Source organism: Pipistrellus kuhlii, unplaced genomic scaffold (assembly GCF_014108245.1).
Source record: "Pipistrellus kuhlii isolate mPipKuh1 unplaced genomic scaffold, mPipKuh1.p scaffold_m20_p_3, whole genome shotgun sequence".
NCBI classification, from domain to species: Eukaryota; Metazoa; Chordata; class Mammalia; order Chiroptera; family Vespertilionidae; genus Pipistrellus; species Pipistrellus kuhlii.
In genome coordinates, this window is record NW_023425529.1 from 110163405 (window position 1) to 110404178 (window position 240774).

Genomic DNA, 240774 nt, shown 5'->3' on the forward strand with positions numbered 1-240774 from the left:
TGTGCAGGAGGCAGCTAATCGATGTTTCTCTTCCATTGATGTTTCTAAGTCTCTATCCCTCCCCCTTCCTCTCTGTAAAAAAAAAAAAAAAAAAAAAAAAAAAAAAGTCAAGGTTCTTAGGGTTTGCAAACCGAAAACATAGTAGGCAGAAATCCAGAAGTGGTCCAAAAAAGAAAGAAAAGTTAGAGTCCTTATAGTAACAAATTATAAAATGACCCCTGAATGTACAGTCTGAAGAGTCCTTATAGTAATGACTATAATGAGAATAATCAGTTATGATTCTTAGCTCAAGGGTTGGTCCAGGACATTATCCATTGGATGTGGGAAAGCCCGGATTATGTCAGATGGGGGCCTCGGTGGAGCAGAGCAAAGGAGTATATGCAGGCGCTGATTCAGGAACGGAAAGTTTAAGTTTCTAGGTTAGTTAAAACAAGAATAGAATTGTTTCCTCATGCCCCAATCTACTTAATTTTAGTAATTTAGCAGCTTGACTACAGTGACTCCATTTTATTTTTTCACTCCATTCCTCAAGAAATACCTGCAGATGTGTTATATATTTACTAGCGGCCCAGTGCACACAATTTATTGTGGGGGGAGAGTTGGGAAGGGGGGGCCCTCAGCCTGGCCTGTACCATCTCTAATCTGGGACCCCTCAGGGGATGTTTGACTGCCTCTTGCAATCTGGGACTGCTGGCTCCTAACCACTTGCCAGCCTGCCTGCCTGCTTGATTGCCCCTAACTCCTCTGCCTGCCTGATTGCCCCTAACTGCTCTCCTACTGGCCTGATCACCCCTAACAGCCTCTGCCTCAACCCGCACCCGGGACCCAGGATACCCTCGTCTGGCTGGTCACAGGCACACAGGACCCAGGCTGGCTACACCCGGGCTGGCTGCAGTCACAGGGGACTGTGGGTGAGCGGCTTCACCTGGGCCGCAGCCACAGGTGCCTGGGACCATGGGGTGGGTGGCTTGTCCCGCTTCCAGGGTGCAGGGGCAGGCGCAGCCACTGGCACCTGGACCATGGGGTGGACGGCTTGAACCTCTCCTGGGCCACAGCCTGGCTGGTCCCCATTCCTCTCTCCCTAGTGTTGAGTGTCTGAGCAGTTTTGGCATGATGGTGTGAGGGCAGGATGACCATTTGCATAATAGCTCTTTATTATATAGAACCAGAGGCCCAGTGCATGAAATTCGTGCACGAAGGGGGGGTGTCCCTCAGCCCAGCCTGCACCCTCTCCAATCTGGGACCCCTCGAAGGATGTCCAACTGCCTGTTTAGTCCCAATCCCACCAGGATTCGGGCTTAAACGGGCAGTCGGACATCCCTCTCACAATCCAGGACTGCTGGCTCCCAACTGCTCACCTGCCTGCTTTCCTGATTGCCCCTAACCACTTCTGCCTGCCAGCCTGATCACCCCCTAACCACTTTCCTGCCAGCCTGTTTGCCCCTAACTGCTGTCCCCTGAAGGCCTGGTCACCCCTAACTGCCCTCCCCTGCAGGCCTGGTCCCACACAACTGCTCTCCACTGCAAGCCTGGGTCCCCCCTAACTGCCTTCCCCTGCAGGCTTGATCACCCCCAACTATCCTCCCTTGCAGGCCTGGTCGCTCCCAACTGCCCTCCCCTGCTGGCTATCTTGTGTTCAAATGGGGGCAGAATCTTTGACCACATGGGGGCAGCCATCTTGTGTGGTTGGAGTGATGGTCAATCTACATATTACTCTTTTTTTTTTCTTTCTATATTACTCTTTTATTAGATAGGCTAGGGTCTGGTGCACGGGTGGGGGCCAGCTGGTTTGCTCTGAAGCGTGTCCTGGATCAAGGCAGAGGTTCCCTTGGGGTGTGGGGTGGCCTGGGCGAGGGCCTGTGGTGGTTTGCAGGCCGGCCATGCCCCAGGCGATCCAAGCGGAGGCCCTGGTATCTGGGATTTATTTATTCTCTACAATTGAAACTTTGTAGCCTTGCAGGGACCGGTTTGGCTCAGTGGATAGAGCATCGGCCTGCGGACTGAAAGGTCCTGGGTTCGATTCCGGTCAAGGGCATGCACCTTGGTTGTGGGCACACCCCCAGTGGGGGGTGTGCAAGAGGCAGCTGGTCGATGTTTCTCTCTCATTGACGTTTCTAACTCTCTGTCCCTCTCAATTCCTCTCTGTGTAAAATCAATAAAATATATTTAAAAAAACACACACAAAAAAACCAAAAAACTTTGTAGTCTTGAGTGGAGGCCAAGGCAGGCCCAGGCTTCAGGCTTCAGAAGCTTGGCTTCCTCCATTGCGAGAGAAAACCCTAGCCCCCTGCTCTTTCTAGCTCCGTGGCTGCCAACCTTTGTGTTTGGATTTATTTATCTTCTATCATTGAAACTTTGTAGCCTTGAGTGGAGGCCTAGGCCAGCAAGGGAAGCGGGAAGCTTGGCTTCTTCCATTGCTGGGGAAACCCAAGCCTCCTTCCTGCTCTCTGAGGCCACAGCCATCTTGATTTGGCTTATTTGCATATTTGCTCCTGATTGGCTCCTTGTGGGCGTGACTCTGGGCATAGTGGGGCATGGTCAATTTGCATATTACTCTTTTATTAGATAGAATGCACTACTGTTTATCCCTCTCTCCCCTGCTAGAATGTAACTTCCACAAGACAGGAAACAGGGACATAGTCTTTGTTGCAGTTTTAGTGTTTAGAATACTCTCTGGTGGGCATTTCATATTGGGTACTTAAGAAATATTTGCTGGATAAAGTGCAAAACAAGAGCTATCAAAAAAAGAGTATGGACTTAACATATAACAGGAGTGTTGACATTATGCAAAATATACATTTCTTTTTCATCTAAAAAATAAAAAAAGTAATGCCAGGAAAGGCCTAAAATCCACATTTTGGTACAACAACGGTGCTTGAGCTCCGCCCATTCCCAACTTTCTCAACAGAGTAACGTCCTCCCTGGCCCACTGCTGCCTGCCCTGGGCGGGAACAGCCGTCACTGAGACAGTTCAAGGTGTCCACGCGGCCCTGCGGTGTAGTGCCAAGCCTCCGGGACCGTTCTGGGAACACACGGACTCTGGAGCGGCCGCCGCGGCTCCCTGTTCAGAACCGCACCCGCTGCGCTGGGAGAGGACAGGCTTCACCCTTAGGAGGCGCCACAGCCCTCCGTCCTCCCCGCCGCAGGACCCACCGGGCCACCTCTGCCGTGGCTCAGGGGCTGGACATGGACCTATGACCCGGAGGTCAGAGTTCGATTCCAGGTCAGGGCACAGGCCGGGGTGAAGGGCTCCATCTCCAGTGCGGGGTGTGCAGGAGACAGCCGATCAAGGATCCTCAACATTGACGTTTCTATCGCTCTCCCCCTCTCCCCTCCTCTCTGAAATCAATAAAAATATATATTTACAAAAGCAAATGCTGCTCAGCAGGTGTCTCCATCTTTCTAGGCTCTCCTCGACTGCCTTTTCCTAGCAGAACGTACTGGGAACTTGTCAGAGAAAGGAAAAGCAGTAATTCATCAGCATATCCATCGCCCCCCTCCCCAACACCCCCCTGGTCAACCCCACTGCACGGGACTAGGACAAGGAGCTGCATTCCTCAGTGCAGAGCGAGGCCCGCAGCGGTTACGGCAAATTATACGAACCAAACGGTGCGGCTTCGGATGGAACAATGGAAAAGAATCCCCGACAGCCCTGGGCAAAGTGAGATGTCACCCAAAGGGGCGCCTGCTGCGCGGCTGTGGCTTGGAGATGCACTGAAACCTCAATGTGTCCATTTTAAAAGCGGTTCAGGGGAAGGAAAAGAAAAGGGCCAGGAGAACACAGCTGTAAAGAGCATCTTTTTGGGATAGTCAAGTGTCCTTCCTAACCGGGAAGACTGAACAGACATTTTTATAGCCTGGTGGAGAAGAGCCCAGACTTGGCATGTTGCTTAGCAACATAAAATGTTAATAAAACCATTAAGGTGAAAACGTACAATAAAAGACACGGTACAAAGCTCTTTATTGAATGCTTGATGGCTAACTGGGGAGAGGTAGTCTTGCTTCCAGATATTTCTTTGCAGAAAGATAGCAAACATTCCAAGCAGAGCTCTTGGTACATTCAGTTCATCATATTCCTCCTGCTAATTTGTGGTTTGGGCATTCTAAGATGGCCACAGTGATTAGCATGAGCTTATTATGAATTTACCCTTTCTGGAGATAAGAAGTGCTCATTGCACAAAGCCTAGAATTGCCTTTGTTTATATGAAGCTCTTCATAAATACATCTGCTATCACCTTTTTTTTTCCTTTTTTTAAAAATATATTTTATTGATTTTGTACAGAGAGGAAGGGAGAGAGACAGAGAGCTAGAAACATCGATGAGAGAGAGTCATCGATCAGCTGCCTCTTTCACACCCCCTACTGGGGATATGCCCGCAACCAAGGTACATGCCCCCGATCAGAATCGAACCCGGGACCTTTCAGTCCCCAACCCGATGCTCTATCCATTGAGCCAAACCGGTCTCGGCCTGCTATCACCTTTTGTATCTTGTTTTGCCCTCTCTATTCCTGCCCTTTCCTACCCCAGCCTAAGGCAAAGGCAGAGGAGGTTAGGACATGGTGGGGGAGAAGCATGAGGAGGGTAACCAACTGAGAGTTAATACCTGAAATCTTGCCCTCGGTGGCTTCTGAAAGTAGCAAACGTGAAAATACGAGTCAATCATTAGTATGCTAGCTCTCAAGAAACATTTAACACATTTTGCAACCACTTCTGCAAGACTTCCCAGGAGAAGTAGACTAGGTGATAAGATTATTATGATTTTATTAAGATTTCTATGATCAATAACTATAACCCATTAATTATATCACCAGGGTATAGATAAATGTGGGAAGAAATGAAAAATAGCTGCAAATGGTTTTTTTTTTATTTTCTTAATATATTTTATTGAATTTTTACAGAGAGAAAGGGAGAGAGATAGAGAGCCAGAAACATCGATGAGAGAGAGACATCGATCAGCTGCCTCCTGCACACCCCCCACCAGGGATGTGCCCACAACCAATGCACATGCCCTTGACTGGAATCGAACCCGGAATCCTTCAGTCGCAGACTGACGCTCTATCCACTGAGCCAAACCAGTTACGACTGCAAATGGTTTTTTAGAAAAGTATGTAGGCAACAAAACAAAACAGGAGCCAACAGTATGGGAGAACATATTTGGCAATGAGACATCTGATAAAGGGTTAATATCCAAAATATATAAGGAACTCATACAACTTAACAAAAGGAAGACAAATAATCCAATTTAAAAATAGGCAAAGGACCTAAATAGACACTTCTCCAAAGTGGACATACAGATGGCAAAGAGACGTGAAAAAATGCTCAAAGTCACTGGTCATCAGAGAGATACAAATTAAACAACGATGAGGTATCACCTCACACCTGTCAGAATGGCTACCATCAACAAATGAACAAACGACAAATGCTGGCGAGGATGTGGAGAAAAGGGAACTCTCGTGCACTGCTGGTGGGAATGCAGACTGGTGCAGCCACTGTGGAGAACAGTATGGAGTTTCCTCAAAAAATTAAATATCGTCTTGTCATTTGACCCAGTAATCCCACTTCTAGGAATATATCCTAAGAAATCAGAAACACCTATCAGAAAGAATGTGTGCACCCCTATGTTCATAGTAGCACACTTTACAATAGCTTAGATCTGGAAACACCCAAGTGCCCTTCAGGAGATGAGTGTATAAAAAAGCTGTGGTATATTTACACCATGGACTAGTATGCAGCAGTAAAAAGGAAGAATCTCTTACCTTTAAAACAGCATGGAGGGACCTGAAGAACATCATGCTAAGTGAAATAAGTCAAAGACAAGATCACATGATCGCACTCATATGTGGAATCCAAGTAACAAAATAAACTGATGAACAGAGTGGATCCAGAAACATGGAAGCAGGGAACAGTATGTGGAATCTCGGAGGGAAGGTGGGGGACAGTGGGTGGGTGGAAAGTAATCTCTCAAGAACCTTGCATGCATAGATGCACTGACAATGGAACAGGGATGGGCTGGAGGGGGCCAATGGGGAAAAAGGGGACATATGTAATACTTTCAATAATAAATAATTATATTTTAAAAAGTATGTAGGTAAAAAGCGGTCCTTTTTGGAAATCATACTCTCAGCTGCTGTATCTATAGTTTATGTGTAGAAAAAGAACTTAAACATGGCCAAGTACTTAAAATGGCCCTGGTAATGCTTGTAGTTCATTGGAAGGTCACCAGAGGGTGCCCAAGCCTGCTTCCTATAAAACTACAAGGTAAGTTGCAGTTGGAGACATTGAGACTCAGCCAGTGACAGTTTCAACTCTTGGAGGCCTCCTTGCTGGAAAGTGGCGCTGAGATGTCAGCCTGACAACCCACAACCGCCGGGATGAATTAGAAGGTGGCTGGGCCAGTGCTCATGCTGAATTAGGAAGTTTTGACTTTGTTTTCAGTGGTGATTTTCTGCTCCTTCACTTGTCCCTTTCAACTTCTCCTCCTCCAAGGATTTTTATAGTGTTGGAGAAGAATGACGACCCCTGGGAAGGTATAATTACCGCCTAAGGAATATATAGGTATAAACGGGTGAATGTGTACACCCACAGAAGAGAACAATGAGTGAAATCAGCCCTACCTAATCACAGGAACTTTGTCACATGTTCTAAAGTTGAAAGCTCTGAATATCCTCGGATTCCTTTTTACTTTCCAATACATAATCTGAATCTTTCACCTTGTTTATTGTGACTCACTGTATTGTCTATTGCAGTGTTATAAATAACCCCCTAATTTAGTGTTTTAAAATAACAAAACATTTATCTTGTAGTCTATGTAGGTCAAGCATCCTGGCACCCTCAGCTCGTGGTTTCAGTGTGGGGCCTCTATTGTGAGGTTGCTGTCAAAATGTCAGCTGAGTCTGCAATCATCCGAGCGTCTGACTGGGCCGGAGGATCGACTTCCAAGCTGCTCACTCACATGACTGTTGGTAGGAAGCCTCAATTCCTCCCCGAGGATCTCATCACAGGGCTGTCTGAGTGTCTCCACAATATGGCATTTGTTTTCTCCAGAGTGAGAGAGCTAACAAAGCCAGGGAGAAGCCACAATATATTTTATGACCCAGCTTTGGAAGTCACACCCCATGATTTCCTCTATCCCAGTGGTTACACAGGGCACCCCAATTCAGTGTGGGAAGAGACCACCAGGGCTGGGAATACCAGGCGGGGGGCTCTCAGGCGACCCTCTTGGAGACTGGTTACCACTCACCTTGTTTTAAAAATGCAGATTTAGATCTCCTTTCTAATGAACATTTTGTTTAATGTTTTTCTTCCTGTTTTAAAATGTATTTGAGCCTAGCTGGCACGGCTCAGTGGTTGAACATCCACCAATGAACTAGATCCCAGTCCAATTCCTGGTCAGGGCACATGCCCAGGTTTCAGGCTCATCCCCAGTTGGGGGAGTGCAGGAGGCAGCCAATCAATGATTCTCTCTCATCACTGATCTCTCTCTCTCTCTCTCTCTCTCTCTCTCTCTCTCTCTCTCTCTTCCTTCCTCTCCCTCTCTGAAATTAACACACACACACACTTGAGTCAACTTAAAAATGTATAGCAGAAATTTATTTTCCTATGAGTGCAGATCAGAAAACAATTTTAAAAAATATATATTTTATTGATTTTTTTACAGAGAGGAAGAGAGAGGGATAGAGATTTAGAAACGTCAATGAGAGAGAAACATCGACCAGCTGCCTCCTGCACACCCCCTACTGGGGATGTACCTGCAACCAATGTACATGCCCTTGACCGGAATCGAACCTGGGACCCTTAGTCTGCAGACCGACGCTCTATCCACTGAGCCAAACCGGTTTCAGCCAGAAAACAATTTTTGAAGAGGTGTGTGTTGGGGTTTATGTCCTATCTTTAAGTGTCCTCTTTCTGTCCTGGCTCACATGATGCAGTTGGTTGAGTGTTGTCCTGTACACCAAGGGGTCTCAGGTTTGATTCCCAGTCAGGGCATATGCACAGGTTGGGGATTCGTTCTACCCAACTGATGTAATCAGTAATTGATGTAATTCCCCCCTCTTTCCCCCAACCCTTCTGTTCCTCCCTCCCTTCCTCAAAAAGCATATCCTTGGGTGAAGATTTTAAAAAAGAAAAGAAAAAGGTCAAGCCAAAACCGGTTTGGCTCAATGGCTAGAGCGTTGGCTTGGGGACTGAAGGACCCGGGTTCGATTCCGGTCAAGGGCATGTACCTTGGTTGCGGGCATATCCCCAGTAGTGGGTGTGCAAGAGGCAGCTGATCAATGACTCTCTCTCATCGATGTTTCTAACTCTCTATCTCTCTCCCTTTCTCTCTGAACAAAATCAATAAAATATATTTTAAAAAAAGAAAAAAAAGAAAAAGGTCAAGCTTTCTTCTTTCTGATTGGAAATGACGTACTAAGAAATGACAAGTTATAGTAAACAATAAAACTCAATAAAATTCAGGGAGTTACTGGTCACTTGGCTTCATAATTAGCTATCCCAAGATATTTTCTGTATGATCTGACACTAAGCATCCCTGAAAGGTCACTGGATTGATTCTTATATTATTTTTTAACAAAGGAGGGGTTCTAAGGCAAAGAGGTTTCAAGCAACCTCAGAATAAAAGAATGGCTGAAACTCAGTGACCTTGAATGACATTAAAAAATTAAGAGGAGCCATGGCTGGGTAAGTCAGTTGGTTAAGAGTGTCATCCCAAGGTTGTGGGTCTGACCTCCAGTCAGGGCACATACAAGAATCAATCAATGAGTCCATAAATAACTAGAACAACAAATCCATGTTTCTCTCTCTCAATTTTTTAAAAAGTTAAAAAAGCCAAAACTGGTTTGGCTCAGTGGATAGAACGTCGGCCTACAGACTGAAGGGTCCCGGGTTCGATTCCGGTCAAGGGCATGTGCCCTGGTTGCGGGCACATCCCCAGTGGGGGATGTGCAGGAGGCGGCTGATGGATGTTTCTAGGTCTCTGTCCCTCTCTCTTCCTCTCTGTAAAAAAATCAATAAAATATATTTTTAAAAAAGTTAAAAGAGAAGGATTAATAATCATTTAGCAGAGAGCCTCCACTTCCATAAACAGAAGAGGCAGTGCCCAGGCATCAAATAGCTATGCAACTGATCTCAACACAGAATGGATGCTGCAACACTTACAACAGAGTGGTTCTTGGCTTCAAAATGTATCAGACTGAGCCCTAGCTGGTTTGGCTCAGTGGATAGAGAGTTGGCCTGCGGACTGAAAGGTCTCAGGTTTGATTCTGGTCAAGGGCACATGCAGGAGGTAGCCAATCAATGATTTTCTCTCATCATTGATGTTTCTATCTCTCCCTTCCTTTCTGAAATCAATAAAAATATATTTTAAAAAATGTACCAGAGTGCAATGTCCTTTTCAATGCTCTTCAATGAGAAAGGGCCTGAAAGGATAAATGCCAAGAGCTTTTCTTTGTGTCAAGAGACTGAAGCTTAACAAACATTCAGAAAAAAAAATTTTTTTTCTTTTTTAAATCCAATGGAGAATATTTTTTCCATTGATTTTTTAAATTTTTTTAAATAAATCTTTATTGTTCATATTATTACAAAAGTTCCTCATTTTTCCCCCTCCACCAGGTTCCCACCCCACCCTCTGCCCTTTCCCCACCCCCCATTGTCCTCATCCATAGGTGCACAGTTTATGTTCAGTCTCTTCCTATACCCCCCTCTCCCCCTTTCCCCAAGAATTGTCGGTCCAGTCCCCTTCTATACCTCTGATTCTATTATATTCACCAGTTAATATTGTTCATAAGTTTTTTTTTAATTCCCTTGGTTTTTAGATTCACGTGTTGATAGTTACATATTTGTTGTTCATAGTTTTTATCTTTATTTACTTACTTTCTCTTCTAAAAAAAACCCCTTCAGCAATTCATATAATTCTGGTTTGGCTGTGATGAACTCCTTTAGCTTTTTTTTATTAGTGAAGCTCTTTATCTGGCCTTCGATTCTGAGTGATAGCTTTGCTGGGTAGATTATTTTTGGCTGTAGGTTCTTGCTATTCATCACCTTGAATATTTCTTGCCATTCCCTTCTGGCCTGCATGGTTTCTGTTGAGAAGTCAGCTGACAATCGTATGGGTGCTCCTTTATAGGTAACTATAATACCTGCTTTGCTCTTGCTGCTTTTAATATTCTCTCTTTGTCTTTTGCTCTTGGAATTTTAATTATGATGTGTCTTGGTGTGGTCCTCTTTGGATTCCTTTTGTTTGGAGTTCTGTGCACTTCCTGGACTTGAAAGTCTAATTCTTTCACCAGGTGGGGGAAGTTTTCTGTCACTATTTCTTTCAGTATGTTTTCGATATCTTGCTCTCTCTCATCTTCTGGGACCCTAATAATTCTGATGTTGGTTCCCTTGAAGTTGTCCCAGAGGTTTCTTAAATCATCTTCAACTTTCTGGATTCTCTTGACTTCTTGCTTCTGTGGAGGAGTATCTTCTGGCTCTTTATGTTCCAAATCTTTGACTTGATTCTTGCGATCTTCCATTTTGTTTTTAGGACTCTGTATAATATTTTTTATTTCAGACAATGTATTCTTTATTTCTTGTTGATCCCTATTAGTTCTTGTTGATCCCTTATTATTTCTTGTTGATCCCTTTTCATCTCCTCATAGGTCTTATAGACCTTTTCTAGGAAATTCTTAAAAAATCTTATAAGCGTGGTTTTGAACTCTATATCCAGTCTCTTCTTTTCCTCCATTTCTTTTGTTTGTGATCTAATTCCTTGTCTTGGCATTTTCACAGCTTCCCTGAGTTGGTAGGGTGGCTTTGTGTGCTAAGGTGTCCTATATGGTTCACCTCAGCCTCCCAGTTACCTGAGGTGGACAGTCTTGGTGTAGCCCTTTGTGGGCTGTGTGTGCAGTCTTGTTGTTAAGCCTTGCTTGTTGTTGGTATCACTTGGAAGCGTTGATCTCCAAGCCAATTGGCTATGAGGATCAGAAGTGTCTCAGCTAGGAGGGTTTCTGTATTCTGCTTTGATGGGCAGGGTCTGGAGTGGCACAGACAAGCTTTGTTGAATGCCGCACAATTGGTTGCAGGCGCGTGCACCTCTTTGGTATAGGCGCAGACAAGCTTTAGAGTCCTGTCTGCCCCTCCCTAGGAGAGTCCTATTGGCAGCGAATGAGGAAGCTGGAAGGGCCTCTATGCTCTGCTTGGATGGGGTGGAGTCTCAGGTGGTGCAGACAAGCTTTATTCAGCCCCTCCCTACGAGGGCCTGGTTTCTGAGTCCCGCAGTAATGGCCGCTGGCTTCACACACCTCCGAGAGATCTCTGCCCACTGCCTGACAGACTGGCCTCTGTCAGCGCAATAGGGTGGTTTTGTTTTCCTCCCGAACAAGAAAGCCAGCCGCGCATTAGCTGTTCAGTAGCGAACTTGGCCCGCCCTCTCCACGCTCCACAAGCCAGCTGGCAGCGAACTCTGTGGCCGCTTTTTTGCGCGCACAGTTTTCTGTACCTTCACAGTTCCTGAGGTTCAGTGTGCCTTCTCTCTCCTTCCCAGATGGTAGAGCCTCCTCTCAGCCAGCTGTCCGGCACCTCAGGGTGATGTTTCCCCTGTTTTTCAGTTCCAAACTCAAACTTGTTGTGGTAGGCTGCATTCAGGTGTCTGCCCTATGCCGCCATCTTGGTTGTTCCATTGATTTTTAGAGAGGGATGGGAAGAGGTAGAAACATTGATGTGAGAATAACACATTGATTGGCTGCCTCCTGTAAATGCATATGCCCTGACCAGGGCCAGGAATTATCCTGCAACCGAGGGGGGAGCCCCTGACTGGACTCAAACCTGAGACCCTTAAGTCCAATGCTCCAACCACTGAGCCAAACAGGCTAGGTCTATATGTTTTTCTTTCCTTTTCTTTTCTTCTTCTTTTTTTTAAATTTATTTATTGTTTAAAGTATTACATTTGTCTCCTTTTCCTCCCATTGACCTCTCCTCGGCCAGCCCTAACCCCAAGCACATGCCCTCACCCCCTGTGTCTGTTTCTATTGGTTATGCGTATATGCACGCATAGAAGTCCTTTGGTTGATCTCTTAACCCCCCCCCCCCCCCCCCAACTCACCCCTCACCCTGCCTTCCCTCTGAAGTTGATGGTCTTTTGGATGTTTCTCTGTCTCTGGATCTTAGTTAATCAGTTTATGTTTTTCTTTTTCTTTTTCTTTTTATAATATATTTTTATTGATATTTTACAGATAGGAAGGGAGAGAGACAGAGAGCTAGAAACGTCAGTGAGAGAGAAACATCGACCAGCTGCCTCTTGCACACCCCCCACCGGGGATGCGCCCGCAACCAATGTACATGCCCTTGGCCGGAATCGAACCCGGGACCCTTCAGTCCGCAGACCGATGCTCTACCACTGAGCCAAACCGGTTTCAGCATGTTTTTCATTATATTCCACAAATGAGTGAGATCATGTGATATTTGTCTTTCTCTAACTGGTTTGTTTCACCTAGCATAATGCTCTCCATGTCCATCCATGCTGTTGTGAATGGTAAGAATTCCTTCTTTTTTACTAGCATATAATAGTATTCCATCGTGTAGATGTACCATTTTTTAATCAACTCATCTGCTGATGGGCACTTAGGCTGTTTCCAAATCTTAGTTATTATCAATTGTGCTAATATAAACATAGGGGTGCATATATTCTTTTTGATTGGTGTTTCTGGTTTCTTGGGATATATTCCTAGAAGTGGGATTACTGGGTCAAATGGGAGTTCCATTTTTAACTTTTTGAGGAAACTCCATACTGTTCTCCACAGGGGCTACACCAGTCTGCATTCCCACCAGCGGTGCACAAGGATTCCTTTTTCTCAACATTTATCATTTGTTGATTTGTGATAATAGCCATTCTGACAGGTGTGAAATGGTATCTTGTTGTTTTGACGTGTCTCTCTTGGATGGTTTTTTCTTTTGAGGATGAGAAATAAGTCTGAATTGAGGCTAAAAGCAAAGTGACTTTCTCAACACTAAGGCTCTAAATTTCTATATAAGACCACTAACAAAGATCCTTCTGAGGGGAATGAGGCTAGGGTTCAGGGCAAGCCAAATTATACCAAATCTATCTATCTGTTGATGTAAGAAACATCCAAATCTGTAAGAATTTTTATTAGTTTATTTGAGTCAAATTGATAATTGCCAGGAAGCAAAATCTCAATGAATTGACAAAAAAAAAACCTCTGGAAAATGGCAGTTTTACCACTTATTTACTTGCTTATTTTCTTATTTTCTGAGAAATTACCCAGGGGAGATAAAGGAGGCAGGGGCTGTGAGTACAATATAGCAAATGTGGAGGGATCTAGTTTACAGGTAATCCATTTCCCTTGGGAATAGCAAGATAGGCCTAGCCGAAAGATAGTATTGAAATTAATGGTGCAGCCCTAGCCAGTTTGGTTCAGTGGATAGAGCATCGACTTGCAGCCTGAAGGGTCCCGGGTTTTGATTTCAGCCAACAGCACATGCCTGGGTTGTGGTCTCGATCCCCAGTAGGGGGCGTGCAGAAGGCAGCTGATGTTTCTTTCTCTGTATCCCTCTCCCTTCCTCTCTCACAATTAAAAAACAAACAAACGAAAAACCACAGATAATTATTTAATTTAATAATTTTTTTTTTAAAAAAGTTGGCAACCTTATAAAAATAAAAGAAAATTAAATTATTAGTGCCGTTGACTAGCCAAACCTCCCTCTCCATTGCCCACTTTATACAGGGGTAAGGTCATGTTGCAAAAGACTAGCCTCCTTTTCTTGAGGGACTCATGGCCAAATTTCTCCCAGTTGGCAGGTATGTACCCCTGTGGGTATCTCCAGGCACTATGAGTGGTTCCCCATGGAGAATGGGAGAAGGCAATGGGAATCACGCCCCATATGTTAGCAGTGGAGAAAATGGCACCAGCTGTTAACTCTGTTCAGCAGCCTCAGTTCTTGAGTTCTGGCTAAGAGAAAAATTCAGAGCCAAGCCTTAAACTATAAGAAAAAGTTTCTTAGAAAATCACAGGGGTAGAAGTGAGCCATAGAAGAAATGGGCTCAGGAAACAAGTCACAGCAAAAGAAGGGCCCTTGGAGCTTGTGGGGGAAGAGAGAGAACAGCCCCGGGGGAAAGAGGGGGTGGGGAGTGGCGCATGTGTGCTCCATAGAGAGCAGCCAGTTTTACCTCCGATTTTATACACCAGAATCGAAGCAGGAGGCAGGAGTGTAACAGGAAATTCACTGGAGACAGATTAGGGAGGTGGGACAAAGCAAAGTGAGGGCATCTTAGGGATTGGATAAAAAGTAAAACAAATATACACATACTTCCTTTACATTGATTTCTGTAGGTTAACGGTTAACAGCTAACATGATAACAAATAGCGGCTCTGTGGTCTCCTGCAGTGGTGGGAGACTGTGCCCGCATATTCCAAAGGTATGTTATACAGATGCAAAAAGACAACAGACCAGCTCAGTTAAGGAAAAGATTGACCTCTGTCAAGGAACAGACTGGCCGAGTACATGACTACCTACCATGCCTCCCTTTTAGCTGCAAAGTTTTAATTTCAGACCATCCTATGTGGTTACTTTAGGTCTCTGAGTTTGTGAAGTCCACCGTGGAGGCCTCCCCTGAGCTTGTCAGGTGTAGTATGGGGCCCCCTTTTCTCTCACACATTTATGTACCCAGTTTTCAGGATCATCCAGGTCAGTTTATCATAGTTGCTAAAGAGAATTTGGCTTTTGGAGTTAAATAGACCTGAGTTTAAATTCTCCCTTCACTTCTCATTGGTTGAGAACATCAAAATAATAGTATTTACTTTCCCTGGGAGTATGAATCTATCTATCCTATCTATCTATCTATCTATCTATCTATCTATCTATCTATCTATCTATCTATCTATCAGCAGCGGTACTGCACTAGAATGCTATTGGCAATTGGGCTTTGGTTCAGCAACCTTGGTACTTGACTCTGGCTAAGCACTTAGATCGAAGACTCAAATATAAGCCAAAGTTCATTTAGAAAGTCACAAAGGTAGGAGAAGTAAGCTTAGGAAACAAGTTCCAGAGGCAAAGGAAGGAACCTTAGAACTTGGGAGAAACAGAGAGGCAAGGAAAATGCTCCTGGGAAAGGGAGTAGGGAGATCCCACTGGGTCCTGTCTTGAGGGTATTTATCTGGAGGCCTCAGGGAAGGAGCCCAATATAATATTCATCAGCTTTCCAGTTGTGTCCTTTCAGAGCTGTAATCTCTATGAATTTGTTGTCACGAGAGTGAGGGTGGAGGTGGGGGGTGTATTAGTCAGTGCAGCTGGTCTTGAGGTCAGCCCTTGTGTTGCTTATCTGTTTCGCTGCTTTTCTGGACCTGGAGCTGAATGAAACAAAATTGAGGCCCAGATGTATTTGATGCAGGTCAGAAACTCACTGTCCCGGGACTTAATGCTTAAGGTCCACCTGTTCATTCCCCCTCTATGGGGGGGTCTACCATGCATGACTAGCAACAGGCCAGGGGAAGAAAGGTCAGGGGAAGATCTGAACCACATGATCAGCGAGCACTGACAGGTCAGAGGGTCTAAACGGTATGGCTGGAGATATGCCAAGGGATCAAAGGTCACCCTGGGGGGAGGACCCAGGCCAGTTTTGCTGTTGCTAGGTACTTAGGGCTTTCTGCCCTGGTGACCTCTGTACCTGTCCTTGCTCTGCTCCTGCTGGCTAGATGTTGCCGGTAGAAGTGGGGTCCTTATGGTGTCTCAAGAAAAGCATTTTTGGACACCCACAAGGGAGGATGAGGTCTGGTGTTAAGATTTATTTGGGAGAAAATGGAAGGCTATCCCTAGATTTTAAATATTCCGACTCTGACCACCCCACCACAAAAGGAGTCCAGTCTTATATTCATCAAGTGCAATACAAAAACCAATGTCCAGGGATTCTGTGCCATATCGAAGCTTAGTCCATATCAAAGCTTAGTCCAGCTTCTGGCTGTGCTCCTGCCAGCTGGCACTGCTGTACCACCTACCCAGGCTTGGCCTGAAGCCTGCTCGAAGTCCACACGGCTGCCTGCCAGTGGCTGCTAGGGCCATATGTTTGCCAAGGAGAAAAAAGGTGCAAGCAAACAGAGCAGGTGCATGTTATCCCACGAGAAAAAGAAAGGTTTTGTTAGGCTCAGGTTATATTAACTTGGCCTTGGGAGAGACCAGGGGCTTCAAACTAATCCACTTTCCAAGCTTAGTCCATATCAAAGCTTAGTCCAGTTCCCGGCTGTGCTCCGGCTTGCAATCTTGGCACCTATAGCACATGTGCTTACCTTCCCCATAGTCTGCGTGAGTAGAACGTGGAGATTGAAAAGCCGGTCCTTCCTATACATGGGGGGAGGAGAGTGGGGTTGTGTTAATCCCCTTTTTCAGGGTAATGCTGTGATCCCCTGGGAATGAAGCTGTAGCTTCCTGATTAAATAGGCTTATGCTTCCTACTTGACTATACACCATGCCTGATTTCCTTTGCTCCCTTTATTTATATCTAGCTATCTATACTAACATAACTGCCTGTCACATATCTACCTAAAACATGACATAGTACTTTTCTCTTTAAAAAAATGGAATAAACTCTCTGGGGAGAATTAAGGCAGTGAGAATGTGTGATGCCCCAAAATTAGATCCTCCACATGCTGGCATTTTAGAATCCCAGAACCATGGCCAGGTTCCCACCTGCTCACCATAAAGCAAGTTTGCCAGTTGACAAGTCCTGCCCACACACAGAGGGCTCCTAATCAAATATCAACTCCCTCACTTGAAAAATGTGAATAGGTAAGAATTATCAAGGAAGCCTTCAGCACAAAACAGAAAGACCAAGATGAACAAGCAGAAAACAGACAGAATTCAGAGGCAGGAAAAAACAACAACATACAACAAAACCTCTAATAAGTATCCAGGAGGCCAAGCTGTATGAACTAATATGAAAAGATGTCTGCCATATATTAAGTAAAAGAGGCAATCTGCAATAGAGTATATTTACTGAATCTAATTGTGTTAAACATATGTACATAGGGTGTCCCCCTAAATGTATACACACTTAGAATGATTATAAAGCCAGTATTTATTAACACACAGTTCATTTTCAAAATTTAAAAGAATCTACAGAAATGAATAACTATTTTTTGGTCAATGCCCATTTTCAAGCTGATGAGCATTCTGATCCAGGCACTGCTGATAATATGAAGCAATGAAATTGCTAACATCAAGAATCACTTCGTTTGGTATTTGTCAACTGTTGCTGGCATAAAAATATCTACTGTACTAATTTCCTTTGTTCAAAGCTTAGTCCGGCTTCACCCATTATTTCAAATGAGTTGAACCTGAAAAAGAGTGAAAGTTAATTAAGTTATCAGCTATTAAAATGTATGCTCATTTTAATTATTCAAAGCGTGTATACATTTTTTTTTTAAATATATTTTATTGATTTTGTACAGAGAGGAAGGGAAAGAGATAGAGAGTTAGAAACATCGATGAGAGAGAGTCATCAATCAGCTGCCTCATGCACACCCCCTACTGGGGATATGCCCGCAACCAAGGTACATGCCCTTGACCAGAATCGAACCCGGAACCCCTCAGTCCCCAAGCCGACACTGTATCCATTGAGCCAAACTGGTCTCGGCAACGTGTATACATTTTTATGGGACCCTTTGAATAATTATAAAGGCAGTGTTTGTACTTCAACTGTGTTTTCAAACTTCCAGCAGCATTTTAGGATGAATTTCCTTTGTTCAAAGATTAGTCTGTTGGAAAGAAAGAAACATCAATCGAGCTATCAGTTGTTAAAGTGTGTGTTCATGTTTTGGGATTCCCTGTATATACAGATTGCACAACGTATTTTTATAATGAAAAATACTAGTTAGTAAGATAAAATGTATGAGGTCTCTCACTTTCATCATTAGCTTTTTTTGGGGGAACAAAAAGAATCAAGAGAAGCAGCAGGGAGTCAGAGAAGTGACAAAGAAAAGTTACCGTATTTTTCCGACCATAAGACGCTCCGGACCATAAGACGCACCAGTTTTTAGAGAAGGGGAATGAAAAAAAAAAGATTCTGAAACAAATAGTGTCCTAAAATATTTTATGTGCATTAAAACCCAACATCACAGTCATAAACACATGTAATCAACCCTGTAAAGTAAACAGCAGCATTTAGAACCATTTTAGAGCCGGGCAAGCACACAGAGACCACACAGAGCCGGACAAGTAAAAAAACTTTTTTTTTAAAGTATATGTGTAGGCTATATTTGGACCATAAGACGCAGGGACTTTTCCCCCCCACTTCTGGGGGAAAAAAAGTGCATCTTATGGTCCGAAAAATACGGTAAAGGACCAGGGAGGGCCTTGGCCGGAGTGGCTCAATTGTCATCCTGGGCACTGACAGGTGGCCAGCTGGATTCCTGGTCAGGGCACATGCCCAGAGTGCAGGTTCCTTCCCTGATCAGGGTGCATGCCAGAGGCAACTTATCGATGCTTCTCTCTCTCCTTCTCTCTAAAATAAATAATAAAACCCAACAATATAAAGAAAAAAGACCGGGAAAGGTCAGAGGTGGGGGCTGGAGGGCGAACCAGGAAGAATTGGCAGAGATGGGAAGTGACACATAGTGGTTAATGAGAATGAGGAGATGGAAACAGATTCCAGGATCGGTGTGTCTTGAGGGCGGCCAACAGTACTGGGGACCAAACCCTACCCGTCCACTGGGAGCTTGTTCAATCCCAGAGGATCTTACCAACACCTGCAGCTCAGCGGGAGCAGTTCCTGTGTTATCTGGCCCGGAGAGGACTCCCAGTGGGGGTGCTGAGCTATGACAGTAACAGTCACAGCTTCCAATCATAATGGCTACCACTTAATGGAGACCAATGCCTATCATTTCATAAGTCCTACTATGTCCTAAGTATTTTCTCATTTTATCCTCAGACAATGCTACTAAATGCAAATGTCACAATTATGCAGACAAGTATAGAGAAGGTAGGTAACTTGTCTTGGGTCACGCGGATGTGTGAGCAGCAGAGCTCCGAATCAAACAGATAACAGATGCTAACCTATGAAAAGACTTAACTACTTATCCTATGAATGATCTTTTCTGCCTGTCATACTTTTCTATACTTTCCCAATTTTCTACAAAGAACATGCATTCTTGATTGACAGGAGTGGATAATCAAATTAAAAATTAAACAAACTGCCCTGGCTGATGTGGCTCAGTTGGTTGGAATGTGGTCTCGTACACCGAAAGGCGGTGGGTACAATTCCCGACCAGGCCACCTAACTACCTAGGTTGAAGTTTTGATCCCCGGTTGGAATATGTATGGGAGGCAGTCAATTACTGTTTCTCACATCGTTTCTCTCTCTCCCCTCTCTCCCTGCCTTCCTCTCTAAAATAAATGAAAGACATTTCCTCAAGTGAAGATTAAAAAGAAAAAGAGGCCGAAACCGGTTTGGCTCAGTGGATAGAGCATCGGCCTGAGGTCTGAAAGGTCCCAGGTTCAATTCCAGTCAAGGGCATGTACATGTTGCGGGGCACATCCCCAGTAGGGGGTGTGCAGGAGGCAGCTGATCGATGTTTCTCTCTCATCGATGTTTCTAGCTCTCTATCCCTCTCTCTTCCTCTCTGTAGAAAATCAATAAAATATATTAAAAAAGAAAAAGAAAAAAAATTATATTCTGGCCTGGCTAACATGGTTCAGTGGTTGAGCATTAGTAACCTATAAACCAGGAGTCACGGTTCAATTCCCAGTCAGGGCACATGCCCGGGTTGCAAGCTCAACCCCTAGTGTGGGGTGTGCAGGAGGCAACTGGTCAACTATTTTCTCTCATCATTGATGTTTCTATCTTTCTCTCACCCTTCCTCTTGGAAATCAATAAAAAAAAATATTAAAAAAAATTATATCCTGGAAAATCCCTATCAGGGAAGGTTCTAGGTGGGAAGTTTATCCATGCAGCTGAGCATAGGGACTAGCCTGATGCTGGGGGAGGGGCCAGGGACCTGTGGGAAGGTGAGGGCTGAGGATGGGGAAACACAAGAGCAAAGGAAAAGTAGAAAATGGGGACAGACAGGGAAGGAAAAAACTCTGAGGACCCAGATACAAACACAAGGATGATGAAGGGAGAAGGGAGAGAGAAAGGGGCTTTGTTCAGGCCCTGAGTCCAGCCTGATGTCAGATCATAGCTGGCTGCTCACAGATGCCTAACTGAGACCGACTGCCCCAGGATGCCCACTGCCTGCTGGCTGGATTCTTTCAGTTCGGAGACAGAAGGGCAGGCATGTGGGAAGGACTAACCTTCTAGAGCTGCTAGGCATGAGGATAACAGATTAAAAAAACTTTAATCTGCCCCAAACTCCCTCATCCAGGAAATACAACAGGCCCCCATTCCTCAAACCGAAGGAAGGGAGATGAACCTTTGCTCTTCCAAGAAGCTCATCCTGAGTGCTCTGGGGCTGAAGTGAGTACAAGTGTGCTCATGAACACTATGTAGAGTTTTGTCATGTTAATAGGAAGTAGGGCAGTGAGCCCAGGGGGCCATTTCAGAAGAGGGAGGTGAGTAGGGGGATATTTTCACTCTATTTCCACCATGCCCAAGCTTCCTGCATATCTAAATGAAAACACCGGGGAACCAGGGTCATATGGGGAGGAACTGAATTGTCTGGTATCAGGGCAGGAACTTGGGGACAGCTTTCTCTTAAACAGAGGTGCTTGTAATGGTCATTGTTCCTGTTCTAGGAGCTCCCGGGTCACAAAGCTCACTGGCAACCATATCTCAGTTTCCATCAGCCTGGCTCACACTGTTTGCTCCACCCTGGTGATTCCCTGAGACCCCACCCATTCAATTCGTAGCCCCACCCAAGCTGTTTGCAATGGTTCTTCGATGTGAATGGTCTATCCAGGCTCAGGCTTCAGACTTCCTAAAATCTCTCAAACAAGCAGCAGCTGGCATGTACCTATCTATAAGAGGCCCAATTCCTGGCACTAGCACCAGCCTGCCTTTCTTCACAGCTGGGACTTGCCTGGGCATTTCCAAGCCCAATACAAGTAGCAGCCATCTGAAGATCTCTCGGTAGCTCCAAGACAGTGGCTGACTGAGGCCCCAGAGCCAGTGCACCCAGTGGACAGCTATAGACCATACCAGATTATAACTCTACACATCCACAAGTGACACACTCAAGAGGCAGACTTAATGAGCACCAAAGCCCCACTGAAGCAAGACCAGTTCCATAGTGATGTCTCTTACATAGCAGCTCTTCTGTTGTAGTTGAAGCTGGTCCTCTCAGCCAATTGGGCTGGAGGTCAATTCCTCCAAGTGACATCAACAGCAATCAAGGCTTAACACAGCTCACACAATGGCCCAACTAAAGAGCCCAGATGAGGTGACTGAAGAGGCTGAGCACTGGGGGACTTACAGGACTCCAACTATACAAGACCACTCTCCAATTACAGGAGGCATAGCAGCTCTATCTAATACACTGGAACAAACACAGGGAAGGAGTAAAAATGTGGAGACAAACATGTCACAAATGAAAGAACAGAAATCATTTCCAGAAAAAGAACTAAATGAAATGGAAGCAAGCAAACTAGTAGATGTAGAGTTTAAAAAAAACAATGGTTATAAGGTTGCACAAGGATCTTAGTGAGAGCTTCAAGGGACTTAAAGCAACTTTTAAGGATCTTAGTAAGAATTTTAAATATATGGAAAAGGACCAGTCAGAAATTAAGCATACACTAACTGAAATAACTTATAGAGAATCAATAGTAGAGGATTCTGAGAATCAAATCAATAGTTTGGGTATGAGGAAGCAAAATACATCCAATCAGAAGAGCAAAAAGAAAAGAAGAATCCAGCCGAAAACAGTTTGACTCAGTGGATAGAGCATTGGCCTGCGGACTCAAGGGTCCCAGGTTCGATTCTGGTCAAGGGCATGTACCGGGTAGGGGGTGTGCAAGAGGCAGCTGATCTGTTTCTCTCTCATCGATGTCTCTGACTTTCTATCCCTCTCCCTTCCTCTCTGTGGAAAATCAATAAAATATATTTTAAAAAAAGAAAAAAAGAAAAAAAGAACCCAAAAATATAAAGATAGTGTAAGGAATCTCTGGGACAACTTCAAGTACCAACATTTGCATTATGGGGATATCAGAAGGAGAAGACAGAACAAGATATTGAAAACCTGTTTGCAGAAATAATGACAGTTAATTTCCCCTTCCTGGTGAAAGAAACAGACTTACAAATCCTGACTGGTTTGGCTGAGCTGATAGCGTGTCGGCCTCTGGACTGAAGGGTCCCAGGTTTGATTCTGGTCAAAACCACGTGCCTGGGTTGCAGGCTCGATCTCCATTAGGGGGCGCGTGCAGGAGGCAGCCAATCAATGATCCTCTTTCATCATTGATATTTCTTTCTCTCTCTAACCTCTCCCTTCTTTTCTGAAATCAATAATGATAATAATAATAATGATAATGATAATAATAATAATAATAATAATAATAATAATAAGCCTAACCTGACTTTCCAGGTCTCAAGACAGAGGCCTGGACCCATTAAAAAAAAAAAAAAAAAAGGCAGCATGAGAACAGCAGTTAGTTACCTACAAAGGAGTGCCCATATGACTGTCAGCTGGTTTCTCAACAGAAACTATGCAGGCCAGAAGGGAGTGGCAAGAGATATTCAAAGTGATGAATAGTAGGGCCTACAAGATTACCCAGCAAAGCTATCATTTAGAACTGAAGGTCAGATAAAGAGCTTCACAGACAAGAAAACGATAAAGGAGTTCATCAACACCAAACCACTAATATATGGAATGTTGAAGGGTAGTCTTTAAGAGGAAGAAGAAAAATAAAAAATAAAAAACTTGAACAATATAAAGGCAATCCTATATAATAAAGAGGTAATATGCAAATTAACCCCCACACCCTCACAAGTTGGCTGCCTATGACCAGGCCAGCAGGGGGATTAGTGAGGGATGATTGAACAAGCAGGCTGCGTGGGGTGACCAGGCCTGCGGGGAGGAGGGGGCAGTTAGGGGTGACCAGGTCAGCAGAGGGGGCAGTTGGGGGCAACTAGGCTGGCAGGGGGTTGGGGGAGGGCAGTAAGAGGTGACCAGGCTGGTGGGGGGGGAGGGCCTGTGTGTGTGCAGTTAGGGGCCACTAGTTCAGCGGGGGGGAGCGGGGGCAGCTGGGGGAACCAGGTCGGCAGGGGGGACAGTTAGGGTTGATCAGGTTGGCACGCAGAGGCAGTGAGGGGCGATCAGGCCAGCATGGGGAAGGCAGTTAGGAGCGCCCAGACAGGTGAGTGATTAGGAGCCAACAGTCCAGGATTGGAGAGGGTGCAGGCTGGGCTGAGGGGACACCACACCCCTGAGCATGAATTTTGTGCACCAGGCTTCTAGTAAATATATATCTATCAACAATTGAATCTAAAAATCAAAATAAACAAACAAGGAATCTAATGAACAAAATACACTGATGAATAAAATAGAACCAGAGGCATAAAAACATGGGACTGAGGAATCTCAGAGGGAGGGGGGCAGGGAGACAGGAAGAAATTACCAAATAACTTATATGCATATATGCATTACCGATGGACAGACAATAGGGTGGTGAAGGCCTGCTGTGGGGCGAGAACTGGGTGGAGGGGGTTAGGGTGTGTGGGGGGAGGGAGATATCTGTAATACTCTCAATAATAAAGGTTCCAAAAAATAAAAACTGCCCTGACCTGTTTGGCTCAGTGGATAGAGTCGGCCTGCAGACTCAAGGGCCCCAGGTTCGATTCCGGTCAAGGGCATGTACCTTGGTTGCGCCACATCCCCAGTGGGGGGTGTGCAGGAGGTGGCTGATGGATGTTTCTCTCATCCGTGTTTCTAATTCTCTATCCTTCTCTTTTCCTCTCTGTAAAAAAAATCAATAAAAAAATATTTTAAAAAATTAAAACCAACAACAAAATAAAATAAAAATATCATTCACCACCACCACCATCTAGCTTATGGTTTCGGTTCATTGCCAACCTCTTCCAGTCTCAGTCTTCTGGCCCATCTCGCCCAGTTCCCAGAATAGTCACTTCCATGGCACTGACTCCAGATCTCTAGCTCCACATCTTGAACTTTTGTGCCCTTACTGCAGTTCAGACTCATCAAGTCCAGAAGGAATTTGTCAGTGCTTTTCTCTGTTAATTTATAGTAAATAAATAACAACCCATTATCATTTCACTTTGGATCTCTCTTCTCCTTCATTTCCCATATGCATTACTAATAAAAAAAACAAAACAACAAAAAAAAACACCAAACATTAACTTGGAAGCATTTCTCTAGGGAAATGAAGTTCTGCAGTTTTATTTTATTATTATTTTAAAAATATATATTTTAGTGATTTTTTACAGAGAAGAAGGGAAAGTGGTAGAGAGCTAGAAACATCGATGAAGGAGAAACATCAATCAGCTGCCTCCTGCATATTCCCTACTGGGGATATGCCTGCAACTAGGGTACATGCCCTTGACCAGAATTGAACCTGGGATCCTTCAGCCCTCAGGCCGATGCTCTGTCCACTGAGCCAAACCAATTTCCGCACTAATTCTTATATATATATATATATATATATATATATATATATATATATATATATATATATATATATTGATTGATTGATTTCACAGAAGAAGGGAGGAGAGAGGGATAGAAACATCAATGATGAGAGAGAATCATTGATTGGCTGCCTCTTGCATGCCCCCTACTGGGGATCGAGCCTGCAACCCAGGCATGTACCCTTGACCGGAATCGAACCCGGGACCCTTTAGTCCACAGGCTGATGTGCTATCCACTGAGCCAAACCAGTCAGGGCTGCATTACTAATTCTGATTACTGCTTTCTTTAGAGCATCTTTGGTCTATTCTTCTTGTCTATTTCCATCTTAGTTTACTTATCACTTCATTCACTTAACAAGTATTTATTAAACTTGTCTTGTGTGCCAAGCACAGTGCTAGATGAAGGGGCAACACTAATTCCAAATTCCCCCCTAAAAAGACAAATTCCAGCTTGGTAGGAGATGGTCACAATTTAGTGGAAAGTGATACACATGTGGCCTTCATACATGGCAGTATTTGTTTCCCCCTCATCCCTTCTGCATCTCTTCTGACTGGCCAGGCCAAGCAGATGGAGCTTCCAGAGAGTTCCAATCACATGAATTCTTCCCAAGGGCCCATGAGTTCTGATAGTGCCACTACTTTACAATTCTCACACCTCCCTATAACATGTTATTCTAGCACCATTTTTTGAAGAAGAAAACTTAAAATATAGCAAGAATTCTCAATAGTCCCCTTGAACATGTTTGCTAGCAGGGTGACACTACTGAGGAAGACAGGACTCTAAAAGCATGATCTGAGAAAGACAATGTAGGGGGCATGCTAACCACCAGCCATGTAGGTTTTGTAAGCTCAGTACTTGTATTAAGTCAGTCTCAGAATGTGGTGTTCTGGAGAGTATGGCTTAGTTCCATATTGGTAAGCATTCAATACATTATAACACTGTGGAATGAGAGTACAGACATGCGTCTGTAAACTCCACCATTGCATTTTTATCCTTTATATTAGGGTTCATGAGGCAGATGGTTTTTGGCTTAAGCCAGTTTGCGCTTCTATCATTTGCAACTTATAGTGCCCACAACAATGAAATAATTAACATTTGCATATAATTTTACAGATTAGTACTGCTTTATTCTCACAATAAACAACATAAGGTAGGCACTTTGGTAGTAGCCTTTATAAGAAATGAAATGCAGAGAAACAGCTAAAATGAACCAGTGTTCCTGCCCAGAACCTATGCTCTTTGTATTCAAACTCCCTTCATCTGCACAGAAAGTTCTAAGCAACTTCATTTTTTCTCAGTGGGCATGGTTCACCTTCTCTGTACATGATAAACTACAGCAGTGCAGTTAGGAGTTATGCTTTTAATAATCATTAATTTGAATATTTCCTCTAATTTCTTTAAGCCCTTCTAATTTCTAATTCTGAAATGGGCCTGAGCTAAATAGTCATTCTGAGACACCAACCCCCGCACCCCCCCCCTCCCCCCCCGCCCCTGCCGACTTCCCTTCACACATAGTCAAAAGCCTCTGGAAACTGCTAACTTCTCAGCCCAGCACAACCCCCCTCCCTCCTTTCCCTCTGGAGGAATGGGTTGTTTCTTTGTCCGTTACCATCTCTCTGTGCCAAGTGAGGGGACACTGCCAGGTGAGAGGACAACAAAATGAAACGCCCTCAGGTCTGACTGATGGAACTTTAAAAAAATATATATATTTTATTGATTTTTTACGGAGAGGGAGAGAGATAGAGAGTTAGAAATATCGATCAGCTGCCTCTTGCACACCTCCCACTGGGTACTTGCCCTTGCCCGGAATTGAACCTGGGACTTTTCAGTCCACAGGCCAACGCTCTACCCACTGAGCCAAACCAGTTTCGGTGTGATGGAGCTTTTAAATTTCCTTTGTCAGGTCCTTGAAAAAGACACTTAGAAAAACCACCCAAGGCTACTGCACTGTTTGCTCTCAACTGTACAAAGCTACTGTTCACCATCTCCAGCTCTGAGGTCAGTCTGAGTGTTGTCAGCCAGCACACTGGAACTGCACTTCACACCAATTTAAATTAACTTGGCAAGTCCATTTTCATGAGCTGCAGCATTACCACCCTCTCCAAGCCCAAAAGTAGATCCTGTGTAGGTGTAGCCTTTACTTTGGTAAATAACAGAGCTGTGCACTCCTTTCAGCTGAGGATGGAAGGCAGCAAACAGTTGTTTTCAAAAGATTTATTCATCGTTAAAAAAGAAAAATAAAGACCTGGAACAACTTCTCAGATCAAGCCAATGAGGTGTATCTCACCAAAGAAAATTAAAAAAAAACCCCGTAAGAACTCTGAGCATCATATGCCCTTCCAATATTCACCACTGTGTACCCCAAGCATATCAAACCGAGGCCCATGGGCCGCATGCAGCCCACAACAAATATTTTTGCAGCCCAGCCAATATAATAGTATGTAAGAAATGCTTTAGTAAAATTTTTGTAACTTAATTTTTACAATATCCTCTTATACATAACTAGAGGCCTGGTGCATGAAATTCATGCATGGGGAGGCAGGCAGTGAGCAATTAGGACCCAGCAGTCCCTCAGCCCAGCCTTGTACCCTCTCTCCAATCTGGGATATCCCTCTCACAATCTTGGACCGCTGGGTCCTAATTGCTCACTGCCTGCCTGCCTGGTTGCACCGCCCCCCCTCCTGCTCGCCTGATTGCCCCTCACTGCCTCTGTGAGCCAGCCTGATTGCCCCAACTGCTCCCCCCTGCTGGCCTGATCGCCCCTCACTAACCCTCCTGCCGGCCTGTTCATAGGCAGCCATCTTGTGAGGGTTAATTTGCATATTACCTCTTTATTATATAGGATTATTAATAACAAACTACAACATTCGCTAATGACTGATGACTATAATCATGTTGCATTCATTTCCCTTATGTGCCTTAATGCAGGTGCACCATTTCTCTCCACTAATACTAGCAGTGAATATTTTAGCAGTCGATTGCCAGTCATTAGTTTTGGACTGACTTGTTTGGTGTGAGCAACAGGAAATATTTTGCTTTTGAAAAACAGAAGATTTATTTGCATTATTATTTTTTAAAAACATATTTATTGATTTTTTACAGAGAGGAAGAGAGAGGGATAGAGAGTTAGAAACATCAATGAGAAAGAATCATCGATCAGCTGCCTCTTGCACACTCTCTACTGAGGGTGTGCCCGCAACCAAGGTACATGCCCTTGACCGGAATCGAACCTGGAACCTTTCAGTCCGCAGGCCAATGCTCTATCCACTGAGCCAAACCGGTCTCGGCTATTTGCATTATTCTTATTAATTTGTGCAGTTTATTCAGTGTCTGGTAAGTTAATGTTCAAGAAAAACATTAATTTTTATTAAAATGTTCTATTATTTTATGCTAATGATTACCCATTTATTTTAGCCCTTTGTATTCAGCATGTCTCTATCAAAATAAACCCACATTTCTAGGAAAAATTTGAAGCTTTTGTTTTTTTTGTGACCCACATACACTTAAACCTTGTTTATTTGGCCTGTGTTGGCCTTTGTGTTTGACAAGCTTGGTGTTCCCCAAAGCGCATAGGACTTAGGTATGATTCAAAGTGTCTATCTTCCAAGGAATGACCATGAAAAAGTGTTTTCTCCATCTATTCTTCGTGTTCTCATCTTCTCAAATGTAGAAGCTGCACCTTGAAGGACAAGGAAATTGGAGTAGACCTGGTAAGAGAAAGAACCAAGTGACCTAAAACCCCAAATGACAGGACTGGTATTTTCTTTTTCTTTTTAAAAAAAATATATTTTATTGATTTTTTTAACAGAGAGGAAGAGAGAGGTTTAGAGAGTTAGAAACATCGATGAGAGAGAATCATCGATCAGCTGCCTCCTGCACCTCCCCCCCTGGGGATGTGCCCGCATCCAAGGCACATGCCCTTGACCGGAATCAAACCTGGGACCCTTCAGTCCGAAGGCCGATGCTCTATCCACTGAGCCAAACCAGTCTCAGCAGGATTGGTATTTTCAAGGGTAACTTCATGCTCAGGGAAAAAGTACTCTCTCCTCTCAGTTTACACTGGGACACTCAGCCTAAGGAGGGACCTAATCAGGAAAACCAGGATGTGGGGGTGAGGGGGATACAGGGCTGGCTATGCAGGGGTGGCCTCTTGCCTGCTCTGATGGCCCTGGGGAGGGTGGGCGCGGCAAGCGGGGGAGAGAGGAGGGAGATCAGGTCCTGGGGCACCTGAACACACAGGGTTCTAAACCAGTTACAAGGGCTTTAAGACCAGTCAAGCCGAAACCGGTTTGGCTCAGTGGGTAGAGCGTCGGCCTGCAGACTGAAAGGTCCCAGGTTCGATTCTGGTCAAGGGCATGTACCTTGGTTGCTGGCACATCCCCAGTAGGAGGTGTGCAGGAGGCAGCTGATCATTTCTAACTCTCTATCCCTCTCCCTTCCTGCCTGCAAAAAAATCAATAAAATATATATATAAAAAACACACACACAAAAAAACAAGACCAGTCAATATTTACCTTTGTTTTATCCCAAACTGCAGTTACCGTTTGGTCTGTTTGATAAAAACAAATGCCATTAGCCAATATTGGTTTTCCTAGGTCCTGAGTTTTTTTTCATCCCTGTTAATGGCTTTTGGCTATTTCCTGTGAAAAAGCCAGAAATAAAAGATGTGAAATTCAAGTTATCATCAGTGACAGTAGCTCCAGAAAGAGTTAACAATAAACACCTATTGAACATATTAGGTGGCAGGCGCTGAGCCACTTCACAAACTCTGCTCACAGCCCCTCCCGGGCCCTGTGGGGATAAGCACTCACATCTTTGGGCTCCAGCCGAGGGCAGGGGCTTCTCACAAGGCGTCCAGGTCAGTGTCAGCGTGGATTCATTCCGAGTTCTCAGCGCAGGCTATGGAGCATGATGTGTAAAAGGAAGACACCACTGTGTTTTCCAGAAAAGCCTGATACTTTCCTGCAGGCTGTTCATGGCCAGGAAAACACGTCCACCCTTTATTAGGTTCTGGCTGAAAATTCTGGTGATTGCAATCGTTTCCAGAGGTAGGCCCCTTCCCAAGGGATGTTTCAGTGCTGTCAGGTAGTGCCTAGCAGCCTGGATTTTACCACCCAACCTGTATGGTTGTGATGACCAGACAGAGAACCCTGAGGCTGGAGAGGGTTCTGGCTGGGAGTGTACATGCATTGGCCCAGCTCTGCCACCAGTGGGTGGCAATGTTAATGGTTTACCTTTTCTATTCCTGTGTTTTTGTGTCTGTAGAATAGGGATAGAAATCACTGTCAAGCCGAAACCGGTTTGGCTCAGTGGATAGAGCGTCGGTCTGCGGACTGAAAGGTCCTGGGTTCGATTCCGGTCAAGGGCATGTACATTGGTTAAGGGCCCATCCCTGGTGTGGGGTGTGCAGGAGGCAGCTGGTCGATGTCTCTCTCTCATCGATGTTTCTAGCTCTCTATCTCTCTCCTCTCCCTTCCTCTCTGTAAAAAAGCAAAAAAAAAAAAAAAAAAAAAAAAAGAAATAACTGACAAGTTCTCTGAGATGCTAAAAGTGCTTTCTCAGTGCACATAGCAGTGTGTAAGTTCACACATTATTTCAACCTTTTGAGAATTGGGAATCAAATTTATATATATTTAAATATATTTCTTTATTGATTTCAGAGAGAAAGGGAGGAGAGAGAGAGAAACATCAATGATGAGAGAGAATCATTGATCGCCTGCTTCTTGCACGATCCCCACTGGGGATTGAGCCTGTAACCCAGGCACGTGCCCTTGGCTGGAATCAAACCTGGGACCCTGAGTCGGCAGGCTGACGCTCTATCCACTGAGCCAAGCCGGCTAGGACTCAAATAATTTTAAATTGCTGCTAATTGTATGTATGTAATGGTAGGTTAACTCTTGCTTTTACTGCAATTTAGTCTCTTGCATCTTATTATGCACCCAGTGCATTAGCCCTTTATACCGTATGCTGAAATTGTATATAAACATGATCCACTTTTTCTATTGGTTGAGCACTCTGTTCTTCTACCACTACATGGGAATCACTGGAGGGCCTTTTCCTCCGAGTTTTCACCATTTCCTTGAAATTCATTGGTGGACCTCTCCCCTAGTACTCTGACTATATCCTTAGTTGTAGGGTTCTTAACTAGAGAGGAATACAATGGAATGACGACCTGATGGTTACCAAAATGTGACTTCAGAATACTTGTATTGCACACCTGGGAATAACTGGCTCAGATGGAGGGTACTGCAGTCACTTTCTGGAATGCTCCCAGACATAAGCCCTTCCCTGGGAACCACTCCTGCCCCCTCAGCTATGGCCACCCCTGGAGGGGGCCTCTGCAGCCATACTGATGGGGGAAAAAAGAGACATTTTTGGGGGTTTGGCAATCTAAATCTAGTCACTGCCCCTTTAATTGTCTGGTCCTGCAAGACCTGTGTAATCCCATTTTAGAGAGGCCATAAACCATCCCCAGACGAAGTTATCAGTGCTGGTGCCAGGCCAGTCCTTTGGTTGAGGTCTCAAAGACCCAGCACCTGGGGCTCTTTAAGAACTTGGAAAGGGGACCGAAAAATGCCATATTTGGGAGACAAAAGACTGGGTAAGATATAAAAAGAGACACCTTTCTCCATGTTGTGGCTCAGAATTTGAGAGATATTCTGCTCTGAGCCCGCCAGAGTAATAAATCTGTGTAACCCATTTCTCTAAGTCTTGCTAGGTTTTTCTCCGGTCTTCGGTAACAATACATGCTTCTTTTCACTGGTCATATGAGGGGTGGACACCTGTCCTAAGATGGGCAGCAATCAGGTTCTTCTGGGAATTCTGGAGCTGGGTTCCAGAATTGGAGTCAGCCAGCTGTGGGAAGCTGAGCTGAAAAATGATATAAAATTGAGGCCAGAGCTGGCACTGAGTCAAGACAAAGCAAAGTGCATGCTGAAATTATGGGGGAACATGGACTGTGTGGAACCAGGAAGCCAAGCTGCAGAGAACAGTAGGAAATAGGTGAACAGAGGCAGACCAATGACAAAGACCAAGCTGCTCCTGAGAGGCAGGAAGGGCCAGTCCCTGGGAGGGCTGTCCTTCCTGACTCTGAGCCAACCTGAGTGGATTTCTCCTTCTTAGAACCCTGAGTAGGATGGAGTAAAGAATGGGTGATATACAAATACTTCTGGGTGCATGGAAGTGTGTGGAAGCAGGTGGACTAGCAGCAGGGGGCAGGTGATGCTACGAAGCCAAGTAGTGAATGCTTTTTTTCAGAACACACATGCCTGTCTACTGCCTGCCATCCTGTCAACAGCAGGAGATTGATGTGTATGACTCAGCGTGAGCTGCAGTTGGGCCTGTGCCACATGTAGAAGCCCTTAGTGAGCATAATGAAACAAATCCCCTTCCAGTGTGGGATGTGCAAGGCTGACAGGCAAATTTGGCCAGGTCCAAGGTTTAGAATTAAAGAATCTTTACAAAAAAATTTAAATACAATATATTTTTATTGATTTTAGAGAGGGGAAAGGAGAATCAATGAAAGAGAAGCATCAATCGGCTGCCTCCTGCATACCCCTTCCTGGGGATTGAGCCTGCAACCTGGGCATGTGCCCTGAGTGGGAATCGAACCAGTGACTTCTGGGTGCATGGGATGATGCTCAGCCGAGTCACACCGGCCAGGGCAAATGACAGAACCTTAAAACCAGAAGGACATTAAAAATGGTCACCAACCTCTCAACAAGTACTGGTACTCTATTCTGCTGATCAGCCTCTCTCCAGCCACTTCCTCTAAACCACAAGTTTCTCCATCCCAGATTACTGGTGATAGCAACTGACTGAAAAATCTGGCCGAAGTAAGTATGAGACATGATGGAGAATGTGAACTCAGTTCTCACTTCCTGGCTTCTTCACTTGTCTTTTCTAGCACATGGAATGCTCTAGCCTTGATCGACATACTCTTATTTTTTCTATGAGGAAATCAACCAATTGGGCCCAACTGGAAAGTGTTTTAAAAAAAAGTTACTTAAAAGAATCTTGTTTTTCTCTGTGTCCTCTCCCAGTTGATTACTTAGTATCAATTCCAGCTGCTCACTCCTGGAGACATCCACAAAGCAGAGGTGTTTTCATCAGTATTCTAAACTTGCAGGCTGAGGTCTGTAGACTTCCAGATGAATCGTTGTGTAGGTGGTTAACAAAATGTGATTTCCGAGCTGACTGACATTTTTATGAAGGCTTCACCTGCCAATGCTGTCTGAAGGTGATTAAGGGTTTTATTTTCTAAGCGGACATAAAGCTGTGTGAGTAATAAGGACTCACTAGCTCCAGAAGTTGCAAATGAGCAGGCCCATCTGCCTGGTTCACTGCGAGGCCGGCCCACTTGCTCTCCTCGCAGATCCTGGCTCCATGGAGATAAAGCAGGAAACCTGCGAAAGTGCATGTTGTAGGGCTGGCAACACTGGAAAAGCTTCGGCTCACGCTGACTTGAGTTCTCGCTTCAGCTTCTCCAGCAGTTCCACCGTGACAGGGTCAGGAGCTGGCCTTGGTTTTTTCTGCTTTGAAAACTGCAGATCTTACCTCTCTACTGCTATAGGAAATAATTATTCAAAATCACTTTCTCAAGCATTTAGCAGCAAATCAAAGAAGTGATATTCATTTCCCACATTTACTGTGGGAGTATGACTAACTCCAGTTTTGGCTTTGCGGACTTCTCCTAGTGAATAAAATTCAAGGCCTCCATCTCTAACACATCTCTTCCCTTTTGGAGATGGAGTTTACCTGTTAATCCTAGAATTTCTCAAGGCAAAAGAGCAGCCCTCTAACACTGTCCACAGGCCCTGACCTGCTTCTCACCTCGCTCTGACAGGAGCAATCTGCAGACACCCGGGCAGTGTACTGCGAGATGAGGACCAAGCCTCACATGGTGCCCCTGGCTTCCCGACCCAGCACCTAGAGAGGTGCCTAGCATGCGGCAGGGTGACATTCAGGAAACATCTGATGGAGTGCGATCTATCCTCCTAGCTTACATTTTCTCAAGGGGAAGGCTCTTCCCTCCTGGCAGGATTTAAAGCATTCCTTACCCCTCACACCCAATGGGGTGCGCGTGGAGCACTGTGTGTCACTGAAGTGAAAAAACATGTTGCAAACAGGGGATCAATTGCATACTGAATGTGTGTGTGGACTCTCACTCCAGTACCTGTTAATGTAAGGCTGCTCCCTTAATGCCCTTTCACTTGTTTCTTCTGCATTTCCTGCCTCTCGACAGAACTCCCAGACCCCTTCAAAATCTGCTTCAGACACCAACTCCTCTCAGGTTTTCCTGATTCCCCAAAGATGCAATTAATCATTTCATTCTCTGTACTAGTTCCCTATTTTGTGTATGTTAAAGCTAATACTGATAAAGTAGTTTCTATGTGTCATGGTGTTTTAAGACCTTTACATATACTGACTTAAATAAGTCACTACAATTCTATGAGATAGACACTCTTTTAAAAAAATGTATTTGTATTGATTTCAGAGAGGGAGAGTGAGACAGAAACATCAATGATGAGAGAATCATTGCTTGGCTGCCTCCTGCACACCCCTTACTGGGGACTGAGCCACAACTGCGGATGTGCCCTGGACCAGAACTGAACCTGAGACCCTTCAGTCTGCAGACCGATGCTCTAGCCACTGAGCCAAACCAGCTAGGGCTAGATATGCTTTTTTTTTTTTTTTTTAAACTATGTTTTTGTTGATTTTTAGAGAGAGGAAGAGAGAGAAATAGAAATATCGATGAGAGAGAAAGATTGCACTCTCCTCCTTCTTTGGGATCAAGCCTGCAACCCAAGCATGTGCCATGACTGGGAATCAAACCGGCAACCTCGTTACATGAGAGGACACTCAGCTGAACCACACCAGCCGGGTGACAGATACTCTTAATATTCCTGTTTTGCAGATGAGGAAATTAAGGCACAGATGGTAAACAACTTGCTCTATGTCATAGGTTTTCAATCCAGGTATTTCTATTGCTGCACTTAATACACTATGCTGCCATTTATTTATTTCAAAGTCCTCTTCAATTCTGGGAGTTCCTGAAAGCAAAAAGACCATTTTATTTGTTCAGCTCTATGTTCCCACACTTGGCAGTCCCAAGCTAATGGGCGCCCTGAGAGCTCACTCAGCCGTGGCAGACACCCTCCACTGTGACCAGCCCAGGCAGAAACTTTCTCATGAGTCTGGGATTGAACATTCCCCGGGTGGTCTAGGATGTAAGTAAATAAAGTACATTGGCCAATTGCAATAATTTTTGGAAAACAGCTCATCTGAATCTGGAGCCCAAAAAAAGGGAACATCATTCCACAAGTAAGAAACTCCAGAACCTGAAAAAGAATCAGAAACCAAATCTCTAAAGTCAAAACCACTCAATTAATATACAGAATCAACTCTTTTTTTAAAAAAAATATTTTTATTGATTTTAGAAAGGGAGAGTGAGAGAGAGATAGAAACATCAATAAAGACTGAGAATCATTGATTAACTTCCTCCTGCATGCCATCAACCCAGGCATGCGCCTTTGATCGGAATCAAACTGGGGACCCTTTAGTCCACAGGCCAATGCTCTATCCACTAAGCCAAACCGGCTAGGGCTCAACTCTTTTTGATTCAAGATGATAACTCTTGACATTCTGCTACCCATTAGTCCTTCATTATTGTGATAGATTTTAAATATCTCTTTTACATTTGACTTCTCCTCATGAGAGAGAAGTCAAATGTAAAAGATATGTAAATTCTATACAATAATAATAACTAAAACAACAACAACAACAAATCCAAACATGAAAGACTGGACAGATAAATTACAGCTGTGGAAAATCAGCAGATAGTGCCCATGACCTATACACATAGGCACTGAAGGGCCTGCACTCCGGACTGCTATTCTGGGATCTGAATCTGGCTTTGACCCTGACGACTGTATGATCTTGGTTCTTTAACCTCTGAGCACCTGAACCTCTACAAAACAAGGATAATAAGAAAACCTATGTTGCAGGGTTGCCATTAGGATTAACTGAAACATATGAATCAAACACTAAGCACAGTGCCTGGCACACAGCAAGTGTCCAACAAACACAGGCCATTGTTCTTCCTGCTTACTTAGTGAAGGAGGCAAAGAACTGGCAGCATATAAGGCACATTGCCACCAGCACCCATCACCTTTACTCCTGCTGCCTGGCACACAGCGGGCATTTCAATGGATTTCCACAGGATGAATGAATGAATGGCCAAAGTGGTTTATAGACTTTTATTCAACGAGAGAAACTAGAATGGTAATCAGAAGTAAGGCTTAAATGTCAAGAGGACAAGCACAGTAAACTCAAAATTTAGCATTCTATTAATGAGACCAATGTATTCAAGACAGTCACTATATAAATTCATAATAATTATTCCTAATGCATTATAGAAATTCTTTTGTGCCTATAAATTATCAATGGTTAAATTATTCAAGGAAGTTTTAAAATTAAGTATATATTATTGTATTCAAATGCTTTAAAATTTGGAAATCCATGTAGAGTCTAAATGGCAATGATGAATTAACTGGAATATTTTGATTGATTGCAATACTTAGTTTATGCTTTATTACCCACATGTATTGTTCCCTGTCTAACTTTTTTATTTCTCACCAGATGGCGAACGCCTCGTATGCATAGTGCTTTTATATCTACTGTGCCTGGAATATATTCATAGTCAATAAATAATTGCGTAATTAACAGCCATCATGTTCCATGACCATACCAGATTAAAGTTTTTGGTCCAGCAACATATGCTTTTGGTGTACTTACATTTCCACAAAACAATAAAAAATTTGTATGTTCTTAAGACCTTATAAATACAAATTTCAACATTTAAAAATATGATATACTTTAGGAAAATCACTCTTTAAAACCCTAAAATTTAAGACTAAATGACTTTACAAAATCTACTCTAAACTGTAAGCTAAAGCAACTAAAAAGTTTAGATGATTTCTAACAAAATCAGATAAAAGCTGTTCATTTTTTTTTTTTTTACAGAATAGTTTATTTATTTTTGAGAGAAAGAGAGAGAGAGAGAGAGAGAGAGAGAGAGAGAGAGAGAGAGAGAGAGAGAGAGAGAGGGAGAGAAAGAGAGAGAGAGGGGAAGATAGAAGAAGAGAGAAAGATCCATGTGACAGCATAACACTGATCAGCTGCCTCCTGTATGTCCCTACCGGGGATTGAGCCTGAAAGCCAGGCAAGTGCCCTGACCGGGAATCCAACCTGCAACCTTATGGTGCACAGGACAACAGCCAACCAACTGAGCCACACTGGCAGGGTAAAGCTGTGATTTTTTAAAATAATAAACTACTGAAGACTTGTATTGCTTGTCTGTCAGATGTAACATCATACTATTGTGTTGTGGATGGTGGCAGCTGCTCAAAGGAAAGTAGGAAGAATAAATGGGAATATGTGAAGAAAAATCAGATTCAAAAGTGATCTCTGATACTTTCTCTTACACATTAGGCTCGGGAACCTGCGATGGATGGACACGATGTCAGAAAGAAAACACCATGAGAAAGAGAAGCAGCTAACCCTGGACTTTTACACAAATGAGGGGGAAGATGGCAACGCACTGAGATGAAAGGGTGTCGGCAGCAGGTGAAGTCTGAACATGAGGCAGTTCCCCTGCAGCTCAGTGCCCACCCCTGCCCCCTGCTCCTGGCTCCTTAAGTCCTATGGGGGTGTCTAATAAAGTCCCCCTCTCCCCCCGGGTTCTTGAAGCATGACAGGAATTAAAACTTTAGCCAAAGGATCTAGACTTTAAAAGGGGAGGTTAGTCTTTATCTGGTGGGTAGGGACGTTTAGATGTCTGAATTCAAGCAGGGACGCCCAACTCCCTCTCCTTCACAACTCTGTCTGGGTCTGCACCACCCTCCTGGTTTGGAGGTGAGACTGGGGGTGTCAGGGTGGGGGCGGATTCCGGGAAAGTACACCTGGCACTGGCTTTGCCTCAGGGGCAGGATTCTTTCAGGACTTAGGAAGGTATGTATGTTAGGTAGGAAAAGGTTCTATAAAATGGACACTATTTCTAAGGACTCAATGAGATACTTTAGAATATTTTACACACTACCAGGCACAGAAGGACCTGAAAAATGTTTACTCTCATTTCACTGATGTGTATCAACAATGAACAAAATATGCTTCAAAGAAAATTTGTTCACAGACCATGAGGAACAACTGCAACTCTGCCGAAATCCAAAAGGCCTGCTTATGATACAATAGAGCAAACCTTTTTTTATCTTTCAAGATGTATCTCTTTAGAAGTTACTGTGGCAACATGTAATTTCAAATCTTGCCATTGCCCAGCAACCATAATCTTATTATATTTTGACAATTAAAACGTCCCGTGTGCTGGCAGAGTTTAACAATCTTATCTATTAACTATGGCCTCCTGCCCTCATGATATGACATCTAACCAGATGCATATCAGTCTTCCTCTCAACCTCACTGTGTCAAAAGAGTGTCTATCAGAGCCAGAGAGTCCTGAAATAAAAGAAGGTGGAAACCCAGGTCGACGGGAGTTTCTTCCATGACCAACAGCCCTATCTTAGTATTGAATGAGAACACAATTCCAAAAAATTAATCAGGAATGAAAAGGTAACAAGTGTTTAAGAAACTCAAAAACTAAGTGTTTAAAGGACTCAAGCAGATACTGTGATGAGGTAAAAGGTAACTAAAATAAGCTGGAAAAAAACCAGGTTTGAAGAAATACCAAAGCATAACTTCAATGACATACAGCTCTGCTCTGGGAACACTCCACCTGGCAGACACTGTCACCAAAAAACAAAGGAAGGGGGAGAAGACGCAGGTGTTTCAGGCAATCTACACATAAAAAGACAGGGTTTGGGGAAGATATGTGCTACAAACCAAGCATGACAGGCATCCAGAATTCTCAGCTGTACACAGATTTATCACACTGCCAGTGGTCCTGTGCACGAAATTCGTGCATGGGAGGGGTGTGTCCCTCAGCCCAGCCTGCACCCTCTCCAATCTGGAACCCTACAATTTGGGACCACTGGCACTTAACCACTCACCTGCCTGTCTGCCTGATTAGCCCTAACCACTCTGCCTGATGGCTTGCTCGCCCCTAACCACCTCTGCCTTGGCACCACCACCACCATGGCTTTGTCTGGAAGGTCTCCTGGTCTAATTAGCACATTACCTTTTTATTAGTATATAGACTAATAGCCCTGTGGACAAATCTGTGCACCAGTAGCTCTCCACCCGCTGCCCTGCTCCTGTAATTCCCCCCGCCTCCTATTTCCTCCCGTCCCCTCATAGCTTGCTGCCCTGCCCCCTCCTGTAGCTCTCTGCTACCCACTTGTGGCCAGTAGCTCACTGCCCAACCCTCCTGCTGATCTGTGATCCAGTCATTACATAGTCATTTGTTACACATCATGGTGTAACAGCCATTTAGATATTACATGTTTATTATATAGGATTATCTATCTGCTTCTTGACACTGAGCCTAAAATAATTAGGACTGGAAGGCAATGGTGAAACAAGATTTGGTTCCTGCACCAGAACAATGCAGGATAAGACAACTGGAGGCAGGGTAGGAAATGGGACCACTTTCATTAATCAGAATTTTACTTTACAATGGGGATGCAAGGATAAAAATTTTCCCAATACAGTGGTATTCAACATCAGCATTCTGGTGTTCTGTTAAGAAAACTAACAATACAGAAAAATATTTATTCAATGGATAGTTATTTCCTTGATTTGCTTTAATTACAGAATCTCTTAACCCCAAACTCCTAAAGCCATCATGAATAATCTAGTTTAATACAAGTTAAGTCTATAAATAAGTTTGTTATTTCTCCTCAAAAACAAACAAACAAAAACCCTACTTAAGTAATTTTTCAAGAATTATTGTTTAAAAAATTTACCTAGAGAAATTAAAATATCAGTCATTTTGCCCTTATAACACATGGTGCTCAAGTTCAAGTATCAATGTTGTATGCTTAACACACCAGCCTTAGTTGTTCTGTTAGTATGCTGGCTTGGAGTCTTCTTAATCACTCTTTTCTTCTCCTTGATAATGCCTATACTCTGGCTTCAGCTCCCATGTGTTTTTGTGGATCCCTTTCACATTCTGAATACCAATTTCTTTTAAGATTTCCTTCAGGTACACCTGAAAAAGAAAAAACACAAACAAAAAACCTGGAGAGAACCACATTTGAATAATAAAAATTATTATCCTAAGAGTACAAATTTTCTTTATAAAGAGGTTCAATGCTACCTTTTGATTCTACATATACCATACATGATAACTGTATTCAACATATGACCATCTGTATTAAAGGGGTGGGAAGAAAAAGTGTCAACAACCAGAGAGCTAAAAACGTCTAGATGAAATTACACTAGAAAATTACTGATGCCTGATGTTTATTAAGATGACACTGTGATCTGCCCCTGAGTTCAGCAGCCTCACTCAGTTCAGTCAGAGAGGGTTATTCTTAAACCAGTCACTTCAGAAACATGTAAAAAGTGACAAATATTTTTGAACAATAATATTCTATGAGGCAAGCGCATAGAATATGTATCTAGATAGAACATATGTATCTAGAATTCTACATGATAGGTATCTAGAATTCTCAGTTCTACGGTGAGTTTTCAAACTTGCTATCAGGACACTTGTTTTTCCTGTGTAATAAAGGAAGTTATTATTTGTATACTCTCATATATTGGCCAAGCTTGTCAAGACAGAGTGAAGGAGGAGAAACCAAGATGGCATCATAGGGTAGACACCTGAATGCAGCCTACCACAACAAATTTGAATTTAGAACTGGAAAACAGGGGTAACATCGCCCTGAAGTGCCAGATGGCAGGCTGAGAGGAGGCTCTACCATCTGGGAAGGAGAGAGAAGGCGCGCTGACCCTCAGGAACTGTGAAGGTGCGGAGAACTGTGCGCGAGAAAAGGCGGCCACCAGACTTCGCTGCTGGCTTGCTTGCAGAGTGCGGAGAGGGCGGGCTGAGTTCGCTACTGGCTTACTCCCGGGCGCTCGGAGCGGGCGGACAGCTAACGTGCGGCCGCTAGCTTTCTTGTTCGGGAGGAAAACAGAACCACCCTATTGCTCTGATAGACAGCCCCAGACAGGGAGAGGCCAGACTGTCAGGCAGTGGGCAGAGATCTCTCAGAGGTGTGTGAAGCCAGTAGCCATTACTGCGGGACTCAGAAACCAGACCCTTGTAGGGAGGGCCTGAATAAAGCTTGTTTGCACCACCCGAGTAAAAATTCAGTTGCTTTCATGTATAGTCCACCTTCATTTCACTAGCTAGTATATTAAAAGGTTATGAAGTATTTTGTTTTATGAAAAATGTCTCTTTTCCCCCTTTTTATAATAAGAATGGTATAAGATTCTCAGTTTATCAATTTGTTAGGTAACAAGATGGCATTATGGTCACATTCCCAAGGTACAGAATTCTTTTGGGAGGGGGGCATGGGGAGCAAACCTCTGGGGTTTTAGAATGTTCCCAAATGCTACCTAAGACCATTTAACTCTAACCAAATGAATTAACTTGGCATAAAACAGTAACAGAAAATAGTAGTTTTTGAAAAACAAGGTCAGAAAGATGCAAGTAGAGAACAGTGAGATCATATAATTCCTCTGCTTAAAAATGTTCTCAACGACTTCCCCTTTGGTCTACAGGTTAAATTCCAAACTTTTTTTTTTTTTTTTTTTTTTTTTTTTTTTTTTTACTAGGAATCCATTCAACTCTGCCTTTTACCTTTGGCCTCATTTTCTAACACTCCCTTTATATATACTTGTCATTTCTGTGTCTGTAGGCTTCTTGTTTCTTCCATATGTCATTCCCTTTTCCTGTAATGCTTATCCTCTTCCCTGAAATCTAAGCTCATCCTTTAAGATCCGTCATTTTTTCAGAAAAACTTTCCCTAACAGTCCCGGCTCTCAACAATATAGCCTTCATAATTATAAACCTTTATTTTCATATCTATTTCTCCCTTCAAACCATGTTCATATTATAGTGACTGCCTGCACATTACAGAGGCCCAGTGCACTTGTGCTAAGAATAAACAAGCGAGCTAAGAGAACTGGAGAAGGGGTTGGTTGAGGGGACATCACTTAGAAGGTATAAGAATAAACGAAGCTAACTCTAGTTCATTTTTAGAATTCAGGCTCTGATTAACTTATAAAGCAATGGTCCAGTTTGAAAAAAATAAAACTTGATTGATTAAACTGTATTACCTGAAAATGAATGATATTTATTGCTAAAATATTATTGGGGACAATTGAGGGGGATATTTGAAGATTAATGCTCCTTTTAAAAAATTCATATATTCACATAAATATTTATTTATTTACTTTTTAAACACCTACTATGTGCCAGGTAGAGTGGTATAGTCCGTTTTTATCCTCAGAGTTCACAGTTTAAGGTAAGGCTATGTGGGGTGGAGACTAAGGCATATAAATAGACAACCAAAATAATAATATGAACACAGTAATAAGGACGTATGGAGAGGATGTTATGGGAGCACTGAGAAGTGGCATCTACCTCAGCCTGAATCAAGACGGTAGGTTCGTTGAGGGTACACATTTGATCATTTAAATTGAATGGCAATTCTGTGCAGAAATCAAGAGAAACTAGTTTCCTCTCATTCTAAACATTGACTTTTCAATTTAACCTTCTGCCTATTTGTATTTTAAACAAAGGATTCTAGAACTGAGTAGATAACCTTGATAAGACAGGGTCAGAGAGATTTCTTTCTTTTTTTAAAAAAATATATTTTATTGATTTTTTACAGAAAGGAAGGGAGAGAGATAGAGAGCTAGAAACGTTGATGAGAGAGAAACATCAACCAGCTGCCTCTTGCACACCCCCTACCGGGGATATACCCGCAACCAATGCACATGCCCTTGACCGGAATCGAACCCGGGACCTTTCAGTCCGCAGACCGACACTCTACCACTGAGCCAAACCGGTTTTGGCTCTTTTTTCTTTTTCTTTTTTTTATATGTATTTTTACTGATTTCAGAGAGAAAGGGAGAGGGAGAGATAGAAACGTCAACGATGAGAGAAAATCACTGATTGGCTGCTTTCTGCCAGCTCCCCACTGGGATTGAGCCCACAACTCGGACATGTGCCCGACCAGGAATCAAACTGTGACCTCCTGGTTCATAGGTCAATAATCAACTACTCAGCCACACCGGCGGAGCAGAGAAATTTCTCACTGCTGACTCTGTGCAGTGCTGCAGAACACTTTGAATAAACTGGCAGAGGCCTAGCAGTTCTTCTCTAGAGGGATGTGTGGGAGAGTATTTACAGTAAGTCTGCATGCAGAGAAAAAAGGGATAGAATATTACCGCTTCCTTGGAAAGAAAAGGCACAACACATACTGAACCAAAGAAATATAGGATGTGGTCTGCATTTGTGGGTCAAGATATAATTGCAGAGGCCAAAAAGCCAGAAATACACAGATCAAAGCCCTAATTTACCCCCTTCCCTCCCCAAGATCGAGACGAACCTATTTTAGTCTCTTTTACTCCTCCTTTCCCTTCCTGCACCCCCAGCTATTTCTCCTATGTTTTCTACCTACTGCGTGGCCAACCAAATGAAGGATTTATTTGCATTTCATTTTATGAGGAATTTCAGTGCGTTACATAAATAATAATACAATAACTACATCTAAATTCCCTGAAGTTGATAAAAAAATATAGCTTTGATAAAAAGCTGATCACCAGTAATACTGCTTTAGGTAGTAAGCCAATACTATGACCCTACGAGTCACAAAATGTTCCCAAGTTGCCGAAACTGGTTTGGCTCAGATAGAGCGTCGGCCTGCGGACTGAAAGGTTCCAGGTTCGATTCCGGTCAAGGGCATGTACATTGGTTGCGGGCACATCCCCGGTATGGGGTGTGCAGGAGGCAACTGATAGATGTTTCTCTCTCATCGATGTTTCTAACTATCTCTCTCTCTTCTCTCTGTAAAAAAAATCAATAAAATATATTACAAAATATATATATATAAAAAAATGTTCCCAAGTTGGACTGCATATGCAATATGCAAATCTACACCAAAGTCAGCACTGGTTAATGCAGTCACTAAAAGGAGTCACCATATGCTGCTTAGAAAGTGACCCAAGGGCAAGAAGGACAGATCAGTTCCGTGATGCTATCAGAGTATCACTTCATGCTCGTATGATTTTGTGTGACTGTGACTCCTGTTTTAAAAAAAATATATTTTATTGATTTTCCACAGAGAGGAAGAGAGAGGGATAGAGAGTTAGAAACATCAATCAGCTGACTCCTGCACTACCCCTACTTGGGATGTGCCCGCAACCCAGGTACATGCCCTTGACTGGAATCGAACCCTCGACCTTTCAGTCTGCAGGCCGACGCTCTATCCACTGAGTCAAACCGATTTCGGCTGACTGTGACTCCTTTAAGCAAGTCAACAGAACAGAGGACTTACTGATACTGGTGAAACTGTTAGTGGCTTCAAAGCACACATTGTTTCATAAAACAACAACAACAAACTACACATTAAGCATAAGCTGCGAAGAAATACAACATAGGTTTTTCACCCCTTTGCATACAGAAAACTGGGAAGAGGAGAGGGAAAGTGCAGTGGGGACATCTCTGGACCATGAGCCACCTTGGCACTTGTCTCCTGTTTTCCTTCTTTTGGTTTCACTTCTGCTGTCTTACTAGCCCCTGCGCCCTCTCTTCCCCTCAGGCTCCTGTTGGCTGCATTCCTCTCTTTGTAATACTCTTAAGAAGCAGAAAGATGATGGTGATGAAATGGTCAAGGCACAACCCTACCAATGCCTGCCCTATCAGATGGCTTAATCCAAGTTGTGAGAAAATAATTATTGCATTAATATTTGTGTGCTGGTAAATCATCTCACTTTCAGAAACACTTCATCTACCTGGAATTGGCAAAATATTCATGTTTGCATATTTCAGATAAAGTTCACTTCCTTTGGGCCAAAACATTTAATTGTAACTATTTGCTTAATGACATGCTTTCTAAATTGTGTTAGTTCATTTGCATGCTGAACATAATAGGCATTCTAAGACTGAGATATGATAGCTTCCAATTGAGAAAAAAAATGCATATATAGTTAATGTTGAAGTGGTTAAAAGAAAAATACAAAAAAGAAAAAAAGAAAAAAAAAAAGAAAAGAAAAATACAATCAGAGATCACATGAAGATGAAAACAACTCCTTTTGGAATTTAAATATGATTTCTTGCATTTAGAACTATGACAACTATCTATTATTGCATTTGGTGTGAGGTATAGTTTTAAAGTACAAAATATACCTTCACAGTTATTATTTGTACACTTGAAAATGTTGCTAGAATCTAACTGGCAAGCAAAGAGACTCTGTAGGTATATATTTTACCAATAGAGAATTAAAATAAATGTTTAAAATACATATATTTTTTTTACTGTTGATAGTATCAGAAATATTTCCCATTTTCACCTCTTTTACCCCCTCCACCCAGCCTCTATTCACCCCTCCCCCCACGTCTTCACCACCCTATTGCCTGTGTGCAGGGGCTGTGCATATAAGTATGTAAGTTCTTTGATTTATCTCTCTCATCCCCCCAGTTCTGACGTCGAGGTACTATCAGTCTGCTCTCTGCTCTCTGTTTCAGGTCTTATTTTATTGGTCAATTCATTTTGTTCACTAGATTCCACAAATAAGTGAGATCATATGATATTTCTATTTCTCAGATTGGCTTATTTTACTTAGCATAATGCTTTCTAGGTCCATCCATGCTGCTCCAAAGGGTAAGAGGGATCCCTCCTTTTTTTTTTTTTTTTACAGCTGCATAGTGTTCAATTGTGTAAATGTCCCACAGCTTTTTTAGCCATTCACCTGCTGATGGGCACTTGGACTGTTTCCAAATCGTAGCTATTGTAAATAATGCTATCAACATAGCGGTGCATATATTCTTTGATTGTTTTTTTTTTGGGGGGGGGGGGGTGGGGAGGGTTTAGGATATATTCCTAGAAGTGGGATTGCTGGGTCAAACAGAAGTTCCATTTTTAATTTTTCCACAGTGCCTGCCCCAATCTGCATTCCCACCAGGAATGAAATAGTGCTCCATTTTCTCCACATCCTCCCCAGCAACTTGTTGTTTATTGATTCTTTTTACAGAGAGGAAGAGAGAGACATAGAGAGTTAGAAACATCAATGAGAGAGAAACATCGACCGGCTGCCTCCTGCACCCCCCCCACCGGGGATGTGCCCGCAACCAACGTACATGCCCCTGACCGGAATCAAACCTGGGACCTTTCAGTCCGCAGACTGATGCTCTACCACTGAGCCAAACCGGTTTCGGCTGTTTATTGATTTTTTAATGATAGTGATGCTGACAGGTGTGAGGTGATATCTCATTATGGTTTTAATTTGCATTTCTCTAATGATTACTGACTTTGAACATTTTTTCATACGTCTTTTGGCCATTTGTTTGTTCTCTTTGAAGAAATGTTTATTTAGGTCCTCTGCCCATTTTTTAATTGGATTGTTACCAATAGAGAATTTTCAGTAAATTACCTATCATACCCAATGATGAAGCATTAATCACCTTAAAATATTTGGACTAGAGAATAAAGTTTTACCTTAGGGCAATAACAGATAAATGTTTGCTGGCTAAGGATTAAAGAAGGATTGATGACTATCTGGTAGTATCTCAGGCTAAAAAAAGTTACCAAAAATGATCTAGCAATTCTACTCCCAAGAGAAATAAAAACATATGTTCACACAAAAACTACCTGAATGATCACAGCAGCTTCATTTATAATAGCTAAAAAGTGAAAACAGGTCAAACATCCATCCATGGGTGAATGGATAAACACAATGTTGTATGTCCATATAATGGTATACTAGTACTATATGTAATAATCTATAGTAATAAAGGCATAGTATGCTAATTAAACAGATGTCCTTCTGATGACCTTCAGGACAAAGCCTGGCCTGTGAGGGAAGCCAGTGCCAACAGCTGGGGAAAGGAAGGCCTACTCTTTTTTTTTTTTATAATATATTTTTTTAATTAAATTATTATTTTTGTACATATACCAATGCTTCCCCCCCCCCTCCCGTACATACCCTCCCTCCCCACAGTTTTGTGTCCATTAGTTGTACTTATATGCATGTATACAAGTCCTTCGGTTGATCTCTTATCTCCCCCAGGTCTCCCCAACCTCCCTGCTGTAATTTGACAGTCTGCTTGTTGCTTTACTGTCTCTATATCTATCTTTTGGTTCTTCAGTTTATAATGTTCTTTATCATTCATATATAAGTGAGGTCATGTGGTGTCTCTCTTTCATTGACTGGCTTGTTTCACTCTGCATGATGTTCTCCAATTCCATCCAGGTTGCTGCAAACGATGAGAATTTTTTCTTTTTTATGGCAGCATAATATTCCATTGTGTAGATGTACCATAGTTTTTGGATCCAATCATCTGCTGATGGGCACCTAGGCTGTTTCCAAATCCTAGCTATTGTAAATTGTGCGGCTATGAACATAGGGGTACATATATTGGAAGGCCTACTCTTGCATGAATTTCGTGCATTGGGCCTCTAGTTCTATATAATAAAACCCTAATATGCAAATTGACCAAAGGGAAGAATGACAGGTTGCTATGACAAGCACTGACCACCAGGGGGCAGATGCTCAATGCAGGAGCTGCCCCCTGGTGGTCAGTGGGAGCGCAGCGCTGCTCCTTAGTGCTGCCTTGGAGGCTGAGGTAAGGAGCAAGGGGTCCCGGACTGCGAGAGCCCCAGACTGTGAGAAGGATGTCTGACTACTTGCTTAAGCCCGATCCCCTGGGCTTCTGGACTGAGGGACCCCTGCCCCCGAGTGCACGAATATCAGGCACTGGGCCTCTAGTTTGGCAATAAAAAGGAATGAAATACTGGCAAGTGCTACACCATGAATAAAACTTGAAAATTTTATGCCTAAATGAGAGAAGCCAGTCATAAGACATCACATATTATATGGTTCCATTTACATGGAATTTCTAAAATAGGCAAATCTATAAAGACAGAAAGTAGACTAGTGCTTGCTTAGGGTCTGGGATAAGAGGAAAGAGGTCCCTAGCCAGTTTGGCTCAGAGGATAGACCATCAGCCTGCGAACGAAGGGTTCCAGGTTCAATTCCAGTCAAGGGCATATGCCTGAGTTGCAGGGGCCATGCAGGAGGCAGCTGCTCAATGATTCTCTCATTATTGATGTTTCTCTCCCTCTCCCTCTCCCTCTCCCTCTCCCTCTCTCTCCCTCCCTCCCTCCCTCCCTCTCTCTCTCTCTCTCTCTCTCTCTCTCTCTCTCTCTCTTCTCTCCCTCCCCCACCCCCCTTTCCTTTCTCCCTGAAAATAATTTAAAAAATACTTTAAAAAGACGAAAGAAAAAAGGAAAGGGGGAGTGATAGGTATGCGGTCTTTCTGGAGTGAAGAAAATATTTTAAAATTGATTGTGGTTGATGGTTATACAACTGTGTGAATATATTAAAATCCACCAAACTATAACTTTTTAAAGTTGTACCGAAAATAAAGCTTTTAAATTTGGAGAAAAAAGGAGACCTCTCCAGATCATAACAAATTGAGATAACACAATTTTTAAAGTATTAAATTATCATGGGTAAAATAATGTGTCCAACAGTGGCTGGCTCTGTCTGTCAGTTCATATATACAGGAAAACATGATGGAACTAGAATATCTGTCTTGGGACATTCTAGAAGGAATGGTTCTATAATGCTGTAGTACAGAGTTTTAGGCCAGCACTACAAGGTCTGCCATTTACTGGGGTATCTCAATGCCCCTCAGAGATGGAGAAACTGGGAGGCTTCAAACACTTAACTAAATCTATATTTTTTTCTAATTCAGAGACCAATGAAAAGAAGATGATTTCTTTCCTGAGGCAATTCCCATAAGAATTGCAAGCCTAAAAACAAGTCTTAGCATGCTCAGGGAATATATAAAATCATGAGGAAGAGGTTAATAAGCTTAAGAACTTACTTTACCTTCCTTTAAATCAAATGGGACAGGAAGGACGGGGTGGAGGGGGAGAGTTTATGGGTAATGCAATTTTCAGATAAAATATAAATATTGTGACCAACTGCTATTAAGTAAAAATTCTACGTAAATTTGTATATAAATAAATGCCCAATTTTGTTTTCTGGATGCCTATGTTACTTATTACTTTTAAAAAAGTATATTTTATTGATTTTTTTACAGAGAGGAAGGGTGAGGGATTGGGAGAGAGTTAAAAACATCAATGAGAGAGAAACATCGATCAGCTGCCTCCTGCACATCCCCTACTGGGGATGTGCCCACAACCAAGGTACATGCCCTTGACCGAGATCAACCTGGGACCCTGGAAGGCCAATGCTCTATCCACTGAGACAATCAGTTAGGGCTCAGATATTACTTTTATCAATATAATATCTCAAGTAAAATCTGGACTCAGTTGGTCATGTTAGTAAATTAACCCAAATTTTACCTTATTCAGAAACATGATTTTAAAAAAAGGCCAAAACAAACCATATAAGGTGAAAGAGAAAATGTTACTATCCCATAATAAACCTGGTAGAACTATGGCTTATTAGTACATTTTATTCCTAGGGAAAATATTAAAACCTCATAAATATTTAAATTTTATCCATTTATATCTAACATAGTTAATAATTTATTTTAGCATGACATTTCATATTTTAAACCTTGTAATTAAGGCTTCACTTCATAAAGTTAGCAAATAATTACTTAAAAAACACACAACAGCCCTGGCTGATTGCTCAGTGGTTAGGGTATTAGACTTCACATTAAAGGGTTGTAGGTTTGATTCTGGGCCTCAGTTGGGGCATGTGTGAGAGGCAACCTATCGATGTGTCTTTCTCACATTGATGTTTCTCTTCTTCCACGCTCTCTTCTTCCTCCCTTACCCTGATTTCTGAAAAATCAGTGGAAAAAATATCCTCAGGTGAGAATTGAAAGAAAGAAAAGAAAAGAAAAGAAAAGAAAAGAAAAGAAAAGAAAGAAAAGAAAGAAAAGAAAGAAAGAAAGAAAGAAAGAAAGAAAGAAAGAAAGAAAGAAAGAAAGAAAAGTAACAGGAGTCTCGCAAAGGACTGCCATTAATTAAAATGCTCTATTGGGAAATTGGTGGTCTTTTTAGTTTTAATAGCACCATTTAAAAATAATAATTTCCAGTTATAGAAAAAATGAAGAGAGAACTGAAAGGAAATACGTGAACAAAAAAGATGATAAATATTTAGGAGGGAAAAAAGAGAAAACAAAACTTACTAAGTAGTAAATTTGGGAATAAGTTTCAAACATTTAAAAATACCTATTTTTAAAAAGAAAAAATTCTCATCGTTTGAAGCAACCTGGATGGAATTGGAGAACATCATGCTGAATGAAACAAGCCAGTCAATGAAAGAGAGACACCACATGACCTCACTTATTTATGGATGATAAAGAACATTATAAACTGAAGAACCAAAAGATAAGATATAGAGACAGTAAAGCAACAAGCAGACTGTCAAATTACAGCGGGGAGGTTGGGGAGATCTGGGGAAGATAAAAGATCAACCGAAGGACTTGTATACATGCATATAAGTACAACCAATGGACACAAAACTCTGGGGAGGGAGGGTATGTATGGGAGGGGGGGGCATTGGTATATGTACAAAAATAATAATTTAATAAAAAAATAAAAAAATACCTATTTTTACTTGGATTAGAAACTAAATGAGCTGAGGTAAAGCTTAAATTCTATTCTCTACATATCTGCTTTAGATTAATGATGATGATGATTCTATTTAATAAAGAGGGAATATGCTAATTGACCCTCATACCATTGAAAAAGATGGCAGCACCCACAAACAATAAGGAGGGAATATGCTAATTAACTGCCCTGCCCTCAAAGATGGCGGCGCCCACAGCCACATGATGGGGGTGCCCAGTCCTCTCAGCTCTACCGGGGTGCGTGCCTCTGGAGTCCCCCCGTCCTCTGAGCCCCCAGCTGCCCAGGGCTGGCCCGAGGTGCAGGCAAGCCTCTGATAGCAGCTGCTCAGCCAACACCTCAGGCACAGGTAAACCTTGGATAATGGCTGCCTGAGCCTGTGTGGCAGTGGCAGCGACAGCAGCAGAGATGTGATGGGGCATCACCTTGCCCAGATCACTAGGTTGCCTCCCGCCCGAGGGCTCCTGGAGTATGAGAGGGGACAGGCCAGGCTGAGGGATCTTCCGCCCTCCCCCTTCTAGTGGATGAATTTTCATGCACTGAGCCTCTAGTCCTTAATGATAGAAAAATTAGAAAGCAGTTTGCCTGAGAGAGAAATTAGCTTTTTATTTTATTTTTTCATTAAAAGGGATTTCTATTGTTAGGAGAGAAAAAAATTCCTTATCCAAGGGTATTTTTTCCATTGATTTTTAAAGAGTGTAGAAAGGGGGGAGGGAGAAAAGACAAAAGGAGAGAGAAACATCAGTTTGAGAGAGACACATCGATATGAGAGACACATCCCTCCTACAAAAGATCAAACCTGCAACCTAGGTATATGCCCTTAACTGGGAATGAATCCACAACCTTTTGATGTACAGAATGACACTCCAACCAACTGAGCCACTTGGCCAAGACTGTTAAGAAAAACATTTTCCTTGTTTATCTATAGATTATATGCGTGTGTGTGTGTGTGAGGCCTGGTGCACTAAGATTCATGCAAGAATGGGCCTTCCTTACCCTGGCTGCCGGCAATGCCTTTGCTCCAGCCAGATCTACCTTTTTGCTCTGGCCCAGAGCCACCTTTCCACCTTCCCATGCTGCCCAGAGGCCCAGAGTGGCTGGGACAGTGTGGAAGGCCGGCATCATTGCCCTGGCCACTTGGTACCAGTGTATGCAAATTAACCTGCCATCTTTGTTGAATTAATTTGCATACTCACTCCTGATTGGCTGGTGGCATTGCAAAGGTATGGTCAATTTGCATCTTACTCTTTTATTAGTGTAGTTGTGTGTGTGTGTGTGTGTGTGTGTGTGTGTGTGTGTGTCAGTGTCAGAATATAGAAGAGGCAATGTAGTAAGAGATATTCCTAGACTGAAGTCAGGACAATTGGGTTTAAGCCACTAAGCAACTCCCTTCTTCGGCTCTATACATTAGAAAGGTTATCTGTAAGATCCTGAGTCAAATGTATATATATAAAATTTTAATTATATAAATCCTATCTAATAAAAGAGTATTATGCAGATTGACCATCATTCCAACACACAAGATGGTTGCCCCCATGTGGTCAAAGATCCTGCCTCATGTGGACACAAGATGGCCACCACAAGATGGCCAGTGGGGGAGGGCAGTTGGGAGGGACCAGGCTGCAAGGGAGGGCAGTTGTGGGTGATCAGGCAAGCAGGGTAGGGCAGTTGGGAAGTACCAGGCCTGCAAGGGAGGGCAGTTGGAGGTGATCAACCCTGTAGGGGAGGGCAGTTAGGGGTGACTAGGCCGGCAGAGGAGGGAAGTTGGGGGCAAACAGGCTGGCAGGGGAGCAGTTAGGCATCAATCAGGCTGGCAGGAAAGTGGTTAGGGGGTGATCAGGCTGGCAGGCAGAAGTGGTTAAGGGCAATCAGGAAGGCAGGCAGGCGAGCAGTTGGGAGCCAGCAGTCCTGGATTTTGAGAGGGATGTCCAACTGCCTATTTAGGCCCGATCCCACTGGGATTGGGTATAAAGGGGCAGACAGACACCCCTTGAGGGTCCCAGATTGGAGAGGGTGCAGGCTGGGCTGAGGGACACCCTGCCTTGTGCACAAATTTCATGCACTGGGCCTCTAGTTATATAATAAAAGTACACACACACACACACACACACACACACACACACACACACACATATATATATATATATATATATATATATATATATATATATATATACACATACACACACACACACACATATATATATATATATACAATAGAATGAAGAGGAATATGGTATCTGGCTTGAGCAATTTGGGGAATGGTGGTGTCACTTTAAATGGAGTAGTCTGGGGAAAGCTTTGGAGGGGTGTAGAAATCAAGAGTTCTGCTTTGAGCACACCAAACTTGAGACTACAATAAAATGATTAACATTGGTTAGGTGTTAACTCTGTACCAGGCAGTGGGCCCTGGTTGGCAGAGTACTCCTATCCTAACCTCTTGGTTCAGGAATGGGCACAAACCTCTACCAGGTCAATAAGATCTTCCCTGGGGTTTTTAGTGGAATAGTCATGACAGATATTCTCTTCTTGCTTAGGGTTGCTAGCTATAGGCTGCTTTTGGGGATCATTCTGGCTTCTGTATGGCAAGATCCTGCCTAAGAATAAAGATTACTCACAAGAAACAGAATGATTATGAGAGATGGAAAGGGACAGTTTTAACTAAAAAATATTAGTATCTGGATCTAAAGGTAGGTTCATTCCTGAACTTCCCGGCTACTGTAGCCAATAAATTCTATTTCTATTTAAGTTAGTTAGTTTGAGTTGAGTTTCTATTCCTTACAACTGAGAGTCCCAACCAATTCACAGATATATAATAGCATATATTGGTAAATAAAAGTTTATTTTTTGACAGGAGAAATTCTCAATATGTAAAATTTTCTAGTAATTTTATCCTTTAAAAAAATATATCTTCCTAATGCCAAACTGTGCTTAAGTTATTTCTATTTAACTTGACTCTGGCCTGTCTAAAAATCTCTGGGTATTAGATTAACATTACCTTATTGCTGCACTACTTAATGAAAAGCCTACCTCGTGTAAATAAGGAACAACCTGTTGAGCATTGTTCAGTGCTAGGGAACGTGAAGTATGGGAATCAAGCTGCCTCAAAATAAAAATTTTGCCTAGTTTTTCTTGTTGATTTAAATTTATCTTAAAATGCCCCTATTTGGGGGCCGGGAATTGAGCTCACAATCGAGGTGTGTGCCCTTGACTAAGAATTGAACCCAAGACCTGCAGTCCGAGAATTGACGCTCAAACCGCTGAGCAAAACCAGCCAAGGCTTCTTAAAAAAAAAAAAAAAAAAAAAAAAAAAGCTCAGAAACGTACTTCCACTTTATAAAGCTCTCATTGCTTATTTGTAAGAAGTGATGCCTCTTTATACCTAAAGAAAAGGCTAAATGGCCGGGACCGGTTTGGCTCAGTGGATAGAGCGTCGGCCTGAGGACTGAAGGGTCCCAGGTTCGATTCCGGTCAAGGGCATATACCTTGGTTGCGGGCACATCCCCAGTGGGGGGTGTGCAAGAGGCAGCTGGTTGATGTTTCTCTCTCATCGACGTTTCTGACTCTCTGTCCCTCTCAATTCCTCTCTGTGTAAAATCAATAAAATATATTAAAAAAAATAAATTTGCCTTAAAAAAGGCATACAAACAGTTCAATAACATTCTTAACTAAACAAAAATTATTCACGGGATTGATAGGACTGGGTATGTTGCTTTACAGGGGGTTTAGATACATTTCCCTAATTCTTGACCTCAAATTCAATGGATGCAGCACAAAGAAATTAAATGGTTCAGTTATCAGGAGAGCTGATTTTGGATGACACTTCTAATAGAAAGTATTTAAAGGAACCCTGGTAAATTGATTCTGTGCTAGAAAAGAGTGTTAGTGCTCAAAGTGATCTTGACAGTTTAATGTTTCAAAGGGAGCAATTAGATAAAGTTTCTCATGATTTGTATTTTTGGAGGAAATCCTATTTTATATATGCTTCTACTTTAAAGATGTAATAAAATATAAAGGAAGACTAGACATAATAAAGAATAATAATAAAAAAGACTAGACATAACACATTCAAAATGACAGATCAAAAATTGCCAGGGGACAAAAAATAGAATTCCTCTAATAGTTCAGTTTGGGTAGCCAACATTTGAACTATAAGAACATGCCTTTAATGATACTGATGGTGTTTCTGACTTTACATCAGTTACCAGAGCTTGGCCTTTTAAATCAGCTTATTTGCCCTTTAACTCCTTGATTGTTTATGCAAATCATATACTGATAAACGAGAAAGAAAGACTGGCCCTGAGGACAGCTTCTCTAATTAATAATTTTACTTGTAGAAGTAAAGGCTTCTAGGAAGAAGAATATGAAAAAGAACTGAAAAAAAATCAAGAAAATACTTAAAATTTCACTCAGAATGCATAAAAATGACATTTGAAAGGCCAGAAAGCACATGATAACTTAAGAATATGGTAGTAGTATTAATGAGGATGTGTTGAAATGATATACTTCATGGTTAGAAACTTCTCAAAAGTTGTATTGGAAACCATGTGAAAATGAGAGAATGTCATTAAATTCAGGTACTAAAAAAGTGATTATTAACATGAACAAGGTATTTTCCCTTTTACATGGGACTAAAAAATGTGTTTCATAATAATATTAAAAATATTATTTGGAAAATACTTGACAGTTAATGCATCTTTCATAAACATTAATTATTTATAGGAATACTATAAATGGTATTATTTTAAACACATATTTTAATTTTATAATACCCTGTTTCCCCAAAAATAAGAAAGTGTCTTATATTAATTTTTGCTCCCAAAGATGTGCTAGGTCTTATTTTCAGGGGGCGGACTGTTGACTCTGCTGCCAGATTTCCCTGGTGGGAAGGAGACAAAGGCTCCAGACTGTGCTGGGTCCCAGTTCCGACTGCTCTGAACCCCAGTTCTAAGCCAGACCCCGGGAACCCAAGCTCAAACAGAGGCAGCTGGGCTGTAAGGCGGAACCCCGGGGGAGCGGCAAAAGGAGGTCCCGAAGGCGCGCACATTGCGCGCAGAGAATGGACGGTTGGCTGTGCGGGAAGGAGACAAAAGCTCCAGACTGCTCTGAACGCCACCTCCAACTCCACTTCCAACTGAACTGAACCCCAGTTCTGGGCTCACTGGGGGAGAGACTAGACTGTTTGGTAGCAGGCGAAAATCGAGGGCACCTTTCTCTTAGAGGCTCTTGCAGCGAGTACTGAAGGACCCTGGGGATTACTGAGACTCAGGAGCTGCATAGGGCGGGGCTGACGGAAGCCAAGGTTGCAGGCTCCACCCTGAAACCCCGCCCCATCAGGGAAGCTGCAAAAATGCCGAGACAACAAAATAGATCACAAACAAAAGAAATGGAGGACAAAAATCGACTGGATATAGAGTTCAAATCTACGCTTATAAGGTTTTTCAAGAATTTCATAGAAAAGATCAATAGGACCTATGAGGATATGAAAAGGGATCAACTAGAATTAATAAGGAATCAACAATAAATGATAAGGGATCAACAAGAAATAAAGACTACATTGTCTGAAATAAAAAATATTTTACAGAGTCCTAAAAACAGAATGGAAGATCGCAAGAATCAAGTCAAAGATTTGGAACATAAAGAGCCAGAAGACACTCCTCCGTAGAAGCAAGAAGGCAAGAGAATCCAGAAAATTGAAGATAATGTAAGAAACCTCTGGGACAACTTCAAGTGAACCAACACCAGAATTGTGGGGGGTCTCAGAAGATGAGAGAGAGCAAGATATGCAAAACATACTGAAAGAAATAGTGACAGAAAACTTCCCCCACCTGGTGAAAGAATTAAGACTTACAAGTCCAGGAAGCGCACAGAACTCCAAACAAAAGGAATCCAAAGAAGACCACACCAAGACAAATCATAATTAAAATTCCAAAAGCAAAAGACAAAGAGAGAATATTAAAAGCAGCAAGAGAAAAGCAGGTAGTTACCTATAAAGGAGCACCCACACGATTGTCAGCTGATTTCTCAACAGAAACCATGCAGGCCAGACGGGAATGGCAAGAAATATACAAGGTGATGAATAGCAAGAACCTACAGCCAAAAATACTTTACCCAGCAAAGCTATCACTCAGAATCGAAGGTCAGATAAAGAGCTTCACTAATAAAAAAAAGCTAAAGAAGCTCATCACCACCAAACCAGAATTATATGAATTGCTGAAGGTGGTTCTTTCGGAAGAGAAAGTAAATAAAGATAAAAATTCTGAACAACAAATATGTAACTATTAACAAGTGAATCTAAAAACCAAGGAAATTAAAAAAAAATCTGATGAACAATATTAACTGTTGAATATAATAGAATCTGAGGTATGGAAGGGGAGTGAACTGACGATTCTTGGGAAAAAGGGGAGGGGGGGATGTGGGAAGAGACTGAACATAAACTGTGCTCCTATGGATGAGGACAATGGGGGGTGGGGAAAGGGCAGAGGGTGGGGTGGGAACCTGTGGAGGAGAGCAATAGAGGGAGGGCGAAAAAGAGGAACATTTGTAATAATATGAACAATAAAGATTTATTAAAAAAATATATACAGAGTATATAAATAGGGATGTGAATGTACAATTCTGTATTTAAGAATCTTATGCTTGCTGAGGCAATTCAGTCTCTAAATAATAAAACTATTATGCCCAAGCAGTGTGGCTCAGTGGTTGAATGTCGACCTATGAACGTGGAAATCACAGTTTGATTCCGTCAGGGCATAACCCCAGATTGCAGGCTCCAACCCCAGTGTGGAGTGTGCAGGAAGCAACCAATCAATGATTCTCTCTGATCACTGATGTATCTATCTCTCTCCCTCTCTCTTCCTCTCTGAAATCAATAAAAAATATTTTAAAAAATGATTATAAAATAAGTTAGTTACTAGATCACGGGTTCACAAGCTCTTTTAGGGTCATATGGATCTACTCCCCAGAAAAATCCATACCTTTTTGTACAAATTCAAGAGATTACTGGATCCTCTTAAAGCCAATGAATTAAAGAAAGCTCCATTAAGAGATTCACTGAGTACTAACACATAAAAATTATCTGAAGAACCAAAATTGAGAGAATCATTAGTTATCCCTTTTCTTTAATGCAGATGAATACACTTTAAAAACACGCCATTGCTGGGGGTGGGGGCAGCCGGGGAGAGGTCAATGGGGGAAAAAGTAGACTTATGTAATACTTTAAACAGTTAAGACTATATTAAATATAAGTTTGGATCAGTTTAGCTCAATCAAGAACACCCAATGGTAAGCTGAACTCAATCAATCATCCCTGAGTTAGCTGTCCCTTTGGCCTGTCATCTCTGAAAACTCTAGTTCCTTGAGGAACTAGGTGGGCCCAAGTAGCCGTATTTGTTATGTAGTAATAGTTGAAGTAGTTATAGTAGAACTAGTAGTAGTTATTAAAAAAAAAAAAAAAAAAAAAAAGCATTAAAAAAGTTTGCTATAAAACAGTATGCCACGCCCTGGCCAGTTTGGCCCAGTGGATGGAGCGTCGGCCTGTGGACCGAAAAGTCCCAGGTTTGATTCCGGTCAGAGGCATGTACCTTGGTTGTGGGCACAATCCCAGTGGGAGGTGTGCAGGAGGCAGCTGATTGATGTTTCTCTCTCTTCGATGTTTCTGACTCTCTCTCTCTCCCTTCCTCTCTGTAAAAAAAAAAAAAAAAATCAATAAAATATATTTAACCCCCCTCAACACCAAAAAACCCCCCACAAAAAACAGTATGCCTTGTTTCGCTGGCAGCAGCCTCACACATCTCGTATTTATTGAATCTCTTGATAGTATCATTTCCTCTTGTGCTTAATTTAGTCTCGTTTTGTACAGTAACATGCTGTACACTCTTGTAGCCTAGGAGTAATAGGCTATCCCAAATTGACTATAAAGGATGTTGTATGTATGTGTACATAGTATGAATGTTATGTATGACATAGTAATAGATCTGTTGTATCACCATTAAAAAAAAAGTGCCATTGCATGTTAAGGCAAAGAAACTCTTTTGCTAGTACCTTCTGAATGTCTCTCTATAATGTCTATTTCCATACATGGTATTATTATTCAATGAAAATATGTTGTTTGTATTCAGTTTCTGGTTTGACTTCATATTTACATAAAACACAAAGATAGACTTCATTAAAACTGGAAGAAACATGGCTTAGCTAATGAATTATTCTATTTAAACATTCTTCCTAGCTTAGAATGCTGTTTCTGAGGCTTTGATGCTGAAGGGAATGAAGTCATTAAGATTAGTTGATAATACTGTAGGATGAGCAGTTTCCTGCTATTAAAAAAATTACTTAGATATTTTGGAATTTAAATTAATTTCTTAATGAAAAAGTAAAAGATTGATGTACAACAGTAGAGAAATCTCTGCAGAAGTGAGAAACTGCACAATCAATACTGAAGTTTCATAAATCATTTCCTACATCTTTGAATAAACAGGGGAAAAAAGAACCAAGCCAAGTCCTTTAATAAGAAATGATCTGGTTATGTTAAAAAGTTTTTAAAAACTGTTTATCTTGCTACATATTCTGAAGCAAATAAACAGAACAGTTAGAATTAACATATTCTGGAGCATACTAGCAAAGTGGACAACTGATTAAAGAAACTAGATAAAAGGACAGAAAACAAAAGGTTTTGCATTTAACTTTTAAAACTTGTAAGTAAATACTGTTATAATTCAATTTGATGCTTTGCTAACACTAAGTATAAGAAGAGAAACAGAAGGAAATGTCAAAGGCTGGAGAAAGGATTTGGATCCCTTTACTTAATTCCAGCATTTTAAATGGATTAGAAATACAAATTATTACCAAACGTGCACAAAAGTCTGGAGAATTGGTAAAAAAAAAAAAAAAAAAAAAATGATGATTTAAAGAATAAAGATGATTTCAAAAATTTCAATTTATTTCCTTAAAAATGCAGAATAGGCATCCCTTACTACAGTCTCAACAAGCATCAGGAGGCAGTACTGCCAGTTTAAAAGGATCTAATGCTAATGTTAGGTACAATAGTATTTCATTTCAGAATAGCCCACAAGGCAGAATAAACTCTCTCATTGTGACAGACTAGTATGACTCTTAAAAGAATATGATTCTTCTAAGACACATTTTCCAATTAAAAAAAGCGAGTTGAGCTTTTATGGAGGAATCTATGAGAACATAAGAAAGACTAGAAACTACATAAAAAAAACGACTTCAGGCTTAATGTTCAGGATCAGTCAAAAGGAGGATAAATTCACCTTTATTTCTTATCCAACTATTAATATTAAATATATTGAAATTCAAATAATGAAGCTGATGTTATAAACAAAAGAAAGCCACATTAAGACACCCTTTCTGGCATTAGCATGGTGCATGTGAAGTTATAGTTGATACACCTCTCTTCAGTGGTGCACTGTTAATGAAGGATACATTTAAAGGATCAGTGTGAGCATATACATACCACAGGCTGTTTTGTGATGTCCACTAAGTCCTTAAGATTATAATACTGATGTTTCTCAAAAGCCGAAAATAGCATGTCTAAAACATATTGTTTATCAGCTCGAGCTCGTTTTCCATCTTCTTTCTTTTTCCTTTCATATTCAATCTATGTGCAAAAAACAAAAGAAATAAAAGCATCAATTCAACATGGTCACTTTGAAACAGGCATTTTCTTTCTTTCCTTTTTTTAAAAAATACATTTTTATTGATTTCAGAGAACAAAGGAGAGGGAGAAAGACATAGAAATATTAATGATGAGAGAGAATCATTGAACGGCTGTCTGCTACATGCCCCCTACTGGGAATCAAGCCCATTACCCGAGTATCTGCCATGACTGAGAATCGAACTGTGACCTCCTGGTTTATAGGTCAATGCTCAACCACTGCGCAACATTGGCTGGGCCAGGCATTTTCTTTTTAGACATCCAAATAACAATTAGATTTTAAACTGTAAGGTAGCAGGTTTAAGAGCAGTGGTTCGGAACCTGGGGTCCTCACTGCTCCCAGGGATCCTCAGATCTTTAAGGCTCTAAAAGTATTAGGTCAGCAATAATATCGATTTATAAACCATTTTCATTATTTCCTAAATTTAGCTTTATGCAATGTGTCCATTTCTATAAAAAAAAGGGGGGGGGAGGGGCTTTCTTTGCCAAATTTCTATCAATTCAGTGTGGCTACTTATTAGCTCATATTGATCAGGAAGTCTAACTTTAAATTCTTTTGTTTTTGATTGTCCAAAATACGGTACATTTATCTAAGAAATGTAGGTTAGTAGGTAACATCTTTCAAATTGGGGGGATCTAGGGCCAGCCAGAAGGTAGAGAGACTGGTAGATCATAGAATAGGTTCTCAAGGAAGTGACAAGTTTGGGAAGCATTGGTAAAAAGCCAAGAATGTGGGCAGTAACAGGAGGCTGCTTCTCACCCCGACTGGGTGACCTTCCTGAACTCGTTTCTTCTATAAAATGAAGTAAAGGATGACACTAAGGGGATGTATAGATTTAATTATAGTGTTATCATCCAGAGACTCATTTATTTGTAAAAAATTATCTTTTTATTGAAAATATGCAAACTTTCAGCTGATTAAACTTTTAATTTTCTTAGAAACAACTTCATTTTAATAAGGCAACAGGAACTTGTTGGAAGAACTATATATAAACTGCAGCAGCCAGCCCACCTAGTAAATATAGCATTAGCAAGTGACAGCTGCCAGAGAGCAATCTGCTGTGCATCCACTGGAATAACTATAATTTTGGGGCTTGACTCCAAAGTAATGAAATACTTTAAAAACTTACAATAAATCACTACATAAATTTCAGCCTCATACAGTTGGTCTTACTCTATTTTAACAATGAAGATTTATTTTATTTTTATTTTTTAAGTAATGTAGTTCACCCTAGAAGCGATTTTATTTATTTTTATTTTTTTTAATGATTTTTTTACAGAGAGGAAGGGAGAGAGCTAGAAACGTCGATGAGAGAAACATCGACCAGCTGCCTCTTGCACACCCCCTACTGCACAACCAATATACATGCCCTTGACCGGAATCGAACGCGGGACCTTTCAGTCCGCAGACCGACGCTCTACCACTGAGCCAAACCGGTTTCGGCAACAATGAAGATTTATTAAAAAGATAATATTTAGTTTCTACTGATGTTAAGATTAAAAACCTATCTTATACTTAATCAAAAATTTTCACATTAGTGGCAAGAGGTAACTATGACAACAAAGAATATCTGTCTTTCAAGTATTATAAATAAAACTAGAAACTAGATAAGGAAAAAGATCTAACAATCGCCTTAATTTTTTTTCTTAAATGTATTTTATTGATTTTTTTTATAGAGAGGGATAGAGAGTTAGAAACACTGATGAGAGAGAATCATTGATCAGCTGCCTCTTGCACACCTCCTACTGGGGATGTGTCCGCAACCAAGATACATGCCCTTGACCGGAGTCGAACCTGGGACCTTTCAGTCCGCAGGCTGACACTCTATCCACTGAGCCAAATAGGTTTCAGCTGCCTTAATTTTTTTGATATGTAGACCTTAGGAGTAAAATTCAAACTCTATTCATCTTAGGAGGTAGAGAGAGAAGAGTTATGGTGTGTAAGGGCATAAACTTGCAACAAGCAGTGGATAAGCCACAGAGATTTAGAGCACAGTGTAGTGAATATAGACAATATTCTACTTTAATTATGTGGTATGAATATAGATAACATTTACTATAATTATGTAATATGGTATACATCACAAGGACAATCCTATATAATAATCCTATGTAATAAAAAGGTACTCACGCCCACACACAAGATGGCTGCGCCCATGTGGTCACAAGGTGGTCACGCCCATGTCATCACAAGATGGCCACCCCCACGTGTTCACAGATGGCCATGCCCATATGGTCACAGATGGCCAGACCCGTGTGGTCACAAGATGGCTGCCAAAAGATGGCCAGCAGAGGAGGGCAGTTGTGGGTGATCAGGCCAGCAAGGGAGGGCAGTTGCAGGGGACCAGGCCTGCAGGGGAGGGCAGTTAGGGGCGACCAGGGAAGGAAACTGGAGGGGATCAGGCTGGCAGGGGAGGGCAATAGGGGGTGATCGGACCTGCAAGGGAGCAGTTAGGTGTTGATCAGGCGGGGAGGGGGGTGGTTAGATGGCTATTAGGCTGGCAGGCAGAAGCGATTAGGGGCAATCAGGCAGGCAGGTGAGCAGTTGGGAGGCAGGTGTCCCGGATTGTGAGAGGGGACCCAGATTGGAGAAGGTGCAGGCTGGGCTGAGGGACACCCCCCACAGTGCATGAATTTTGTGCACCAGGCCTCTAGTAATCCACTGACGACTCCCAGACTGCAAGAGGGCACATACTGGATGGATCCCTCAGCTCAGTCTGTGCCCTCTAGCAGTCTGGGAGCCCTTGGTGGATGTCCAACTGATGGCTTAGGCCTGCTTCCCTAAGCCATCAGTCGGACATCCCTAGTGCTGCTGCAGAGGTGGAAGAGGTGCACTTGCCAGCCATGAGCCCAGTTGAGAGCTTCTGGCTGAATGGCGCTCCTCCTGTGGGAGCACACTGACCACCAGGGGGCAGCTCCTGCACTGAGTGTGCTCTGGTAGTCAGTGTGCATCATAGTGACCAGTCATGCCGCTGTCTGGTTGATTTGCATATTAGCCTTTTATTATATAGGAAACATATATCAAAGTAACATGTACAACTTAAATTTACCCAATGTTACATGTCAAATTTATTCAATTTAGAAAATGAATCAATTCATCGCTTTAAAATATTACACATAGACTATGGGATACCCACCGCACTAAGATACAAGGCAAATAAGGTAGCATCTTACAAAATGTATCCCTTTCTTATGGCTCATGTACTAAAATGTTTATAGAGGACCTTGAGCATTTTATTAAAAATTTTTTTTAATTGATTTCAGAGAGGAGGAGAGAGGGAGAGAGAGATAGAAACATCAATGATGAGAGATAATCATTGATTGGCTGCTTCCTGCACAGCCCTACAGTGAGGATCGAGCCCACAACCCGGGTCTTATGCCCTGACCAGGAATGGAACAGTGACCTCCTGGTTCAGAGATGGATGCTCAACCTTGAGCATTTGAAATGTGATAGATCACAAAGCTCCTAGAACAAGATCATAATGCTGAAAAGAAAAAGGAAAAAAAGTACATGCATGACACAGACCATATTGGAAAGAAATGAAATGCAGCCAGTCTCAATGTTTTCTGAGTGGGAAGAGCATGAAAGAAACAACTATGGGAAGCTAAAGATTCATTAGAGAAGAATAGAGGGACTAGAAGAGCTAGAAGAAAGATTAGAGGGGAGAGATTAGAGAAATCTATGCCCAAGAAGAAAATCCAAGTCTTCCAGTGTGGGAAAGATGGAGAAACAGATGATAAAATGCATTTAAGGACAAAGACAGAAGTATAAAGTCTACCCCGATTCAGCAAGAAAGGAAGCTGCAAGAGGCCAAAGACCAAAAGGGACGGACATGAGGTCCACTCAAGAAAGAATTTTCTGCCGAAACTGGTTTGGCTCAGTGGTAGAGCGTCCATCTGCAGACTGAAAGGTCCCAGGTTCGATCCCAGTCAGGGGCATGTACGTTGGTTGTGGGCACATCCCCAGTGGGGGGTGTGCAGGTGGCAGCTGGTCGATGTTTCTCCCTCATTGACGTTTCTAGCTCTCTATCTCTCTCCCTTCCTCTCTGTAAAAAATCAATAAAATATATATATATATAAAAAAAAGAATTTTCTTTCTTTAGGATCAAAAGAAGGATAGAACTAAGAGAATGGCTGTATGATAAAGAAAGAAATCATGACAGACAGGATAAAACTCATAAATCCAAGCACAAGGGTCTTTGGATTAAAAAAAAATACATATCATAGAACACTTAAGGGACTAATATTTTAAGCCTTGCTTTACTAACCAATGACTAAAACATATCTATTTTCCCTGGTTACAATTGTGCTTACACCCAAAATCCTCTTCCACTGTTGCACTGCGCTAGACTGGGTTTATCTTTTATACTGTGATGGACAATCTAGAAAGGGGGCTGCTAAAAAAGTAGGAACAAATTTGGACCAGGGGATGAAGCTGTTATAATCCTTTATTCTGACCAAATGAGAGGTAAGAAAAACTTTGGGATGTAGAAAAGAGGAGCGAGAATCAGCTAAGGAGGGGTGGGGAAAGCCTATTCCATTCTCACAGGCTTGAGTGGGATGTGGGATTTCAACCTCAAGGAAAACAGTAGGGAGGAAGTGGGTGTTTAGCAAAAGACCAGTGTTAGGCTTTTGTATTCTCTGTACGGAGGCACAGTTGTATGATATATCTGCCCTCCTTTCCTAGCCTTAATTTATGCTGAAAGAAGAAAGGGTTAAATTCAGGAAACAGAAAAGAAAAAAATGATATGTTCAGCTTCCACCCTGAGAAGTCTCTTTCTTGTGTAAAAAAACAGAGAAGCTAGGAAGATTAATAAAAAAATGTTTTCAAATAAAGAAACCTACTGATAAAGCAAGAGAGCCCACTTCAGAGAGGTCACACACATTACTTGGCAGCAGAGAGAAACTTTTAAAGTGTTTGTTAAGTTGTCTAAACCCCAGAGCCACATTTCAGATCCAAGGAGGCCTGAATCCAAGGAAAGAATTTAAAGTAAGTTAGAAAGAAACATTAAAATCAAACTGAGCCTGGCTGGTGTGGCTCAGCGTTTGAGAATCAACCTATGAACCAGGAGGGTCACAGTTTGATTCCTTGGTTAGGGCAAATGCTTGGGTTTTGGGGTCAATCCCCAGTGTTGGGGTGCAGGAAGCAGCAAATCAATGATTCTCTCTCATTATTGATGTTTCTATCTCTCCCTCTTCCTTCCTCTCTGAAATTAAAAAAAAAAAAAATCAAACTAAAAGGATAAAATTAAGTTGTGATTAGCAATGTTAATAAGTAGTGAGAAAAGTACCAAATTCTACCCAGATCTTTTTTCTTTTAATCTTGATTTACATACTTCAATCTAAAAAAAAATACTGCATTAATGTTGTGCTTTCCTCCTTTAAATTAGGGAAAAACAGATAAATACCTAAGGGCAGTGCAGCCTAATTTTACTCTGACCAGTAAAATTAAAACACTTAAAAGTATAATCTGAAAACCCAGACATATAAAATAATAACAGTAATGACAAAAATGGAAGTATTCCTCATCAGAGAAATTTAAGTATTAGAAATTTAACCTTGCACTTATTTAAAAACAAAAAATGGAATATCTTTTTAATGCTTTTAGGGCCTACACTATGGATAGCCTATAAAATAGTCTTAAAACAAAATTTTTATACTATAATATATTAAATATCTTTTGATAATTTCTAAGACAAATTCACAATCCAAATTCTGCTCTGTAATATCTGATAGTTCCAATGTATATCCTATATAATAAAAGCCTAATATACTAAGTGTCTGGTCATTTGGTCAAACGAAGGCCACTCAACTACTTGTTATGACGTGCACTGACCACCAAGGGGCAGACGCTTCAACTGGTAGGTTAGCTTGCTTCTGAGGTCCAGTCAGTTGGGACTGAGTGAGACAACTGGGACTGAGTGAGACAGGCTGGACATGCCCTGGAGCCCTCCCGCAGTCTCTCCCTGGCCCCAATGAGCACAGGTAGGGTCCCTCAGCCTGCGCCCTCTCACAATCTGGGGATGTTGGAGAGTCTGTTTCGGCCCGATCCCACAGGCTAAGAGGCCCCACTGGTGCATGAATTTGTGCACCAGGCCTCTAGTGTAATTATAAAAGGGAGTTAAATCACTTCCATGGTCATTAAATTACTAATAATTTTATACTCAGGACAAAACTAATGTTCCTAACTTTTCTTTTTAAAATTAAACAATGTAGAAATGATAATCTTTCTTTAAAAATGATTATTTACTGATTTGAGAGAGAGGCGGTGGGGAGAGAAAGAGAGACAGAGATAGGTTGATTTGTCATTGGTTGATTCTTGTGTGTGTTCTGACCAAGGATCAAAGCTGAAACATTAGCACATGGGGATGACGCTCTATCCAGCTGAGCCACCTGGCCAGTGCAGAAATGATGAGCTTAATATTATACTCACAACTTTGTACTACAAATAAAATGAATTCTATAAATAAACTACAAATGATATGAACTAGACTATTTAGAAGACTACAGTTTTGAGACCATGCCATTTCTTCTCTTTTTAGCTCTTTTCCCGTTGGGCATCCTGTTTGCACTGGTGCACAGGCATTGTAAGAAAATAATACTCAAAGCAGTCAGAGATGTCTAAGTTGTTAGCAGCCACCAGAAAATATAAGTAGGACAGTTAATAGACTAGGAATAGCTTTTATATTATGTGAATTTGCATTACCTAGCCTATATCTGCTCTCTGTGACCACTGCATAACCAGCTAAATAGAAATGTCAATTCAGAAAGAAATTTAAATGTAGTCTCGAGTTACAAATTTTTACAATCCAAAATATCCAGCATACACAATTTTATCTTCACTAGAGAAAAAAAATTATTCAAGACTAAAATGCAACCAAATGTTTAAAATGCAATGTGGATGTGATATAGAGATGTTCAACCATCGTTATGAAATCTCAATCACTAAAATTATAAATGCCATTCACTGCCAATTAAAATATTGTAATACAAATGTCTGCAAATTCTAGATTGTTGTTTGCAGAAATACTTTGATTGCTTTGTCAAGGCAGTCTTTGTGCAGGCTTTTAACGTCTGAAGTAAGCATGACAGCCTTGATTACCATGATTTGCATTTTAAATCCTTATGAAAGATCCCCACCCCCAGTGCTTCCATTTCTACCTAGTGTGTCCAAAGTACTTCTTTAGAGTAAGCCAGTCCTTGTGTGCAAATTCAAACGGACAAATCATGTATATAGTATAATTATACTATAGCACAAAAGGCAAATATCGCTGACAGTTCTTTATGATATAGTCCTGTAGGCATTTACATTAGTCAGCAAAATTCTAAATTTGTACATAGAACTAAAGAAAATAATAATAATAAAGCTCCCTCCTCAATAACCTTACAGTTCTGAAGATTAATAAAGTTGGTTGCCACATGAAAGGAAATAGAGTACACATAAAAATGAATCTTCTTTCTAGTTCCCATAGGCTTATCTCAAGATTTTACATAATAATTCTAATCCTTCCAAGAATAATTTCCTAGTTAAGTTTTCCTAGGGGAGATACATGTATATTTTTTTCCAAGCTGGGGCTGGAGAACACAAAGGGAATGATAAAGATAAGAAAATATTCTTTTTAAAAACCTCAGATCTGGAGGGAAGAGATTTCCTAGTCTTCCCCCAACAGAAAATGACAAGCAGACCTATAAAAAATTCCTGTCTATTTGGATCAGTAATTGCATGCTACAATTATCCAGGTAGCTTGAAAATTTTAAGACAGCTAGCTTCACATCATATCAATTAAATCAATTTCTTTTCTTTTTTTTTAAAAAAATATATTTTATTGATTTTTCACAGAGAGGAAGAGAGAGGGATAGAGAGTTAGAAACATCGATGAGAGAGAATCATCGATCAGCTGCCTCTTGCAAACCCCCTACTGGGGATGTGGCCGCAACCAAGGTAGATGCCCTTGCCCGGAATCGAACCCGGGACCTTTCAGTCCTCAGGCCGACGCTCTATCCACTGAGACAAACCGGTCCCAGCTAAATCAATTTCTGAAGGTATTTTTCTTTTTAAAAAAAGCTTCCCAGATGATTCTAGGGTACAGCTAGCACTGGAGACCACTATTTAACAGAAACATGATTCCTTATGAGAAAAGGTCATAAGACTGTGGGCTACTTAATAAGAATGCGGTGAAATTTACACAGGCTAGATGATAATGTCCATAAAATCAATCAAAATACACATACAGAAACAGAAGCACCCTTACTTGCAATCAGAGATAGAGGGAACTAGAAGGAATCTTTCACACCAGCTGACTCCATATTTCGATTACACAGCTCTGTCAGTGAAAATTTTAAAGCATTGATACTGTTGTAATTTAACCTAGTTATGAAAACTGGGAAGGAGCAAAGGGAAAGCCAAATTTTACAGGTATGCCATTTGTGCGGTTTTCCCAGGAAGCTGAAGTTTAACACTCCCCGGACGCCACCGGTCTGTCCCCTGCATGTAAAGTCTGGGTGACATAAGGAAGGTACTTGTCTGTCAGACACACCTGGGAACAGGCCATTGGCCAGAGTAGGCGTGGCCACTGCAAGCCCGGGAAGATTCTATATTTAATCTCCTAAACAAAGGAGTGTGCTCTTTTGATTCTATTGGGATTCCTGCTGCAGGGGGCGTGCTCTCCTGGCTCTCCTGCACTCGCCCATATGGCTCATGGCCATGTGAACCCACACAATGGCTCGATGGACTGTAACAAGCCTAATGCTGTGCTGGACCCTGTTCCACCACTGAATGGAAACTGTGGGCACTGGCTTTGCTTCCAGCTCTACTGAAGCCCCAGCTGCACACCTTCCAGAACTGGATTAAGGGAAATGGGGCTTTGGAAACCATGGAATTCCACAAAAACAACTTTTCATCACACACTCATTCTCCTGTGGGCCTCTGGAGATGCTTATTCTAGTGGTACCCCAGGAACGACCCCCCCCAAACAGCATTTATCTGATTACAGTATAAACTATGTATATTTTTAAATTATAAAAATGTACTGTATTAATATGAATATATTTAAAGGAATGAAATAAAAAGAAAACATTTTAAGAGTAAGTTTTAATTTGTCAAAATTATAAAAGTGTTTTGCTCTTATAATACAGTGATCTGTCATGTTTTGAGTGCTTAATTTTCATTATTTTTCTTTTCTTTTATATTTTTATTGATTTCAGATAGAAACATCAATAATGAGAGAGAATCATTGATTGGCTGCCTCCTGCACGCCCTCCCATCGAGGATCGAGCCTGAGACTCAGGCATGTGCCATGTACTACCGTGTTTCCCCGAAAATAAGACATCCTCTGAAAGTAAGACCTACCACATGGAAAGATAAGACATCCCCTGAAAATAAGACCTAGCGCAACTTTGGGAGAAAAAATTAATATAAGACACTCTTATTTTCAGGGAAACAGGGTAGGAATCCAACCATGACCTCCTGGTTCATAGGTCAACACTCAACCACTGAGCCACTGCTGCAGAGCAACAACATATTACTTTGAAAGTTTGCTTTCACTACTTCAAATAATGGAGAAGGGGATTTAATATTAAAATGTTTGCAAAGTGCAGGATTAAACAAATTCCTAAAAGTTTCCAACATTAATCCAGTCAAACTTTGTTTCTCGGCCGACTCCCATTTTAATCAATTTTGTTCTCAACCAAGTTTTCACAGGAAAAAATGCCTCTGCTGTCAATCTAAACTTTGGTTTTTAAACAGACAATCCTTCCCAGCTGACACCTCAGCAAGACAAAAGCCTCTCTCCGGCAACAAAGGAGAGAATGCTTTTTGTTGCTGGCAAAATCAATGAATAGTATAATTTTAAAACAAAGTGGTCGTCAAGAGTGCTAATGGTGCTAAGGGTGTGAAAGAAACAATGATCATAGACAATTGACCATGTAAAAAAACTGTTGTTGATTTTGATAAATGAAAAGCAGTGACAGCCATTTTGGAGGCAGTGATATATGAACAAGCAAAGATGCTGCATACTGACCTAAAAGACATCCCTGGACTGAATGATTAGTTTAAGGCTAGTAAGGGGTATTGCAATAAATTTAAGAAAAGAAGTATTTATGTATAGATTAAATAGTTCCTTTGACATGTACTGTACATAAGAAAGGTTAAAACAAGGAATCAAGGGGGTCTGGAACAGATTAATTCCATTTACATTATTTCTAATGGAGAAAAATGGTTCCATCTTCAAACAAATCGCTTCTTGAACAGCCTTCCAGATAAATTAAGTTTGAGAACTGAGGTTCCCTGTACATTAAATACTGTGTCAGTTTTGAAGAGGGAAGGATATAATCAGAATCTACAAGTTCCTTTAACAGAGAATCCTTTTTACACAACCTTTTCCCCCCAAAGAGGTTCAAACAAAATTAGTGTTTCAAAAATCTTACTTTGGAAAATGTCCTACATGAAGTGGTTCAAGGTTCATAAACTTAATGAACATTTAAAACAAAGGAAAGGCCACCAGGGAAGAAACCTGACAGGTCATATCCTAGTAAGGGGAGAGTTTTCAGGGTAACGCTTTCAAGAAAGAAGTAAATTAAGATATAAGGCTAATTATATAATTCTTTTGTTTTTAAACCCTCACCCAAGGATATTTTTTCCATTGATTTTTTTTTTTTTTTTTTTTTTTTTTTTTTTGAGAGAGAGAGAGTGGAAGGGAAGGGTGAGAGGGGGCGGGGAAGAGAAATATTCATGTGAGACATGTCGATAAGTAGTCTTCTGCATGCTCTGAACTGGGGGCCAGGGATTGAACCTGCAAGGGAGGTATGTGTCCTTAACTGGGAATTGAACCAGTGACCGTTTGTTCCATAGGCTGACACTCTAACCACTGTGAAACCGCTAGGCCGTATATTTCCTTTTAACTCGGTAAATGGCTGTCACTGGCTAACTGCTTTTGAACTATGAACTTAATTATACAACCTCTAAGTTATTCTTATTGAACTATGTTGATGTTTCATAATGCTTTTTGTTGCTGGCAAAATCAATGTTCAATTCCCAGTTAAGGACACATATGATAAGTATGTAGGTATTATATCCCGGGTAGTTCATGAACTAAAGAGGTAAATTTAAATGTAATGCTTAGAATAGCTTCATGTACAAAGTGGGAATTTCAATACTGGGAGATTATATATATATATATTTGTGGATGGAAAATTTCTAGGGGTAAATGCAAGGTGGTTTCTTTCTTTTTTTTTTTTTTTGTATTTCAAAAGAAATTTTTAATTTGAATCAAATTCAAACTTACAGAAAAGTTGCAAATATGTTACAACAATCTTTTCCCTAAACCATTTGAAAGCAATCAACATCGTCCCCTATCAATTCTGAATACCTTAGTGAATGTTTCCTACATACAAAGACATTCTCCTAATATATAAATAAATTAGAACATATTTAAAACCATATGACCAACAAAACTGGGAAATTAATATCATATCACTACCTTCTAATTATCACACCCCATTAAAATTCCGCTGATTTTCCCAATAATGTGCAAGGTGGTTTCTTTCTGATCAAATGCACAGATATACTTTTAGAAATACATATACCATTTTTCATCCCCCCTTTTATTTTTTTAATAAGTTTTCACTGATTTCAGAGAGAAGAATAGAAACATCAATAATGAGAGAGAATCACTGATCAGTTGCCTCCTGCACGACCCCAGGCATGTGCCGTGACTTGGAATGGAACCGTGACCTCCTGGTTCATGGGTCAATGCTCTACCACTGAGCTGGACCCTCTTTTATTTTTTGCACTCATTTGTTTCCTTATTTTTATCCTGGAAATGTATTCTAAGAGCCTCAACTGTTAAAGTACTGGGATTCATGTTTATATAGCTCTACCTGGAAAAACTTGGAAAACATCTCAACATTATATTGAGTTTAACATTTTTCATTAATGTCTTAATTATACAACCTCTAAGTTATTCTTATTGAACTATGTTGATGTTTCATAATCTTTTAAAAAAAAATCAATGTCTTTTTTGTTAACAACAATATAAGTTTTATACTTTTCCTGGTATTATGCTCTAATACCAGGAAAAGTATAAAATATTATGCTGAATATGTTTTTAAAAGCTATGCGGGTACCTCCATCCATTCTGATACACTTCCAAGGAAAAATTAATAAACATCCAAATAATGCAATGTGGCAAGTAATAGTCAATCTTTGTTTATGTGTAAACAAAATCTTAATGAACTGAAAGGTCACTTAATATTAAAAAGCCTTTAAAGTGGATGTTACAGATTTATATCCTAATAAGGAGTTCAGAATGTATTCATATTTTATTTTATTTTATTTTATTTTTTTAATATATTTTATTGATTTTGTACAGAGAGGAAGGGAGAGAGATAGAGAGTCAGAAACATCGATGAGAGAGAGTCATCGACCAGCTGCCTCTTGCACACCTCCTACTGGGGATATGTCCGCAACCAAGGTACATGCCCCTGACCGGAATCGAACCCGGGACCCTTCAGTCCCCAAGCCAATGCTCTATCCATTGAGCCAAACCGGTCTCGGCTGTATTCATATTTTATTAGTAAAAATAAATAAATAAGCAAATGTTAAAACATCCTAAAAATAAACATTTGGAACCTATCTTCTATACTTGCCAGGTAAGTTATAGTGCCAATGTCACTAAGAATATGAACTAGAGGAAGATCAGAGTTTTGACAGTAGCAAAGTGCCAGCTTTGACTAACCTAAGAGATTTTTCTTTTGCATCAGAAATTATCGTCTGTAGCTGTTTAATAAGACCGACTTTTGTAGTGGAATTTAGAAAAAAAGAAAAAAAAAGGTTTTTAGAAATGGACTCACTAGTTCAAAGGAAATAGAGATATATACCCTACTGGGTCTGAAAAGGCACAACCAGAGACTGAAAGAAACAACAGCTCCTTGAAGACAGGAATTTTATATATTTGGTTCAGCAGAAGTAGGTATCTGAGGCACAAGCATACACTTAAAAAACATCTGCTGTTGCCAAAACCGGTTTGGCTCAATGGATAGAGTGTCTGTCTGTGACTCAAGGGTCTAGGTTTGATTCCGGTCAAGGGCATGTACATTGGTTGCAGGCACATTCCCGGTGGGGGGTGTACAGGAGGCAGCAGATTGATGTTTCTCTCTCATTGATGTTTCTAGCTCTCTATCCCTCTCCCTTTCTCTCTGTAAAAAAATCAATAAAATATATTAAAAACAAAACAAAAAACATCTGTTGTTAAGAGAAGACAATCTATATCTATCTATACTAATAAAACCCTAGGTGGCCCTCGTGCCCTTATGTCATCACAAGATGGCCACCCCACATTGTCACAGATGGCCGCCCCCATGTCGTCACAAGATGGCTGCCCCCACATTGTCACAAGATGGCCGGCAGGGGAGGGCAATTGTGGCGATCAGGCAAGGAGGAGAGGGCAGTTGGGAGGGACCAGGCCTGCAAGGGAGGACAGTTGGGGGTGATCAGGCCTGTAGGTAAGGGCAGTTAGGGGAGACCAAGCCAGCAGAGGAGGGAAGTTGGGGGCAACCAGGCCTGCAGGGAAGGGTAGTTGGGAGGGACAAGGCCTGCAGGGAAGGGTAGTTGGGGGAAACCATGCCTGTAAGGGAGGGCAGTTGGGGGGGACCAGGCCCACAGAGGAGGGGATTAGGGGCAATTGGGCCAGTAGGGAAGCAGTTAGGCGTCGATCAGGTTGGCAGGAGAGTGGTTAGGGGGTGATCAGGCTGGCTGGCAGAAACAGTTAGGGGCAATCAGGCAGGTGAGTGGTTAGGAGCCAGCAGTCCTGGATTGTGAGAGGGATTGGGCCACTGGGATTGGGCCTAAACAGGCAGTCAAACATCCCTTGAGGGGTCCCTGATTGGAGATGGTGCAGGCTGGGCTGAGGGACAACCCCCCCTTCCTCCACCCCCCCCTCCCGCTCCACACACACATGGATTTTGTGCATTGAGCCTCTAGTATGTGTGTGTGTGTGTGTGTGTGTGTATACACACACACACACACACACACACACACACACACTCACATATATATAAAAGGCTAATGCGCAAAGTGTCCCCTTGGGAAGTTTGATCCTCACTATGATGTGTGCTGACCACCAGGGGGTGGTGTGGAACGAAGGAAGGCCCTGGACAGGAGCCAGCATCTGGGGAAGGAAGGCCCGGCTGGCAGCTGGCAGCTGGCAGCTGGCAGTTTCCGATCACTGGCCAGGCCTAGGGACCCTAACTGTGCGCTGGGCCTCTAGTTCTTAGATAACTATGGTAGGATAATGTCACGGCTAGGTACTAATACCCTTCCATAGTTTTCTACTTTTCCCATTGTAATAGGCAGTTACACAGACATGAGCAGAGCAAGGATGATGGACCATGCACCGGGAGTCACCAGGGCAGAAAGCCCTCAGTGTCTAGCAACAGGCTGAAAATAAGGATCTGAGAAAATAAGGATCTCGCCCTCACACTAATCTTTCTCCCTCAGCATATTGCTAGTCATGTGGTTTGGTTGCCTGACCGTTTAAATTGCTGGTCATGTGGTTTGGCCTCCCAACCTTTCACACTACTGGTCATGTGATTTAGACCCCTGAACTTGTCTCTCAAAAGATAACATGTAGGCCTCAGTTATATTTCAGTTCCAGGCTCAGAAAAGCACCAAAACCAGACAAGTGACACTGGGGCTGCCTCAGGGCCAACTGCATTGACTAATGACCCCCACCTTGGTGCGAACTAATCAATGTAGACTATGACCCTGAGAGAGCACACATAGCTGATGAAATTTCAATGAAACCCTCCTCAAAGACCTCCCTTAAGATTTCTGCCTACGACAGAAAGATAAATACTCTCAGAGCAAGCTCTGGAAAGCACACCTGTGCCGTTCCCTTCCCCTTCTCCTTCCCTCTAAGGCAGCGGTCGCCAACCAGGGGTTCTCAAACCACTGATGGTCTGCGAGGTTTGAAAGATTGGTTGGCAACTGCTGCTCTAAGGGACCCCACAAGATTTACAACCAGGGGAGTAATGAGCAGCGGAAGCTCGTCCCGGGCTAACCCCCTGACCCTGTCTCTAAGGTCCCCCTCTCTCTGACTTCCCAGTGAGCCAAAGTGGCCCAGTCTAGGCTCTCCTGTTACTTCTTCTATGCTCTTCCTTGTTACACTGCCCTAAGTGTGTTTTGCTGTGGCCATTAAATGTTGCTTGCTTTGCTGCACTTTCTCTTGATTGAAATCTTTCCTTCAAGAAGACAAGAACAGCAGCACCATCCCAACGTTGATGAAAAGTATTACTGCCCACTGTAACAATTCAAATAATATGTACTCACTGTGACAATTCAAAAAACGTTTATAAAGGGACAGCCCTAGCTGGTTTGGCTCAGTAGATATAGTATTGATAGATTGGTAGATCGGCCTGCAGACTGAAAGATCCTGGGTTTGATTCCAGTTAAGGGCACATGCCTGGGTTGCGGGCTCAATCCCCAATAGTGAGTATGCAGGTGGCAGCTGATCAATGATTCTCTCTCATCACAGATGTTTCTATCTCTCTATCCCTATTCCTTTCTCTCTGGAATCAATACACACACACACACACACACACACACACACACACACTAGAGGCCCATTGCAGGAAGATTCCTGCAATAGGGATTCCTGTTGTGGTCACCACCCCGCCTGTTTCCCTCCCTTCTCCCCAGGCCACCTGCTTCCTTCCCTTCTCCCTTGCCCTGTTAGCTTGTTTCTCCGCAGCTTTGCTCCCTTCTGCAGTACTTGGCTTCTTTCTATGCTGTGTTCAGTCTTCCATCTAGCCTGGATATGCAAATTAACTATAACATTGATTGGGTTAATTTGCATACTTGCCCTGATTGGCTAGTGGGCGTGGCTTGTGGGTGTAGTGAAGGTATGGTCAATTTGCATGTTTCACTTTTATTAGATAGGAGATATATATATTAGAATAAAGACACTCTACTTCTTTTATCCAAAATTAATGAGTGTTAAAGTATTTAACTATTCTTCATTTCTGAACATTTGTCTCAATCTTTTCCTATCTTAAAGAATAGAGATAAACACTACTGCATATACAACTTTGGGCACTTGTCTTCCTGACCAAACTTCTCTTCAGAAAAATTACATCTCTTTACAGCTTATGGAAAGTGATGTCTTTCTTGTCCTCACTGTGAAAAACATACAGGAGTGGAAACTATACAGAAGTTTGGCCCATAATTGGAAAAAAAAGCATAGTTAGAGGCTATAGGAGTAGCACATTAACGAAGAAAGGCAGACAATTAAGACCTATAATATTTTACACGTCTGTATTTCCACTTGGCTTCAGAAAATTGCATGTATTCCCATCTAGGAATAGACAAGATAAAAATAGAAGAGGGTAAAAAAATTAGACTTCCATCTACCTGTCTCAACAGAAAATAGAAAAATACATCTCCTGGATAATTTGACAATTTTGTCTCCACTTATCTTGCCTGTCCTCTTCTTTAGTTTGATTTTTCCCCTAAAGCATAACCAGAGGCAGTTAAAGCCTGCTTGGATGTAACTGAATTTTGACTTGCTTTATTTAATCTACACAGTGTAGCAATTTTTAAAATTTGGATTTCTTTAGAAAGGGCACGTGCACTCCAGTTCATCACAGTCCTCAGGATTTTACCTTTTTACATTTCAGCATTCTGTTTACTGAGGATGCCAGCCTGACATTTGCCACCTCATCTAAAATAACTGTAAGAAATTCAACTATCATAAAGTAGTGGTTCAAAAACTAAAAAACAAAACAAAACAAAAACAACCCACAAAAATTAAATAAAAACAAAGTAGTAGTTCTGGCCAGTCTTAAAGAGTCTATTTCATCTTAAACTCAGTATTAAGAAGATATTAATCAACAAAGCACAACACAAACTATCAACTGTTCATTGCTACTTGACTTAACTTAGGCTTTATTTTATTTTCAAAGAATCATCACATTTTTCCTTACATAACAGGTACTTCAAGACACAAAACCCTTAGTTCTGGTAGCATTGCTAATGACCTGCAGTAACATAGCACACTGGTTAAGAATAAACACCTATACCAGGCTACCTGGATTCAATACCTGGATCAGCTATGTGATCTCAAGTAAGCTAACCTGGATGTCTCTCACGTATTTCATCTGTAAAATGAGGATTATACCCATAGTTACTTCATAGGGTAGGTATGATGATTAAATGAACAGTACCTAGCACAAAGTAGATGTATGTATATAACCAGAAGCTCGATGCACAAAATACAGGGGAGATGGGGTGTCCCTTCAGACCAGCCTGCATCCTTTCCAATCCAGGACCCCTCGGGGGATGTCTGACTGCCAGTTTAGGCCTGATCCCCAAACTGGCTGTCAGACACCCTCTCACAATCCTGGACCAATGGATCCATCGCACATCTGCCTGCCCGCCTGCCTGGGCACCCTAACTGCCTCTCCCCACCAGCCTGATCACCCCTAGCCGCCCCCTCCACCTGCCTGGTGCCCCCTAACTGCCACCCCCTGCAGGCCTGATCACCTCTAACTGCCCCCTCCCTGCCAGTCTGGTTGCTCCTAACTGCACTCCCCTCAACCAGCCTGGTCACCCACCCCTGCCAGCCTAGTCACTCCTCACTGCCCTTCCTGCCAGCCTAATTGCCCCCAAATATCACCCCCCCCCCTGCTGGCCTTGTCTCCCCTCAAAGCCCCCCCCCCCCCCCCCCAGTGGCCTAGTCACCCCATGCAGCCTGCTGTTCAGTAGTTTGGTCGTTCCTCAGTACCCCCCTGCTGGCCTGGTTGTAGGCAGCCATCTTGAGAGGGTGTGATGGTCAATTTGCATATTACCTCTTTATTATATAGGATTTATGTGTGTGTATTATATATTGTAAAATACAATATATATAGCATATATGATATGCTTCAATAAAAAAAAAAAAAGGTTTAAAATGTAAGGGCAGCCCTGGCCAGTACTGCTCTATGGTTAGAGCCTTGGCCCTCACACTGAAGGATTGCAGGTTTGATCCCCACCATCAGTTGGGGCGCATGCAGGAAGCAACCAGTTGATGAGTCTCTCTCACATCTGATGTTTCTTTCTCTCCCTCTTCCCTTCTCCCTTCCCTTTCACTCTCTCTGAAAACAAATAAGAAAAATATCCTCAGGGGAGGATTAAGAACAAACAACCCCACAGAAAACAAAGTTTGTGAACATAAGGGGAGTCCTCACTTTGCATGGTCCAGTGAGACTGTAAAAATGCCTGTGCAAGCGGAAACTGCAAAGTAATTTTAATAATCAATGGGAAAAATTACCATTGTTTCATGACCTTTAAATTGAAAAATGAAAAAAGTAAAATTATTATTTATTAGGGATACCATAATTTAAAACATTAGAAACACTAAAAAAATTAAGTGTTTTATTTCTTTGAAAAACTTACAAGAGTAGTTTAAACAGTATAACTTAGGATATAGAGAGAACATCTTTTCTAAGCTTGGCAAACTGTCATATCCCTTGCTAAGTCTGGATAACTCAAGCACATGTTAGCATGGTCTATGATACAGAAAAGGTATAACATAATGAAGACAGACTTACATTGTATTGATGATTGGCAACAGGTTTGTAATTGGTTGTCACAACTTTGTCCAGTTGTTGTGATAGCCGTACAGGTTTAGAAGATTCTTCTATTTGCAATCTGAAAAATAAAAGGCACTATTAACAAATCCCCTTGTTTGTTATTATTAGAGTGAAACCTGAAGAGTTAGTCCTATAATTCTTCTTCCTCAAGAACTAATACTTAATACATAAAAAGTAACCTCAGAAGACATACCAACCTTAATATAATACTTCAAAAACACACTGAATGTATGACTATAATGTAGAAACCAGACCATAAGCTAAACATATTATACAAGCTCATTGTGATTCTATAACTTCCTTCTAACCATATACTGATAGTCAAACTTTTATTAAAACAAATTATTTCTGGAAAAAAATCTGCATGTAAAAATGAATTACTGTATCTTAAATTATTTGGCCTAAAACTAATCAAGTTATTAATTCAGAAATTCTATTCACTTAATGAGAGATAGGGTAAATAAAAAGATAATACATTGCCACTCAGGGTCTAGTGGCTGCTTTATTAGACAATACAGACATAGAATATTTCCATCATCAAAGCAATTATTATTAGACTGCACTAGTCTATTTTAGGACTCCTCTAAATTAAAACATAACTCAAAATATCACCTTTAAAAAAAAAATCCTCACCTGAGGATAATTTTTTTTTTTTTTTTTTTTTTAAGAGAAAGGAAGGGAGTTAGGGAAGACAGATAGAGAAACATCGATGTGAGAAAGACACATTGATTGGCTGCACCCTTGCACACACCCCAACTAGGGCCAGGGATCAAACCTGCAACCCTTTGGTGTGTGGGTCAGTGTTCTAACCACTGAACTATATCAGCCACGGCTCAAAATACCACTTTTGAAAAAAAAAAAAAAGCCAAAAATATACATGACTGTGTACAGCATATTATAAAACATAATACTTGGCCAGTATATGTATATATTCAAGTAGCAATCTTAGGTAATTTTGTTTTGGACTAAATGTTATATTTCATGACTCACATTTTACCATTTACCCTTATTTTAAAAATTACATGAATTCATTTTTTATATCAGCACAGTAATCTAAAAAAATGTTTTAAGGGGGGAAAAGTACAGTTTTTCATAGTGACTATTTTTAAACAACAAAATGTATCGTTGAACCTTTAGAATTCTCATCAGTAAGATCAGAATAAAAGAATATTATTTAAAGCACTACAAGGAAAACAATTGCCAACCACATCTAGCTAAATTATAATTGAAGAGTACCTGGTAAGAGTGAAATAAAAGAACTTTTGAACAAAAAATAAGTCTATCATTGATAGGTCCCCACTGAGAGAACTAATCAAGACCTTTTTCAGTAAGAAGAAAAATGAACCCAAAAGAAACTAGTGGGATGCAATGGTCATAGCAAAGAAATTGAGAACCATGATAGAAAGTTGCCCACTCAAAAAACAAAAAAAGGTGTTTTGTTGTTTTTTATTAAGAAAATAAAGTGCATGAAAGGTAGAAAGGAAGAAATCAGAATTAATGTATTTCTGTCTCTTTTGTTTTGTAAATCCTCACCCAAGGATTTTTTCCCATTGATTTTTTGAGAGATCAATGTGAGAGAGGCTCATCCATTGGCTGCCTCTGCCTTACTGGGGATGGAGATCAAACTCTGCAACCCAGGCACATGTCCTTGACCAGGAATCAAACCCATAATCTTTTGTTCTCTACAGGCCATTTCTCTAACTACTGAGTAAACCCACCAAGGCAGAATTAATTCATTTTAAGATTTCTATGTCTTCTAAATTTTCTGCAATGAGCATCTATTACATTTATAATCAGAAAGGAAGTATATTTTCTTAAAGAAAAAAATAATTTCTTGGAAGGTTAGTTCAAAAACATAAGACATTTGTCACTGAAAAGCAATGCATGTTCAAGGATCCAAGAAGACGATGGAGAGGAAATTCAGACACTGATACGTACAGAGGAGACACAATGTAAAGACACAGAGAAGATGACTGTCCACAAGATAAGGAGAGGGGCCTGGAACAGAACCCTTCCTCATGGCCCTCAGAAGGCACCAATCCTGCAGACTCTAGTCTCGAATCCAGAACTGTGTGAAAATAAATTCCTGTTGCTTATGCCTAAACAAATGAAAGCAACACATTTAACATCATATATTACTTTAGTTGAGTGGGACTTTAAATTCTTTGGCTCATTAGAATAGAAACTAAAAATAATTTTCATTTAAAATTCCTACCAAAGCACAACTTGCAGTTCTAATAATATTTATTAAAGGCCTGATGCATGAAATTCATGCATGGCGGGCGAGGGTGAGGGGTGTCCCTCAGCCCAGCCTTCACCCTCTCCAGTCTGGGACCCCTTGAGGGATGTTCGACTGCCTGTTTACAGGGATTGAGCCATGGGGGTGTAGCTCCCCACTGGGGTGTCTGGCCAGCCTGGTGAGGGGTTGATGGATGTTTGAAGACTGGCTATATCCTCTGGTGACCCAAGCTCCCAGCCCCTCCTTTTTTTTTTTTTAAATTTCACTTTACTTTCAGCGCCTCCTTGAGCAGACACCAGGGCTGGCTGGAAGCAGGTGTCTGAGATTTATTTATCTTCTGTAATTGAAACTTTGTAGCCTTGAATAGAGGCCAGGGCCAGCCAAGGTGGGAGGGAAGCTTAGCTTCTTCCATCACCGGGGGCAACCCAAGCCTCACTCACTTTTTTAATTTGAAAACTATACTAAGAAATACTATTAAGTTTTGTTTTTATAACAAATCCAAATTCAGTATAGTAATTTCTGCATTGAAAAATATTTTCATTCTTCTAATTACTTATAAATCCTTCCCTAATCTTTAAATACATAAAATGATTATTTTTATAAAGTGTAAGAAAAGTACTCTGGAAATGTCTATAGAAATTGTTTATATAACTATAAACCAAATGTTACTTTGCTTTTCATGTGACAAATACATTTTCTTGAACCATGAAGAAAGCATTACCTAGAGGTCTACAAGGGAGACAGATGTCCACCCAAGGATGGACTCTGACTTACAATCCTTCAATGGCCTATTAACTGTTCTTAGATAAACCACAAGCTTCTTCAGAATGACTTCACGTCCCTCTGGGTTCTAGTACTTGCTTATCTCACACATTGCATCAGGTTACAGCTGTGCCATGACCAGATTTTAGAAGGAGCCTCCTCCTGGGAATCATGCAACATGTGTTTCCTGGGTGCCTATCTCAGCGAGGTGCTAGGTTAGAGGTTGGGAATGCTGCAGTCAGGAAAAGACTTGCTCTAGTGGAAGGCCAACATTAAACAAATGCTTATCCATAACTAATTTACTGCAGTCCTGAAGAGAGACAGGGTATTATGGCAAATGATTGCATGCTGGCATGACATAAAAGTTAACTTCAAGGTGTGCACTTAAGGGTAAGCTGGAGCAGGACTGAGGTCAGGGAAGAAGACTGGGTGAAAATAACTTCTCCAAGCAGATAGGATGTCTCAAAGTGACTGTGAGATAAAATCTTTAGAGGTAAAAAAGAGAAACAAATAGGAATGTTTACAAAGTGTTAGAACTAAGCCTGCACAACTCCTTAAGAAAAAAAAAAAAAAAAAAAAAAAAAATATATATATATATATATATATATATATGTATATATATATATATATATATATATATATATATATATATATATATATATATATTATAGCTAAGCGGGAGCCTTTTCCTGAATACCTTTTTGTGTTCTAATCTTGGTCCTGTCCCATAATGCACTCAGTTCACAGGGGTATGCCTGTGAACTAAATGGTAATCTGTTATGCTGCCACTAAATCATCTTCCCTGTTTCAATTGTTTCACTTCATGATTTAACTTTGAGATATTTAAAAAGGGAAGCATTTACCAGCTCCTTCCATTCATATTAAATGATTGTTGCCACTGTTTCACAATTTGAAAATTCCTTAGGGTTTCATTTTGTTTAGGTGTTTTTATAAATGGTAGCTTATTCTTGTCATACTCTTATACTTGAATTTATCTGAAGAATTTATTTGCAGCCACTGCATCCTGATTTCAGTTCATGTGGAACACTTTCAATTCTAATGTAACAGTTCTATAAACCAATGCCATCATCCAAAGAGTGAAATGCCATGTTATCCTCAAAGTATTCATTAATCTTTAAAACATATTTAAAGAAATACACTTAACTAACATTTTAAAAATAAAAAGCTCATGTAAAACTTTAACCTTTTTATAATACATTTTAAGTTTGTTTTAATTAAAAGAGGATCTTATGATTCAAAACTTAAAAGGTTAATCTATGGATTAAAAATATGACAAATTTTTAAAGACTAAACCTTAAAATAGTTTAATTAACCCTGAATAGTTTAAAATAATTTAGCAGGGTTCTTTACTTCACACTAAATAATTCATTTAACATTATTTCATGAAGTGTCAGAACAAGTTGTAACTCTATTTCACCACTGAACAATGCACCAATTTAAACATCATTGACCTCAACATGCCTTCAAAGTGAAAATAAGGTTCATCTGGGCTGGTACAAAATAATATAATTTGGAAATATTTGTGGTGGACTGTATGCCTATAGGCTGTTCAGGCAGGATGCAAACAAGCTAAAAGTTTCACTATCCTGACCATTTAAAAAATGGACCTTACCTTTTTCAGAAAAAATTAAGATGTGCTATTATTTTCAAGAAATAGCAACAGGGGCCCTGGCTCAGTTGGTTAGAACATCGTCCCGATATGCTAAGTTTTTGAGTTCAATCCCCACCAAAGGCACATATACTAATCAGCCAATGTGGGAAAGGATAAAGTAGAGATTAAACCTGGGAAGACTATGTTTGTGTTTTAGAAAGATTACTCAGTTAATCAACATGTGAGATGGTTCGGCAAAGGACTGGAGAGGCAAGGGAGAAGAGCTTAATTAGAAGGTCACTATACATACAGGTAACAGGTGATGTGTGTGAATGAAGACAACTGCACAGAGGGATAGACAAGAGACTGTCTCTGAAGGTGCTGATAATCGATAGGAAATACGTGGTAAAATAAAGGATAGTTGTTGAAAAAAAGGAATCAACCAATACATACAAAAATAAGTAGAACAACAAATTGATATTTCTCTCTTTCTAATCAATAAATAAATTTAAAAATGAAAAAAAAAGGATCAGTAACAGAAAAATAATATTCTGTGATTATTTAGATTCAGTCAGGCCGGTTTGACCTTTGTTTTATAAACCATTCAAAAACACACACTTGGCACTAATTACTATTACCGCGTCAGGACAATACTAGAGCCCAGCGCACAATTAAATCGTGCAGGTAGGGTCCCTAGACCTAGCCTCCTGCCATCAGGGCCATTTTCTGCCTATTCACCAGTCCCCAGGCCGAATGCCGCCTCCACTGCTGGGCAGCCAGGCAGTTGGGATCACCAGCTCATCCTCAGCTGCTCCGGGGCTCAGGTTTGTGGGAAAGCAGTGCCGCCACTGCTGCTGCTGCTGGGGCTTGAGGCACTGACAGAGACTGCGGGGCATGCCTGCAACCTACCGGTCCAGGTATGAGCGGCTCCGAGTGGCCGGCGTGGTGCACCTCAGGGAGGTGAAGTTGCTGGCGCCTGCTTTCCCACGGGCCTGCTCCTCCGAGCAGCCGGGGATGAGCTGGTGATCCCAACAGCCTGACAGCCAGCCTGGTCCTCTCACCACCCACCCTGATTCTCCCGTTCACCATCGATCCATCGGAGCCTCTGGGCCAGGGTGAGGGACCAAGAGGTCAGCAGTTCACCCACGTGTCAGTCTCGCCCTGCCTCTGCTCGTGGGGGTTGGGGGGAGGGACCAAGAAGTGGTTAATGCCACCTCAAGACAACGGGTCATTTGGTCATTTTGGCCGTGATGCCTCTTGGCCTTTTATTATTATGACACTTCCATATTCTTAGAAGGCTAGGACTCACTGAATTACTAGTCTTTCTAGAATTATTATTTAAGAGTTTTATCTCTTCTCAATAAAGAAAAAGCTCAAGGACTATATAACTAAAGCTTTCTGAAACACTAATAAAATTACAACTATTACAAATAATAACAGACATTTAAAGAGCACTTACTATGTGCTGGAAACTGTTAAAAAAGTTTTACTACCATTTCAATCTTACTCTTTCCTCATATCTATATACATAAAAGCCTAAGTAACAGTTACAACTGGACCGGTAGGTTGCAGGCATGCCCCGCAGTCTCTGTCAGTGCCTCAAGCCCCAGCAGCAGCAGCGGTGGCGGCACTTCTTTCCCACAAACCTGAGCCCCGGAGCAGCTGAGGATGAGCTGGTGATCCCAACTGCCTGGCTGCCCAGCAGTGGAGGCGGCATTCGGCCTGGGGACTGGTGAATAGGCAGAAAATGGCCCTGATGGCAGGAGGCTAGGTCTAGGGACCCTACCTGCACGATTTAATTGTGCGTTGGGCTCTAGTATTGGCCAGTTGCTGTGATGTGTAATGACCACCAGGGGGCAGACACTCTATGCAGGAGCTACCCCCTGGTGGTCAGTGCGCTCCTACAGCCAACCTCTGGCGGCCAGATTGGGGCTGGGCAAGAGGAGCCCTGATTGGCCCCTATTGCCTGCGAGGCCGAGGGACCCCATCCGTGCACAAATTTGTGCACCAGGCCTCTAGGTAAGCAATAACAGAACTGGAACTCAGGTCTTTGTTGTATACTTCAAAGTTCAAACAGTTAATCTATACAGTTCCTAAAAGTATACAATTCCTTCTGTACAATCTCCTAAAGGGCCAAAGAACAGAAATCTCTACTTAATCCAATTCTAAACACATACACAGAGAAGTGTACATTCTCCTTTACAACACTGTAAAAAAAAAAAAAAAAAAGATTCCTATTTAGTCAATGTCACTGGTGTTTAGGCTATAATCACAGTTCATAATCACATTTATCAAAATTACTTAAAGAGCTTCATTACATTTTATATAAGTAGACTATTTTCATGCCTAAGCAGAAAACCCTAAGTAATAATGCCTTGCTAATCTGATTATCAACTACAGAATTAAACAACTACAAAAACATCGAACAGATGTTTACATGAGCAACTGCCAATGTAGGAGTTATTTTATAATGTCAATATCATTTTTTTTTTTTTAGCATTCATCTATCTTTGTGCTATAGCTACACTGATTGCAATTTAACATGTTAAGCGCCCAGCCTATTTTGTCTTCTGGACGGAAAGTATATAGTGTCAGTCACTGGTGACTGGGCGCTTAACGTGTTAAGCTGTTCTTAAAATGACATACTTAAAAGTTTCATGGCAAAGAGAAGCAGGAACACATCAGAGCACTGAGACTATCTGTGAGAGAAAACAAATGGCCGAAGGTCAGATAACCAAAAAGGAAATTTCAGAAGAACCAGCTTGGGAGCAGATGGAAAGAAAGCTGAAAGAAAGCCCAGGTGAGGTAATAAAAGGGTGCACACTGAGCTGATTTACTGATATGAAAAGGCTCTGATGATGCCTAATTTCAAACAGTAAATTTATAGAAAGTTTCAGTATTTGGGGACTAGAAAAGGAGAGCTTCTTTGAGGAATTGTAACAGTAGTACATTTTAACTTATTAGAATGTGGATTTAATGAGTAATAAAAATTTTTAGGGCTTGCAATTGACAAGTAATCAAATTAAATCCTTATCTGCAGAGCTACTGGAAAGATTACAGATACTAAATATTAAATTACTTGAATAAGATTTTCTTAAAAATATTTATTATTCACAGGCTTTATGAAAACAGCCTAGATCCCCAGGGCCTAGAACAGGCATGTGATATAAAGTGTTAAACAAATTAGGGAGGAAAAAGACAAGAAGTTTTAGACTGTATTTAATAAGACATGGTAAGTTGATTGTCAAATCATATGATTTACAGTGATATATGCTCACATTTAGATTTGGCATTTAAGAAAACAGAGTGTAAAATGTATTAAGGTTTAATTTCACTCTGTAAGAAATATCCAATAAAGGAAAATATTCCTTTATCTCCTCGCACTGTTCAATATGGTAGCTACTGGCAATATGCAACTATTTATTTATTTATGAAACATATTTTTATTGATTTCAGAGAGGAAGGGAAAGGAGAGATAGACAGAAACATCAATGATGAGAGAAAATCATTAATTGGCTGCCTCTTGCACACTCCACACTGGGGATTGAGCCCACAACCTGGGTATGTGCCTTGACCCAGAAATGAACCATGACTTCCTAGTTCATAGGTCAAGGTTCAACCACTGAGCCATGCTGGCCAGGTTTCAATAATTTAACTTAAGTAAACTTAAATAAAACTAAAACCTCAGTTCCTCAGGTACACCAGCTAATTTTCTTTTTTCTTCATTTTATTTTATTTTTAAAAATATATATTTTATTGATATTTTACAGAGAGGAAGGGAGAGAGATAGAGAGCCAGAAACATAGACCAGCTGCCTCTTGCACACCCCCTACCGGGGATGTGCCCGCAACCAAGGTACATGCCCTTGTACCATTCGGAATCGAACCCGGGACCTTTCAGTCCGCAGACCGACGCTCTACCACTGCGCCAAACAGGTTTCGGCCACCAGCTAATTTTAAATGCTCAAGAGCTACATGTAGCTAGCCCCTACCATATTGGACAACACAAATAAAGAACACTTGTATTACTACAGAAGTCCTACTGGACAAGAGAATCACAAACTCAAATGTCTACAGGGACCTGTCCAGTAAAGTAGAAAGTAATAGTGAGAGAGGTAGGGGCTCTGGTGAACCGGAAATGGAGTACATGCTGCATCCCAAATCCTCAGCACCAGTGGACAGTTACTCAGTCAGATTTTTAGGTGAAATAATTTCTTAAGTACTACAGGCCCGATGCACGAAGGTTCGTACAAGAATAGGCCTTCCTTTCCCTGGCTGCTGGCACTGGTTCCCTGCAGCACCAGGGACCTGGGCCTCCGCGCTGGCACCACCTTTCCACCTGCACTCCGGCCAGGGCGGAGCCGCCTTCCTCCTCTTGACTTGTCACATCAATTTGCATATTCCCTCCCTATTGGTTGTGGGCACCACCATCTTTGTTGCAGAGTTATGATCAATTTGCATATTCCATCTTTATTAGATAAGTTTTTTTTTTGTTTTAAGCAAAGTAGCAGTGAACAATTAAGAATTATTACTAAAAGTAGGAAGGTCATGACACAAGTGTGTCACAACCCCTGGCATCAAAACTATTGTTCTGTTGAAGGACCAGCAATTCCCACCACTTCCAATCTCACCCTCCCATCCAGAGAAGAATCCATGCTCTGGCTGACAAACTCTCCTAGACTGTGCTGAGACTAAGAACTGAAAAATATTTTCTATATAATACAGAAATGTGATCTTTATTTTTGTAGAATTAGCAATTTCATTATGATCCAACCTGATAGCTCCCTCTTAATGAAAGACTTAATAATAACTTGAATTCTCTTACATGAGAACAATATTCAAATCACTAAGACCCACTGTAATGGTGACTTGCCCATGATTGTACTGTTTGACAGAGGCAGAGAAGGAAAAAAATTCCAAGATTCCTTGTCCACTGCTCTTCACCATAATTGCATCTTAAATGTAATGAAGTAATTCAGACATCTTCTCAAGTTGGTAAATACACGCTATACCAATTTTAAATATTTAAAAGTATTTAAGAAGAAATTATGTCCAAAACTATGTCCATTACAATAACTGGCAAGGTGTTCAGAAGGAGTTACACCCAGTTAAGGAATGATGATTCATACTGGACGTTTGTTAAAAACAACAGCTACCAACAAGTTTTTGGTATGTGTTGAGTAAGGAAAAAATAAATGACAGTGACAGTGTAATGAAGATTTTTATCTTTCTATTTTATATTTCTATTTTTCTAATTACTGCCTAATTTTTTATTTTCACTGAAACAATGTAAAACTCAACTATATACATACATATAAATATAAATATAAATATAAATATAAATATAAATATAAATATAAATATAAATATAAATATAAATATAAATATAAATATATATATATATATATATATATATAGAAGCTTAAGCGACAGGAACGACCAGAACAACCAGTCCCTATGACACATACTGACCACCAGGGGGCAGATGCTCAATGCAGGAGCTGCTCCCTGGTGGTCAGTGTGCTCCCACAGCTGGAGCACTGCTCAGCTTAGACTCGTCCTGGTGGCCCACCAGCCCGTCAGCAGCCACTCATTCCCTCAGTAGTCCGGCAGGTCCAATCTCTGGAGAACAGGCCAGGCACCGATAGACCAGCACTGCTGTCCTTCTGGAAGTCAGCCTTGAGCACCGAGCACTGCTGCCACTTCCTTTCCCTAGATGCTCTGCAAGGAAGAAAGGATATAAAAGCAGCCACCAGGTGGCTCCTGACAACCAGCGTGAAAGTCAGCAGGTTGGATCCGTATCCCAGGCTGGCAAGGGTGTACCACCACTGGCCCAGACCGATTATGTCCCAGTCCCCCCCACACCCCCTCAGTATCCCACCTGTGCACAAATTCATGCACCAGGCCTCTAGTTCAGGCTATAAAAGCTCATATATGCCAAACTAAGCTATTAGAGTCAGTTGCTAAAACAGGGGAACTACAGGAAAGAGTTCACTTTAAAATAAAGATTAATTCAGCAGCAATAAAGAGAATGAACCAGGGTAGAAAGAGTCTGGTGTCAGGGAAAACAATAAAGAAGGGATGAAGAGAAGCTACACAGTAGCAGCTGAAGGACAGAATGGTGAGTACTGTACATGTGATAATGAACTCAACAGGTTTCTGGAGACCTAATATAAGCCAGACCAAGTGTCAGGTACTGTGGGAGAAACCAAAATGAAAAAGCTACAAGCTGGTGGAGGAGTGGGTAAGAAAAACTTCTGAGGCCTCCTTATCATTTTTTGAATTTGCCACCTTCTTTTCTAGCTCTTACTCCTTTTTTTAAAAAAATTCCTTACCTGAGGATATATATTTTTCCACTATTTTTTTTTTCCAAAGAAATTTGGAAGGGAGGGAGTAAGAGGTGAGAGAAACATTGATATGAGAGAGACACATTGGTCAGTTGCCTCCCAAATGCACCCCAACTTGAGCGGGGAATAGAACGGCAAACAAGGTACATGCCCTTGACCAGGAATCAAATCCGTGACCCTCTGGTCCGTGGGCTGACCGCTCTGAGCAAACTGGCCAGGGCCACCCCTCCCCAGCAAAGCCATTTCTTACTACTTAGCCGATTGCTCCATTTCCCAGATACTTCACTCATTTATCTGCAGCTCTCCCTCGAGGTTTATAATATCCCCACAGCTATCCAAAAAGTCAGTGCTGCAAGCATCATGTTAAAGTAGATCCAATATGGTAATCAACTCAGGGAGTAGTGTTAACAACTGATTTACACTCAATTTAAAGTCCATAAGCAAACACTATAATGGAGGATCTTCAATGAAAGCAAATAAAGGCAAGACTGTTTGGTCGAGAATATGTTTGCATATTTTCAGAAAACAACTCCGAGACCATGTGGATTCTGGCAACAGAGAGGAATTGACAGGACTACTCCAACCATGTAGACAGAAGAGAAGCAGTCCAGAGATGGAAGTCATTGATGACACCTTGCCATACTAGCAGTCAGCAGCTGTGTATCATTGCAGGTTGCCCAGGACCAAACCAGAGAGGGTTGGACCTGCATTACCACCATTTGCCCACCATCCAGAACTGAAATATCATTGCTGACATGTACACATAAGGAGCTGTTTGACATTGAAATTGGGTCTCAAAAGAACTGGTGGCCCAGAAAGAAACTCACTACAGACTGATTCATATGCCTTTCAGCATAACGATTATTGCTTGTCTCATTTTTATCCTTATATTTCCAGTAGGACATGATCTCACTCATCTAGGGAAAATGGTGAACAACATAGACTGATGAACAGGAACAGACCCAGAGATAAGGAGCCATGGGTCAGACTGTTGGACCTCAAAGGGAGGGTGGGGATAAAAGGGAGAGATCAACCAAAGGGCTTGTGTGCATACATATGAGCCTAACCAGTGGTCAAGGACAACTGGGGGGTGGGGGAATGAGTGGGGGATTGGAATGAGAGTTTGAGGACAAATATGTGATATCTTAATCAATAAAGAAATTAATTAAAAAAAAAGACTATTAGAGAGGAAACCTAACTTAAGCAAAAGTTTTGTGATAATGTTTTCTTAAAAGTTTCATTGAAATATAATTAACTGAGGATAAAGTATACAATGTGATAAATTTTCACATATGTATATACCCATGAAACCCTGCTTTATTTGGTTTTAGAAAAATGGTTTTAGAAAAATTTGTCTTACCTGTCTAGTCTTCATGTAAATTTTAGAACAGTTTTTTTTAATTCAAAATACTCCATTCCAAATTTCTCTAAAAAAAAAAAAGTAGTGGAAAAATATACACCCTAGCCTTATACCCTAAGTGCTTCTGAATTGTTTTCCCTGTGGAGAAATCAATAAACCCAAACCGAATATTCATAATTTTGTTATTCTCTATCTTTAATAAATAATTTCAGAAACTTAAGGACACAGAAATTTTATTTTACATTTTTCACAGAATAATAACTATGAATATGTAAATATACACACACACACACACACACACACACACACACACACATTTATATCAAACTGCTGCCAGGGAAATCATGTTCTTTCATGGGACCACAAGAAAAGCTTCTACAGACCCTTGCATGGGAGATTACGGCATAGCAAGATTTACTGGGATGGAAGTTGAACGCTGTCCCTTTGTCTCACCCACCTTGGAAAAGTTTCCATCTTGTCTTTACTAAGGCCCAAACAAAGGCCAGTGTCCAGAGTTTCTAATTCATATTAAAACTTAGTCCTTTGGAGTCCACATGTTCTGCTGTGGGCCCCCGGTGGCCACTAGACCTATATGGCTTTGTGTGTTACTGGGTGAGGGAGAAAGGCTTTGTTCCCTGGGGTTATATTATCATGGGCTTGAGAAGGAACAGGAACTTTTTCAAAATAACCAATTAACTTCCCAAGCTCTAATGGATCCACCCCTTAATAAATCCATTCTTTTCACAGACTAGACTGAGAGGCTTCTATGGTAGCCATGTCGGCACTTCCATTACACATCCCTCATAGAAACTCAGGGGTTCCCTGGAGGAGTATATAAAGTTGTAATTTCCTAGTGAAGCAAGCAGGCTCATGCTCCCCTGTTGATTATGCTTTTAATAATGTCTGACTCTCTTTGCTTTCTTCCTTTATTACTCCCTAACTACTACACTAACAAAACTCTTCTAAATTTCACATGCTAATGAAACATTTTAAAAGTCAGTATACACTTTCAAGCAATATACTTAAAAAAAAAAAAAAAAAAAGAGAGAAACAACTAAACAATGATAAGCTAGAAATAGTGCAAATGTACAAAAGTAGCTTTCCTATATTCCGGCTATATAAGTAATTTTTAACGGAAAAACTTTGTAATATTAATAAAAATGTAAATACACAAAGCAATCCTTATAAAAAATGTTCAACCCTATATGAAGAAAATTACACTTACTAAAATATATAAAAGAAAGCCTGAGTAAATGGAGAGAATAACTGTTTCTGAATGAGATTAAATATGCTAAGAAGCCAATTAATTCTCCCAAAATAATTTTATTAAAAAATAAAAATTTTAATGGAGTATTTTGAATTAAAAAAACTTCTAAAATTTACATGAAGACTAGACAGGTAAGACGAATTAAGAAAAAAACTTTAAAGGACAATAATAATGAGGACCATAATATTCTAGGCATTAAAATGTTATTAAGTCATAATAATTAAAACAATTAATTTCTGGTATAAAATAAGAAAGATGAAGTAGAAGAGACTGCTTAGAAATAGACCTTATGATGTATAATAATGAAATTTATAAATAAATATATCTATATCTATATCTATATCTATATATATATATATTTTTATTTTATTGATTTTTTACAGAGATGAAGGGAGAGAGATAGAGAGCCACAAACATCGATGAGAGAGAGAGTCATCGATCAGCTGCCTCCTGCACACCCCCCACCGGGCATGTGCCCGCAACCAAGGTACATGCCCCTGACCAGAATCGAACCTGGGACCCTTGAATCCGCAGGCCGACGCTCTATCCACTGAGCCAAACCGGTTTCGGCATAATAATGAAATTTATAATCAAGAGGTTATCACAAACCTCTGATTAGGGGAAGAGAGATTTAAATAATATGCTTACATTAGGAAAAGCTCCAACTTTTAGAACAGGGTGGGGAATCTTTTTTCTGCCAAAGGCCATTTGGATACTTATAACATCACTTGAAGGCCATACAAAATTATCAATTAAAAATCAGCCTGCTACATTTGGCCAAACATTTAATTAACTCACCCCTAATGCTTTGGCAGGGCCAGACCAAATGATTTTGAGGGCCTTATGTGGCCTGCAGGCCAGACGTTCTTTGTCCCTGTTCTAAAATATGCTGATAGGGAAAGGTATCAAAAAGTAAGGAAGGCTTGAGACATCTGAATGAATGGTAACCAACAGTATACTTTTAGAGCTATGGTTACAACATGACATATATTAGAAAATTCATTTTTTATTAGGTAATGCAGTCACATTTTATATAATAAAAGCCTAATATGCTAAGTGTCCAGTCAACCAATCAAAGCATAAAATGCTAATGACTAGAGGCCCAGTGCACGAAATTCATGCACTGTAGGATCTCTAGCGGTTGCCAACTGGGTACTCCCTCCATTCCCCCGGCCGCTGGCCAGCGCCAGGGCCTCCCTCCCTTGCCCTGACCACCTGCCAGGGCTGCCGGCTGAGGCCTACCTCCCTTCCTCCAGCCAGTCCACCCCCTGGTTGAACTCCTGGAAGGTCTCCAGTCGAGGGGATATTTGAATATTATGCTTTTATTATATAGGATGATATGCTAAGGCTGCTCAAGTGCTCGCTATGACATGTACTGACCACCAAAGGGCACACAGTTGACCAGTTGACCAGATGCTATGATGTGCACTGACCACCAGGGAGCAGGTGCTCCAATTAGTAGGTTAGCCTGCTGCTGGGTCTGGCCAATAGGTATGGGCTGGAGCTCTCCCGTGGTCCCTTCCCAGCCTCAATTGTGCACTGGTGGGGTCCCTCATCCTGGCCTGCACCATCTCACAATCTGGAACCCCTTAGGGCATATTGATCCCACAGGCCAGGCTGAAGGACCCCACTGGTGTACAAGTTCATGCACCCGGCCTCTAGTGATATGTAATTTTTAAAGAATATATATATTTTATTGATTTTCCACAGAGAGGAAGGGAGAGAGATAATTAGAAACATTGATGAAAGAGAAACATCGACGAGCTGCCTTCTGTATGCCCCCCAGTGGGAATATGCCCACAACCAAAATTGAACCTGGGACCTTTCCATCCGCAGGCCAACGCTCTATCCATTGAGCCAAACCGGTTTTGGCAGGTATTATATATAATTTTAAGACCACAAAAGAACACATGATTAAAAATGTTTCCCCCAGACATCCAGATCCTCTCCCTGGAGGCAACCGATGACACAATTTCTTGTATACACTTCAAGATGCATTCGATGACACTTTATTTTTAAATAAGTCATTGGGTGGACATACTCTACCTTTACTCTAGTTCTCTAATAACTGCTGTCTTTGGGAGACAGCAGGTCATAAACTAATATTATTCTTATGAAAAATAATTGCTGGTGGGACAGGTATTTAAGAGATAAAAAACTGGCATATTTAGATTTAATCATAGATTTCAGGTGTTTTATCTCCACACAAAGGTAATACAGTCGAACCGTGATCTCGAACATCTCCCATCTAGAACAATCTGGTTCTTGACCAAGTTGTTCATGGGGAAAAATGTGTTTTTGAACAAAACTTCAGTTCTATTGTAGATCTGACAACCCTTTCATGCTGATACATCAGCAAAACAAAAAGTGTCTCTCAGGCCACAAACAAAGGAGAGAATATGAGATAGTGTACTGCTAAACCTTGTATTGTTAACATCTCAAGGAAATTGTGTTGTGAATATTTTTTTGTTGTTTGTTTTTGTTGCTGGTGAAATGGATAATTAGCACAATTTTAAAACATAAATAAGTATACTGATGCTGATAATGGTATGAAGTACTCATAAAACAATGATCACAGGCAATGAAAGAGGCAGAAAAACTGTTGATTTGAATAAAGAAAAAGCAGTTAGCTGGTGACAGCATTTAGTGAAAAAGCAAAGATGCTGCATTCTTGGAACAAGTGCTAAAAGTGTTTCTTTAAAGCTGGTAGAGGGTGCTTCAATAAATTTAAGCAAAGTGTTTATTTATAGATTATGTAGTACATTAAACATGTACTGTATATAAGAAAGGTTAAAACAGGGAACCATTTAGGGGTCTGAAATGAATTAATTCAATTGATATTTGTAATGGAAAAAAAATAACTCAGGTTTTGAACAAATTGCTTTTCAAACAGTTTTTCGGAACTAATTAAGCCTATGAACCGAAGTTCCACTGTAAGTAGAAACACAAACCAGTGATTTAAAAAATAGACTTTTGAGACTATAGATTTAAAAAATAGTTTTGATGACAGATGAAATAGCAATTGGCTTAAATATAGCATTATATTTTTCTTGTCCATAAATTATTTGAAAACTTCATGTCCTTATTAAGAATTCCTTGTCCTAGCTGGCTCAGTGGATAGAATGTCGGCCTGCAAACTGGAGGGTCTCAAGTTCGATTCTGGTCAAAAGCAGATGCCTGGGTTGTGGGATGGATCCCCGGGAGAGGGAGTGTAGGAGGCAGCCTATCAATGATTCTCTCTTACCATTGATGTTTATATCTCTCCCTTTCTGAAATCAATAAAAATATGTAAAAAAATTTTTTTATGAAGAAAAAAAGAATTCCTTATCAGCCAGACTAAAATCTCTCAAAATGTGCACTGAGGAACATTTACATTAGAATTATTGGGATGCCTGTTAACTGCATATTTCTAGTCCCAACTCAGGACCTATTGAGTCAAAAACTCTGGGAACCTGACCTTGGAATCAACATTTTTAATAAAGTTCCCAGGTGACTTGTATACATACATAAGTTTGAGAATGACTAGGTACTATGTAAGACCCATAAACACAGAGACCCTGTCTTTTCTTATTCATTGTAGTCATAGTCCCTAGAACAATGCCTGACAAGGTATTCTATAATATATATTGAAGATTTAATAAATGTACCCTGGGATCGACTACAGAATACCTTAATATGTTGTTAACACTTAACTAATTTTGAAACTGCAGGCTTCATCCATGATAGAAACTTTAATAAAGAGCAGAGAAACAAGCTTTCGTAATCAGCAGCCTAACAGAGTTCATTTAGTCATATAATTTAGTTTCACAGCAAAGCACTTGGAAACATGTCAGGGAATTTAATTAGTAATACTCGATCATATATCTAAGTTTCAGAGAGACGATAGAAGTATATGATGTTAACAAGGACAGAGTGACCCAAAAGAAGGTCTCTAAAATGAGAGAGTCTACATATTTTCTATTTTCTGATACAGTTACACATACTTTAACCAGATCCAGAAAATTAGAAAAAAGAAAACCATCTCAGCAACGAAAACAGATGTCACAAGGCCAACCATGAGTGCTCTGGGCACTTGACTTATAGGCGAGCCCATTAGACCTTCACTCAGTCTATTCAGTCTTCTTTTTCACGTTATTCACTCTAACAGAATTTTAAAAGTGGTTTCTTAGTTCACAGGAAATTAAAAACACTAACTCAGAACAAAGAAAAGACTGCAACAGACAGTAACACAATCAACATGTCAAAATGATAGCTGCTGAGAGGAGTGCAAAACTATATAAAACAATCCAAAGAACTCTCACAGGACAATAATCTGTGGCCATCTTGTGAAAAGGTAAAAACCTTACCCTTCTTGATAGCATCTCAAGGCATCTACCACATAATTTAAAAATAGGCATTCACAAGAAAAACCAAGCTAAAGAGAAGCATAAATCATATGCCCAATAAATTTTGAGGTATGTATATAGGCACAATATGTAATCTATTTCAGAAAGATTTTTATTCACAAAAATCAATTACAATTTTTAAAGTTACAAACTTTATTATTTAAAAAAAAATATATATATATTATTGATTTCAAAGAAGAAGAGAGGAGAAATAGAAACATCAAAGATGAGAGAGATCCTTGATCAGCTGCCTCCTGCTCGCCCCCTACTAAGGATCGAGCCCACAACCCAGGCATGTGCCCTGATTGGGAATTGAAGTGTGACCACCTGGTTCACTTAACCACTGAGCCACTCCATCTGGGCAAAGTTACAAATTTATAGAGAATTTAGTAGCAGCTCTTTGGAAAACTATTAGAAAGAACTTTAGAGTTCAGGGAGGAAAGAGACTAATGTACCAAATCTGTAAAGGTAACTTTAAAAACAAAATGTCCTTGAAAAAAGTAATTTCAGTTATTTCTTTGTTGCCATGTGCGGCAATAGTTACTCTTAATTTCTATATTTGAAGGACTATATAGCATTTATACTACCATGTAGTCACCATTTAGAATACACATATGGATTATTTCTGGAAAAGTCAGGATGTCATATTCCATGAATTATTTCTATCTTGAAGGATAATTTTTAATGAAAAATATCTAAGGTTTCTATAACAGAACATAGTGCTACTGAAATGCACTAAAAGTAACAAAAAATAAATACAAACTCCTAGTATTTTAATGAGGTGAACTAAAACACCATATGGCATTCAATGTAATTATGTAATAAGCACGGAAAATTCTGTGAATAGCATTTGGCTATCACCACTCCCATCCCCTCCAAAATTGGTGTGTGTACCAGACAATGCAGGTAAACAACAGATTTGTAAATTAATTAAAAATATTTCACATTCATGTTAGTCTCATAAAGTGTATGCATGTGTGTTTCTTCCATACAACTGCATTGTTTTGGACTATGTGGTAAAGACTAAAAAGCTAGAAGATTAAGCGTAGTTCATGAAGTTTAATTTAGTTATTTCCTTTCTGAAACTACATAGAATACTGCATATCAAAGAACCAATTATCAACAGTGAGCAACTCAAGGGCAGGGAAAATGTCATCTTTTTGTACTTGAGTGACTGGTACATAATAGATGTTCAATGTTTACTGAATGAGTGAGTGGGTTTACATAAATTTGTGCAGCTTGGGTGTGAAACCTTTGGTATTATAGTGTAAAATATTGACCCTGAGAGGAATGCTCTGAACATTAACTTTAATTCCTTGTCCAACCTTTAATACATGTAGTGTGCCATTATTAAAGAGAAAATGATTTCTTTCTTTTAAAAAATATATTCATTTCAGAGGGAGAGGGAGACAGAAACATCAATGATGAGAGAGAATCATTGATCAGCTGCCTCCTACATGCTCCCTCCACCAGAGATCAAGCCCACAACCCAAGCATGTGCCCAGGCCAGGAATCCAACTGTGACTTCCTGATTCATATGTTGACACACCAGCCAGGATATTTTTAAAGTGAATGAGAACACTTAGCTAGACAATGTATGGGAGAGTTCCAAAGATAGGCAGGAGCCCTTTACAGCCTCTGCCAGCATACCCAAGGATCTCAGGTCAAGGGCACATACCTCAGATGCTGGTTTGATCCCAGGCCAGGTCGGTGGGGCATGTGCGGGAGGCAACTAACTGATATGTCTCTCTCACCTCGATTTCTTACCCTCCCCCCCTCCTTCCCTTCTACTCTTTCTTAAAAAAAGAAAAGAAAAAAAAATCAATGGGAAAAATATCCTCAGGTAATGCTAAAACCGGTTTGGCTCAATGGATACAGCGTCGGCTTGGGGACTGAAAGGTCCCGGGTTCGATTCCGGTCAAGGGCATGAACCTTGGTTGCGGGCATATCCCCAGTAGAGGGTGTGCAAGAGGCAGCTGATCGATGACTCTCTCTCATCGATGTTTCTAACTATCTCTCTCCCTTCCTCGCTGTACAAAATCAATAAATAATATTTAAAAAAAGAAGAAAAAAGAAAAATATCCTCAGGTAAGAATTTAAAAAACAAAGAGAAAGAGAGAGAAGGGGGAGTGGGGTGGGAGAGAGGAGATAAGCAGGATCTGCAAAGATCATTAAGGAAAGAAGAAAATAGAAGAGACTTAGTAAACTACAGAGGAGAGTAAACCAAGGACAGAACCATGAAGGGGACTTAGGAATCTTCCTCAGAGTGAAATATGCTCAATCAATGTGTTGGATCATCTGTCTGCTTGGTCTAACACAGAAATACCTACAATTAGACCTCTGTTTACTCACCTACTAGGCTGATCTACTACACTTCTAAAATACTCCTAGTGATTTATCCCAGTTTATGCTGGGTCATTTATCCCAGAATTCCTTCCTCTCCCTCTTTATCTATTGAAAGTCTAAGAATCTTTCTCTGACTTCACCAAATCAGCATTTTCTGAAACCAGTTATTTACTGCTTGTGCCAGACTCTCATATTGCATATAATAATATAATATTCTAAATTATTATTTAATACACATGTATGATCCATTTCCCAAAACAGATAAGCTCTAGCTACTTTTTAATGTCATGCTGTTTAGAATACATTAGATGCTCAAAAAATATCTGTTGAACAATGAGTAAAAAATGACACTTTGAAACTATGAAATATGGGTAAGTAACAGAAGTAGATAAATCAACTTGGCAAACAAATGTTAAAAAAAAAAAAAAAAAAGACTCATTGTGATCAAAGTCCTGAGCAGCCTGTAAGACAGAAGACATAAAATCTAAGTCTCATACCTTTCATTTTTTCTTTTCTTCATTAAGAAAACATTTATTGTATACCTACTAGTGCCAGGCCCTCTTCCACTAATTAGAGAAAGACCAGTAAATAAAGTAGACAAAAAGTCTTGCCCCCAGGAAGCTGCCATTGGGAATACCATTCATTGCCATACTTTGTTTTACATACACTCACTAAGCCCGCACGTTTCCTCTCCTGTTTTTCCCCATATGTCTTCTTTCTGTTTCAAAAGTTTCTGTTTTATCATTATTATTATTAATTCCATTCTTTGTTTTCACCAACCCATTACAAGAGTTTTAGACCTCCTGAGGCTGTCGAAGTTACACAAGAAAAAACTAATTATAGTATATGACAACTGTAATATGCTAGAGTCCATTAAAGAGAAGCAGATCTTCAAAATGGCACAAATAATAGTTTATCAAAACTATCCAAAGCATTACGGATTTCAAATAAACACAAAAATAAAGCAACACACTCCACAGGCATGTAAAATCAATTAATATTCTACCTCTCTCTTGCAGATATAAGGAGTTTTGAAATTTAATTAACTTACTATATCAAAGTTCATTATTTAATTGTAGGATCTGAAATTTGATAGAAAATTATAAACTGAAACATTATATATGTTACATAAATCCCATGTTATCCTGTGTATTTTATAAGTAGAGGCACGGTGCATGAAATTTGTGCATGGGGGGAGGGAGGGGTGAAGAGTGCTTGTCCCTCAGCCCAGCCTGCACCCTCTCCAATCTGGGAGCCCTAGAGGGATGTCTGACTGCCCGTTTAGGATAAACCTACAATCCAGGATTGTTGGCTCTTAACCACTTGCCTGCCTGCCTGCCTGATCATCCCTAACTGCTTCTGTCTGCCAGCCTGATAGATGCCTAACTGCTTGCCTGTTGGCCTGATTGCCCCTAATTTCGCTCTCCTGCCAGCCTGGTAACCCCCAACTGCCCTCCCCTGCTGGCCTGGTTGCCCCCAACTGCCCTCCCCCGTGCCCTGATTGCCCTGCCCACAACTGCTATGCCCTGCTGGCTATCTTGTGGTGGCCATCTTGTGTGTTGCAGTGATGGTCAATTTGCATATTACATCCTTATTTTATAGGATGTAACAGAATTATGATATTACTAGAGGCCCAGTGCACGAATTTGTGCACAGGTGGGGTCCGGCTGGCCTGCCCCGATGGGGGCCGATCTGGCTGGGCCGGAAGGGGGAAGGGGCCATGGGCAGTTGGCCAGCCAGCCCCGCCCCAGATTGGGGCTAGTCAGGGGGAAGGGTGTGGCCCTGATCGGGTTAGTTGGCTGGCCTCAGTGCACATCATAACGACCGGTCGTTCTGGCATTCCGGTTGCTTGGTTTTTATATATATAGATAGATTAGGTAATAATATCTATCTATATTAAGTTGTAGAGTATTAGAGCAAGAATTATCCAATACAGGAGAGGAGAGAAAGAGAACAAGTTTCCTTCCCTTTTCCTACTGATAAGCCAGGCAACTGATAAGCCTCTGAAACTATTAGGGTCTAAAGAGAAAGCCTGTTGTCCATCTAATGCACTGGAATCAATAAGGTCTATGTTAAAATTCTAGCGTGCCATTTATAAACTGTGAGCTGTGGCAAAGCACTTAAGTTTTCTATGACTCAATTTTCTCATCTGTAAAAATGGAAATAGGGCGTTAAAAATAGCCAAAACCGGTTTGGCTCAGTGGATAGAGTGCTGACTTGCAAACTGGAGGGTCCCAGGTTTGATTATGGTCAAAGGCATGTATCTTGGTTACTGGCACATCCCCAGTGGGGGGTGTGCAAGAGGCAGCCAATCAATGATTCTCTCTCATTGATGTTTCTAATTCTCTATCCCTCTCTCTTCCTCTCTGTAAAAATTCAATAAAATATATATTTAAAAAAATGGGAAAAAAAGTAACTAAAATGAACACCTTATTATCTTATATAATAAAAAGGTAATATGCAAATTGACCATTACTCCAACAAGATGGCTGCCCCCATGTGGACACAACATGGCTGGCAGGGGAGGGCAGTTGGGGGTGATCAGGCTTGCAAGGGCAGTTGATGGCATTTGATGTTTCTCTTGAAATTATCATTTTTTCTTTGGTTATAGGATCTGCATTATTAACCAACTTGGGGCTCAATGCACAAATTTGTGCACCTTGAAAGGAACTGTGTTTTGTGAGGCTGTTGTGGGAACAGGGGCGGATCTCAGCCCATCCTATGCTCTCCTACCCGGCTCCTCCCGCCATGGGCCCTGGCCCCCTCACTAATAGCGGCTCTGCTCCCACGTGCTGATGGTGCCAGCCCCACTCACACCTGCTGATGGCGTGGTGTGATTAGGGCCAGCACCAGCAGCAGGTGCAAGCTAGGCTGGGGTGGTCAGTGGGTGTGAGCAGCCACTGCTGCCCTGATCACCCCACAGGGGCAGAGGAAGGTGGAGAAGCCCTCAGGGGCGATTAGGGCCTCTGCTCATATCTGCTGACTGGGCTGGCACCAGATACAAACTGCAGGACCAGCGCTGGCAATGGGTGTGAGAGAGGTTGGCGCCAACAGCATGTGCAAGTGACGGGCAGGACCATGGCATGTGGGAACAAAGAATTTTTAGTAACCACCAGAAGCTTGCCCCAATGACAGTGACCAGTGCTTGCCTTGGTCTGGTGTCCTGGCTCACCTGCTCCACCATCCCGCTGTGGTCAACACTGCCGTGTTCTGTGCCCTGCCACCTGCTGCCGATGCCTGCCATGTTTTGCACATGCCCCCTGGTGGTCAGCGCACGCCATAGCGGTTGGTGTTCAGTTGTTTGGTGTATTTGCATATTAGCGTTTTATTTATGTAGATACAACTAGTATAAACTGAAGGATTCTTTTTTATAACTCAAGTTTTCTTTATAATATTTTCGATGGTAATTGTATTATATTAGTGTCAAGCAAGAGGGACAGAATATAAGACATCTATGAGTAAGGTCTTCTTGTACTTTGGTTAAACTAGTTCCTACTAGTAATAAGTTGAGAGATTTGATTATCATCATTCCTACTTATTCGGTATACTAAATGGGACCCTGGTTTCCCAATAAAAGAGCATGTGGTATCTTCCTTTATTCTTCAAGTGCTTTAGGGAATCATAGATCAAAGGATGAAAAATTGCATTGCCTGCAAGGAGCAAGTAAACAATTTATTTTTTAACCTAATTGGTAAGAAAAAAGGACACATAGACCTGCAGCAAACTGGAGAATGCAGTAACTTTCTAAGTTTGCCTATTTTGAAGTACACAATGGTTCTATACTGAAAGGGCACATTCATATCACAGTATAAATTTGTATAATTATTGAGATAATTTTCTGAAAGATAGTAATAATGTCTTCTTTAATAAAATCTGTAAACTACCATTATTTCTTTTTAAAAAAAATATATTTTTATTGATTTTTTTTTTATAGAGAGGAAAGGGGAGAGATAGAGAGTTAGAAATATTGATGAGAGTCATTGATCAGCTGCCTCCTGCACACCCCCTACTGGGGACGTGCCTGCAACCAAGGTACATGCCCTTGACCGGAATAGAACCTGGGATCCTTTAGTCCACAGACCGATGCTCTATCCACTGAGCCAAACCGGTTTCGGCACTACCATTATTTCTGACAGATGAAAATAATACTTGAGGGAGGATCATATTTTAAATACTTGTACAACTACCAGATAGACTAGTACTGATGCTCTTAATCCTTTCTCAAGAAATTTTTGCCACTTCTGTGGGTCACATTCAGTAGCAAATTTTAAACCTTCCCAACAGATCTCTAACAAATGCAGCAAGACCAGATCTACCCATTTGGCCCAGGAAGCAGAGATGGTGGTCCTGATGACAAGTCCTCCCACAAACCAAAAAAACTATCCAATTTTGGGTTTATAAATGGTATAATTTCAATGATTTTTCTGCTTTTCCATAAAAAAAAAAAATCTGCTTACTCAAATACCTTGAACAAGTAATCTAATGGCTATCATTTCACATCTATATATATATAAAAGCCAAGCAATCACATGGTGGAATGACCAGAGTAACTGGTGGCTATGACATGCACTGCAGTGGCCAATTGGCCTGATTGGGAGTGAGGCCGGCCAGCCAACCACCTGTGGACCTTCCCCCCACTGCCTGCATCTCCCCTACCCTGATCACTGAAGTGTAACCTTCAGTGATTCTAAGTAAGTAAACACTTTCCAGCCTTCATAGACCAGGAACCTGAATGATGAGTGATGAGAAGGAAAACTGGTCATGGTCTGGACTATTAGTCAGGTGTCCAGGAGAGGTGCCCAGCACAATCACCATGTTCCTGCATTGTCTCTCCATTGCGACTACCAAAGAGGGCAGCAACATCACACCACAGGCTCTCTTTAGAGGATTTGTCAGCAGGGAATTAAACTGCATTACCTGTCTAGGGAGAGGCTTAGAAACAGGTGTAAGTGTCCCTGACACTAAAGTTTTGCCTCTGAAACTTTAACTCAGCCAAAAGTCAATAGCAAACATGTATAAACCATGCAAAGATCTTTGACACTAATAACTCCCTCCGCCCCTACTGGCCTGGCCCTGGTTTGATCTCCCACCCCATTCCCCATTGCCCCCCCTCACCTTGATTGGAGGTGGGCTGGCCAGACAACACCCACGCACCAATTTGTGTACTGGGCCTCTAGTCCTATATAATAAAAGGATAATATGCAAATAGACTAATAGGCAAAATGACTGGTCGCTATGATGCACACTGACCACCATGGGACAGCTGTTCAATGCAGGGGCTGCCTCCTGATGATCAGTGCACTCTCATAGGGGGAGCACCGCTCAGCCTGAAGCCTTGAGCTGGGCTCATGGCGAGTAAGTGCAACGGTGGTGGTGGGAGGGATGGTGGTGGTTTCCAGGAGCCCTCAAGGGATGTCCAACTCCCACCTCTGCGGCAGTTGGACATCCCTTGAGGGCTCCTGGAAACAGGCTGGGCTGAGGGACCTCCAAGTGCATGAATTTCATGCACCAGGTCTCTAGTCCTATCTAATAAAAGAGTAATATGCAAATTAACCATCACTCCACTATACCAACAAGCAACGCCCACCAGCCAATCAGGAGCAAATATGTAAATAAACCCAACCAAGATGACTACGGCCTCAGAGAGCAGGAAGGAGGCTTCAGTTTCCCCGGCAATGGAGGAAGTCAAGCTTCCCGCCTGCCCTTGCTGGCCTAGGCCTCCAGTCAAGGCTACAAAGTTTCAAGGATAGCAGATACATAAATCCAAACAGAAATGGCAGCAGCCAAGAGCTGGAAAGAGCAGGAGGCTAGGGTTGCCAAGCATTCTGCACACCCTGGCTGGCACAGGCATCCGCTCCAGGCTACAAAGTTTTGATCATAAAAGATAAATGAATCCCAACAGAAATGGCTGCTGCCACGGAGCAAGCAGAAGGCTTGGCTCCGCTCCCAGCTACAATGTTTCAATTGTAGAAGATAAATAACCCCCAGATACCAGGGCCTCTGCTTTGGGTCACCAGGGGGCATGGCTGGCCTACAAACCACCACAGGCCCCTTGCCCAGGCCACCCCAAGCCCCAAGGGAACCCCAAACCTGATCTGGGACACCCTTCAGGGAAAACCAACAGGCCCCCACCTGTGCACTCATCATATCATATCTAATAAGAGTAATATGCAGATTGACCATCACTCCAACAGACAAGATGGCTGCCCCCATCTGGTCAAAGATCCTGCCCCCATGTGGACACAAGATGGTTACCACAAGATGGCCAGAAGGGAGGGCCGGTTGGGAGGGATCAGGCCTGCAAGGGAGGGCAGTTGTGGGTGATCAGCCCAGCAGGGGAGGGCAGTTGGGAGGGACTAGGCCTGTAAGGGAGGGCAGTTGTGGATGATGAAGCCTTCAGGGGAGGGCAGTTAAGGGTGACCAAGCTGGCAAAGGAGGGAAGTTGGGGGCAACCAGGCCTGCAGAGAAGGGCAATTGGGAGGGACCCAGGCCTGCAGGAGAGGGTAGTTAGGGACAAACAGGCTGGCAGGGGAGTAGTTAGGCATCAATCATGTTGGCAGGGGAGTGGTTAGGGGGTGATCAGGCTGGCAGGCAGAAGCGGTTAGGGACAATCAGGAAGGCAGGCAGGTGAGCAGTTGGGAGCCAGCGGTCCTGGATTGTGAGAGGGCAGTCGGACATCCTTCAAGGGGTCCCAGATTGGATAGGGTGCAGGCTGGGCTGAGGGACACCCCCCAGCCCCGTGCACCAATTTCGTGCACTGGGTTTCTACTTTAGTAATAAAAAGCTTAAAATTAAATGCCCAATCTGTCTATGGCCATTCATTCTTTTAAAAATATATATATTTTATTGATTTTTTACAGAGAGGAAGAGAGAGGGATAGAGAGAAATATTGATGAGAGAGAATCATCTATCAGCTGCCTCTTGCACACCCCCTATTGGGGATGTGCCCACAACCAAGGTACATGACCTTGACCGGAATTGAACCTGGGACCCTTCAGTCCACAGGCTGACACTCTATCCACTGAGCCAAACCGGTTTTGGCTCCATTCATTCTTAAAATGTATTCAGAATTGATAGAATAAAAAGGATCAAAACGAGATAAGAAGTATATATCTAAAGTCAGACATTACTAAAGAGAAAAGGACTGAAAACATGATATGCCTAGATCATAAAAGTAAACATAGCATACTTCATAGTTTTGCCTAAGGTGAGCCTTGTTGATTTTCAAGTGTGAGTGAACAAAGAGAAATTGTGTACTAAAGTATTTTTATCTTGAGAAGCTGGGAGACTTTATAGAAATACCATCACATGCCAATATTGTTTCTCAGGACTTATAATTTGAATCTTAAGCATAGCTAAATGCATTCTTAAAAGAGTATTAACACAGAAGGGATTCATTAATAAAAGTATAACTGTGAAACCTTAACTTTAAACTGGTGATTTTTGGTCAATTACTCTACTAGCATTTATTGAACATAAAGTTGTTAGAAGATAAATGAGATACAGTCCCTATAGACAAAAACAAATGTAACGAAAATAAAATAAAGAATAAAATGTAATTAATTAGTAGGCTATTAGAAAAAGGATATCAGGAACTTGGTGGAGATGATTATCCCTTGTGGAGAAAATAATTGGGCAGATTTCACATTTGAGGTAATCATACAGGATGAATTGGAGTTTGGCAGTAGAAAAGAAAGTAAAGAACACTGCAGACAGTGTGATATGGCAGCTCATGATGTATTTGGGAAGAGTGAAAATGACTGGTGGTGCACACTTGAGTTGGAATGGCAGAAAAGGCCAGAACCCTGAGGAACACCAAAAGACTGGTGAGAAATGGCGGGGAATTCCAAAGGCGAGAAGTTTAGGGTCAGACAGTACCCAGATACATAAAAAACTCCACTCCTTCTCCTATCTTAAATCCTTTATATATACTCCCAAAGCCTCTAACAATCTTTTGGAAATCCTTTTTCATCTGAATAGCAAACCTACAGGGGCAAGGGCTGTAGAAATGGCTGCTATGATCAGAATGAGGAAAGAGGGCTATCTTTCCCTGCCAATCGCCCTAAGAAGTCTTCCTGCATTGCCTTTTAAAGAACACTGGGGAAAACACCTTGCCTCACTTTTTATGGTAGTTTTATCCCACTGGTATTTTTGCATCTTTACTTCACCTGTCTATTTAAACAATTTTTTTAAAGTTATGCATTTTGGGGACTCTTTACCCCTTCCCAACTGGGAGTCTGCTTGTTTCTCAATAAATTTTCACCTTTTACTATTTAAAAAAAAAAAAAAAGTATTGCATTTTAATGAAGACATCCAGCTTCTTTCACATAAAGAGGGGTAGTTCAAGGAAAAAGGATATGAAAACAAGGGCATTCTTATGGCAGTGAAGGCTAGTTGCCTTCTTGGGTTATTTCTTCAGAAGAACTTCCTGTTCCCAGGCCTTGAAAAAAATCTTTGATTAAAAAAAAATTTATATCACATAGCATGGTATTCTCAAAATCCATCTATGTTGTTACAAATGACAGCAATTCATCTTTTTCATGGCTGAATAGCATTCCATTGTATACATGTACCACATCTGTACTAATAAAAGGATAATATGCTAATTAGACCAGGAGACCTTCTCGGAGACCTTTCAGATGTCTTCCAGACAAAGCCATGGTGGCGGGGCCGGGCAGAGGCAGTTAGGGGCGATCAGACCAGGAGGAGAGGGCAGTTGGAGGAGAGCAGGCTGAAAGTAGATGGCAGTTGGGGGTAATCAGGCTGGTGGGGGGGGCAATTGGGGGCGAGCAGGCCAGTGGTGGGGGCAGTTGGGAAGATAGGTTTTATTTCTTCTTGGAATGTTTGGTAAAACTCCCATGTGAAGATATCTGGTCCAGGGCTTTTGTTTATTGGAAATTTTTTTATTAGTACTTCAATTTCCTCCTCCATAGTAATTAGCCTATTCAGATTTTTCCTCCTGGTTGAGTTTTGGAAGGTTGTATGTTTTTAGGAATATGTCCATTTCATCTAGGTTGATCAGTTTGTTGCTCATAGTATTTTTTTTATTTTATGATTCTTTGTATTTCTGTGAGGTCTGTTGTTATTTCACCTCTTTTGTTTCTGATTTTGTTTACTTGGGTCCTCTCTTTTTGCTTCTTGGTGAGCATGGCTAGAGTTTCATCAATCCTGTTTAAACTTTCAAAGAACCAGCTCTTGGTTTCATTGATCTTTTTTATTTTTTTGGTCTCTATGTCATTTATTTCCGCTCTGATCTTTATTATTTCCTTCCTTCTGCTCATTCTGGGCTTTTTCTTCTTGCTCTCTTTCTAATTCTTCAAGTTACAGAGTTATATGGTATATTCTCAGATTTTATTTTATTTATTTATTTATTTTTAGGTAGGCTTGTAATGCTATGAACTTCCCTCTCAGGACTGCGTTAATTGTGTCCCAAAGATTTTGGATTGTTGTGTTTTCATTGTCATTTGTTTCCATGATATGTTTTATTTCTTCTTTGATCTCTTTGGTAACCCACTCATTGTTTAATAGTATGCTATTCAACCTCCAAGTGTTTGAATTTTTGTGATTGTTTTTCTGTAGTTGATTTCTAATTTTATGCCATTGTGATCTGAAAAGATGCTTGATACGATTTCCATCCTCTTGAATTTGTACTTTTCCTATGTCCCCATATGTGGTCTATCTTTGAAAATGTCCCATGTGTGCTTGAGAAGAATTTATATTCTGTAGTTTTGGGGCGGAATGTTCTAAAGATGTCAATTAAGTCCATCTGATTTGGTGAATCATTTAGGATTGATGTTTCTTTCCTAATTTTTTGCCTAGAGGATTTATCCAGTGATGCTAATGGGGTATTAAAGTCTCCTACCATGATTATATTGCTATCAATCTCACCCCTATCTCCCAGAAGTTTTGTTTTTTTTTTAATGTATTTGGGTGCCCCTGCATTGTGTATATAAATGTTTACCAGAGTTATATCCTCTTGTTGTATAGATCCCTTTAGAATTATGAAGTGGCTTTTTGTCTCTTCACTTTGAGGTCTATTTTGTCAGATATAAGTATTGCCACTCCAGCTTTTTTAAAATTTCCATTTTCCTGATAGGTATTTTCTCATCCTTTCACTTTCAGTTTGTGTGAGTCCCTTGTTCTGAGGTGGGTCTCCTATAGACAGCATATATATGAGTTAATTATGTTTTTTTATCCATTCATTCACTTGATGTCTTTTGATTAGAGCGTTTAATCCATTTACATTTAATGTTATTATTGATAGGTACTTGTTTGTAGCCATTCTGTATTTTATGCCTGTGTTCCTTCCTCCCTTTCTAATTCTTTTTTTACAGCATTCCCTTTAGCATTTCTTGCATTGCTGGCTTGGTAGTGATAAATTCCCTTTAGCCTTTTTTTGTCTGCAAAGCTCCTGATCTCCCCTTCAATTTTGATTGATAGACTTGCTGTCAGAGTATTCTTGGATTCAGTCCTTTGCTTTGCATCACTTTGTATACCTCCTTCCATTCCCTTCTTCTTTTTAACATATTTTATTGATTTTTCACAGAGAGGAAGAGAGAGGGATAGACAGTCAGAAACATCGATGAGAGAGAATCATCGATCAGCTGCCTCTTGCACACCCCCTACGGGGGATGTGCCTGCAACCAAGGTACATGCCCTTGACCGGAATCGAACCCGGGACCTTTCTATCCACTGAGCTAAACCGGTTTTGGCTCAATTCCCTTCTTGCTTGATGAGTTTTTGTTGAGAAATCATTTGATAATCTAATTGGAGATTCTTTGTAGGTAACTGTCTCTTTCTTGCAGCCTTTAATATTCCCTCTTGGTTGTTAATGTTTGCCATTGTAATTATGTCATGTCTTGATGTGTGTCTTTTGGGATTAATCTTGCTTGGGACTCTCTGTACTTGTGTAACCTTTTTCTTTCCCATATCAGGGAAGTTTTCTGTAATTATTTCTTCAAATTTATTTTCTAATCCCTGCTACTCTTCTTGTCCTTCTGGCAGCCCTATTATACATTCATTTTGCGTTGTCCCAAAGCTCCCTTAGGCTCTTCTCCTGTTTATTTTTTTTCTCCAGTTACTGTTCAGATTTGGCTTGTTTCTGACTTTATCTTCTAACTCACTAATTCAGTCCTCTGCTGCTTCTAGTCTATTGTTGAAACCTTCCATGGTGTTTTTTATTGTAGCCATATCACTTTTGATTTCTTCTTGATTTTTGCATAGGTTGTTGATTTTCTCATCCATTGGTATATTAACTGTATGACCATTACTCTGAATTCTTTTTCTGTCATATTGCATGTCTTGGTTTCACTTATTTCCTTTCTTGGCGATTCCTCCTTTTCTTTCCTCTGGAGATTGTTTTGTTGTCTTCCCATTCTAACTATCATCAGAAGGTTCAAATGCTGAGTTGTGGGGGCCTGAGTTGTGTGCAGTGGGAGCTTCACACCCTCCAGTGTCACTGAAGACCTCCACACAAAAACATGTAGCCGTTTGTGGGAGCCATACTCATCCAGGATTAGAATCACCAGCGCTTAGTGTGGCTTGTGTGCACCTAGAATCAGGGACCCCACCTGCACTGTGCTGAAACAGAGACCCTGCTGGTGTGTGTCGAAAATCAGAGTCCCCTAGTGCGTGCTAGGAGTTAGAGACCCTCTGTGCCAGCACCAAGAATCGAGTGTCAGAGTCTCTACTGCTTGGTGTGGCCTCGCACTGAGAATCTGGGTCCCTGTGTGTGCATGCGCCAAGAATCGGAGTCATTGGCTCTAAGTGTGAATGCACTGGGAATCAGGGATCCCAGGTGCCTGTGATGAGAAACAGAGTCAAGTCACTGGTGCTCAGTACTGTCTCTTGTGCAGAGAATCAGGGTCCCTGGTCTGCTTCGGGGACTGGGTTGCACAGTCGCACTGTGTCGGCAGGAGGTCCACTCCTGCGCTGTGGAAAACAGACTTCTGTGTGCGCTTGCCCTGAATGAAAGTCAGGTGGCATTGCCGCCCTGTGTGGACGTGTGGTCTGGTTGCGGGAAACAAACTCCCCAAGATTGCATGTCCAGGCTCAAATTCAGCGCAGCCTCCCTGTGTGGGCATGGGGTGTAGTTGCGGGAAACAAACTTCCTGCGTCCCTGCACCCAGGCTCAAATCCCGGTAGAGCTGATGCTGCTTTGTGTGGGCAGGAGGCCTATTTGCCCAGAAAGGGTCTGGCAGTTCCTATGCCACTGCCTCAGGCCTTAGGAAAGGGGAATTGGCTCTGTGACTCACAGAAATCTGTGGCCAGGGTGCCTGGGGTCTTGGTGTCCGTGGGTCTGCAGCTGTGGTTGCAGGTCTTTTACCTGAGTAGCTGTGGGCCCTGGTTTGTGACTGAGAACAGACTGGGTAGTGGCAAGGATAGGATTCTAGTCTCAAGCAGTTCTGTACTTGAAGTTGTCGTGGTCTCTGTGCCGGGTGTCCTCCCTGGAGTGTTTGTGGGGGCAGTGGGGATTCGCTGCTAAGACTGCCCGGTTTGGCAGCTCCTTGGAAGATCTGTAGGATCTAACTATCCCTAGCGCGCGTGCTCTCTGTCTCTGTCTCTGGTCTCTGTTTCTCTCTCTCTCTCTCTCTCTCTCTCTCTCTCTCTCTCTCTCACACACACACACACACACACACACACACACACTATCACCTCCTCACTCTCTCACACATTCACTCCCCACCTTCTTGCCAGCCGCCATCTTCCACCCCAGAAAATTTAATAAAATAAAAAAAAAGACATATAGCTCCATATTTTAAAAATCACCCATCTGGATACCTCAGGAAAGTCATCAAAGTATCACTGTAAGAGAAAAGGGTGATAAGACTATTTCCAAGGACAACTTGGGAAAATGTCAAGATTATCCTTTACTTTCCAGAAAGATTCTGAACATTCAGTAGATTTACAAACTATAAATCATGCAATTAATGGTGACCACATTAAGGAGTGCTTGAGGACAGAGTGGAAGGAAGACTATAAAGTGAGAATTAACTCAGGTCCCCAGGTCTGACTGTGAATAATATCTAGGTGGTTCTAAACTACTTTAGGATTTCTGTTTTGAAGAAAGGATTGTTATCATAAGACTGTATAACAAAATCTCCAGATGATTTCTTTCAGCTCTACTTATCTTTCTAAACTATTTCTAATTAAACTTTATTAAATTAATATATCTACTCTAGGGTAGGGATTCTAAAATTATCCTTGTGTGTATGTCTCTACTATCATGATAACTGGATTGGACTGGGAATACCTTCAGAAGAGTTTTAGGATAGGCATTCTTGCTCAGGTAATTGTCATAAGCATATTCATTTAGTGTTTATTTACTGGGTATCTACTCTGTGTCAGATAACTCATGCATTATATAGTATTATTTTATTTAATCTTTATCATAATACTGAGAATAATAAATAAATGCACAGAGAGATCATGTACTTTGCTTAAGATCACAGAGCTGGTAAATGGGAAAGCCAGTCTTTGAACCCAGGCAATCTGACTGAGCTCAACTCTTTTAATTACCTCAACCTATTATCAAAGCATCTTCATAGTTCCAGAATTGTTAATAAGAGTATTGGCCCTCTATATAGAGAAGCAACCAAGAGTGTGAATTTCCCTGATGAGTATTTCCTATTCCTAAGATGCTTTCTAGAAAAAAGGTTTTGCTGCAGATCTTATGATTGCCTCCCTAGCACCCACTCCACCCCTTCCCTATTGAGGAGTGGTCACATGCTTTGATTGGGACTGACCCTATTGCCTATATATTTCCATGGGTAGGCCCTAATAAGTCCATGTATCCCATCTCCACTGACACATTAATTGGTTCAGGAATAGACTCAGAACCTATGTTAGCCCACTGAATGAAGTGAAGGGTTCTGTTAAATGGCTAAAGACAAGGTCACTTAACTTCTGGGTTCTCATATGAATAAAGAGGTAGGTAATCCTGAGAGCTGCATGCAGCTATCTTGCTACCAGAAGATAAACTGGCCCGAGAATAGTCAAGCTGGAAAAGACAGACCCAATAAAATTAGAGACAGAGCTAGAGCACTGATGATATAGAGAACTTTTAGAGAAAGCCATGGCTAAAACCCACAGTACCAACGGATTTGATTTATTCGAGTCAGTAAATTTCTTTTATTTTAAGCCACTTTGCTTCGGGTTTTCTGATTCTTGCAAATGAAAGCACCCTGACACTGGGATATTAACCCTTAACCTCAACATTCTCCAAAAACTCTATTCAATGCAAGTTGTTTCAAATAAGATCACAGAAAGCTAAAATATAATGCTGTACCTCCCTGGTCATGAAATTATAAAATTCCGAGTTAGTGCTATGACCTTAACTCTTACTGAGGATTATAGAATAATGTTTTTCTATGAAACCATTTTCAGTTTATTATTCATTTTGGAGTTTAATAAACTTGATATATAAAAATTTACATGAAAATGTTAACACAGTACTATCATATTATCAATTTTGTGACTACTCAATACATACAACAGTTTATGGTTAGCCATACCAGTTTGCTCCAGTCTAGAATTTCTAGTATACAATTCTTGATTGCCAGCACTTTTATTATTTGACCCATACTTTTTTAGTTGTTGTTTTTTGGTTTTTTTTGTTTTTAAATATATTTTATTGATTTTTGTACAGAGAGGAAGGGAGAGAGATAGAGAGTTAGAAACATCAATGAGAGTCATTGATCAGCTGCCTCTTGCACACCCCCTACTGGGGATATGCCCGCAACCAAGGTACATGCCCTTGACCGGAATCGAACCCGGGGCCCTTCAGTCCCCAAGCCGATGCTCTATCCATTGAGCCAAACCGGTCCCGGCTAGTTGTTGTTTTAAAAGGTTATCATCATTTTAGTGTATCCAGGCTATCCACATTAAGGGTGATCTTACATTCACTTAATCTGGGATAGTATAATCTTAGTATGGTGTCCTTTCTGGTTAGTGCCCACCTTCACTCTCAAAAGTAATTGGCTTTGAACAATAAATTATATATTTATAATTCATCTTCTATCTTTTTAATATAAAAGGATATAGCTAGGCCCTGGCTGCATAGCTCAATTGATCAGAGCATGGTCCTGATACCCGAAGGTTGTGGGTTTGGTCCCCAGTCAGGGCACATACAAAAATCAACCCATTAATGCATAAATAAGTAGAACAACAAATTGATATTTCTCTCTTTTTTTCTCTCTCTCTCCCTCCCTTCACTTCTCCCTCCAATATCTCTATTCTCTCTCTAAAGAAAAATCAATTTAGTCTACAGCCATACCACCTTGAATGCGCCCGATCTCGTCTGATCTTGGAAGCTAAGCAGGGTCGGGCCTGGTTAGTACTTGGATGGGAGAAAAATCAATTTAAAAAAAGGATATAGCTATAAGAGAATCATCCTTCTATAAAAACATTTATAAAATAATTATTCTTTGAGAAATTTATATATGGAGAAGAGTCAAAATTACAGTACTAAATATATTCAAATACTAGTTTAAATGTGGTGAAAAAAAATGCTTAAATGTGGTTATTGTGTTAATAAAAAATTTTATTTGCAGAACTTCTTTGGGGACAAGTCTAGTTCACCTTCATGAATGGCATCACAAGAAATTATGGAAAGATCTACTGAATGAGGGGGTCCTTTCCCTCTTCCCTTACAATAAGATATTAAAAAACATCTTTTAGTGTAATATAGGACATTAGGAATCTAGGCAGGTACAACATGGTAACCTCTCCCCAGGAAAGAGTGTGAATCACATCTTGCTTCCTACTGTCTGGTGTCTTAGCATAGAAGAGAGACAGATTGTTCTCTTTCCCACAGACAATATTCTGTTCCCAAAGGGAAAGGCTCTTCTTAGGATTTTGAAGAATACTCACAAACACTGTATGAAATAAAAACTTTTCAGACAAATATTTTTAGATGAGTGACACAAATATGCAGAAGTTAGAGTTCTATATTTCCCCAGTACTGTGACTTTCCTACAAGAAAATGCACATTTGGTGCTTGTGTAATATTTATGTCCCTCTAAATTTAAGACATACAACATATATTACAAATAGGGTGATTACATAATTTATCATTCAACTATTAAGAAAAAACTCAAGATGCTTAACTAAAATTTATACTTAATAAAAAGGCACATTAAAACAATTTAATTAGTATAACACATAAGAGCTATTATTAAATATATTTGCATTTTTTCTCTTTCAGGTTTTTTATAAAATTTACTTGGTGGTTAAATGGAATGGGATTTTATATTATGATAGAACAAAAAAAATTATAACATAAGATTCTCTTCTTTCTTAACTTGAATTTCATTGATTTAAGTGTTTACATATGTTTTGGGGTTACTGCAATACTAATTTCTACCTCTAAACGAATGACAGAATCTTATATTTGATTAACCTGAGAGTTATAATTTTCATAACATCTGACTAAAACTTAATAGCAGAGAGCTATGAAAATTTATAACTAAAATTAAAGTCCTGTTAATAACACTAATTCTTAAGAACATTATTTATAAATTAGAAGCCCGGTGCACAAAATTCATGCATGGGGAGGGGAGGGTGGAAGGAGTGGGAGTGAGGGTAGGAGTTGGGCTGGGGGGAGTCCCCTCAGCCCAGCCTGTACTCTCTCCAATCCAGGACCTCTCAGGGGATGTCTTGACTGTCGGATATTCCTCTCATAATCATGGACCATTGGCTCCTAATTGCTCACCTGCCTGGTCACCCCTAACTGCCCCCACCTGCTGGCCTTATCTCCGCTAACTGTCCCCTTGCCAGCCTGGTCGCCCCCAACTACCCCCCTTCCAGCCTAATCACCCCCCAACTGCACGCCCCCCCCCCCCTAATTGTCCCACCTGCTGGCCTAGTCACCTCTTACTGCCCCCACCCTGCCAGCCTGGTCACCCCCAACTGTCTCCCTCTCCCAGCCTGATTGCCCCTAACTGCTCCCACTGCTGACCTGGTCAACCCCAACTGCCCCATCTGCCAGCCTAATCACCCCCAACTGCCCCCCTGCTGGCCTGGTTGCCCCCAACTGCAACCGCTGACTGCCTGGTCACTCCTAACTGTCACCCCCACCAAGCCTGGTCACCTCTTACTGAGCCCCCTGCCGGCCTGGTTGCCTCCAACTGCCCCCCCCACCCCCCCCTGCTGAACTGATCATGACCTTCCCTCCACCCCCACCCCCCCTACCTGGTCACTCCATGCAGTCTGCTGTTCAGTCTTTTGGTTGACCCTCACTACCCACCCTGCCAGTATGATCACCCCATGCAGCCTTCTTGTTCAGTCATTGTTTGTCCCTCACTAACCCCCCTGCCAGCCTGGTTACCCCATGCAGCCTGCTTGTTTAGTCATTTGGCTATCCCTCACTAGACCCATTGCCAGCCTGGTCGTAGGCAGCCTTCTTGTGAGGGCTTAAGGTTAATTTGCATATTAACTCTTTATTATACAGAACTAGAGGCCCAGTGCAGGAATTTGTGCATGTGTGGGTCTGGTCATCCTCTTCCCCATATGGGCTGACTGGGCCGGACCAGTGGTAGGGAGGGGCTGCGGGCTGGCTGGGGGGAGAGGCCGAGGGCAGTAGGCCAGCCAGCCCCATCCCTGATCTGGCTGGCCGCAATGCGCACCATAGCAACCGGTTGTTCTGGTGTTCTGATTGCTTAGCTTTTATATGTATATAGATATAAAATACACTTTTTAATATACCCATTTATGTTACTAACCACTATTTGCTAAAATACAATATAGAAATAAACCTTAATGACTTAAGAAAAGGTCTTTGATAAATAAATGGAGGACTATTCAACACTTTATATTTTGAAAAAATTCTTAATTGTTGATGAAATAGATTTACATTTGTTTTATAATCATTTCCTCTTTTCCAAGAAAGATGTGTGTGCAAACATACATGAGTATACATACTGAAAAATCAACTCCAGTTTCAAGTGCAGTTCAGAGTAAGAAAATTAAAGAAGCTGAGTGTTGTTGAGTCCAAGTTTTTATACCTGGAGTTTCTATTTCAACCCAACAAATCTTTTTGGGTTTTTAATATTAAAACACACTATGCTAAGTATAGAGAATATAAAAAAGAGGGAGGAAGAGTGAGAAGAAAAATAAAATTCAGTCCTTATTTTTATGAAGTTCATAATTTTGTAGAAGCTGCAACTACATTCAAGTAAACGGTAGAAAATAGACATTTATATAAAACCAGTAAAGAATAATAATTAAGTATGTGGAATGTAGAAAAGGAGGGCAGCAAATCCTAGCTGGTGGGGAGTAGAGGCTGTGAGAAGGTCTCCCTAAGTGACAACTGGTTTGGTTTTAAAGGTTCAGAAGGATCCTGGCAGAAAGTAGATAGGCGTCTTAGGTAAAATATGCAGCATGTAACAAAGGCATAAGATGTAAAAGTGCCTACCTAGATCATTTGGGGTAACAACTTCTACTGTGATACAGTCATCTGATGTCTAGGTAAAGGAGATTATTTGAAAATGAAGTCAGAAAGTGAGACTAGAGCCAAATTATAAAAAACTTGAATGTCATAAAGACGTAGGTAATCAGGGAATCACTGAAAAACTTTGAGCATATCCTATCTACTAAAGAGGTAATATGCAAACTGTCACTCCAACACACAAGACGTCCACCCCCATGTGGACACAAGATGGTCAATAGGAGAGGGCAATTAGGGGTGACTGGACGAGCAGAGGAGTGCAGTTGGGGGCAACCAGGCCAGCAGGGGAGGGCAGTTAGAGGCAACCAAGCTGGCAGGGAAGGGCAGTTGGGGTAACCAAAGTGGCAAGGGAGGGCAGTTAGGGGTGATCAGGCCAGCAGAAGAGGGCAGTTGGGGGCAACCAGGCTAGCAGGAGAGGGCAGTTAGAGGTGACCAGGCCAGCAGAGGAGGGCAGTTAGTGAAAATCGGGCCAGCAGGGGAGCAGTTAGGCATCTATTAAGCTGGCAGGCGAACAGTTGGTAGCCAGCAGTCCTGGATTGTGAGAGGGATGTCCGACTGCTCGTTTAAGGATGAGGCCTAAACAGGCAGTCGAATATCCCTCGAGGAGTTCCAGATTGGAGAGGGTGCAAGCTGGGCTGAGGGACACACAACCTCCCCCCCATGCATGAATTTCGTGCACCGGGCCTCTATTGTGTGATATATCTAGGTACAGGATAGTTCAAGTACTGAATTGCCAATTCTGTCCTTAAACACTTAAAACTGCACTAGAGCAAGGATGGCAATAAATATGTTTTGGGTACATACATTAGAAAGTGCTATGTACTATGAAGAAAATACAAGTATAGGAGGAAGTAGTATGGTCAGGGTAGGCCTTATTAAAGTAGAATTTGAAAAGAGAATTGAAAGAGGAGTTGAGCCACGCAGTTAATCTGGAAAAAATATGTTGCAAGCAGAAAAGCACATCCAAAACAAAGGCCCTAATACAGAAATATGCCTAGAGTACTTATGGACTACTAGAGGCCCGGTGTATGAAACTCATGCACAGGAGGGGGAGGGTGTCCCTCAGCCCAGCCTGCACCCTCGACAATCCAGGACCCCTTGATGGATCCCAGTGCAATCAGGCCTAAACTGGCAGTCAGACAACCCTCTTACAATCCAGGACTGCTGGCTCCTAACCACTCACCTGCCTGCCTGCCTGATCTCCCCTAATTGCCCTCCCTTGCCGGCCTGATTGCTATGCCCCTCCCCGCTCCACCCAACAGCTCTCCCCTGCCGGCCAGATTGCCCCTAACTGCCTCTGCCTCAGCCCCTGCCACTGTGGTTTTGTCCAGAAGGAGGACTGGACAACTGGAAGATGTCTGATCTAATTAGCATATTACCCTTTTATTAGTATAGATTAGGAGATGAATGTGGAGAAAAGCAGGAGGAATTAAAGGGTGATCATGTAGGACTCTGCAGACAACTGCAAGGGCTTTAATTTTATTCTGAATAATACAGCAAGCACTGCAAGTGACATGTAAGTAGAGGAATGGCATGATTTGACAGATTTTAAAAGAACTACTCTGACTACTGTGTTGACAACAGACTACAGTGCGGCAAAAGTGGAAGCAGGAACTTGGCGAGGAGGCTATTGCAGTGATCCAGGTGAGAAATGACAGATCATGTGGGTGATGAGAAACGGTGAGCCTGCAGATGTGTAATATTTTAAAGGCAGTGTTAATCAGATTTTTCTGACACATTGGATGTGGGGTGTGAGAGAAGAGTAAGGAATGTGGTCAAAGTTCTGGACTGACAAAATGGGAGAGCAGAGTTAACTCAAATGAGAAAGACTGCTGGTGGAGCAGGTTTTTTGGGAAAGATGGGAAGTTCAATTTTTGACATATTCGGAATATCTATTAGACAATGAACCAGACTTTGGGGTGTATAGTTTGGAGTTCAAAGAAAAGTTCTGGGCTGGAGCTTATGTTTGTTCTGCCTACAACAAATCCTGCATTCCAGTCTTGCAGAACTATAAGCAAGTCTCTACTGTGTTCCCCAAGTCTTTGTGCCTTCATATCACTGTGTAGAGTGTTCTTATTCCTGTCTTTTCCCATGTGGTAAAAAATTCTACCTCTTCAAAACTTATGGTAGGTATTTGTTTTATGAAACTCAGATGATTATCATCTCCTGAAGCACCCTATTTTCTAAACCACTGAAGAAACTGAAATATGCAATGGCTGGTGTTTTAACATACTCTAAAGGCTAAACAATTTTAATTTCTTTTTTGTTAAGAAAAAAGCAGCCACTTCAAAAGTACCAGCAACCTGTCTGCTCATTATCAGAAATCTTTAAAGAAAATCAAGACCACAGAAAAAAATCTTGGCAGCTGAGTAACCAGATTTCGCATTTTCCAATTTCAGTAGTTATTTGAAGACAAATCTTCAAAGACTTTACAGGCTATAAACAAAGAGAGAAACATCTTCTGCCTAAGTTCCAAAGTTATAAAACATTTTTCATTTTGATTGTTATACTTTTATTTGCTGTGGGGAGGCATTTAAATTAGAGAAATTAGTGGACAAGAAAACCAATCTCTCTCTCTTTTTTTTATTCCCAAGAGATAAACTCTAATTCGAGAAAAGGAGAAAAATTAAAAAGATGATGTACAATTTAGAGATGATCCAGCTCAACCAGCCCCTAAATGAGAATAATGAAGTCTGAGAGGCTGCCACTCCACATCACCAGGTGTTCTCCACTACCAGCTCTGTGCAGTTACAGTCCACTAAAATGAAGCTCCACAGGGCAGAATTCTGTCTGTTTTGTTTCACATAGTAAGAACTGAAACAAACAAATTTATGATTCTAAACTATATGGGGCTGAAATACATTCAATATAAACTATAATAGTATAATACAATTCTTCAGGGTTTAAAAATTGCTGACTCTGAAAGTAAAAAAATTTTTTAAATATCAAGAATTTGTAATCATTATCTTTAAATATTACAAAATGTTAGGCACATACAAAAGTGGGAAAGTGAGGACCCTGAAGCAAAAGCTTTAACAAAGTAATAAGTTTATAAAATGTTCTCTGCAGATCAAAAGGATGATATTCTAGTAATACACTTGCTTTATATAGTATAATATTTTAGATATTATGGGAAGATTATAACCTTTGAAAATAAAATAGTACAAAGATATCATTACACAGCTTTGGAAAATCAAGATTTATATGAATAACTAGAAAAAGAAGTTTTAAAATGTTTGATTCCATGTTATAATATATAAATATCTTAAATACCACAAATAAACAACCCATGTTCTGAAAGTTTCCTTGCCAAAGAAACTCTTACTTGGAGTTTTTAAAAATTGAAGTATAAATGACATATAACATATTTTTAGGTGTAGTATTAATTGTTCAACATAATGACTTGAAAATCATATACATTCAAAATGATCACTATAATAAGTGTAGTTAACGTTAGTTTCCATGCATGGTTACAAAACATTTTTTCTTATGATGAGAATTTTTAAGATCTACTCTCTTAGCAACTTTCAAATATGCAATATTATTAAATGTAGTCACCTGGCTGTAAACTACCTCCCTATGACTTATTTTTTAACTGGAAGTTTGTTCTTACTTGGTTTTAAAACCAAATAGCTTTTGAAAACCCTTTCAATTACAACCATAGTTACAGTCAATAGGCAATCTAACATATGCATTTCAATCCCTAAAAGGAAATATCAAGTATTATTTTAAAGTTAAAAAACACCAACCTCTTTAATCTCATGTAGTTTTCACTTGCAGCAGGTCGGCATTCAGCTCTTTGTACCACTATTCCTTCCAATGAAAGCTTATCTTGAATGGAAAGAAAAAAATAACAAATGTATCAGAGTTAACATTTATCATAATCAAGATTGTATTCTGACACATTACCCACAGTAATAGCAAAAAGAAATAGTATAAATCAAAGAAACAAAAGGAATATATTTTAAAATTATAGTTTACATTCAGTATTATTCTGTAATAGTGTCAGGTATACAGTATAGTGGTTAGACATTTATATAATTCATGAAGTGATAACCCAGATAAGTCTAGTACCCACCTGACCTCATACATAGTTCTTATTATATTACTGACTATATTCCCTATGCTGTAATTTACATCTCTGTAACTATTCTGTAACTACCAATTAATCTCTTCACCTGTTTCACCATCCTCTCCACCCCATTTTCCTCTGTTAGTTAACTGTCAGTCTGTTCTCTGTATCTATGAGTCTGTTTCTATCTTGTTCATTTTTTCAAAATGAATATTTTAAAGTTTATAGTAGAGTCATTGGTCGGAATAGAGAAAAACTTTATTCTTGGCTAGTAAATAAAGCAACAGGCTCCTGTCAGGTTTATTTATTGGACTGCTGCAGCTCCCTCCAATAAAATAGCTTTTATGCACTTGGCTCTTTCTCAAGAGAATAGTTTAAAAGGACAAAAAATTTAATATATGCAGGCATGTGTACACATCCATATATATGTAAATAAAATCCTAGAATACACAGTGACTTGAACAGCCAGCCTAGAAAATATTGTGAAACTGGCAGGTCCATTGTCTAAGTCTGTGAACCAGTTCTGCCTGCCAGTTGCTCTGACTTCTCTTTCCAGCAGAATCATTAATTTGGGTGTGTCCAAACTAGACGCTGAAGTGCTATTGTCCAAACAGAAGGATAATTTTTCCTACCATTAAAAAGATTTTTCTTGGTGACCCTCATACAAAATCCAAGAGAAACAGAAAAAGGAAACAAAAGTTAGCACTACTGTGTGCCTACTAGCCACCAAGCATTGTGGTAAAGTCACTTAAAATACTGTATCTTATTTGATATTATATCAATATATGACTACCCATGAGAGTATCAGCTTTGCTACAGTCTGGAAAGGAATGACTATAGTTAGAAAAAGCTATGGCTCAGTCATATTTTTATGAGAATCCACCCAGGTTTTGAGAAGAGAATCAGGAAATCCTTTGGCTCATCAGACATGCATTTATGATTCAGCTCTTCAGGGTGAATGACTTTATGCACTACTCTAACCTTAACTAAATGCCTACTATGTGATGGGCACCATCTAGGCATTGTGGAATCAAAGATGATTAAGACACAGTACTATCTTCAGGAAACATGCAGTTCCCTGGGGGAGAGAGAGAAACTGACAAAATTGTAAAGTGCAGACAAAACCACACTTACAAGATTTAGACTAGAAAAACTCTCAAAGGGTGATGACCTTTCTTAATTTTGTCTTCAAATTCCAGGAGACTCCCTGTTGTAGCCCATATGCAATAATTGTGAACACACTATGTAATTCAATGGTTCAAGAGTCCATCAGTGCAACATATGCAACAAATCTCAAGAACAATCTGTCAGATGACAAAAAGAGCAATGATGAGAAATGCCTACCTTACCTCAAAGAATGCCAGGAAGGAAATAATAAGCTTTCAATTATTTTTATATTAAATTTAAAACATCTAAAAAATTTCTTATTAATGGATTTAGTAAGATTAGAATTTTAATTTTCTTAAAACAAAACACATCTTATATTAGAGTTTGCTTCTCACTGAAGCTAAAAGTTCTATCTAGAAAACCAACTTAACAATAACAAGATTTGGGAAAATTTCAATGTATAAAGTATTATAAATGTATTAGAACAAGCACACTATTAAAGCACATATTAATCCTTTTTTTTTTGTTACTCCTTACCCAAGGATATTTTTTTCCATTTATTTTTCAGAGAGAGTGGAAGGAGGGAGGGGGAGAGAAACATCAATGTGAGAGAGACATGATCTCCAACAGGGGCTGAGGATAGAACCTGCAACTCAGGTAGGTACAAGCCCTTGACCGGGAATCGAACCAGAGATCCTTTGGTGTGCGGGTCAACACTCTAACCACTGAGTAACACCAACCAGGGCAGTAATACTTTTTAAAAAACAAAATACATCTAAAATACTGTTCCTGAAAAAATGTTATTTATATAGATCCATGTTTATAAATGTTGAATACCACAAGAAGTACCTAATACAACCTGTGAATGCTCCTCACCTATTTAGTAGTATCTACTACTGCACATGAACAGGCTAATTTAATTTCTAGATTCAATATTCTCCATATAACACTGGGAAGGGTAAGAAGTGTCCAAAGCACCTGGCCACCACTCTCATCACTATTATTTAATCACAAAGCAATAAAATTCACTTTCCAAAACCACAGTTTTATGACCATTATATCACATTTTGAAACAAAAAAATTAACTTTTTCTTTAAATCTCAAATAGCTTGTAAATGCTTCTTAAGGGAAAAGAGAAGTCTTTGTACCAATTAATTGGCTGCTCTTAACATCACATCTCTCTTCACTGTTATTCTTTCTCCCTTCTCCTCTTAATTAAAATTTAAAAAGCCAATTTATTTATGATATAGCTCCCTAAGCAGAGTGTAAAGCCTTCATATACCTAAAGGCTTCACAGGAACATGTTTTCATATTCTTTCCACTAAACCATGCTTCTTTCTTTCCTCAAGACATTGCTTAAGATTTTAGGGGGAAGGTATTAAATATTATATTTAATTACTTAAAGCATTTGAATACCAGTGCTGTTAATTACAGATCATATTTATTAAATATAGGAACCCTTTCTTGACACTATTTTGTTGGCCCATTTTGAAAGACCATAAAAACTTGAAAAACAATCCATTATTTTGCTCAAACATGTAACAGATATTTACTGAGTGCCTTTCAAGTAAAAAAAAAAAAAAGGAAAAACACATCAAGAATAGCAAAGATAAATGAAACATGGCTCCTGCCCTCAAGGAGTGGAGTCTGTTACAGCTCATCACATATGGTCTGTGGTACATACTCTTAAAAAATATTAAGGACCAAGAGTTTTCATTTATGTGGGTTTTATCCACAAATAATTACCTGTATGTCCTTCCATATGGGTTGGGATTCTACTGTACTACTATTAAGTAGAATTTGTTAAGGACTATAAGATGAAGACATACAGAGTACTGGAAATCACACACACACATATAACACACATACACGCGCGCGCACACACACACACACACACACACACACACCTTGAAAAATGGGTAGGATTTCAACTGGTAGACAAATCAGAAGGGCACTGAAGGTTGTGAGAATAGTGTGTGCAATGGCTTTCATCTCTGCCTCTCTCTCACTTGAAATTTTAAACTAAGGGACCACACCACAAATCACTGGAATGACGTGGTCATGACACCACTTTTATGAGAAGCCACTTAAGCTCATCCTACTGAAAGTCTTGAAATGACTCAATTCCTACCTTTTCCTAGACTTAACTATTTGTTCAAATCTTCTTTGGATTCTGGGAACTATTCCAAATCCTTTTTAAATTCTATCCCCCCTAACCCTCCACCCCTCCTTTTTTGCTAAATTGTTTTACTAATTGGTTCCTGCCAATTGTTTCTGCCAATAATGAGTATGAACACACTTTTGGTGATAGTATTTTATCTATAAAAATTTGAAGAAAGATTTTTAAAAGTTAAGTATACAAAGCACATCCCATAAAAATAACTGAAGACTTCTAGTTCTGATACTGTCATAAACAAGTGTTACTTTGGTGACATTATTTCACATCCCTGGGCCTCAGCAATGAAGTTACTGGAAGCTCTAAGATCTCTTTAAAAAAGAGAAAAGAAACACATAACTGGCCTTCCTATATACTTGGGGAAGTTTTATTATTTCATCAGTGTTTATTTTGTTTGCTCTAACACTTTCTAAAAGATCTACATATAATTAAATTTTCTTTGAATAGAAATTAGAGAGAAAATGTTTCTTAGACTGACAAAATGTTGAGAAGCTGCCCAAAGACCTGATAATACACAAATTTCTGCTCTAAGCTGAACCTTTCTACTTTATATCTCAATTTGAGATATACTCTGTGTTGAAGAATTCAAGAGAATTAAGTGGCGCTTTTTACAAGTTAAGGGCACTCCTCATTTGAACAAGTTAAAGCAGTAAGTAAGCAGAAGGGTGCCCATTAGCATCAGCATGTAAGTAATGCGAGCCAGTGTGTTAGGAACATGTTAGGCATCAGGAAGTTATAGGCATTCATTTCCACAAGACCACTCTGAACCCAGTTCAACGTGGAGGCTTTTAAGAGTACTTACAACTCAAGTTAAAACACAGATGAGTGGCTAGTAACCAAGATTTTGGACTGCTCCACGAGACTTCTGAAGCTACTTTTCTGGATTCATACTTATATCAAATCTGTCTACCTTGCCTGGAAAAGTAATGGAGAGCAGGTACATTTAAAAGGTAAATCATTTTCAATATTCCTAGTAGTTGTCATTATCCTCTTTTAAAATATTTTCCTAACAGATTTTGCCTGTGATTTACAGAAGCTATCAATACTTGGCATCTTAACAAGCCAGTTAGGCAAACTTGCAGTCTCTTTAAATTAAGAAGGAAATCTTTATTCAAATTTGTGAATTGATTCTCTAATCTCTAATCTTCAGAAATTTTAGGAGTAAAAGATCATGCTCAGATTTCAGTAAACTTACAGAGTTAGGATTTGATTATTTACTTCAAAAGTAACATATGAGCAGTCATATATTTTTAAAATTATCTGTTAATGTAATATGTTTTCTTATAGTAATTTTCAAATTATAAATATGCCTAATGCCCTGGGAATTCCTAATTTTAAACCAAATATTGTAACCTATTTTGAGAACTAGATTTAGAATTTAGAAAACATTTCAACTTCTTCATTCATAGTTACTAGTCTTTAACTTTTCCCCTACAGACAGAGAAAGGGATGTTGTAGTGCTGATCAAAGGGAACCTTTGAATTACAAAACTGATTGCCTAGGAATAGAAAGGAAAGTGGTTAGTCATGGAACAAAATCAAAGGCAGTGGCTATAAGTATGTAGACTTTGTTATATGAGCCTATAGAAACCATAACAGACTTCTGATAAAAGAAATAACTTAGTGACTGAGCATTTAAAAAACAAACATTTGTCTATTTTAATACTTTCAAAGCAAGTTCATAAGTTATCATTCCTCCTATACTTCATGCTAGTCTCCTAGCATGTTACACCACACATATATTAGGTTTAGTAATAATTAATGTCGTTTTCTAATACTATTTTAAATCGAATTTATTTAAACAATACAACAAAATTTAATCAACAATATAGTTGCCGTTGTTTTCTACTACTTGTGCCCAATGCTCAGGAAGCATTTTAATCCCTCTGTTGTAAAATTATTGTGATTTTGATGCAAAAAATTCGGTCAATGCATTTTTGAGGCATTTTTCATTATTAAATTTTTTTTCAAGAAGAAAGTTTTGCAAAGAACGAAACAAATGGTAATCGGAAGGGGCAATATCAGGAGAATATGCAGGTTGAGGGAGAACTTCCCATTCCAACTGGCACAGTTTTTCAGCAGTGATTCTTGCAGTATGTGGTCGTGCGTTATCGTGGTGAAAAATTACGCCCTTCCGATTAATCAGCGCGGGTTCTTTTTCTCTTAAAGCTTGGGCTAACCTTTCCAATTGGGCACTATACACGGCACTTGTAATGGTTTGGTTAGATGGTAAAAGTTCATAATGAAGAATTCCTTTAAAATTCCACCAAACACACAACATCACTTTTTTCGCATGCAAGTCAGGTTTTGGCGTGGGCTGCGGAGCCTCATTTTTGTCCAACCATTGAGGCCGCCTTTTCAAATTAACATACAGCACCCATTCTTCATCTCCGGTAACAATTTGCTCTAAAAACGGCAAACTGGTTTTGACGAGAGAGGAGCGAACTGCAAATTGTGACTCTTTGATTACGGTTGTTGTCGGTCAACTCATGAGGAACCCATTTTCCAAACTTTTGGACTTTGCCAAGTGCACGCAATTGATTGGAAATTGTTTTCTGTGAACAATTTAAAGTTGTCGCAAGCTCTTGTTGGGTAATTTGAGGATTTTGCACCAAAAGAGCTTGAAGAGCTTCTTGATCAAAATTGGACACACGGCCTCGACCACTCTGTCATCTAACGAAAAATTTCCCTCGCGAAATTTCTCAAACCAACGCTGGCATTTTCTGGCGCTAACTGCATCTTGACCAAGAGCACTACAGATGTTTTTTGCAGCCTCACTTGCTTTTCTTCCTAATTGGAATTCGTAAAGCATGCAGTGCCGAATATGCTCTTCATCCGCCATCATCTTAGCCCTAGTTTTGCAACAAAAACCAAACCAAACACAAACTTTTTCAAGCAAAACTTGTTAATTGCACTTCACACGTTCTGTAGATACCACGTGTTTGAAGGTTATGTCAATACAAGTCAACGCCAAGCAAGATTTTAAACGAATGTTAAAAAACAACATTAATTATTACTAGACCCGATACTTAATCAATATAAAAAGCTCTTAAGTACAGATGTGGGCATGATGTTATGATATTATATAAATAATCATAATCTCTAATCTCAAAATTGCTTATCGAATAAGAAGTTGAATAAAACCCAGAAAAAAAAAATACAACTTTATAAAAGATATGAAATTTGTAATCCTATATAATAAAAGGTTAATATGCAAATTGACCCTAACAGTGGAATGACCAGGAACAACCTGTTGCTATGATCGGTACTAACCACCAGGGGGCAGATGCTCAATGCAGGAGCTTCCCCCTGGTGGTCAGTGCGCTCCCACAGGGGGAGCACCGCTCAGCCACAAGCTGGGCTGATAGCTATGAGCACAGTGGCAGGGGTGGGAGCCTTGGAAACACTAAGGATAGCCGATTGTGGCTTTAGGCCCACTCCCTGTGGGATTTCATGTCAGCTGGACATCCCCTGAGGATTCCTGGGCTGCAAGAGGGATGTCTGACTGCCAGCTTAGGCCCAATGCCCCGGGGGAGCACAGGTTGAGGTACCCCCTGGAGTGCACAAATTTTTCACACACCAGGCCTCTAGTACAATAATAAATGCAAAAGGACAGGGAAATCATAGTACTGCAATAGTCTGTTTTATTCAGAGCTTCATCAAAGGTTGCAATCCAGCTTTGGATGCAGCACTTGAAATGAGAAAGAATTTAAAAACAATAGAAAAAGTGATTAAATAGAAAAAAAACAAATCCTTCCAGGAAAGATTAAGTCTTCTAGAGAAAAGACTCACTATAGTACTATATTTCAGTTAAATAGTGCCAAAAACTGTGCTATCTATGATGAGGGCACAAAGGAAAAAAAACGAAAACAAAACACAGACACCATGCTTAGAAAGATTACAACATAGTTGAGGGACATTATTATTATTAATATTATTAATATTAATAATGAAATACTTATAGGCAATCACTGACATTTTAAAATCACTGATTATGATCCAACTTTTATTAATTTAATCCTGTTTTCTTCATCATGTTTAATTAGTGACAGTAGTAATACTATATACTAGTTTACTTCTTTATGATTTTTATGGTATTTTAATACTAAGTGACCAAATACAGGGTAGAAATTATATCTCCATCAAGAACTCCTTTGAGATAAGTTCTCTTTCCTGAGCTCATTGTCTTTGATAAAGTAGTCCTTCCACTCTATGTGACCATTAGAATCAACTGCAGAGGCTCACTCCCAGAGATTATTCTCTAACTGCATTGTGAGGGCAAGAGGAAGTGGTATTTTTATAACCTCCCTCGATAATGTAATATGCATCATCCCTTCTCACTTTCCCTTTGCCTATATCTTTGTTAGTTTTATTTTATGGGGTAATAACTCATAGTGCTGCCAAATATTTCATCAAATCTAAGATACTGTCAATTGTAATTTTCACCACTTTTATGTATCACTAAAGAAAGACAAAATACTGCCATGGAACTTTTATAAGCCAATAATTTAAACATATATCCTGAAATGCTTAATGTTTCAGAAATGTTAAATGTCAAGATGGGCAATATAATAAAGTTCTCTATTCCTAATTCCCAATCACTCTACTCTCTATGAATAAGAAACTGCATTTGCTCCTATGAACTATCATATCTTGTTCTGATATTCAGGCCCCCTTCTCTTTCCTCCACGCCATCTAACTTATAAAGACACAAGAGGATCTAAAGATAAGAGGACAATAGAAGAAACATGATAGGGGACAGCATTTGGGAGAGGAGATCTGTTTGGTCACTGATTTCAAAGTAATATTACTTTCATAAGTTTAAGTCATGTACCTCATTTTGAGAATGTAGACAATGGTTAGCCTATATAATAGAAAACTAATATGCTAATCAACCGAACAGCAGAACGACTGGTTTCTATGACATGCATTGACCACCAGGGGGCTGACGCTCAATGTAAGAGCTGCCCTCTGGTGGTCAGTGTGCTCCCATAGGGGGAGTGTTGCTCAGGGATGGTGCACGCAGCAGTGGTGGCGTCAATCCGAGGGCTCCCGAACTGCGACAGGGGTGCAGGCCCTCCCCAAGCCCTCTACCCCCACATGAATTTTGTGCACTTGGCCTCTAGTTAATTTATAACATCTTTTCAAAGAGAATGCAAAATTCTGTTCTGCCAAATAGCAATATATAAATGAGTTCAATACAATTTCAAAGCTCACTTGATGGTTTATAGAAGTGCTTTGCTTATCCGATCACAATAAAATTTTCTAATGAATAATAACTCATAGGTTACACCTCAAAAAAAAAAAAAAAAAGGAAAAAAAGAAAACTCATTTAAAAAAAACTTGAATGACTCCTGCTTACAGAATTAGAAAACATAGGTTTCCCTGAAACACTCAGTTCCCAAAGTACATTTAAAACATTAGTTAATATGATTTGTAAATTGTTTTCAAGATGACCTCTGTAATGAAACACAAAAAAAATATGGATAGAATTTTGCCTGAATTTCTCATTTAGTCTGTCATGTTTATTTGTGCACCTTCTGATACACAGTGCTTTATTCTTCTCTAACTCCTCAAATGAGGCTAAAAATTTGCTGGGTAGCAAAGTTTCCTGGGTTTCTTTGAAGACGCAGTTTAACACAGTAAAAACATTTACAGGTGTATTCATCTGACTGGAACCACCTATCCACATCACTTTCTAGCCAAAGGTTATATCCAGTGAGGCCCAGGATACAAGTAATCTGCAGAGTTACTTAGACATGATTAATCAGCAATATAAGGTAGGTGAGATAGTATGTACTTATATTAGTACAATCCTGGTACCAGACAACATCTAATGTAGATGAATTTATATTTCAGAACAAAACAAAAGTTTGGACGCTTAAATAGATTTTTTTTTTTTTTTTAATAAGTTTTTATTGTTCATATTATTACAAATGTTCCTTTCCCCCCACCCACCATTGCTCTCCTCCACCAGGTTCCCATCCCACCCTCTGCCCTTTCCCCTCTCCCCATTGTCCTCATCCATAGGTGCACAGTTTATGTTCAGTCTCTTCCCACGCCCCCCTCTCCCCTTTACCCCAAGAATCGTCAGTTCACTCCCCTTCCATACCTCTGATTCTATTATATTCAACAGTTAATATTGTTCATCAGATTTTTTTAATTTCCTTGGTTTTTAGATTCACTTGTTGATAGTTATGTATTTGTTGTTCATAATTTTTATCTTTGTTTACTTTCTCTTCTGAAAGAACCCCCTTCAGCAATTCATATAATTCTGGTTTGGTGGTGATGAACTCCTTTAGCTTTTTTTTATTAGTGAAGCTCTTTATCTGGCCTTCGATTCTGAGTGATAGCTTTGCTGGGTAGATTATTTTTGGCTGTAGGTTCTTGCTATTCATCACCTTGAATATTTCTTGCCATTCCCTTCTGGCCTGCATGGTTTCTGTTGAGAAGTCAGCTGACAATCGTATAGGTGCTCCTTTGTAGGTTACTACCTTCTTTGCTCTTGCTTCTTTTAATATTCTCTCTTTGTCTTTTGCTCTTGGAATTTTAATAATGATGTGTCTCGGTGTGGTCCTCTTTGGATTCCTTTTGTTTGGAGTTCTGTGCGCTTCCTGGACTTGTAAGTCTAATTCTTTCACCAGGTAGGGGAAGTTTTCTGTCACTATTTCTTTCAGTATGTTTTCCATATCTTGCTCTCTCTCATCTTCTGGGACCCCCATAATTCTGATGTTGGTTCGCTTGAAGTTGTCCCAGAGGTTTCTTACATTATCTTCAATTTTCTGGATTCTCTTGCCTTCTAGCTTCTGTGGAGGAGTGTCTTCTGGCTCTTTATGTTCCAAATCTTTGACTTGATTCTTGCGATCTTCCCTTCTGTTTTTAGGACTCAGTAAAATATTTTTTATTTCAGACAATGTATTCTTTATTTCTTGTTGATCCCTTATCATTTCTTGTTGACTCCTTATTAATTCTAGTTGATCTCTTTTCATATCCTCGTAGCCCTTATCCATCTTTTCTAAGAAATTCTTGAAAAAACTTATAAGCGTAGATTTGAACTCTATATCCAGACGCTTTTTGTCCTCCATTTCTTTCGTTTGTGATCTATTTTGTTGTCGCATTTCGCAGTTACAGATGGGACGGGGTTTCAGGGTGGAGCCTGCAGCTTTGGCTTCTGTCAGCCCCGCCCTATGCGGGTCCTTCAGTGCTCGCTGCTGCCAGCGCCTCTGAGAGAAAGGTGCCCTCGATTTTCGCCTGCTGCCAAACAGTCTATGCTCTCCCACAATGAGCCCGGTATTGGGGTTCAGTTCAGTTGGAAATGGAGTTGGAGGTGGCGTTCAGAGCAGTCTGGAGCCCCAGTCTCCTTCCCGTCAGGGCAATCCCGCGGCACAGCCGACCGTCCCTTCTCTGCGCGCAATGTGCGCGCCTCCGGGACCTCCTTTCGCCTCTCCCCGGGGTTCCGCCTTACAGCCCGGCTCCCTATGGCTGAGCCTGAGTCCCCGGGGTCTGGCCCAGAACCGGGGTTCAGAGCAGTTGGGGGCCCAGCACAGTCGGAGCTTTTCTCTCCTTTCCGCTCAGGAACGCCCGCCAGGCACTCGGCCTCCCTCCTCTCCGGCTCCGTCCTCTCCGCGCCGCGTCTCCGTACCTTGGGCTTTTCCAGCTCCTCCGCGCCTCCTTCTGGTTTTCTCCTTGCTTCTCGCTGTAGAATTTCCAGTCAGTCAACCTTCCTGTAGTTCTGGGCAATGTCCGTTTTATATTTTAGTTGTATTTTATTGAAATTGTTGTGTGCGTGCGGCTGCGGCTAGGTGTTCACCTGGGCGCAGCCATCTTGGATCCCCCCTTAAATAGATTTTTATTAAAATGAATTAAATTCCTGATTCTTTAAAATGTTAATATACTATACTGTACCGTTTATTTTTATTTTTTAAAATGTTTTTATTGATTTCAGAGAGAAAGGGAGAGGGAGAGATAGAAACATCAATGATGAGAGAGAATCACTGATCAGCTGCCTCCTGTATGGCCCCCACTGGAGATCAAGCCCACAACCCGGGCATGTGCCCTGACCCGGAACCAAAGCCTGACTTCCTGGTTCATGAGTCGATGCTCACCCACTGAGCGCAGCAGCCAAGCTATTTTTTTTTTTTTTTTAACAGAAGACGCTAAAGTGAAATAGTCATAGCTGAGTATCAAAATGAATGTTTCTCATATTGAATTATGGTAATGACAATGACATCATTTCCTGCCAGGAATTGGTAGATAAGATGGGAATGACTCCAAATGGCCTAGAATAAGTTTTGCCTAATGCAGAGAGTGAACAATTAGCATCACTATATACTGAAAGGTTTAGCTAGAATTTGAGTAGGAATTGGGCCTAACCAATGGATATACTCATATCAAGAACCTAACAATGGCTTTGTTTAAACCTTCAAAGTTGGCTGAAGAGCCCTGTATATGTATGATTTACTGATATCTAAGGTAGAGGAAATCTAACTCCAATAAAACTCTGTCTGCAAAGCAGATGAAACTCTCAAGTCTAGTGGAACTAAGTGAGCTAATCATTGAGGTGTGGATTAAGCTCTTCTGCTTAGTCTACTGATCTGCTTAATTCCAGTTTGTATCTTTAGTAAGGCAGAGAAATGTGGTCACACAAACCATGGATATTTCCATTAGCTTTGGTCCTAAAACACCATTTTCACAGTTATGACCTGATTGACATTATCTAGGACAAGCTTCCCCTACCCCACATGCTCCAAGCAAGTAAATATAAGTTTAGAATAGACTGAAAAACAACAACAAACAACCAAGGTGCTTTCTCCTAAGGGACATGTGGATCACAATAGGCAGCAATGATGAACAACCCCCTGCAATTCTGTAATCCTCAATCTTCTTGTTTTAATGGTATAACATGGAGTGATGAGGTAAGGTGGAGCCTGCTTTGTGCCACTATGCAATGAAGTTGCATGCAAAACGGCTTACTGTGTACCATTTTTCATTTTTAGACTGCAAGTGGGTACAACAGGACTCAGAATATGAATCCTAAGTTTCATATCAGATCCTAGTCAGACACTTAGACAAGGTTTCCATTACACTATTGTTGCCAAGCCACAGGTGGCAAACAAATCATACACATCAAGTTTGTGGAAGCCAAGAACACTAGAGTGAGATAAAGTGACCAAAGGATAGAGGCACCTGATGGGATAGTTCAGTCTGTCAAAACAAGCAACAAAAACAAAGAGCAAGCATCAGTAGTTTTATTTTTATTTTTTTTAAATATATTTTATTGATTTTTCACAGAGAGGAAGGGAGAGATATAGAGAGCTAGAAATGTCGATGAGAGAGAAACATCGACCAGCTGCCTCCTGCACACCCCCTACTGGGGATGTGCCCACAACCAAGGTACATGCCCTTGACAGGAATCGAACCTGGGACCTTTCAGTCCGCAGACCAACGCTTTTTTCGGCGAGCATCAGTAGTTTTAAAAACGGATCAGAAACCAGAAGTGAGCCAGTTAGCAAATGTAAGGCGCCCTGGAGTGAGAGCCAAAGAGGTCAGAAGTTCAGCTTCTGCCCCCTCACCTTCCCACCCATGGAAGCCCATCCTCTACCAGCACTAGCTTCACTTCCAGTAACAGGGTGAAAGGAAGCAGACCCAGCAGCACATAGTATCTGGCTACAGCACTTTAAACATACAAAGAAAATACCAGCACAGCCTCTAACACTATACTATAGTTATGTTCTGTTGATTCTGATGTTGCATAACATTCATGAAAAGAACTTTGGTTGATTCTGCCATTATATGGTACTACTCATGTGCAGAGATGATGAACATAAGAATTCCATGGAAATATTTCCAAAGTTGTTCCAAAAATTCCAATCTATTCACTATATCTTAAAAAGACTTGGTTAAAAAAAAAAAATCCACACACACGTGAAATTGTCAGAATATAACAGCAAACTCTTCTTAAATGAGACAGGACTGAGAGGAAGCTTTAGTACTTAGTGTTGGCCATTAACAAGCTATAAAATTCTAGATAAAACACTTAAAATTCTCTGGAATGCAATTGTGTCTTTGGTAAAACGGAGAGGTTAAATCTCATGGTCTCTAAGCAATAACCAGCCCTAAAAATGTTCTGTTTTAGATTTCTAGTCTGATTTCAATGGACTTTTTATAATTTCGATTACATATAAATGTTAAATTCAAAATCTTCATAATGGCCCAACCAGTGTTGCTCAATGGTCTGAGTGTCAGCCCACACACAGAAGTGTCCTTGGTTGGATTCCCAGCCCTGGTTGGGGCTTGTGCGGGAGGTGATATCTCCCCCCCCCCCCCCCCCCCTGCCTCCCTCTCATCTCCTCACCCTCTTTCTCTTCTCCTCCCCCCGCCTGTCTCCTCCAGTCAACAGGCTTACTGGCCAGGGCTAATATAATTATTTTATGATTGAGAAATCTAACATTGTTTAGAGAACATATGAGGTAAGCATGTTTAGAAGAATCTGCTTTAATATTTCTATCAGCATACTGTTGAAGAATTTTAAAAAAGTCTATTTTAATGTAAAATAAATATAAATCAATGTAATATAAAATCTAGTCCTATGATTCTAAAAACAATGTAGTTCCCCAGAATAATTTAGCAGTCAGACTAGTCAAATAATAGTGTATTGAGAACAATGTTCATACTTCTCATGGGCCTTTAAATTCTAGAACTGAAAGCTCAGATCACTAAAATGGATTGGAAGGCAAGTTATAGGGGAAGAAGGAACACTCACATGTCATTCCAGTTCCCAGATTAAAAAACAAAAGCCTAGGTTATGGTCCTTCTTTCCATCCTTTGCGAACGCTGAAAACAACAACAAAAAAATCAACTTGCCCATGTCACTATTTTATAGTAGGTACTTTGAATTTGTCTTTTGTCTTCACAAGCACAAGTGCGCACGCACACACACAGTTATATTTTCTACATCAGCCCAAGTCTTTTGTTTAGCACTGAAGCAGGTATAGGATGAAATAAGATTATACATATTCTATAGGAAATCTTAATCAAGAAAACATGTAAATGATTACTGTAAAGACTATATATTTAATTTTTTACTTTTAGGGTAAAAAAACAGGTATTAAAAAAAGTCTTCTCACTTGCTAAAGATCCCAAAACCAGAATCACACACAAATACAATTAAATTCAAGGGCAATATCACAAATAACAGGTTTAAATGTTCTCATTTGGGTTTCTAAAATGACTACACCACTGTGAAATGTGTGGCTTTTTATATAAGAGAAAATCATATATACCTAGTTCCTTTATCTTTATAATTTACTTTTAAAAAATGAAAATAATGCAATATACAGTATTCTCCAAAAGAGGACAATATTATTCAATATGAAGAGCCTGCCTTATTAAGTAATATCTTAGTAGACATTTAGAAATAGATAAAAACTCACACTTAGCTGGAGAATTAAACAATTATAATTGCTTAACTGACAAGAGAAAATTCAATTTATTCTGAGTAACTTTTATTACTTCAAAAAATATACATGAAAATCTTTTCACAACAAATTCCTTCCATGATACAGTTAAATGCAAATTATCTTTTTTTTCCCCCTCGTCTTACTCCAGAGAGCTCTGCATACATAGCTGATACGCCACCTACTGCAAAACCGAGCTGACAGAGCAGGCGATGCTGCCAGCACTTCATTCCATCACCAGGCTGCAGCTGAATAAAGGCGTGTTTGAGAGGCAGTTTTTGTAAAAATTTCAAATCCAAGAAGAACAAGCTGAAATAGCATTTTCCAAAATGGAGTGTAAAGTAAACAGAAGAGATAAAGAAAAGGAATATGAAGGGAAACACAACAGCCTGGAAGATGCTGACCCAGGAAAGAACTGCAAATCTTCACTGATGACCCTCAACGTTGGCGGATATTTGTACATTACTCAAAAGCAAACACTGACCAAGTACCCCGACACTTTCCTTGAAGGTATAGTAAATGGAAAAATCCTCTGCCCGTTTGATGCTGATGGCCACTATTTCATAGACAGGGATGGGCTCCTCTTCAGGCACGTCCTAAACTTCCTACGAAATGGAGAACTTCTACTGCCCGAAGGGTTTCGAGAAAATCAACTTCTGGCACAAGAAGCAGAATTCTTTCAGCTCAAGGGACTGGCAGAGGAAGTGAAATCCAGGTGGGAGAAAGAACAGCTAACATCCAGAGAGACTACTTTCTTGGAAATAACAGATAACCATGATCGCTCACAAGGACTCAGAATCTTCTGTAATGCTCCTGACTTCATATCAAAAATCAAATCTCGCATTGTTCTGGTGTCCAAAAGCAGGCTGGATGGTTTTCCAGAGGAGTTTTCAGTATCGTCAAATATCATTCAATTTAAATACTTCATAAAGTCTGAAAATGGCACTCGACTTGTACTAAAGGAAGACAACACCTTTGTCTGTACCTTGGAAACTCTTAAGTTTGAGGCTATAATGATGGCTTTAAGGTGTGGTTTCAGACTGCTGACCAGCCTGGACTGCTCCAAAGGGTCAATTGTTCACAGCGATGCACTTCATTTTATCAAGTAATTACCTGTCACGAACAAAGGCAACAAGCATGCAGCCGGCAAGCTTCGGAGAACCACGGCATCAAAGGCATCCCAAATAACGTGCCTCACTAGCTCTGTAATGAGAGCCCTGCCGCTAATCAAATTCTGTGAGCTAACGGTATGTAAATTCTATAGCTAAAAATGTCCTTCTGTAGGGTATCCTGCTGATCAGACTCTTAACTTAAAATGTAAACAGTGATCTTCTATATATTGTAAATAAAGACTGAATGCCTGTATTTGTTTATTTTTCCTTACGCTGTCTTTTAACCAAAATGTCTTGGGTACTTCTATAATAAACAAGTATGTAAATTATCATTCATTTAAGTCAATGGTAATAAAATATTTGAAGGGGCTACAAGATTAAAATATTTTTTACTTATGGCAAAAATCTACAAAGAAACTGAACTGGTAAAATTAACCATTGAGAGAAAAACAGATATGCAGATTTATGAAAATAGAGCATAGTGAAACTAAAAAGAATGTAAGGCATTAAAGCTGTTGACTTAATTTTTAATGGTAGGCACCAAAAGCTTATTTATAATTCCTGTATTAAATACTTGAATTATAGCTGAAATGATACATTGCTGAAAATTCCTAGAAAACTGCTTGCTGAAAAAAATAAAAAATAAAAGCACTACTAGCTTCTTTGCTTGCATTTATCATTATAATAAAAAGTTACATGTGTCACTTTAAAACAAATAGTATCACTTGATGATTTTATACAATATTATGCTTGGGTGTAATAAACTGGCAGGCTAGTAACTGGATGGTCTTGCAAGTGACAAAAATCAGCAAATTTACTTCTTTGCAGGCTGAGCTCCAACACAGCACAAATAACTTCATCTCAACACAGTATGGTATTAGAGTAATACAGGCAGGAGTTCATTTTCAGAATCACCTTATCTATTCATTTTCAAGCTCAACAATATTAAATGAACATCACTACACATTACTTTTATTCACTGAGTTGTGTTTAATTTTTTTACTTCATGCTAAGTAAGAAGCTGTTTTTTAAAATTAAGTTTTATATATAGTTACCTCTATGAAATAATGTAGAAACTCACCTTTAATATAAGTGCATTTTTCTCTACCAAATTACAGCTAGTCGTTTCTATACCACATATTTACTTTGTATCCTAAGAATAAATTATATCTTAAATTTGCTCCTTTCAAACTTAACCATTAAAACTTGCAACTAAATCTTAATTTTTAAATAAATATTAATATATTTCTGAAAATCTTTACGGAGATTACATAAATTAGCATATGTGCCAAAAGTTGGCTTACACATGTAAAATTAGAATTAGCAACAAAACTAACATTACTTCCAGTTACAATATTTAAGATAACACAAAAGGTGGCTGTACATACTAGGAGAAATATTTTAAAATCTATTATATAAAGAAGACATTTTAAAAAATCCACATTAAGAAAAACCCACAATACACTTCACATCAACCATACAATTTTATGTATAACCAGAAAGAAAATGCTTCAAAGAAAACATCAACTTTTCTCTTATGTACTTGAAAATTTAATGTACTTTTAAATGAGGATTCAAAGGAACTATGAAAATAGGAAAAATAGTGAAATCTACTTTAACAGGTTAGAAATTGAACTGTTTATATACTTACTCAGCTTATGAGTTGACTTTTCTTTGGCATTTGGACTTTGGTAATAAAAAAAAAATCGTAGTGATTTAATGTCAAAGCAAGATTTTCTCTAACAGAATTTCATTACAAATAATAAAAATAGCCCTGACATATCTTTTAATAGGAGATAACTGAACAAATCTCCTTTGAAGTATTAAAAGTAAGATTTTGCATCAATTCACAAATGAGAATTTAACTGTTATAATAAATTATTGTTGATGGAAACCACTACTTAAAGAAATTTGTCATTCATTTTTATGTGTCTCTAAAAAATTATATCTGGATACACTTAAAAATGTTTTAAATCCTCACCCAAAGATATGTGTTTGTTGACTGTTAGAGAGATAGGAAGGGAGAGGGAGAAACATCAGTTGATTGCCTCCCATATGCTCCCCGACTGGGGATCGAACCCACAACCTTTTGGTGTACAGGATGATGATGCCCCAGCCAATGGAGCCACCTAGCCAGGGCTGTATTTAGATGTACTTAATTCCTCCTCAAGCTTTTAATAAATTATAATATCCTAAAACAATGTGATAATCTAAAAGTAAATTTGACTAGGTTGATCACTCTTGTATAACTTTTCATAAATGTATCTTTTAAAATTAAAAATTATTTGCAGTTGGACTTACATAATCATAATGTGCTGTAAGTGTAGAAAATATCTACTTTTAAGCGTTATGTTTTCTTTCCATTAAAAAAACCTCATGATCCCTAGCTGGTTTGGCTCAGTGGATACAGCACTGGCCTACAGACCAAAGGGTCGCGGGGCGTGTAGGAAGCAACCAATTGATGTGTTTCTCTCACATTCATGTTTCCCTATGTGAAACATCTCTCTCTTCCAGTCTCTCTAAAATCACTGGAAAATATCCTCAGTGAGGATTAAATACACACACAACACACACACACACACACACACACACACACACACACACACTCACTCACACACAAAACCCTCAAGAAATCACACAAAATGCCAATTGCAAGTCAGAGTAAAGCTGTCATAATATTTTTGTTTGCAGTCACTAAAGAATTTCTTCCTCAAATCTTTTCTCCAAAGAATAAATCACAAAGTGACTATCTTCTTTTTTCAGAAAACAGATAATAAAAAGTAGTTTACTATACCTGCCATGAGCCAATCATATATACTCTTGCATTTAAAATTGTCTAACGGTGATGATAGCACTGTCGTTAAAATATGAAAAATAAAACATGGCTATGGTGTACTATATTTCTAAAATGTATATGGAAACAAGAAGAACAAATGAAACAATTATGAGACTTTTCAAATGATTAAAGAAAGAAGACTACTATCCCAGACTGAAGATGATACTGATTAAAGAGGTTCAGTTACTTCTTTAAAAAAAATTACATTTAAGATGACAATAAAAGGTAACACTTACTTTATCACATGCCAGCTACCAGGCTATTAACATACATTGCCTCAGTTAAATCTCAACTGACCCTAAGAAAGGTACTATTATTCTTTCCTTCTTACAGATGAAACAGAGGCTTAGAAAGCTAAGAACCTACTGAGATCAAACAGTTATCAGGAGGTAAAGGTGGAATCAAGACTTGAAACCCACATACACTAGTTACAGGATCAGCAGGAATCATGTCTGCTTTTGTAGGCCACTTATATCTCTAATACCTACAAACTGGCATAAAATAGGCATTCATGAAGTATGCGCCGAACACAGAATAATAAAATACAGGTTTGCCTCACTCCACAATGCAGGTATTCTTTTTATTGTTAGTCTTCACTGGAGGACATTTTTTCCATTGATTTTTTAGAGAGAGTGGAAGGGAGTGAAGGAGGGAGTGAGGAAGGGGGTAGAAAAAGAGGGAGAGGTAAGGAGAGAGAAAGACAGACAGACATCGGTGAGAGAGAAGATACAGCAACTGGTAGCTTCCCACACTTGCCCTGACCAGGCCCAGGGATCGACCTGCAATCCAGGTAGGCGCCCTGGACTTTGAATAGAATCTGAGACCCTTCAGTGCCAAGGCCAATGCTCTAATCACTGAGCCAGCAGCCAGGGCACAACGCAGTACTCTTAAAATCTGAGTGAAAAGTTAAATTTTGGGAAAGCAAATAATATTTTTAATGTGATGTTATTTAAAAAACATGATGCAAATCATTTCTGAAGAACAAAAAAAATCCCAAATCTATCTGTTGGTGATCTAGATTTTCACATATCAGGTTAAGAGAAAATGAAGTTATCTTTTTATGACTTGTATAGTCAACAGAACTGATACATTATAAGAAAAACATACATCACAGTGAAACATATGGGTTCTGGAGTAAGGGTTTAAATACAATTAACTTCCACTAACTTGCTTACAGGACTGTAATCAAGATTATATATATATTATTGATTACAGAGAGGAACGGAGAGTGAGAGATAGAAATATCAATGATGAGAATCATTGATCAGCTGCCTACTACATGCCCCACACTGGAAATCAAGCCCACAACCTGGATGGGAAATCAAACAGTGAACTCCAGGTTCATAGGTCAATGCTTACCAATGAGACAAGATTTTTAACATCCACAGAGTGAAATGAAGATAATAATGATTAATTGATAGAGTTTTGATAAAACTTAAATTCTAAATTATCTGTAAAGAGCCTCACACATCACAGACTTTCAATAAGCACCAATTATTATCCTGTGTAAAGGTATCTTCATGATATAACCATGAATAATAGGCTCAAAAATGCACATGCACATTAATTAGACTTTCAACTTAGACATAAACAGAATGGATAACTTTTAACAAATACAGGCTTAATGTGTTTGAATACTATAAGATATAGAATATACTTTAAATTGCTACATGCAAATACAGTTTTCATTTGTATTAGTTTAAAATTACATATGAAGTTTCTTGGGATTCACCTTCTCTAGCTTCATGTACAAAAACCATAAGAACAAAATTATTATTACTGCAATTAAGCAGTAATATATGTGATAACACAAACACATAAACTGATGAACTAAAATAGATCCAGAGACATGGAAGCAAACCATTCATTCAATCTCAGGGAGAAGGTGGGGAGGGGGGGTTTGAGAGATCAACTGCATGACCCATGGACACAGTCAGTAGGGGGTGAGGGCATATGCTGGAGTGGGGGGGAGGGGGAAGGTCAATAGGAGGGGAGGATTCATATGTAATACTTTAAACAATAAAGAATTTTTAAAAAGTAAGAATATCTGAATAATTATCCTATATAATAAAAGGCTAATATGCAAATTGACCCAACAGCAGAACGACTGGTTGCTATGACGCGCCTAACCACCAGGGAGCAGAGGCTAACGCAGGAGCTGCCTCCTCTTGGTCAATGCACCTGCCACAGGGGGAGCACTGCTCAGCCAGAAGCCGGGCTCACAGATGGCGAGCGCAGCAGCCTCGGCAGCACTAAGGATGACATCCCAAGGGCTCCCGGACTGCTAGAGGGCGCAGGCCGGGCTGAGGGACCACACTCTTCACCTGTGCATAAATTCTGTGCACTGGGCCTCTAGTCCTTGATAAGCAGAGATATAATATGTATGGACTATCCAAAACCGAATACAACTTAGAAATTACTTATATTTAGCTTTGAAATATATAATGGCTACTTCTGTAGTTGACTTCCTAATCATATTTTGCTTAAACTAATATTAAAATTAATTTGTTTCTGTGAACAAACACCCAGGGAGTAGTGAAAGAGAAAGGTATACTTGCCCTAGCCAGTTTGGCTCAGTGGATAAAGCATCTGCCAACAGATTGAAGAGTCCCGGGTTCGATTTTGGTGAAGGCACATGCCCAAGTTGTGGGCTCGATCTCCAGTAGGGGGAGTGCAGGAGACAGCTGACCAATGATTCTCATCATTGATATTTCTCCCTCCCTTTCCCTTCCTCTCTGAAATCAATAAAAATATATCTATATATATAAAAGGCTAATATGCAAGTGACCCTGTGGGAGTTTGGCCAGAGACTATGAGTTCAATTGCTCGCTACGATGTGCACCAATCACCAGGGGGTGGCGTGGAATGAAGGAAGGCCACAGTCAGCAGCTGGAAGGCCCCATCGGCCCTGATCACCAGCCAGGCCTAGAGACCCTACCCATGCACAAATTTTGTGCACTGGGTCTCTAGTTTTTTAAGAAAAGGAAAAAAGAAAGAAAAAAAAAGTATACTAGGTAGAGAGAAATACCGGTATCTAAGATAAAATTTTAAATTTGCCTAAAATAATTTATAAAGAGGTGACTGTATTCCTAATTCTTTTGATAAAAATACCTAACATTCAAGAATTTCCATCAAATGACGGAAATTACTGATATGAATATTATAAACTATTATAAGTTACCTTTATTTAACTAAATTTCCCAACAATGCAAAAATGTACATCGAGTCTTTTGTATATAAAATGTGGAAACTAGTTTTATTTAAGTCATTTGAGAAAAAATACTGAATTAGATATTATTATATATCTTTAAAAATTGTTCCCTAGCATAAAATATAAATTCATCAAATGATACAACACCTGAAGTGTTATATTAATAGTATGACAAGTTTTTTCCAAACCCAGATTCCAGAGTATAGTCAGTGACGTTTAAAAGCAAGTTTTGATATAGATATATCTTTTTAAAAACAACAATCCAGTTAAGTTTTAAAAATTCCTTTCTGAAGACAGGCCCAACTTTTCAAAAGTAATTTTGATTGCTGTTCTCTAGGATGATTAGCACATTTGTTTTTTAATAATCTTTTTAAAAAAATTTTATTGATTTTTTACAGAGAGGAAGGGAGAGAGAGAGCGAGCTAGAAACATCAATGAGAGAGAAACATTGACCAGCTGCTTCTTGCACACCCCCTACCGGGGATGTGCCCGCAACCAAGGTACATGCCCTTGACCAGAATCGAACCTGGGACCTTTCAGTCCACAGACCGACGTTCTACCACTGAGCCAAACCGGCTTCGGCTGTTTAGCACATTTTTACATCATTACAATAAAACTGAGCAAGTACACTGATTTCTTCTTAATTCCACCTCCACTTATTTTGCTTCATGACAGATGTTTATTAATTAATTTTTAAGGCTAAGAGTTTTTAAATGATACTAACTTTAAGCTCAATTGTTGCTGGAAATTCGGTAACTTTCTACGACTTAATACGGTTAAAAAAAAACAACAAACTAGAGCATTTAGCATTTACTTTATGTAGCATACCATTTGATAAATTTTTATTTATATATATATATATATTTTTTGAAAATACATATTAGAAATAAGTATGCATGCAGACACCCATGATCATACATTCTAACATTTTTACATACTTTTCCTATCTATGCATAGGTATTTTAAAAAACACACTTATAGAAAGAAAAGGAATGTATAACTCCTGCTTAGCTGGATGCATAAATAATTATTAATAAAGATTTGATTATTATGGGAGAGAAACAGCAAATAAAAGAATCTGAAAGTCATAGGTGACTGGTTTATAAAACAAACCAAAAAATTTCAACTGCAGACATCTGTGATGAATGTGTTTACTTGTTACAACACAGCCAAAAATAACACACTGCAATTTAGTGTATAAATATTCAGCTATCTTGAAAACTGAAAGCAGGAGTAATTTTTTGGTTCCCAGTTATACTTATATTTGGTTCCCAGGTAAATATAACTTTTCCTCTTCTATCTTATCAACATTTAGATTATTTGAATACTAGAGGCCTGATGCATGAAAATTGTGCAAGAGTAGGCTTTCCTTCCCTGGTTGCCGGCACCGGCTTCCCTCCGGCACCCAGGACCCGGGCTGCTTCACTCCTCCAGCTGCCCTCCGGCACCCGAGACCCCGGCTGGCTTCCCTGGGGCCGCCCACAGGCAGGGACCCTGGCCAAGCATGACTCTGGTCTAATTAGCATATTATCCTTTTATTATTATAGATAAGGTTGACTGTACTTAAGAGGCAATAAATGGAGTTTTATCTATATCTCTTGCTAATAAAAGAACAAAAATTGTATATTGTAAAATTTACTAAATGATGGGTATATAGAAAAATAAAGCTAGATATAAAAACTTAACAGTTAACACCTAGGTGTTTGGTGAAGCCAACACTACGCATTAAGTAAAAGCATTCCCAATCTTCATTCAGTATCACATTAAGACTAAATATAACTAAAGAATATAATAAAATATTTTAAGTAGAATTACTTTTAATTTTCTTATTATTTACCAAAACAATGTGTTTTTTTGTTGTTGTTTTGTGTTTGTTTGTTTTTTTGTTTGTTTAAGACAATGGAAAAGAAAAGTGGTTGAGAATTTAAAAATCAAAGTAAAAAGAGACATATCAACTCCACCAATGTTAAGTAAGTAAACACTGAAACCTCTTCTACAGAAATGAATGGTTTTCCAACAAGGGAACGATTACTACTTTGTACCTTTTCCCTTCAAAGAAATCATCTATGGTTGTTTCTGTAAGTTTCAGGGAATTATACTTCCTTGGTAAAGAATATGAATGAATGGAAAAATAAGAAAAAGTGGGATGTGCTGATAATCTGTCCTTTTAGGGGAGATTATAAAAATGCCTGGCATTCGCTGAGTTGTTTGTTACTATGTTTCAGGCACAGTACTCAGTACTTTACATGCATTATCTCCTTTAAAGTGCGGTGCAGAGACTGCTAATTAATCCAACACCCATTCTCTGCTTTGTTAGTAACTGAATCCTGGTTCAGTGTGGCAATTGTATCCAGATAAGAGCCTGTATTTCCCAGGGTTCAGTGGCTGCTAGGTGCGGCCAACATATCAAGTTCTGACCATGGGAATATATGCAAAAACTCGTAGGGTGTGACTTTTGGATATAGTCCTGTAAAGGGTTACAAAGCCAGGCGAACCTTTTGCTTTGTCCTACTGCTTCCATTTCGCTGCCTGGGATGTGGATGTGATGATTATAATTGCAGAAGTCAGTCTGCATCACCTTCAGGATGGAAGCCTCAAACTAATGATAGCAACAGTGCTAATAACCATGGAATCGCCATCCCAGAACTGAATTTCTAACATCAGAATTTCCGTTACAAAGAAAAATGTTTAATCACTGCTATTTTGGGATGCCTGTTAATCACAAAAGGTAAGAGCTGGGAAGAACCCGTTTTACAGATGAGTGAACAGATCCATGGAGTTAAGCAACTTGCCATAGTCACACGGCTAGTAAGCCACCTCAAAGTGCCAAGCTTTTGACCACTGTGTGATACTTCCTTCAGACTGGAAACTGGCAACTCAGTAAGAGACTCAGCAGAGAACATAAGCCTTGAAAAAGGTAACATAATGTTAAAGAAAGACTGGCAGTTCCTTTCATTAGACAAGGTCAAGACTTGGTTTAAAATACTGGAATAAACCCAAGTTAACCAAGAAGGAATCCAGTCAGTCTAGTGAGTCTGAAAGAAGAAAAAACTAGGATAAAGAACCCATTTCTGAGACATGTGGGGGCTACGACCACAGAAAGGAAAAGGGGGTGACTCATAGGTCAGGGAATAAATCTAACCAAGAAAGAAACTCCTGTGAGGTAGGCAAATTTTCCTCATTCAGGTACAGAATCACTTCTCAATTAAATCCAGAATAGCTACCTGGGAATTACCACCAAACTAATTTTTAGAAATGAACTAAAAATTCTTATGGAAACAAGGAAAATAATATATTTAATCAAATGTGGAATGGGGAGGGTATTTATCTACTAGTTATGCAAAGGAACAACTTCACAGAGCTCTGAGATACAATCAACTTTTGTACCATATTCCCCTCCCTCGCTTTGGGGTGGAGGAGGAGTGTGAAGGTGGATGGAGAAGGGCACAATCCTCCTGTTTCCTTGTATTTTTGAGCAATTAAAACTGCTTAGGATCTAAAGCATCTGGTATGCTGTTTTAGAGTTCTCTTGGAGGGAGTGAAGAAAACTAGGAAAGATAAATGTAGTCTGAAAAAAGGAAAGGTGGAAGCCAGACATGGCCCATTTTTAAGAAACAGTAAGTAAGGATGAATGAAAGAAAGAGTTACATAAAATGCTACCTGCAGAGAGAGAGAAAGAAGAGTCTGAGGCTTTAACTAGCAGGGCAGCCATTGTTTCCTAACTGACTATTATCATCTTCAAGTTTCTAAATTAATAACTCCGTGGTAAACTACTCAAACAATTAGATTCACCCCCTCCCCCCAATATGTCAACAGAAGGATCAAGAAAAGCTACTGCTTGCATTTTTACACTAATGCTAAAGCTAACATACTTAAAAAAATCATGCACTACTTTCCAATAATGATTACTAGTAAACTACGGGACAGACATAATCTTGTGCTGCAGATTTCACTCCCAGGTTCCCAATCAAATGTCATATCATAACCCACAGAGTCAGCTTCAGGAGAAACCCTAATCAATGCAGAAATAGTAAACTGTAACTCTAGTTAGGGAGGCCCTAATCCGATGTGCCTGGTGTCCTTATAAGAAGAGACACACCAGGTGTACATGTGCAGAGGAACAACCGTATAAAGAGGCAGCATGAGGGTCTATTATTTGGGGTTATTAAAGTATACTGTATTTGCATGCCCAGGAGAGAGGCCTCAGAAGAAAGTAATCTGAAGGAGAATCCAAGATGGCAGCATAGGTAAACACCTAACTGCAGCCTCACACAACAATTTCAATAAAATACAACTAAAATACAAAATGGACATTACCCAGAACTACAGGAAAGTCGATGACTGGAAATTCTACAACAAGAAGGAAAGAGAAAACCAGAAGGAAAAGCAGAGGAGCTGTAAAAGCCTAAGGTATGGAGACACGGTGCATGCGGAGAGGACAGAGCTGGAGAGGAGGGGGCGGCTGAGTGCCTGGCTGGCGTTCCCTAGCGGGAAGGAGATAAAAGCTCCAGACTGTGCTGAGCCCCAGATCCAACAACACTGAACCCCAGTTCTAGGCCAGATCCTGGGGACCCAGGCTCATGCAGAGGGAGACTGGGCTGTAAGGTGGAAACCCAGGGGAGGGCGAAAGGAAGTCCCAGAGGTGCGTACATTGCGCGCAGAGAACGGACAGTTGACTGTGCCACAATTCAGCGGGAAGAAGACAAAAGCTCCAGACTGCTCTGAACCCCACTTCCAACTCCACTTCCAACTGAACTGAACCCCAGTTCCGGGCTCATTCGGGGAGAGCCTAGACTGTTTGGTGGCAGGCGAAACTTGAGGGCACCTTTCTCTCAGAGGTGATTGCAGCGAGTACTGAAGGACATTGAGAACACTGAGACTCAGGAGCCTCAAGGGTGTGGCTGACAGAAGCCAAGGCTGTAGGCTCCACCCTGAAACTCCGCCCCATTCAAGCTGAACACAGAGACTTTTAAGGCTACCAACTCGGGGAAGCTGCGAAAATGCTGAGACAAGGAAACAGATCACAAATGAAAGAAATGGAGGATAAAAAGTGACTGGATAGAGTTCAAAACCACGCTTATAAGGTTTTTCAAGAATTTCCTAGAAAAGGCCGATAAAATAAACGAGACCTATGAGGATATGAAAAGGGATCAACTAGAAATAATAAGGGATCAACAAGAAATAATCAGGGATCAACAAGAAATAAAGAATACATTGTCTGAAATAAAAAATATTATATAGAGTCCTAAAAACAGAATGGAAGATCGCAAGAATCAAGTCAAAGATTTGGAACATAAAGAGCCAGAAGACACTCCTCCGCAGAAGCAAGAAGGCAAGAGAATCCAGAAAGTTGAAGATAAAGTAAGAAACCTCTGGGACAATTTCAAGCAAACCAACATCAGAATTATGGGGGTCCCAGAAGAAGAGAGAGAGCAAGATACTGAAAACATACTGAAAGAAATAGTGACAGAAAACTTCCCCCACCTGGTGAAAGAATTAGACTTACAAGTCTAGGAAGCGCACAGAACTCCAAACAAAAGGAATCCAAAGAAGACCAAACCAAGACAAATCATAATTAAAATTCCAAAAGCAAAAGACAAAGAGAGAATATTAAAAGCAGCAAGAGAAAAGCAGGTAGTTACCTATAAAGGAGCACCCATACGATTGTCAGCTGATTTCTCAACAGAAACCATGCAGGCCAGACGGGAATGGCAAGAAATATACAAGGTGATGAATAGCAAGAACCTACAGCCAAAAATACTTTACCCAGCAAAGCTATCACTCAGAATCGAAGGCTAGATAAGAGCTTCACTAATAAAAAAAAGCTAAAGGAGTTCATCGTCGCCAAACCAGAATTATATGAATTGCTGAAGGGGTTCTTTCAGAAGAGAAAGAAAATAAAGATAAAAATTATGAACAACAAATATGTAACTATCAACAAGTGAATCTAAAAACCAAGGGAATTAAAAAAAATCTGATGAACAATATTAACTGGTGAATATAACAGAATCAGAGGTATGGAAGGGGAGTGAACTGACGATTCTCGGGGAAAAGGGAGTGGGGGGTGTGGGAAGAGACTGAACATAATCTGTGCACCTATGGATGAGGACAATGGGTGGGGTGGGGAAAGGGCAGAGTGTGGGGTGGGAACCTGGTGGAGGGGAGCAATGGAGGAAGGGAAATATGAGGAATATTTGTAATAATATGAACAATAAAGATTTATTTTAAAAAAAAAACAGCAAGAAGAAAGTAATCTGACACTATCTTAAAATTAGACTTCTGGTTTCCAGAACTGTGAAAAAATATATTTGTTGTTTAAGCCACTTAGCCTGTGGTATTTTGTTATGGCAGCCCTAGCAAACTAACACAATATGATTTAACACATGTGATCTAATTTTTTGAATCAACTAAGAGATCTGGTTGATGGATTTTTAATAAAATGTGTATTCCTCTTGTGCTTTGCTTTGTTAATATTTTTATTGAAATACAATCTACATTTAAGAAAAATACACAAATCATAAATTTATAGCTTTGATAAATTTTCATAAAGTGAACACATCCATGTAACCATTACTCCAATCAAAATATAGAACACTGTACTATCCTATTTAATAAAAGGCTAATATGCAAATTGACCAAATGGCAGAATGTCCAGCTGCTATGATGTGAACTGACTATCAGGGGCAGATGCTCAACACAAGAGTTGCCCCCTGGTGGTCAGGAGCCAGAAGCCAGGCTCATGGCTGGCAAGTGAAGAGGCGATGGCAGGAACCTCTCCCACATCCACAGCAGCGCTAAGTATGTCCGACTGATGGCTTAGGCCCGCTCCCCACAAGGAGCGGGCCTAAGCCATCAGTCAGACAACCCGCAAGGGCTCCCAGACTGTGAGAGGGTGCAGGCCGGGCTGAGGGACCCCTTCCCCCCCCCCACTGAGTGCTCGAATTCCATGCACCAGACCTCTAGTAAATAATAAAAAACAAACAAAATATAGAACACTGGTTGCTGTGCTGTGATTTTTAATTCATGGATTCAATATTAAATTTCCTGTACTAATCTCTTACATATGCTGAGTAATTTTGGTTCCTTCCTAATATTATTTATTTTTTTAACTTTTAAGCAAAAGTGTTACATGGACACAACCAGTACTGTTTAGAAATGCTGCAATATTAGAAACATTAAACTTCTTAAAGACTAACATGTCAAAAAAATAAAACTACGAGTCATGTTTCCAGTTTAAAACATTTATTTTTCTTATTTTTTTAACATGAAGAGACTCTGGTTATCTTTTTGAGACACACAGTTGGATAAACTTATTACATAGGCTCCAATTAATTTTTCTTTCTCTCACTTAAAGCCTTTTAATATTTTTTTCTGACAGTAGTTAGAAGCAAGTAATGGCTTTTGTAGAAAGTGAATGTCAGTTGAATCAGTGATGCAGCTAATTTATTTGAACTATTTTTCGTGAATTTTGTAGTCTTGAAATGAAACTATTTCCAAAAAACGAGGTTTTTCAGTTAATGTAGTATATTTTTCCCTTGCACGGGTCTTCCTCAATAAATTATATTCTAATGGCTATTAGGAATATAGAGAACCTGCATATATAAAAGACTAGTGGTTTTAAGTCAGAAATAGGGACGAGAGGTGGTATCTGAGAAAACCTCTTGAGACTGCAACGACTGTTAATGGCAGAATTAAAGAAGTCCAAATGAAGAGAAGGGTAGGGATGTTTACCCAGTGGGACTGAGGGAGGTTGTAATGAAGCCCAGAGAAGGCATGCGCAGTGTGCTCAGTCATAGAGGGAGTGAGGGGAGATAGCTGAGGAAGATGATGGCGTTCAGTTAGAATGGTAAAAGGAGCTGACTGGGAAGCAGCAGAAACAGGCAGCAATTAAGAGGAGAGAAAGCAACACTTGCAGTGACACAGCCATAAAAAGAAAAATGGTATGCTCCAAAAATACCATTTTTGTACATGTTAGATACATGTTAGCTTCCTACTTCAAATCTAGCTGAACCTCAGTCTTAGGATATTTGAGTCTATTAAAGTATACTGTACCTGCAGTATCCCAGATATTACATTAGGGTTTTAAATCATTTGGATTCACAGAGTTTCAAAAAGAAGGCAGAGGATCAAAGAACACATCAGGTCTCTCTCCCTCTCTTAAAAAAAAAAAAAGAAGAAGAAAAAAAAAGACAGAAGCTGACTCTGAGACAATGTTTTAAAGTTCAGGTAGTCTATTTGCAAAGTGACCCCAGAAAACTGAAAGAATTGGGGGAAAGACAGGAAGAGGAAAGAAGTCAATAAAGAGACGAGTTTAGAACACTGGTACTAGCTGTGTACCCCTGTGGAAAACTGTCGCTTAGCCCTGCTGCAGAACTGGGAAAGATAGGTTACGCGGTGTGCCTGCGTTGTCTATCCCTCGTGAGGTTACGAGAGCTGGGTATTCAGTATACACACACCAATTACTGTCAGATATTGGTTGAGGGCTGCTCCCAGAGGGTGTGTTAATATCCTGGCAGTTCTAACCTGCCCTCCAGATGGGTAGAGGAGCTGCCAGCAGAGAAAGCTCCCAGGCAGAGACAGATGCTAAGATTTAGAACTGAAAAGGGCTGAAGGACTATGGGCAGGCACTGAGAGCATCTCAGGCATCTATACCACAGTCCCTGGTCCATGGGCGTCTGTCCCTAATTTGGGAATGAAAGAAACATCACTTTTTACAGAGAGGCTATGAAAAAAAGGGATTGAGAACTGCTCTAAATGTCCTCAGACATTTGCCATTGCTAAACAGTATAGGTGTTTCTCTCAAGAAACTGCTTAATAATGACACATAAGTTATAGAGCAAGAAAAAAGTTCTGCATAATAAAAGAAACCAATGCAGTCAACAGCCCTGTGTGGTTTGCTTTTTTTTCTTTCTGAGCAGAGAAGGATAGAAGAGAAGGCCACAACTTCCAACCATAAAATATATTTTAAAGAAAGGCTCTTTTAAAGGAAACCAAATACATCTATACTAATAAAAGGGTAATATGCTAATTAGATCGGATAGGCCGGATGTCTTCCAGGCACCCTTCCTGACAAAGCCAGGGATGTGGCTGGCCTGCACAAACCTGCAAACTGCCTGCAGCCCCTTGCCCAGGCTGGGGCCCTACCCAACAGGGGACTCCCCCCCCACACACACACCCTGATGGTGGCATGGATGGCCTGCAAAATGCCAGAAGCCTCTCACCCAAGCCAGCCCCCTCCCCAACAGGGACCCCCACCCCAATGGGGGCATGGACAGCCTGCAAACCCTTGGTAGCCCCAAGCCCAGGCCAGCCCCACCCTCAACAGAGACCCTCACCGTGATCAGGGGTGTGGCCAGCCTGCAAGCCCTGTGGCCCCTTGCCCTGGCTGATCCCACCCCACAGCAGGAACCCCAAACCTGATCTGGGGCTCCCTTCAGGGCAGGCCAGCCGGCCCCCACCCATGCACCAGGCCTTTATCCTATATAATAAAAGGGTAATATGCAAATTGACCCTAATGGCAGAATGACCAGAATGACTACTGGACCAGTCACTATGAAGCGCATTGACCACCTCTCCACTGACCATCCGTGGGGAATAGGGAACTGGGGAGGGGAGGGGGGAGGTGGCGGGAAGAGGGGCTGGCTGTGGGCAGTGGAGGAAGATGGCCCTGATCACAGGGCAGGCCTAGGGACCGTACTTGTGCATGAATTTCATGTACCGGGTCCTAGTATCTATATAAAAACATTATGTGTCCCCCTGCTTCTTTTGGAACCACTAATGATACCATATAAGCAAGAAATTGGACTGATGTGCATATAGAGCTCTAAAAAAACAAAGACGTCAGCTGCATTTCTTTTCACACACAGCAGCCTTTCAGAGCTGCTGGCAGGCTCTGTCAGTGCTTCGCCTCCGGCCAGGCCACAGCTGCCTATTTCTAACAGTTGGTAAGGACATGGAAGAATGAGGTTTTATTTCAGAACTTAAAAAAATGTTTACTGCGTCATTTTGCATTGAGCCACACAAGCTACACGATTATGTATTTTTTATAAAAGGATCCTGATGGAGACATGTACTTAAGAATTTAAGGATGGAATGATGTGAATTATTTTCTTTAAAGTAATCCAGTGAGGTACAAAAGGACAGTGGCTGGGGTACAGCTGAAACAGGAAGACCACATGTTGATAACTATTTCCCTACTTTTATATATGCTTTAAAATTTTCCACAATGAAAGTTAAAAAGGAAGGGGGGAGGGGGAGTGGGAAAGAAAATAAAGTGTATTTTTCTTTTTCTGGTAAACTTTTGTGAGAAAGAAGCAGGAAGGCATATCTTTCTAAATGTAAAAAATTTTTCAAAAGTAGTGAAATGTTTAAAACACCATATTTATTGCTCCATAAATTTTCTTCAGTCAGGACTTGACAGAATAAGAAAACTGTACTTTTATGATCGTGGTAAACACCCAAATTTGTTTTAAATGAGCAGTTTGACAAACAATGGGTAGTGAAAAAATAGGGTACTTAAGAGTAGATATTTTTAAAAAACAGAAGATGAGACCTCAAAAACAGTCTCTGGTAAGTACTTAGATTTCTTCTGATATAACAAAAGAGAAGTAAAGAGACAGGAGGAGGGACAGGATAAAAGAAAAGCAGGAAAACAACAAAAACGACCACTGGGGAGGAGAACATTTACAGTACACCCACCTCCCATTATCCAGTTTTGCTTTCTGTGGTTTCAGCCAACTGCGATCCAGAAATATTAAATTCCAGAAATACACAACTCATAACTTTTAAATCGCATGTTCTGAACAGCATGATGAATCTCAAGCCATCCCTCTGCCCAGTGCATCCACACTGTATGCGCTCCCCGCCCACTAGTTACTTATTAGCTGCCTAGGTTATCAGATAAACTGTCTCCATATCACAGTGCTTGTGTGCACATAACTGTTATTTTACTTTATAATGTTCCCAGCCCTAGCCAGTTTGGCTTAGTTGATACAGCATAAGCCTGTGAACTAAAGGGTCTCAGGTTCAATTCTAGTCAAGGCACATGCCCAGATTGCAGGCTTGGTCCCCAGGAGGGGGTGTGCAGTAGAGAGCCGATTAATGATTCTATTGCATCATTGATGTTTCTATCTTTTTCTCCCTCTCCCTTCCTCTCTGAAATCAATAAAAAAAAAAATATTTAAAAAATAATAATGTCCCCAAAGCCACTGACATAACTTGTATTACAGTATACTGCTATAATTATTCTATTATTAATCTCACACTGTACCTAATTTATAAATTAAACTTTATCATAGATATGTATGTGTAGGGAAAAACATAGTGAACTACCCGTAGTTTCACACATCCAATGGGGATCTTGGAATGTTACCCCTACAGATGGGGGTGAGAGAGGGAGACTACTGTATTTTATAACTTTAATAATATCGCCAGTAGCTATACTAAATTGCTTGTCCACTAAATATAGTATCATTTCTCTTATATTGGAACAGGAATTCTATTCTCTTTGGGCTGAATAACTCTGTTGTGAGGGCTGTTCTATGTACAGCAGGATGTCCTGATCATTAGGTGCCAGTAATAGACTCTACATTGTAACAATAAAAAATGTCTCCAGATGCTGCCAAGGTTGCCCTTAGGTGAGAATCACTACACTAGACATCTACATCTAGAAAGTGGCAGGTTAAAAACATAGCCTTAATCTGCAGACAATGATCCGACAAATTATTTTCATTTCTGCAGGACAAAGCAATAGGGAATTTATGAAGGAACTACTGAAGTGTATAGTAAGTGAAACTATATATCACAGTAATATACAGCCCTGTAGAGCCTTTGGGGATAAAGTTCAGCAGGACAATTAGGGGTACAAATATATAGGAATAAAGTAAAATTATATCTTTTAATAAAAGTAACACGCTCTAATCATTGACAGCACATTTAAAAATCTACCATAATGCCAGGAGGGGGGAGGGGGGGAAGAGATCTACCATAAATCCCTAAAGATGGGAGAGGATATACAGGGATTGCTATATTATTCTACTTCAGGGTATGTTTGAAATATTCAAACTTAAAAAGGCAAAAATTTCCATTCTACTTCCCTTTCTGTTTTCATTGCTGCACATTACTCGTGAAATTGTGCATTCACACTCTGAAAAGTAGTATAATGATTTAGGGCACAGGCTTACAAACTGGATGATGTTGGTCAAATTACATCCTATATAAACCCAATTCTCTTACCATAAATTAAATCACAATGGTGCCTACCTCACAGGCTCCTTGCATGAAATAATTCATGCACAGTGATCACCATAGCGAACAAAGTATGTGCTCAACAGATTACCTATCTGTTAACTGCTTAATGGTAAGATGTGAACATTGGAAATTTATATGTCTGCATAAAAAGTTCCTTTAATTCTTCTAAACCAAAGTTTACAAAAACATAAAATGATCCAAGGCATAAGAATACAGTTGAAATGCAGGCTTCAAATTCATCCTGGTAGCTGTTGTGATATAACTGTTCATTGCAGAACCTTTCATCAGCACTGGGTGCCCCCAAGAGTGGGACCAGTGAGGCTGTGGAGAAGGGACTGCTACTTTTTCACATAAAAACCTTTATTTTTAAAAAATAAAGAATATGTGCTGCTTTTTAAAGTAATGAACCAATTTTAAAGTGTTGGCTTCTTTTTTCCACAGGGAATTATTATATTGGTACTATCACCATATCAACAAATAAGATTTCAAGCAACAAAAATATAAAGCCAACAAAGTAAAGTGTCTTGTATTTCTTAATAAGAAGCTATGTGGCAGAAAAAGAAAAATTAGTTACATGGCATTTTCTCCCTTTCAAATTCTGATATAAGAACAATACCCTTATGCCCAAAGCACTACCGAAGAGACACTGCCTGTGTGCAATCAAAACCTTGAGTGAGATTTTTTCTTTCTTTATAAACAAAACAAAACACATCCACAAAACCATAAAATTATTTGGAAAAGCCAAAGAAAATGAGTTTTTAAAAATGAAAATTTTTTCAATGACTTCATTTTAATATCCCAAGTAGATAGTTTACACTGTAAAATTGATTTTACTAAGCTGCGGTTGGTTTGTAAAAAAAAAGCCAGGTTCTATCAAAGATCTCAGTATACATGAATCAAAACAAATAACCAGCTTTATATCCTGGAAGCTATAGAAAATCAAAAGCAAAAAAAAAGAAAAAAAAAGAAAAAAGAAAAGAAAAAAGAAACGTGCTTGTACAGCCTGTCATTTCTTCCAGCTATGATGAAAACATCCTAAATTATTTTCAACTGTTTTACGTAATAGACAGGTTTGATAATAAAAGCAGAGCATCACAGATTTTAGGAATAGGCAAATACAACATACAATAAAGTTAAAAATTACCTTATTTTTCGGACCATAAGACGCACTTTTTTTCCCCCAGAAGTGGGGGGGGAAAGTCCCTGCGACTTATGGTCCAAATATAGCCTACACATATACTTTAAAAAAAAAGTTTTTTTACTTGCCCGGCTCTGTGTGGTCTCTGTGTGCTTGCCCGGCTCTAAAATGGTTCTAAATACTGCTGTTTACTTTACAGGGTTGATTACATGTGTTTATGACTGTGATGTTGGGTTTTAATGCACATAAAATATTTTAGGACACTATTTGTTTCAGAATCTTTTTTTCTTCATTTCCCTTCTCTAAAAACTGGTGCGTCTTATGGTCCAGAGCGTCTTATGGTCCGAAAAATACGGTACTTAATGATTCTTTTCTTTTAAATATATTTTATTGATTTTTTTATAGAGAGGAAGGGAGAAGGATAGTTAGAAACATTGATGAGAGAGAAACATTGATCAGCTGCCTCCTGCACTGGGGATGTGCCCACAACCAAGGTTCATGCTCTTAACCACAATTGAACCTAGGATCCTTCAGTCCACAGGCTAACGCTTTATCCACTGAGCCAAACCAGTCAGGGATGATTCTTTTTTAAAAAAATAATATTTTTATTGATTTGAAAAAGAAATGATAGAAACATAAATTGTGACAAGAGAATCATTGATAAGTTGCCTTCTGCATGTCCCCTACTGGGGATCAAGCCTGCAACCCAGGCATGTGCCTTTGACCAGAATTGAACCCGCCACCTTTCAATCCACATGTTGACACTCTATCCACTGAGCCAAACCAGTTAGGGCTTAACGTTCTTTCTGACATTCTCCATAAAAATCATACACAAGGATATACAGAAAATAGAATTCCAAAATAAAGTTAATAGAAACTTTAGTAAATTTTCAGCAATAATATTTAAGTGGAAATCATGAACACTGAAAGTGGAAGTTTAGGTTATATTAATAAACAGACAGCAATGACTAAAGTGAAAAACAAGTGTGCTAATGTTCTTTTCATAAATTATGTATCAATTCTTTGGAGGAATCCTACCTAATAAATGAGTAATATGCAAATTAACCATCATTTGGCCCAAGCCACGCCCAGCAGCCAATCAGAGCGACTATGCAAATTAACCCTAACCAAGATGGCTGCAGCCACAGAGAGCAGTTGAGAGGCTTGCATTTCCCCTGAAATAGAGGAAGCCAAGCTTTCTACACACCCTGGCCAGCCTAGGCCTGCACTCAAGGCCACAAAGTTTCAATTATAGAAGGTAAATCCCAAGAAAAATGGCGGCAGTCACAGAGCTGGAAAGAGCAGTCTAGGGTTGCCCCCAGCAATGGAGGAAGCCAAGCTTTCCACCTGCCATGGCCAGCCTAGGCCTCCATTCAAGGATACAAACTTTCAATTATAGAAGATACATACCAACAGAAATGAAGGCAGCCAGGGAGCAAGCAGGAGGCTTGGCTCTGCTCCAGGCTACAAAGTTTCAATTGTGGAAGGTAAATAAACCCCAGATACCAGGGCCTCTGCTTAGGTCGCCAGGGGGCGTGATCAGCCTGCAAACCACCACCGGTCCCTTGCCTAGGCCACCCCACACCCCAAGGAAACCCCCACCCTGATCCGAGACACCCTTCAGGGCAAACCAGCCGGCCCCCACCCATGCACCAGGCCTCTATCCTATCTAATAAAAGAGTAATATGCAGATTGACCATCACCCCAACACACAAGCTGGCTGACCCCATGTGGTCAAAGATCCTGCCCCTATGTGGACACAAGATGGCCAGCAGGGGAAGGCAGTTGAGAGGGATCAGGTCTGGAAAGGTGGGCAGTTGGAGGTGATCAAGCCTGCAGGAGAGGGCAGTTAGGGGTGGCCAGGCCGGCATAGGAGGGAAGGTGGGGGCAAAAAGGCTGGCAGGGGAGCAGTTAGACATCAATTAGGTTGGCATGGGAGTGGTTAGGGGGTGATTAGGCTGGCAGGCAGAAGTGGTTAGGGGCAATCAGGAAGGCAGGCAGGCAAACAGTTAGGAGCCAGCAGTCCTGGATTGTGAGAGGGATGTCTGACTGCCTTGAGGGGTCCCAGATTGGAGAGGGTGCAGGCTAGGCTGAGAGACACCCCCCTACCACGTGCACAAATTTCGTGCACCAGGCCTCTAGTCCTATATAATAAAACCCTAATATGCAAAACGACTGAACTGTGGAACAATTGGTCCCTATGATGTGTACTGACCACCAGAGGGCAGACGCTCAACACAGAAGCTGCTCCCTGGTGGTCAGTGTGTTCAGCCAGAAGCTAGGCCCACAGCTGGCAAGCCCAGCAGTGGTGGCGGGAGCATCTCCCACCTCCGAGACAGGGCTAAGGACCCCTCAGGGGATGTCTGCCTGCCAAAGCGGGCCTAAGTCAGCAGGCAGACATCCCCCAAAGGATCCCAGACTGAGAGAGGATGCAAGCCGGGTGGAGAAACCCCCACCCCCAGTGCATGAATGTCGTGCACCAGGTCTCTAGTAGTACTATAAATATCTAATTCATACACTACCAGTGTAATTTTTACATTGCAGATATAGGACTACATTACCAAAATAAAAAATGCATGGTGCCAAGGTTAAAACAGAATTCAAACATCTTCTCTCAACCTCATACTCTTCACTGATCAATCAGTTTTTCTCATCAGAAAATATGGGACTAAATTTTAAAGTTTCTCAATAATTACTTTTGATCACATAATTTATGTTAAAATTCAGAAAATTTTTAAAATTCAGGTACTACAGAAACAAACAAAAAGGCTTGTCAAAATATACCTTATCCTAAAAAAAAAAAATCTCTATTCAATCTAAGCATTGAATTTCCTTAATTGCTAGAAATTTGGATGACATTCGGCTTAAACCATCTCTAAAAATGCTGTTGGTTTCTTACCATTAAATTGTAAAGTTTTTATTATAGACAATTGCAGACTCTACAATGAGTCACAATAATAAATACTAACTCCCAAGAAAATGATTACCTCTGAAAAGTGAGGTGGCGGTGGGACCAGAAAAAGGAAATGGATGTCAACTGTGTAACGTGTTTTATTTCCTTAAAAAAATATGGCAAATGTCAATCGTTATAAAATATAGCTATTAGCCAAAGGTTACACTATTCTTTCCACTTCCAGAGGATTGAAATATTTCATTTTAAGTATTACATTCCAATTTTTAAATTTTCTCCTTCTCACCCTTATCCCCAGATTACTAAAGCTATACACACCAACCACATATTTATACATGCATACCCAAATATGAAAACATATAAAACATGCCTTTCACTCTTTCCAGCCACTAAATAAGAATCATTTTCTACTATTAGGCTTAATTTTTCAGAGAGTAGAGATGGCTTAGGTAGTTGACAGTAACACTTGAAAGATGAATCTTTATAGTCAGCTACAAACCTTGGTAGCAGCTCAGGAAATATATTGATACAAAACACTCAAGTCATACATTTTTGTTTCAGTTGTTATTCTTCACAAGCATAAAACCTTCAGAAACTGTTGTGGTTCCAAATGTTCAGAAGCATGGCTGTTACTCAGAGAAAGCAAAAAACTGAGCTTCCTTGTTCCTTCCACAGGAGAGTCGGAAAGCCTGGATAGGGTTTAGAGTTGGCTGCCATGGAAGCGCAGGGAGGTGAGAGAGAACGTGGAGTTGTCAAAGAATTCATCAGAGCCCAGTAAGCAGGCATTTACTCAGACAGACATAGCAGCAATTCTGTTACCTATATTAAAGAGCTTGTGAGCCTTTCGCTGTTCTGTTCCTGTTGAGAGGCTGGCTCTGGAGACAGTACTCAAGGACCTGCGGCATTCGCAAGCTTGTTTGTTTTGTTCGCTGGTCAAGACTACAGACCAGTTTGAATATGATGGTTGTGACATACCTTCAGATGAAGAGTAGCCAGGGATGGTATATGACTGCACCAGCTCTTCCTTTGATGGAACCATTGCAATGATGAGTCCAGAGGACAGCTGGTTCTCCAAGTGGCAGGCAGTCAGTAACGTGAAGCCTGGTTTATATGCAGGGTTAGTCACTGGTCGCCTGACCCAAGGAATCGTGAGGGAGCTGAAAAGCGGAGGAGTGGCCTACAAATCCAGAGATACAGCTATAAAGGCCTAGCAAGCTGCAAGGCTGCCAGTGTCTTTGCCACGGCTTCCTGCCTCTGCTTATTTATTGTTCTGAAACTAAACGGACACAACTTCAAATACTCCTCACTCTCCAATTCTGAGTATCAACAGACTGATGAGAGAGCAGCACATCATGTTCCTGTGCCATTTTACCTTCTTTGGACTCCTAGTGGGGGTGGGAGTGGTGTGGGTTGGTGGATTAACAGAGTGAATTGAGTGTGGAGCAGGAGGTTTTCTTCCTACCCACACCTCTGGCTGCCTCCTTGCCCATGACCAGGACTCTATCAATAAATAAGAACCCAAAGCCCAAGGGGGAGGTGGGGGAGAAGAAAAAAAAAGAAGAGCTTGTTTTAAAAATTTATTGCAAAATATAAAGAAATACAGTGGGGCTAGTCACACAATCTCTTAGAACTTTTATTTTCTCACCTACATAATGGAGATTTAATTTAAAAGTGATGTCCTCTCAGATTGTGGGGAGAATAATATATAATATATGAAGGCAGATTATATACCAACATAAAAGTGTAATAAATAGTTAAAGGATATAGTTTAACAGAGGCTCAAATCCAATTAAAAATATGTACTAAACCCTCAATATAACCAACAACAAGCACTACAGCAGGCATTCAATCCATTGCTATGAATGGTGCTGCCCTAAGAAGCAGTAGAGGAAGAAGAGATCTCCATTCAGATACAGCCAATAAAAAAACAAAACAAAACAAAAAACTTCAGCACATCACAAGATACCTGAAAATAGGACCTGCATTACAGCACACTAAATCCATATTCCTTAGAGCATGGTCTATGGAGGGGTCAAGATCATTTGGGTGTCCACAAAGTTAAAACTATTTTAATTAAAATACTCAATTGTGCCCTAGCCAGTTTTGGCTCAGTGGACAGAGCCTCGGCCTGCAGACTGAAGAGTACCTACCGGGTTCAATTCCGGTCAAGGGCACGTACCTTGGTTGCAGGCTCCTCACCAGGCCAGGCCTTGGTGGGACTCCTGCAGGAAGCAACCGATCGATGTATTTCTCTCACATCAACATTTCTGTCTTTCCCTCTCTCTAAAAAAATCTATGGAAAAAATATCTTCAGATGAGAATTTAAAAAATAAATAAATACTCAATTGCACTTTTTACCGTTATTTGCACTGATGGTGAAAAATCAATAGTGGGCACAAAGGCCAGTCTCACTTAAGAATGTCCTTGATGAACAGTCAAAATGTTTTATTCAATTTTGACCCTTGATACACACTCTTTAATATTCTGTGACACCAAGTGCAAAGTACACATAAAGCACTTCTGCTTGATACCAACACAGGATGCCTGTGTCAAAGAAAAGCCTTTGTGTGAATGAGTTGAGAGCTGAAATAGCTTCTTTTGCCAGGAAGATAATTTTTATTTAAAAGAATGGTTGATCCTGGCTGGGTGGCTCAGTTGGTTGGAGCGTCATCCATACACCAAAAGGCTGCAGGTACGATTCCCGGTCAGGTAGATGCCTATGTTGCAGGTTCAATCGGTCTTATATGGGAAGCAATGTTTCTCTCTGCTTTCCTATCTCTCTAACATCAATAAAAACATATCCTTGAGTGAAAATTTTTTTTAAAAGAATGATTGAGAGACAAAATGGTTATTCAGACTCAGGTATCTGAAAGATATTTTCTAAAAAATAAATGGCATAAGCCCATCTTTTCAAAGAAAACAACTGTCAATATTCATTATTTCTCAACATTAATAAAATTCAATGTTTGAAGTCAAAATTAGAAGTTTTAAAAAACTGTACCTACTACCATTAGCTTGACAGCTCTCTAATATTTAGACTTTCTAATTAAATGAATGGTGTTGATGAATGCAAAATTTTGATACTGTATAATGAAATGAGCTAACATGGAGAACTACATAACACAGTGATTCAATATTCATCAAATGATGGGCACATAATGTTATAAAATCATGCTTAAGTGAAAGAGTCACTCAAAGTGTATAAGATAAAACCAGTGGGTTTCAATATAAAAGCACAAAAAGTTTGTTGATAGGGTTTCAGACTCTATATGGCAATTCACCTTTAAGAAACTTCCACTTGTAAAGTTTTGGTGTAATATCAAAACACGAATATTCACAATTATCTAAAAATACTATTAACTGCTCCTCCATTTTTTAACTACATATCCTACAGGTCAGACTTTCTTCAGATCCTTCAACCAAAATAACATTGCTGTACACTGAATGCAGAAGGTTTGAGAATCCAGCTTTTCTTTTAGGCTAGCCCAGCGATTTTCAATCTTTGTCATCTCATGGCACATATAAATTAATTACTAAAATTCTACAGCACACCAAAAAATGTAATTTTTGCCAATCTGACAAAAAAATAAGTAGGCCAATATTTGACAAATAAGGCAAGAATATACAATGGGAGTAAAGCAGTCTTTCAACAAATGGTGAAAAACTAAACAGACACATGCAAAAAGATGAAACTAGACCACCAACTTATACCATATACAAGAATAAACTCAAGATAGATAAAAGATTTCAATGTAAGGCATGAAACCATAAAAAATCTTAGAGCAGAACATAAGCAGTAAAATCTCAGATATTTCATGTTAGCAATATGTTTACAGATACACCTTCTGGGGCAAAAGAAAGTAAGAAGAAAATTAAAAAGTGGGACTACATCAAAATAAAAAGTTTAATATAGCAAAAGAAACCACCATTAAAATGAAAAGGAAACCCACTCACTCTATGGAAGAACATATTTGCCAATGATACATCTGATAAGGAGTTAATATCCAAACATAAGTACTCATACAACTTAACAAAAGATGAACAACCCAATTAAAAAAATGGCAGAAGACTTGAATTACTCCAAAGAGGACATATAAATGGCCAAGAGGCATATGAAAAAATGCTCAAAGTCACTAATCATCAGAGAAATGCAAATTAAAACCACAATGAGATAACACCTCATACACGTCAGAATGGCTATTATAAAAAAAATCAACAAACAAGTGCTGGCAGGAATGTGGAGAAAAGGGAACACTAACTAGTGCACTGCTGGTGGGAATGCAGACTGGTGCAACCACTGTGGAAAACAGAATGGAGTTTCCTCAAAAAATTAAAAATGGAACTTCTGTTTGACCCAATGATCCCATTCCTGGGAATATATCTTACCCCTACACCCTGTAAAAAAATAATTAGGAAGAATATATGCACCCCTATGTTCACAGCAGCATAATTTATAGTAGCTAAGATTTGGAAACGGCTCAAGTACCCATCAGCAGATGAATGGATAAAAAAGTTGTGGGACATTTACACTATGAAATATATGCAGATGTAAAAAAGTGAGATCTCTTACCCTTTGGGACAGAATGGACTGGAAAATGTTTATGCTAAGTGAAATAAGCCAAACTGAGAAAGATAAATATCACATGATCTCACTTATTTGTGGAATCTAATGCACCAAATGAATCGACCAACAAAATAAGACCCAATGCAGGGAGGCATGGAACAGGCTGGCATGCCTCGATGTGGGGTTGGGGGACGAGAAGAGATAAACCAAATAACTTATATACTTTATGCATAGCCCACGAAAATGGGCAATAGAGTGGTGGGGGTTAGGAATAGGAGGAGGGAGGGAAGGGGGCGGTGGGTGGGAGATATCTATCATACTATCGTGTTTCCCTGAAAATAAGACATCCTCCGAAGATAAGACCTAGCGCATGGAAAGATAAGCCATCCCCTGAAAATAAGACCTAGCGCAACTTTGGGAGAAAAAATTAATATAAGACACTCTTATTTTCGGGGAAATAGGGTATCAACAATACAAATATATTTTTTAAAAATAGGTATAATTTTGCCGAAACCGGTTTGGCTCAGAGGTAGAGCGTCGGTCTGCGGACTGAAGGGTCCCAGGTTCGATTCCGGTCAAGGGCATGTACCTTGGTTGCGCGCACATCCCCAGTAGGGGGTGTGCAAGAGGCAGCTGGTCGATGTTTCTCTCTCATCGACGTTTCTAGCTCTCTATCTCTCTCCCTTCCTCTCTGTGAAAAATCAATAAAATATATTTTTTTTAAAAAAAGGTATAATTTTGACTCATTCACACCAGATGGCTATTGTGTTGACTGTTGTCATGTTTTTATTTGACAATCTAAGGGAAGAGAAGTCAGTACTCCTGGCTAGTCAGGTATTGCATGTTTTAAAAATTCTTGTGGCTCAGTAGTTGAAAAATGCCTGAGTTAGACATTCATGAGATTTGCAAAATGCCACTCTTCCCACTAATTCTTTTTGGAAAACAAGTCTATGGTTTTTTTTTTTAATTAAAATGTTATTTATATTAACATGTAATGTATAAAGGGGCCCTGAGACCAAAAAGTTTGAGAAGTAATGTACTAAAGTGATATAAAATAATTACAATTATGATAAATATAAGGCTAAATAAAATCTCCCTGTCCTATGGCAAGGCAATTATTGTAGTAATATGCATATGGTGATAATTTAGGCGACATACTGTAATTCAAGTTTAAAAGCAATAAGAAGACTCAACAAAGAAAATGGCTATAGTTTGAATGCTAACAAGCACACACACATACACATAAAGCTTAATTCCAACCTCTGAAAATTATATAATAATATTCCATTCTCAACAAATGGGGGATATGCACCAAGCTAATATTTCCAAAAAGCACTCAAAAATTCAAGTTAAAATGAAAATAATACCTTTATTTATGCTTCATTTACTACACTTACTGAACAATAACATACAAGGCAGATTATAAATTCTATGGTATCAGTTTAGTTTTCAAAATGACTGGTAATTCAGCATCTTCAAAGAACATTTCCACATATACATTTTTCTTCAAATACAAATAAATACATTCAAAGGCATATGTATGTTGGTTTATGCGGCCAAATTCAAGCTTGCAAATTCAAGCTTGCCACCATCAAATAAATTCTCACATACTTTCAATTAGCTCAGCAATTATGTTATATCTTAGGGGAATATATCTTACTTGTGGCCCTGCACATAAATCATGCACAAGTACCTTGCTTCCACTTGCCTCAGCTGGCCACCCGGCCCATCTCCTGGGCCCATCTCCTCTCGCAGCTCTCCAAAGCACGTAGCTTGCTGCCCCACCCTCCTGCAGCTCTCTGTGCTTGTAGCTCACTGCCCCACTCTCCTGCTGTTCGGTTGTTATGTGATAGCATCCAGACCAATTTGCATATTACTCTATTATAAGTATAGATTATAATGTGCACAGGGGCTAACCAAGTGTCACATCACAGTGCTGAACTCATCTGATTAGCAAAAGAAAGAGAAAATAAAAAGATCACCTATACAAATATATATTGTATATAATGAGCAAGAAATAAAGTGGGGAACAAAGGAATTTAATACTCACTTTTGAACCTCAAATGTCATTAAGAAAAGGATATTAACTCTGAAGAATGAAAACCCATCCTTTTGTCATTAATAAGTCACCCTACTTAAAAACCACTCTTTAAAAAATACCTTTAGAGTACTAGTAATTCTTAGGAGAAAAATAAAGTATTTCAACACGTTTGCTTTAACAAGCCCATCATTATATGCCAGTCCAGTACTAGACACAGAGAAGCATGAGGCATGGTGCCCTGCCCACAAGGGTTGATTAAGGGACAAAATAAGTATGCAAACCTTAGTGCCATACTAGTCCAGATGAAGGAAGAACCAACAAAGATTAGAGCAGTAAAGGGAATGATCGTTATGACTGTAAAAGGTAAACAAATCTCTGGGTGAAGAAAATCAAAAGGAAATCAGGAAACTACTATAAAAAATAAGGGATTCCAGCAGAATGATCTAGAAGAGAGTGGAGAGGTTGGTGAAGTTTTTAAAGGACTACTTTGGGCTAAATGGGATAAAGAAATGTATATGTGTGATTTTTACTACGGAAATCACCAAATGAGGCAACTGACTACATGTTAGAATAAGAGGAGATTAATAATTATTATGGGCAATTATATTGGCCACAAATATATTATAGATAAAAATATGGACAGGTGGAGAATAAAAGAATAAAGAAATGAATCTGATTTCATATCTTCAAGATTTAGTTGATAAAGAAAACCAAGTGGATTTTTGTTAAATAAGCTGAAGATGGCACTGGACATCAGATGAGGGACTAGGCTTTTGTCACTGCTACCACCCTGGTCCAGGTTTCTGTCTTCTCTCCCCTGGATTACTGCAATAGTCTCCAACTTCTACCCTTGCCTCCAATGTCACTTGTCATGGGCTAACCAGAGTGAGTCTTTATAATGTAAATCAGATCCAATCACTATTCTGTTCAAAACCCCCCAGTGGCTCCCCATTTCAGTCAAAGTAAAATCTAAAATCCTTAAAATGATTTACAAATTCCTTCATGATCTGCCACCACCAATCCCCTTACTCTCTCCAATCTAATAGCCTACTACTTATTCTTCCCCCTTGCCCCTCTATCCCACCCACACTGACCTCCTTGCTACTCCTAGAGCATGCCAGGCTTGCTTCCACTTTAGGGCAAATGTGTTACCTCTGTCTTGAAAACTTCTAGTTGGCTAATTCTACATGGCTAACTCTTTCAAAGGCATTCAAGACATTGTTTATACCCCATCTTCTCAATATGGGCCCAACCAAACCAAACTATTAAAAATCACAAGCTCTACTCTAATACTCCCGATCCCACTTCCCTCTTTTTCCCCAGAGAATTTATACCTTATTATCGGTGACAGAACTTACTCATTATATTTGTTTGTTGCCGTTATTAAAATGAAAATACCAGGAAGGCTGAAATTTTGGTTACTAGAGTATCTCAAGTCTAAATGAAAGAGGGCCTGCAAAAATCCCGACAAATGGCATGTACCTTGGTTGTGGGCATATCCCCAGTGGGGGATGTTCAGGAGGTAGGTAATCTATGTTTCCCTCTCACTGATGTTCTTCTAACTCTATATCCTTCTCCCTTCCTCTCTGTAAAAAATCAATAAAATACGTTTTTAAAAAGTTATAACTGCTGAATATCAATTTACCAAATCAGGCAAGGATGACCTTATCTTGGCAAAACTCAAAATACTGTTTCTTCAACATCCTACAAGACATCTTGATGTACCACATTTTCCCATCTGCTTTGTTCTATTTCTTTATGCCCCAAGTGGAAATTAAACTGTTCAAGTAACAGCCAAAATTCATCAATCATGGTAAAGAGAAATAGCATGATATGAATAATAGAGGTAGAACAATAAGTAGAACAGCCTTGGTAATGACCTTAGAGTGCATGTTGAGACAGAAAATCTATTCAACATGTACAGGAATCACATTAAATAATTCTATTCTCACTTACCTGATGAGCTCTCAGTAAATACTGTTAAAGTCTGTCCTCCAACACTTTGCAAGACAAATGGATGTTCTCTAGGAGCACTTACTGAAGCTGGTTTTCCACCAATATCATGAATATTTGCAAGATCTTCATTCAAAGTAAATGACACCTAATAGACACATTAAGTAAAGCTTATTACAATAGACTTTTGTATTCAAAGTACAGAAATTCTGATAAGTCAAATAATTTTGTGTGTGAATTTCTTCCAGTCATTTAAGGATTTTTTTAAACTTCATCCAAAATTTTAATACTTTAGTCATAAAAAGAGACTACTCCCATTTGTCAGAGTAATGGGACTAATCTACCATTATAAATGCAAATAGCTTTCAAATATTTTCTCTCGTCTATGGCTGAAGAAATTCTATTTCCAAAATAGGAATATGTTTACCCCTAAGTTCTCTGAGGTCAAGAGACCATGCTTTGTTATATTTATATCCTTAAATTATATACATCTCCTAGATAGTGCCTAGCACAGAGAAGGAAAACAGTATTTGCTGAATGAGTGAATATTTAAAGTAAATTAAGAAAGCAATTGTGAAGGGGAAAAAATGAGCTACTTAGAAAGCTTAAACATTCCCATAAGCAGAGGATACATTTCCTTTTTAGGTCTTAGTAACTAACTACTGTGATTACATGGTGCTGTTTTATTTTTGAATACTTTAATAAGTACAACTGAATTTTGACAAGAATAATTTAATGTTGAGGTTTAGGGAAAAAAGACATAGTATGCATTCTTTCAGAATGATTTTTACCACATACTAGATCTCACCAAAAAGAGATCTATTATGTAGTATCAAATATTACATCGAAGGGATTTATAAACAAACAAAATACTGATCTCCCAATCATGGAGGAAGATTATGCACCATTTATTAACTATCTCTCTGCTGTGTGATAGGTACTGAAAATTATGTCCTAGACTTAATGGGTCAAAATCTAAAGCCCTCAAAGATCCAAATCAAATGTCTATGCCACACTGAAATAATGTTAAAATATTACTGAAGTAATACTAGCTTCTGTAAACACTGAGAGAGGGCATATTTTAGATCAAAGTAGAAAAATGCTAGGAAGGAACAACTAAAAAGGAGTCCATTCATTCACACACAAGGGGCATTTATACTACTACTAGTGGCCTGGTGCATGAAATTCGTGTGTGTTGGGGGGGAGGGGTGTCCCTCAGCCTGGCCTGTACCCTCTCTAATCTGGGCATTCCTCTCACAATCTGGGATGACTGGCTCCTAATCTCTCGCCTGCCTGCCTGATTGCCCCTAACCACTTCTATCTGCCATCCTGATCAGTCCCTAACTACTTCCCTGCCAGCCTGATTGACATCTAACTGCTCCCCTGCCCGCCTGATCGCCCCCAACTGCCCTCCCCCACCAGCCAAATTGCCCCCAACTGCCTTTCCCTGCCAGCCCAATCATTCCCAACTTCCCTCCCTAGGTGGCCCGGTCGCCCATAAATGCCCTCCCTTGTCATGACCTGCCTCCTCTGCCAGGCCCCTCCTCTGCTCTGTGCGTGGCCATCTTGTGGCAGCCATCTTGTGATGACATCGTGCATGAGGGCCACCTAGGCTTTTATTAGTATAGATGTGTTCCTGGCCATTAGCACTAGTTTGATGTGGAGTTTTCCAGAATACAACCACCCTCTCTTTGCTATTACTAATGCATAGTAAAATAAACATATCCTATCTAATAAAAGAGTAATATGCAGATTGACCATCACTCCAACACACAAGATGTGTGGTCAAAGATCCTGCCCCCATGTGGACACAAAATGGCCAGCAGAGGAGGGCAGTTAGGGGTGACTAGGCTGGCAGAGGACAGAAATTGGGGGCGTCCGGGCCTGCAAGGAAGGGCAGTTGGTGGGGGGGACCCAGGCCTGCAATGGAGAGCAGTTGGGGAGAGGGACCAGGCCTGCAGGGGAGGGCCGGGGGGGGGGGGGGGATCAGGCCTGCAGGGCAGGGCAGTTGGGGGGGACCAGGCCTGCAGGGGAAGGCCTTTAAGGGCAAACAGGCTGGCAGGGGAGCAGTTAAGCATCAATCAAACTGGCAAGGGAGTGATTAGGGGGTGATCAGGCTGGCAGGCAGAAGGGGTTAGGGGCAATCAGGAAGGCAGGCAGGCACGCAGTTGGGAGCCATCAGTCCTGGATTGTAAGAGGGATGTCCCACTGCCCGTTTAGGCCTGATCCCAGGGAGCAAACGGACACCCCTTGAGGGGTCCCAGATTGGAGAGGGTGCAGGCTGGGCCCACCCTCCATGCACAAATTTCGTGCACCAGGCCTCTAGTGTTTTAAATAAAGTTTAAACAGAAATAATCTTACCTCAGTCCTTCCTTGATTCCTTAAAGAGAAAAAAGGAAAAAATTTTAATTCATGTTTTTTCTTCCAAATTTATGCTGAACATTTAAAGAAATAACACCACTGCATATTTACCCATGACTCTCCTCAACTATCCTATCTGTAATTCTACAAGAAAAACAAGTCTCATTAATCCATATGAGTATTTTATTAGAAGTTTGTGTCACTTCATACTATTACGACCTGCCCTAATAATATGTTATCCAAATAATGACCTGATTACAATTCTTATCTTTATTTCTGAACAATTTTTAGCATTCAAGAGAATGTGAATATATGTTTAATACAGATATATGTATTACTATTTACGGTATTTCGTTTAGCTAAAGATGTTTCATTTACCAAACAATATCTTAAAAATCAAAATTTAATTTAATAATACTTTAAAATTACAAGCAATTTTCTACACTATAAAAACAATATACGGTCTGGCCTGTGTAGCTCAGTGGTTGAGCATCAGCCATGCACAAAGAGGTCAGAGATTCAATTCCAGGTCAGGGCAAATGCCAAGGTTGCAGGCTTGATCTCCAATAGGGGGCATGCATGAGGCAGCCAAATGATGATGTTTCTCTCTCATCGATGTTTCTATCTCTCCCTCTCTTTCTATTAAAAATCAATAAAAACATATTAAAAACAACAACCCCCAAACATAAACATATAGACAAGTCAAAAGAAATTTTAAGATAGCCATAATTCCACTGTTAACATCTTGATACAATAAATATCCTTCCAGACTATTTATGTGTTTTAATGACATTTTTAAATGTCTTTTTTTTTTTTTTTTTTTACAAATCTGGAATCAATGTAGACTCCACACAGTAGCCCAATTTTAAAAAACATGTATTAAATTCTTTTTTAAAAAAATATATTTTATTGACTTTTTTTTTTACAGAGGAAGGGAGAGGAAGAGAGAATTAGAAACATCTATGAGAGAAAAACATCCATCAGCTGCCTCCTGCACCCCCCCCACTGGGGATGTGCCCGCAACCAAGGTACATGCCCTTGACCGGAATCGAACCCGGGACCCTTCAGTCCCCAGGCCGAAGCTCTATCCACTGAGCAACACTGGCGAGGGCTGTATTAAATTCTTACTATATGCAAAATATTAAGTACAATGTCTCTGTCTCCAGCCAGAAAATATAAAAGTTATTAACATTTAATTAAGAGAGCCACATGTGCCAGGATCAGATGAACTGAGTGAGGGATGAGGTCAAGAGTATGGGAGCATTCCAGGCTGAGAATATTCCATTTGAACACTAGAAATGAGAAATTATCTAATACACTCTTCCAAACATCAATGCATAGGCTGGAGTCAAGTGGTAAAGAGCCTCTTAGACCAGACTAAGGTGTCTAGAATCTTAAGACAGATTTTACTGGAAGACTTCTCAAAGTCTTTAATATATTAAAATGCAATGTCAATCTACTTTTGTTGGAGAAGTATCTAGAATACAGGTGAAGAAATTTTAAGATTTCACATACGAATATGAATTTCCAGCTTCTCTTAAAGATTTGAAAGGTTTGGCAACAATGTACCTCTAATTCAGCTCTCAGTAAATACAGATAGGCAGGCACTGAATTCACTACAGTCCCTTCCCTATCACCCCAGAACTTGGCTTCTTGAGGCATTTAATTTAGCTACCTTTAAGAGTGAGGCACTGTAGGTAGAGCAAAGGCAAAGATGCAGAACATACAGTATTTGCATAATTTTTACTGAATTGATTTGAGGCTAATGCAAAAACCCAGGTAAAAAGTAATGAAAGCTTGAACCCAGTTATGGTAGAATGCAAGGAGGGTTGCACAGGAGCCAACTAGAAAAAGTTTCCACTGGCTAAATTTTGGACAATTTGAACATCAGAATAAATGATGATGATAACAAACCATAGTCCACTGAATAAAACTGGGACCCTTAAGTTTATACTAAAATCCTATACAGTGGTGCCTCACACAACGAACTTAATTCGTTCCAGGAGCAAGTTTGTTATGCGAAAAGTTCGTTATGTGAAACGTGTTTTCCCATAACAATACATGTTAAAAAAAATAATTCGTTCTGTAGCATAAAATATGCTAAGATGACATAAAAAAAGATAAATTTTTTGTTATTATTTTTATTTAGATACATCTAAAAACATATTTTTTTTAAAAAAAAACACACACATTTTTTTAATTTTAAGACAGACTAAGTAGAGTCTACCGAATCTTGCACATCTTCATCCATTTTCTGCTTTTTGGCCGATGGTTTCATGAAAAACCTGTCCAAAGTCGTTTGTTTTTCTCTTTTCTCCAAAATCTGCCGGAAATAACGGACAAGAGTATCGGAGTAAAGATCGTTGATCCTGTTTGCTTCAGCTGAATCCGGATAGTGGGCATTGGTAAACACCTGAACTGCTTTCCATTTGACCAGGATGTTCTTGATGTCAGCAGTTGGGATTGGTTGATTGTTTGATTGTTGCTCCTCGTTATCAGATGACGCTTCCCTTTGAGCATTGTCCTGTTGCTGGACCAGAAGTGCTTGGAGCTCTTCAGTTGTCAGCTCTTCTTCGTGTTCCTCAATAAGCTCCTCTACATCCTCTTCCTCTACCTCTAATTCACTCCTTCTAATTATTTCCTGTTTCATTTCAACAGAAATCACCTTCCTGCTTTTTTTTTAGAAGCTATGATATAAAAAAAATATTGAGTTTAACTTAAAAGGACGACTGCTGTGATACGTGCGTGATTTAATTCGTAATGAAGAACGATTGCCGCGATACGTGCTTAAGTTAAGCGCAGTGACTAACGACTGCCTGCAGTGCCTGCGCGGAAGGATGCAATACATCGGCAGCGATCGTGGAAGCTCGGGCGAAGCAGTTGTGGAAGCTCGGGCAAAGCGGTCGTGGAAGCTCGGGCGACTTCGTTGTGTGAAACGAAGTTCGTTGTATGAATCATGAAATGAAGTTCGTTGTGTGCAGCGTTCGCTGTGCGAGGCGTTCTTTATGCGAGGCACCACTGTATAATAAAAGCCCTATATAATAAAATTCCCAGAACAGTGGAATGACCACAATGACCAGTTGCTATGATGCGCATTGACCACCAGGGGGCAGATTCTCAATGCAGAAACTGCCCCCTGGTGGTCAGTGCACTACCACAGTGGGAGCACTGCTCGGCTGACCAGGATGACGGGCTGTTCCAGGGGCAAACCCCAAGCCAATAGGCAGGAATCCCTCTTCAGCCACAAGATTCTCTTATAAGAAATTCTGGTGGTTTACTTTCTCTTCAACTACTTTTGAGGAAACTGATTTGAATACAGCATTTCAAGTTACCTCTACTGCGGATCTTATTTTTAAGAGAATTGAAAGACTGGAATGAGAAAAACAAGGAATAGAAGTACTGGTCATATACCCTAGCAAGAGAGAGAAAAAAACACACAAAATATTCTATCTGTATGGGGTTGGGTGATCCCTAGAAGTATCAATAATGTTCAGCTGATACAATCAAACTGGTATTACATGAAAGAACACACACACACACACACACACTTGTTAATATATTACATGCAACTATATAAACCACCTGCTTTAAACTAAGAGAGAAAAAGAGCTTGGAATATTATTTTCATTTCTTTTTGTTCCTGTTATTAATTCTCACCCAAGGATATTTTTTCCCTTTGATTTTCTTAAAGAGAGTTGAAGGGTGGGGGGAGAGACAAGAGAAAGAGAAACATCAAAGTTAGAGAGACATATCCATTTGGATGCCTCCACATGTACACTGACTGGCATGGAGATGGAGTCTGCAACCAAGTTATGTGACCTTGACCAGAATCAAACCTACAACCCTTCAATCCATGGGCTGACACTCTCACCACTGTGCCAAACTGGCTAGGACTTTTCTATCAAGCAATGGTTGATAAAGAAAAACTGCACACCATTATTACTTATTTTCCATGATATCTTTAATATTTTACTTTAATAATCAAAATAGTACTTAGGGTTTGCCTAGCTTTCCCAGAACCTTGGTTCATTTTTTTTTCTGTTTCTCATAACAGACCCCTCCTCCCCACAGCAAAAAAACAATTTTACATTCCTCAAGCAGGTATTTTCTTTATTCAGAGGTTTCAGAAATGCAATTTTCATGGTAAAAAAAAAAAAAAAAAAAAAATCTATATAAAAGGCTAATATGCTAAGTGTGTGTCCGAGTAATGATATCACATAGCAACTTTAGCTTTCTCTCCCTAGTGACCAGCCTCCTTGCAGTTTCTTCAGCCCAGGAACACCACTTGCTTTATAGCCAAGTGCAAACATTTCATACTGTAACCAAATGTCTGTGAAGCATTTTCCCATGCCTCATCTCATTTGACCCTCACAAGAAGTCCTGGAGTAGGTAGATAGGAGACTTGGTGGAATCCTATTTTCTTTTTGGAAAACAGAGATTCAGAAAGCTTAGAAACTTGACCCGACTGAAAAGAAGAAATGGTGTAACTTGAAAATGCTTTCATGTTTTCTCACTGCATAAAATATAGTCAAACACTGCTGCAGTTAAATGTTTTACCCTTTGTTCTCCTTGCATGATCTACACTGCTTTGTGTTGATATTTACTGCTGTGTTGCTGACAATTACCTGAAAGAGAAGTTGGGGTGCTTCACTGACTGGAAAAAGTTTAGCTACATCAGAAAGCAGGTCTAATTAAGCAAGTTTATTCTATATCTACAAAAAGCTAAGTTGACTGGCGCATGAGCAATACATATAAAGCTCTTGCTGCCGCCAATCTCACGCATGTTTCGATCTGTCATTGTTGATTGTGAATTTGGTTGACTCTTCTGTTATAGAGAAAGGACAAACAGTGATATTAAAATATCTCTTCTAATTAATTTCCTTTTAATGTGCATGATTTTGTGTATTGGGCCACTAATAAATAAAGTGAAAAAAATAAATAAATAAAAAGTACACCTCCTCACAGGATGTGGAAAGGATGGAGAGATGAGGGAACTGCGTACTCTGCTGCTTTACTGCCAATAAGTTTTCCTCATACATTTGACTTTATATTTACACCTATCAGTAGGGGGGCAGTGCAAGTGTGTTTGTGTATGTACACGTGTGCACACATGGCTCCCTACAGGGCATGTAACCATTTCTTGACTAACTTTGACATGCTCATTACTTCCCATTTTCCAGGTAAAATTCTGAAGAGGACTGAAATTCCATTTTTTAAAAATAAATTTCAAACCAAATTCCAAAGAATGACAATTTTTAAAAATATTTTTTTATTGATTTCAAAGAGGGAGGGGGAGGAATAGAGAGATAGAAACATCAATGATGAGAGAGAATCATTGATCGGCTGCCTCCTACAAGTCTCCTACTGAGGATTGAGCTCACAACCTGGTCATGTGCCCTTGACCGGAATCAAACCCGGCACCCTTCAAACCACAGGTTAATACTCTATCCAGTAGCAAAACTGGCTAGGACTGTAATTTCATTTAAAAGTACTTATGAAAATATTTTAAACAGTTTTTTAAAATGTCAAAAATATATAAACAACTTACTTGGCAATCCGCAGTTTTCCAACTTCACCTCTTCCAGGGGCTTTAGCCCACTGCTGTGACAAATATTTAGGAACCTAAAAAAAGGTAAAATACTAATTAGACTAGGTTTTAAACACTAACAAATCTTTTTTTATTTTAATTCTTTCTTGATGAAAGTATTACATATGTCCCCTTTTCTTCCCTATTGATCTCCTTCAGCCTGCCCCCCACCCCCACCCAGGCCTTTAGCTCCTATTATGTGTCCATGGGTTATGCATATATGTATTCAAGGTCTTCGGTTTATTACCTCTTACCTACCCCCTCACCCACCTTCCCTCTGAAATTCCACACTCCATTTCATTCTTCATGTTCTCTGCATCTACTCCACTCATCAGTTTATTTTGTTACTTAGATTCCACATGAGTGCAATCATGTGGTACTTGATACTCTCCTTTTGTGCTAATAACAATCTTTATAAACATAAAAATAGAGGCCCGGTGCACGTAATTCATGTACAGGGACGGGGTGGGGGGGTCCCTCTGCCGGCAGCCTCTCTAAGGGCCCAGCACGCTCTCTAATCTGGGACCCCTCGGGTCTGCTAGCTCCTAACCACTCACCCTCCTGGTGCCCTTATCCCCCTAACTGCTCTCCCCTAATGGCCTGACCCCCCTAATTGCTCTCCCCTTCTTGCCTGATCACCTCTAACCACCTCTGCCCTAGCCCTGCCACCATGGCTTTGTTTGGAAGGTCGTCCGGAAGATGTACAGTCTAATTAGCATATAATCCTTTTATTAGTATAGATAGATGCCACCTTGTCCTAAAAATGCAGGTTAGCAGGTTTTCCTATCATGGAAGGGGAACCCACAGTGGCATCCTGGGTTCTGACCAGGGTGTATGCATTCATGCTTTATCTCAGCAGATGAGATTCCTAGAAGACTCTTGGCTGTACTTTGAACATTTCTATCGATTTTACCAAATCCTCCAAAAATGATGAACCACTTTAAACTCCCACCAGCAACCATGCATGTGCCCTCTGTCCTACTTTTATGCCAATATCATTGATTTCTCCCTAGAAGCTCCCCTCTCCTCAGCTGGGTCTGCTTGGCCAAAGGGTTTTTATAATAGAGATGCCCTAAGACTTCCTCAATAACAGTACCAGGTGTACTGGTTAATAATGACGGATTTTGTAATCAAAGAAAACACGGTAATTTCAGAAGAAACATCAAAAATGCTTTATTCAAAGTAATGTCCATCACTAGCTACACATTTCCCCATCTTTTAGGTAATTTGTGGATACTGTCCCAATAGAACAACTCTTGTTTTGAGGAAAACCATTCAGAGACCCAATTTTCCACTTCTTCGTACATTTTGAAGTGCGGCTCGGAAAGATCAGAACAAGTGGTAATCTGAAGGAACAAGGCCTGGTGAATACAGTGGGTGAGTTAATACTTCCCAGGCAAGATCTTTTAATGTGTCTTTAACTGGTTTTGAAGTATGTGATGGTGCATCATCATGAAGCAAAATTACTTTGCTGTGTCTTCTGGAACATTCTGGTCGTTTTGCTATCAAAGTGTGGTTCAAATTGATTATTTGTTGTCGGTAGCAATTAGTATTAACTATTTCACCTGGTTTTAGAAGCTCATCATACACCACACTTTCCTGATTCCACCAAACACAAAGCACTGTCTTCTTTCCAAAGTGTTTTGGCCTTGCACTTGATGATGATGGTTGATCTGGATCAACCCATGATTTTTTGCACTTGGGATTCTTAAAATAAATCCACTTTTCATTGCCAATCACAATTCGATGCAAAAAAGACTTTCTTTCAAGCCACTGAAACAACATTTTACTGATGACTTTTCGCTTTTCCATTTGTCTTTTGTTTAATTAATGTGGCACCCATTTTCCTTCCTTTAAAATCTTTCCCATTGCATAAACAATCAGAAATTGTTTGCTGAGCAACGTTTAATGTTTCTGCAAGTTGTTTTGATTTTGATACACATACTCATCCAATAATGCTTGTAATTGTTGGTTTTCAAACTTTTTCAGTTGACCTGATTACATCAGAAAAATAAGGGGGAGAGCAAGTAACACTTAGAGTGCTTATTGAATGTGGCAGGGACTCTAAGATGCCCTCTCCTCCCACCCACCCCACCCCCATATTCACACCATTGTATAATCTCCTCTGCTTGAGTGAGAATGGGACCTGTGACTTGCTTTTTTCTATTCAATACAAAGGTGGTAGGATGTTACTTCTGTGATTAGGTGGCTGCAGTCCTGCTTCCTGCTGTTGATTCCTTGTAAGTTATTCTTTATTTCAGTTAGTGTATCCTTCATTTCTGACTGGTCCTTTTTTATGCTGTGGACTAAGTTCATTGAGCAATGTTATAACCAGTGTTTTAAGCTCTGCATCTAGTAGATTGTTTCCAGTTTGTTTAGTTCTTTTCTGGTGCTTTGTTCTGTTCTTTCATTTGGGCAACCTCTCTGTGTTTGTTTCTATGTATTAAGTAGTGCTGCTATGTCTCACAGGCTTGGTAGCATGAACTAAGTAAGTGTCCTGAAGGGTCAGTGGCACAGCTTCCCCGATCACCTGAGCTGGGTACTTGAGTTTTTCTTTAGCTGCTCAGATACAAATGTGGAAGAGGAATAATATAGTATGTCCATGAGTAAATCACTCCCATTGATGTACCAACAGCAATAAAGGCTCAACTACAACAGGAGAGTGTAAAGCCCACATGGGAGGTGGAGGTGGAGGGGTCAGAACACATCTTAAGGACTGGCTATGACCATAAGCCACCAACCTCTGACCACTGTGGAGGATCAGCTGTGCAGGGACCTACTATGCAGAGTAGAACTTAACCTCTGCAGGGCTCTAGTGTCTGCTGAGTCTGCCCCTTGAGTATGTTGCTTGTGGAGGTGGTTGGGTGGTGGTGCTTCAACATGGTCTGAAGCTGTCCATTGGGTATTCTGGCTCTGGAGCCTCATGGGCGGTGCAGGTCAAGGTCAGCTACTACCTGGGTTCTGCCCAGGAGTACCTGGCATGAACTACAAAGTGTTCTGCAGACAGTTGCTTCTTGTGCTGGGCTTGGAGATGCCCAGGCCAAGCTATGAACCAAGGCAGGCCTCTGCTAGTGCCAAGCCTGGGCCACTTAGTGAGATGTACAGGGCTCATGAGGCCAGCCGCTGCCTATTGATGAGATTTAAGGAAAATCTGAAGCATGAGCCAAGACAGGCCATTGGTATGGAAAAGCCACTAGAAACAGTTTGGATGGGACTGGAAATTGGATGGAGTGGGGCCAACAGTGTGAGCCAGGTTGATGAAGTCGCAGATATGGCTCCCCATCTGCTAGCTTTGTAGGGGAAGGGCTCATCAAAGGAACAATGGCTTCTGCTAGCACTTGTGTCAGGGAGAAAGCTACCCCTCCAGTCTCCAGTCTCCAGTTCTCACCCAGAATTGATTCACCAAACAATTCCGTTCTTCTCATGCATCTCAGGTGCCTTTCAAGCTGCTGCCCTCACTCCCCACGCTGTAACTCACCTATTTTGCAACAAATGATCCCGAAAGATCAGAACTCAGGTGTTATTTATAACTAGAGGCCCGGTGCACGAAATTCGTGCATGGGACGGGCACTGTCCCTCAGCCCAACCTGCACCCTCTCCAATCTGGGACCCCTTGAGGGATGTCCGACTGCCTTTTAGGCCTGATCTATAAAAAAATCAATAAAATATATATTTTCAAAAAGAAACATTTAAAATTCCTCCATATCTGCCTGGCTGGTGTGACCCCAGGCTGCCACCACTGAAGGGGATTAGCCCTGGCCAGGCTGAGACCCCAGCCCAGGCTGCCTCCGGGGCCAGGGGATAGCGCAGTGCTGGTGCACGGCCCCAGACCAGGCTGCTGCCACTGGCCTGAAGATTGCGCCCCAGGGATGCATGGCCCTGCCAGCCTGAGACTCCAGCTGAGGCTGCTGCCCTGGCCAGGGTATTGCGCAGCTTGAATGCAAGGCCCTGCAGGTCTGAGACCCCAGCCCAGGCTGCCACCGCTGGCCAGGATCAGCCGGGATTGTGCCCAGCACTGGCGCCTCCCAGCTGGACACACCGGGCTGCTGCCACTGGGCAGGGATTGCTGCGTGGGGGGGCAGGCGCCCGCTGGCTGGACTTGGGGACTCCGGCAGGGCTTAAAGGGCTGGGCGCTGCCATTTTTATCTCTGAGTGATGGTTAATTTGCATATTACTTTTATTAGATAGGATGAGAAATATTAACATGTATGGCACAGCAATTCTCAACCTTTTTTATCTTATGGCACACATAAACTAATTACTAAAATTCTACAACACACTAAAATATATACTTTTTGCCGATCTGACCAAAAAAAGGTATAATGTTCATTTACAAAAGATAATAATAGTAATTACCTATCCTTTTGCTCCAAAGTGATTTTTAAAAAAAATCAGATGCCTATACTTCTATTAATCTGGTACCAAGAATTAACCAATCAGGCTCAAGCTTAATACGCAATTCTATTATATGACCTATATATTTATGGTTCAAGACAGGGCATTCACACCAGACAATTATTGTTGTATTGTCATTTTTTTAATATGACAATCTTTTAAGGGAAAAAGAGGTCAGTGCCCTGACTAAATAGTCTGGTATTGCATGTTCATAAAAATTTTTGCAGCACACAAGTTGAAAATTGCTAGTATAGAGAAAAGACTTGAAAGTGGTATATGGTTCTGTTCACTTTCTAAACAAATATTGTATTTTAATATCACACAAAAGAAGCTGAAAATGAAATTCACTATTACAATTTGATTCAGTCACATAATTTATTCCTATAATTCAGAGGTGAAAATCCAGTATGCTCAAGATATGGGCATAAAAATCACACTGGATGTTAACAGCAGTGGAAATGAAACAAGTACAAACCAGAAACTCCTTAAACTAGAGCAGACTTCAGAGTTGTCAAATAAAGGTGGAAGAAGAATGGATTTTAGAAGAAAAAGTGCTTGCTAGCAATTCTTGTCTTCTTTCAGAGATAAGGTTGAATGAGGACAAAAACTGGCAAGAAAGTCCTTTCACAACACCCTGGAAAGATTTGCAAACCTGTTATGTATTTTCTTTTTATTGTTAATTCTCACCATAAGCTATTTCTTTGCCATTGATTTTTAGAGTGTGCAAGGAGGGGGAGAGACAGAGAGAGCGAGAGAAACAACAATGTAAGAGAGACATCATATTAGTTGCCTCCCACCTGTACCCTGATCAGGGCTGGGAATCATGCCTGCAACTGAGGTACGTGACCTCGACCAGAATCAAACCCAAAACCCTTCAGCCAGAGGGCCAACACTCTAACTACTGAACAAATCTTCTTTGATACATAAGATTAGAAAAAGAAATACTGTATGCCAAGTTGATATGCGGAAACAATGATAATGCAAACAATAAACAATGAAACATTACAACTACCTTTATAAAACAAGAACAAATCACTGGCTTGAGTTCTTTTTAAAGAGACAGAATGTGTTCAAATGGCGATACGCCTATGAGATCACAACATTTTTTTAACTTCTTCATTTTATATTTATTACATTCTTTCACATTCTCGTTTAGTCAATCACTAGATCCTAACAACTTAAAAAGTTTCTCTAAATTCTCAAATTTCATTATCACACCAGAGGCCCGGTGCACGGATTCGTGCACTGGTGGGGGCATGGCCTGTGGGGACTGGCCTGCTGTGGGAGCACCACTCATCCAAGCGGCTGTGGACCTGCCCTCTGAGCAGCTGCTGAATGAGGAAATTAGTCTGAGCCGCTATTTTGGGGTAATATCTTGGGTAAAGGTCTGTTCTGTGTCCTGGAGGAACCTGGCAGAGCGCTTTGTGCCCCAAAGCCACTCGGTGAATGTCCTTGACGTGTGATGCCAGGTGGGGGATGTTCAGGACAGCCATGCTCCAGTATCCTCAATCATCAGGACAGCCTCCCTGGGGGGTCCACATTCATGTCCTCTCTTGCCATCCACTCATGCCAGCTCCCCCCCCCCTCTTTCTAGAACATACCTTAGAGTACCTGCATCAGCTGGTGGGGTCAGGACAGAGTCTGGGTTGTCTCAGGTATTTGACAGGTACAGAGACTTGGCCTCACCCTAGGTCTATTAGTGGCTGCTCCCACTGTGGGAGCAGCCGCTCATTCTTGTCAGCCAAGCAGCACTCCCACTGTGGGAGTGCACTGACCACCAGGGAGCAGCTCCTGTGTTGAGCATCTACCCCAAGCTGTTGGTCATTCTGGTCATTCTGCTTTTATATATAGCAGAATGTCATTTTATATATAGCAGAATGCCCATATCTTGAGCATACTGGATTTTCACCTCTGAATTATAGGAATAAATTATGTGACTGAATCAAATTTTATATAAAGTCACTAGGCTTTTATATATATAGATACCTATAATCCTATATACTAAAACCCTAATATGCAAATCAACCAAATGACAGAACTGGTCACTATGTGCGGGGCCTAAGCTGGAAGGTGAACATCTCCTGAGGGGTCCTGGGCTGAGAGAGGGTGCAGGCCAAGCTGAAGAACCTCCTCCCCCTGTAATCATCGATCGGCTGCCTCTTGCACACCCCCCACTGGGGATGTGCCCACAACCAAGGTACATGCCCTTGATCGGAATCGAACCTGGGACCCTCAGTCCGCAGACCGATGCTCTCTCTATCCACTGAGCCAAACCGGTTTCGGTCACATTTTCAAGTCTTACTGAGGTAGCTGTGAGAAGTCAAACGAGTGCCAGAGACTAAGGTTAGATTTGAAAAGTAAGGCATCATTCATCCATTCATCACATATCTGTTGAGCAATCACTACGTAACATAATTCTGGGCTTGACAGGCAAGGAGCCTATGCTCATGGAATGTGCGGAGGTGTGTAAGCATCAGGAGAGGGAGGTGACCGACACTGAACACATGAACACAGAATCACTTCAGAAGTGAAAAGTACTTTGAAGAATACCAGGTATGACTTGCTGGCAAATGAGCTATTTTAGAAATGTGGACTGGAAGGGCCTCTCAGATCTACTTGATAACCCAGCCATATGATAAAAGTTTTTTAAAACTTAAACCATTTTACTGGAGGTTCAAAGACTCATAATCGCATTTTGGACATACATATATCTTGTGAAATCCTCATAAGAAACAACACTCACCGATGTGAAAAAAGTAAAGCACAAATACTGTGCTCACTAAGAGCTAATCAAGATTGCTCTCTTTACAAAAAACTTTTCTTGCCGGCCTGTCTCAGGAGACCCAGCCAGTACTCTGAAAGAACCCTCAAATCCATTGGCTTCCCCTCCTCCCCCAGCCCCCTGCCCCCGTGAGCTCAGCGTTCCCTCGGCTCTCCTGAGATCTGCAGCAAGGGCCGTCGACCCAGGAGAACGCAGAGAGCAGTTCCACTTTCTGGCAGAGAAATCCTACAGGAAGCAGACACTCCTGACTTCCTTTACAGGTTTATGACTGAAATCAGTTTCACCAGAAGAAGATGTAGACATTCTTCAGCCTGGGGTAACATGCACCGCTCAAATCGGGACCCCAAGACAGAGCCCCCAGAAAACCCAGGTCATGGGGGATGGAGATCCATTCCAGGCACGTTCGGACTCGGGCTGAAGACACTGTGGTTCCCTAAACTAATTTCCTTGTCAGAAAGCGAGCTTAGCAATGAATCATGCCTCTCCAGATAGGTGAAAAAATGACCATAAAGAACTTTAAAAGGTGCACGAAATGTGAGTCTCAGGTAACTTAAACCACTCACACCAGGAGAAGCGCGAGCCTCACCTTGACCAGCCACACGCCGGTGTTCTGCTTGGCGCCGGTCAGGTCGAGTTCCCCGCGCTCGGCCATGAGGGTCTGTTGCCGGAAGCGGAGTGCGACCCCCCGCAGGGCTCCGGGGGCCAGGGGTTGGGGGTGTGGAGGCCGGGGGCGAGTGTCAGAAGCACGACGCGAGCCGAGGTGAGAGGCCGACACTTCCGCGCCCACCTGCCAAGAAGGTGGAAACCCTGGGAAAGAGGAACACGCCGCCGGGAGCCGGGAACTGCGCATGCGCACTTCCACCGGCAGTACGGCTCGCCGGTGCGGACAAACTTCCTGTCGGCAACTCTTTGAGTGGGCGTGGCTACGGGTGTTGGCTGTGTCCCAGTATTTAAACAGAGAGGCTGGCCAAAAAAAAGGTCGGCTGTGCATTTAAAGACTAGACCAACAGAACTGCAAGAGGAAAGTGTCAAGTCAGAAAAATAGAGCTCAAACAAAGACTGTCAATACCTGTGAAACCTGGCCAAGGAGAAACAGCATTGGGAGGACAGTGTTGTAGTAATAAGTAAATTATGTGAATTAGCACAAGTGGGCACTGAGATCAAACCTAGTACCCTTGGGTATACTGAAAACATGCTGTTTCTAGACCTGAAGAAAAAGCAGTATCTCAGCTGACTGGCTACCCTGAGCAACTCTGATTAAATAAGCAGAGGACACTCAAACTCCAAAACCCAGAGTCCATGAAATTAGATTAGTGACAATAGACTTGAAAGAGACAAACTCAATTGTTAAACTCCCCTGCTTAAACAGTTTCCTCTCTCTCTCTCTCTCTTCTTGGCTCTAGAATAAAATTCAATCCTTTCTACACAGGTCCTCTCAATTTCATCACTATTATTCAATCCAACACACATCCTACTACTACACTGATCCTATCAGATCTCCCAAAAAATGTCAGTGTCTTCCTGAATTTTTTTCAGAGCCTCTGCACACTGGATCTATATATATATATAGTTGATTTTTTACAGAAAGGAAGAGAGAGGGATAGAGAGAGTTAGAAGCATCGATGAGGGAGAATCACCGATCAGCTGCCTCTTGCACACCCCCTACTGGGGATGCGCCCGAACCAAGGTACATGTCCTTGACCAGAATCAAACCCAGGACCCTTCAGTCGACAGGCTGACGCTCTATCCACTGAGCCAAACTGATTTCGGCTGGATCCTTTTTACTCTGATGCTCTATTCTGCCCTTACCCTCAATCTCTCCCCATCTTCTGATGGACCAACTCCCACTTAGGTTTCAAGACTAATAGAAGTGTCACATTCTCTGAGGCCTTCTATCAACTCCTTCAGAGGAAGTTCATTTTACTTGATATCACATTATAATATACATGTTTACATGCTGCCTTTTCTTTCTAGACTATGTGCACCTCCAAGGCTGAATTAGTGCTTTATTTATTTTATATCCACAACATCTAGAACAGTGCTATGGACACATTTCAATAGGTTTTGGCTGAATGAATATTTTCTGAAGAAAAACAAATAGTAAAATATTGCAAGAATGGCAAGTAATGTATTGAATCATGCATCTGATCCATACACATAATTGAAAAAATTCTATGTCTGTGAGCATAGGGCCAATAACAGCCAGTAGGTCTCGGAGATGAGCTGGATAAACTAATAGGAAAGATGGAAGACCATGCATGTGTTGAAAAGAAAGATTGCATTTATGTGCCACAGCTTGGGAAAGGACCTTAAAATGTATAAAGGACACATGTGTGATGAGAGGTGCTTTAGGCTTTAATCATATACGAAGAATAAATTTAAATATGAGACCAGGCAAGAAGGAAATTAAACTAGTCTAGAGCACCCTGGCAATGAACTTTAGAGTAAAGGAGTAGAACCTTGGCCTTGATCTATGGTGTGTGTGTGTGTGTGTGTGTGTGTGTGTTTATAGGGATTGGGGGAAAACACAATAGCTAAAGAAGAGATGGACAAAGAAGAGGTGAATATTGGAAAATGATTATATAGAAAAGAAGGAAAAATCCCACAATGTATTGAGCATCTAGCTTCACCCACTGTTGAATAAAGAACACACTTTTCCTATCTGTGCTTTTCAAACCTCCTTCCTGCTTAAGGAGGGATGCTTACAAATTGTGAGAGAAAATGAGGGCATGGGCTATTTGAACCAGATTCACAGATTTACTCTGGAGACTTGACAGTGTAACAGATATTGCAGCCAGACCCAGCCCCTCCTAAGGGCCTATAATATGCCAGACATTAATAATTTCAGCCTGATACAATTTTATGTTTTTTCCACCAAGATCCCACATCCTTAATATCCATTCTTACACATGTTCCCTGGATTTTTGCTCATATCCTATATAATAAAAGCCTAATATGCTAAGTATCCAGTTGTCTGTTCAGCAAAGGCTGCTCAACTGCTCATTATGATGTGTACCGACCACCAGCGGGAAGACAGTTGACCAATCAACCAGTCAACCAGTTGCTATGATGTTCAATAACCACCAGGAGGCACACACTGACTGGTAGGGTAGCTTGCTGCTGGGGTCCAGTCAATTGGGACTGAGCAAAACAGGCCAGACAAGCCCTGAAACCCTCCAGCAGTCCCTCCTCAGCTGGCCAATCTCCTGCATCCCTCCCTGGCCCCGATCATGCACTGGTGGGTTCCTCTGCCTGGCCTGAATCCTCTCACCATCATGGATCCATCAGGGGATGTCTGAGAGCCGGCCTTAGCCTGATTCCGCAGGCCAGACCGAGGGACCCCACTAGTTCACAAATTCGTGCACTGGGCCTCTAGTGGATTATAAAACTTAAGTAGTTCTTTTGGAGTGTAGCACAAACCTCCTTATAGATAACCCTTTTTACTTCACCATTGTGGGCCTACTGGAATTTGAACCTACTCATAGGTCTAGACTCTAGACACAAAGAGTGTGGTAAGTACGACCTGAAGAGAATTAGCATTGTCTTGGAAGGAAACAGCCCTAGGAGAAGCCATTACTTCCCTCAGACAAGTAGAGTTAATTCTCTCAGAGTGGAATAGGAGATGGAAGGGTTGCTATCACTGAAGGGGATATGGGTTCTACTAGGATAGTGTTCTGCAAACTCATTAGTCAACAGAGCCAAATATCAACAGTACAACAATTGAAATTTCTTTTGAGAGCCAAATTTTTTAAACTTAAACTTCTTCTAACGCTACTTCTTCAAAATAGACTCACCCAGGCCGTGGCATTTTGTGGAAGAGCCACACTCAAGGGGCCAAAGGGCCGCATGTGGCTTGTGAGCCACAGTTTGCCTATCACAGTACTAGGGGAAGCCACTTACACTGACAAAGAAGATTCATCTGAATTTAGGAGTTCACTGTGCCCAGTTTTATTAGGGTTGTCCTATTCCAACTTAACAGGATCCCATTCTTTTCTAATCAATGCTCTCACTTTAACAGCCTATGAGGCTGGGAGTTCAACTTGTGTTGTAATTCAGCGAATTATGAAAGAAGAGTTTATGCTTTATTTGTAGCAATCTTAGCCCCAGGGATACAGGCAACAGGGCTTCCATCAGGGCACACGTTGGAACTTTCAGGTCATTTATAAGGTGCTTGAACTGGGAATTCAAATCCCTGAACTCATCTGACACCTTCATCAGAAAGAATGTATGCACTCATATCTTCATAGCAGTGCAATTTAAAATAGTTAAGATTTGGAAACAGCCTAAATGTCTATCAGCAGATGAGTGGATAAAAAACTGTGATACATTTACACAATGAAATACTATGCAGAAATAAAAAAGAAAGAACTCTTTTTTTTGCAACAGCATGGATGGATCGAGTGTATTAAGCTGAGCCAAATAACCCAGTCAGAGAAAAATAAGTATCACATGATCTCACTCATATGTGGAATCTAGTGAACCAAATAAACTGATGAACAAAAATAGACCCAGAATCATAGAAACATGAACATAATGTTGAACCTCAAAGGGAAGGCAGCCTCCAATAAACTTGTAGGCATATGTACATAACCCTTGGACACAGACAATGGGGTGGTGAGGGGCTGAGGAAGGGACAGAAGTGGGCTGGAAGAGGTCAATGGGGGGGGGTGGGAGGGAAGGGGAGTCCATGTAATACTTTCAACAATAAAGATGTTTTTAAAAATCCCTGAGCTCATTCTTTTCTTTCATCACTTTGTCTGCAATATTATAAGCAACCAGCAATCTCATTATGTTAGTTAGGTGTTGTTGTTTTTTTTAAATTTTTCAGAAGTATCATATACACAGCCACTTGGATTCTTGCTTCTTTTAAGTGGTTGAATAGGTGCATCCAATAAAGATATTTTATGGATTTCTATTGCCCAATCACATCATGGACATTTAGTGATATCTTTACTACTAGAAACGGAATCATTAGCATCTTTAATCAGATTAGAGAGGAATTACAGGAACCCCAAAAACAATTCAGAAAATTCATCCTTAACATTCTGTTCCTCTAGAACCACTTTCAGTACCAAAATCTGTATTGAGCAGAGAGGGAGAGGAGAGAAGGAGTGGAGTGCTAGAAAGGGAGATTAATTTTAAGAAATTGGCTCATGCCCTGCCCAGGTTGTTCAGTTAGTTGGAGTGTCATTCTATATACCAAAAGGTTTCTGGTTTAATTCTGGTCAGGGCACATACCTAGGTTTCAGGGGTTCATTCTGGTTGGGACACATATGGGAGTCAATTGATGGATGTTTCTCACACTGGTGTATCTCTTTCTCTCTCTCTCTCTCTCTCTCTCTCTCTCTCTCTCTCTCTCTCTGTTTCTCTTCCCCCCCTTCTTTCTAAAAATCAATAAAAAACATATTCTTGGGTAAAGATTAATAATAATAATAATTTAAAAAAGATATTGGCTTACACAATTATGGAAGTTGAGAAGTTCTAACATCTGCAGTTAGCAAGCTGAAAACTCTGGAGAGTTTATGGTTTACTTCCCATCTGAAACTATAGGTCTGAGAAGCAGAACCGAAGGTGTGAATTCCAGTTTGAGTCCTCACCCAAAGACAGCAGAAGATCGGTGTCGCAGTTTAAGACAGTTAGGTAGAGAGAGTGAGTTCTCCCTTACTGAACCTATTTCTATGTCAGGCTTCAATGAATTGGATGAGGCACACTGGGAAGGGCAATCCCTCCACAAATACCCTCACAGACACACCAAGAATGATGTTGAACCAAATAGTTGGGCAACCTGAAGCCCAATCAGGTTGACACACAAAATTAAGCATCATTTATGGTCTTTACTCTCCCAGATGATTGTCTAGTCAAGTTCTTGCTAAGTCTTTTAAGGCATAAATGCAAGACAAGAAGGGATAACTCAAGTTCACTGCTGGCTGGAAAAATTTCCTAGAAGTATAGTAGTATTTATTTAACATGCAATACCTGCCTATTTAGTCAGGGTCATTGAGCTCTTTTCCCCCTAGACTGTCAAATTTAAAAAATAACAACAGAAAATACAACAATAACGCCTGGTGTGAATGCCCTGTCTTGAACCATAAATATATAGGTCAGGCAATAGAGTTGCATCTTTTTTATCAAGTTGCATAATAAAGTTGCATCTGGTTGGTTAATTCTTGGTACCAGAAATCCTTATACAGAAATATAGGTTCCTGTTTTGTTTTGTTTTTAAGTTTTTTTTAAGGGTGGCTAATTACTACTATTTTTTTTTTTATCAATCAAAATTATATCTACCTTTATTTTTGTCAGAGCAACAAAAATGTAATATATATTTTTGGTGTGACACAGAATGTTAGTAATTAGTTTATGTGTGCTATGAGATTAAAAAGGTTGAAAATCATTGGCTTACTAGGGGTGTCGAACTCAATCAGAGAAGGGGCCAAAATCTAAAATCCAGCCTAAATCGCTAAAAATCTTGGCTTAGACCAACCTATAACCCCACCTTTACTTATGGTTTGGATTCTGGTTCAGACCTCAAGGCAGCCCTACCTGCTTACTAGGCAGAACTATGTGCTCTTTGTGGGTCGTGTAGACCAGCTGCAGGAGAAACAAATCCCCCAACCACCACCAAACATGCTTCATTCAAGATGGATGTTTTCAGCTTCTGGTCCCTGGACAAGCTCATCAGGGTCCTCTGAGGGATGTGCTAAAAATTCAGACACCTATTGCCCAATCCACATGAACAAAATCAGAATTTCTGGAAGTGGGTCAGGAAACTGACATTTAAGCAAGCGACCTAGTAATTTTAAGCACATCAAAATCCGAGAATCATTGTTCTAATCCCACATTGATAGAGTTTATTAAAACCAGGTCAGACTGCAAGGTCTGAGGCCTGAGAGAAATTTTAGCAGAAAATGTTCTCTTTTTCATTTGTCTTACAGCTAGAATTCCCCCATGCCTAGTAAATTCAGAACATCACAATTCTATCATGTAACCATTAGGGTTATAAGCAGCAAAGCCATTAGAGGAGATGTTACAAGTATGTTGAAAGAATTAGAATGATATTAACAGGTAGCTAAATCCACTCTCAAATTTTGTCCCTGACTATCACACATGGACGCAGTGCCTTGAGAGGCCAGATATTCTCTTTGTTCACATTCATTCAGAAACATTCTAGCAAGTGGAAGTATTACCTTCAGGACAGTTCACATAGGTGAAAAATACCACCCAAAAGGCCTTGTTATATCCTGGTCTGTTTGACTCAGTGGATAAAGTGTTGGCCTGCGGACTGAGTGGTCCCAGGTTTGATTCTGTCATGGGAACATGCCGGGGTTGTGGGCTCAGTCCCAAGTAGGGGGGCTACAGGAGGCAGCCAATCAGTACTTCTCTCTCATCATTGATGTTTCTATCTCCCTTCCCTCTTCCTTCTCTGAAATCAATAAAAATAAAAATTATTTTTAAAAAAGGCCTTGTTAGTAATCCAGACTTACTAATTATTGGCTCCTAATATAAAGATTTTCATCCACAAATTACAAGTGAATGTGGCAGTGTGGTAATTAATTATATTTCACCTACATTGGTGATGTTATAGGCAGATGAATTTGCTTTGCCATCACACCAGAGCTACAACACCCCATTTCTCAATTTTCCCTTCCATTCCATTCACCCCAATAGTTCTTTCTTTCATAGAATGTCTGCTTTCCATGGGAGATTCCTTGTTTCCTCAGCCATACACAAACAGAAAATTTTTCATATTGTTTACTATAGAAAGAATGAGCTTTGGAGTCCAACAAAATTTTAAGTCCTAGCTTTGCTAGGACTTAAATACTGGCTTAATTATTTTAACATCTCTGTACCTATTTCCTTGCTTATAAAATGGGATTATTATACCTACCTCATAGGTTCTTACAAGAATAAATGAGATACAAATGAAAAGGATTTAACACTAGTTATATATTTAACTATGTGGAGATTGCATTAATTATATTAAGTCAAATAATTAAAAGGAAGCACAAAAGATTTATTATAGTCAGTAAAGTGCTGGTAAACATTTAACAATTGGCTTTCCTAACACCATTAAACCCCCCCACCGCCACCCCATAAAAGCTCTGCCTCGTAATGTTTGCCATTTTCTGTGATGTATGTGGTGTATGTATTTCTACCATAGCCCATTTCAAGCTACCCATCTCGACATGACATCATCAGACACAAAATTGGAAGAGATGTGTTCATAGCCAATGTATAGTAATTTGGCCATATATAAAGTAATTAGGGCATGATGAGTTTTTATTACCTTTGTGCTTAATATAACTTATGGAAGCTTTAGTGTTCTGGGAAAAAGGGAGTAGCATCTGCAAACCCCCAAGAGAGAAGACCCTTGTGGGTTGGTGTCTGTGGGACTGAGAGGATGTCAGTGGGCAGAGTACAGTGAGTAAGTGGGGAAGTAGTGACAGTGCTGCCAGTTGGAGGCCAGACCATGAAGGGCCTTGGAAGCCTTGTTGAGAGCAAATGTAGACTCGGAGAAGAGTATGAAGTAATCATATTTGCATTAAAAAATATTTATTTTAATTGATTTCAGAGAGAAAGGGAGAGGGAGAGAGAGATAGAAACATTAATAATAAGAATCATAAGAATCATTGATTGGCTGCCTCCTGCACGCTCCACACTGGAGATCGAATCCACAACCTGGGCATATGCCCTTGATCAGAATTGATCCTGGGACCCTTCAGTCCGCAGTCCAATGCTTTATCCACTGAGGCAAACCAACTAGGGAAGAGTTACATTTTTTAAAAAGATGCCTCTAGCTGCTGAAGGGGAAAAATTATTAGAAGGGTCCAGAATGGAAATCAAGATGTTAACTCAGACATTATTGCACTAATCCAAGTGGGAGATGATAGTGGTTTGGATTAGGAACATGGTGATAGAGATGAAGAGAAGTGGATGAATTGGAAACATATAGATTTAGGAGGCAGAATTGACAAGGTTTTGTGATTCCTTGCTATATTGCAAAATACTATGGTGATAATTCAGAACAAGAAAATAAAGCAGGGGCATTTGAGATCTTGCTTCCCAGAATATGTCATCAGTTTTGGTTCAGTTAAACTCTTGTAACAATTTAAAAAATAAAATAAAATAAAACAAAACATAACATCATACAGCATTGCTCCTTCTGGGAGATCAGCTAAGACTGCATGTACTTTGCCTAATGGGTGACATAATTCAGTTGAATTGCTTTTGGTAAGTGCCTTATGTCTGATGTAACATATGGTTAACTGTGTCCTACAAAAAGTCTTCACTCTTTTAAAGACAGAAAAAGACCTCTTTTTCTTTGCTGTGGCCTTCCACAATTTATGAAAAGCACCTGGTAAGTAAACCACAAGATTGTTGGCTCTTCTGTTCAAACTGCAGGATAAGATATACTACTCTCAAGCCCACATTCTTGCATCTCCCCTCCTCCCTACTGTTTTCACAACTCAAGGATAATTCACACCAAGGAGTTTCTACTTTGTAGAAAGTTCCCTTACTGCTCCCCTTCAGACAAGCCTCTTTTGAACTCTTTTAAATTTTTGTTCTAAGCATGTTTTGCAGGCCAGGGGAAATACTAATAAGACACTCCAGGCGTCTTCAAACTACAGCCCGCAGGCCACATGTGGCCCGCAGAGGAGTCTGATCCGGCCCGTCAGGTTTTTTGGGCAGTGAGCGCAGCCGAGGTGTTACAGTCGGAATTAGTAGTTCATATAGTCCGGCCCTCCAGCTCTCTGAGGGACCGTGATCTGGCCCCCACTTTAAAAAGTTTGAGGACCCCTGCTTAGGACATCTGCCTGTCTCCTAAAAAGCAAACAAACTGTAACTTTTCAAGACAATTCCAGGGGTACCTGCTCAATTTCAACATAATCACCCTTCTTTCCTTATCACCTAGCAACAACAACCAATTGCTCTTTAAAAATGCAAGCCATTCTTTATTCCCTACCCTGTATTGACTAGCAATACACCAGCCCTTTCCTCCCTTGGAAAGTAAAATAAATTCTCTCCCTGCATCTTTCTCTTAGTTGTGAATTCTTTCACAGCCTCTATCACCAGCCCAAACCCTAACAATTCTCAGTTAGTCTGTTTAATTACCCATTAGAGATTACTCTGGGAATAATGTGTCAAATAAAACATAAGGAAATTTAATTTGTCATTGCTGTAATGAAATCCAATTTGCTTTCATATATGATTTATCAAAATATTTATGTCATAGTGAATATATTAAACAAAATTATAGTTAGGAAGCAGCACTGAAATCTTGATCTAAGTGCCCAGATAAAAATCACAAATATCAGTAAGACGTAAAATACCATATTAAACAGATGGCTCTACACTAGTGTTCAGATTTCAAAGCCAGAGAAGTTATACATGCTGAATATCAATGAGGAATTATGTCCACATTACTGCTAAGAGCGAGAGTTAGAAGTTTTCATATTAATAGATCAGACTTCTTATCTAAATATACAAACCCCAGGGGCAGGTTAGTTTTTGCATGAGGGTTAAGTGAAAATATTAGCTAAAGCAAGGAAATGCCTCTCTCATCAATGGGTAGAAGAAGAGATGAGTTTAAGACTCCTTTTTATAAGTAAAGCTCATGCTATAGCTTTGTAAATGCAATTTTTACTTCTCTCTAGTGAGTTAATAATGGCTATGTTCCAAGAAGTTGTTGGGGGCCTAGAGTCCTTCCATCTTATTATTTCACCATCTCTGGGGTGTAATTCTTATCTGCATGTCAGACCACAAGGTCTCATTTTCCAGCCAGTAGGAGAAGAGAAATGGGAAAGGATTACACATCACTTTGGCCAGAGCTTGAAAGTATTTTTTTTTTTTCATTGCAGCATTACTCATAATAGCCAAAAGGTGGAAGCAACTCAAGTGTCCATTGATGGATGAGGATAAGCAAAATGTGGTATATAAATAAAATAAAATATTATTCAGCCTTAAAAAGGAATGAAATTCTGACACATGCTACAGTATGGATGAATATTATGTTCATCCATATTGTAGGACATTATGCTAAATGAAATATGCCAGACACAAAAGGACAAATTATGTGATTCCATTTACATTAAATTTTTAGAGTAGTCAAATTCATAAAAGCATGATAGAAAAAAGAGAGTGGTGGTTGCTAGGGGATAGGGGTAAAGGGAATGGGGATTTGTTGTTTAATGAGCACAGAATTTCAGTTTTGCAAGTGAAAGAGTTCTGGAGATACCTGGTGGTGACAATTGCACAATAATGTGGACATTTTTGATGTCACTGAATTGTAGAGTTAAAAATGGATAAGATGGTAAAGTTTATATTATTATATATATATACACCACAATTTTTAAAAACACCTAAATTAAAAAAAAAAAAATTTAGTCTGGACTGGTGTCCCGATGCACAGATTCATGCACATTGAGGGGAAATCCCATATAATAAAAGGGTAATATGCAAATAGACCGAACAGCAGAACAACCAACCAATCAAAGCGTAATATGCTAATGATATGTTAAGTTTGCTCAACAACTGGCTACGACATGCACTGACCACCAGGGGTCAGTCCATCAACTGGTTGATCAGTTGCTATGATGTGCACTGACCACCCGGGGGCAGATACTCTGATGGGTAGGTTAGCTTGCTGCTGGGGTCTGGCCAATCAGGACTGAAAGAGATAGGACAGACACACCCTGGAGCCCTCCCACAGTTCTTCCTCAGCCCCATCGTGCACTAGTGGGATCCCCCACCCTGGTCTGCACCCTCTCGCAATCCAGGACCCCTCGGGGGATGTCTGAGAGCCAGTTTCAGCCCAATCCCACAGGCCACTCCCCTTGGGAGGGCGCCAGATGCAGGGCTCATGGCTGGCAAGCACTGCTGTGGCAGCTTGAGCCTCTTCCAAATGACTGATTGGGTGTGAGTCCACAGCAGGCACAGTGGGGCTGGGATGAGCAGTAGCAGCAGGTAGGAGCTGCAGGCAGCTTTGGACTGCAGGGATCACTGCTTGGTGATCCCTGCAGACCACCAAGAGGAACCCCACCTGTGCACAAATTTGTGCATTGGGCCTCTAGTTAATTAGAAGAAATATTTTAATATCCCTATTCACCCTTTCTCTGTAATAGAAGTGTCAACCAAATTCAAGATCAATAATGACAGATTGAAACGTGTGCGATTGGCACATCGAGAGTCAACTTAGCCTTTTATATATATATAGAATAAACTTGCTTTATTAAACCTGCTTTCTGATTTAGCTAAACTTTTTCCTGCCCAGTGAAGCATCCCAACTTCTCTTTCAAGTAATTGTCAGTAACACAGCAGTAAATATCAACATTAAGCAGGTTATTAGTGTAGATCACACAGGGAGAACAAAGGGTAAAATATTTAACTGCAGCAGTGTTTGACTATATTCTGTGCAGTGACATACACTGAAGTCATTTTTAAGGTCCACCATTTCTTACTTCTTTTCAGTCAGGTAAAAGAAAAAAGAATCCAAAAATATGAAGATAGTATATATATGGATCTAAATACATTTCATACATTGTGATTGTTAGAGATATTTCTTTGTTCTCTTTCTCCTTCGTGGTTAAGAAAAAAACTAGATTAGTTGTCCTGTATAGTTTTCTACATTCTAGATTTTGCTAATTGCATCCCCAAGGTGTTGTTTATGATGTTCTCCCTCTCATTCTCCACAAATTGGCAATTAGATCTCAAGGCATGACCAGACTCAGGTTTGATTTGGGTGGAGATAAAGACTATTTACTTCATATGTGCTCTTAAGAACTTCCAGCATAATATATATCACTTCTTGTTTTTTCTTTTTGTGAATTTATTTTTATTTTTTAATTTTATTTTTTTTAATTTAATAAATCTTTATTGTTCAGATTATTACAGTTGTTCCTCTCCCCCCCCCCCCCCCATAGCTCTCATCCACCTGGTTTCCTATTCCCTTATCTCCCCCTCCCCCACACTATCCTCATCCATAGGTGTACAATTTTTGTCCAGTCTCTTCCTGCACCCCCCCACACTTCTTTCCCCCTAAGAGTTGACAGTCCACTCCCTTTCTATGCCCTTGGTTCTATTATATTCACCAGTTTATTCTTATAGCAGATTTTTAATTCACTTGAGCTTTAAATTCATTTGTTGTTCATAATTTTTATCTTTACCTTTTTCTTCTTCTTCCTCTTCTTAAAGAATACCTTTCAGCATTTCATATAATACTGGTTTGGTAGTGATGAACTTCTTTAGCTTTTTCTTATCTGTGAAGCTCTTTATCTGACTTTCAATTCTGAATGTTAGCTTTTCTGGTTAGAGTAATCTTGATTGTAGGTTCTTACTATTCATGACTTTGAATATTTCTTGCCACTCCCATCTGGCCTGCATAGTTTCTGTGGAGAAATCAGCTGACAGTTGTATGGGTGCTCCCTTATAGGTAATTAAATGTTTTTCTGTTGCTGCTTTTAATATTCTCTCTTTGTCTTTTGCTTTTAGCATTTTAATTATGATGTGTCGTGGTGTGGTCCTCTTTGGATTCCTCTTGTTTGGGGTTCTGTGTGCTTCCTGGACTTGTAAGTCTATTTCTTTCACCAGGTGGGGGAAGTTTTTAGTCATTATTTCTTCAAATAGGTTTTCAGTATCTTGCTCTCTCTCTTCTTCTGGCACCCGCCATAATTTTGATGTTGGTAAGCTTAAAGTTGTCCCAGAGGTTTCTTACATTATATTCAAATTTTTGGATTTTTTTTTCTTTTAGCCTTTCCAGGTGAATGGTTTTTGCTTCTTTGTATTTCAAATCTTTGACTTGATTCTTGCATTCCTCAGTTTGCTGTTGGATGTCTGTATAATATTTTTAATTTCAGTTAGTGTATGTTTAATTTCTAGTTGGTCCTTTTCCATATCCTCGAAGGTCTCTCTGATATCTTCGAGGGTCTCGCTAAATTTATTGGCCTTTTCTAGGAAATTCTTAAGTAATCTTATAAATGTGGTTTTGAACTATATCTCCAGTCATTTGTTTTCCTCCATTTTTTTCATTTGTGATCTGTTTCTTTGTCTCCAGATTTTCGCTGCTTCCCTGAGTTGGTAAGGTAGCTTTGTTTGCTATGTGTCCTATATGGGCCAGTGGCTCAACCTCCCCAGTTACCTGGGGTGGATACTATTGGTGCACCCTTTTGTGGACTGTGTGTACAGCCTTGTTGTAGTTAAGTCTTGATTGTTGTTGGTATCACTGGGAGGAGTTGACCTCCAGGCCAATTGGCTGTGAAGATCAGCTGTGTCTATGCCAAGATATAGCCTTATTCAACTAGACTTACAAAATTGCAAAAGCCTCTGTGCTCAGCTTGGATGGGGTGGAGTTTCAGGGTGGAGCCTACAGCTTTGGCTTCCCATCAGCCCCACCCTATGAGATTTCTGGGTCTCAGTATCCCTCAGTGTCCCTCAGTACTTGCTGCAAGCACCTCAGAGAAAAAGGCGCCCTTGAGTTTCACCCACTGCTAGACAATTTAGTCTCTCCCCCAATGAATCTTGATTCCCAAATTCTCACCTGGAACTGGGGTTCAGTACAGTCGGAACTAGGGTTCAGCACAGTCCAGAGCTTTTGTCTCCTTCCCACTAAGGCAATCCAGTGGCACAGTCAACAGTCCATCATCTACGCACATTCACATGTGTGCCTCCAGAGCTCTGCCTTTCACCGCTTCCCTTAGTTTCCACCTTATAGCCCAGATTCTCCCTGTATGAGCTTTTGTCCCAGGGTCTTGCCCGGAACTGGGGTTCAGTAGTCAGAACAGGGGTTCAGCGCAGTCTGGAACTTTTATCTCCTTCCTACTAGAGAACACCAGCCAGGCACTCAGCAGCCCTGTCCTCTCTGGCTTCATCCTCCCGCACATGCATGCCTGTGTCTCCGAACCTCAGGCTTTTATAACTCCTCTGATTTTCCTTGTGGTTTTCTCTTTCCTTCTAGTTGTAGAATTTCCAGCCAGTCAGCTTTCCTATGGTTCTAGATGATGTCCATTTTGTCTTTTAGTTGTATTTTTGTAATCGTTGTGCGATGCTGCAGTTTAGGTGTTTACCTATGCCACCATCTTATTGTCTCCTCTTTTTGTGATTTTTGTGTTAATTGATAATTATGGCATAGACCCAGTAATTCATTAGAGATTGAAAAACTGTTATACTCAAATTTTATCATTTTTTATTTGGAAAAAATTTCCCAACATCATTCTGATGAGCTAGAAGATAAAAACTTGATTCTGGCACAATCTGGAGGGGGGGGGGCAGTGTGAGATTTTCATCAGGTAAAGCCTAGGTTAATGAGTGCTTAAATTCAAAACTACATCTTTAACACAGGAAGAGTACCTCAGGAAGATCAGGTCTCAATCTCGCTGCAATATTCTGATTCCCAGGCTCACAAGCTCTTTATATCTCAAACCCAAACCCATAGTCTTTTTTCTTTTTTAATCCTCACCCAAGGATATGTTCTTATTTATTTTTAGAGAGAGAAGAAGAGAGAGGAAGAGGAGGAGATTGAAACATTGATCTGCTACCTTCTGCAGGTGCCCTGGCCTGGGATTGAACCTACAACCTAGGCATGTGCCCTGACCAGGAACTGAACCCGAGACATTTTCATGCACCAGAAGATGCTCCAGCAAACTGAGCCACACCAGCCAGGGCAAGTCATAGTGTTATTTTGCTTTATTTTTTCTACTACATTCTTTGATAACCCATCAAGAATAGTTTCTACATCCATTAAAATTGGAGCCCCCAAATTGACAATTAGTTGAGCCTAATTGTTTTTATTCCTAGGTAAAACAGATTTCTACAGTGTTTGCTCATTGTCAGGCAGCCAGAGAGAAATCTACTGTTTTTCTACTGTGATTGCTAGACTAAGAGAAGCAAGTGTCCAGTAACCCTAGTCAGTTTGCACACAGATTCAGATCCTGAACATTGACACCTCACTGGGTTGCCACCAAGTGGAGATACATTGGACTGGATCACAAGTCTGCTCTGTAACCAGCTGTCCCATGTGGACACATCTCTGTAATGCCTCAGGAGCAATAAACTAAAACTATACTTGGGGGACAGAACTGATCAAAATGGAATGACTCCTAAGAGGAGAGAGTAGTTAGAGATATTTCTACATTGCAATTTATTTATCTGGCTTCACGACTCAGATTCAACTATGGCAGAAGAGAAAGCCAATAGCAGTTATTTTATATTCTTTTGTTCCTGTCATTAATAAGATAATCAGAATTTGCTTATTTCTTGAATGCAAAAGGCATTATGTAAGTAATACATTAAAATGGATTTTATTTATTTATTTTTATTGTTGACAGCATTACAGATGTCCTCCATTTCCCCATTTTCCACCCCCCTTCCTCACCCCCTCCCAGGCTTCCCCCACACTATTGTCTATGTCCATGGGTTATGCATAACAGTTAGTATATGCCTATATGTTCTTTGGTTAATCTCTTTCCATACCCTCCACCCCCCTTCCCTCAGATCTGTCATTATGTTCCATGAATCCATGCTTCTGGATCTATTTTGTTTATCAGTATATTCTGTTCACTAGATTTCACACATAAGTGAGATCATGTGATATGTGTCTTTCTCTAACTGACTTATTATATTTCACTTAGCATAATAATATCCAGGTCCATCCATGCTATCTCAAAGGTTAAGAGATCCTTCTTTTTTACAGCTGCATGGTATTCCACTGTGTAAATGTACCACAGCTTTTTAATCCACTCACTATTGGTGGACACTGGACTATTTCCAGATTTTAACTATTATATATAACTGTGATGTGAACATAGGAGTGCATACATTCTTTCTGATTAGTGCTTAGGAATTCTTGGGATCTATCTCCAGAAATGGGAGTGCTGGGTCAAACAGCAGTTGCATTTTTAATTTTTTGAGGTAACTCCATACTATTTTCCACAGTGGCTGTACCAGTTTGCACTCCCATCAGCAGTGTAGAATGCTTCTCTTTTCTCCACATCCTCAACAGCACTTGTTGTTTGTTGATTTACTGATGGTAGCCATTCTGGTAGGTGTGAAGTGAATATGCGCTTGGCCATCTGTATGTCCTCTTTGGAGAAGTGTCTATTCAGGTCTTTTGCTCATATTTTAATTAGATTATTTGTCTTCTTTTTGTTAAGTTGTATGAGTTCCTTATATATTTTGGATATCAACCCTTATTACATACATCATTGGCAAATATATTCACTTACACAGTGGATTCTCTTTTCATTTTGGATGGTGGTTTATTTTGCTGTGCAGAAGCTTTTTATTTTGATGTAGTCCCACTTGTTTATTTTATCCTTAGTTTCCTTTGCCCTAGGAAATGTATTGGAAAAAAATTCTGCTATGTGAGATTTACTGCCTGTGTTTTCTTCTAAGATGTTTATGTTTTCATGAATTACATTGAAGTCTTTAATGAACTTTTAGTGTTCTTTTGTGTATGGTGTAAGTTGGTGGTCTAGTTTCAGCTTGTTGCATGTGTCTGTCCAGTTTTCCCAACACTATTTGTTAAAGAGCCTGTCTTCACTTCATTGTATGTTCTTGCCTCCTTTGTCAAATATTAATCAACTGTAATGGTGTGGGCCAATTTCTGGGGTCTCTTTTATTTCGTTGGTCTATATGCCTGTCTTGTGCCAATACCAGGCTGTTTTGATTGGAATGGCTTTGTAGTATAGTTTGATATCCAATATTGTGATCCTTCTAACTTTGTTCTTCTTTCTCAAGGTTGCTGCAGCGATTTGGGGGCTTTCATCGTTCCATATAAATTTTTGGAGTATTTTTCTAGTTATGTGAAGTTTGCTGTTGGTATTTTAATAAAGATTGCATTGAATCTATTGATTTTTTTGGATAGTATTGATATTTTATTTTTAAAAAATATATTTTATTGATTTTCCTTTTACAGAGAGGAAGGGAGAAGGATAGTTAGAAACATCGATGAGAGCGAAACATTGACCAGCTGCCTCCTGCACACCCCCAACCGGGGATATGACTGCAACCAAGGCACATGGCCTTGACTGGAACCAAACCAGGGACCCCTCAGTCGGCAGGCTGATGCTCTATCCACTGAGCCAAACTGGATAGGGGTGGGTAGTACAGACATTTTAATTATATTAATTTTTCCAATTCATGAGTCAGGTATACATTTCCACTTGTATGTATCTTCCTATTTCTTTTTGCAATGTCCTATAGTTTTCCATGTACAGATCTTTTACGATCTTAGTTAAGTTTATTCCTAGGTATCTTAATTTTTGCTGCAATGGTAAATTATTTTTTTAGTTTTTCTTTCTGAGAGTTCATTATTGGTGTATAGAAATACCATCAACTTGTGGAGGTTGGTTTTGTATCCTGCTACCTTGCCAAATTCATTTATTAAGTGTAGTAGCTTCTTGGTGGAGTCTTTAGGGTTTTCTATATACAATATCATGTCATCTGCGAATAATGAGAGTTTTACTTCCTCCTTTCCAATTTGGATGCCTTTTATTTATTCTTCTTGTCTGATTGCTGTGGCTAGGACTCCCAATACTATGTTGATTAAGAGTGGTGAAAGTGGTGATAGATCCCTAGCTTCTTCCTGTTCTTAGGGGAAATAGTTTTAGTTTTTGCCCATGGATTATAATGTTGGCTGTAGGTTTGTCATATATAGCCTTTATTATGTTGAGATATGAAGGTATGATCCCTTTGTTTCCACTTTCCTGAGAGTTTTTATCAAAAAGGGGTGATGGGCCCTAACTGGTTTGGCTCAATGGACAGAGCGTTGTCCTACGGACTGAAGGGTCACAGGTTTGATTCCAGTCAAGGGCATGTACCTTGATTGTGGGCATATCCCCAGTGGGGAGTGTGATCAATGTTTCTCTATCATTGATGTTTCTCTCTATCCCTCTCTCTTCCTCTCTGTAAAAAAAAAATCAATAAAATATTTTTTTTAAAAAAGGGGGTGATGGATTTTGTCAAATGCTTTTTCTGTGTCTATTGATAAGATTGTGTGATTTTTTAAAATCCTTTTGTTGTTTGTAATCCTCATTGGAGGATACTTTTTCCATTGATTTTTTAAAAGTAGAAGGAAGGAATGGAGGGGGGAGAGAATGAAAAAAGAGAAAGGAGAAATATGGATGTGAGAGACACATCAATTGGTTGCTTTCCATGCCCATACCCGGATGCACTCTGACCACAGCCCTGATCGAGGACAAGGATCAAACCCACAATTCAGGTATGTGTCCTTGGTTGGAAATCAAACCCATAACCCTTTGGTCTGTGGGCCAATGCTCTAACCACTGAACTAAAAAGGCCAGGGCTATCCTTCATTTTGTTTATTGATTAAAATTGATTTAACTACATTGATTCTTTTACAATTCCTTCTAGTTTTCAGAGACATTGAGTAATGAATCTTTTGTTGTAAAAGGGATGTTAATTAATTTCCTTGGAGTCAAACATCCTCTTTGTAAATCATGAATCCAATGGCCATTAATCCAGTAGCCATTAATAGCCCAGATGAAAAATTGATTGTTAGACTTACAATTGTTATAATTGAACATATTTTATTTAGCTCTAATGCAAATTTGTTTTCAATAGATATTCTCCTCGTCTCCTAACATCTTTGAAATAAGATAATTACTGTGAATCTTTATATCAGCTTATTCATTATCTCCATTAACTGTTAAGTTCTTCCCACAATGACTAAAACATTTCTTTCTCTCTCTCTCTCTCTCTCTCTCTCTCTCTCTCTCTCTCTCTCTCTCTCTTCAACATAAAATATGGGTTATTGATGATTTACAAAGTATACCTTAAAGTCCTGATTTTCTGTATTGATTGTGGTGGTGGGTTTGACAGGTAGTAGAGAAACAAATGCTAGGATAATAATTCTTCTCCATATGCAGACAGATTTAATCAATATCTTCTTGTGTGAAGAGGCAGACTAGAGCAAATATGTTGCACCTGCTATAGTACTATTTGAATTTATATAACCTTTTATGTGTTATTCAAATACCACCAGGCAAGAAAAATGAAAACTATAATACTTATGTTTAAGAATGCTAGAACAAGTTATTATTGTTATAATCTATCTTCTTAAGCAATTTCAGCTGCTGCCATAGATTATGATTCTGGATAGTTTTAAATATATCCTAATTATTTGATATTCCTTTCTTTAAAATGTAAAGCCTAGTACTCATTCCCCTTGATATAGGCCTGACCTAGAGACTCACTTCAGATCATAGAATGTAATGAAAGGACAGCCTTCTACCTGCCTGTTTCATTCCCTCATCCTCTCTCTCTCTCTCTCTCTCTCTCTCTCTCTCTCTCTCTCTCTCTCTCTCTCTCTCTCTCGTTATTTTATTAAGGCTATTGTAATAGGGGGAACACCCTAGATATGAAGATCAGAGTGTCTCAGTGTCTTAGACTTTTGTAGGGAAAAGGTAAATTACAGATAGGATGATTTATGGCTTGCATCTTGCAAACAGAAGACACAATCAGTGATCTAAACAGAAAGATTTTTCTCTGTGGTGAGCTGGTTTCAGGGGGACAAACAGTCGAATCAATCATGAGACAAAGAACAGAAAGTTGAGGAATCGTGTTGGAGGGTCTACCTTGTCAGCAGGTTCAAGCTAAAGGGAAAAGGTCTGTTTTTGTTTTTGTCAGCTCACTCATTCTGGGGGAAGCCAATCACCGTATCGACCCTCAGCAGTCCTGTGGAGATGTCCCTTTGCAGAGAAGTTCATCTATAAAAAGAACTCTGTAAAGAGAAACCAACTTGCTGGCACCAAGGAGTATATGAGTCCCTGCTTCAGTGAAGCCTCAGATTCTTCCAGCCCTCTGGCCTTTGAATCCTCCAGTTGAGACCCCAGCCATTGCAGAGCAGAGACAGGCTTCTCTCAGTGGTCCCCAGATGGAAGGGGGATTGGGTAAAAAAGGTTAAAGGAGTTAGAAAGTACAAATTGCCAGTTATAAAAGTAGTCTTGGGGATGTCAAGTACAACATAAGGAATATAGACAATAATTCTATATAATAAAAGCCTAATGTACAAAGTGTCTAGTCAGTCAGTCAGCCGTTCAACCAATCAAAGGGTAATATGCTAATGATATGCTAAGGTCACTCAACCGCTCGCTAGGACGTTCATTGACCACCAGGGGGCAGACACTCCAACTGGTAAGTTAGCTTGCTGCTAAGGTCCAGCCATTAGGGACTGAGCAAGACGAGCCACACCCATCCTAGATCCCTCCCTGGCTGGCCAACCTCGTGCATCCCTTTCCGGCCCTAATTATGCACCAATGGGGTTCCTTGGCCTGGCCTGCGCCTTCTCACAATCTGGGACACCTCAGGGGATGTTGGAAAGCCGGTTTTGGCTTGATCCCACAGGCCAGGCTGAGGGACCCCACTGGTGCACAAGATTCTTTCCAAAAATCAGGACTTTTTTAAATGCTTTGGGATGCGGGAAAAATTGTTAAAAATCGGGACTGTCCTGCCAAAAGCAGGACAATCTGGTCACCTTACTCTAGTCGTATATAATAAAAGCCCAGCAACCAAATGGCAGAATGACCAGAACGACCCATTGACCAGTGCCTATGATGTGAACACCAGGGGGCAGATGTTCAAAGCAGGAGCTTCCCCCTAGTGGTCAGTGCATTACCACAGTGGGAGGGCCGCTTGGCTGACCAGGATGAGTGACTGCTCCTGTTGTGAATCTCAGGCAGACGGGCAGGAACCTGGCTGTGATTGTTGCTTCCTTGCCCCAAGCTCCTCCTTCTCGCTCCCTGCCACCTCCTTCGGATGCCTGCAGGCTGTGCAGAGCTGACTCCAGTGGTTGGGAGGCAGATCCGTGGCTGCCTGGAACTGAGGCCTACTCTGCCACCTCTTAGTGCTATTGTCCCTAGGCCTGGCCCTGACTGGGTCCCCTGGAGAGGTGAGTGCTCTGGTTCCACTGAAGATGCCAGATTGGGGAGCAGCCACTCAGAGGGCAGGTCCCTATCTGCTCAGCTGACCAGGATGAGTGGCACTCCCACAGCGGGCGATCCCCATAGGCCATGCCCCCCACCAGTGCATGAATCCCATGCACCAGGCCTCTAATATTGTTATAGCTACCGGTATGTATGGTGTCAGATGAGTTCCAGACTTATCGGGCGATTACTTCATAATTTACATAAATGTCTAATCACTACGTTGTATGCCTAAAACTAATATAATATTGTTTTTCAACTGTAATTGAAAAATAAATTTAAAATAATAAGAAAAACAGCAACCTCTTAATCATGCCTCTTTGCAACTTGATAAATTAGTTTATTTAGTATATAGTTCCCAAATACTCATCTGTAATACAATAGGACCAATTATACCATAGTCCAATTTTAAAATCTCTATTCAAATGAATAAAACAAAATAGCCACTTCCATAGGAAAATTCAGTTTGTGTATGTTTTAAGATGGAAATATTAATGAGAATTTTGAAATTTATGGTTTAGAACCTTGCTATTTAAAGTGTGGTCCCCAGACTAACAATATTTGATCATTTGAGAGCTTTTAGCAGCTAATAAAAAAATGCAGAAGCAGAGCCTTACCCTACACCTACTGAATCAGAATCTGTATTTTAACAACCTCCCAGGTGATTTATATGCACAGGGAACACTGCGAATGAGGGTGGGAGTGGGGACGGTTAATTCATACACTCATTAATTCAATAGATATTCCTTGAATATTCATTGTAGTGAAGAAAGTACATCAGAACCTTTCAATTCCCTTTCAGCTGAAAAGTTTTATATTTTTAAAAGCAAATTCCTTGATAGGTAGAACTCCTACCATCATAAGTGCATAAGAAGACAAGGTGCCGGAGAAAGCAGAGGGAAAACTCCCTCAAGGTTAGAACTCTACTTACATAACATTGGAGTAGAAGTGTGTGCACATACATTAAAACACCCACGGCTGCCACTGACAGATGGCTACAAATTGCCTTGATAAATTAGTTCTTTGACTTGACTTTCAAAATTGCCCCCCAAAAATCACTGTGCAATTTCACAGTATTGTGGAAACAGTGAGATTCTGACAGCATGTCAAGCATCCACTGTTGTGTCTTCTGAAGCTGTATCTCTAACTATGACCCATGGGGCATGCCAGAAACAGTGGGAAGGTTCATGTACAATGAGAAAGCCAAAACTAGCTTATATTCACCACCAGCCAAGAACTAGAAACCTTTTCATCTTTAAAATCCCATTAATAGGCCCTTGGGCAAGAGAAATGAAAATGGGGAGGAGAATAAAAGGACAGAAAAAAGGGAGAATAAGATGAAACAACACTAACCTCCATTCCTGTTCAGTTCCCGGGTGCCTCTGGCTGCCTGCCTTTGGTCTAGCTTCTCCATTTAGCAGCTAGTAAAGAAAGAGCTAAAGCTATTATTTTAAAATGTCATTTCCTTTCCCTGAGAGGTCAGATTTCCAAAGCGATTCCTTTTAAAAATTGAAAATTGATTCGTGAGATGAGATACTTTGTCGATTTTATAAAATTGCCCACCTTCTGACCCTTCTAAATAGTGTTACTCTTCTTATGCACGTGAGAAACAGGGTGCTACTCTGCTGTAACATCTCTAGTCCTGTCAGTTTACATGAATGTGACCAAACAATACGGCTTAGATTATTTGTTGGAGTAATTTTTGTTAAACTGACTATGCTGCTGTGTATCAGTGCTTTTAAATCTTAATGAGTGTCTGACACATATTCATCTCAAGAATACTTCAATACACAGCTGTTAAATAAATAAGTGAAATAGAGTTCAGAAAGGCAACAGAAAATGTAATTTAAAGCCCCATCTGTCAAGGACTTAGCAATTGGTTATATGACCAGTCACCACCTGCTACCCCAGCAAGGCTGCTTTAATGAAAAGGGGAAACATTGATTTATGTCTTTTAGCTTCCGTTGGACTCCGGGATTGCTCAATAATGTGGTGTTTTGGGAGGCCAGATTGTTAAAAGTAATGCTGGATGAGGCAAACAAATAATGGTCAATTACCGATGTAACTGAAAAACTCTCCCAAAGCAGACATTCACATAATGAGCTTGGGATGTGAGTTTAGAATTGCAATGAAGAGAAGGCAGTGTTTGAAGCCCTAAAGACTGTGTGTGTGTGTGTGTGTGTGTGTGTGTGTGTGTGTAGCATGCTTGGCTTCTGAAGCATATTTTATAAAAGTGTAGGCTTCAAAGAAGCTAGCTGAATGTTTTCTGTTCACTACATGCTTATTAGTAACTGCTCTCTCACTGACCTTAACGCTGCAATTAAAATCCTAGAGATGTGTGGTTTCTGCTAGAGAAATAAACAGGACCTGACCCCATGTGATCTGCTGCATGAATAGACTCTAAGATTTCACCTTCTAACAACTCGATTCGGGGTGGTTGCTAAGGATACTCTTTGTATCTCTGTGTCTTAGGTGCCATCTTGCTCGGAGAGAATTACAGCAGCTTCGCCTGCTACTTTCCCAGAGAAAACTTGTTAGGATAGCTACCATTTTAAATTTTTGCCGGTCTCTTTAATGTTTTGAGTGTCTCTGGCTTTTGAATGTAACTTGTGAACACATTTTTGGCCTCTAAATAAGAATATTCTCAAAAACCACAGTGCCATTTTGCTAGAAAATAGAGGCCTGAGTGGTCAGACTCTGGGCACCAAATTCTCTGGCTAGGCCTGTGGCACAGGCCTGCTTTGTTGTTTGTTTCTTTTCCAGAATTACCCTGCTAAAGGTTAAAGTCCCAAGACCACAACTAAATTCCAGCCTTGTTCCTTGCCCTTGGCTAGTGCCCTCTCTGACCCTCAGTTTTCTTGTCCTTAAAAACAGAAAAATAGCCATCTGTCACAGTGTTGTTGGTGAGGATTAAAGAAGGTAGTGAGAACCTGTGGTAAAAATCTACTTGTAAATGGCAAAGCAGATGTAAAATACTGTTCCAGGGAACCTCGCTACCTTAGGAGTTTAGCACCAGCGTGTTTATTGAGAAGCCCTTAGGATCAGCCCCCGTGGGAGGAAGTAGGATGAGTAGAGGGAAGAGTTGAGTTGTGAATGGATGCAGACGCAACAACAGCCTCAGCCAGCCCCCTATAGTGAGCTCTGAAACTAGAACAGCCCTACAGGATTGTCCTAAATAGGACTAAAATGGCCAGGCCTTTCCCCTTCTCTAATGGACTGAATGTTTTGTGCCTCCCCAAATTCATATGTTGAAGTCCTAACCCCTAATGTGCTGATTTTTTGGAGGCGAGGCCTCTGAACAGTGATTAGGGGTCACGAGGATGAGTCCCCATGGTGAAATTAGCGTGTCCTCATAAGAAGAAGTCAAGACCAGCGCTCTTTCTCTCTCTTCACCATGGAAGGATACAGTGAGAAGGTGGCCTTCTGCAAGTCAGGAAGAGAGCCCAAAAATCCAACCGTGCTGGCACTCTGAACTCGGACTTCCAGCTTTCAGAACTGTAAGAAGATAAATGTCTGCAGTTTAAGTCACCAGTTTAAGGTACTTTGTCACATCAGCCCAGTCTGACTGAGACTCTCTTCATCAGTCCCTGGGTGCGAGCTGACCATGGAGGAGCATAACCGTTGCCTGTGCAGCTCAGGTAGCGCTTGAAGGGGCTGACTTGTTGAAGGCTGCCTGTGGGTAACACATCACAGTAGACATCACAACACTGTTACTATCCCTCACTCCTCCCTAAAAAGAACTCGCCTCACTCTGTCCAGGTATTTTATGCCAGGCAGAAAGAACAAGCTTATTACTGACATCATGTTTCCCTCATTCACCTCTATTTGGCTCCACTCCTCTCCCATTTTGCACAAATCTCTTTAAACAGTGCTTCTTTTACCTGAACGGACATCGAACCCACAACCTTGGCTTATGGGGAAGACATTCTAACCAACTGAGCTACCCAGCAAGGGCCCTGTTACTCTCATGTAACAAAAACAAATGGGCTTAAGCAGATGAATACCATGGTAAGGTTTGCAACTGAGAGAGATTTCTCAAACTAGAAAGTGACCCGAAGGGGAAGACTAAGAGCAGCAAAATTATCACAAGACTTCTAGTCAAACACTGTAGCTTAACTGCACTTTTATTTCCTATTGCTTCTTCCCCCAAATTCCTACTAAAAGGATGCTACATGTATTTTTTTTTTTTTAAGTACAAATAGAATAATGGAGGAGACAATAAGTAGGGAAAGAGTTCAACACCATTTTGGAAGCTAAAGAAGAGCTGAAAGATTGGGAACGGACTCAGGTGCATGGAGAGTGGAGCAAAGAGGCCTGTTCATCAGATAGGCATGGACTCAGCTGCAACAAGCAGCTGGCTTATAGAACAAGCAGAGGCTTCAAATATACGAGGGTTTCTTTTTCTCATATCACAAGAGGCCTGGAAGAAAGTAGTTGGCAGCACTGGCCCAGCCATCCACCTATGCCAGGCTCCATCTTTCTGTTCAGCAATCTTTGGCTTGTTGGCTTTTGTTTGCCTCAAGGTCACAAGCTGGTCCCCGCAGCTTCAGATAATGTATTGCATCTGCCTCAAAGGAAGAATAGATAAAGGGGAAGCTGCATGGCATTCCCATCTGTCCTTTTTTATTCTAAGTCTCTCAGCAGGTCTCTGCTTACAACAAAAGTGGTTCTACGTGGTCTCTCACGACTACGAGGGAAGTTGGGACGGAGGCTGGGAAAGTAAGTACTTCACCTGAGGCAGCTGGTTAACTAAAAGGTATTGGATGTACTGTTATCAAGGAACCAGATGGCACTCGATATGGAGTAGGTATCTGACAGTGTTAGTCATAGATACCCACCATAAACGAATGATTTGCCAAAAAGGCATCAGGGGTTATGGAAGGGATGATGAGTAAGCTGAATCCCTTAAAATGTGTTAAAAACCTGTTGACAAACCAGATGGAAACCTGCTGCAGATTGTCTCCTACACCCATCCTGCCAGCACTCAATCTCACCCCTCTTCTCCCTGATGGCGACGGGAATTCTCTAGAGAAACTGCAAGAGCAGAGTCTCTGGGTTAGAGGACACCAGGCTCAGCAGGGGTCAGGAGTGAAAATTCAGACCAGAAGGGAAAGTTTCCCAGTGGCAGGACAGCACCCCAAGGAGTCGTCCCACTCTCGGATGCCAGCAGCTGTGTACACCATCCAAGCAGGAGTCCGAAGTTTCTGTTCTGTAAAAAGGTATATCCTCAGAAAATAGGCCTCCTGATACTGCCTGTTGCTATTACTTTTATGTCTTAATTAGGTGTTAATGAAGAAAAGTTGCGATTTTAATTAATAAATTTTATTTTAAAACCTCCCACATATTCTCTAACACTTTTTTAAATCTACCAATTTGGATCTTCAAGCGTACAGTACTGTTAACTATCTGTACAATGCTACCCAGCTGATCGCCAGAACTTTTTCATCATGCCTGACTGAAGCTCTCTACCCATTAAACAGCAGCTCCCAGATTCTCCCTCCCCAGTCCCTGGCAACCAGCATTATACTTCCTGCTTCTCTGAGTTTTAGTGAAACAGTTTGAGGAAAGGCTAACATAATCAAACCAAATCAGGTCCTGTTTCAAAACAAGCAGTTGTGAAATAGGCTATTTAGGCTGTGTTCTAGAGAAGACATTCAGGATAAGCTCTTCCAAAATGAGACTGGGACAGAAGACAGCACACTCTTCTGTTTGGTCAGGGCCAACCAGTGAAATTCCTGGTGAATGGCCTATAGAAAGAGGTCTAACTGATTGGGTTAAGGGCTGGAAGAATCATCCTGGGCATCGTGTTCCCAGTCCTGAAATGTCAGTGGTCAACCTGAATCCACAAGCTTGGCCTGTCTGAGAATAAACATAGCTTCTTTGGGTTAAATAATTAAAACTGTGCCCCTGGGAAGAAATAAAAATAAATAAGTTGTAGGTATGGAGAAGGTTAAATAAGTATACATGAAGAAACAGATATAACGGAAAAATAAATTTAAAGTGTTAGTACTTCTTATTTTGTTTATTATGAGTGTTCTGGTAAGTTTCCTAATCATTGAAATATTATGTAAATATTTTTCTTGCCTTTAGAATAATTACTGCAGCCAAAACCGGTTTGGTTCAGTGCATAGAGTGTCAGCCTGCAAACTGAAAGGTCCCAGGTTCAATTCTGGTCAAGGGCATGTACCTTGGTTGCGGGAACATCTCCAGAAGGGGGGTGTGTAAGAGGCAGCTGATCGATGATTCTCTCTCTTCCTCTCTGTAAAAAATCAATAAAAATATATATATTAAAAAAATAAATAAAGTAATAAAGTAATTACTGCATTGCCCTGGCCAGTGTTACTTAATGGTTAGAGCACCTTCCCAGCACTGAAGGTTCGATTCCTGGTCAAAGACATATACCTGGGTTGCAAATTTCTTTCATCCTAGCCCTGGTTGGGGCACAAGTGGGAAGCAACCAATCAATCTGTCTCTCACATAGACGCTTCTCTGCCCTTCCCTCCCTTCCACTCTCTCTCAGAATCAATGGAAAAATATTCTCCAGTGAGGATTAAAAATAATAGCAAAAAGTAATTACTGCACTTTAAAGAATTCTAAGTCTTGCAAAGAATTTATTTTATATATTTTTATTTATTTTTGAGAGGAAGGGAGAGGGAGAGATAGAAACATCAACAATGAGAGAGAATCATTGATCGGCTGCCTCCTCCATGCCCCACACTGAGAACTGAGCCCACAACTTGGGCATGTACCCTTGACTGGAATCGAACCTAGGACCCTTCAGTCCATAGGCTGACACTATCCACTGAGCCAAACCAGCTAGGGCTTGCAAAGAATTTAGTTGACTAAATTTGCAAACTAATGTTTGAATGGTTGGGAAGAAGATATTTACAAAATTATGACTTTATTAGTTGTATAAGTGGTTTCTAAATATTTAAAGGAATATTGATTATTGAAATAATGATAAATTTAGGGTTGGACAAAGTACAAGTAATGAGTAATCTTCTCTAGGAAGAAAATTCCTAGAAACAATTTAACACAGTAAGCTTTGAATCAACTTGCACACACAGAGAACCCAATCAACTTAAAAAAAACCCCACAGTTTTATTGAGGTGCAATTAACATATAATAAGTTGCACTCATTTAAATGTACAATTTAATTATTTTTTCATATGTATACACTTGTAAAACCAAGCCCACTTTCAAGATAATGAACAATTCTATTATCCTAAAATGTTTCCTCCTTTGTGATTCAGTCCTCCCTGTCCCCACACCAGTGCCCTGGCAAAATTGGTCTACATTCTATCCCTACAGATTAATTTGTACTTTCTAGTATTTTATATAAAAAAATATAAAATTTATATGTTTATATATTTTATTGTGTGGTGGAATCACACAATGTGTACTTTTTTGCCTTGCTTTTTTCACCCACTATAATTATTTTGAAATTCATCTACAATGTATATATTAATAATTTGCTCTGTAATATTGCTGAGTAGTATTCCATTATATGCTTATAGTGCAATTTCTTGACCCATTCACTGGCTGATATTAGAAATAAAGTACTCTGAATTTGTGTACAAGTCTTTATATGAATACACACTTTCATTTCTCTTGGAGAAATACCTAGAGTTAGAATGGTTGGGTTATATGGTAGGTGTATGTTTAACTTTTTAAGTAATTGTCCAACTGTTTTCCAATGTAGTTGTTACATTTTATATTTCTATCAACATTGGTTGGTAATTCTTATTGATTTATATTCTTGCAACATCCTTGGTATGATGTGGATGAGTGATGATGATATTTCATTGTGGTTTTAATTTGCATTTTCTAATGACTAATGATGTTGAGCATCTTTTCATGTTCATATTTGCCATCCATATATCTTCTTTTGTGAAGTGTCCAAGTATTTTGTTCATTTTTATTTTGGTTAATCCTGTATTATTGAATTCTAAGTTTCTTAGTATTTTAGGTAAGCCATGTCAGATTACAATTTTACACGTGATACACTCAAGGGACAGAATCAGTGAGCAACAAAGCTGCAATGAAGTAAGTCCTGCTCCAAAGGAATGTTTCCTGCACAGAAGCTCTACTGTTGTGGTTGTCCTGATCCTCACAGTCAATTGGCCTGAGGGTCAATTCCTCCCAGTTCAATCAAGGCTCAACTATGACAAGACAATGCACACAGCCCACACGGGGTCAGCTCAGATGACCAAGAAGGCTGGGCCACTAGGCCTTACAGGACACCTACTACTCAAGGCCACTCTACCAAGTCCAGGAGACAGAGCAGCTCTACCTAACACATAGAAACAAACACAGGGAAGCAGCCAAAATGTGGAGACAAAGAAACATATCACAAATGAAAGAACAGAAGAAACCTCCAGAAAAAGAACTAAATGAAATGAAGCAAGCAAACTACTAAATAAAGAGTTCAAAACAATGGTTATAAGGTTGCTCAAGGATCTTAATGAGAGTTTCAAGGGGCTTAGTGAGAATTTCCAGGTTCTTCGTGAGAATTTCAAGGAAATTAGTGAGAACATCAAAGACATTTAAAAGGACTGTTGGAGTCTATAAGCTGACAGAGTCCTTGCACCTGAAGGGACTGATAAGATTCAGTCCCGTGCCCACACAGTGTCCCCTGACTTGTTGATGGCACTTTCCTATTGTCAGCAGAATGAGAGCAACCTTTCATAGCTTATCAGAAGTCTGTAAATATTTATTGAGAATTTGGCTTCCTGCTTTATCTCCAAGATTGGGAGGAATACACAAACACTGAATGGGAGGTCAGTTAAGGAATGATCTTAACTGACCTCCCATTCAGTGTTTGTGTATAAAAGGTATTATGCAGTTAATAAAGTTGCTGCAGTCTGTTGGTGGCTTGCAGTCCTCCTGATCCTGCTTTCCTGTCTTTCTTTTTTTCTCAATTCCCACCTCCCTACCTCAGTCCTGTTCACCTGTCAGGCTGGCCCTGACAAAGGACTACTCAGAAATGAAGGATACACTAACTGAAATGAGGAATAATTTATAGGGAATCAACAATTGAGTAGAGGATGCTAAGAATCAAATAAATGTTTTGGAATATGAGGGAGCAAAAAACACCCAATCAGAACCGTAAAAAGAAAAAAGAATCCAAAAATATATAGTATAAGGAGCCTCTGGGACAACTTCAAGTGTACCAACATTCACATCATGGGAATACCAGAAGGAGAAGAAAGAAAAATACTGAAAACCTATTTGAAGACATAATGACAGAAAATTTCTCCTACCTGGTAAAAGAAGTAAACTTAACAAGTCCAGAAAGTGCAGTCTCAGACAAGATGAACCCAAAGGTGCCCACACCAAGACACATCATAATTAAAATGCCAAAGGTTAAAGACAGACAATCTTAGAAGCAGCAAGAGAAAAGCAGTTAGTTAATTGTAAGGGAGCATCCATATGACTATCAGCTGATTTCTTAACAGAAACTGCAGGCCAGAAGGAAGTGGCAAGAAATATTCAAAGTGATGAATAGAAGAATCTACAACCAAGATTACTCTCTCTAGCAAAGCTCTTCAGAATTGAAGGTCAGATACAAAGCTTCACAGATAAGAAAAAGCTAAAGAAGCTCATCACCAACAAACCAGTATCACATGAAAAGTTGAAGGGTATATTTTTTTTAAAGGACAACGTTTATTGCTACCAGAGGCTTTTATCATCATCATCAGCATATGGCTGGTTCTGGCTGCAATACCTTCTTCAGACTTTACAGGGAGCTCAGATTACAGGAATCATTAGAAGGGTATTGTTGAAGAAGAAGAAAAAAAGGAGAGAGGAGGAAGAGGAAGAGGAAGAGGAAGAGGAAGAGGAAGAAGAAGAAGAAGAAGAAGAAGAAGAAGAAATATAAACAATAAAATGGCAATAAATACATATCTATCAATAATTGAATATAAAAATAAATGAACAAGGAATCTAATGAATAAACTGATGAATAAAATAGAACCAGAGGCATGGAAACATGGAACAGACTGATAAATCTCAGAGGGAAGGGGGTGGAAAGAGATTAACCAAAGAACTTATATGAATATATGCATTACCTATGGACACAAACAATTGGGTGGTGAAGATCTGCAATGGGCTGGGAGCAGGTGGAGGGTGGCAATAGGGTGAAAAGGGGGGACATCTGTACTACTCTCAACAATAAAGATTTTTAAAAAATAATTTATATAAATTTTTGTGTGTTTAATTAAGTTTAGGCCATGGGTTTATTTTTACTTTTTAAAAGTTCTATTAGAGATTTTTTTTTTTTCATATTTTGTAAGGCTGTATTTTATTTTAAAGTAGAATACCAACTTTGCCACCTCAAAATGATATAAAGCAACAAAACCTCCAAAAGTATGTGGAGTATGACAATGACTCACAATCCATGTGTACTAAAGAATAGGAAAAGTATAAAGAAGAGAAGAAAGTGGCACAGAAAACAGAAGTGCCCAAACCATGTTTTGTTTTCATTAGTCAGGCAGATTATACTGCCCACTGGAAAATTTCTACTTCCAAGATGTAAAGACGAAATTTTCTCAAGTGATTAAAGCTGAGAGTGCATGCTAAAATATTGGAAGTGGAAGAGCACAAATCACTATTGCAGTCCTAAGTCTACTTGTAAAAATATGCAGAAAGCATTTCTAGGCAGTGCACAGAGCTTCAGTCTGTGAGACTGCTTCAGTGAAACTGCATTATCACCACCTGCCTACTTCAAGCTGAAGATAAGTCTCTATTTTAGTCAATTGTGATTAGAAAAGAAGAAAATCTTTATACTGCAGTGGTAATTTCCCCATCAGCCAAAGACTATTGGCAGAGCTAGAAAAATCTTGTTACTCTTTCAACTTCAGTTGAAAGTGAACGGTGATTTAGTATTGCTAATACTCAGTATTGTGACTATGAGAGTAACCCAGGGGCTGAGAATGTTTTTTTTGCACTAGAATAACTTTAAGTAGGCCATTAAATTTTATAACAATAATTTAAACATTGTAATAACATTCAGATTCATTCACATAACCTGAAAGTCCATCCTATGATGGCCATATTTATTTTTGCCCTTGCCTTTGTCAGAATACTTATTTTAGCATATGGCCACTAGCATTCAGCCAATCGTATCTAACTATTTCTGTGAGGTATATATTTTTATATGTTTAACATGGTTTTTTCTCTCCTGCCCTGCCCTGTGCCCTATTTTCTCTCTCTCTCCCAATTTTTTCTATTATTATTAATCCTCATCCAAGGATATTTTTTCCATTGATTTTTGGAGAGCATGGACAGGAAAGAGGAAGAGACAGAAAGAGAAACTTCAATAGGTTGGTTGCCTCCTGTATGTGTTCCAACCAGGGCCAGTGATCAAGCCTGAAACTGAGGCACATCTCATTGACCAAAATCAAACCCATGACCCTTCAATCAAAGGGACATTGTCCTAACCACTGAACCAACTAGACAGGGCAATTTTCCCTATTATTTTACATGTGTTTTGATTACATTTTAATTTAGTCTACAGATTGCAGGGTATCAAGTCAGCATGTGATTAATCTAGAAAATGAATAAAAAAGCCCTAGAGATAGATGCAGAGTCTCATGTGGCATTGGGCCACATATTAGGGAGGAGATATAGGTTAAGCAGGTATTTTTTTGGTCATAAATTTGAATATAAGAATATTCAGAGGTTGAATAGCCACGGTTGTGGACTGTTTGAAGATATTGACACTCCACACCCATTCTCACCACCTGCTGACATGAGCATTTACACTGCAAAGCCTGGGAAGCTAAAAACTACATTTCCCAGAATTCTTTGCTGCTAGGACCTACAGTTGACCCTATGGTTGAACAACTTGGAGATTAGGGGCACTGACTTCTCTTGCGGTGGAAAATTCCTGTATAGCTAGTAGATATATTTTAGGCTTCCCTGATTAGATGAACACATGTGAAATGCTGACTTGGATAAAGACTGTGGAGGAAGAGGCAAACTAAGATCATCTTTTGGCTGGTTTGGCTGATGGTGGAGACAGTCTAGCAAGGCAGCAGCTGTGCTTGTGGCTTTTTGAGTCTGCAGGGGCAGCAGCCAGCCATCTGGGCGGACCAATTCTTTGGTTAGCATGGTTTTGGTTTGTTAGTCCAGATTTTTGAGTTGTTGTTTTTTTCTTGCCCCCACCCCAAAAAGTTTTGTGAGCTCTTTATACTCCTTAACCTGTTAACCGAGCGGGACCTACAAATATCGATACATCAAACGTAACAATATCGGGAACGGGTAGGACTATGACTACATCCTGAAAATACATGTTGCGCCCTGAGAGGGACGGTATATATTTTTTGTAATCTTTATCATTGTTTGTAACATTTATAATTTTTTAATTCGATGTTTCCATTTTTTTTGTTGCTATTATTTTCTATTTTTTTGTAATTTTGTATTTTCCTTTGTGCTTTATATATATAAATAAAGGAATATATATATATATATATATATATATATATATATATATATATATATAATTTATTTTAATTAAGTATACATTTAAAAAAATAATAATATGAAATTATGTCCTCCGGGCGTGAAGTACTGACACGTCCTAGTGAAAGAGTATGTGCCTGTTACAGGTTGCGAAATTAAAAAGGGAACTCCCTGGTTAACAGGTTAATAAATCCATTTGTATTTACCTAGCTAGAGGATTCTATTCTCAACTATTTGGGAAGTTGATAGTTCAATTTTTGTTTTGCAACATGTAAATTTTATTTTGCATCCCTTTACCTATATTATCTAATTTAATCACCCTAAAAACAAGCGATAAAAGTACTATTATTTATTTCTATTAACAGATGAGGAAGCAACTTTTCTAATCTCTTCTGAACGTAGAGAATGGATTTTGGAGGTAACTTTTTATTACAGAAAGTTGCAGGAATAGTATAAAGAACTCTTTGTACTCTTTACCCAGATTCCCCTATTGTTAATATTTACCACATTCACTTTATCTTCTTTCTCTGTCTTTCTCTATTCACACAGTATTTTTTTCAACAAGTTGCATTTAGTTATTAAGGCAATTTAGTGTCCCTTAACTAGAACAGTACCTCAATCTGTCTTTGTCTTTCATAACTTTAACATTTTTGAAGTGCAGAAGCCAGGATTTAGTTGGGTATTTCTTTCTTCTTCTTTTTTTAAAGTTAAATTTATTAGGTGGGTGTTTCTTGATGATGTAGTTTTAAATATACATATTACATGTATTGCAAAAAATTTGAACAGACAAATGGGTAACAGAAAATAAAAAATGCCTCTTCTCCAACCCCTTCAATATAAATAACTGCTGTTAACAATTTTACTTAGAACCTCAAAATGTTCCTTAAATTTTTTTCTTTTATTTCAGTATGTTGCAACCACACTTAGGTAAAAACTGCTGTTTGAATTTTAACCAGGCTATTCTGGCTTCGGCACTCACTTACTTGCTTAAACAATAGGGTAGTTGCCTCAGCTTCCAGATTGAGACCTGAAGGCTAAGGCAATTTTCCTGTGCCTGTGGACCAGGACCACAAGAGGTTGATTCCCATGACTCAGTAGCTTTAGGAGTAGAAACTGTAGATGACCTTTAGAGATTAATCGCTCAGCTCTGCTTCTGTACTATCTGCTTTCTCAAGATAGGGCCATATTCCAATGTCCAGCAGATGTGGCTAGGAGCTGCCCTATGGGTTGTTCCCAGCATTTAAAATTTAGAATTTATAACAAAGGAAAATTTTTGTGGTTTAGACTTGGAATGGCGCAGTTGTGAGTGTGGACTCCACCTGAGTGTGGTGCTCTCACAGCGTCCTGGCCAGCTCAATAAATCCTTGCCTGCTTTTTTTTTTTTTTTTTTTAAACCAATTAGCAGCCTCTGGTGGTCTTAATTTGACTCCAGGGTTCGACCCCCCAACAAAGTATTGCTGAAACTTTAGAAACATTTTCCTACGTGGTTGAAATAATCAGCATCTTACACTTAATAATAATTTTTTCATATTATCTAACCCTCAGTTGACATTCAGTTTCCCCTGGTTGTTACAGAAATGTCCTTTACAATTAATTTGTTCATGCCAAGATTCAATCTAAAAGCAGATATTTGCAACTGGTTGCCATGTCCCCCAACTCTCTTTTAATTCCAAAGAATCTATAATATTAAATGGTAAGATATACTATTGTAAGGAAGGATCAATCTTTAACATTGACCTTGGGAGTCTATCAAGAAATACTTGGCTGAGTTTCCAAGACACTAGAGGTCATTGTTATGCCAGTGGTGAGGCAGTCCAGCTGAAGCACCTGGGTTTCTATGCTTTGATTTTCTCTTTTGCAATGCAAATAATAAAGTACCTGGCTCCTTTAGAGTGTGTAAGAAAAATCTCATCATCAATCAAATATAAAGTATTAAATACAAATATACTTGCCATAAAACATTATACCTAAAGCAGGTGTAAAGAGTAAAACTCAAATCACAGGAATTAGATAATGAATACTTAACTCATACAAAGGAAGAAAAGTCTTATAATCTGGAGATGTTTTGTCTTTTGATTTATTTTTCAATTTTTTTCTTCGAATCTCTCTCTCTCTCTCTCTCTCTCTCTCTCTCTCTCTCTCTCTCTCTTTAATAATATCACATTGACAGTGGGTGAGAGTTCCTTAGACCATATATATTAATAGGACATAATGAAATAACTATATTTTTATAGATCTGAGTGTAGTGGGAGTGAACTTACAGCTATGACACAGGAGAACAAACACTAAATAATTTTTGTAAACATTCTTTCATGTCAGTGAAATGCTATGCTTATTGTTTCTAAAGGAGAGGTCAGTTTGGTTGGGTTTATTCCAGAACTTTATTATCTCCTATCACCTCACATGCTTGGCCTAGAGAAAGGAATTCTTTGTTCATTGCTCCTTTATGTGTAAGCATGCTAATAAGTCTATAGAGGTGTATTTAATAATGATTTGTGGATGTATTTAATGATATTTGGACACAAACATACAGGGAGAATGCCATGTGATGATGGAGTAGTGATTCATTTTCAAGCCAAAGAAGGCCAAGAGTTGCTGGGAACCACTAGGAGTTAGGAAAAGACAAGAAAGGATCCTTCCTTAGAGCCTTGAGAGAGCATGTCCTTGCTGATGCATTGATTTTATTTTTTTATTTTTTATTTTTTTAATGTATATTTTATTGATTTTTTTACAGAGAGGAAGAGAGAGGGATAGAGAGCTAGAAACATCGATGAGAGAGAAACATCGACCAGCTGCCTCCTACACACCCCCCACAGGGGATGTGTCCACAATCAACGTACATGCCCTTGACCGGAATCGAACCTGGGACCTTTCAGTCCACAGACCAATGCTCTACCGCTGAGCCAAACCGGTTTTGGCGCTGATGCATTGATTTTTAGACTTCAACTTCTAGAACTGTGAGAGAATAAATGTTCTAAGCCATCCAAGTTTGTGGTAATTTGTTAAATGGCCCCGGGAAACTAATACAATATTGCAGTGTCCTATGGCTTTGGGGAGCTGACTCATTCTAATCAAAATTCATCAAACTCAAATTTCAACTTATTAATCTACAGTGGGAAATAGTTGGCAGGATAATAGGCATTCCCTGAGGGTGTACCAACTGGCACATAGACCTAAAATATAAATAAGGAGGAGAAAGAGAAACTAATATTCATCCAGTATATGATACTAGAGGCCTGGTGCATGGATTCATGCACTGGTGCGGTCCCTCGAGCTGGCCTGTGGAGATCAGGTCGAAACTGGCTCTCTGACATCCCCCACGGGGTCCCAGATTGCAAAAGGGTGCAGGCCAGGCTGGGGCTGAGGGACCCAACCAGTGCATGATCTGGGCCAGGGAAAGGTCAGGGAGGGACTGTGAGAGGGCTCCAGGGCATGTCCAGCCTGTCTCGCCCAGTCCCGATAGGTTGGACCCCAGCAGCAAGCTAACCTACTGGTCAGAGCATTTGCCTCCTGGTGGTCAGTGTACATCATAGTGACTGGTCGAATGGTCAAACAAATGGTTGGACACTTAGCATTTTAGGCTTTTATTATATAGGATAGCATAGAGCCTTAGAAGGAGGATTTCCAGGTCTAGGAAAAACATATTCAAACACTGACAAGTCTTGGCAAACTTCCTAAACGATTGTTCTGATACCATAATTTTATCAACAGCCAGGCTATATCAAAACAATACTTATTTCTGTCTGGGTATGATACACATTACACTTTCACATGCATTGTCTAATTTTTTGAAAAGGTTTCCTCCCTCTTCCTGATTATCAAAAACATATAAGTTCCTGGAGATGGAGACATATTTTCACTTGATCTATCAAGGAAAGAACTGGATGTATTTGAATGGAAGGCGTGAATGAGCTGCTCAGGTGATGAGTGGTTCCCCTCTGAGTCATTCGGTGAGTAACTGTCCAGGAAGGATGGGTGTTGGTGAACTTGCATTTCAGAACAAGCCCCGAGAGAGAACTGACCTGGCTGCATCACAGCGGGGAGACTTTGAAGTTGGCACCTGGGAGGGGGTGTCTCAGAAGAAGGCGGAAAAGCCAGTGACAATGAGCCTGGGATGAGGAAAGACAGGGAGGTAAACCCAGATGCAGTGCAAGTAGAAAGGGATTTTGGAAGCGAATGTAAATTTCCTAGAGTTCATAAAAGCCCCTTCTGTTTGTGTCAGTCGTGCCTCAAATTATGTATTTAACCTCTTATTAGAGATTTTCTGAGTTGATTAGTTCTGGGCTTTCTCCCAGGAAGGCAGCTGTACAGCTTTCACGAGTTGTTTCAACACAGCGAAGAGAAGCCAGGAGAGCCAATTTCTGATGGCAAGAGTGAAGAAGGTGAGGCGAGGTTGCCACTGGTGGATAAGAAAGCATATCAGGATTATTCTAGGTACTGTTTCAGGTAACAAATCTAAATCTGCTTTTAGCCCAAACCAGTTTAGCTCAGTGGATAGAACATCAGCCTGTGGACTCAAAAGTCCCAGGTTCGATTCCGGTCAGGGGCATGTACCTTGGTTGCGGACACATCCCCAGTAGGGGGTGAGCAAGAAGCAGCTGATCAATGATGATCTCTCATCGATGTTTCTAACTCTCTATTCCTTTCTCTTCCTCTCTGTAAAAAATCAATCAAATATTAAAATAAATAGATCTGCTTTTAGTCTCACTTCAAAATCTATGTGAGCAGGTAAAGGGGAGAGAGGGAACCATTTAAATGTGATGACAAGTCTCAAGGTTTTGGTTGCGTCTATGAAAAGGGGTCTGGGAATCCTTGTAGACAACCCCTGGAGGGTCCAGGCATTGTGTAACTGCTGAAAAGAAGACCACGGACAGCCAGAAAGTGAAATAAGAGCAATGGGAAAGGCAACATGGGAAGTGTGTCAGCTGCTGTGAAAGCCTGGGCAAGCTGAGAGCTAGAAGGGCTTGCTACCTGGGCTGCTTGGACATCAGAAAGATGGATAGTACAGGACTGTGAGGAGCAGACTGCGGAACGGTGTGTCTATTTCCTCGTGCTGTGGTAACAAATGACCACAAACCAGGTGGCTTAGATTCTAAGCCTTCGAACAACAGAAATGTGTTCTTTCACAGTCTGGAGGCCAGAAGCCTGAAATCAAGGCATTGGCTGGGCCACACTTTCTCCGAAGGTTATGGAGGAAGAGTCTAGCCCTTGCTTTGTCCACCTTTTGTGGTTGCCTGCTTCCTTGGCTTGTGACCTTATCACTTGGAATCTCTGCTTCCCTCTTCACGTGGCCTTGTCTTCTGTGGTCACTTACAAGGATGCTTGTCATTGGATCTAGGGCCCACCTGGATTACCCAGTGGGTAGTCTCATCTCAAGATTCTTAGATTAGTTACATCAACAAAGACACTCTTTTCAAATAAGGTCACATTCACAGATTGGGGGGTTAGGATATGGATGTATTTGGAGGGGCACCATTCAACTCCTAATGGAGGGCACTCCCTTCACAGAATTGGGGGTTAGGATATGGACATATTTGGAGGGGCACCATTCAACTCCTAACGGAGGGCACTCCCTTCACAGAATTGAGGGGTTAGGATATGGACATATTTGGAGGAGCACCATTCAACTCCTAACGGAGAGAGCACACACTTCTTAACGGAAGGTGTTTGATGATCATGCTTCCACTGTCCTTCCAGTCCCATAACTCCACTCTGCCCCCGCTCACGCTGTGCTGAACTGCTTTCATTTCCACAAACCAAAGGTTTCACCCTGCCTCCATGCTTTTGTGTAGGCAGTTCTCCCTTTCGATTTTAATTAACCACGCTGGTTGTTGGAATGAGAATCGATAGGATGAAGTGGTAGTGGAAGCACTTTTTGGGAATGAGACAAACAGACTCTCTGACCCCAAATGTTCACATCTCATCAATAAAAGCTTGTTTTGGACAAGCTGACTATCTCCCGGAAGTCCTTTTACATTTTGTCTGGCGTTATGTAAGTAGCAGTTAGAAGGTTTCTTTGTGTGAAATGTAAAAAATTTATTTCATATTTACTCATAAATAGCAGCTGCTCACAAAAGTCTTTCACTCTTGGTAAATTAAAGGTTTGCCTCTGAGCACATAAATATTCTAGAGGTTCGTGCTGTTTTGTGTCTCAGGAGAAGTGGGATAGAATGAGCTAGACATTCATAAGGCTGCAGATAACTTGTTTTGGATGTTCTCAGTAGACTGAGGAACAGTAGCTGAGAAGGAGAAATGCTTGAATTTCAAAGAGAATAGTCAACATACAGTGAATGACAAGGATGCCAGCCACAAGATCAATGTTTTCATATCTCCTTTTTATTGCTTCATTGTAATTAAAGCCTAAATTGAATTATGAAAATATACAAACAAACATCTTGCACCTTGGATTGATGCCTGGCATGCTGTGAAATTATAATGGAATATGATTGCTTATGTATTATGCATATTATACTATAATGGAGAGATTTTAATATGTAATATGAGATAAAATGTAAGTCTATCAACACAAAGGCAGGTGAAAAGTATATTGCTTAGTAAAGATTATAGATAAACTAGGAAAAACTAAGGGGCAGAGAGGAAAAGGAGGCCGCTGTGGCCAGACACAGACAAGGTGTAGATCACCTGGTGCATACTGAAGAGGTGATTGGGAAGCAGATCAAACGGGGCACCTAATTTACTGCTCTTCACTCACAAGTTATTGTTTACTTAACTACAACATGGTCATTGTCCATAGTCACCTCATAATCTTTCATAGAGATGCTGAGGACTCTTGCCTTCCTGTGGTCTGGGAAACACTCTTCCCATCCCATTCCCACCAGAGCAAGGGGCACAGCTTACTAAGCCTCTGAAAGGGAGGAGCAGTGAACAACACCTGGCTCCGCAGCTTTCCCATCTCCATCTTGGGAGAGTGTTGGAGAAGGGAGAGGTCTAGGCATGGATCTGAAGGCAAAACCTCCAGGTCAGAGCAAGCTGATCCTTGCTCTGCCTCGGTGCTCAGAAGCCCTGGCAGAGCTGGGACTGACCTCTGAGCCTGTTGAGTGGCCCAGGGCCTGGGGACTCCTCCTGTGTGAAGGATGAAAATGACCTGGCCCGGTGGACTGCTGCCTCCACCTCACATCCTGCTCTGGCCAGAACAGAGGGGCCAGACCTGCTGTGCCAGGGCTCTGGCCAGGAAGTTGGTGGTAGGACTGAGGTTTAAGAGAGACTCAGACAAACTTCAGTCATTGGCTGTCTCTTGAATATCTAGATTGAAAGTCTATCCCTACAAATTATAGAGATACCATCCACACCTCAGGATTATTGTGAAGACAAATGGAGGCATTCCTTCTTTCTTTCATTCATTCACTCAACCAATAATTTTGGGTGCTGTGGTTGGCAAAATCCTAAGGTGATGCCCCAACAACTCATGCCCTTGTATAAATGCCTCTCTTTGAATTTAGACAGGATCTGTGAATGTGACGGGTGTGACGCCTGTGATGAGGTTGTGTGTTATGGCAAGAGTTAAGAAACTTTATTCATCAGTTGATTTTGAGTTAATCAAAAGGGAAATTATTCTGGGTGGTTCTGGATCACATGATAGCCTTGAAAGTGTCAGAAAGATTCTCTTGCTGGCCTTGAAGCAAGCCACCATGAATTCTGTAACTGCAAGGAAATGAATTCTGCCAACAACCGTGGCAAGTTAGAAGAGGATCTGGAGCCTCAGTGAGACCCCATCCACGGCAATGACACCTTAATTATAACTTTATGAGACTCTGAGCTATGCTGTGCCAGGACTCCTGATCCATGGAAACCAAGAGATAATAACATGTGTGTCATTTTTAGTCATTGCATTCCAAGCAATTTGTTACAGAGCATCATGCTGAATGTTGCGGATCCAGTGGTTAGCACACGCTTGCCTGGAAGGAACACAAGCAAGGATAACTAAGGATTGCCTGGTGAACTAATAAAGTTTTGAATCAACTCCTCTTGTCGCTTCTTCATCAGTGAGTATGCTTCTTTCCTTGTGCCCTTCTGCCCAATGGGAAGGGAAATAGGAAATGCAGGAAGAAGGAGGAGATGACATGAGGGGATCCTTTCCAGAAAATACCAGTTAATTCTGAAAGGATAGGCAGAGGAGAAAGAAAGCAGAAGGGCTTGTCTTCTTCCCCAAGTTGGGGGAGGGAGAAAGGTTTTAAACTACCAGAAAGGTTTTGGGGAGATTTCAGAGTAGGAGATATTATCCCTCTCTTCTTTGGGTAAATACTGGGAAATTTTTAAGTGTCCTCAGAAAGCTGCTGGATTTAACACCATCTTGCTTAGGCAGTAATCTGTAAATGGATCCAGGCAGAGGGAGGGCCAAAAACAGGGCCCCCTTCCCTTCTCTCCCCACACTGCCCACCCCTTTCTATTTGCAAACTTATCAACTCTCAGCTCATTCAATCCCACTTATTTCTCCAGAGACACAAAACAAAATGAACTTTTAGGATGTTTATGTAACGCAGAGGCATACTGATAATTTATCCCAAATGAACTTTTGTAAGCAGCTGCTATTCATGAGTAAACATGAAATCAAATTTCACAGAAGACTTTTTCACACTTTACACCACAAAAGAGATGGTTTTTCAGACAGAAGAGAACCGGATAGCTTTAATTAGCAAGATCAAGTGTTTTCTCTTGCTAGTGTTGTGGTGGCTCTAATACAAGGTCAGACCACTATTTGCTAATAAAGAAAGCTCTTTTCCCCCTTACCTTCCCACCCCACCACTTCCTCCTCTTCATTTATTTTCTTCAGCATCTGAATGTGACTAGAGTATAATTGACTCAATATAAGCAATACCTTAGAATGGTGGTTTTCAGCTGGTGCAGGTTTGCTCCCCACCATACATTCGGTAGTGCTGGGAGGCATTTTTGGTTGTCAGAGTTAGAGGTGGATACTACTGACGCCTAATTGATAGAGGCCATGGATGCAGCTACACATGCTGCCGTGCACAGGACCACCTCCTACAGCGACCATGGCAAATGCCAATGTGCTGTTGAGAAATGCTGCCTTTGGAAAGCACAGGTGGCTGAGGGAGGGAGCATTTAGAAGAAGCACTTGCCCACACAAGGGTGAATGGAGGAGCAGAGAAGGAGGCTGCAGACAAGGACTGGCTTGAATAAAAACCCATGGGGTCCCTGGCCTTTGAAGGGTCAAAACAGTGAAGCCTAGCGTGGAGGTGGCTGAGAAGCAGGTTGTACCTGCAGAGGTGAGCCCGGTAACCTTTAAGCCGCGCACAGACTCTAGACTTCATTCCAAGGTCCTCAGGGAGACATTGGAAAGTTTTAGGCAAGGCTGTGACAGGTGCAGCTTTGCTTTTACAGCTGAAAAAGGAATTACAACTACTCTCATCAAATCTTTGCAATAACTCAGCAAGGAAGGAAGGGCGTCTGTTGTTATTTCTGTTGTAAAATTCATCTGTGTCTCAGGACTTCCTCACTGCATAAAGGGACACAAACTGCCTTGCTGCCTGTGACAGGAGGGCATGCCAGAGAAAGAGAATGGGGGAGATGCTGTCCAGCCTTCCACGTGAAGACGTGGCAAAGCTGTGCACTGGCCAGCAATGTGCCGCTTTCGCTCCTATTGTTTTCCCTTTGGTGAACCATGACCATACACCTGCTACTTAGAACTGCACAATTCACTCAAGTTTTTTATCCCAGCAACTGTCATACAGGAATTGCTATGGTATTAGTTGAAATAAAAATGGACAATCAGAAGAATTCATATACGCATAGGTGGTACTATCACTAAAGGAATGTAGTTAACTAGTCAAAGTCAAGGGGGACATACAAAAGCATATTGAAAATGGATGCTGGCTCGTCCATTAGTGTGAAGCATAGAGACAGGCTACCTTCATCCACGGGCCAGGCTGACAGGCTGGTGTTCAGACAGAAGTACAGCTCACGTAGGGCAGTGCACTTAAAGTCTGGCTCATTCACGTCCCTTCATTTAGAGCATTTCCTACTCACCACCCATAAGCCATCTGCCTTGAGTTTTCAGTGTGCTGAGCTCTCCTGGGAGACACAATGAACCTTCTCCACGGACTTGATTTGTAATGTTCTCCAGCCGCACTGCGAGTGGAGGTGCAGTGTTCCGCCTTCTGTGTTGCAGGTGGTGAGGAGGAGGCACCCGTGGCAAGGATTATTTGCTGCTCCAGTGCAAGGATTGCTTAACAACTTCTCTGATTTATCTAGGAGGTATTTGCCAATAACTACAGATTGAGTAAAAGCCAGAATAAATTCAAGAATAATTTCCATCGGTAACTATGTTTGTTTTTAATAGCTTAACATTAGTGACCATGCAAATGCTTCTACCTTCGCATTTCTTTTCTTAGCTGTAGATGACACGTGGCAATCCTGTGCTCTAGAACCTTCCATGGCTTCCTCTATTTTCAAAATTATATTCAAATGTCTGGCATGCAAAGTCTTTCAAATCTGATCTCTGCCTGCTCCCCTCCTCCCACCCCCACGTGGGATCTAAATATGGAATCAGTGCAGTAAGCACCATCAGGGCCCGGCCACGTCCCGTCTAGAAGGCCCATTTTGTGTATCCTGTTTCTAACAATGTTGTTTCCTGACGAGACTGCCCTGCCTGGAAAATTCTCTGGGTCTTTTAAGTTGCACTTGAAATGATGTATTGTTTTTGTTTGTTTCTTTGTAAACATATTTTATCGATATTTTACAGGGAGGAAAGGAGAGAGGGATAGAGAGCCAGAAACATCGATGAGAGAAGAACATTGATCAGCTGCATCCTGCATACTCCCCACTGAGGTTGTGCCTGCAACCAAGGTACATGATCTTGACCAGAACTGAACCTGGGATCCTTGAGTCTGCAGGCCAATGCTCTATCCACTGAGGCAAACCTGCTAGGGTGATGTATTGTTTGTTTGTGGCTGTAGATAAAATGACTGTGCTTGGAAAACCAGGTTGGGGAGTCATAGCCCATATCCTTGGTCCTGTACTTGAATGCCAGTTTCGTTCTTGCACTGGCCATTTGCAAATAGATGCCTGCCCAGCTCACAAGGATTCTTCACTCTGGGAATTGGCACCCTGATCCACAGGTCTCAGGAATGGATCTCTGGCAGCTGTATTTCTTTATGGCACCCACAGTTTTTAGGACTAGTGCTTGGCAACCTGTAAGATTTTATCTCCTGGATATTTTAAATTGGGATGCAGGAATAATTAGATCATACTCATGATGTGGCTGGAACTGCCACTTATAAATGTGACAGCTGTGAAGCAGCCATTTTCGCTGTGAACCTACAGGGGATGCAGAAGAAACAAGTCCATGGAGAGAGCGAAGTAAAACAAATCCATATGGAGGATCAGAGATGAGAGGCAGAGAAGTTGACTTGGAAGCTTCACAGGCCTTAATTTTACTTCCTTTCTGAAACACATCCCAGCCACATTCTTGTTTACGTAGTCCATGAAATAATAACATATTCTTATAATAAATCCTTACCTTTTCTTTTTTTCCTATTAATTGGCAAATTACAGTACACTAGGCACATTGATGGTGCAAATTACTTTTCCTCTTTCATCTTCAATTCTCACTTTCTTACTTAACCCCACTGCTGGATAGCAGTCCACTATAATTATAACACAAGTCATTTATCCATTATCCTATGCATGGACATTTAAGTTACTCTCCCCTTTCCTATTTCCCTTTTTGCTATTTCAAAGAAAGCCACTAAAAATATTCTCATATGTGTCTATAAGTGCACATAAGTAAGAATCTTTAGGATATACTTATAGGAGTGGAATTGCTGAGGTGGAGGTTATGCACATATTCACTTTGACAAGATAATGTGATATTGTTTTTTTAAAATCATTGTACTAGTTTAGACTCCCACCATCTTTAATGGCCAATAAGTAACTAATACTGAGCACTTAGCATATTCCAGGCACCCACTGATAGAAGTTTATTATTGTCCTATTCCTAAATTCTTAGGATAAACTCTACTTGGTCATGCTGACAGAAACAAAGAACAGTTTCTGACAGTGGCCAGCACCTAGTACCTCCCTGAAGTCCAGAATTGGCAGACAAGACCGTGAGCCTCAGTCAGCAGAAAGCAGGATCGAAAGGGAGCTCCCCGGAGGTACTAACTCTGCAGAGACAAGCGCCACTTTACTTTTCTTTTTCTTTTCTTTTCTATATCTTCTTTATTGATTGGTTATTATTTTAGTCTCTCTTTTCTCTTTCATAGATCTAATTTTCCCCTTCCCATTTCTTATCCTATTTTTTTCTTCTTTCTCTTCACTTTTCCTTTTCTTATTGTTTCTCTATATGCTTTCTCCTCTATTTTCCTTTTCATAATTATTCTTTTCCTCTTTTCTTTTTAAAATTTAATTTAATTTTATTATTTAAGGTATTATAAATAGTAGTACATATGTCTCCTTCCCCCAGCACTTGCCCTCGTCCCCCCGCCCCCAGTGTCTTGCGTCTGTTGGTTGTGCTTATATGCATGCATATAAGTCCTTCAGTTCATCTCTTACCCACTCCACCCCTAACCCTCCCCTGCCTTCCCGCGGTAGTTTGACAGTCTGTTCAATGCTTCTTTGCCTTTATTTTTGTTCAACAGTTTGTAATGTTCTTTGTTATCCATAAATGAGTGAGATCATGTGGTACCGTGTTTCCCCGAAAATACGACATCCTCCGAAAATAAGACCTACTTACAGGTTTCCTTCTGAGTGAAATATAAGGCATCCCCCCGAAAATAAGGCTTCCCCTAGGCTAAACATGAGAGATTTGGTCCACTGATTCTGAAAGAAATGGAGTTACAAGAAATTCACCAGGAAATTCAGGAATTGGATTATTATGATGATGTTCCAGAAGATGATGACATGATTGTCATTGAATAAATGAGTAAATTCTTAATACTGTAGGTTTCACAGTTTGTCTGGTTTGTGTTGACAACTACCGTACTACCGTACCATATACAGGTAATAAATTTCCTTTATTTTCATTTAACAATAAATGTGTACTGTATTCTTCTTCATGGAAAAATAAGACATCCCCTGAAAATAAGACCTAGGGCATCTTTGGGAGCAAAAATTAATATAAGACACTGAGTTATTTTGGGGGAAAAGGGTATTTATCTTTCACTGACTGGCTTATTTCACTTAGCAAATGCTCTCCATCCATGCTATTGCAAATGGTAAAAATTACTTCTTTTTTACAGCAGCATAGTATTCCATTGTATAGATATGCCACAGTTTTCTAATCCACTCATCTGCTGATGGGCACTTAAGCAATTTCCAAATCTTAGCTATTGTAAATTGCACTGCTGTGAACATATATCCTATCTGATTGGTGTTTCTGTTTTCTTAGGATACATTCCTAGAAGTGTTATTACTGGGTCAAATGGCACTTCTATTTTTAATTTTTTTCCACAATGGCTGCACCAGTCTACATTCTCACCAGCAGTGAAGAGGGTTCCTTTTTTTCTGCATCCTCTCCAGCACTTGTTTGTTGATTTATTGATGAAAGCCTTTCTGACAGGTGTGAGATGGTACCTCATTGTTGTTTTGATTTGCATCTCTCAGATGATTAGTGACTTTGAGTATGTTTTCATATGTCTCTTGGCTTTTTGAATGTCCTCTTTCTAAAAGAATCAACATCATTAAAATGTCTATACTACCCAAAGCAATCTATAAATTCAATGTGACTTCCATTAAAATACCAATGGCAGACTTTAAAGACCTAGGACAAATTCTCCAAAAATTAATCTGGAATAAAAAAAGACCCCTAATAGCTGCAGCAATCTTGAGAAAGAAGAACAATGTTGGAGGGATTACAATACCAGATATTAAGCTATACTACAAAGCCACTATTCTCAAAACTGCCTGGTACTGGCATAAGAACAGACACATAAACCAGTGAAACAAGACAGAGAACCCAGAAATTGACACAAGCCATTATGCTCAATTAATACTTGACAAAGGAGGCAAGAGAATACAATGGAGACAAGACAGTCTCTTCAATAAATGGTGCTGGAAAAAATGAACAGATACTTGCAACAAAATGAAACTAGAACACCAACTTACACCATACACAAAAATAAACTCAAAATGGATAAAGGACTTAAACGTAAGATGGGAAACCATAAAAATCTTTGAAGAAGCCATAGGCAACAAAATAGCAGACATTTGTCGTAGCAATATCTTTACTGTTACAGCTCCTAGGGCAATGGAAATGAAAGAGAAAATAAACAAATGGGACATCAAAATAAAAAGCTTCTGCACATCAAAAGAAACTATCAACAAAACAAGAAAGCCCACTGCATGGGAAAGCATGTTTGCCAATGTTATCTCCTGTAAGGGTTTAATCTTCAACATTTATAAGGAACTCATACAACTTAACAAAAAGAAGATAAACAATCCAATTAAAAAAAAAAATGGGCAAAGGACCTAAATAGACATTTTTCCTCTTTTCTTTTATACTATTTTCCTTTCCCTATTCTGAGCCAAACCGGCTTCGACAACCTTTCCCTATTCTTTATGCTTATTTTCTTTCCTTAATCTATGCCCTCTCATAGTTTCTTTTCTTCCACTTTTATTCTTCTCAAAAATCATATGATCATAGCAAAAGACACAGAAAAAGCATCTGACAAAATTCACACTCTTATGATAAAAACTCTCAGCAAAATGGAAATAAAGGGATCTTACCTTAATGTAACAATCACCATATATGACAAACCTACAGCCAACATCATGCTCAATAGGCAAAACCTAAAAGTGTTTCCCTTAATATCAGGAACAAGAAGGGATTTCTGCTTTCACCACTTTTATTTAACATAGTACTGAGAATTTTAGCCACTATGATCAGACAAGAAGAAAAAATAAAATGCATCCAAGTTGGAAAGGAGAAAATAAAACTCTCATTATTTGCAGATGACATGGTATTGTACATAGAAAATCCTAAAGACTCCACCAAAAAACTGCTAGATTCAGTAAACAAATTCAGCAAAGTAGCAAAATTAACACCCAGGAATCAACGGCATTTTTATACACCAATAATAAACCCTCAAAAAGAAAAACTAAAAAACAATTCCATTTATCATTGCAACAAAAACAAAAAAGATATCTGGGAATAAACTTAATCAGGGAAGTAAAAGACCTGTTCTGAGAAAACTATAGAACATTGAAAAAGGAAACAGAGGAAGACACAAGAAACTAGAAGTATATATTGTGCTCATGGATTGGAAAAATTAACACCATTAAAATGTCCATACTACTCAAGGCAATCTACAGATTCAACACAATCCCTATTAAAATAGCAATGGCATATTTCACAGATCTACAACAAATATTTCAAAAATTTATATAGAACAACAACAACAACAACAAACAACAACAAAAAAAGACCCCAAATATCTGCAGTAATCTTAAAAAAAAAAAAAAAGAGCAAAGTTGGAGGGATTACAGTACCAGGTATCAAACTATTCTACGAAGGCATTGTAATAAAAACAACCTGATACTGGCACAATAATAGGCATATAGACCAATGAAATTGACCCAGGCCAATATGTTCAATTATATTTGACAAAGAAGGTAAGGGCATAGGATGGAGTAAAGATAATCTCTTCAATAAATGGTTTAGGGAAAATTGGACAGATACATGCAAAAAAATGAAAATAGACCATACTTACCACCAACTTACACCATACACAAGAATAAACTCAAAATGTGTAAAAGACTTAAATGTAAGTCAAGAAACCATAAAAGTTTTAGAAGAAAACATAGGCAGCAAAATCTCAGGCATCTCATATAGTAGTAGTTTCACCAATACATCACCTGGGGTCATGGTCGGCAAACTGCGGCTCTCGAGCCACATGTGGCTCTTTGGCCCCTTGAGTGTGGCTCTTCCACAAAATTCCACGGCCTGGGCGAATCTATTTTGAAGAAGTGGCGTTAGAAGAAGTTTAAGTTTAAAAAATTTGGCTCTCAAAAGAAATTTCAATCGTTGTACTGCTGATATTTGGCTCTGTTGACTAATGAGTTTGCCGACCACTGACCTAGGGCATGGGAAACAAAGGAAACATTAATAAACGGGACTATATCAAACCAAAAAGCTTCTGTACAGCAAAAGAAACCATCATCAAAATGAAAAGGGAACTTGCTATATGGGAAAACATATTCGCCAATGATACATCTGATTAGGGTTTAATTTCCAAAATACACAAGAACTCATATAACTCAACACCAGGAAGACAAACAATCCAATTTTAAAAATGGGAATAGGACCTGAATAGACACTTCTTCAAAGAAAGCATACAGATGGCTAATGGACACATGAAAACATGCCCAAAGTCACTAATCATCAGAGAGATGCAAATTAAAACTACCATGAGGTTTTACCTCACACCTGTCAGAATGGCTACCATCAACAAATCAACTAATAAGTGCTGGCGAGGATGCAGAGAAAAAGAAACCTAGTGCACTGCTGGTGGTAGTGCAGACTGGTACAGCCACTGTGGAAAACAATATGGAGGTTCCTCAAAAAACTAAAAATGGAACTACCATTAGATCCAGTGATCCCAAGTTGGGGGTTATATACTAAGAAACTCAAAATACCAATCAGAAAGAATATATGCATTACTATGTTCTTAGCAGAATCTACACTAATAAAAGAGAAATATGCAAATTAGGAGTGGTTATGCAAATTAACATAACAAAGATGGCAGGTTAATTTGCATACACAGGTGCAGAGCTGCCAGACAGGGTGGGACATCTGCTTTGAAGGGGAGGGCAGGGAGCAGAGGGAGCTACAGGAGCAACGTTCTGGATGGAGCAGAGAAGACTGAAGGCTCCTGCCTGAGCAAAGACTCTGGCCAGCTAGAGCAAAGATGGAGGAGGTTGCCATAGTGAAGGCCTGGGTCCCAGGTGCCAGAGGAAAACTGGTGCCAGCAGCCACGGGAAGGAAGGTCTATTGCACGAATCTTCATGCAATTGGCTTCTAGTTGTTTATAATAGCTAAGATCTGGAAACAACTTAAGTGTACATGATATGAGTGGATAAAAAAGCTATGGTAGATTTATACCATGGAATACTATGCAGCTATAAAAGAGAAGGATCTCTTACCTTTTGAGATAGCCTGGATGAACCTGGAGATTATTATGCTAAGTGAAATAAGCCAGTTAGAGAAAGATAAGTATCACATTATATCACTTATAAGTGGAATCTAAAGAACAAAATTAACTGACAAACAAAATAGGGCCAGAAGTATGGATGCATGGAACAGAATAACAGACTTCAGTGATGGTGGTGGTGGTGGTGGTGGTGGTGGTGGTGGTGGTGGTGGTGGAGGGGAGTTGGTAGGGAACAGGGAGAAATGAACCAAAGAACATATATGCCTATATGCATAGCCCATGTACAGACAAAATAGGCGTGGGTTGGTGTGAGGGTTGGGTGAAGGGTATAAAAGGGGGAAAAATGGGAGACATCTGTAATACTGTCAACAATAAAGTAAACATTTATTTTTAATTTTAATTTTTATTTATTAATAAAATATATTTTATTGATTTTTCTTACAGAGAGGAAGGGAGAGGGATAGAGAGCTAGAAACATCGATCAGCTGCCTCTTGCACACCCCCTACCGGGGATGTGCCCGCAACCAATGTATATGCTCTTGACCGGAATAGAACTTGGGACCTTTCAGTGCGCAGACCGACACTCTACCACTGAGCCAAACCGGTTTCAGCTAAAGTAAACGTTTTAAAAAAGCTATCCTTTAGACCCAATGGACAGATAATGAGTTTCCCACACAAGAAAAAGCTAAATTAGTTCACCACCCCCAAATATCATTATATGAAATGTTAAAGGGTTTTCTTTAAGAAGAAGAAGAAGAGATAAAAAAAAAATATGAACATTAAAGTGGCAATTAATACATCCCAAAGTAGTCATCTCTGAATCTGAAAAACAAAAATAAGTGAATAAGAGAACAGAAACAGACTCACAGATACAGGGAACATTTTGATGGTTGCCAGATGGTAGGGGAGTTGGAGGGTTGGATGAAAAAGGTGAAGATATTAAGAAGTATAACTTGATTGTTACAGAATAGTCATGGGGATGTAAAGTATAACATAGGGAATATATTCAACAATATTCTAAAAATTATGTATGGTGTCAGATGAGTGTGAGATTTATCTGGATGATCACTTAATAAGTTATGTAACGTCTAATCACAGCGTACACCTGAAACTAATATAATAATGTATGTCAACTTAATTGAAAAATAAAAATGATTTAGAAATAGGGAAAAGAAAAACCTTGCAGCTCCTTCTCCCTCTCCATTCCCTTTCCCTGCAGCATTTATTTATTACCACAAATATAGTATATATTTTACTTCTTTATTATTTGTTGTCTAGTTCAGTGTTTCCCAACCTTCTCTCATGATGAGAATCACCTGGTGGAGTTGTTAAAACACAGATTCCTGAATCCCAACTAAGAAGTGCTAAACTAGAATTTTTGGGAACATATAGGTAAAATTGTATACTTAACTTAGTGCTCTAAGACAGATTTTATATACAGAGCACTAAGTTAGGTATGCAATTTTACCTATATGTTCTCAAAAATTCTAGTTTAGCACTTCTTAGTTGGGATTCAGGAATCTGTGTTTTAACAACTCCACCAGGTGATTCTCATCATGAGAGAAGGTTGGGAAACACTGGTCTAGTTCCACCATTAGAGTATGGGTTCTTTTTAAAAAAATGTATTTTTTATTGATTTTTTACAGAGAGGAAGGCGGAGGGATAGAGAGTTAGAAACATCTATGAGAGAGAAACATCAATCAGCTGCCTCCTGCACACTTCCCACTGGGGATGTGCCCACAACCAAGGTACATGCCCTTGACCGGAATCGAACCTGGGACTCCTGAGTCCTCAGGCTGACGCTCTATCCACTGAGCCAAATTGGTCAGGGCAGAATATGGGTTATTTTAAACATGTTAAATTTATAGAATTGTTCAATCATCATTATGTTTAGAATTTATTATCACCCCAAAAATTTCCTTGTGCCCATTTGCAGTTAATTTCCACTCCGCTCCTGTCCTAGACAACCACTGATCTGCTTCTGTTTTCGTAAATTTGGTGTATAGGGATTTTGACTGTTTTGCTCACTGGTATATCCCCAGTATCTAAAGCACCTGGTCCCTAACAGGTGCTCAATAAATATTTTCTTTTAAAAAAATATATTTTTTATTATAGTATTACAGATATCTCTCATTTCCCCCACTCTACACCCTCCCAGTCCCTCCCCTACCCCAGGTCTTCACTATCCTATTGCCAATGTCCATGGGCTATGCATATAAGAATATAAGTCCTTTGGTTTATCTCTTTTCATCCCCCAACCTCACATTGAAGTATGTCAGTCTGTTCCATGACTCCATGCTTCAGGTCTTATTTTGTTAGTCAGTTCATTTTGTTCATTAGTTTCCACAAATAAGTGAGATCATGTGATATTTATCTTTCTCTAACTGGCTTATTTAACTTAGCATAACATATTTCATGCTGTCCCAAAGGGTAAGAGATCCATTAATTTTCTATTTTCTATTTCATCATTTTCTGCTCTAATTCTTATTATCTCTTTTTCTCAGCTTGCTTTGGGTTTAATTGCTCTTCTTTTTCCAGTGCCTTAAGGTGAAAGTTTAGATTATTAGGTTTCTTTTAAAAAGGCACTTACAGCTATAAATTTCCTTCTAAGCAAATTTATAAGTTCAAAATTGTTTTCATTTTCATTCATCTCAAAGTATTTTCTAATTTCCTTATGATTTACTTTTCCTAAAAGTAATGCTGCAATTTCTAAATGTAATGGACACATAGTTTGCTTGTAATCAACATAGCATTTGCCACTGTGATCACTCTCTCTGTACAATACTCTCTTCTCCCAAAGGCTTAAAGTTTTTTTTTTTTTTAATATATTTTATTGATTTTTTACAGAGAGGAAGGGAGAGAAATAGAGAGCTAGAAACGTCGATGAGAGAGAAACATCGACCAGCTGCCTCTTGCACACCCCCTACCGGGGATGTGCCCGTAACCAATGTACATGCCCTTGACCGGAATCGAACCTGGGACCTTTCAGTCCGCAGACCGACGCTCTACCACTGAGCCAAACTGGTTTAGGCAGGGGAGCTATTATATTATTGACATTGCCTCTTTTCATGAGAAGTACTCTGAGAGAGTTTTCAGAGATATGACCCACCTAATCACAACAGAGCAACATCAATAAATTTGCATATCATAGTTTCCATTGTAGGCACCAGATTTCGTGGACATAAAGTTATCAAGGAAGTACATAGCGCACTCACTCTTCTGTCTACTTAGCACATATTCATGAACTTGAGAAATTTTTAATGAATGCACTCAAGGTTACCAGTACATTCTAAGATAGCCATTTTTATTCTAAAATAGCCAAGGGAAGAAATTGTGGAATTTCCTAGTCTTGGTCCACAGTTACAATCTGTAAAATTCATCAAGTTTTGAAATTCTCCTCCAATTTCCTAGAGTATTGACAAGTATTGACACCAAGCTTCACAGAAATTACTGGAGAAAAAGTTGAATCTGTATCTTAGAACTCAACTTTCCATGGGTTCAATTTCTGGGTCAGGAAACATACCCAGCTTGTAGGTTTGATTCTTGGCCGCGGCACATATGGGAGGCAATTCATTGATGTTTCTTTCCCACGTCTATGTTTTTTTCCTCTCTCCCTCTCCTTTCCTCTCTCTCTCTCTCTAAAATCAATCAATCAAGACATATCATCAGCCTAGCCAGTATGGCCCAGTGGTTGAGTGTTGACCCAGGAATCAAGAGATCACGACTGAATTCCCAGTTAGGGCACATACCTAGGTTGCAGCTTGATACCAAGAAGGGGGAGTGCAGGAGGCAGCCAATTAATGATGTTTCTCTCATCAATGTTTCTCTCTATATATCCCTCTCCCTTCTCTCTCTCTCTCTCTCTCTCTCTCTCTCTCTCTCTCTCTCTCTCTCTCTCTCTCTCTCTCTCTCAAAAAAAAAATCAATAAAAACCTATTTTAAAAAACATACATATCCTCAGCTAAGGATTTTTTTTAAATATTAAGTGCCTTCTCTATGCTAAAGTACTGATATGAACGATACAAAGAAAACAAATATGAGGTCCCTGCCTTTGTATGGAATTTTATCCAGATGGGCCTGACCTCATCATACAAGCCCTTTAAATCTATGTCTAGAGATCAGAAACAGGATGTCAGAGACTTAAAATGCAAGTGGAGTTTAACATGAAGAAGATTCTTCCTGGGAGATGAAGAGGCTACATGGCAAGAAATGCTGGCGGCTTCTAGAAGAGAGAGCAACTCCTGGCTGACGAGGGACCCGAGTTCTGCACCCGAGTTCTGCTGCCACGAAGAACCGGACTGGCCAACAGCCTGAAGGAGCATGGAAGTAACGTTTTTGCTACTGACAGAAAGGAACACGGCTAGGCCAGCATCTTGATATCAGCCATATAAAAACCTGAGCAGAGAACTCAGTCAAGCCTGTCGGGACTTCTGAACTATAGGCCTGTGAGCTTACATGAGGGTTGCTTTAAGCTGCTACGTTTGTGGTAATTTGTTACAACCAATGGAAAACTACTTAAAAAAAAAAAAAAAAATATATATATATATATATATATATATATATATATATATATATATATATATATATATTTTTTTTTTTTTTTTTTTTTTTTTTACAGAGAGGAAGAGAGAGGAATAGAGAGTTAGAAATATCCATCAGCTGCTTCCTGCACACCCCCTATTGAGGATGTGCCTGCAACAAAAGTACATGCCCTTGACTGGAATCAAACCCAGGACCTTTCAGTCTGCAGGCCGACCCTCTATCCACTGAGCCAAACCGGTTTCGGCATATTTTGGACATGATTATCTTGACATGCTGTGACATAATTAGGAATATACATTTGGTCTCTGTTCCCAGTTCCTGGCATAGAGCTTCTAAAACCATTGCAACTTTCTGAGTGATAGGGGTGAGAGGAGCATCTTTTATTCATAATATGCCCTTTCCAACCATACTTTAGTTTATTCTAGTGACATGGCTCTTGGAGGATGGGGCTGGTCACGAGAGGAAGTGCAACGTCTAGTCCCTGTCTTCCCTTCTCCTCCTCTCCTCCCATCGTCCATACATACACTCTGGCCTCTGGAGAGAGGCAAGGAGCTGAAATTGACTTAATCACCAAAGGCCAATGAACCAGTCATGCCTATGTAGTGAAGCCTCCATAAAAACCCTAAATCACAGGGCTTTGAGAGCTTCCAAGGGGGTGAAGTGTGGAGGTGATGGGAGGGTGGCACATCCAGAGCGGGCATGGGGCTCTGCACACATAGAAGTCCCTCCTCCTTACCTTGCCCTGCCCATCTCTTCTACTTGGTGTTCCCTGAGTTGTGTCCTTTATAACAAACTTGTAATGGTAATTAAAATGTTCCCCTGAGTTTTGTGAACCCTTCCAGCGAAGCATAAAACCCAAACCGTGTGTGGTGAGACCCTTTGATTTATAACCAGTTGGCAACCTGGGACTTGTGATTGGTGTCTGAGTGGGGGCAGTCTTGTGGGACTGAGCCCTTAACTTGTGGCATTTAACACTACCTCCAGGTAGACCGTGTCAGAATTAAAATTAATTGTAGCCCGGCCAGCATGGCTCAGTGGTTGACCGCCAACCTATGAACCAGAAGGTCACAGTTTGATTCCTAGTCAGGGCCCATGCCCAGGTTGCAGGCTCAGTTCCTCTGTGGAATCAATAAAAATATATTTTAAAAAATGAATTGTAGAACGCCTAATCAGTGTCCACAGACAATCAGAAAAGTTCTTGGTGTGGGGGAAAAACCCACCCATTTGGTGTGAGAAGCATTGTGAATCTAAAACACTTCCCCCACTTTAGATTACATATTTAAAAAGAATGTAGTAAATACAGTAATTGGATATGAGTTTGGCGCTCAGAAAGTAGATTCAGTTTAAATAGTTAAATTATAATTTTGCTTGTATTTCAATAAAATTTTAATAAAA

At 40.3% G+C, this 240774-nt stretch overlaps 2 protein-coding genes and 1 pseudogene across 2 annotated transcripts; 2 read left to right on the forward strand and 1 right to left on the reverse strand.

Moving 5' to 3' along the window:
* Nucleotides 1-39166: 39166 nt before the first annotated feature.
* Nucleotides 39167-184144, reverse strand: GTF2F2 (general transcription factor IIF subunit 2). The gene is made up of 8 exons (XM_036456208.2): nucleotides 183901-184144; nucleotides 176099-176172; nucleotides 170551-170569; nucleotides 168193-168337; nucleotides 121114-121195; nucleotides 78561-78660; nucleotides 59778-59921; nucleotides 39167-39723 (listed from the first exon to the last, which is right to left on the reverse strand). Exons 1-8 carry the CDS (start codon nucleotides 183964-183966, stop codon nucleotides 39604-39606), a joined length of 750 nt encoding a protein of 249 aa, XP_036312101.1. The 5' UTR covers nucleotides 183967-184144; the 3' UTR covers nucleotides 39167-39603.
* On the forward strand, nucleotides 125486-137940 carry KCTD4 (potassium channel tetramerization domain containing 4). The gene is made up of 2 exons (XM_036456206.2): nucleotides 125486-125669; nucleotides 136326-137940. The coding sequence occupies exon 2, from the start codon at nucleotides 136504-136506 to the stop codon at nucleotides 137281-137283; it is 780 nt and encodes a 259-aa protein (XP_036312099.1). The 5' UTR covers nucleotides 125486-125669; nucleotides 136326-136503; the 3' UTR covers nucleotides 137284-137940.
* LOC118728501 lies at nucleotides 160347-161159 on the forward strand (annotated as a pseudogene).
* Nucleotides 184145-240774: the final 56630 nt, after the last annotated feature.

Bases quoted from the DNA above. Each gene is read 5' to 3' on its own strand.
- GTF2F2 (XM_036456208.2), bottom strand. From the start codon at position 183,966: ATGGCCGAGCGCGGGGAACTCGACCTGACCGGCGCCAAGCAGAACACC. The intron at 121,196-168,192 runs GTAAGTGAGAAT...TTTCCATTCAAG, and splicing joins ATTTACTGAGAGCTCATCAG to ATAAGCTTTCATTGGAAGGA. The intron at 78,661-121,113 runs GTTGGTGTTTTT...TTTATTTTTCAG, and splicing joins AACTACATGAGATTAAAGAG to ATTGCAAATAGAAGAATCTT.
- KCTD4 (XM_036456206.2), top strand. From the start codon at position 136,504: ATGGAGTGTAAAGTAAACAGAAGAGATAAAGAAAAGGAATATGAAGGG.